The following is a 287,435-nucleotide window of genomic DNA, read 5'->3' as shown; positions in this document are numbered from 1 at the left end:
TGGGGGAAGTGTGAGCTGTGTGTGGGCTAGACATGTGCCCGGTTAACCGCGGTTACCCCTAAATCCTGCTGAAACCGAGTTGGCTGCGATAATGCAAAATATCGATTATTTTATTGATGCGTCACTTGTCTGTGAAGCACGGCTCTGGGATCAGTAGGAAATGCTGCTCGATCTAAAAGCAGTGCGAGTTTAAGTCGCTTATAACGTGCATTTAAAAAAGCAACACCCGTCAAACATGATCATTATAAATATACTTTATTATCATAAAAATACCTGAGGAGGCTTGAGGATCGGTGATAAAAACATGTCCTTAGGCATTTCCTAGAACTACTTGTGTTATGGTCTTCTTCTGCAGTGCGTATTTGGAGTTTCTGCACGAGAGCGCCCTCTGGCTTTCGGATGCAGCAGCATTTTACCGTACTGCACTCACAAATTGTGCATCAGCAACATTTTCCCAGACTCCCAAGATGGCGGCAGCGGAGGCACGGTGGCAGTGCACTGGTTACTTATGATTTGTTTTTCTTTGTTTTTGTCTGCTTTTGAGAAATGTTATGCGAGTTAATTTATCGGTAACGCTGTCAGCAACATTGGTGCATTTCGTGGCTCATGCCGGTTTCTGTTCTGCTTTGTCGCCTGATTTCGTGTTCGGTGGTCGGTGTGTCGGTGGTAGTCTTCAATCTACGGACATTGGGCGAGTGTTTCTGGTGGTGAGTCTGCCCTTTTTTGGCTTGAATGTCGCTGCTAGACTTCAGGCTACGGACGACAGTTCTCGCTGCGAGTGCTGTTGGATGAAGAGAGTGCTACCGGACTACATCTGATTCTCGCTTATATGTGAACGTCATATTTCGGATGACTCAGATAAACTTGGACTACATTTCACGGACTCGGAGCTGCTTCTGACGGTCTACGTACTTTTCTACCTGTGGTTTGGAAACTAGGATTGGTTTCTAAAATGTCACGGTTTCAGAACTGCTTCTTTCTGGCCTGTTTACTGCCCGTTAAAGGGAGATTATTCTTACATCCATGTTGTATTGTTTTTTCTTTATTTGTGCAGTTTTGTTGCCGTTTTTAACAACGGTAAGGCCCCAGCTGCTGTTCTGTTTACTCCATTTATGTTAAACAGAAGCACATGCACAACGAGTTGCTTATCATGGGACAAAAATTGTCTATTTCCTCACCAGTCCTCACCAGCTCGGTTTTTTTTTTATTCGCATAATCAGCATCATGGCCCTCCAGGACAATTTTTCTGTACCTTCTCTCCCCAGTAAGACTGCTAATAAGGATTTTACCATCAAATCATTTAAGCAAAGGTGCCTGATTATTCTTCTGCTGTTGATGTCCGGAAATATTCGACCAAATCCTGGGCCTCTTGGTTTTTCAACTTCTGATAATTCTGTAAATGACACTGTCTGTAGCCGTAGAAGTTTTGGATTAATGCATTTAAACATACGTAGTCTTCTCCCTAAAGTCGCGTAGGTTACTGCTTATGTTCATACTACAAACCCTGATATTCTTGTTATTTCTGAATCATGGTTTAAGAAATCTATCTCTAATTCTGCGGTCTCCATCCCTGGGTATAATATTTTTAGGCAAGATAGAATTTCTAAAGGTGGGGGATGGTTGTCCATTGCAAAGATAATTTACAATGTTCTGTAATTATTTCAAAATCAGTTGTTAAACAATTCGAACTAATACTTTTAAAAATTATTTTATCAAAACACTTTTTTATCACTGTAGCTGGTTGTTATAGACCGCCCTCTGCTCCTGCATGTGCTTTAACTGTTTTAAGTAAAGCAATAGCTCCTCACATTTCATCTGAGTTTATTTTATTAGGAGATTTGAATTGGGATATGTTTAGTCCTCCACCATCTTTACAATTGCAACTAGATGCCTTAAACTTAACCCAGATTGTGCAGGCTCCTACTAGATATAATACTAAGGTCATGGAATCCATTACACTAATTGATGTTATACTCACTAATAGGCCTGAGAGGTATATGTCGGGAGTTTTTTGTCAGAGTTTAAGCGATCATTGTAATATAGCCTGTGTTCGTAAGTGTACCACATTGAGAAACCCTCCGGTACTTGTTTTTAAACGCTTCTTGAAAAATTTTAATGAACAGGCCTTTTTGCATGACTTGGCTGATATGGATAGGCAAGGCCGGACTTACCATTGGCCTTGACTGGGCTCTAGCCCAGGGGCCCCGCCCTTCAGGGGGCCCGCCTGCTGTCGTTAATTTGATTTGTTTAGTTATATGCCAGTAATTTTATTTTTCATTTAAACTTTGTGCATTGGCCTACCAATGTTCAATAGCACTGCCTTATGTTAGGAACGATGTCGTTTAATTGGCTAATAGTTCCGTCAGTCATGTTGGCGTTTCCTGATTGGTCATTTGTGGATTCTATCCGTTACGTTTACCGCAGTTGAAACCTGTCTGCTCATTAAGACGCTTGTTCTAATGGCTGACAAGCGCAATCGCAGTGCCGCGCTTAAAGAAAACCAAAAACTGAGAGACAAGAACGCGAAAGAACAGCATTTAGGAAATAATGATTGTTTACACCCATGGCACCACACCTTGATCTTTAGGCAGAGAATCCAGAGCATACCTGTCTCACCATCTCCCGCCAGGCCGCCACCCTCCGGTTTTATTTCAGTTATTTCTCCTTTGAAACTCGCGGACCGACGTGAGCCGGAACGCGTTAACGGGGTGGCACTGTGGCTTGAGCCGCTGCCCATTTGCCCTCACAGGCTGGCGCCCGCCTTTGGTAGGCGAAATTGAACGGTAGTCGAAGTAGAGTAGAGAGGATTCACATCCCCGCGAAAAACTTTCTCTTATTACACCGCTATATTATTCCACTCCGCGTTTTCCATTTAACGCTCGCTCCTCACAGTCTGTGTCCGCTCACTGAAGACGACAGATCGGTTCATCCACAGGTAGATGCAGTAGAGTCTACTAGCTGTTGTTGTTGTTACACTTTCTTTGCTTTTACAAAAAACGTGTTATGAAAAGTGTTGTGTTCTGCAGACATCTCTGAATAAAAACTGGTAATATAGAGTTTATTTCTAATATTTCCCGTTCTGTGGCCATAAGCGGTTCTTCTAAATAATATGCAAACACTGTTAAATCCATCCATGTAAATAAAAAATGAAAACATTTTGCTAACTAATAAACAAAGTTAAAACAACCGAACTACGGGACGCGTGTAGGGTCAAACTGCTCGTGCTTTTTCAAACTGCGTTATTTCATTTCTGACGTTGAGATCTCTGGCAAAATGTAAATGCTAAATTAAGATGATACTTTGCAGATATACCATTCATGGCCTGTGAGCTGCATTAAACAGTCTCTTAGATTTACATTTAAGAATTTGACATGAAAATGATGTTATGTTAGTCATAAAGTAATTAAAACGATTTATAACAGAGGGGTGCCCTATTTGCCCTGCACAACCTCAGTTAACTAGACTTTACAAAACTATGGACCCATCTCATTATTATGAAACTATTTAAGCCATAATAAGACGTTTCATCTCATTATATGAATACAATTTTAATGTGCATTTCAAACTCATATATCTGTCATATGCTTTACTGATGGAATTGCAATAGAATACTAATATATTTTTAACACTTTACACCATTGCATTAGTTAACATTAGTTAAGCATTAGATTACATGTCTGCATTTGTTAATCTTTATTTTCAGTATTTACTAATATTTTTAAAAACATGCACCTGAACTAACATGAACAATTGTATTTGGCATTAACTAACAATAAACAAGATTAATAAATGCTGACAACTGTATTGCTCATTGTTGGTTTCATGTTAATGCAGGTGTTCTCAAATTTTAGATCCAAGACGTATAATCTCTCAACATCCTCCAGAAATACAGGGAGAACACACACATTTGTTCCTTTTTAGTAGTTTTCTTATTATGGATCAATAAATTTAATTTTAAAATACATAATGGTAGGGCTGTATGATTATGTCAGAAACTATATTAGTCCCCTTGATATTGTAATGTTGATTGGATTTTACATTTAAGTATGTTTGAAACTTCCTACACGCTATAAATTCACCACTTGTGGCTCCCACTGTCAAAACAAGCATTATAAACGTGTAAACCAATGAACACGTGTCATTGTTAGTCATTGGAGAAAAAAAAACATTTACTAATGCTAACAAACACATGATTTTAAATGGTACGGGGGCCCCGAAAACAACTCAAGCCCAGGGGCCCCCACCCTCCTAAGTCCAGCCCTGTGGATTGGTATAGAATTGGGCTTATACCTGGTGTTGAAGAGGCTTGGGCATATTTTAAATTTTTGTATAAATCTGTTCTGAATAAACATGCCCCTGTTAAAAAGATTAGGGTAAAAAATCGTCTTAGCCCTTGGTTTAGCCCATCTCTGTCTGAGCTTATTCGCCAAAAACATATTTTATGGCGTACAGCTAAGACATCGAATAATGTATCTGATTGGCAATTATATAGGGCGGCAAGAAATAAATGTACTCAGTCTATTAGACAGGCAAAATTTATTTATTTTAAACATCATTTAACTGTTAACGGCTCCGATCCTCGTAAATTTTGGAATATCATCAAAAAAATGGAAAATGCTAATATCTCTTCTTGCTTGCCTTCTGTAATACAATCTGATGGTGTTGTTATCACAGAAAAATCCAGTATGGTGGATCTATTCAATAGACAATTTGTTAATATAGGCTGTGTCTATGAAAATAGCTCCGGTACATCTAGTTTGCCGGTTAACCTGGCATCTCCTATTCAATCATCTGCTTTAGGCTCTCCCTCCTCCTCCTCCTTTTCTTTTCAGCCAATTCAGGAGATTGAGGTGCTCGAGGAGCTGCTTAATTTGGACACTTACAAATCTGATGGATTAGACGAATTAGATCCATTGTTCTTAAAGAAAGCAGCTCATACTATAGCATCACCTATTGCTTGCATTTTTAATCTTTCTCTCCAATCTGGTGTATTCTCGATGGATTGGAAATCTGCTGCTGTAACCCCACTTTTTAAAGGGGGTGATAACTCGGATTTAAATTGTTATAGGCCTATATCTATCTTGCCCTGTCTTTCTAAAATATTAGAGAAACTGGTTAATAAGCAGTTTACGCACTATTTGGAGATTTACAACATCGTTAATCAGGCTCAGTCTGGTTTTAGATCCGGGCATAGCTGTATTACTGCTACACTTAAGGTCCTCAATGACATTACATGTGCCATTGACAGAAAGGAGTACAGTGTAGCTGCATTCATTGATCTGGCAAAGGGTTTCGATTCTGTGGACCACGCAATACTACTTGATAGACTAAAAGGCATAGGAATTTCTGAGAGATGTATGGCTTGGTTTAGGAGTTATTGTTATGACCGTTAACAATCAGTGAGGGTGGAAGGGCTTTTGTCAGACCCTATGTTATTATTGAAAGGGGTCCCTCAAGGAAGTATTTTGGGGCCCACACTTTTTAATATTTATGTTAATGATATTACTTTTAATGTAGGTGATTGCAACGTACATTTATATGCTGTTGATACCATCATTTATACATCTAGCTCCTCCCTGACCACTGCATTATCTCTTTTACAGGCCAGTTTTAATCGCATTGAACACGCTCTCTCTAATCTTCATTTGGTCTTAAATAAAAATAAAAATAAATGTATGGTTTTTAGTAGGAATCTCTCACTTGCTAAGCATTTGCCTAAAATTTCTACATCGGATGGCTTTGAGATCGATTATGTTCAACACTATAAATATCTCAGTATCTGGCTTGATAGCAAACTGTCATTTGAAACACACATAAATGCATTACTTTCAAAGGTTAAAATCCATATTGGTTTTCTTTACGGCAATAAATCTTCTTTTACATATTCTTCTAAACAACTCTGGTTAAAACGACAGTGCTTCCTATTTTGGATTATGGGGATATAGTTTACAGGTCTGCTTCAAAAACTCTGCTTTATAAACTATATGTGATTTATCATGCTGCAATCCGCTTTGTAAATGGAGCTTCTTTTAAAACTCATCATTGTCATCTGTATCTATCATTGAATTGGCTTTCTCTTCATTCTCGCAGACAAATTCATTGGTTTTTGTTTATTTATAAAACTCTTATCGGGAATACTCCATCTTATTTACAGTTACTTCTTAATATACATAATCCAGTTCATAATTTGCGCTCCAGCGGTATTATCAGCCTTGTCATACCTAAAGCCGGTACTTCTTTTGGTCGTTATTCATTTCAGTTTGCTGCTGCTAATGACTGGAGTCATTTGCAGCAGACCTTAAACCTCAGTTCATTTGTTTCGTTTGCAGCTTTTAAAAGCCTAATTTTGTCATTTGTTCAAGATCATTGTGCTTGTTTTTAGTAAATCGATTGTTTGTTTCTTCACTGTTTGTGACTTTGTTTATAATTGTGTTATTTGTGTAATTGTTGTACTGAACCTGCTGCTTCTTATGCTGCTTCTTGGTCAGGTCGTCATTGTAAATGAGAACTGGTTCTCAATTGACTTACCTGGTTAAATAAAGGTGTAATAATAAATCACGTGATATATATTTTCAGTTAACCGGGCATATGTCTAGTGTGGGCATGCTGTGGGTACACTGGGGGAAGTGTGGGAATGCTGTGGGTTCACTGGGGGGAGTGTGGGCTGTGTGTGGGGATGCTGTGGGTACACTGGGGGAAGTGTGGGCTGGGTGTGGGGATGCTGTGGGTACACTGGGGGAAGTGTGGGCTGGGTGTGGGGATGCTGTGGGTACACTATGCTGTGGGTACACTGGGGGAAGTGTGGGAATGCTGTGGGTACACTGGGGGAAGTGTGGGAATGCTGTGGGTACACTGGGGGAAGTGTGGGAATGCTGTGGGTACACTGGGGGAAGTGTGGGCTGTGTGTGGGCATGCTGTGGGTACACTGGGGAAAGTGTGGGCTGTGTGTGGGGATGCTGTGTGTACACTGGGGGCAGTGTGGGAATGCTGTGGGTACACTGGGGGAAGTGTGGGCTGTGTGTGGGTACACTGGGGGAAGTGTGGGCTGTGTGTGGGGATGCTGTGGGTACACTGGGAAAAGTGTGGGAATGCTGTGGGTACACTGGGGGAAGTGTGGGGATGCTGTGGGTACACTGGGGGAAGTGTGGGAATGCTGTGGGTACACTGGGGGAAGTGTGGGCTGTGTGTGGGGATGCTGTGGGTACACTGGGGGAAGTGTGGGAATGCTGTGGGTACACTGGGGGAAGTGTGGGCTGTGTGTGGGGACGCTGTGGGTACACTGGGGGAAGTGTGGGAATGCTGGGTGTGGGTACACTTGTAAAGTATGGGCACCGTGGTACTGCTTGCAGTACTTGTGTAAATTTATGTTTTCTAACAAATTCTTCCCAAACTACATTTTCACAGTTATTTGAAAACAGTAATTTTTTAATGCATTTTCAACTTAGCAAAGTCCAATTGTCCACATACGTGGACATCAAGTTTAGAGGCATAGTAAATATTTACTGTTGCAAAAACGTGTCAAATTTGCATGGCATATTAATCATACAACTCTACTTTGCATAACTTAACAATAAGCAACAATGACATTTTATTAAAAGAAATGTACCTTGTAGACGTTTTGGCCTGCCATAGCTGCCTTTATTTTTCAGATGTGTTCGCCGCCATCTTGAAATTTTATGTAAAGTGTTTTTCTCTTCTGACATCACCAGATGGCAGTTTTGTAAACAACAGGACCCAGTTACACAGAATTAAGTATTATCATCCACACAACCAAAAATGTGATGTCCACATATGTGGACGCCAGGTTGTAGGAGCCAACCGGAAACTGCCGAGAGTTCTTGCCGGGAGAACGCGGAAGTATCGCGTGGATATAGCCCATTGGTTACCATTAGTATTACCGTAGTTTTACTACAGATATCATGGTTAAACTGTGCTTTCTGTAGTGAGACCATGGGCTGGTTTCCTGTACAGTGTTTAAGACAAGTCCTAGACTCAAATAAATATTAGAGCTGTTTAAACTGAAAACAGCTTGCACTATGTTGTGTCGTGGGAACAAGTCCCTCTTAAGATGTTACAGAAGAGAACACGAAGAGAGACAATATAGGCAGCAGAAAGATTATTTATTTTACACAGCCATTAGAACACTTGTGGCCAATCTCTCAATCACCGGAGCACACACTTGCTATCCTAGACTCTTTTCTCTTTTTCCGGTTGTACAGTGGGCGGAACATCCCATAGTTGCTCCAATCAGACATCTTAACATAACCTTGAACCAATAACATGTTTAAGTCTGATAACTGACAAATAATTACTTGGTTACAATATTCTTTTACACTTGGTGTACAACACCATACACTAACACATCTTAAAATACATCCGTGCCATTGTTTTGTCTCCAAATGCACACAAGTATTGTTTTCTTGTAAGGCGTGTTTGGAAAAACTACTTAAATGTCCTAATTTAACTAAGGCATTAGTCCTGGCTCCCTGTCCAGGAAACTGCCCCAATGACTTCAATGACACTCCAATGACACATTACTGAGCAGTGCACATAAGCTTTGTTTGTCTTTACACCACTTCATTACTAATGTGAATTCAAGAAGGTATCCTATTATTGTACAATAGGGCTAATGGCTGTGCACCAATGTTGTATAGGCTGTCATGTTGTCGTCACTGACTGTCTGCATAAGTTCTATGAGGTGGTGTAGGAACAGAGCAAATCAGATATTAATGATTTCATCAGAATTGCTTTGCACTTATGATCATGAACCCGGTCATGTGATGCCATCTGAACTGAGACTGACCAACTTCCTCAACAATCAAGTGATTTTAAGACCGTTAAGTATTATAGAACCGTAAAGTATGACATTTTGGACAATACTACCCTTCTAAATTCATACACTAGATGGTTGAGTGCATAGTCCATCGTTTAAGTGCATAGTGTATAGTATGTCATTTGAGACACAACTGACAACTTTCCAGCAGAGACGCATTAGGACTCATGGTATGGTGAAAGCTTTTAGCGGAGATATGCTATCACCCACGTTACTATTGTGAATGCTTTCCAGCAGAGAGAGGTTGGAGAGAAAGATCGTCTAAAAATCACCACTGAGGAGGTCGCTTTGATTCGGATCAGTGTGAGTAACATTGGTTCCCTTTCTGTCGGTCTCTCGATGTTGTGTCGAACCGACAGAATGGGGTTTGATCTTGAGAACCTATCATCTCCGATTGTACTTATTAAAAGGCTAATGAAGTTGATGAATGGTGTGGCATGCCAGTCGCCGCCCGTACATATGGGTATAAAAGGAAGATGGGGTGCTCATTCATTCACCTTTTTGTTCTTCGGAACCTGCTGAGCTCATGCAAAGCACTTCTCTCCAGCTACTGGGCTCTACGATGCAGAGCAGCGGATTCGTCCTGGTGTGTGCGCGTTTCCCCTGGGCGTTTCGGTAGCGAGCCAACAGTGTCTACAGGAGACGTTTCCTAAAAAAACAAATTTCAGAAACTGCCGCGGGCCGTCCATGCCCCATCACGAACACCTACCCAGTCAGTCGACCGTCCCATAGCGGATCTACGCAGCAGCATACAGAGGACGAGGTATCGGTTACGGCATCAGATGGTGACTTCCTGGCATCTGACGCTGAGGATTCTCTGGACCTCCCGGCTATGGCCGGTTGAGCTCTGGATGAGTCTGACGCGGATATGATGGGCATGCTTTCCCGAGCCGCTGTGAGCCTCGGGGTGCAGTGCACCTCACCGCCTTCCCCGCAACACTCACGGCTGGATTCTTGGTACCTGGATACGGGGCGCGGTGATAAGCCCATGTGCCTTTTCTCCCGGAGGTGCATGATGAGCTCACGAAGATGTGTCACGCCCCCTTCTCGGCATGTACACGTCAGAACTGTCCCAGCAGACGGCCGCCACCTGGCGGGACCGACCAAGGCTCCCTTCCCGGGCATGTAAGTTTTCATCATCATTGGTGTCGAAGGCTTAAACTGCCGCGGGGCAAGCTGCCTCTGCGCTTCATGCCATGGCCATCCTGCAGGTCCACCAGGCCAAGGCATTGAAGTAACTCGACGAGGGAATGCGCGACCCGGCGGTTATGCAGGAACTGCGCACCGCCACTGACCTTGCTCTACGGGTGACCGAGGTGACGGCGGTGGGCTGTTTGGTGACACGGTCGAGGACTTCTCCCAGCAGTTCTCCACCGTGTAGAAGCAGACGGAGGCGATCAAGCACATTCTGCCCCGCCGCGACCCGGTCCCCAGCAGGGCGTCGAGGTCCCGGATGGCGTTAGCTTCCCAGCAGCCCCGCCCCTCTGCTCCTCCCGCCCCGGCTCCAGTGCCCCCCTCCTCAGGCGGCCTTCCGTGGGCAGAGGAATTCACGCAGGAAGGTTTCAACCCCCCGTCAGCAGCCGAGCAAGAAGAAGCGGCTGACGGAGACCGCCCAGGGAGGATTAGAACATCGGGCGCAGCTCCGGCCGTACCCCCGCTGTTGAACAGCAGTGGGACAATTCCTGCCTCGTCCCAACCCAAGCCGGGCCCTTCTCAGGGCCTGGTACCCACATCCTTATTGAGAGAGCCTCTTCCCTCCCTGGGCGTTTTCAGCATGCAGCAGCCTCCACCATGCAGCAAAAGACTTATGGCAGGTAAGTCAGCAGACCCGCTTGTCTCCCTGGGGTCCTTCCCCTGACGAGACGGCCGTGCTGCCACCCACAGAACCTCCCCTCACGGGGACGATGTTGCAGATCTCCCCACTGGTTCCTCAGTCACAGTATCTGGGGGCCTGGTTACAGCTCTGCAACCTGCCGCAGTGACTAGTCTCAGCTACGTGCTCCAATTTGCCAGGCGCCTGCCTAAGTTTCGGGGCATTTTGTTCACCTCAGTACGTGGTCAAAATGCTCCCGTACTTCGGACGGAGGTCGCCACCCTTCTCATGAAGGGGGCGATCGAGCCCGTCCCTCTGGCTGAGATGTCTTCGGGGTTTTACAGCCCCTACTTCATCGTCCCCAAGCAAGGTGGGGGGCTGCGCCCCATCCTGGATCTGTGCACTCTGAACAATACCCTTCACAGGCACCCGTTCAGAATGTTGATGCAGAGGCACATCCTGGAGTCTATCCGACATCAGGACTTGTTCGTGGCAATCGACCTGAAGGACGCGTACTTCCATGTCTCGATTCTCCGACGGCACAGACCGTTTCTTGGTTTGCCTTCGAGGGTCGAGCATACCAGTACAAGGTCCTGCATAGCAGTACAAGGTCCTCCCCGTGCCTTAACCAAGGTAGTGGAGGCTGCTCAGGGAGCAGGGCATGCGTATCCTCAACTATCTCGACGACTGGCTCATCTTGGCTCACTCGCAAGATCTGTTGTGTACGTACAGGGACCTTGTGCTCCGGCACCTCGACAGATTGGGCCTACAGGTCAACTGGGACAAGAGCAGGCTCTCCCCTGCGCAGAGCTCCTCTTATCTCGGTGTGGAACTAGACTCTGTTACCATGACCCTCGTCGGGCAGCGCTCAGCAGTCCCATTGAAACTTTTTCAGAGGCTCCTGGGGCATATGGCGTCCTCGATGGCAGTCGTGCCGCTCGGGTTGATGCATATGAGACCGCTTCAGCATTGGCTTCAGAGTCGGGTTCCTTGGAGAGCGTGGCACGCCGGCACGAGACGTGTTCACATCACGTCTCACTGCCGTCGCACCCTACCCCCCGGAAAGACATGTCTCTCCTCCGGGCTGGAGTCCCAATGGGGCAGGTCTCGAGGCTCATCGTGGTTATGACAGAGGCTGAAAATCTTTGCTGCCAGGAAGTGCAACAGGTCGTATACACAATATTATGAATTAATTTATGTTTTATGAAAAATACTTTTCTATTGTTTGTTACAATAACTACAATTACTTCTGTGTAGTAATTTAATCATGTTATCCGTTAGGTTGTAAGACGCATAGATCAAATTGAAGTCCCACCAACATGCTATAAAATAGTCACACTTACAGGTTGTGATTCGGTGGAGCTAACAGGTCCAAATAAAGTTGGTATTGCCCCCTCTTTCAAGGATAGTCGTTTAACATATCCTGCAGTGAACGCACAAAGATTATTGAAGCAATCTTCGGTGAAATGACGCGCGCACAGTAAAACCCTGTGGTTATAACTCCTTTGGTGTCGTATGAAAAATGAATTGTAACCATTGTTTCCTCAGAAGTTCTTCCGGTAATCCTTTAGATTACGGCCCGTAATGTACCGCATAACTAAACAGAATTTACAGAGTAACTAATTGTAACAATAATGTACCTTTACAGTACATATCTGTAGGTAACGGGGAACAATATGCAAAGTTTGCGGAATAAAGAATATTCATCTTCATATTCAAGTATTTTAAAACTAAGGGGTAATTATTTTAATATAACGTGGTATGCATGACCTGCAGTATGCTGTACAACAATCTTAGCATGAACATAAACTAAAGCACTATTTTTGTAATCACAAAGTACCCATAAATAAGCTACTGTGGATATTAATTAAGTACGGGGTTTTTATTTTATTATCATTACAAATATGAAATAATGGGAAATGATGCGCAAGCAAAACAGATTTTATTTCATGGATTTTAAGATTGTTGGTCACAAATTAATTTTTATTATGAGTTTGTTATAATGTGAGAGTTTGTTTTAAAGTGTAAAATTTGCAAAATCAATGTTGATATTTCGAGACTATAATCAAGTATTTCAAGAGCAGTTTGATTTGGACGTTTATATGGCATGCAGTTCCCTCATAAATATTGTTTTAATATTCCTTACTCTTACCCCTTTATTACCAGAACTTTACATATTGTTCCCTTTTACCTACAGATATGTACTGAAGAGGTACATTATTGTTACAAGTAGTTACGCTGTAAATGCTGTTTAATTATGCGGTACATTGCGGGCAATAATCTGAAGCGTTACCGTTCTTCCTTTGGTATCTTAAATAAAACGGACTTAGTTTCATAACGTAGAACAGGTTCTAGACATGATGCACACGCATCACGAACGAGCGACAGTGTTTGGGGGAGGAGAATGAAGTTTTCGTGGCAGTCCCAGCAAAACGTAGGCGGGGACTATTTCTAGTGACAAAGATAGACTCGTTTGCGTGATTCGGAGTCGACTCCCTTTTTTAAAAGCCAATAATTTTGTTTTTAATTCACCTTCGGACTTACAACTTGGCAGACTGCTTACTTTCAAACACGGCAACATAACACACTGCATGAGATGTAATTTTCTTGATCTAATGTTACTTACTCTTTTAAAGTGGTTTCAGATAAACAATGACGCTCAAAAATGCTCCGTCACACAGCTTATATTACAACAACATATCTTGGTTCTAACAAACAGAAGAACCAATGTCACTCACATACTTATCTGAATCAAAGCAACCTCCTCGGGGGTGATTTTAAAGTGGCAGTCCGCAAGTTTTTTTTGTAAAAATGAGCTAAAACCAATTATTGAGCAAGTACATAGTGATATAACAGTGTTTAAAACTGTGTCATTACCCTTGCTGGATTCACCACGGAAAGCTTGTAATAATGGTTTGTAATTTGCCCTGTCGGGTCGTCTTTCCCGGAGATCCTTATATGGTGTTTTTCGTCTATGCATCATTTCGTCACATTCGTACACAGAACAAAGAGGATCCGGTGCTAGCCCGCGTGTGGATACTGCGAGTGACAGGCGATTTGTAGCGTGTGTCGTGATTCTGCCCATCTTGTCATGTCTTTTTTGATCTTGTAGCAGAATCACGGCAGGATCCCTTGTTTTATGTGAGAAAGCCATGAGATGTTTATGTTTTTTACTTCTCATGTGTTTTCTCGTGTCTCGTCAGTGGCCCCGCTCCTCTCGTTTCCTCTCGTGTCATTATCCTTCGTTTGTCTTCCCTTTAAATAGTCCTCATGTTTCATTGTCTTGTTGCTCGTGCATTGCATTCTATGTGTTGATGTACCCTGGCTACCTGTCTCTCCCAAGTTCGTGTTCCTGTTTGGATTGTCCCGTCAAGTCTTAGTAAGTGTTTGAGTTTAGTTTATGTCAAGTGTTGTTGTAGTTCAGTTTAGTGTCAGTTAGTCTTCTTGTTTATATTCCTGTCTTGTTTTTCCCCCATTGTGGGTTTTTGTTTGCTGTTTTATTTTGTTATTAAAGTCTCTTTGTTAACCCCTTCTACCCCGCCTGCCTGCAGTTGGGTTCTTCCGCGTATTTCATGACAGCGTGTACTCACAACTGCTGGGTAGGATTTTATACAACTTTTAGTATTATTTATGGCGGCGTTTATTACTTTTACTTTTAAACGGCAAACAGCGTCGACATCTGGTGATTCATCAGGTTCTTTTACAAAGAAAAAGGGAATGTGATCGGACTCATGCGAAAACAAGAAATAATACTGGCAAGGCATTTCAAAGGTGGCGTGAACTCCGTGATCTGAAAGGATTGAAAACGGAAGCAGACATGGCTTTATTTCTTCTGAACAGGTTAGACATTTCAATAGATAACACAAAAACCGTAGTGCACTTGTTGTGTTAATACAGACGGGTACAGTTTCATCGGTTGTTCTTTCTCTCTTTGTTATGTTCATTGTGATAAATGTAACTTAAGCTCTATTCGCACGGGATTAGTATTATCTGGGGACGTTGTGTGATTTAGAAATTACCTCCCCACATCTGTATTTCATGTGATGCGAATTAGCACGGCATAAGTGAAGCCTGTGATTTTACTCAAATTTACGGATTTATATCCTGGATATGATGGCAAGGCTTTGCATATAGTATATATAGTTGTATGGTGTATAATAATGATTTATGATCGTAACAACATTACCTGTCAGCATTTGAGACCCGAGATCGGGAACTTTTGTCCGGTTCACATTACGGGAGTTTCCATGAGAAATAACAAAACTGGAGACTCGCGGCAAAAACGGCATTGTTTGCAGGTATGGAAATGACCCAGCACCCAAAATAATATCAGAACACTTCAACACAGCCTCCATTCTCGCTATTTGGGTGTGTTTATGTTCTTATATGTTTGGTGTTATATCATCTGCCATGTTATCTGTGTTTATTATGTGCTACTGATGTACAGTGAAGATTCTCACCTGTGCACTGTCACAGGCCACGACACAAAACATCAGACTAATCCGCGCAGTTGAGCAGTGCCGAATCAAGACTCACGTAAAAAAAATACCTCCGCACAACACTTGCAATAGCAATTACAAACTGAGATGGCGACAAAGAGGCCAATCTTGCGGACTGTTGCATTAAAAAATAAACAACAAAAATAAAACGTTTTTAAAAAGTTAAAAAAATACCAAAGTGGTATGTTTTCTTTAAGTAGTTTAAAAACGTAAATATCACGTGTGTTTACCATGAAAACAAAACCAGACCAAACGGTAATGTTTATGACACATTTTATTTAGGTGTTGAAATAACGTAATCTCCACGTTGCAATTAGACATTCAAAAAACGTTGTGATAGTACCAACATATAACCAGGCTAAATTCCAACATTTAGTTATAATTATTTATTATGATTACTGTTATTATGATTGTTTTTGTATCCATTAAAAACTAAGCCAAAGTGGAGGATAGGCGTTTTCCATTTCTTGTCTTCATAATTAAATCTACGTCAATGAATTTTCGAGGCTGGAAATCAATTTATACTTTTCCGAAACATCCTCGTCTTCAGGGAGAGTGGGGCTCATGGTTGCTTAGCAACGATTGACAACATTTTGCTTGTTCTAAGGCCCTGGGAGAAAAGAAGAAAGCGGAGCGGCTGTTACAAAACTAAATTTGAATAAGGTCAAGGAGGAATCATCAAAAAGATCGTCTTGGTTACGGATGTAACCTCAGTTCCCTGATGTAGGGAACGAGATGTTGTGTCGAACCGATAGATGGGGTTTGATCTTGAAAACCTATCACTTCTGATTGTACTTTTAAAAGGGCAATGAAATTGGTGAATGGCGTTACATGCCTGACTCTGCCCCATACATACGGGTATAAAAGGAAGATGGCGTGCCCATTCATTCTCCTTCAGAGCTGAGGAACCTGAGAAGCATATCCCGGTCGCAGCAGCAGGTGAAGCATTGTGGCATAAGGCACACAACGTCTCGTTCCCTCCATCAGGGAACTGAGGTTATATCCGTAACCAAGACGTTCCCTTTCTGTCGGTCTATCGATGTTGTGTCAAACCGACAGATGGAGTTCCTATACGAAACACCACGGCACTACGCCGCATCACGACCTCCAGCGGAGCGACACTGACTAGCCTGGGCGAGTCACATGTGAGCGCTATCGCAAAATCGTGACCTTCCAGTGATAAGGTAAGGCAGCACTTAGAAAAAAGGGCTAAGCTCTTACCTTCTGTCGTCACGAATGGAGGTCTTCCTACTCTGGTTACGAGATGGCCATTCGACGCCGTGATGGACACTGGGAAGCATAAATCCCCCTGAGGGGAAATACGCTACGGAGGCCACATCCTGCCTGAAGGAGGTAACAATGTGGAAAATACCTACACGGTCTCACCAGTGAGGGAGAACACATGGGAAGATGGTGCAGGGCCCTATCCAGGGATGCACGACAGCGGTGGAGTCCACTGCGGGGAGATCACAGATTCACCGACAGGGGAATCAGGAGTGAGGAACAACATCAGATGGGACTACTCAAGGAGGAGGAGTCATTACGTGTGAAGCACCAGCTCAAGTAGAGGGGTTCGTCTACCTCGGTCCTACCTGCCGTGTAAGACACCGTCAGAGACAGGTTCCACACGAAGGTTGTAGAAACCGGCAAAAACCGGCAACCCGCAGCTCTACAGATGTCTGCCAAAAAGGCGTCCTGAGCCAGTACCCACGAGGAGGCTCCACCCCGGTTGGAGTGAGCTCTCAGTGCCAATGGGCATGGGAGGTCTTGAGACCGGTACGCCAAGGTGATGGCGTCCAAGCCAGTCTCTGCTTGGAGACAGCTCTCCCCTTCTTCTGTCCTCCGAAACAGACAAAGAGCCGCTCAGAACTCCTGCGTGTGTCCAAGTAGAGGCGCAGGGCGCGTACCGGACACAACACGTTAGGGGTTGAGTCTTCCTCCCTTGTTCACCACCTGGTCCCAAAAGGGAGTGGTAGGAACATTGGGCACGTAGCCAGGCCGGGGTCTCAGTACAACATGGGAGTCACCCGGCCCGAGCTCGTTGGACACAAAGAGTGCGCGTAGATCCCTTACCCTCTCGATAGAGGCGAGCGCCAGTAGGAAAGCCGTCTTCATCATAAGAGGAGGGAGAGCGGCCTCTCCAAGGGACTCAACAGGGCTCTCTCGCGCCCGTATGGAACCTAATGACCAGGCCGTGCTGTCTGAGAGACTTACCTGCAACCCTTATGTTGGACAGAGGTCTGGCCCCTGGTGCCAGATCGTGCCCTTCCCCTGAGAAAGAAGGTTCTTCACCAGGGGAATCGGTCAGGGGGAGTCTTTGTCAGAAGCGTCAGCTCTGAGAACTAAGCCTGGTTGGGCCAATAGGGTGCAACTAGCAGCACCTAATGGAAATGGAAATGACCCAGCACCCGAAATAGCCATCTTCCTTTTATACCCGTATGCATGGGGCGGAGACTGGCGTGTCATAGCCATTCGCCAATTCGCCAATTTCATTGGCTTTTTAAAAGTACAATCAGAGTTGATAGGTTCTCAAGATCAAACCCCATTCTGTCGGTTCGACACAACGTCGAGAGACCAACAGAGAGGGAACTGCTAAATTGCAAGAAATTTGTTTGTGGTGCTTTTCCAAGAAATGTGCGTAATTTCACAACTGTATCATTCCCACCCAACAAATATCAAGCCGGAGATGCTTTCTAAACGGCAGACTCATCGAGACTCTTTCATTTGCACGAATCCAGGAAAGAAACAAATGTAAATCTATATCCTCTTGAAATACTATGCGAATTATAAAAAGTTTAGATAGGAATACTCTACTGCATCTGCAATGAATCTCATTTACTGTAAATCTAGACCAACATCTTTACATTAAGTTATTGAGCTTCTGTAAAAGCCAGATCCCGCTGACCAGCCGCAAGAGCCGGCTACCAAGCAGCCAAAGCCAGCTGCCCAGCCGCCGGTGCCGGCCACTCAGTCACCTGAGCCAGCTGCCCAGCCGCCGGTGCCGGCCGCTCAGTCACCTGAGTCGGCTGCCCAGCTCTTCTTCAAGCCTTCCATTATGTTTCGAGCCGGTCCCGTACAGCCTTCGAGAGGTCTTCGAGCCGGCCTGCCCAGAATCCCATTCCGAAATCTGCTCAGAACTCCATCGCAAAGCCTGCCCAGAGCCCCAGACTAAAGACCGCCTTGAGCACCTGGACTTGCCCCAAACATCCCGAACGGCCAACACTCCCCAGGCTTCCGGTGCGGCTGGCACCCTCCAGGCCTCCCGAGCTACCGGCACCACGGAGGATTCCCGGTGTCGGCGTCTTGGAGGCTCCCTGTACTGTCCCCGGTGTCCCACCTGAGCCTCCAGGATGCCTGTGGAGTACTGTAACTAGCTCTCCTCAGCTGTCAGCCACACCCCCAGCATCTGCATCTTCCCCCCGGTTCACTCGTTCCCTTTCACCAGACTATTGACAATCACAGACTACATTCCCCATAATCCATTGCACATAATCCATTGCATCTGATCACCATGATTACACCTGCACCTGATCCTCATTCCCTGTTCTATTGATGGTCAGATATAGTAGTCAAATATAGTATGTTTTGTTCTAGTTCCGACTTATGATTACTTACCTATGGATGTTACATGTTGTCATTGATGATCGTTAAGCCGTGGATGTTACCTGTTGTGTTTGATATAATTTACCCTTGGATGTTACCTGTCGTGTCTGGATTTACCTACTTGTGGATGTTACCTGTCTTTTGGATTTACTCACCTGTCTGCTGTTTCCCGAACCCTTACAATCTAACACATCAGTATATTTCAGTTCCCCTTTGTGGCATCTTCCTTCCGTCAACTGGAGTGTTACACCTGCTTAGATTATAAAAAACGTGACACAAATTTTAACCTGTTAACATTAAAACTCCACATATTTGATTGAATATGCAGCTGCTGCCGTTTAATCAAATACAGATGCCGGCCTACGCAAAGAATTGTGGGTTATCTCTAGCAACGAAGGATACACCTCATGTGTCCTCCGAATTCTCGTGAAAGTAGGTCGCATTAGAATGGTGCATACGGAGTGTCCTACCTGCTTTTATGAAATGAGATAGCCTCAATGACATAGCAGACTTCAAAGTAGACCTATGGAGGACTCAGCCTTCCAAAACGAGACACAGTAATGTGTGCTTGAGCATCTCCAAGTCGTGTTTGACTGTAACTTCAGCAGTTTGTAAAAGCACATTATTACTCATTATCAATATTTTTCCCTTTTCATATTCTTGAAAAAATGTGACCGCTATAACTGTAGCATTTATTTTTCTTCTTTTTTCTAAGTTATTACAGTTTTAAACAAATATTTATATTTTCCCCAAAGATCTTAAAGAGTATTCAGTCTAAAATCTCAACTCTTAATATAAATGTATTTTGGGTTTCTGAAATCTGTTTTCATCTGTAGTGCCTTCCACGACAAATATTATTTATATCTATCCAAATGTTGTCTTCATAATATCTGTTCACTTTCTGTCGGTCTCTCGACGTTGTGTCGAGCCAACAGATGGGGTTCGCTCTTGAGAACCTATCAACTTCTGACTAGTTTAGAAAAGGCTAATGAAATTGGCGAATGAAATTTGCATGCCGGACTCCACCGGATATCCGGTATAAAAGGGAGACGGCGTGCTACATTCATTCACCTATTTGTTCTTCTGAGCCTTCACACTGATCGACTTCGAGACTTCAATCTCTACGCCGAATTACTGCCGGAATCTTATGACGTGGTGCAGCGGACTGTCCCTTCCTGCAGCGACTTTCCCCTGGGCGTCTCGGCAGTTCCAGAAGTGTTCAAGTTTTTTTCTCTAAAAGAGCAAATTTCTCCAGCGTGGCATGTCCCGCTGTTCTCGTGGGTGCAACACACTCATCGAGGAGGGGGACGGACACGATGTCTGCTTACAGTACACTGGGGCAGACGTTGTGGATACGTCCTGCCCGCACTGCAGGCGGTTGACGATTCAGACGTTGCGTCACGGGTGGCTGTGTTCCCACGGGACTCAGCCACTACCTCATCTTCTCCCCGTTCCGTGACGGCAGGACTACGGCCCTGCCGCCCGCTATGGCAAGCAGCGAGGGTGATATGAGGACTATTGTGAGCGTTAATCCGCCAGTCGCTGGCTCACGGACTGTTCGCACCTCGTCTCGCTCGTCTGACCGTTCCCCAGGAGACGGTCCCACCATCTTGCTCCTCAACCACGTATTCGGACACGATGCGTGATGATGAGATGTCTCTTGCAGCATCGGGAGGTGACGTACTGCCATCCGACTCCGACGATTCCTCGGGCTCCCTCCCTCGGGGGGTCGAGCCCAGGAAGAAGCGGACGTCGAAATGTCAGCCATGCTGTCCCGGGCCGCCGTGAGCGTTGGGTTGCAGTGCCCGCACTGCATCTCCCAGCACTCGTGGCTGGCTACATTGCGCCTCGGGTTTGAGCCCTCCCCCAGTGTCATTTTTTCCAGAAGTGCATGAGGACGCCCCCTTTCCGGCACGTTTCACGTCAAACAAAGTTCTGTCACCCTCTCTTCCCTCGAGGGTGAGAGAGCTAGAGGACACGTCGATGTCACGGGAGTCTAGGTCGAGCCCCCCAGGTGGCCGCCGCCTGCGGGCATGAGTGCACCGTGGCAGCATACTCCACCTGGGGGGCTCGACCTAGACTCCCGTCCTAAGCATGTGGGGTCTCAGCATCTCTGGTGTCGAGAGCTTACATTGCGGCGGGCCAAGCTGCCTCCTCTCTCCACGCTCTGGCTCCTGCCAGGCCAAGGCGTTGAGAGAGCTCCACGAGGGTGAGACCGACCCAGCGCTTATGCAGGAACTCTGCGCCGCCACCGACCTCGCTCTACGGGCGACCAAGGTGACCACGCGGGCCCTGGGTCGGGCGATGTCCACACTTGTGGTCCATGAGAGACACCTCTGGCCGAACCTTGCACAGATGAGTAACGCCGAGAAGGTCCGCTTTCTCGATGCACCCATCTCGCAAGGGGGGGCTGTTTGGTGATACTGTCGAGTCGCAGTTCTCGACAGTAAAGAAGCAGACAGAGGATATCAAGCATATCCTCCCCCGCCGCGACTCGGCCACCCTCGGCCGTCGAGTCCTGTGCGCCGTCTGCTTCCCAGTAGCCCTGGTGCTCTTCGACGCCCTCCGGCTCTGGCGCCCCCCACTCAGGTGGCCCCCCCGGAAGAGACATCGAAGAGGAGACCATCGCCCCATCAGCAGCCGCAGCAAAAGCAGAAGCGGCCCTCATGGGAAGACCCCAGGGAGATCGAGAATACCATCGGGCCCGACCCCAGCCATTCCATTGCTGGGTGATCGATCTGGGACGGTTCCTGCCCCGCCCCAACAGCCCACTCTCTTAATAGTTTCCTCTCTCTCTGGGTGTTTATCACAGCCGCTCTCACCCTCTACACGACGGTGTTCGGCAACTCGACGTTGCGTCACGGCGAGACCCAATGTCGAGGATAATCAGTAGCCCTCAGCACTCTCAATCGACAGTGTGTTGCGCTACATCATCGCAGGCAGGTAAGCAGCAGAGCCGATCTCCTCCCCGGGGGCCTCCCCACGGCAAGGGATCCGCACTGCTCGCCATCGAACCACCCCCTGGGAGGTCGATGAAGCAGATCATACCCCTAGCCCCTGTCTCGGTCCCTGGGAGCCTGACTAGAGCCCCCAAACCGTCACGGTGGCTACGGGATACAATCCGTCTCGGCTACACGATACAACTCACCAGACGCCCGCTCAAGTTCAGGACATCCTCTCAACCTCAGTCAGAGGCTAGGATGCTCCCGTGCTTCGGACCAGGGTCACCACCCCTCTGGCAAGCGATTGTGCTCATCCCTCTAGCCGGGATGTACAACGGGTTTTGCAGCCCGTACTTCATCGTCCCCAAAAAGGGGGGTTGCTAGATCTGCATACCCTGAACAGGCACCTACTCAAGCTGCCGTTCAGTATGCTCACGCAGAAGCGCATCCTGGCGTCTAACAGATGTCAAGATTGGTTCATGGCAATCGACCTGAAGGACACTTACTGTCATGTCTCGCCTTCGAGGGCGGACATATCAGTACAGAGTCCTCCCTTTCGGTCGGTCCCTGTCCCCACGAGTCTTCACGAAGATCGGGGAAGCCACCCTCACTCCCCTAGGGGAGAGAGGTGTGCGGGTACTAACTATCTTGACGACTGGCTCATCTGGGCACACTCGCGAGATCCGTTGTGTACACACAGGGACCTAGTGCTCCGGCACCTAGATCGGTTGGGACCACAGGTCAGCCGAGAAAAGAGCAAGCTCTCCCCTGTGCAGAGCATTCTCTTTCTTGGTATGGAACTCGACTCTGTCTGCAGGACAGCGTGACTGACTCAGAGCGCGCTCAGTCAGTGTTGAACTGCCTGATACACTTCACCTTGAGTAAGCGCTCTCCTGGCGTCTGGCATTGCTAAGCAACCATTGGCCACGCTAGCCATTGAGACGAGGAGATATTACCAAAGAATATGGATTATACGCACTGAAAATACACTACTAAGCTACACTTAACAGGACAAGAACACGAAACACGACAGAGTACAATGATCCGACACAAGACAGAGAACACAGGGGCATTAAATAAGGGGACAAATCAAAGGGGAACAGGTGTGGGGCATGAACTAATTAACAACCAATAACGAGGGATACAAAAGGGCGGGAACACAGACAAGGACCGGAGAGAGTATCGAAGGCCGAAAGGGTCAAAATGACTCTCTCCACACATAACAAGGGATCCTGCCGTGATTCTGCCACAAAATCAAGAAAGACATGAGAAGATGAGGCAGAATCACGACACCTTTGTATGGTTCCCATCAATGCGACACATGGTCAGTTGTGCACCTTAGCCTCATTGGGTGTTTCGGCCCTTTATCACAAGACACCCTCAGCCAAGGGAGGCCCACCGCAGGTTGATCAGACCTGGGTGTTTGTCGCATTTTTACAAGGTCATCTGGCAGAAGCAGGTGACAGCTATCACTGCAGCTCAAAGGCACCGCAGTCGTTACCCACCGGCCCTGAGAATCGAAACCAGCAAACTTGGCATAACATTACAAAATATTACAAAAAATATCAACGCAACCATATGCGCCAACCCGTTGGCTAAGGCTGTTATAGCCCCACTGGCTCTGTTAATGCAATCTCAGTGCCCCTGGTCCCATATGGCATAACATTACAAAATATTACTAAAAATATCAACGCAACCATATGCGCCAACCCGTTGGCTAAGGCTGTTATAGCCCCACTGGCTCTGTTAATGCAATCTCAGTGCCCCAGGTCCCATATGGCATAACAATACAACACATAAGAGCATTTTATTACATGGTCACTTGGCAGCCCATATTGCGTCCTTCCGTTTCAACCACAGCCCCACAGCCAGTGGCTGCTTCTCTCAGCAGCAGTGACAAGTTCTTTGACTACCGTCCGTTGGGCCTGTCCTCTGATCCCCACTTTCTTAAGCAGCCTTGTAGTGGAATTGGAAACAAAGCCCTTGCAGCCCACTTCCACAGGGAACACTTTCGCTGTCCATCTCCGATCTTCAGCCTCTGCTGCCAAATTGGCATACCGGAGATTCTTTTTTTCAAATGCTTTGTTAATGGCCTTTTCCCAAGGTACAGTATGAGGACTGTCCTACTGGAGCTGGACCACAGAACCATGTCCGGCCGCAGGTTGGTCGCTGCGATTTCCAAGGGGAAATTAAGTCTGTGGTTTAAATCAACTCGCATTTCCCAATCCCTGGCTATACTCAGCAAACCTGAATCTGGGATTAAGGGCACGGCCCACGGTTTCTGCCCCTGCCCCTCCAGAGTTAGTCTTGGCGTTTTGGGGGATGGCATTTGCTGCCACTCTCTTGGTCTCTACTGCTGCAGCCAAGCACTATAGTACTTGATTGTGGTGCCATGTGTATCTCCTCTGTGTCAAGCTCTTCTTACAACCCACAAGAATATGTTTGAGGTTTGCTGGAGCTGCACATAGGTGGCAGGCTGGATCCTGTCCACACCAAACATGCAGATTTGTTGGTGAGTGCAGAACATCATATGTAGCTCTTATGATTAAACTTAGCCTGTTTATTTCCATACTCCACAGCTCACTCCAAGTGATTCTGCGCCCTTCAATGCCTTCCCACCTCATCCAACGGCCTTGCTGGGCTTGAGAGACCGCTCTGGCGCATCTACTTGCTTCCTCTTGATGCCGAATTTCCTCCACTACCAGGTGACGCTGTTCCTTTGGTGTCGCTTTTCGCCACGTGGTTGTGGTTGATGCCAAACCAAGTCCCCCTCTGCCATGTTGCACTTGTCCCACGATGTTCTTATGTCTGAGGGCTGCCTTTGCATCTCCTACCGCTGTTGTTGGGTTCCATTTCCTTCCTGTCGCTACTGTTGGAGCAGCATCTCCTACACAGGGATCACAGGATTCTTTGAGCGTCATCTCTAACCTTGTTTTGGTGCATTTACTGTATATTCCTCCACAAGGCTTGAAATGGGAAGAGAGAGAGCTCCACACCTGTACAGCCCTATGTTGCTAAGGCATCTTGTTAGCCCATGCCATTTCCTCACTTGTGTACTCAACAATCTCTCCAGGTTATTGGCGTGAGACACTGTGAGCTCATACATCGAAATTGGCCACATCAGGCATGGCAACAAGCCAAATTGGAGGCACCAGAGTTTCAGCTTCTGAGGAAGAGCTGTAATATTGATTTTCTTGAGTCCACTGGCTGTCTCTTACCTGAGTTGTTCCACCTGTTCGGCGTCGGTCTGCGGTGTACCACCGTCCAAGGCTTTGATGGGCTTTTCCGTGACCGTTGGTATTGGCTCACCCTTTGTACAGAACCTGCCATTGGTAAGACGGCCTTTGACAATAGAAATGCTGCGGGATTTGCTTGGTTTGACGTCCATCTGTGCCCAACTAATGTTCCCTTTCTGTCGGTCTCTCAACGTTGTGTCGAGCCGACAGATGGGGTTTGTCTTGAGAACCTATCATCTTCTGATTATTTTGAAAAGGCCAATGAAAATTGGCTAATGAAATTTGCATGCTGGACTCCTCCCCGGATATCCGTGAATAAAAGGAAGACGGCATGCTGCATTCATTCACCTTTTGTTCTTCAGAGCCTGTGCATCTGATGAGCGATACAGCGTTCTTCAGTGATCTAAATTCTGCTGGAATTTACGACGTGGTGCAGCGGACGGTCTCTTCCTGCAGTGACTCTCCCCTGGGCGTCTCGGCAGTTCCGGAGGTGTTTGAGCAATTTCCTTTTCTAAAACAGCAAATTTCTCCAGCGTGGCATGGCCCGCTGTTCTCGTGGGTGCAACGTGCTCATTGAGGAAGGGGACGGACACGAGGTCTGCCTCAGGTGTTTGGGTCTCCGGCACGCTGAGGCAGCCTTTGTGGATACGTCCTGCCTGCACTGCGGGCGGATGGCGATCCAGACGTTGCGGGGAGACCCCAGGGAGATCGAGGTTACCATCTTACCACCTACTCACAAAAAGAGTTTCCTCTCTCTCTGTGTTATCACAGCCGCTCCCACCCTCTGCACGGCGGTGAACGGCAAACTCGACGTTGCGTCATGGCGAAGCGCAATGTCGAGTATAAACACCAGCCCTCAGCACTCTCAGTCAGACAGTGTGTTGAGCTGCGCAGTCGCCAGGCAGGAAAAACAGCAGAGCCGATCTCCTCCCCGGGGTACCTCCCCCGGCAAGGAATCCATACTGCTAGCCATCGAACCACCCCCCGGGGGGACGATGAAAAAGATCGTACCTTTAGTCCCCCTGTCTCATTTCTGGGAGCCTGTCCGGCTTCCCAGACTGTCAGGCTGGCTAGGGAAGATGATCCGTCTCGGCTACGCGATCCAGTCGCCTCACGCCCGCCAAGTTTCAGGGCATCCGATATACCTCAGTCAGAGGCTAGGATGTTCCCGTACTTCGGGCCGAGGTCGCCACCCTTCTGGCGAAGGGAGTGATCGAGCCCGTCTCACCAGCCGAGATGTTCAACGGGTTTTACAGCCTGTACTTCATTGTCCCCAAGAAAGGCGGGGGGTTGCGCCCTATCTTGGGTCTGTGTGTTCTGAAAAGGCACCTACACAATAGCTGCCTTTCAGGTTGATCACGCAGAAGCGCATTCTGACGTCCGTCAGGTGTCAGGACTGGTTCAAGGCAATCGACCTGAAGGACGCGTACTTCATGTCTCGATCCTCCCTCGACATCGGCTGTTCCTATGGTTCACGTTCGAGGGACGGGCATATCAGTACAGAGTCCTCCCCTTCGGTCTGTCCCTGTCTCCACAAGTCTTTATGAAGGTCGTGGAAGCCGCCGGGTGCGGGTACTAAACCATCTCGACGCTCTCGAGATCTGTTGTGTACACACAGGGACCTGGTGCTCCGGCACCTAGATCGGTGGGGCTACAGGTCAACTGAGAAGAGCAAGCTCTCCCCGGTGCAGAGCGTCCTCTTTCTCGGTATGGAATTCGACTCTGTCCTCATGAGCGGCCCCGCTCACCCCCCGCGGGGGGCGCGAGACCCGCAACGAGGAAGCCCACGCCCACGCAGCCTCCCTGAGGCAGTGCAACTGACTACAGAGCGCGCCCGATCAGTGTTGAACTGCCTGAAGCTCTCAGGCAGTCAGCGGTCCCCCTGAAACTATTTCAGAGGCTCCTGGGATACATGGCAACCTCGGCGGGGGTGGTCCCCCCCTCGGGTCGATGCACATACGACCGCTCCAACACTGGCTACAGAGTCAAGTTCCTTGGAGAGCGTGGCACACCGGCAGCAGGCGTATGGTCATCATGCTTTTCTGCCGACACACCCTAACCCCCTGGTCTCCATGACCTTCTTGCGGACAGGGGTCCCCTTAGGGATACCTCCCGGTAGGGTTGGGGTGCCGTGTGCAACGGGCAAGCAGTGTCGGGGCGGTGGACGGGCCCCCGCCTGCGTAGTCATTTCAACTGCCTAGAGTTGTTGGTTGTGCTACTTGCATTGAGGAGGCTACTACCTCTCGTGCAGGGCAAGCACTTGCTCGTCCGGTCGGACAGCACAGCTGCTGTGGCGTATATCATTGGTGGCATTCGCTCAAGGCAGCTAACATGACTCGCCTGTCGCCTCCTCCTCTGGAGTCAGCAGGTGATCAGTTCCCTGCGAGCCACACACATCCCAGGCGTCCTGAACCAGACAGCCGATGCATTCTCTCGTCAGTCGACGCCTCGCGGAGAGTGGCGACTCCATCCCTGCGCAACCGGCTCATTTGGGAGCAGGTGGTCCTGTTGCCTCCCCGGACTCCACCCATTATCCGCTTTGGTACTCCCTGTCCGAGGCAACCCTTGGCACGGATGCCCTTGGTCAAAGCTGGCCGCGGGACAAGCGGAAGTACGCCTTTCCCCCAGTGAGCCTCATTGCACAGGTCCTGTGCAAGGCCAGGGAAGAGCATCAAGTGGTACTAGTTACGCCCCTTTGGCCTAACCAGGACTTGGTTCTCGGAGCTGAGGCTTTGACAACAACTCCCCCCTGGCCGCTCCCCCTGGCGAACTGCTTCCCCAGGGGAAGGGGCTCGTTACGGCATCCCAGGCAGAACCTGGTCTCCATGTCTGGATGGGACGAGGAGATCCTGAGTGACCCACCCCCGGTCTGGTTGGGACGTCACTCAGGCTAGGGCCTCGGCCACTGGGCGGCTATACGCCCATAGGTGGCGCCTCTTCTCGTCCTGGTGCTCTTCTCGGCGAGAAGACCCGCGGAGTTGCTCGATCGGGTATGAGCTGTCCCTTCCTCAAGAGAGACTGGGGAGTAACCTCTTCCCCTCCACACTGGGAGTGTATGTAGCCGCTACGGCCGCTCATCATGACCCAAGTCCTGGGTAGCCTCTGGGACAGCACGACCTGGTCATTAGGTTCCTAAGGGGCGCGAGAGGGTGACCACCTTATCCGCGCTCCGTACCCTCTTGCGACCTAGGTGACGGGTCTCAAGAGGCCCCGCCCACTTCGAGCCTCTCGGAGTTGCCGCTCTTTCTCACTCTTGATAAAGACGGCTTTCCTGGTGGCGCTCACCTCCAAGAGGGTAGGGGATCTGCAAGCACCCTCCGTGTCCACAGATTGCCTAGAACTCTGGCCCAGGATTCTCACGTTATCTTGAGACCCCGCACCGGCTACGTGCTCAAAGTTCCCACCACTCTTCCGAGAGACCAGGTGGTGAACCTGCAGGCGCTCCCCACCGGGGAGGAAGACCCAACCTTTCCGTGTTGTGTCCAGTACGCGCACTGCGCCTCTGCTTGGACCGCACACAGAGCCCAGAAGCTCTGAGCAGCTCTTTGTCTGTTTCGGAGGTCAGCAGAAGGTAGGGCTGTCTCCAAACAGAGGCTGACGCACTGGATCGTGGATGGCCTCGTTATGGCATACCGATCTCAATTTACCCCTGCCCGTTGGGAGTGAGGCTCACTCCTCATGGGCACTGGCTCAGGGCGCCTCTCTTGCAGACATCTGCAGAGCTGCGGGTTGGGCTATGCCCAATGACTCCGTGAGGTGCAAATACCTGCGCGCGGAACCGGTGTCAGCCCGCATCCTGGCATGCCGTAGGACCTGCAGCCGGTAGGGTGTACGCCTGCGAAAGCCAATCAGTGGCTATTACGCCTCCCCTCTTTCCCCCACTGGGTAAAGAACAGGCATTTTATCCATCACTAGCGCCTTCCTCGGGGCAGGCTGGGCAGAGCAGCCCTGCCCCCTTAGGCCGGGGAACAGTTGAGTTATCTCCCACATAGCTCTAACCGGATCTAGTGCTCCAGACGTGGTAACCCCCCCCCTCCGTGGGCTGTTCCGTCTGATGTATCCTCATGAATGGTTCCCACCTCGGCAACCCATGACCTCCCTAGGTAGACTCCCACCTTGCTGTTAACTCCTGCAGTCCGCACATTTTCCCATGAGTTCTCCCCTGATGGTGAGACCATGTGGTGTCTCCACTAATTCCTCCCTACGGTAGGTAGTGGTCTCTGCAGCGTTTTTCCCCCGGGGGGAATAATGCTTACCCAGTGGCCCTTACGGTGCCGGGCGGCTTCTCGCCATTTAGAGAACTAGGCCTCCGCCCGTGACGGCCGGTGGCAGGGGCTTCCCAACTTTGTGGTAAAGCTCTGGGTCCCCCTTCCTCTCGACTGGATGGTCATAATTTCGCGTTAGCGTCGTCGTCTGACTCGCCTAGGCCAGTCAACGTCGCTCCGCTAGAGATTGTGACGCGGCTCAGTGCTGTGGCGTCTTACATAGGAACCCCATTCTGTCGGTTCGACACAACGTCGAGAGACCGACAGAAAGGGAACGTCTTGGTTACGGATGTAACCTCGGTCCCTGATGGAGGGAACGAGACGTTGTGTCCCTCATGCCACAACACTGGACACCCACCCCAGCGGTCAGGGGAGGATGCTTAAGGCTCCTCAGACCAAAGGTGAATGAATGAGCCGGCTTCCCTCTTTTACCCGGACATCCGGGGAGGAGTCCGGCATGCAAATTTCATTCGCCAATTTTCATTGGCCTTTTCTAAATACTCAGAAGATGATAGGTTCTCAAGACAAACCCATTCTGTCGGTTCGACACAACGTCTCGTTCCCTCCATCAGGGAACCGAGGTTACATCTGTATGAAGGTATTTCAGTAGCAAAACTTGAGAGCTTGTACATCTTAAATTGAAAACTTGTAAATTAAGTATTTGTACTTGTATGTTAAAATGTACACTTGCAGCCCCAATGTGAAAACCCGTAAAGTAAATATCTGAAGTTTGTTTGAAAAATTGTGATTTTCCAGCCATTATGGGGCGGTGTGGCTCAGCTACATGACGTCATCAAATGCCGTTCTTTCTCTCGCCTCTGAGCTTTCAAGTGCACAAGTTAGTTTTGCAACGGGTTTATCGCGAAAGTAGTAGCAAAAGTCAAGGCGGGAAGATTTGAAACTGCAGTGACAGATTTGAGAAGTTGTAGATGCCTATTTGTGGTTGCACTGCGAATCTGAATCTATGAGTAAGTACAAATGTGCACTACACATTTGTGCCTGTCGATTTATTTTTGCAAATGCCATTTTATACATTTGGGTCTATTTGTCTGCAGCTTTAAACTCAGAACACAGGTTTGTGATTATTGTTTACGGGTGCAAATCTCGACATTCAACTTCAGATATTTACTTTACGGGTTTTCACATGGGGGCTGCGAGTGTACATTTTATCATACAAGTACAAATACTTAATTTACAAGTTTTCAATTTAAGATGTACAAGCTCTCAAGTTTTGCTACTGAAATACCTTCATACATCCGTAACCAAGACGTTTTCATTAGTTGTCAGTTATAATCATCAAATTAAAAGAAATAAACATTTGAAATATATCAGTCTGTGTGTAATGAATGAATATAATATACAAGTTTCACTTTTTAAACAGAATTAGTGAAATAAATCAACTTTTTGATGATATTTTAATTATATGACCAGCACCTGTATATGTAGAATAATATGGATATGTGCATTAGACAGAGCTGCGTGTATGTGTGAAGGGCGTTTGCCGTGGTTGTGCTTGTTTGTGTGTAACAATAATCAATATTGCACTGCACTGAGTCCATGTAATGTGAATGTATCGTAAATGTCATCTTGCTGTTCTGCGTGTCTGAGTGAATTATGTGCACAGTTTAAAACACAGGTGATGGTCGAGGATTTATCTGCGTCTGCACTGTATGAGGATATGAACACATGAACTTCATCTCCAGAGTTGCTCTGAGAGTTTATTTTATGAGCATTTACTGTTTGAGTGAAGCTATCGGCAAACACACAAAAGCTTGAGTTTTCCCCGAAGACCCGTCAAAATAAAAGTCCTGTTAAATTGAACACTCAGACAAAAAACACTGTAGTGTTAAGTATGAAGGCAATTCAATGCCACATATATTTGCAAAAGAAAATTAAGTTTTGCAAAAGAAAAAGAAAAATTGAGCAAAAATAAATAAAACTGCAAACAAAAATAATAATTCGCAAAAGAAAAATTAGGTGTTGAGAGAAAAAAAGTAGTTTTGCAAACAAAAGAAAGGACTGAGAGATAAAATAAAGTTTTGCGAAGAAAAACTTTGTCAGCAATGATTTTGCAACACATCTTTTCCTTTGCAGTACCTGCTAATTCATTTGCGCCGCCCCTTTAATTCTGCGTTTCAGCCACCTGTGCTTTTGCGACTCGGTTTTTCCTTTGCACTTCACTATTCTTTGCGTTTGGCTTTGTGGCAGTTGTTTGACGTGGGGGCAGAGTCAACAGATTGGGGCGTGTATAACGGGTCTGGGCATGCCTTTCTTGTTACGTCATCAGTGTGAGTCACAGTAGACAACAGTGCAACGGATCGATCGTCATGGCAGAGCAGAGGAGGCAGTGTGGCTACCCGATCCGTCCCGGAAACACGATTTGTTCCGCGCATGCGCGAAAGTGACGTCACTTCCTGTTATCGGCGACGTTTTACGACTGTCTTTTCGACCTGGGACCAGCTCGGAATCTGGCAGGGGTGCATTTCTCGGCATTACACCTGTTCCGGGCGTCTTCGAATTTTATCATCAAAGGTAATTAAATTGCGTTAAGCGATTTTATAATTAAAAGGAGAACTGACAATCTGTTACAACCTGGGTCATGTGCTTAATTTACAAAGTTATGTTTAAAATATCGAGCTACATTAACTGTACTTGTTAAATTCCCGTATAGAATAAGAAAACGATAGAACCCTTCACAGAGATGCTAATGGTTTACATTAAAATACTACTATGAACCATTAGCTTTTACCATTAAAACCATTACAAATTTCTTTCTTTGTAGTGTGATTTGGGCATTATTTTATATATGAATTATAAAATCAATTTATATATAAAATTGGTTAAATTTATGTGATGTTTTTATTGACCTTTATGGAGTTTAATTTTAGTCAGATATCAGATAATATGATATTTCTTTTAACTGCAACTTTTTCATGCTTTTTTTCTTCTTCAAACAGGCGACAGACTCTTCTACACCGGCCCAATTAAACAGTACATGCGGCTAGTTGTCCTGTCCGAGGAAGACAACCTGATGGTTTTGGAGATAAGACTTACAGAACCATATTTAGGTTTAGACTTAAGATAATTTACTGGCCTTGTTCCAGGCATGTTATTTGGTTACAGTTTCCAAAAGGAGCCTCGTTCTCAGGCTTCAAGTTTGTATAGAGCCTCGTTCACAGGCTTCAAGTTCATCAAAGAGCCTAGTTCTCAGGCTGCACACCTGATAATTTAATTGCACGTTATGTAATTTTGTGTTCTCTTTGGAATCCCAGACACATTGCAAGCTTCATTGACCCAGGATCCTGGACTGAAAAAACAGGAAGAGACCTTGAGGTATGTTTTAAATGATGGAATTGTGTCAAGCAAATGTATGTATATAACTAAACATGTTTATTCGACTGTGCTCTGGAATACTTGATTCTGATTGGCCAGTTGCAACATTCCAAGGTTTGATATTCCCAGATAACAAGCACACAAAACTAATAACACATGGTAACCCAGTCTTTATCACACTGTCAGGCTTTATTCTGCGATAACAACCTGCTGCCTGTACATCATCCCTTACCTAAAAATTGCAGTTGTTTTTTAAACTAACTGTGGATGCACTTTTCCTTTTCCAGTTTTTTCCTCAACAGTCCAGTGGGGATTCTTGTGGTGTCTACATGCTGATGGTAAGAATGTTTAATTTATCAAAGCTGTTAGATAATAAAACCAAAGTCTTACAGTGTTATTTGTGTTTCACAGTATGCTCTCAGCATCTGCACATCATGTCCCTTAACATTCACAGAGGTAAGCTGGATTTTCACACAAGTATGTCATTGAACTACTGGTATGTGTGCATTTTTTTTGTGTGTTTGTGTGTTTTAGGAGGAGGTGCCATTGATTCGCCAGTGGTGGTGCATTAACCTCATGGAAAGATTTTGCCTAGAAGGGTATGATAGATTCTACAGATATAATTTCAGTATCTTGGCTGTATTAAGTTAGCTAAAGCTATTACATAGAGTTCATATACATTTACATATATTTTCAAAGGCATGGACAGAGGTTTGCATACTGGACCGAAGAAGCATCCCAACTCCTTCAGGGGATCGTTGAGCCTGTGTTTAGGGTGTCGAAATTCACCACCACCAAACTGTCACCCAGCAGAAGAGTTGTGGATGACAAGGACATTGATAAGGTTAATGATTATACAGTAGTGGTTATACATGAAGCATTTGCATGATTGCTGAATAAATAGTATAACTGTTGTGCCATTTTACTATGTAAGGAATAAATGACTATAGGCCATTTAATTAGTCAACCAATTAGAATGAAGCATAAACTTCATTTACTTCAATAGGTGCAGCAGCCAACCATTGTCCGAGACCTAAATACAGCGTGGTACTGGGTACAGAATCACAGAGACTTATTCCGTGGGGAGGTGACAGAGCCTGCCTTTTTGCAGATGAACAGGGGTGATCAACAAAATGCCATCAAGAACCTCTTGGGGGGTCAATTCTCTGAGGCGAAGGATGCCTTTTTGTTTATCTTTCATTACCAAGAAGACATGGAAACATTTTTGTCGTACTGTGTTGATGACCAAGGCCTAAAAAAGGTCAATGCTATGTTCTACAAAGAGAGATGTAGTGTGTGTGTGTGTGAGTGAGTGAGTGTGCGTGAGAGAGAGTGTGCGCGTGTGTGTTTGTGTGAGTGAGAGTGTGCAAGTGAGTGAGTGAGCGAGCGTGTGTGAGGAATGGAACAAATGTATAAATAAATTGAAAGAATATATATATAACTGTATTCTGTGTGTTTCTTAAATGCAGTTAAATATCTAGAACAGTTATGTAGAACCTATCTTTAGAAAATGAATAGAAAGAAAACACATCTGTATGAACATCTGTATTTTCCAAATTGTGTCTAGCTAATTTAAACAATTCAGTTTAATTTGACCATTTATTTAATTCAATGAAGTTAATTTGTGCCACATATTAACCAAATTTTAACCGAAATGGATCGGGTAGTTATTTTTTATGACCACCTTAAAACAAACATGCATTATAATTCAGCAACAATTTAACAAGCCAGGAAATATCTCAAAGCATTGTACGAAACAAATTAAGAAAAAAGAAACTTATACAGATATAATAAATACATTTATTAATAAATGTAATAAAATATATATATATTAAACTCCGAGTGTAAAACAACAGCAGTAACGGTATAGCCTACATACCCGAAACTGCCGTAAAGTGTTTCGATTTATTTCAGACAGGAAGTGACGTCAGTTTCGCACATGCGCGGAACAAATCGTGTTTCCGGGACGGATCGGGTAGCCACATAGCCTACATACCCGAAACTGCCGTAAAGTGTTTCGATTTATTTCAGACAGGAAGTGACGTCAGTTTCGCGCATGCGCGGAACAAATCGTGTTTCCGGGACGGATCGGGTAGCCACAGGCAGATCTCAAGTACATGATTGTATGTATTTACGAATTTAACCTGTGTTTTGTTTCTGTTTGTTAACTAAAATGTATATTAACACGTTTCCTCAAGTTAAAGAACATAGAGATCAATAAATGCGGTGTTTTTTTAAGCAGTCTGAATGGCTGCTACATTCTACAGGCAGACAACGCAAGTGGTAATCAATCTGCCGAAAACAAAATAGTTATTACACTTTCACTGTATACAATGCTCTATATATATTTATATTTACCTGTTGTATTAGCATAGTTGTAGTACATATATACCATGGTTAAACTATGGCTCCTGTAGTAAAACCATGGTAAATGGGTCGTATAACTTCACTCACTAGACTTATAAAATATACCTTGCTTTAACTTGCTGATTCTCTGTACTCAATGCACATCCTTGGCATTGTTGTGCATGTTTACATGTGTTATTTACATGTGTCTCATATGCAGATGCCTCTGTTCAGACACAAGACACTTTACATAACTTAGATATTACAGTAAGTATCTTTATGGTTAGAAAGGTTCCATGATTTGTGTAAACATTTTAACGCTCTTATAAGGAGTTAATAATTCTGTTGTTTTTCCTTTGTTTTGGCTACAGGTGTTGTGCTCTGGAAGAAATGCAATGAAACATCCAAGGCTCAACTCACACGATCATTCTGTTTGATCATTTACATACACTGGATTCTTAATATAGTGTATAATGTCACCTGATTGAGCATAAATGAATGTTTGTATCATCTGTAGTTGTGTATAAGTTTCTTCGCATCTTTATGGAGATGCAGATTTCATTTTCCAACAGGACTTGGCACCTGCACACAGTGCCAAAGCTACCAGTACCTGGTTTAAGGACCATGGTATCCCTGTTCTTAATTGGCCAGCAAACTCGCCTGACCTTAACCCCATAGAAAATCTATGGGGTATTGTGAAGAGGAAGATGCGATATGCCAGACCCAACAATGCAGAAGAGCTGAAGGCCACTATCAGAGCAACCTGGGCTCTCATAACACCTGAGCAGTGCCACAGACTGATCGACTCCATGCCACGCCGCATTGCTGCAGTAATTCAGGCAAAAGGAGCCCCAACTAAGTATTGAGTGCTGTACATGCTCATACTTTTCATGTTCATACTTTTCAGTTGGCCAAGATTTCTAAAAATCCTTTCTTTGTATTGGTCTTAAGTAATATTCTAATTTTCTGAGATACTGAATTTGGGATTTTCATTAGTTGTCAGTTATAATCATCAAATTAAAAGAAATAAACATTTGAAATATATCAGTCTGTGTGTAATGAATGAATATAATATACAAGTTTCACTTTTTGAATGGAATTAGTGAAATAAATCAACTTTTTGATGATATTCTAATTATATGACCAGCACCTGTATANCTGTACTCAATGCACATCCTTGGCATTGTTGTGCATGTTTACATGTGTTATTTACATGTGTCTCATATGCAGATGCCTCTGTTCAGACACAAGACACTTTACATAACTTAGATATTACAGTAAGTATCTTTATGGTTAGAAAGGTTCCATGATTTGTGTAAACATTTTAACGCTCTTATAAGGAGTTAATAATTCTGTTGTTTTTCCTTTGTTTTGGCTACAGGTGTTGTGCTCTGGAAGAAATGCAATGAAACATCCAAGGCTCAACTCACACGATCATTCTGTTTGATCATTTACATACACTGGATTCTTAATATAGTGTATAATGTCACCTGATTGAGCATAAATGAATGTTTGTATCATCTGTAGTTGTGTATAAGTTTCTTCGCATCTTTATGGAGATGCAGATTTCATTTTCCAACAGGACTTGGCACCTGCACACAGTGCCAAAGCTACCAGTACCTGGTTTAAGGACCATGGTATCCCTGTTCTTAATTGGCCAGCAAACTCGCCTGACCTTAACCCCATAGAAAATCTATGGGGTATTGTGAAGAGGAAGATGCGATATGCCAGACCCAACAATGCAGATGAGCTGAAGGTAACTCACTGCCGCTCACCGCACAGATCAGACACTGGGAAGGTGCACCTGAGTTGGGAAGTGAGATCATATGCTTGGGCGCGGTAGTGCAACACAAGTAACGGAGGTGAAGCTAAAGAATATCCAAACACAACGAATCCAGATGAGCTTACCATAACGCGTTTTTTTAATATATACGGGTAATGTAGTGAATTGTCTAACGAATAATCTTAAATGACAGCTTGTAAACCGAAACACTACTTACATACACCTGGCTGGGTGAGCTGCAATAGCACGTAGCATATTTCCAAACAACTTGCAATAGGCGTGGAATAAGCTTTAAAAAAAAATTTGAGCATGCACGACTGAGCAGCTGTATAGGAGCTGTAAAAGCAACTTAAATAGGACACAGTCAAGTACGTCTTGTATCACTATTGGTTGACACTGATTAGCTGCACCTGATGAGATCAGCTGAGCAAGCTTAACTAATGTGGTCTGCCAGAACTAACGCTGTAAGCTTAATATACAGGTGCTGGTCATATAATTAGAATATCATCAAAAAGTTTATTTCACTAATTCCATTCAAAAAGTGAAACTTGTATATTATATTCATTCATTACACACAGACTGATATATTTCAAATGTTTATTTCTTTTAATTTGATGATTATAATGGACAACTAATGAAAATCCCAAATTCAGTATCTCAGAAAATTAGAATATTACTTAAGACCAATACAAAGAAAGGATTTTTAGAAATCTTGGCCAACTGAAAAGTATGAACATGAAAAGTATGAGCATGTACAGCACTCAATACTTAGTTGGGGCTCCTTTTGCCTGAATTACTGCAGCAATGCGGCGTGGCATGGAGTGGATCAGTCTGTGGCACTGCTCAGGTGTTATGAGAGCCCAGGTTGCTCTGATAGTGGCCTTCAGCTCTTCTGCATTGTTGGGTCTGGCATATCGCATCTTCCTCTTCACAATACCCCATAGATTTTCTATGGGCTTAAGGTCAGGCGAGTTTGCTGGCCAATTAAGAACAGGGATACCATGGTCCTTAAACCAGGTACTGGTAGCTTTGGCACTGTGTGCAGGTGCCAAGTCCTGTTGGAAAATGAAATCTGCATCTCCATAAAGTTGGTCAGCAGCAGGAAGCATGAAGTGCTCTAAAACTTCCTGGTATACAGCTGCATTGACCTTGGACCTCAGAAAACACAGTGGACCAACACCAGCAGATGACATGGCACCCCAAACCATCACTGACTGTGGAAACTTTACACTGGACCTCAAGCAACGTGGATTCTGTGCCTCTCCTCTCTTCCTCCAGACTCTGGGACCCTGATTTCCAAAGGAAATGCAAAATTTACTTTCATCTGATAAGAGGACTTTGGTCCACTGTGTTTTCTGAAGTCCAAGGTCAACGCAGCCGTATACCAGGAAGTTTTAGAGCACTTCATGCTTCCTGCTGCTGACCAACTTCGTGGAGATGCAGATTTCATTTCCCAACAGGACTTGGCACCTGCACACAGTGCCAAAGCTACCAGTACCTGGTTTAAGGACCATGGTATCCCTGTTCTTAATTGGCCAGCAAACTCGCCTGACCTTAACCCCATAGAAAAGCTATGGGGTATTGTGAAGAGGAAGATGCGATATGCCTGACCCAACAATGCAGAAGAGCTGAAGGCCACTATCAGAGCAACCTGGCCTCTCATAACACCTGAGCAGTGCCACAGACTGATCCACTCCATGCCACGCCGCATTGCTGCAGTAATTCAGGCAAAAGGAGCCCCAACTAAGTATTGAGTGCTGTACATGCTCATACTTTTCATGTTCATACTTTTCAGTTGGCCAAGATTTCTAAAAATCCTTTCTTTGTATTGGTCTTAAGTAATATTCTAATTTTCTGAGATACTGAATTTGGGGTTTTCATTAGTTGTCAGTTATAATCATCAAAATTAAAATAAATAAACATTTGAAATATATCAGTCTGTGTGTAATGAATGAATATAATATACAAGTTTCACTTTTTGAATGGAATTAGTGAAATAAATAAACTTTTTGATGATATTCTAATTATATGACCAGCACCTGTATATATATGTGTGTAATTACATGTAGATGTATATTTAATTTTAAAATTATTTGGTAACGCTTTAGATTACGACCTGCAAATAACCGCATAAGTAAACTGAATTTATGGTGTATGTTTTGCTAACTATAGTGTCACTACGTGTATGTATAAGGGAAAAAATATTAGTTCTCGTAATAAAGGGGTAGCAACCACATGTACAATCCGCAAATAACTGCGCAAGTAAACCTAAATTTATGGTGTAAGTTTGGGTAATTATATTGTACCTATACGTGTAGGTGTAAGGGGACAATATTTTAAGTTTGCATTATAAAGGGGTAGCAACCAGATATAAGTGGGGACTGTTTTTGTTCAAGACTGAGAACAATAAAAATACACACAATCTGATATCCTTGACTCTGAAACCTTTATTTAAAAACCACATAATGTACCGCTTAATTAACTAATTGTAACAATGTACCTCTACAGAACACATTAAGTTTGGGGAATAAAGAGGTAAAACATATATTTATACTGTAAGTATTTTTATATTACCTGTTATGCATGACCTACAGTCAGAGGTGGGTAGAGTAGCCAAAATCTTTACTTAAGTAAAAGTACAAGTAACTAGAGAAATTGTTACTCAAGTAAAAGTAAAAGTCACTATTTTAAAAATTACTTGAGTAAAAGTAAAAAAGTATTCAATGAAAAAACTACTCAAGTAGCTAGTTACTTAGTTACTTTGTATCTGATTATATAGGCCTACTACATAAAATTAATATTAACGCCAATATTTTAATATTACATTTTAATCAATATTTTTAATTATCATAAGCAGATATCTTTGCAATATACATACAGAGACTAAAGAATAGACAAACACAGAAGAGACAAGCATTTCTGTAAATTTAATCTACAGTAGTCCTGATGTCAATGTAGTTTACACAACTTATTTAGAATAACAGACCATGTCAAACTAAAGCATGAACTAAACACAGAGCATTTCCTAAGATGATCTAGAACATCTGCAGTGCTCTCTTAAATGAAATACACATTTTTGAACAAAGCTCGTGTTTTCTCGTGTTGTGTCACGTGTGTGTTGTGAAACGCTCTTACTTGTAAACAAACAGTAAACAGTGAACCACACGCCCATCAACAAGTTTTCTTCCTTCTGTTCTTCAAATGTATATTTCTGCAAGCCCACGTCTCTGTGTCTGACAGGTAACGCGCATGCTGCGGTGTCTGACGAACAGGTCGCGCGGGTGCGCGCATATGGCGTTCATTTATCATTGATGGCAAACAAACACATTTGCAGTTTTGATTGTATAGATATAGATTCATATCCACTTCATCCAACGCTCTTTGTGTTCTGCGTGTTCTTAAGTTTCGCGCTACGAGGAGTGAGTAATCCTGCTTCAGATGATTCAGATCGTGCTGCGTTTAACAAATCACTTGAACTGATTCATTAGCCTATTCAAATGGTTTTGCCCATTGTTCAATTAATGCTTTCAAAAGAATCGACTCAAAAGAATCGATCACTCGGGAATGCCCGTAAAAAGAGACGACAACCTTGAAATAAACAACGCGTTTTAAAAAGCATATTTTAAAATGAAGGAACGAACGAACGTCACGCAATGTAACGAAGTAAAAGTACAGATTTTCTATTACAAATTTACTCAAGAGTAAAAGAACACACTTTTTATTTTACTTAAAAAGTACATATTTCCAAAATGTTACTCAAGTAAATGTAACGAAGTAAATGTAGCGCGTTACTACCCACCTCTGCCTACATTATGCTAGACAACAATGGGAAAAGCTAGCGTTAGCACGCATTCTGTCACGGATAGCAGAGGGAAAACAAGGAGCGGATCCACGTGCAGTAAATGGTGTTCAATATAAAATCCAAACAGAACACGTAAGGTAAATCCAGGCAAAGCGACACATGAGGGAGAACATACAAGAACGATACACACCAGACAACTGAACACAAGGGCTATATATACACAGATGAAGGGACAAACAGGTAATGAGACACAGGTGAAACCAATACACGAGACAAAGCATAATGGGAACTGGAGTCCTTACAAAACACAGACAGAACACAGAATAGCATGGCGCCTATCAGGATCCTGCAATAGGTTTTATTTTTTGCCACTAGAGGTCACTACTGGGTCCTTTCTCGAACTGCTGCTGAGACCTGTAATCAGAGTGATTACCAGCACATGTGTCCTATTTAGGTTTGCCTATTAAAGAGGCTCTGTGACTCTTGTCTTAGCTTGGTTATTGTGAATGTTCAGTTAACTCTGGCTAGCGCTCTTGGATTATTCTCTCTGCCTTGTGACCACACCAATGACCCGGGTTCGGGCCTCAGCCCTGATAGGCGCCCTCAGATGGCGAACCAAGGCGCCAGCAACAGGGCGTGACATTCCATATCGGTCTGGGCTGTCTGTCTGCAAATGTTGACTAGGATTCATTTTTATTTTATTGATTTTAGGATTTTTGGTCACTAAAAAATCATGCTAATTATGAATTATTAATTTTGATAGTTTTAATGTGTAAAATATTTTAAATCAATTTTGACCTTTTAAGTGTCCCGGAATGAAAAAGTTTAAGAACCCCAGCTGTATGGCCTGGAAGGTCATGGATTGGGTTCAATTATCTTTAAAACACATTAAAACTTAGTCAGTTCTTTGCCATGGTTTCATTATTTGGCATATGAAATTAAAGAAATGCGCAAAAACAGGTGACAGATGAAGCGCAATTCTATTCAGCAGGTGTTCTTGAAAACAGACTGAGCCAGGGACTGACTTTATACTTCATCATGTAAATATATTTGTTCTACCTCAATTTTCAACGATGTTAACAGGACAACCAGCCTACCAGCTGGTGTTTTTATGTTCTTTAACTTGTTATGGGCTGCTTTGCCGTTCTGGGTGAGGTAAAACTGCTTAGCTTCATAATTAAAACAAAAAGCTGAACATTGGGTTATGTGTAAACCTTAATTAAATTGTACCAGTTTATTGTTTTGGGTTTTTTACACATTTTAGAGACTAAAATGAAATTAAAATATTACAATTAATTTAAATAAACTCAAATTTAATAGAATTTGATGAATAAATTTTAATTTGGGAAAATTTAATGTTGCCATTTATATAATAAACTCCAACACCTTGCTTGTCATTTCTTTGTCTGCTACTGGCATGAAGAAAACGCATGCAACATTTGAGGTAAAATAAAATAATTTAATTTCTGCTCCAGATAGCTATTATTAAAACGGTTTCATTTATTTTAATGTGCTGGTTTAAAAATGTATGTCGATAACATTGACATGATCGTAATTTATCCATTATGCTAAACCTGCAAAAAACTGACCCAATGTGAAACAGCGGAACTGGCAATTGAGAGTATTCGACGAAGCACGGAGAAGTGTTGCTGGCAGACAGTTGAAAACAGGAAGTTTCTTTACTGCTGTATGCTGTGCAAGTGTAGCTATATTGATACGAGGAGAAATCGCTTTTTAAATAAAGGGGTAACACTGCATAAAGGAATCGAACTGTGAGTGAGGCGTGGAGGATCAGCAAGCTTGAGAAGGACATCGGAATCAAAACTCTTCTTTAAAAACGCTACCAGCCAACAGGTTACAATATGCACAGGTACTGATGCCATTGTAATTGTCATGTAAAATAATTTCACTGAAGTCAAATAAAGGAGTGGCTCCCTAAAATAATGTATTTTTATTTTTTTTCTGTATATTTCAAACAGCAAGAGCTATGAGATTTTATCAACTCATCAGCATAAAAAAACCTCGGCAGAAAAGAACAGTAAAAGTAAGCTGCTTGAGGCTAGTGCTGTATCCTGAATAACACGACTTAAGGGGTTGCAAGCAGTTATTTTTTGGCACCCCTAAGCCATGACTTATTCACAACAGCACAGCCTCTTCTACCTACTTGCTTAACACTAGTGAACATTTCATTTAACTAAAGTATAGTAAATGTGTTATGTTATAATGTAAATAAGTTGTTTTCACAATAAATGCTGCAGAGTGAAGGATATCGATTTGTGTATACTTATTGTACATTGTACCCTGTAACTACATAGAAAAGGGGGGTAAAAATGTGGTTTCATTTTACGGCCTGCAGATGTTATACTTAACCTATAACTACACAGAACAAGGGGATAAGAAGCACCACTCCAATTTACAGCCCGCAGGAGTTACACTTACCCTGTATCTACACAGAAGAAGGGGGTAACAAGCTCATCTGACCCTATAACTACACAGAACAAGGGGATAAGAAGCACCACTCCAATGTACAGCCCGCAGGAGTTACACTTACCCTGTATCTACACAGAAGAAGGGGGTAACAAGCTCATCTGACCCTGTAACTACACAGAACAAGGGGTAAGAAGCACCACTTACCCTGTAACAACCCAAAACGAGACTATTTGCCCATTAATTACAGAGAAAAGTACTCCTATTAAAAAAAAAAATTAATTACAAAGTATATTTCCACGGACATACAAGTGTCTCACTATTTATTTATTATTTATATATCCTGAGAACAGCTGAAAAGAGGTGATAGTGAAGTTGGGCAATGGGTTTGTGTGTCATGGGGGGTTTGGTCTATGCAATACACTTAAATAAGGTAAGTCCTTAGTAGCCTACATGGGAAATTCTAAATAAATCATTTATTTTTGCTGAATGTTCAGTTGTTCAGTACTTACCATCATCTATTCTATAATGACAGAATATGCGCCCCATGGTTAAAAAACCCTTGGACTAGTGTAATTCCGCTTTATTACTACAAAAAGGGATTTTCCACCAAAACATAAGATTGGTTAGCATGGCAGGTCAAGTATACCAAGTAATATTAGAATATGTGTTCCTACAGTAGTTTTGCAAAAGTCATAATGAAGGATTTGTAATTATCGAGGGTTTTGCCACTTATTTGCACTTTTTTTGTTGTTGTTGTTGTTGTGAGAGGAATAAAGGACGGCATTTTTCGCTTGAGATTGTCATCTTTACACAACGCCTCTTATGCATGCGTTGGTGACAGTTGGTCGGAGGCGATATGCTTTAAAAAGTTTAAAGTACTGGTGAATTTTAACGTTTTGCTTCAGACATTAATTAATCGTTGGGTTTGTATGGATTACTGACGTTATGGCCGTGTGCTGTTTGACCCTTCAACTTTTAGGAGCCATGAATTTGCATTATAGAGTATTTTTATTAAAATTATGTGGGGGGAAAAAAAGAAAAAACTCGTAGCCTATACATCTCGTATAGAAATTGCTGTTCATTTGTTTTGAAATAAGAGGAGGAAGCAGCCATTAAATAAACATTATTGAAAATGTAATTTTGAAAAACGTTGTTTTTAAAAATATTGGTTCTAGAGTCAGTGATATCAGATTGTGTGTATATTTATTGTTCCAATCCTGTAACTTCATGGAACAAAAGGGTAACAGTCCCCACTTATATCTGGTTGGTACCCCTTTATAAGCCGAACTTAAATATTGTTCCCTTACCTACATGTAGGTACACTATAATTACCAAAACCTACAAAGTTAATTTAGGTTTACTTACGCAGTTCTTTGCGGATTGTAATATGGTTGCAACCCCTTTATTACCCGAACTTAAAATATTGTTCCCTTACCTACACGTAGGTACACTATAATTACCAAAACTTGTACCGTAAATTTAGGTTTACTTACGCAGTTCTTTGCGGATTGTATATGGTTGCAAACCCTTTATTACCGAACTTAAAAAATTGTTCCCTTACATACACGTAGGTACACTTTAGTTACCAAAACTTATACCGTGAATTCAGTTTACTTACGCAATTCTTTGTGGGTCATTATCTCGTTCCATGTGTAAAGTAGAGGTCATCGCTTCAAGCCATAACTTGACCGTAGGAGGCTCCTTTTTTCCCAGAACAACAGAATTAACTTCTTGGCAATAATTAAACTATGTGTCATGGCTCTGCTTCCTTTAGTCATGTTTTTCTTGGTCCTGTAGCAGAGCCATGGCAAAGCCTTTGGTTATGTGTGGAGAGAAACATATTATTGTCCTTTTGACAATAATATACGTTCTCTCCAGTGTCTCGTCATTGGCCCCGCCCATCTCGTTTCCTTGTTATCTTTCCCTGAGTGTTTTATTACCCACACCTGCCCTGTTTCATTATCCCTCCTTTGTCTCTCCCTATATATACCCTCATGTTTCTTTGTCTTGTTGCTGGTGGATTGTCTTATGCTATGTCGTGTTTGTGTATCCAGTTCGTCCCACGTCCTCTGTCTTTGCTTCCCAGGTTGTCTCTTGTCTTGTTAGTTTGATTATTTCTTTGTTCTCGTTTTTGCCCCCTTGAGGGAAGTTTTTGTTTTCCCATTTATATATATATTCTTAGTTCAGTTTTCCCCATCGTGGGTGTTTTGCTTTGTTCCTTTTGTCTTGTAAATAAAGTGTTTTGTTAACCCCTTCATTGCCTGCCTGCATTTGGGTTCTTTCACGCCAGTCGTGACACTATGTGTAAGCAGTTTGTGTTGTACTCCTGAGAATGGATACATGTGTTCAGAGGGTCCCATAATAATAAGCATTGGATCCGGCTGTATTTGCACCTCAAATATTTGTGAGAGTGCTTCAAAAATACCATTCCATAAATTCTGTAACTTGAAACAAAAAATAAAAGTGTGGGACAGATCAGCATCTGCTGAGTTACATTTGTCACAGAGAGGTGAAACCTTTTGGAAATTTCTGTGCAGTTTCTTTTTTGCATAATGTAGTCTGTGGATGATTTTTAAACTGAATAAGGTTATGCCTAGAATTAATAGATTGTTCACTGATTTCCTCTAAACTGTTCTGCCATATTTCCTCAGAAATTTCCACTCCTAGTTCTTTCTCCCATTCTTCTTTAAGAAATCTAGTGGAGGGAGGATTAAAGGATTGTAACAGGTTATAAATTATCGGTAACGCATCTTTTCTACCTTTACACTGGGTAAGGCATATATCAATAATTGAGGGTGAAGTGTTGTCTAACGAGGATGTATGAACACGTATATAATTCCGAATCTGTAAAAATCTAAAGTATTTCTGATGAAATTTGAATTTATCTTGCAGCTGACTAAAGGATGCCAGAGCCCCATCAATGAAAAGGTCACCAATAGTACGTACACCCATTTCTTCCCATTGTGCAAAGGTCCCGTCCAATCTTGATGGTTCAAAAGATGGGTGCCTAGCAATAGGCATCAAAAAAGATAATGACTTAATCTTAAAATAATCTCTTATCTGTTTCCAGATACGAAGAATATTACGAATTACGATACTACTATCGAAGGCAGAGTGATCTAGAATAACAGGCAAAAGAATCACCGCTCCTGGATTGTAAGGATAACATTGATCACAAATTATTTGGTGCCAATTTGGAGAGTCACTGTGATAATCCAAGCACATTGAAATTATCTTAATGTGAGAAGCCCAATAATAAAGACGAAAGTCTGGGAGAGCCAGACCTCCCTCTTGTTTAGGTTTAGACAGATGTGCCTTCTTAATTCTGTGGTTCTTATATCCCCACAAGAATGAGAGAATAATTGAGTCTAATTTGTTAAAGAATGATTTAGGAAGGAAGATTGGAATATTCTGAAATAGATACATTATCTGTGGTAAAAATACCATTTTAATTGCATTTATTCTGCCGATTAAAGAGATCGGGATTGTTCTCCAAAATTGTATATTGGCTTGTAATTTGACAATTAAAGGGGAGAAATTAGTTTTTAAGAGAGAAGAATATTTGCTAGTAACCACAATTCCGAGATAAGTGAATTTTTCCAGTGAAACTTTAAATGGTGAGGATTGTATCGAACACAAATCTTTCAGTCCCATGGGCATAAGATCACTTTTATTTAAGTTCACTTTAAAGCCTGAAAGCCTCCCAAAAGCATTAATAATTTGTAGAATAGCTGGCAGACTCATATGGGGTTTGGTAATATATCATATTATATAATATAACAGTATATCATCTGCATATAAAGATATTTTGTTGACTGTATTAATAGTGTTAAAGCCGTGAACCGAGGGGTCAGAACGAATATATTGTGCAAGGGGCTCTACGGACAACGCAAATAAGAGAGGAGAGAGGGGGCATCCTTGCCTCGTCCCTCTTTGAAGATTGAAGGGGTCAGACAAAGTATTATTAGTTAGTACCTTAGCTTTAGGGCTTTTATACAAAATCCTCATCCAATCTATCAATCTGTCACCCACACCAAATTTTTCTAGTACTGCGAGAAGAAAATGCCATTCCACTCAACTCAACTCAACTTTATTTATATAGCGCTTTTACAATTTTCATTGTTACAAAGCAGCTGTACATGAGACACATTGACTACAAGCAAAACAATCAAAGTTGTACCTGCAAAAACAAGAAAAGGTTGAAAACACAGAAGACAGACACACCCACACACAAAACACTCCACACACACAACACGCACCAACACACACAGACACAGAGACACACACACACACGGATGCACACGCACACACACACACACACAACACACACACACACGTACGTACACAGACAAGTACGCACACACACACACGCTCAGTGAGAGCACACATTTAGGATAAAGGAGAGAGAAGCACAGGTCAAATATAACAGATAATAAATTCCTATATGCAATATTAATTAAGTAAAACTTTAAGATTCTAAAGCAGCCCCCCCGGTCAGGCAGATAGTGCAAAAACAGTATGCAAACGGTGGCGAGGAACCCAAAACTCTAATCGAGAAAAAAAACCTCAGGAGAACCCAGGCCCAACCAGGGGATTCCAGTTCCCCTCTGGCAAAAGCTGCTGCCTCTGCACAAGCTCCAGAGAACTTGCACAACAAGGCTAAATAAAATAAATAAACTTAATAATAAAATAAATTATAGTTTAAGATTATCATTAATAATCTAATAGCATTTGAAGTTTTGTGGTGAAGACATGTCAAGAGACCGCGTCCTTCTTTATCCAGCTCTATCATCTCAGCTCTTGTCAGGTCCCCACTTCCCATTCTCCGCTCTACCATCAGGTCAGGCCATGAACTGCATCCTGCTCGCTGTGGTAACCTTGGAACAATGAGACAAGACTGGCTGAGAGTAGAGTACTGTTCTGTACTCTTTGATGCAACAAGTACATCAGTTGTGTTTTTGGTTCCGGTTGATCTAACTAATGCAGCCTAAACCCTCTGAAGATTTATATTATGGAAGAGTAGTGTATGCAAGATTAAAAAGATGCGTCTTTAGTCTAGATTTAAACTGACAGAGTGTGTCTGCCTCCCGGACAGTGCAGGGAAGACTATTCCAAAGTTTAGGCGCTAGATAGGAAAAGGATCTACCACCTGCACTTGATTTTGAAATTCTAGGTATTACCAACTGACAGGACGCCTGAGAGCGTAATGCACGTGAAGGACTGTAATACAAAAGGAGTTCATTCAAGTACTGAGGAGCTAAACCATGTAAGGCTTTATAGGTAATAAGCAAGATTTTAAAGTTAACGCGATGCTTTATAGGTAACCAGTGCAAGGTTGACAGAACCGGGCTAATATGTTCATACTTTTTTGTACGTGTAAGAACTCGAGCTGCCGCGTTTTGGACCAATTGGAGTTTTTGTAATAAGCCTGCAGGGCAACCACCTAACAGTGCATTACAGTAATCTAGTCTTGATGTCATGAATGCATGAATTAACTTCTCTGCATCTGAGATTGACAGCATATGACGTAGTTTAGATATATTCTTAAAATGGAAAAACGCAATTTTACAGGTGTTGGCGACGTGGCTCTCAAATGACAGATTACTATCGAATAGAACGCCAAGATTCTTTGCTGACGACGAGGGTTTTATGGAACATCCGTCAATAGTTAAACAGTATTCTTGGTTGTTACTTATAGCAGTTTTCGGTCCAATAAGTAACACTTCCGTTTTGTCCGAGTTCAGTAATAAAAAGTTGTTACTCATCCAGTTTTTTATATCGACTATGCATTCCATTATTCGATGGAACTGCTGTGTTTCATGAGGCTTCGAGGAAATATAAAGTTGAGTATCATCAGCATAACAGTGAAAGCTAACTCCGTGTCGCTTTATTATATCTCCTAGAGGTAGCATGTATAATGCGAAGAGCAGAGGCCCTAAGACCGAGCCCTGTGGTACACCGTACTGGACTTGCGATTTGCGTGACACCTCATTGTTTATTGCTACAAATTGAAAACGGTCGGATAAATAAGATTTAAACCATTTCAAAGCTATTCCCTTAATGCCGACATAATTTTCGAGTCTATGTAGGAGTGTGCTGTGGTCAATGGTATCGAATGCAGCACTAAGGTCTAGCAGCACCAATAACGAGATACAACCTCGGTCAGACGCCAATAGCAGATCATTTGTAACTCTGATCAAAGCAGTCTCTGTACTGTGACATGCTCTAAATCCAGACTGGAATTCTTCATTGATGTCATTCCTTTGGAGGAAGGAGCATAATTGAGTTGAAACTACTTTTTCCAGAACTTTAGATATGAAAGGTAGATTCGATATAGGCCTGTAGTTCCTTAGTTCTCTAGGGTCGAGTTGGGGTTTTTTGACAAGGGGCCTTATAACAGCCACCTTATATGCTTTAGGCACATGTCCTAATGTCAGAGATGAGTTAATAATACCAAGAAGAGGATCTATAATTTCTGGGAGCATCTCTTTCAGTAGATTTGTAGGTATAGGGTCTAGTATGCATGTTGTTGATTTAGATGATCTAATAATTTTAGACAGCTCATCTTGATCTACGGTATAAAATAATTGCATTTTCTCCTTAAGGGCGCTGTAGTTAGTTTGTTCAGCGGGTTTCACTTCTGATTGCATTGTTATAATTTTTTCTCTAATATCTTGGATTTTATATGTGAAGTAGTTCATAAATTCATCACTGCTATGCTGATATACAGGATCAGAAGTCACTGACGATTTATTTTTTGTTAATTTAGCCACCGTGTTAAATAAAAACCTAGGGTTGTGCTGGTTTTCTTCTATTAGTGATGAAAAGTAGGCGGATCTAGAAGTTATTAGGGCTTTCCTGTATTTTCGAATACTATCCTTCCATGCTGTACGAAATACCTCTAATTTAGTTTTCTTAAAGTTGCGCTCCATTTTTCGGGCCGCTTTCTTTAGAGCCTGAGTGTGTTCATTATACCACGGTGTGGGGCTGCCATTTTTAATCTTCTTTAAATGTAGTGGAGCAACTTTGTCTAGCGTTACCGAGAAGGTGGAATTAAAATTTTCAGTGGTAATGTCAAGATCTTCAACGTTATTTCTCATGATTTGAGACAATTCGGGCAGATTATCGAGAAACGCATCTTTGGTAGTTGAATCACTCGATCAAAAGCTTTTTCAGCATCGAGAGAAAGTATTACCAGGTTGTCTTGCTTAGCTTTAGGGTGGTGCATTATGTTAAAAAGGCGTCTAGTGTTCTGCGTGACATTCCTACGAGGTGTGAATCCATTTTGATCTGGATGAATTAGACTACTAATTAATCTACCAAGTCTATTTGCGAGAATCTTTGACAATATTTTCTGATCTACATTAAGGAGAGAGATCGGTGTATCCTTCCACTTCCTCTGTATTTTTACCTTTTTTGTGAATAACAGTTATGATTGCTTCACTGAATGTTGAGGGTAGCCCCTCCACTAATGCCTCCTCAAATGTTCTGAGTAGGTAGGGGGAGAGTATTTCCTTAAATTCCTTATACAGATCAGAAGGCTGGACCTGGGGTCTTACCACTCTTTAGGGAATTTATTGTGTCTTTTAATTCGTTCAATGATATGTCTTTATTTAGGGAGTCTCGTTCATCCTGGGTAAGAGAGGGAAGACTACATTTATTTAGAAACTCATTCATAGCTTGTAAGTCAGTGCATGCGTCCGAAGAGTATAAAGTTGAATAAAATTCTTTAAAGCAATTGTTTATGTCCTTAGACGATGTACATTGTGTTCCAAGTTTTGTCTTGATCGTATGAATTGTCTTATCATTTTCTAATTTTTGTAATTGTCTAGCAAGTAATTTGTCTGGTTTATCCCCAAATTCAAAATATTTCTGTTTCATGAATAGGAATGATTTATTTAATTTATCTGAAGCTATTTTATTATATTCATATCTTAACTGCAAAAAAAATGTGTGTGTTTCTGATGTGGGGTTTTGCACATTTTCGTTATCCAATTGGTGGATTTGTTTCCCTAACTCCAAAAGTCTAGCTTTATGGAGCCCGTATCGGTCACAGAAGCACTGCGTCTAGCCAAGGCGGAATCTAAATCCTCAGTCCTGATTCTGATAGACCTATCTTCAGCGTTTGACACTGTCTAGGAATCTAGGAATCTCAGGCTCTCCTCTCTGCTGGCTCAAATCCTACCTCTCTGGCAGATCCTTCAGGGTGTCATGGAGGGGCTCGTTGTCCACTGCTCACCACACGATCACTGGGGTCCACATTGCAAAGACAATGCGGTCATGCCGATATGCCTTATTCAACATTAGAAAGGTTAGACCCTATCTCACTGAGCATGCGGCACAACTCCTTGTCCAGGCCCTGGTAATCTCAAGGTTGGACTACTGCAATGCTCTCCTTGCTGGTCTTCCTGCAAAGGCTATCAAACCACTCCAGCTGGTTCAGAATGCAAGCAGCACGCCTCGTCTTCCAACAGCCCAAAAGGGCTCATGTGACGGCCCTTTTCATCTCTCTCCACTGGCTACCGGTTGAATCTGCACCGACATAGTTTCACACCCTCCTACACTCCTACACCCCATCAAGATCCCTGCGTTCTGCAAACCAGCGGCGTCTTGTACTGCCTTCCCATAAGGGCAGTAAATCGCTTTCCCGCTCATTCTCATTCACAACTCCTTCCTGGTGTAACATTCTTCCTAACTCGGTCCGGTCAACCACATCTCTCACAACATTCAAAAAACTACTTAAAACCCATCTCTTCTGTGAATACTTGACAGACAAATAATAATAAAAAAGTAACACCTCTCTCTCAACAGGTAGTGGTCTAGCTTTTGTTGAAACCAGTAACTTTGTATTGGCACCTACCAGAGGTGTGGACTCGAGTCACATGACTTGGACTCGAGTCATGAATTTGATGACTTTTGACTCGACTTGACAAAATGTTAAGAGACTTGCAACTCGACTGACTTTAACGTCAGTAACTCGTGACTTCACTTGGACTTGAGCCTTTTGACTTGAAAAGACTTGCTACTTTCCCCAAAACCCAAAGATTAAAAAGTATGTTGACATGGACCGCTCTTTCTCTCTGTGTGTTTATGTGCATCTGTGTGTGTGTGTGTGTGTGTGTGTGCTGTTGGCACAACATCCAATCAATTTAGATCCACGTTGTTTTGATCCGACAGTATCCATACAATCAAATTGCAGGACAACCAATGAAGAAGAACTGTCAAACAACGCGCCAGTTGGCAAAAATGATACCAAAGATAGTTTCGTTCGGGTATAAAAACTACGAGGTGGTCAACAAAAAACGAACTGCAATATGCAAAACATGCGGGTCGAAGATTACAGATGGAGACGCAACAACTTCTAACTTCGTTCGACATTTGAAGTTGCACAAAGAACGGTAAGTTTTGAATGACGCTAACGTTAGCTTATCGGCTAAGTAACTTTGCTAGCTGCATAGTTAAATCAATGAGACTGTAAACTCACTGTTAACGTTACATTGCAAACACGTTAAAAGGATCCCTGGGTATAGAGAAATGTATGGCTTAATATATGAACAATGGCATTGACTTTATAATTGTGAAATAAAAAAAAAACAGTGTAACTGTCACAGTATTCATAAACTTTGAAAAAATATTTTTACTTGGAGGCCGCTATTTTTTGCGTCAGAATCCGTGATGTCAAATGGTTGCGACCTAAACCTGTTCTCTTTTGCAACAGCGAAGCACACACGTTTTCCATATATAACAGTAAAATATGACACGTAAAACATAAGATCAGATATACAAACACACAGGGACAGTAGGTGGCGGTATGTCCTCTTGACACAAGCCAGCCATAAAAGAACGCGTTCAGTATTAGACGTCTGTTCAAGGTGAGCGTGCATTAAATCATAGCTTTAAACTACCGCCTTTGAGACATTTAAGACGTCAGCATCCACCGTAATCGTATACTTTATACTGTACATTATGAGAATATACTGATAAACACAATAATAATGCTTGCGGTTTGGTTATTTATTCTGTATTAGAGCACACGTGAATATTAGCCCCCGTCAGCTAATGACCGAGGGAGAGAAGACAATAACGTTAGGCTACTGACGTTGAAAAATCAACATCAAAAAGTCAAAATCTGGATAAAATGCATTGTATAATGGCTAAAACATTGTGTATATGATAAATTCGAAATGATTTTGGTATATTATTAATATGCACGTTTGTGTTGTTTCTGACAAACAATATTAAAATGTAGGAAAATACACCAAATAGCGTCTTTCTTTTCTTTCTTTTTTTAGCATTATATAAAAGCAGGAGCGACAACAGTAAAGGACGAGAGAGAACCAGGACTGGACCTTACATTATGTTTTATTATGTGTGACCGGCAGTCGACCGTGAGGGAGCTGCCGGCATTTTACTTTCGTTTTGTTGTTTGTTTATTTTATTAAAGTTTTGTTGTTCAACGTTTGGCGGTTCCCTCCTCCTTCTTCCTTGCTGTGAACATTGTTACACATATATATATTATCCTACAGAACCTTATATTTACTGAAGAACTGATTAGTGTGTCGGTGTTTAGTTTTGCTGCCTAGCTGTGCTTGCAACCAGTATACGTCATCGAAAAAGAACATGGTGGCTTCCTTAGGTTAAAATGAGTATTACATTTAGGTTTTTTTTTAAGAACTGAAAATATTTGATGTGTTTCTAACGACAAATGCTAGTAGTGTAAGGCTATTACAACGCATTAAGCCATACATCTCTCTATACACCGGGTTCGCTTTAAAGGGACTCGGAACTCAAAATGTAGGACTTGGGACTTGACTTGAGACTTGTCTGTCTTGACTTGGGACTTGACTCGGGACTTGAGGGCAAAGACTTGAGACTTACTTGTGACTTGCAATACAATGACTTGGTCCCACCTCTGGCACCTACTGTATTAATTGCTCCTGTATGACATATCGCTTATTGCTCCCTAAACTCTTTGTAAGTCGCTTTGGATAAAAGCGTCTGCTAAATGACTAAATGTAAATGTAACATTAAAAAAAACTACTTAAAACCCATCTCTTCTGTGAACACTTGACAGACAAATGAACAAGTATTGGTCTGGCTTTTGTTGAAACTAGTAACTTTGTATTAGCACCTATTGTATTATATTATTGCTCCTGTATGACATATCGCTTTTTGCTCCCTCAACTCTCTGTAAGTTGCTTTGGATAAAAGAATTTGCTAGATGAGTTAATGTAAATGTAAAACATATTGAATTGAATCAAAAGAAAATGTAAGTGTTTGCTTTTCAGTAATGCATTTATTTTAGTACATTTATTTAAGTGGAAGAAAATGACATTAGGCAGACATTTGAATACAGAAACACAGGAAACGATGCTCATTCTTTCTGTTTTCAATAACATCAAGGAAATAAAGGCAAGAAGCCCAATTCTTAACATTATTAAATGCTCCCATACAACCCGTAGAGCAAGCTAAAATCCTTCCTTTATTGCCCCTCAAAAAGTTTCTCTGAGCGCTTTTAAAACTAGCCATCCTGATTTAGATATTTTATCATGGAAACACTCAGAATATACAGTGATCATCACCTAACCTTTGCTACAACTATAATCAATCAAGACTGAGGAGCATACTGAGCTTTACTAACAATTCTTAGCTGTCAATGTTTGGCGTCTCAGAGTTTTGGTGTATTGCGTCTTGTAGTGTATCCAGAATTGCCTGAAGCTCTTCTGTTGTCTCTTTTATTTTTGTCACAAATTTCATGGTCTCAGACTTCAGCTCTTCAGCTTGTTGAGTTTTTGAAGGCACCAGATTTGTCGTGTCACTGTACTTTGATGTCTGGTCAGTTGATCCTGATTCTCGCCGACTCTCTCTTGAAGCATAATCTTGGCGAAGGTTGTGGATTTCTCTGGAGTCGAGGAACACAAAGAAGATATCAACAGCCACAAAAAGTGCAGACAAAACTCCTGTAGCTACTTCAGCTGCACGAACGGCTTTCGCGACCTGAGCTGCCACCTTCCCAACATTTACAACTTCAATTAAACGGAAAATCTCCGGAATTCCTCCCAGTCCTCGTCCAAGTCGAACTCCAACATTTGCCCCAGGATGTGCATTGTAAAACGGGTAATTGCTTGTGGAAAACTGGTTTTCTAAAGTTTCCACAGCTATTTGGATGTTTTGGATGCAGCAAACTGTGGAGGCCATTTTTTCTTGGAACTCCTTTAAGAGCATTTTGATCTTTTGCTGGTTTGTGCTCTTGTTAACCATGTTTGTTATGTTGCTGGCACCAGCGGTTACTCCTCCAGCTACTGCTGTGCCAATTCCCACTCCTGTTACTATCAGAGACGCTCCGAGAGTGAATGGAGAGAGAATGAGACCCACTACAGATGTGATTCCTCCAGCCAATCCCACTACACCTCCTGTGAGACTGCCCACGGTTGTGTTGAAATGGACTCTTTCCAAATCATTAGCCAGGGCTCTCAGGTCCTCTAGTGTTCTATAAAGAGTCCTAATAGTTTGCATGTTCTGGGAAAAGACAAAAGTATGAAACAATATTATAAAGTGTTACCCAAAATTCTTCTTTTTCATTTTGTTTAGAACCAGTGCCAATATGCACTTTTTATTGCAAATTGTATGAAAAGTTAAATATTTTAATAAGGTAGCTCACCTTTTCGCGAAGATAATTAATGATAAAAGGTCTAGTCAAGATCTCGCTGACTGACGGACGAGATGCTGGATCGGCCTGAAGTGTGTCATTTACCAGCTGACGGAGATCCTCAGAGAAGGTCAGAGGAAGGGCTTCGTAGGAGGATGTGAGTACCTTTTGAACAGTCTCAACTGAGAGTATTGCAGGAAACTGGGAAAAAATGTTGTAAATCCTTAATTTAACAGCATGCTCAAACAAAAACCTTTATTCCCACTGAGACAAAACAATCAAGCAAAAAACATCTTCGAATCAATACAAAAAGAAAGAGAGCAGCTAGGATATTTAGCAAAATATTTTTTTTGTCCCATGAAAATGTCCACCTGTATATTCAAAACAGCAGCTTTTTGTATGCAGTTTGGTGGTTCATACACATGCACACACAGTTTCAGGTCACTGAAACTGAACATTTTTTAAAACTTTTAAAAGGATTTGTTTAGCCTACCAGAACCAGTAGTCAGCTTTTTTTAAGGCTTCTGATTGGTCAACATGGCTTTACAGTTAGAGGCACCCATTATAGAGTCATGGCGTCACCTGTTGGTTTGGCACGCTCTTGACAGTGCTTTATAGCGTGTTTTGCGTTTTCATGTGGACAAAGATTTTATTGAAAGGGAAGAAAAACGTCTTGGTTACGTATGTAACCTCAGTTCCCTGATGGAGGGAACGAGACGTTGTGTCGAACCAACAGAATGGGGTTTGATCTTGAGAACCTATCTTCTCCGATTGTACTTTTTAAAGGCCGTTGAAGTTGGCGAATGGCGTGGCATGCCAGTCTCCGTCCCGTGCATATGGGTATAAAAAGGAAGATGGCGTGCCCATTCATTCACCTTTTGGGCTGAGGAACCTGAGAGGCATTCCCGGTCGCTGCAGCGGCCGGCGAAGCGTTGTGGCAAGAAGGACACAACGTCTCATTCCCTCCATCAGGGAACGTCTTGGTTACGGATGTAACCTCAGTTCCCTTTCTGTCGGTCTCTCGACATTGTGTCGAGCCGACAGAGGGGTTCGCTCTTGAGAACCTATCGCTTCCGACTATTTTAGAAAAGGCCAATGAAATTGGCGAATGAAATTTGCATGCCGGACTCCGCCCCCGGATATCCGGGTATAGAAGGGAGACGGCGTGCTGCATTCATTAACCTTTGGTCTAAGGAGCCTGAGAGCATCCCTCGACCGCTGCGGCGGGTGGCCAGCGTTGTGGCAAGAAGGACACAATGTCTCGTTCCCTCCATCAGGGAACTGAGGTTACATCCGTAACCAAGACGTTCCCTTTCTGTCGGTCTCTCGACGTTGTGTCGAGCGAAATTGTAACCGTCCAGTGGAGAGGTAGGGGGTCCCAGAGCTTTTGAAGAAAAGGTGGGAAGCCCCTGCCACCGGCCGTCACGGGCAGAGGCCTTGATTCTCTAACAGCGAGAAGCCGCCCGGCACCGTAAGGGCCACTGGGTAAGCATTATTCCCCACTGGGGGAAAAACGCTACAGAGACCACTACCTACCATGGGGAGGAATTAGTGGCGACACCAACATGGTCTCGCCATCAGGGGAGAACTCATGGGATAATATGCGGACTGAAGGAGTTAACCGCGAGGTGGAAGTCCACCTAGGGAGGTCATGGGTTGCCGAGGTGGGAACCACTCATGAGGATACATCAGATGGAACCACCCCAGTGGGGGGGGGGGGTTACCACGTCTGGAGCACTAGGTCCGGTTAGAGCTACGTGGTAGATAACTCAACTGTTACCCGGCCTAAGGGGGCAGGGCTGCTCTGCCCAGCCCCACCCCCAGGAAGGTGCTTAGTGATGGATGGAATGCCTATTCTTCACCCAGTGGGGGGAAGAAGGGAGGCGGAATTAGCGCACTGACCCACCTAGAGGGAAGGTGCTTTTGCAGGCGTACGCCCTACTGGTCACGTCTCTTACCTGTTGCCCTGCAAGACACGGGCTGACACCGGTTCCACGCGGAGGTTGTAGAACCTTGCGAATGTGTTGGGCGTAGCTCAACCCGCAGCTCTGCAGATGTCTGCCAGAGAGGCGCCCTGAGCCAGTGCCCATGAGGAGGCTACACCCCGAGTGGAGTGTGCCCTCACTCCTAACGGGCGGGGCGATCTTGAGATTGGTATGCCATAGCGACGACATCCATGATCCAGTGCGCCAGTCTCTGTTTGGAGACAGCCCTCCCCTTCTGCTGACCTCCAAAACAGACAAAGAGCTTCTGAAGCTCTGGGTGCGGTCCAAGTAGAGGCGCAATGCGCATACTGGACACAACACGGATGGGGTTGGGTCTTCCTCCCCAGTGAGGAGCGCCTGCAAGTTCACCACCTGTTCCCAAAGGGAGTGGTGGGAACCTTGGGCACGTAGCCAGGCGTGGTCTCAGGATCATGTGAGAGTCTTCAGGCCCGAATTCTAGGCAATCCGTGGACACAGAGAGTGCTTGTTGGTCCCCTACCATCTTGATGGAGGCGAGCGCCACCAGGAGGGCCGTCTTCATTGTAAGATGAGGAAGAGCAGCCTCTCCCAGGGGCTCGAAGGGGGCCTATAGGGCGCAACTAGTAACACTTGATGCTCCTGTTCCCTGACTTTGCAAAAGACCTGTGCAATGAGGCTCACTGGGGGGAAGGCATACTTCCGCTTGTCCCGCGGCCAGCTGTGCGCTAGGGCATCCATGCTGAGGGGTCCCTCGGTCAGGGAGTACCAAAGCGGACAATGGGTGGAGTCCGGGGAGGCAAACAGGTCCGCCTGCGCCTGGCCGAACTGCTCCCATATGAGCCGGACTGCGCAGGGATGGAGTCTCCACTCTCCGTGAGGCGTCGACTGACGAGAGAGCGCTTTGGCTGTCTGGTTCAGGTCGCCTGGGATGTGTGTGGCTCGCAGGGAGCTGATCACCTGCTGACTCCAGAGGAGGAGCCGTCGACCGAGTCGTGTTAACTGCCATGAGCGAATGCCACCTTGACGATTGATACATGCCACGGCAGTTGTGCTGTCCGACCGGACCAGCACGTGCTTGCCCTGCACGAGAGGCTGCAGCCTCTTCAGTGCAAGTAGCACAGCCAACAACTCTAGGCAGTTGATATGCCAACGCAGGCGGGGGCCCGTCCACCGCCCCGACACTGCGTGCCCGTTGCACACGGCACCCCAACCCTGCAGGTAGGCATCCGTCGTCACCACAACGTGCCTTGAGACCTTCCCTAGGGGGACCCCAGTCCACCAAAAAGGTCATTGAAGACCAGGGGGTTAGGGTGAGTTGGCAGAGAGGCGTGATGACCATACGCCTGCTGCCGGTGTGCCACGCTCTCCAGGGAACCAGACTCTGTAGCCAGTGTTGGAGCGGTCACATGTGCATCAACCCGAGGGGGACCACCCCCACCGAGGATGCCATGTGCCCAGGAGCCTCTGAAATTGTTTCAGGGGTACCGCTGATCAGGCAGTTCAACACTGACTGAGCGCGTACTGTAGTCAGTCGCGCTGCCATGGAGACAGAGTTGAGTTCCATACCGAGAAAGAGGATGCTCTGCACAGGGGAGAGCTTGCTCTATTCTCGGTTGACCTGTGGTCCCAATCGATCTAGGTGCCAGAGCACTAGGTCCCTGTTTGCACACAACAGATCTCGCGAGTGTGCCAAGATGAGCCAGTCGTCGGAATAGTTTTGTACCCGCACACCTCTCTCCCCGAGGCTGTATCCAGCCGCGAGCACTGGGAGAGGTGCAGCCCAACGCTCACGGGGGCCCAGGAAAACATGGCTGACATTTCGACGTCCGCTTCTTCCTGGGCTCGACCCCCCGAGGGAGGGAGCTCCGAGGAATCATCGGAGTCAGATGCCAGTAAGTCACCCTCCGATGCTGCAAGGGACATCTCATCATCACGCACCATTTCCGAATACGTGGTTGAGGAACAAGACGGTGGGACCGTCTCCTGGGGAACAGTCAGACGAGCGAGACGAGGTGCGAACGGTTCGTGAGCCAGTGGCTGACGGATTAACGCTCACAGTAATCCTCATATCACCCTCGCTGCTTGCCGTAGCAGAACGGGGAGCAGACGAGGTGGTGGCTGAGTCCCGTGGGAACACAGCCGCCCGTGAAGGCAACGTCTGAATCGTCAACCGCCCGCAGTGCGGGCAGGACATATCCACAACATCTGCCCCAGCGTGCTGTTAGCAGACATCGTGTCCGTCCCCCTCCTCGACAAGTGTGTTGCACCCACGAGAACAGCGGGACATGCCACGCTGGAGAAATTTGCTCTTTTAGAGAAAAAAACTCGAACACTTCTGGCACTGCCGAGACGCCCAGGGGAAGTCACCGCAGGAAGGGACAGTCCGCTGCACCACGTCGTAAGATTCCAGCAGTAATTCGGCGTAGAGTTTGAAGTCTCGAAGTCGATACAATGTGAAGGCTCCGAAGAACAAAAAGGTGAATGAATGCAGCACGCCGTCTCCCTTTTATACCCGGATATCCGGGTGCGGAGTCCGGCATGCAAATTTCATTCACCAATTTCATTGGCCTTTTCTAAAATAGTCGGAAGCAATAGGTTCTCAAGAGCGAACCCCATCTGTCGGCTCGACACAATGTCGAGAGACCGACAGAAAGGGAACTGAGGTTACATACGTAACATCAATGCGTGGTTCATGACAAGAGGCTCCTACTAACAGCCATACAGGCTGTGGTCTTTGCTACTCGAGGGGCGAGATAGCCGCCGTAAGGGACACTGGGAAGTGCTACCCCCTTGCCTGAGGGGAGAACGCTACGGAGACAACATCTGCCGTAGGGAGAATAAACATGGAATACCTACATGGTCTCACCAGTGGGGAGAACTCATAGTAGTAGTAGTGCGGGGTCCCAACAGGGGCGCACAGAAGCGGTGGAGTCCACCGAGGGGAGGTCACAGGTTCACCGATATTGGAACCAAGAGTGAGGAACATCAGACGGGACTACCCAAGGAGGGGAGTCACTACGTGTGGAGCACTAGCTCAAGTATAAGGGTTCGCCTTGTGATGGAAACTCACTTATACTGGGCCTGGAATACGAGCCGCTCCGCCCGGCTCGAAGTGCTTAGTGATGGATAGAATGCCTATACTTTGTCCAGTGGAGGAAGTAGGGAGGCTCGAACAGCGCACTGACTCACCTTTTGAAGGGGAGAAGGCGCTTCGCAGGCATACGCCCAGCCGGTCGTCTGTCTTACCTGGTGTGTATCTTGGGATCAGTGCACCAAGGTGATGGCGTTCACGATCCAGTGCCAATCTTTTTGAAGACAGCCCTACCCTTCTGCTGTCCTCCAAAACAGACAAAGAGCTGCTCAGAGCTTCTGAAGCCCTGTGTGCGGTCCAAATAGAAGGCGCGTACTGGACACAACACGGAAGGGATTGGGTCTTCCTCCCCAGAGGGGAGCGCCTGCAAGTTCACCACCTGGTCCCTGAAGGGAGTGGTGGGAACTTTGGGCATGTAGCCAGGCCAGGGTCTCAGCACCACGTGGGAGTCACCCGGCCCGAACTCAAGGCACTTGTTGGACACAGAGAATGCATGCAGATCCCCTACCCTCTTGATAGAAGCGAGCGCCACTAGGAGAACCGTCTTCATCATGAGATGAGGTAGAGTGGCTTCTCCTAGGGGCTCAAATAGGGCCATACCGAGGCCCACAAGGACCACATCAAGGTCCCAAGAGGGTACGGAGCGCAGTCGGGGAGGATTCATCCTCGTGCCCCTAAGGAATCTGATGACCAGGTCGTGCTGACCGAGAGACTTACCTGCCACAAGGTCGTGATGTGCAGCAATGGCAGCGACATAGACCTTGAGGGTGGAGGGAGAGAGGTTGCTCTCTAACCTTTCTTGAAGGAAGGACAGCACGACACTGATCGCACAGCTCTGTGGGTCTTCCCTGCGGGAAGAACACCAAGACGAGAAGAGGCACCACTTGTAGGCATACAGTGGCTGGGGCTCACGACTGCGGGAGGCAGGTCACTCAGGATCTCCTCATCCCGTCCAGAAGCCAGACGTGGAGGTCCCAGAGGTCTGATCTCGGGTGCCAGACCATGCCCTACCCCTGAGAAAGAAGGTCCTTCATCAGGAGAATCAGCAAGGGTGGAGTTGTCGTCAGAAGCATCAGCTCTGAGAACCAAGCCTGGTTGGGCCGGTGGGGCGCAACCAACAGAAATTGATGCTCCTCTTCCCTGACCTTGCACAGGACCTTCCGCTTGTCCCGCAACCAGCTGTGCGCAAAGACATCTGTGCCGAGAGGGGCCTCGGTCAAGGAGTACCAAAGCGGGCAATGGGAGGTGTCCAGGGAGGCAAACAGGTCAACCTGCGCCTGCCTGAACTGCTCCCAAATGAGCTGGACGGCGCTGAGTTGGAGTCGCCATTCTCCACGGAGGTGAACAGAATGCCCCGAAACTGGGGAGGGCGCCTGGCGAACTGAAGCGCGTAGCCAAGACGGATCGTCCTCACTAGCCACTGCGACGGGTTGGGCAGCTGTAACCAGACCCCCAGATACCGTGACAGAGGAACTAGTGGGAGTCTGCAACATCGTCCCCGTGGGGGGAGGTTCTGTGGCTGGCAGCACGGCTGTGCGACCAGATGGATTCGTCACGGTGTGACCTTTCTCACCTCAGAGTGTGACCCTCCTCCATTTTTGCCAGAAAAGCACCAATTTCCTCATATCCAGCTCCCCCACCCATATTCGCAGCTGCATACGACAGATATTTGCATGCTCAAACTCCAACTTGACCGCGCTATAACTCGTCAACACAACATAAATTTGGTCATCACATTATGTTGACAATACGTAACAGTCACATATTTTGGCTAGCTGGGTTAGCATTTGCACGTCTCTCACTCGTGTGTTCTCCCTCTCTCCTGAGGACTGTTTTGTGCTCACGCAGGAACCTTAATAAAGTGCAATAAAGTAAATTAAGTGCATTCTCATGTATTTCTGAACTTGGAATCATGTTTGAAGCTGTTACATCCCAATTTGCCTACTTATACTTTGTCCTTACAGTACGTACTGTTATTGTTAAGGAAAAGTATACACATTTTTGTGCACAACAAAACATTACGCACTCACTGGGACTAACACAAAACAGAATAGTTAGCTGTTGCATAGACAACACTGTGATTGTTAACAATCACAATCCTCAAATCTTCTTTGTATTTAACTATGTATTTATTCAGTATTTCTTATGTAATGTTTACTGTACACTTACATTTATTAATTCAGTGAAGCATCTCCTATTTAATGTTATTAATGCACTAAACCCCGCCTACTGGCAGTGAGTTGTGGGTAATATCAACTATTTGAGTGTCCATGGATCTGCACTTTTAATTTTCACAGAAAACAGTAGACCATCCGGGTACTTTTACGAATGCACATGTCAGCATACTACGATTTGGGAGGTACTACTATTATACCTATATAATAGGTACTATTATTTAGGACAGATAGTATGCAAACTGGGACGCAGCATGCGTCTTGTCAAAGCGGTGTTTTAAAAAGATAAATCGTAATCAAATCGTTTTGTGAGACAATGAGACTTAAATCTATGTACGCACTTGATATTGAACATGCAGTGTTCCAACAGTGATAAAATGGGACAACATTGATGTTGAATAGTGCAAGTCATTTCTGTATTGCTTTGCTTGGAAAATAAATTGGTTGATGGTTGGTTGATTGTTTTGTCTCAGTGGGAATTTAATTCATGATTTTTTTGCATGAGCCAATTATACAGTATATTGTTTTAAATGGTGACTAATGAATCAATGTGATTTTTCCTCAATTGTTCATTGGTATTTGTACTGTATATATTAGAACATCACTGTTTTAACCTATTGATTCTGTTTCAATCTGATGAAAAGAAAATCTCACCACACACTTCAGCATGCACAGCTCATAGATAACACATCCCAACATCCATATTTCACTGTGAAAGTTATTATTGCCAAGGTTAAGTAGTCAGTCTGATAAACAGTATATGCACAGTGTGTATGTATTTCATGTATAACATAAGTATATGCAGTTTGATGATGTTTATTTACGTTTTCTCTTCATAAGGTTTGCCATTCAAAATCTCAGGTGCAACATATGAAGGTTTATTTTCTGCTGTTTTCTCTTCACTGGACCTAATAGATACCGGAAAAATAATACAGAAAACAAATCAGAAAGCGCACACAACTATGCTGTATTTCTTGTTTTACATTATGTGTTGAGGAGCTGCTGCCACGTGACGTCACGTTTTGAGTCAAAGAAGCAAACAATACCGTTGATGAATCACTTCAAACTCGCCTAGACAGATGGTTCCAAATGAAGTGAAGAATATGCCCTGTCATGAGAAAACCAAGGCTGGAAATGAGTAAAAACATTTTCTACAAATGCTCTTACAAGACAATTTATTCTTATGCATTTTTCTATTAGCAGTAAAACGTCTTGGTTACGGATGTAACCTCAGTTCCCTGATGGAGGGAACGAGACGTTGTGTCGAGCGACAGATGGGGTTCGTCCCTGAGAACCAATCGCTTCCGACATCTTAGAAAAGGCCAATGAAATTGGCAAATGAAATTTGCATGCCGGACTCCGCCCCCGGATATCTGGGTGTAAAAGGGAGACGGCGTGCCTCATTCATTCACCTTTGTTCTGAGGAGCCTGAGACCTCTCACGACTGCTGCAGTGGGCAGCACGTGTTGTGGCAAGAAGGACACAACGTCTCGTTCCCTCCATCAGGGAACTGAGGTTACATCTGTAACCAAGACGTTCCCTTTCTGTTGGTCTCTCGACATTGTGTCGAGCCGACAGATGGGGTTCCTATGGAAAACGCCACAACACTGTGCCCTGTCACAATCTCTAGCAAAGCGACGGTGACTGGCCTGGGCGTGTCAGCCGTGAGCACTACCGCGAAATTGTAACCTACCCAGTGGGTAGGTAGGGGGTCCCAGAGCTTTCTTGAAAGGTGGGAAGGCCCCTGCCTTCGGCCTCACAGGCGGCGGCCTTGTTTCTCTAACAGCGAGAAGCCGCCCGGTACCGTAAGGCCACTGGGTAAGCGCTACTTCCTCAAGTGGGGGATGCGCTACAGAGACCACTTCCTACCGCAGGGAGGAGTTTAGTGGAGATACCAACATGGTCTCACCGTTAGGGGAGAAGTCATGGGAGAAAGTGCGGACTGAAGGAGTTAACCGCAAGGTGGAGGTCCACCTAGGGAAGGTCATGGGTTACCAAGGTGGGAACCAATCATGTGGATACATCAGACGGAACCGCCCTGCTGGGGGGTTACAACATCCGGTAGCACTAGGTCCGGTTAGAACTATGTTGTGGATAACTCAGTTGGTACCCGGCCTAAGGGGCAGGGCTGCTCTGCCCAGCCCGCCCGCACGGTCCAAGCAGAGGCGCAATGCGCGTACTGGACACAACACGGATGGGGTTGGGTCTTCCTCCCCGGTGGGGAGCGCCTGTAAGCTCACCACCTGGTCTAGGGGGAGTGGTGGGAACTTTGGGCACGTAGTCGGGCCGGGGTCTCAGGATAGCGTGAGAATCACCGGGCCCGAGTTCTAGGCAATCGGTGGACACAGAGAATGCTTGTAGGTCCGCTACCCTCTTGAGCGCCATCCGGAGAGCCGTCCTAATCGTGAGGTGAGAAAGAGCGGCATCTCCGAGGGGCTCCAGGACCGCATCAAGGTCGTAAGAGGGTATGGAGAGCGGGTGAGGTGGTAGCCTTCCCACGCCCCTTGGGAACCAAATGATCAGGTTGTGCTGTCCTAGAGACTACCAGCAACTGGGTCGGCAATAGCGGCTGCATACACGTTCAGTGTGGAAGGGGAGAGATTACTCTCGAGTCTCTGGAAGGAAAGCACGTTCCCGATCGAGCAACTCCGCGGGTCTTCTCTTCGAGAAGAGCACCAGGATGAGAAGAGGCACCACTTACAGGCATATAGTCGCCTAGTGGCCAGGGCCCTAGCCTGAGTGGTGGTCTTAACCGCCGCAGGCCACTCAAGATCTCCTCGTCCCATCCAGGGGCCAGACATAGAGGTTACAGAGGTCTGGCCAGGGAAGCCATAACGTGCCCTTTCCCTGGGAAAGCAGGTCCTTTGTCAGGGGAATCGACGAGGGGGGAGCTGTCGTCAAGAGCATTAGCTCCGAGAACCAAGTCCGGTTGGGCCAGTATGGCGCAACTAATACACTTGATGCTCCTCTTCCCTGACCTTGCACAGGGTCTGTGCAATGAGGCTCACTGGGGGGAAGGCGTGCTTCCGCTTGTCCCATGGCCAGCTGTGCGCTAGAGCATCCGTGCCGAGGGGGGCCTCGGGTGGGAGTACCCTAGCGGGCAATGGGTGGTGTCCAGGGAGGTGAAGGGGTCTACCTGAGCCCGCCCGAACTGTACCCTATGAGCTGGACTGCGCGTGGGTGGAGTCGCCACTCTCCGTGAGGCGTCAACTGAGAGCGCATCGGCTGTCTGGTTCAGGTCGCCTGGGATATGTGTGGCTCGCAGGGATCTGCTCACCCACGGACCCCACAGGAGGAGGCGTCGGGCGAGTCGTGTTAGCTGCCGTGAGTGAATGCCACCCTGGCGGTTTATATACGCTACGGCAGTTGTGCTGTCCGACCGGACCACCATGTGCTTATCCTGCACGAGAGGTTGTAGCCCCTTCAGTGCGGGTAGCACATCCAACAACTCTAGTCAGTTGATATGCCTGCGCAGTCGGGGGCCCGTCCATCGCCCCGACACTGCGTGCCCATTGCACACGGAACCCCAACCCTGCAGGGAGGCGTCTGTCGTCACCACGACGCGCCTCGTGACCTGCCCGAGAGGGACCCCTTTCCGTTGAAAGGTCATTGAAGACCAAGGGGTTAGGGTGCATCGGCAGAGAGGCGTAATCACCATCCGCCTGCTGCCGGTGTGCCACTCTCTCCAAGGAACTCGACTCTGTAGCCAGTGTTGGAGCGGTCTCATGTGCATCAACCCGAGGGGTATCACTACAGTCGAGGATGCCATGTGCCCAGGAGCCTCTTGTTTCAGGGGGCCCGCTGACTGCTTGAAATATTCCAGGCAGTTCAACACTGACTGAGCACGCTCTGTAGTCAGTCGCACTGTAATGGAGACAGAGTTGAGTTCCATACCAAGAAAGAGGTTGCTCTGCACAGGGAGAGCTTGCTCTTTACTCGGTTGACCTGTGGTCCCAATCGATCTAGGTGCCGAAGCACTAGGTCCCTGTGTGTACATAACAGATCTCACGAGTGTGTCAAATGAGCCAGTCGTCGAGATAGTTTACTACCCGCACACCTCTCTCCCTGAAGGGTGTGAGGGCGGCTTCCACGTTCTTCGTGAAGACTCGTGGGGACAGGGACAGACCGAAAGGGAGGACTCTGCACTAATATGCCCGACCCTCAAAAGCGAACCGTAGGAACGGGCGATGATGAGGGAGAATCGAGACATGAAAGTAAGCGTCCTTCAGGTCGATTGCCATGAACCAATCTTGACATCTGATAGATGCCAGGATGCGCTTCTGCGTGAACATCCTGAACGGCAGCTTGAGTAGGTGCCTGTTCAGGGTACGCAGATCTAGCAACCCCCTTTTTGGGGACGATGAAGTACGGGCTGTAAACCCCGTTGAACATCTCGGCTAGAGGGACGAGCACAATCGCTTCCTCTCCAGAGGGGTGGCGACCTCGTCCCGAAGCAAGAGAGCATCCTTGCCTCTGACTGAGGTTTGAGAGGATGCCCCGAAACTTGGGCGGGCGTCTGGGGAGTTGGATCGAGTAGCCGAGACGGATCGTATCCCGTAGTCACCGTGACGGTTTGGGAAGCCTTGTCAGGCTCCCAGGGTCCGATACAGGGAGGCTAGGGGTATGTTCTGCTTCATCGACCTCCCGAGGGGTGGTTCGATGGCCTGCAGTGCGGATCCCTCGCCGTGGGGGGGCCCCCGGAGAGGAGATTTGCTCTGCTGTTTTACCTGCCTTGCGATGATGTAGCACAACGCACCATCGATTGAGAGTGCTTAGGCTGATGATTATCCTCGACATTGGGTCTCGCCTCACCGTTGAGTTGCCGAACACCGCCGTGTAGAGGGTGAGAGCGGCTGTGATAATACCTAGACGATGATGTGGCACAACGCACCATCGATTGAGAGTGCTTAGGCTGCTGATTATACTCGACATTGGGTCTCGCCGTGACGCAACGTCGAGTTGCCGAACACCGTCGTGTAGAGGGTGAGAGCGGCTGTGATAAACGCCCAGAGAGAGAGAAAAACTCTTAGAAGTGGGCTGTTGGGACGGGGCAGGAACCGTCCTGGATCAACCAACCAGCGATGGAAAGGCTGGGGTCGGGCCCGAAGGTATTCTCGATCTCCCTGGGGTCTTCCCATGAGGGCCGCTTTGGCTTCCGCCACGGCTGCTGATGGGGTGGTGGTCTCCTCTTCGATGTCTTCTTCCGGGGGGCTGCCTGTGTGGGGGGCACCGAAACCGGAAGGCGTCGAAGAGGACCAGGGCTGCTGGGAAGCAGACTGTGCACGGGATCTCGATGGCCAGAGGGCGGCCGAATCGCGGCGAGGGAGGATATGCTTGATATCCTCTGTCTGCTTCTTTACTGACGAGAACTGCGGCTCGACAGTATCACCAAACAGCCCCCCCTTGCGAGATGGGTGCGTCGAGAAAGCGGACTTTCTCGGTATTACCCAGCTGTGCAAGGTTCAGCCAGAAGTGTCTCTCCTGGACCACAAGTGTTGACATCGCCCGACCCAGGGCCCGCGCGGTCACTTTGGTCGCCCGTAGAGCGAGGTCGGTGACGGCGCAGAGTTCCTGCATAAGCGCTGGGTCGGTCTTACCCTCGTGGAGCTCTCTCAAGGCCTTGGCCTGATGGACCTGCAGGATGGCCATAGCGTGGAGAGAGGGGACAGCTTGGCCCGCAGCAGAGTAAGCTCTTGACATCTTGGATGCCGAAAAAACCTACATGCTTTGGACGGGAGTCTAGGTCGAGCCCCAGGGGGACATCGACGTATCCTCTAGCTGCCCCACCATCGAGGGAAGAAAGGGCGATGGAACTAGTTGACGTGCACGCGCCGAAGGGGGCGCTCCAGGTCGTACTAAGTTCCTCATGCACTTCCGGGGAAACACGGCACTGGGGGCGAGTACGGCTTGGAGCCGCTCTCAAACCCGAGGTACCATGTATCCAGCCGTGAGCTTTGGGAGAGGCAGTGCGGTGCACTGCAACCCAATGCCGGCGGCCCGGGAAAGCATGGCTGACATTTCGACGTCCGCTTCTTCCTGGGCTCGACCGCCCGAGGGAGGGAGCTTCAAGGAATCGTCGGAGTCTGATGCCAGTAATTCACCCTCCGATGTTGCAACGGACATCTCATCATCACGCACCGTTTCCGAATACGTGGTTGAGGAACGAGACAGTGGGACCGTCTCATGGGGAACAGTCCGCGAGCCAGTGGCTGACGGATTAGCGCACACAGTAATCCTCATATCACCCTCGCTGCTCGCCGTAGCAGACGGCAGGGCCATAGTCCGGCCGTCACGGAAGGGGAAGCAGACGAGGTGGTGGCTGAGTCCCGTGGGAACACAGCAACGTCTGAATCATCAATCGCCCGCAGTGCGGGCAGGACGTATCCACAAGGGCTGCCCCAGCGTACTGGAAGCAGACCTCGTGTCCGTCCCCCTCCTCGATGAGTGTGTTGCACCCACGAGAACAGCGGGGCATGCCACGCTGGAGAAATTTGCTCTTTTAGATAAAAAACTCGAACACTTCTGGAACCACCGAGACGCCCAGGGGAAGTCGCCACAGGAAGGGACAGTCCGCTGCAACACGTCGTAGAACCGGCAATCTTGTAGTTGCTATCTTGTAGCGAAGTCTGTTGATCATGAGCGAAGGCTCCGAAGAACAAAAAGGTGAATGAATGAGGCACGCCGCCTCCCTTTTATACCCGGATATCCGGGGGCGGAGTCCGGCATGCAAATTTCATTCGCCAGTTTCATTGGCCTTTTCTAATAAGTCGGAAGCGATTGGTTCTCAGGGACAAACCCCATCTGTCGGTTCGGCACAACGTCGAGAGACCGACAGAAAGGGAACTTGAAAGTGCAGCATTTACCTTTATACAACAATGACGTACAGTACTAAAATATATTATCTGGACAAAAGTATTAGGAAACACCCTCTACTAATGAACAGGTTGGACTATTTTATTAATTTCCATGAGTACAAATCTTAATGTTACAGCATATAATGATATTCTAGGGAATTGTGTGCTTCTGATTTAACAGCAACAGTTTGTGAAAGGGTATTTTCTATTCCATCATGACAATGTCTCTGTGCATGATGCAAGATCCAGAAAGAAATGATTGATTCAGTCAGTGTGGACTCATACAGTCAGTTCATACCAGAGGTGTTCAGCTGGGTTCAAGACTTGGCTTTATGCAGACCAGTCATTTATTTTTGAACCTTACCTTATACACAAAGACATGTTGGAACAGAAGAGAGTCCTGCCCAAACCATTGCTATGAAATTAGAACCACACAATTCTCTAGAATGTCATTACATGCTGTACCATGAAGATGCGTTTACAGTTTCCATTGGATTGTTTTATGTCGTGATGTTTCATGTCTTTTCTAATCACATAGTGTGTCAAAACAAAGCCAGACAAACTTTTTTTCTGAGCAAGTTAACTGAATTAAAGGCTCCAGCCAGGGTTCGAATTGAGGGGGGTCTGGGGCGGTCCCGGACCCCTCATAAGCCTTAAGGGACCTCTCATAAGGTCTAACATAGTGAACTTGGGGGGTCCCCTTGGTTTTTCATTAAAACTAGACAACTTAAAACACAAAATAATTTTTTGTCAAATTATCATGCTTAAACAAAACACTTTTGTCCATTATTTGTACAAATTTCATAAAACTAAAATGTAATTTTTATCTGAAAAATCCATGCATGCTCAAGCGCGCCACACAGTGTTCAATGAAGACATGTCACAGCAAGATGAGTGTGGATCCTCTCATATTGAAAGCGTTTACCTTAAAACTTTACAGTTAGCCTAGTATAATTTTGATGTGCAAGTATTTCTTTATGTACGATGTTATCTCACATTGTCAAAACAGATGCGACGCGGTACTGATCAGAGGTGGGTAGTAACGTGCTACATTTACTTCGTTACATTTACTTGAGTAACATTTTAGAAAATATGTACTTTTTAAGTCAAATTAAAAGTGTGTACTTTTACTCTTACTTGAGTAAATTTCTAATAGAAAATCTGTACTTTTACTTCGTTACATTTCGTGACCATCCTTCGTTCCTTCATTTTAAAATTTAAAACGCGTTGTTTATTTGTCGTCTCTTTTAACGGCCATTCCCCAGTGATCGATTCTTTTGAGTCGATTCTTTTGAAAGCATTAATTGAACAATGGGCAAAACCATTTGAATAGGCTAATGAATCAGTTCAAATGATTTGTTCAGTTCGCAGCACGATCTGAATCATCTGAAGCAGGATTACTCACTCCTCGTAGCGCGAAACGCAGAACACAAAGAGCGTTGGATGAAGTGGATATTAATCTATATCTATACAATCAGACAATTTAGTTCATGCTTTAGTTTGACATGGTCTATTATTTTAAATAAGTTGTGTAAACTACATTGACATCAGGACTAGATGAAATTTACAGAAATGCTTGTCTCTTCTGTGTTTGTCTATTCTTTAGTCTCTCTAGTATATTGCAAAGATATCTGCTTATGATAATACAAATATTAATTAAAATGTAATATTAAAATATTGGCGTTAATATTAATTTATGTAGTAGGCCTATATAATCAGATACAAAGTAACTAAGTAGCTAGCTACTTGAGTAGTTTTTTCATTGCATACTTTTTTACTTTTACTCAAGTAATTTTTAAAATAGTGACTTTTACTTTTACTTGAGATAACAATTTCTCTAGATACTTGTACTTTTACCTAGGCAAAGTATTATTAAAAAAATCTAGGCTACTATGCAAAATAAAAAAAATTAACAGCAAGAAACTGCAAAAAACAAAGAAATATGTATTTTAATCTCTACCTCACGTGGATCTCTTTTAATGGATTATCAACATGTTAAGGACATTTATGTGTGTAATGTGGTCAAATTACTACAATGATTCAAACTATCATGTGATTGATCCTTGAACTGGCAGCTCCGTCTGTTTTTTTCTTTTGAAGACTGGTTAGGGGACCCCCAAGAGCCTTGACAATTCGAACACTGGCTCCAGCACTCCTTGGACCCCATACAGATGATATACAGTATATTGATTTATTAAATTTAATGTGTACCTCAGGTTGCAGGTTTTTATGCAGGATCTGTTGATCATGCAGGTATTTTAGAGCCATGCAGATCTTCACAATCCAGTCCAGAATCTGTAAATCAGTCAATTGTAAATGCACGTATTTTAATTAGTTAAAAATGCAATATTTAATATTGACAGCAAGAGGTTAAAGAACCAATCAGTGAAATCTAGTGGCGAGGCTGCAAATTGCAACCAACGGCTCACTCCACCCCTCCCCCTCCCTTTCACTACGACGGCTGACAGAACATGGCGAATTCCATGTAAGGGGACCCGCAGTGTATGTAGATAAACTCAGTTCATTCTAAGGTAATAAAAACATAACGCTTCATTATTGTCAGGATTCGGGGTGAGACACGGACAGAGGACCCAAGCGCAGACCGGAGGTAAGGGGTTAAACAAGACTTTAATAATATAAATACAAAACAAAAACCCACGATGGGGAACATAACAAAACATGGAAACAGGAACAAGGACTAACTAGACTAAGATAATAACAACACTTGACATTAACCACAATAAACTAGACTGACTACAGCACAGAAACTCACCACAATGACACAAACACAATGAACCAGCACAGGACAGAATACACAAGGGCATTATAAGGGATCAAAATCAAGAGGGGACAGGTGCGGGACATGAACTAATAATTATCACTAACGAGGGAACAAGAGGGCAGGAACAATGACGAGACCGGAGAGTATGGAAGGCAATCAGCGCCAAATTGCCTCTCTCCACATGAAACAAGAGGTTCTGTCATGATTCTGCCACTAGATCAAGAAAAGCAAGATGGGGCAGAACCATGACAATTATGTAAGGTCTTTATACGCCCCTGAACACATTGTTATGTGTATTATATTGCATTTCTGTAAACGGATCCCCCAAATAAATACACACTGGACCTTTAAAATTATTTGTCTATATCAGGGGTATTCAATTAAAGTTCCAAGAGGTCCTGTCTTTATATTTTCTTCCAAACGGAGGTCCGGACATTATGTTTTTTGAAAATAAATAAATATTTAAACAACTTAGCCCAGTTGGATACACTGTATAAAAGATATGATCTTTTATCAGGCCATTTATTTTATATTTTGATATATGTATATATAAGGCTGTGTGGCTTTAGGGGAATGCCCTCTTAATAGAAGTCTAATAATTAATATTTGTAAATAAAAAAAACTACTGACAACATGCAAACAGCAAATGTAATGTAACAATTAAAATGCTATATAACAATTAAAATCATAAACAGAAAACAAAGTTACTTACTAAATTAGCCTTTCCATGTCATTTTCACCTTTTCACATTCATACCAGAACTACTTCTATCTTTAAATAATTTCCCAATTAAAACGTTCATTACAAAATCTGAACCTGCTTGTGAAAACCCAGCAAATGTCCTTCATAAAATTATCCTACAGAATATTCTGTGAAAATATAACAATATCTTCAATGCTGACTGAATATTACCAAAATCTTAGTGAAATTAATGCTTGAAATTAATTTTTGATGCTTGTTGTCTAATAATCTTTTATAATCTTTTTTTTTAATCAACCAGTCTTTAGCCTGGGTTTTCACAGGGTCACAAATGTTTACATGCTGATCAATAATGCTAATGCTAAATGTAGATAAAAACGTTATGGTTAATAAATTATCACAAATCTGGTTGAAAAGTTGGAGACATATAGGCCTAGCAAACAGTAAACAGACTGACGGATACAAATGCTTTAATATTTGCTGCATTTTGTTTACTGTTGTGTCCATTTACCTGCTCTGCGTGTCTGCACTAGTGTTGTTAAAATAAGCAGGTGTTTGCTGCTCTTCATGTGGCACATCTTTGGCAGGAGAGAAGCAGTGCGCGCGGAGCGGAAAGGGTTCAAATGAAGCGCGTTTGGTGCTAAATAAAGATATTAGAGTATAAAGCGGCAAGAGATCAATTGCATAAATGCTCCTGAGAGCGCATTTGATGTGATTCTCCGTTGTGAAGACGCACGGCTCAATTTAAACAACCAGTCAAAAGTTTTAAATGGTTTATAGGCTATGTCTCGCGGTCCGGATGGAACGAAGCTCCAACCTGCTCCAACAGACCTGTCCGGACCTGTCTGGAAACCTGAACTTGTTTTTCTGGTTCAGGGGCCTATTGCACCCTATTGACTTGTGATAAATATTTACCTGTTGCACCATCTAAACCATCATGGGCTAATTCTACCGCATTGAGAATTGAGATTACATTCACAACATTCTTTTATTTACTACATCCAAAGGCGAACACATGTAGAGGAAAAATTACTGCAGTAGGATTGGAAAAGAGAAACTACAAAAAAATGTAGGGAGAAAAGACATACAGTATTTAAGAAGATATCAGTTTATGAAGCAGTGCTATGTTTCTGTCTCTTTCATGTGTAACTGCGGTGTTAATTTGTTGATTAATTCTAATAATCCAGCGCTGCTGGAATGAAATGTTTCAATAAGTTAATGGTTTCCATATATAGCGAATATTTACAGGATTGTTGTGATGTCTCTCTGCTCTTTCACACCTGAGATCCAGCTGATTGTGTAGCCTGTATTAGACACGCCATTATCTCAAATTTTTATCGTTTTATTTTTTCTCCACAGAAACAAGTAAAGCATTTTCATTTTTGCCTACCTGTGACTAAGTGTAAGATTTAGTATCAAACGTTCTCTAAGCCTTTGTGTGCATCAGGTATAAGGTCTACACACAGTACTTAATGTAACGGTGTTGCCACGGACCACAATCGAGGAGAAATCCAACTCCGATTATTTTAAAACACTACCACAAACAAACCACAGGAGAGGTGCAGAAAACAGAACATCTGTATAACAGAGGCTGGACAAAACATTGGGGAACAGTGTGTATATATAGTGTCTGGGTAATGAGGGGATTACTGGCAGGTGCAGGGATTGCAGACGAGGGACCGGCGAGGGAGTGTGGAGGATGCTGGGAAACGTGCAATGGGAAACAGTGGCCGTTTCTCAATTCCAAGAACGCAATTTGTGATCTTGTGGAGACTGGTCTTGCAAGGCAGCCTCGGAAGAACGAACTGGGACGGATGCACCGCAGTGACTTCTGGGACTTCAAGTGGATTCTGTATGCGCGCAAGGCTGCATAAGATGCATCCTTAATATCAAGTACACATCTGGGTACTTTCATGCATTCTCTGTTCTTGTGTTCTTGAGTATTTGAACCAAACTTTGACGGATTTTGATGATGTAGAGCGAGAACACGAGGACACAAGACCTCTGAAGAACGCATATTGAGAAAAAGGCCCATGGGAGGCAGACAGGACCGTGACACTGAAGGCGCATTTTACTTCCAAACCTGTCTTACAAGCGGGTGTGACTGGTGCAACCGGCCCCTGATGTTTAAATCAGTGTTGAAGATAGACCATTCCTACCATTTGAATAAATCATGCTAATGCTGGGATGGACATTTGTGCTCCTGGAGACCCAACAGTTTTATGGCCACTAATCAAAGATCATGATTAGATTCTACGTGTGTGCTCGATTGGAAGTAAAATCTGTAAAAACCAGGAGCAGAATATCCAATGCCGGTGCTAATGGGTACAGTGTGTTTTACCATCAATCTACTGTCATACCTCATTCTCAGAAAAGAAAACTGTTCCCTCCTTTTTGTTTTTGATTTTCTGAGCGAGATCTCCGTCTTCACAGTGCTGCAGTACAAGATATGAACAGTCAGAATCTGAAAGCAGATTAATTGCAGTTTAAAAGGATTTAAGAACAAGTAATAATTCATTTAGAATTGAATCTATTTAAGTTTTCGGTTAACCTTTGATGATTTCCTTATGATGGATGATGTGTGGATGACTGAGCTGGAGAAGAACGTTCAATTCATCCTTAAAACAGACAGAAACACACACAAATCTCATTATAATCAATTATCTTTTCAAATCATTCAACTTTCAAATCTCATTATAATTAAACTGTCTGACTTACCTCATGGTTAGCGCTCAACTTTTTAATGATAAACTGGTCACCACCTTCATTTTTCACCAGGATCTTGTTCTCCTTTTCACTCACTAATGTGTAGCCATGGTCTTTTAGAGCAGACAGATTGGTGCCCATTGCTGTAAATTGTGCTGCAAAGGAAAATGTTTAAGAAGAGAATACATTAACATTGACGTAAACATTGTGACGTGTTTTTGTGGGCAGAGCTTAGGTGAAGGCAGAAATATTCCCCCTAATGATATTCAGCACATCTTGTTAGCTTGTGTTTTAACAATGACTAGGCAAAATCGGGTTTAAATTGAATATTTAAGGTCGATCACAGTCCGGGACTACAATTGTTGTTGAAAGCGTTAACTTTAACTGAAGGAACCAGATTTCTCAGTGAATGGACGAACTGACAGGATTAGCTCCAGTGACGTGGCCTGACATGTACACCTTTACCAGAGGAGTTTTGGGTCACTTCGCCCCTTCCCCCTCTCTTTGGAAGCGGTGGCTGACACAAGACTAAGATGTCGGCACATTTTCACTTCTTGTCTGAAGCAGATAACGTATTTACGAAACGAGTTTTGTAGAGCTGTTTGTCCGTTTAGAGCTACTGTAAACAACATGGTGAATTCCATGCAAGAGGACCTGCGATGTATGTCGATAGCTCATTCTAAGGTAAGAAAAACGTAATGTTTCAGTGTGTAAGGTCTTTATACACCTCTGAACACATAGTTATGTGTATTATATTGCATTTCAATTTCATTATCATTAAATCCTACAAAAAATAACACATTGCACCTTCAAGTCATATGAACTGTGCACTGCAAATACAAGCTGTCATATAACTTAACACAGTTATATACAAATAATAACTCTTTATTAGAACACAGCCTGTGTTAGGCTCACATATACACTCGGCTACCGGAACATACCCTCACATAACATCCGTATGTGACGTATCACCATGTTACACGCTAAGCAGTATGGGTAATGTAGTGAACTCCACATCCTCACACAAGCTTTTTTGATGATTGTTTCTGTCCAGTCCGCTCGTTTTATTGCATTTAACTACAGCTGTTGTCAATTTTTTTTGTCTGGCAATGGCAGCAGGTTTGTGTTAAAGTTTCAAATTAGAGTCTGTACTCTGTCAATTCAACAACACAACAACATAATATGTGTCTTGTCTGTGAAAACCAGGCTAAAGTCATTATCTAATTCTGACATCACGAGCATCAAAGTTGGATTTCAGCCATTCATTTCACTAAGATTGCATTATATTTGATATATACACTGTGGCCAATGGCCAACAACTTTCTTATGCTAAATTCTAACAAGACAGAAGTTTTAATTATGACACCAAATTTTTTTTACTTTTTAACGTTTTTTTTATGAAATCAGACTGATGTTCTTGAATCAAAAACACAATCCAGTTTGGAATAAATTCTTTCTGTATTGATTTTTCTTACCTGACAAAAACTGGGAGCGAAAACCTGTGTGCAATCTTTGGAAATTCAATAATGTTTCCTTCTTCGTTCAGGACTTCCACCGATGAAAAGATCTATATTTTGTTTCACTAATAGAACATGCACTACTCAAGTTTCACTTTGACAAATATTTGGGAGGGGCAAATAAAGTGTAGAACAATAGTTCAAGTGTTGTATGACAGCAAGCCATTCATGAATAAATGAATCAATCAATAAGTGATTTAATGAGTAAATGAATAAATCAATGAATGTTTTTATAAGTTATTAACTAAATTCATTGTTTGTTTCAAGCAGATCAAAGAGATAAATCAGTCACATAATGAAAACACTGCTTCTGTCCGTCCAGCTGAATATCTCCATATGTAAATAATAAACAATACAGTAGTTTCATTTCCAACGATTCTCCCTCAGCAAACATCCATAAAGTAAACAATGTAATGAATGATACTTACACTTCAGCTCACTCTGTGAATTGAACACATTTGCTTTAAATCCACTTTGTTTCTGTTATGGAAAGTATTTTCAGATTTCTCCTTGTAATTCGACAGAGATTTTAAGATCTTCTTTTGTATATGTCATTCTGTTTGGAAATTGAGATGGAAGATAAGTCAAGTTCACAGCCCCTTCATGTGTTGTATATATTATCTGTGTAATCGCATGTTTTACTTTCACTTTCTCTTAAGATAAAGAGTCCTGTTAGGCAGCATAGAGGCTCTGTTGAGAGAGAAAAAGAGGGGTTAAACATCCTTTAAAATTTAACATATCTGAAATGAAGAAATTCAAATTGTGGTTCATGTGCCAACTAAATATTTGTTTGTGTTTTTAACTGCATAGGAATGAGCAGTTAACTAGTAACAGGTATTGACTTTCCTCCATACACTGTAAAAAATAATACCCTATATTTACTCAATAAAATTGTGGCAACAGATTACAAGCAATGTTATTAATTAAATTCAACAACACTCACAAATTGAGTTAGAATTTATCAAATGAGCTCATTACAAATCAACCATTCAAAATGAGTAACTGCAAATATCACTCAAAATAATTAATTAAAATTTAAACAAAAATATTGGTTTCCTTGGACAAAAAAGCACAATGATAATGAATACTACTAAATGGAATTGTTTTCATTTAACACAAAATTAAGATGGTATTATTTTAAATAAGTGGATTAATTTAATTAAATCTGATTTCAGGTATGAATAAAAGACAGACATAAAATGAATTACAAACTCCTTTTATTGCCAACATGTCACAAAAATCGCATGTATTAGTGTTCTCAGTGTGAATATACCGTACTCTTTACAAACAGAACTGCATCTTTCACATTTTAAGACACATCAATTCGCACAGGATGAGTGCAAAAAGTGCAAATTTGTCTCTTTTGGTGTTCTCTTTTTAGGCACAAACTGTTCAAAATACACAATGCAGTCGCACCGTTTAAAATAAAATGGATATAAAAACAAGGTTTCCATGTTTTCTGAACACAAAAGAAACTTTACTTTTTTTTCTGCAACATCGAACCACATAACAGATTATACTAATAATCTAATTTTAAAACAGTGTAGATATTTTAACAAGTGGATTTAGTTAAACAAATAGCAATCCATTTTAAAACAGCCGTGTAGACTTGTGTGACTGCATGGACTTGAACAGATTTGAAGCATCAAGCTTATTTTTAACTACTGAACTTAGTTAAACGAATAGCAATCTCATTTTAAAACAGCAGTGTTGACTTGTGAGACGGGCTCACAACAGATTTGAAGCATCAAGCTTATTTTAAGACAGCAGTCTAGATCTGAGGGACTGGACTCTGTTTGACAGCTTCGAAGCAAGAGAAGTTTTTGAAATACCTCGAAGGTATTCTTTAGATGCCTGGGATAATGAAGATTCAGTGCATATGTCAAACCAAGGAGGACACAGCAAGCCCTGGGAACACTTTCAAGGCCTGTGAGAACTTTCACACCCTCGATTACAATTCCAGTGTCCTTTGGACTGTCACTTGAAGCTCCTGTCCTGGTCACAATTACTGCCATCACAAGCTGTTCAATTCCTGTCTGTTCTTCATTGTCCTGCAACCATAAACAGCAGTGAGACCCAAAAACTAAGAAATACTGATCAAAGGAGAAAATCTGAAACTCTGTATCTTACAACACTGATCAAACAAATTAAGTCCAGTCAACAATATGTGACCCTGGACAACAAAACCAGTCTTATGGGTCAATTTTTCGAAATTGAGATTTTTACATCATCTGAAAGCTGAATAAATAAACTTTCTATAGATATACGTGTTGTTAGAATATGACAATATCTGGCTGAGATACAACCGTTTAAAACTCTGGAATCTGAGAGCGCAAAAAAATCAAAATATTGAGAAAATTGCCTTTGAAGTTGTTAATCAGGGGCACTGTGGCAGACCATCCACTCACAAAAATAACGTTTTTATATATTTAAGGTAGGAAATTTACAAAATATCTTCATGGAACATGATCTTTACTTAATATCATAATGAATTTTGGCATAAAAGAAAAATCGATAATTTTGACCCATACAATGTATTTTTGTCTTTTACTAAAAATGTTCCCGTGCTACTTAAGACTGGTTTTGTGATCCAGGGTCACATATTATGGCCTCTTGGGGAAGCAACCGACAATAATGATTTAAATTCACACATCTGGTATACTGAAATTAAGATTGCATACGTTGAATTCTTTGATCTCCTGCATGTTCCCCAAGGAATTCTATCATAAAGCGGATAACGACCTCTCTTGTCATATCAACAGAACAATGCCCATCCTAAAAGGAATAAAACATGAATTAATGATATCCTTCTTGTAGAGGTTTCTTTAACTTGGTAGTGTAAAACAGTGGTGCAAGAAATGTGCAAGTGTGCAAGGAATCTGTTCTGCACGATCCTCTTGTTTGTTAACATTCTTAAGGGTTAGTTCACCCAAAAATAAAAATGACATTTATTTCTGACCCATGTCGTTCTACATCCGTAAGACCTTCGTTCATCTTCGGAACACAAATTAAGATATTTTTGATAAAATCTGATGGCTCAGTGAGGCCTCTATAGCCTGCAAATTAATTTACACTTTCAGTGTCCAAAAAGGTACTAAAAACATATTTAAAATTGTTCATGTGAGAACAGTGGTTCAAACATAATATTCTAAAGTGACGAGAATACTTTTTGTAAGCCAAAATCAACGAAATAATGACTTGTCAACAATATCTAGTGATGGGCGATTTCAAAACACTGCTTCGAATCTTTTGTTTCGAATAACTGTTTTCAATGTTTTTTGTACCTTTCTGGATAAGTGTAAGTTAACTTGAATGTGTAAATTAACTTGCTGGCAATACATGTTCATCAGATTTCATCAAAAATATCTTAATTTGTGTTCCAAAGACAAACGAATGGCTTACGGGTTTGGGACGACATGAGGGCGAGTACTTAATGACAGAAATTTAATTTTATTGTGAACGAAGCCTTTAATTGATTCCTCTCAGCCTTACATAGAATAACTTGTAAACAAATGGCTTGCATGCTTCATTATAAACTTTACCTTCAGTATTTCCATCTCAGTTTTCAGTCTTTGCCCAAGTGCTCCTCCTTTGGCACAAAACAGTGTCAGCAGCTTGGGAGTGTGAGGGTCCAATGAGGACATCAATTTAGGTTCTAGCTGCACTGTGGTTATTCTCTGAAATTCTGCAGTCACCTGAATATGGAATGACAGAAATTAATTTAAGAAACTACTTACAGAAGAGACTTTAGATACATTATGTTTCTAAACATGACTACCAACTCACTTGAGAAGGCTGAAACAGGGCTGGCCATCGTTCCTTTATATCTTGCACACTTGGACACCGATTAATGATTTCATGTCGTCTATGAGCAAATGTTTTGTTCATCTTTTCCTTTATCATCTTTTCATTGTTCTTTTTTTTCAATTCTGAGACCAGCTCTTCTCTCTCTGTTTCCAAAGTACTCTCATCTTCACCCACTGGGTAAGATGGGAGGTAGTTGACTTCAGCTCTTTTGAACTTTTTAACATTTTTTGCAGACTTTCTGTCATCAGGGTTTTTGTGTTTTAGAGCATTACACATGACCTCAGGAATGCCAAAACCTCTGAGTTTTGTTCGGTAGTTAGCCATTTTGTATTTAATGCTTGTCTGCCATGCATAAACGCCAGAAAAGCTCCCTCGATCTGTCAACAAAGTAAGAACTATTGAACTGTCAACTTGACAGTTGAGTGCAACTCTTCCAAGGACTCTGGTATTCCAGATGGCAATGTTATCTTCTCTATCCTGTGGTCAAACATTACCCTAAGGGCTGCTGAATTCATGATTGGTTACCTAAAAACAAGAAAAATAAGTCACTGACATATATATATATATATATATACATTATATGTAGATTTTAAAATAATGATGTTCTAATAATAACTAATCATTGCAAAGACTCACCACTTACATTATTTCAGACAAATATAGGCTACCCCAGCTGAAAAAAAACAATAAAAATATTATTATAAACCATAAACTTTTTTCATTAAAACGGTTACAAAACTCCTTTTTGTTTTTAGCATTATTCCCACCAATAGAATCCATCGCATACCAAGACATTAGACCATTATTAGTTTCCATTAAAACCAATTCCACTAAATTACCATAATCATTACATTTTAAATGCTGTTTGGGCAGGGTTAACTTATATATATTGTTTATTCAGCAGGGACGTTTGATCCCCTTATGCAGGCACAGATGCAGCATTTTAAATAATACACCTCAGCTTCTAAGAGAACATGTTTTTGGGGGGTTAAGAAAGAGTTGGCAGCAACATTATATTTCCTCCCCCTTACTGTAAAACGCTCGCTCTGTGACTCTGGATGCATTTTAAATCAACAGTAAGGATGCGCTTCCGTCACATATTACACATGTGCCTTTCAAGAAACCGACTGAAGGTAGGTTAATGTGTTTATATGCTAGCTAGGCGAAATAGACGTACGATGCAAAAAGCTCTCTGTGGCGATCGTGACAGCTAGACCTATCTGCTAGTTCAGCTTGCTTTGCTAAGCGTCATGTTCTTCTATTGCGTTGCCTCTGGAAGGGTAGTCGCGCTACAGCGCCCCACAGGTCAAACCACGTTATTGCGGGCCATTAAATAAATATGAATTCAAATGACTACTCGACAACAAAATTATTTGTCGCCAGTTTTTTTACTGTCGACGTTATTTTTAACGTCGACTAATCGTTGCAGCCCTAGTGTAAAACACAATGTCCCATACTTTATGAGCAACCAAAATGTCCGAATTAAGCCAGCACTAACGTTACATGTTACACAACAATGACGTTCACATTACATCAAGTAGACAACTTGAACAATTTGCAAGTTATTTTTTCATATGTAAATTAAAATTTCCTTACCTTTGTTAGGAATTTAACGTTGAAAAAAGAGCGCTGACGAGATTTGCCTCCAGGTTGTCAGCGGGAAACTCCAGTAACGTAACAGGCCTCGTGAGCATAAACTGTTCGACTGCAGACGTGAATAGTTTTACAGCTGCCCTTTTGACATTAAACAGTGTCTTGTATTCATATATTAAGGAACTAAGCAAATCAAAAAATATTGCGCAACCAGATATGATTTGTCTGCAGCTGGCAATCTCCAGTGCGTGCTTGCCTCGTGTACGTCGGAGAGCTGCTTGCTTAAAGCGCGCGTTTTAACAGGAAATGCTTGTAAATTGAAAACAACTCAATTAAATTACGTTGGATTCATTCAATAATCTCTCTATTTGGAATTATTCAAAAATAATAGCTAAATTTTTAACAACCAATTTAAGTAGATTTTATTCTAGTCATTTTTAAATCATTTTAATGTAAAAAACTGACAAAAAAGCAAGAAATTAATTTAGTTAAATAACGTTTACTAATTAAATTTCATGAAATCTACAAACCCACAGAATGACTTTTTACAGTGTACTTAACCATGCCTCATGTCTGATGTACTGTAAGTCAGAGTGTAGGAACTTCAAAGCTTTCAGAATGAGTCACCATGAGTTTGCCAAGTAATCCAACTAAATACTCTATGTTATTGTTCTAGGAATGTTCTGGTAATGTTTTCAGCTGCAAGTTTTACTGTTCCTAAAATATTCTCCTATGCACAAATATTCTCCTGGACTCCAATGTCGCTCAGATGTCAAATTTTGATCTAAACTGAAAATCAATAAAGATATTGTCATCATGCAGTGCACAGCAAAATCACAGGTATTAAATTAACACTGCTCAGTGTTGGAACCATCAGCAGAATGTCAAAGTAACACTGAAACAGTGTTGAAGTTAATTATGTAATTAAGTAATTATGTGTCGGTCAATAATGCTCAATCAGCACTTCTTTTAACAAACAGAGTCACTAAAGAAAAGTAAAACAACAAGAACTGACCTGCAGTCACAGCATTACATGAAATCTGTTGAAATAAAAGAAGACATTATATCTCTCAAGATCAGGCATGCGATTGGCCAAGAACAAAAAGATGGAACATAGGCCACACCCTTGACCACGCCATGTCATATTAGCCCCACCCTCCACACAAAGATACATCTTTTTAACTCATTTGTCTTAAAGTAAAATGACAAGTAAAACATGAAAAATTGTTTCTAATGTCTATGATGAAATGTTAAATTAACTTTAGTAAGGGAGGCTAAATCCAATAATCCTGTTGTCCTGAAAAAAAACATTTCATACTTTGCCACACAATATAGAAACCATTATAATTACCTGATACTGATTATCAATTAAAGTTGTATCAGTTAAATGTCTAACAGTTTAATAGACCCCTAAATGATGTTTAAACAAATAGGATGACAAATTTGTGCAAAGCAGTCTTATGCTGGTGTTAAATATGATATAAAAGGGCATTTCTTTAGTACTTTACACTACTCTTTTCAGCAATAATTCATTTCACTAACAATCCGTACCAATTAAAGGTAAAGTTCATCTACATTACATTTATCCATTTTATCCAAAGCAACTTCAACACACTAAACAGTACCATTAGTTTACAAGGCCTGTAACCAGGAGGATTAGAGCTGGAGTAAGCAAGGGACAGAATGAACAAAATGAAAGATTTTTTTTGAGACATAAAACCAACAGTTATTGGTTAGTGAAATAAATGCTGAACAGGTATGTTTTGAGCTGCTTTTTGAACGTTGTGAAAGATGCTGCCGTTCAGGTGGAGACTGGCAGTTGGGTCATTCCACCACAGGGGAACCGAATGCGTAAAGGTTTTTGAAAGCGATTTGGTGTGTCGTTGTGATGGAACAACCAGGCGTCGCTCATTTTCAGAGCGAGTATGACGGGAGGGGATGTAGACCTGCAGCAGTGAGTTACGGTAAAGGGGCAAGTTGGCTGTTGTCGTTCTGAAGGCCAGTGTCAGAGATTTGAACTTGTTGCGGGCAGCAACTGGTAGCCAAAATGACCATTCTGTCATGAATGTCTCACTCTCTAGTTGTTCCAAACCTGAATACATTTATTTGTTTGGTTGAGAAATACAGAGAAAGATATTTGGATGAATGTTTGTAACCTTTCTCTTCTCATTGACTACCATAGTAGGAAACAATGAACTGTTTGCTGTCATACATTCTTCAAAATATATGCTTTCGTGTTCAACAGAACAAAGAAATTGATAAAGACATATTTCCTAATATGGTAGTCAATGAGGGGGGTTTACCGGTTGAATGAGGATGCCGTGCACATCACTAACCTCCATGAAAAAATAGATTGTATTTGGGCAATTTACACGGGTCGGAGTCATGGTCAGAAAACACAGAAAAATCATATCCCTGCAGGATGTCAGTAGAGGATCATTAAACAACTCCATAAACAGTGTCACCAGCTTCACACAGTACTAATAATGTTGGCTTTCCTGTTTAAACAGGAACTAGCTGTTGTTGTTATTTTCAACCAATGCAAATTCACAGAACCAGGTCATTTGTATCTAGGCAGATTTAAAGTCTCGAGGTCGTATCCCAAACGTGCGTGCGTGTGTGTGTGCGTGCTGTGCGTGCATGCGTGTGTGTGTGCGTGTGTGTGTGAGAATACAACATTTTTCAAAATTCTATCTAAAATTGATAGTTAATTGTTGTTTTTTATAGGTTATAATGGGTAAAAATCTATGTTTAAGAAATAGGATAGAGACAGAAATGAAATAGAAACATTTATTAGGAAACTTTCATAAAATGGAATCAGTTACAGGTCAGGTAAAAAGGCATTTTCATCGTCATGTAGATCTGTAAAAACATTTTATTTATATAAAAAAAAAATTATAAAATATTTGTGTTGTTTCTTCTCAAAACTCCAACAATTTTACTGATTATGTAAAATTATTTGATTATAAATTCAGCACACAGTTTTGGGTAATATTTTCACAAAAATGAACTGTATTAAGACAGAAGCATAAAGAATGGGCATGTCTTTGTTCTACACTATAGAGGTGTTATGTATACATCAGTCTTCTGTGAAAAAAAAGTTTTGGGATTTTAGAAATGTATATAATGCAACCTGCCCTGCAACCCAAACAACTAGAAAAGTTGTTTGTCCCTTTCCTCAACAATATGATAATTTTGCAATAATGACGCATATTGGAGTGTGATTTTCAACTTAAACCATCAGGATTGACTGTATTTACATAACGTGTAAGGTTACCCATTTATTTATTATATGAGATAAAACAAAGCATACAAAACCAGGGGCAACATGACAAGAATGACAACGCTCATTCTCCTTCACAACTCCTTCCTGGTAGAACATTCTTCCCAACTCAGTCCGGTCAACCACATCTCTCACAACATTCAAAAAACTACTTAAAACCCATCTCTTCAGTGAATACTTGACAGACAAATAAAAAAAAGTAACCCTCTCTCTTTCTCTCAACAGGTATTGTTCTGGCTTTTGTGGAAACTAGTAACTTTGTATTAGCACCTATTATTGCTCCTGTATGACATATTGCTCTATTGCTCCCTGAACTCTCTGTAAGTCGCTTTGGATAAAAGCGTCTGCTAAATGACTAAATGTAAATGTAAAACAGTCACATATTCCAAGTGTACCAAGGTCAAACAATCAATTTTTATGATGAAAAGACACTAAAACGAGCACCATCCGCAGTGAATCTTCACATCTGGTGAAGCTTCAGGGTGAAACACATTTAAAATTACCACCAGACAAAATGATACATCAGCTGTGATTTTGATGGCATTGGCTCTCGTGTATCTCGTGACCTATTGCGACATTACGTCAGCTTTGAATGTGAAGTGTCATTAAATGATTCAAATTACCAAAAACAAGATCAATAGATCAAGATATTGTTACATAGTAGAATGTTTTTTTGTGCTTTTTTGCAGTGAATATAATTTCAGTGGCAGAGGACAATAACTTCCTATAGCCATCATGTTAATCACCATATTCACATTTATTTTAATTTTTTTTTAGTTCCTTCAGAACTTCTCCATACTCCGCAGTGTTTGTGTCCTCGTGCTGATCCTGAGACACCCACTTTTCCAGACGCTCACGCTGGTTCTGATCCAGGATTCCCATGCGGCTGTACTCTGACACCAGGTTTCTGTATCCTGCTTTGTAGTAGCCTCTGATACCATCATTAGACAAAACAGGACACTGAGACAGAATGCTATCACCTGGAATTACACGCAATAATATAATTAAATGCAGAAAGGACAGCTCACTAAGACTATCAGTTTGTTATACTTTGTGTTCATTATCTTTTGTTGTACAGTAATTATCATTTCATGTTCCATTGTTTTGTCTTATCCTCATGTTGTATTGTCATGTTTTGTCTTCCTCTAATTTTGTTCATCATGTTGAATTGACTTCTGTAATGTTGCTATTTTATTCTACTGTATAATTGTACATACAGTAGAATTACAATATCTGTTGAAGGGGAAATCATGCTTTTTTTGAGAATGAACACCTTTGAGTGTCTTACCTAGAGCCGATCTGAGCTTCTGTGAGGAAAGCGGGTGATGTAAAATCATGGAGCGTTTCAGCAGAAGCTCCGCATCTCCACTAATCATGGTGTCTGCCAGAAGTTTCCTTTAAAAAAAGAAATGCTAATGGCAAATGTAGCCTTTTCTTTTAAAAAATAAATAATCCACAGTGTAGCATTTATGATGCTGTACCTCAAAGTATATTCTCTAGATTCCTGTACTGTTCGGTATTCTGTATAATTGTTTGCAGGAGTTTGTAAGTGTGAATGTTACCTGGCCATCTGTGAACGGCTGGTTGGACCTGTAGTTAAAGCTTGTCTGTGATCTTGTCCCAGAACCTCCATTGCAATCAGGGTCTGTCCATTATTGTCAGTCTTTACGCTGCTGATCAGTTTATAAAGCTCCGTGTTTTTAGTTTTAAACTCGCTCGCTGACTTTGATTCTTCAACGAACGTCTGCGCTAGTCTAAAGGAGTCTTTTGGTGGAATATGGCTGGTGTTGAGTGTCCCAGTGATGTTTATACTCAACCTCCGAGTACTAACAACACTGTCCAGAGAGAATGATAATTAGTGACAATTTATTAGAATAAATTTACCATTAAGTCAAACTAGTACACTTGTATAGAGCTCAAGGGCACAAAATAGGCATAGAAAAATGTGTAAGCAAATTTTCCATGCACATATCAGAATTTATAAAAAATAAACATGGAGTAAATAAGTGTGCAGTGTACAGACATGTTAGACAATGCAAACACACTCCTTTACTGGTGTGAGTACTGAAGTAAACAGAATGATTTTAATGATGTTTTCGCTTCTATATACATATTTCCACTCTTATTAATGGAGTTAAGCACTCAAATTGCAAAAAGCTTTATAAATGAGGCCCCAGGTGAGCATTTAATCTTCCTCTAGCTGCGGATGCTGTACAGTTACGTATGCTCTTGCTCTTTTTAAATGTTTCATTTATATTTGTTTATTGTTATCAGTAAAAATTAGGTTTTTTGTCTTTATTGTGGAAGCATACACAGTGATGTTGTGAATAAATAACAGACAGCAATCACATTTTTTACCTTTTATATTCGCCAACAAATCCAAGATGGTACATTTTGATGAGGATACGTTCATCACTTTTGATGAATTTAACACTCTGAAAATATTCCAGCAGTGGAGTTTTCGCCTCCTTTTTACTTCTTTCAGTTAGGCTGTATTTCTTGGGGTTTATGTGAGAAAAGTCATTTTCTCTCTTGAGAATAAGTTGAGGTTTGTACAATTCAAGGTTTGTCTGGATCTAAAGAGAATTGATGAGTGTGAGAATAAATACAATCATCCCTTATCACGTGTGCAAGTGACTTAAGAAACACTGTAGACGTAATGGGATTTTCATTCAGCCAATTCTATAGCGCTTACAGTATCTTAAACATGCTTGTGAAAGTACAGTGACAAGTTGTATTACTTTTTTCTAATATTATATGAAAGATGTAAAATTAATGAATGAGGCATTTATATAGCGCTTTATTGTGTATTGCTGTACACCCAAAGCGCTTTACAATCTTATGAGGGGGGTCTCTCCTCAACTGTGTAGGACTGTGTAGCTGCTATAACATAAGTGACAACAGGAAAAGCATGTCTGAGCAGATCTACAACTAAAATCTGTCTTTTTACTCAGGTTGTGCCTTAGACATGATGAAATCCATAAATTAAACATACCTCATTTTTCACCTTCTCACGTAGCATCAACGCTTCCTTCTTTGGATCTTCTGTCTTGCTGCCAGTTGCTTGTACTACAGCATGATAAAGAGCATTCTGATCATCAGAGTTGACTTTGATTATCTTCCCGTCATCCTGTACAATATCAAAATGGCCGCTGTACAGCTGTGATCCAGCTCTGTTTTTAAAAAGGTAACTATATTCAATACACAAAGTTTATAAGCACAAACACTGAAATGTATTTCTATACATATAGGCCTGGTTTCACAGACAAGGCTTAAGGCTAGTCCCAGACTAAAATGAATGTTTGCCCTGTCTTAACTGAATATAACTTGCCCAGAAATATATAAGTGACATTGATTTGTCTCGAGATGCACACCAGTAATGTATTCTAAGGAATTTTTATAAAAGCGACATAAATATCTTAATTCAACTGAGGCATAGTCCTTGCTTAAGCTAAGCGGTGTCTGTGAAACCGGGTGATAGTGTATCTATGTCTTACTGTGGTGAATGTTGGTCTTTTGCAGACTTGGTTAATCTCAGTTTTATTTCGCCTGCTGATTTGTTGGTTCCCATTTGACGTTCTTCAGTCAGTTGTTTACCTTTTTGATCAACGATAGTAAGACAAATTCCTTTTCCATTCAGCAGGTTACTTTTTGTGAGCACGTACACATCGAGGGCTGAAGTGGGCTGATCAGCTTTGCAAATATCTTCTGTAAACTGCTTTAGTTTTGTCTTGTCCTCATCAGACAGCTGTTTCACTTCTTTGTGGCTTGCAGATTTATTGTTGTGTCTTTCTCTCTGGTCATCAAAGAAACGTTGAGTTTTATTTCTGCGCATCACTTTGTCCAATGCCTGTCCTGTAGCAATGTTAAACTGACTCTTAAAGCTGCTGGTAATTAAAGAACTTATATGTTCAGAACAGGAGCTGATGAATTGCTCAGAAACCTTCTGAACGATTTTCTGTAGAAGTTCTCCTTTAAGGCGTTTTACATCATCTAAATCATGTCGTCCATCTTGGTCATACTTTGTCATTTCTGTCTGAAGCTCATTGATGCTCTCCAGTAATTGAGGAACAAATTCCTTGTCTATTATCTTCTTTGTTGGTATGGCACTCAATATTTCACTGAGACGTGTAGAGTACTCTGCTACTTTCAGAGCCACCTTTGCTGCTGTGAGCAAACCAGACTGTTTTACTTCATTTGTCACTATGTCACACACTTTACAGAGGTTGGTGATAACATCTCGTGTTTTGGTACAGTCCAGTACAAGCTGAGGAATTATTTCTTCACAAAGCATATCAACTGATTCTTTCATTTGCTTTTCATATTTTGAGTCAATCTTGAAATTCTCTTTTTTCAAGGCAGCTTTTGGAACACCTGAGCTGATGAACTCGATGAGAGTCTGATCCAGTTTACTGTTCTGCTTCACTGACGAAGCAACAACATTCTTAAAACTGTTGTGTAAAATTAGCTTAAAGACTTCCTGACCTGCTATATCAATTCCGTAGTTTATGGCAGAGATCACAGACTGTTTCGAGATTTCCTGAACTGCATATTTGGTCGCATATTTGAAGTTCTCTCTGAGAGCTGTAGAAGTAGTCATGTTTTTCATGGCAGACTTAAACAAATCCTTACTGACGGATTGTAAACCAGACTGAACGCTTCCTTTCAATGAAGTAAATGCTGCCTTTCCTGATTTGATGAATTCAGACGCAACAGCAGAGAATGACTTTGTACCATTAAGGAGACTCTTTGTCACTGTACACACAGAAGTAACTGCTTTCTTGATAATGCTAAAGCCAGCTGTTAGCAACGAGAGCCCGATGCTGATGCTCTTAGATATCGCCCATGACACCCAATCGAATGTTCCCTTCATCATGCCCTCTATTCCACTGATCATGTCAGACACTCCTTCTGAAATCAGACCCATTCCAAACTGACTGGCTGTTCCAACCGTAAAAGCACAAATAAGAACTCCAGCGAGAACTTGAACCATGCCGATTATGAAACATATCAAAGCGTCAATGCAAAACTTGGGCTTCTTTTTCACCTCAAACACAACTCCGAGGCCGTAGTCGTACAGTGATATTAACTCATTACTGATGATGAAGTTCTTTTCTTCAGACAGCATGTAGACCGAACAGTCCTCTGTAATGGCATCGCTGTTGCTTTTCTCCAGCTCTTTAAGTTTAAGCACGGCATTATCAATGTACGTCATCCAAGATTTAAAGATGTTCATTCTGGCCTCCATTTGACTCTGAAAGTTGTTGTTCTCTGTGCTCTGATCTTTGTTACCAGTGACTGATAAGTTACATGAGACCATTGTGTTTGAGACTTCTGAGATGTAGACGTCAATGGATTTCTTTGCATCTTCCAGCAGTTTCCTGGCATCTTCTTTATAGTTACCTTTGCCGAGGTTGATGGTGATGTACGCCTGGTTATAGAGTGATACAGTTTTGTAGTGTTTGTCATAGGTCTCAACTTTTTGCCAATAGGTGTCAGCTCCATTAGAATTGCTGGATTTGTTTCGGCAGTGTAGATCAGTTCTTGCAATTGCCTGTCTGACGTGATCGTAGAAATTATCAGACTCTCCTAGCAGCAGCTTTTCACTCGTTCCTTTCATTGTCTTGATAAGGTCTGCTTCGAGTTGACTGAAGTCATCATGCCTATTGATGTGATCCTCATGTAGGGTCAACCACAAGGCCCAAGATTCTTTCAAAGCATTGATGGCAGGCTGATAATCAAACTTAGACTGATGATGTTTAAAGCAATCAGGAATTTTCTCAAGCTGCATTCGCATGGGATTCAGTTTTTCTTCTGGTGTGTAATGCCTATCAAAGTCTTTCAGCAATCTACAAAATGTGGAGAAGAGATCTTCCTTCAGTTTTATTTCAACCAGCTCATCACTTTCCATGTCCTGGATTCGTTTAATTTCATAATGCTCTCTCAGCTGACGCATGATTTCCACAGACTGACCTTGGTAAGCTGGTGCGAGGTGATCACAGTTCACAACCATCTGGACCATCCCGGGATTTCCTTTTCGAGACGTACGGCCAAATATTTGTTTCTCGACTCTTCGGTTGTGTGGAAAGTGAGTAAGAAGAACAAAAAGACCACCACACTTGTTCACACTTTCATCCACTTTTATGTCCGTTCCTCGTCCTCCGAGATTTGTTGCAATTATGATTCTGCCTCCACAGAATTTCTCTCTTTCAATATTGTGCTTCTCACTGATTGTGTACAGAGTGATCTGTTCTGCTTTAAATTTACCTCCATCTTGCATTTTCCCATGTAGTTCATCTGCTGTTTTAACATCTTCACAAATCACCAAGACAACTTGTCCTCTCTCTGCTACTTCCCATGTAGTTTCGCAAATAGTCTGGATCCATTGGTGGTTCCCACCTTTCACCTGGATGACTGGAAGCTCCACCATTCTTTTTTGGCGATGTTCAGGTACATTGCAGCTCTTTGCTTCATAATGTCTTGCCAGAAAATCATGATCTGCTTTACCTCCTAATGTACCAGAAACACCAAATATACCACTCCCACTGAGGTACCTTTGGAAAAAATGGACATTTGACATGTAGTTTGTCACGTTTGATATCTGTGAAATTGCAAGTTGGTGCTTTAACTCCAAAAACTGCTGCAGACCATTACCCCATTTCTTGTTTTTCTCCAACACACCGCTTGCTTTGAAGTCCACTGGAACTATCGCGTTATACATGTGCTTGTCATTACTGGCAACAACGTCTCTTTCAGCGGCTGGTGAGGTGTCGAGTATATATTCTCGACCCTGTGACATCTGAACAGTCTTTAGTGCATTCTCCACAAAAGCTGGCAACTGATTCTCAACATAGTTTTTCAAGAAAAAAGGGACGACAATGAAGTTGTTGGATTCTTTGTCTGTTTTGACGTTATTTGAGTACTTGATGGACGATTTTATTGTGCTTACAGTTGCATCAATGAGTGATTTCTCAGACATGATTTCGCATGCCAGTCCTCCTTCCAGCAGCAGCATTTCAACATTAATGTCGCCTTGTTTCTCCCGAGCTTCAAAACGTGTTGCTTTCTTGTTCTCTAGAGAATAGCACTTAAACACTGCACTGTACTCCAAGACCTCCTCAAATATACTCAGAAGATCAAACTGTTGTAAAACTCCAAGGTTCTTCATGATTTCAGCTAATGCTTTAGACATTGCATCCTCACCTTCATTTTCTTTCTTGCTCTTTGCTTGATTAATCATGTCAATATTCTCCTGGGTGTAGAATCCTAAAGTCACTCCAGGCAACAAGATCTCATTTGCTGAAAAGCTGTCGGTTGTCTCCTGTCCCATAACAGCTGCTGTTACAGCTTTATGAAAGTACTGTATTCTTGTCGCCCATTTTATCTCCCCTGTTTCAAACATTTCTATTGGCTGACAACTAGAAATCATGGCCCATATGTTGGAAAGCACTTGCTCCACATGCCTAAATCCACCAGATTCATGGGACAAGAATGTCACTTGAACTCCATTGTCCAAAGTCATGTAGTCTACTTCATCGACTATGACAAGCTCAAACTGCCGTGTATCACGAGTCTTCCTCTTCTCAAATTCCTGCTTAAGTATGTCTGCTGCAAAGACCCCTACTGTGCCATAAACTATTTGTTGTCTATAAGCATCTTTAAGGCATTCATCTCGTTCCTCTTGTGAGTGGGCGCTTGGGTAGCGTGGAGGTACTACAGATGAGGTAATACCAAACATTTCAAAAAATTTCTTCCACTCCTCTTGATCTCGTTGGGCGAGAACTGGAGAACTTGTCACAATGTCCACTTTTATTCCTCGAATGGCCAGAATTGTTGCAAACATGGCTAAAATACAGGACTTGCCCTCACCTGTGCCAATCTCTAGAAGACATCCTTTATTTTCTGTCAGCTGTGCCAGGAGGAGCAAAAGCAATGATGCTAGTTGTGTACGTCTTGGAAAAAAGCCTTGAATCTTAGTGTTGTCTTTTGTGATTGTTGAGCAGTCTTGCACTGCTTTTGACATTCCAATTGATACATCTTTTAAAATGTTGATATCTGGGTTTACAAGATTAAGAGATTTTATCTTGTTTTTCAAGTCGTTGATTTCTTCCTTGGTAAGGTCCACCAATTCATATTTTGGTAGTTCAGACTCTATGTATCTAAGCACATCTTTCAACACCACCAAGACTTTCTCTGGGCAGTTTGCTTCACGAAGTTCATTCACAATTGTATCAGCATCTTTTTCCTTGTCATTTTTTATTTGTTCTTGAAGAAACATTAAGGGGTTTTCATTCCTAAGAGCAGAGAGAACGAGGATGCAGTTCAGGTGGTAGGTTCGTGCTGTGTGAAGAACTGAATCGAGTTGATCGCATTTTATAGCCAGACTATTGCAAATGAAGAGCATTATTTCTGTTGGTGTCCAGATTCTGTTGAACAACATTTGACCTAAACATTTTTTACTTTGTGGTGAAAGCTCTGAAACCATGTCAAGTACATTTAATAAAATGTGTTCGGCTAAAGTTGGGTTGGTGGCATAAAGCTGCTCTACCAAGCCCAAATGAAAGTTGTACTTCTTCTCCCAGCCGAGCGGCTGATCTCCATCATCTTTAGCATCTTCAGTGCTGTTGTGCAGAATGAACTGTAGAGATGCCTCAAGAACTGTGAGCTGCTCAGTAAGAGACAGTTCATTGTATCCTATAGCACGATCAAATGTGAACTGAGACCATAATGACAGGTTGTTTTCTTTACAATATAGAACTGTAAATTCATTCTGGAGTGTCTTAATCCTATCCCAAATCTGATTCTTCTGTATGTCTTTGTCTTCTGTGATCTGATACTTTAACAAAAGCTCTTTGAATTTTTCTTCAACATCAATAACCTACATAAATACATTTGCAAAATAAAAATGGTGGTCTCAGTAAAGCAATATTTTGTAACATTCTGTATATACAGTATGGTGTTATTTAAGCCAATCTGAATTTAAATCATACCTCGTCCCTCTCGATCGCACCAGCATCATCTTCTATTTGCTGATGGAGAGCTTGTGTGCGTTCATGATGTTGCTCGTGACCTCTAAAGCTCTGTTTTTCACGGAGGCGCTCAGTTGCTCGAGAAAGCTTTTGTCTGGACGATTCACTTTCTCTCTCCAGCTCCTGTTGAATCCTATGCTCACGTTCCAAACGTTCAAGACGTCTTGCCTCCTCTTCTTGCTGTCTCCGTTTTTCATCTTCTTCAATTTTCTCTGTTTAAAGACACCATCAGACAATGCACTGACTTTCACTATAGAGAACTTAACAAACCTCGTAGAAACCTAAGCAGAAAAACTGTTTAAAACAACAAAGAGAGAAATAAGATGTATTTCTCTACTAGCAGTATGAACAGTGTAGATGAGTTTGCTGTTGTTTAGCCTAAAGAAAATGTGGTAATATTGGATGCACTAATGCTTAAAGAGAGAAACACAGGAGTTACAGACTAAAATAAATACACTTTTGATTAGTAAACTAATAAAGATGACTTTGATGTGTCAGTGTTTTCATGCCTGTGTGATATTTTAACTAGAAATAGTCTGACTGGTTATGACAGCAGTGTTAAAAAGTTAAATACAGATATAATCATTCCTGGAATAGAATAGGACTGACGATATTTAGGCAAAATCACATGTCTGTTGGCATTGTGATTCTGTATGATTAAATTAAGTTAATATTAGTATAATAGCCTTTATGACAAATGTTACATGCAGAAACCGGTAAACAGGTCTCATCACATCCAGTTTAAGTCTTTTCTATGTGCTTCATTACATAAACACCTTGTTTTACTAAAAATGTTTGGAAATGAGCTACCAAATATGATCAGAATCGAAGCCCATCACAGAATTGATATATAAAAGATGTTATTGTTCTTTACATCACAGATATTTTAATATTAAAATACAATAAAACACCAAAAAATTGAAACAGCTAGCTAGTTTATCTGATTAATTTAAAAATCCATAAATATAGCTGTTAGTTAATACTGCTGTTAACAGTTTTTCTGACAAGCGGATGTAACGATCTGTTCCCAATCAAAAGCTACTCTCGATGCTGTGTTTCAAAACGCTATGGGAACATTCTTTATTCGTCCGGTTGTGAAGCACGTGTGCCAAACACGCCCAAAATTGGCTTAAATAACCTCGGTGGGTGACGTATCAGCGACATCACCTCACACTACAATTTTTTATGGAAACACACTACAATTTTGTAATTGTTTTAATGGAAAAAGCTAATGGTTCATAATATTATTTTATTGCAAACCATTAGAATTTCTGTATGGTTTCTATTGTTGTTGTTTTTAAGCAGGGTTGTCACATTTATAATCTGATCTCTGTCATGATCCTGGTCACGTCGCGGCTTTGTGCCTGGTGTGGGTGTGTGTGTTTTGTTCTGTCGAGCACATGGTATGTTGTTTTGACAGTTTGCCATGTGCTCGGTGTCTGTCACTCGCCCCACCCCCATGTCTCCCAGTCAGGCTTTCCCCTCTCACCGGTTTCTCATTATCTCATCACTCTCACTCCTGTAGCTGCTCTCCGTATCTTAGGGCCCTTATTATCATATTTTTCTCACACCTGTAGCTGCTTCCCGTATTTTAGATTTCCTATTTAATCTCTCTCGTTCTCTTGTCTTGTGTCAGACCGTTGCATGTTATAGCCAGTTCTGACTGCCACAGTCTAGTGTTTCTAGTTACTGTTCTTCCAAGTCTTAGCATTCCTAGTCTTAGTATACCTTGTCTCAGTATTGGATTACTCTCTTGTGTGGAAATATCATTCAGTTAGAAGTATGATTTAATTATCAATATAATCAATAAGTGTTGACGTGTTTTATTGAACCATAGGATAAAGGAACAATGCTGCATAATTAAAGCATTGTGACATTGATGTCTTTACTGAAAATTACTCTGTAAGGTTTGAATTAACAAAGAAAGCTATCTCTGGGGAACACACCCTACAGTTGATGTAATCATAGGTTGCACAAGATGTTGTTCTGCATGATAAGTTGGGTTACAGGAACAAGTTGGTGAAATGGAGTCAGATGGACGTGGTACCTAATGATTGGTTGCTAGAGAGATAGTACCCAAGACAAAGGAGGAGTAAAGGATCGTGGCGTACAATGATTGGTTATCACCGGAGAAGAAGAACGACGATACATACATATAAATATTGTTGATTTGTACGCTTGTGGTGGTTGGCTTTTCGGATGGAGTGGTGATTTACTGGCAACCCAAAGCTTTGTTACTATCTTTTTACATCTGATAATAAAACCTCATATTACTTTTGAGCAAATTGTCTCTTCAAATTTTTGAACATGCAGGACTGCCTTAAAAGTCCAACACTTGCTATCGACTCCAGTGCCATAGTCTTTCTCTGTGAGCTCTCTTTTATGCCCAGCAGTGCTCGTTGGCGTCCCGGACCCCCCAGCTGTCGACATCCATCTCTCTAGATATCAATCTGTCATATACAGATATTTTCTGCTTCTTTATTCATCTATTCAAATATGGCATAAATTCCGTATTTATTGTATATAGAAAAAATATATCTAACATATTTTACACATTATCTTATTCTATCCTCAATGTATACAGTACACTCTGAAAGAATGCTGGGTAATTTCAACCCAACATTGGGTCAAAAATGGACAAACCCAACAATTGGGTTAAATTAACACAGCAAATGGTTTATATTCGACCAAATATTGGGTTAAAACAAACCAACATTTTAGGTTGAAACAACCCAGCATGTGTTAATTTAATTTATATTAACCATGGTGTGACCATGAAAAGGTTGAGATCCACTGGTCTAGAATTTATTGTGTATTTGTGTATATATCAGGGATAGGCAACATCTGTGTCGTGATCCCGATTATGTCAGGGCTTTGTGTCTGGTGTAGGTGTGTGTGTTTTGTTCTGTCGAGCACAAGGCATGTTGTTTTGACAGCTTGCCATGTGCTCGGTGTCTGCGTCACTCGCCCCCGTGTCCCGGTCCCTCATTATCTCATCACTCTCACACATGTAGCAATTCCCGTATCTTGGGTTTCCTATTTAATCCCCCTCGTTCTCTCGTCTTGTGTCAGAACGTTGCCTGTTATTGCCAGTGCTGACTGCCATAGTATAGTGATCCTTTTAGATTATTCTCTTGCTCTCGACTCCAGTGCCTTGCCTGTCTCTGTGAACTCTTTTCTGTGCCCAGTATTGCTCGTTGGCATCCCGGACCTCCCAGCTGTCGACACCCAGGCACCTCTCCCCCAGTGGGTCTTCACCTCTCTGTACGAGTCCTCGACGGGTCGAGTCCTCTCCCCGTGTATTTTTCTCCCCTTATGGGTCAAGCTCTCCCCTTGTGGGTCAAGTTCTCCCCTGGTGGGTCAAGTCCTCTCTTTGAGTCTACGACGGGTCGAGTCTTCTCCCCGCGGATTTCTGCTGCCTGTGGTGCCATTTAATGGACTGAGTTTTGTTTTGTTTTATAATTTATCCTGAAGATTACTGCCAACTCCTGGTATATATTATCATAAAGATAATATTTGTCATTCATTTTATGTTTTTGCATATGTTTATAATATTTATATGTATAATGTGTATGTACAACAGAAAACAAAGTATATTCAGCTAGAGGTATGGTAAAATGGGGGGATTTTGTGGAAATTTAAAAAAAGTAATTGCAAACTGTATTTGCAATTGCGTTTTCTATTTGTGCATGTAAAAACTGTGACAATCCAAACACAAATGCAAACCATTTGCAGATCGTTCTTCCGGGGCTACCTTATATCGGTGTGTTCTATAAATAGTGTATATCAATGTATTTATTGATTACTAAATACCACAAATCCACAAAAATCACCCATAAAGCACAAACTCCATGTCTGCACCCATTTACCCAAGCCAAGAGGAACTTGTAAAGTGATGTTATCAATTTTAATGTATGAAGTAAATATAATCACCACATTAAGTTAGGTACTCACTTTTTTGAGCGTGGAGCTTAAAAGTGATTTCAACTTTTAAATTAGTGTAACTCTGGAATGCTTTGGTCTAGAGACCTAATATTGGTCTTGTTTTAAAGAAGAGATTCTATACTTTATTGTAAAAGTGTCTGAAGTTGAAAAATGAAATACAAAAATAATAATTATAGCAGTTGAATTGTGTATTAAAAATAATAAAAAAATAAATAAACAATGTTTTGTTTTACTAAAACATCTTAAAAAAATGATCATCAAAAAAACGCCAGAACATTAAAGACATACTTCTAATCAAGTTTTGTTTCAAATTTCAAGCTGATATCACAAAAAATGAGGTTTCTGGGATAATTTGAATCGTAACACCAACAACTGCCACTAGGTGGCATATAGGCTCCAATGGTTTACTGCATACAAATGACAAATTAATAAATTTCATCATTATTTATAAGAAGGACATTCTTGGAGCTTTCCAATGAAATGGAAGTTTTTTAGATTTATTTTTTAATTTACAATAAAATATGATTATGAATATGTAATTTTTATAATGGTACCCAATGGGCCCAGTGACATTTGAGATTTTTTTTACTCAAGCTTTTACGAAGTGATTTCTATTGCAAAACAATTCTGAAATATAAAATCTACATTCTTAGATCTTTCCAATGATATATAGTTTGTCAGGATTTAAATGGAATTATATTGCATAACTTCAGTGTTCCACTGAAACGGTGACATTTAGCAGCTTTTAATAGTTTTTATGCTCACTCTTGTTATAAATGAATAAATTACTACTCCTACATAATTTATTTTTGTAAAACACTGGTCAAATATGTATTCTAGAGTCTTAGACCTTTCCAATGATATATACTGTAGTTTGTCATGATTAGATAAGATTTTAGTTGTGAAAACTGAAGTAAACCTAGGTGTTCCACTATTGGAACAGTGACAGTAAAAGGGTTAATTCCATGGAGTGCAAAGCCTTTGATTGACTGCATTAATCTAGTCATGTCATGTCAGCTTTAATCCAAAACCTACATTCCCCACTCTTATCAGGATGGGAGCAATAATGATCACTCCTAAGAGCCAAACTCCATTCTGAGAAAGGGGTCATTGAACATTATATTATACCCAATGCTAAAGATATTACAGATCCCTGATCAGGCAAAAGCCTTACCTCATGCATGCAGCAGCAACGGTAATTACAGCAGCATCAACAGCAGCGTAGAAGATCTAGTCCGCAAAAACGAAGCCTATATACTGTATATTCTATTCTTATAATTTAAATGCTAAAACGCATTCAGAGAGTTCTCATGGCTGAACTAAAACTAATAAAAGCTAAAATAAAACGTATTATTTTCAAAAACCAAAAAAGAACACATACAGTACTGTAGCCCTTGTCACTCAACATGCCTGACCTGAATAATGGCCTTGTAAAAAATGAACACCAATTCCCAGAGCCACGCTCTGGAATCTAATAGAAAAAACTTTTCCAAAAGAGTGGAGCTTTCAATAATAGCAAAGGGGATATAAGTCTGGAGCTGGATGTTTAACAACATGTAATATTATATAGGGGTAATGGGACACATACTGTATACTTTTGGCTGCATAATGTAGTGCTGAACTTTGCAGGAACTTACTGTAGTTGGGACAGTAATGAACGATACCCTCAGAGGTGCAGTCCAACTGAATCTGGGAACGGTCGTAGGTTTCCCTTAAGATAAAGGAGGTGTCACCTTTAAAGGTGTTGAACTCATAGTTAAAGCTATCCCATGTGTTATCTTCATATCTGATGTAGATGTAGCGATGGATTAATTTCACTTCCGTATAGGTTGTTGTGCAGCCAGGATCGATGCGTGTATACTGAAGAGTAGAATTATACATCAATTTCCATTGTAAAACCAGTGTATAAATAAAACACAAATAACAGTCTGACGTTGTTATGAGATAATATGTCATGCTTTCTGTTATTAAATAGCAAGCAGATGACATGTTAACCATGAAATAAAAACTATTGACAGGCTTAATAATATGGAATTGCATAATTAATCTTGTGTAGTGAATGCACCAAAAGTTCTTACCCCTCTGTCCTGGGTGGCAAAGCGCCAGTTATAAGGAGTTTGATTCACAACGGAAACCTGGGCACCCATTATTTAGGATATTCTGTAACATTAAAACATTAAAAACTGGTCAGTATTTTAACTATTTAATAGTGACACAAGGTAGATTAAAAAGCATTAAATTACAACCTGCCAATTAAAGGACTGCAAAGGCTAGATAACCCTTAGAAATACATTACAACAGTACCTATGATCCCAGCAATTAGACAATGAGTTTTAGCTGCACCTTGTGTGTATATAATCTATTATAAAATGGTCAGTTCTGGTCATTGATTGTGATTGGTTCAGCCAAGTTCTAAGTCGTTATAAAATACCCCGATTTATAACTGCTGACCACATTACATAGCCTAAGTATCACTTAAGCATTCACAGTATATTATTTGCTGTGTATTTGCTGTATTTTATGAAAACTTGCTACGCATATGGAATATATATGATGTATATAATAATTCTTTGTTTTTACTTTTAATAAGAATGTAAGCTTACTTTTTTACAACATGAATGTGCTCGCATCATTTTCTTTGGTTTTGATAAAAAAAACTACAAGAACTGTCACTGTACTGTGATATCTGTTTTACAGATGCATAATGGAAATTTTCTGCTTTAGATAGATGCTTCATTCGTGCTGTTTTACTTGACCAAAAACTGAACACATCATTTCCCCTTATTTCATGTTTGCTACAATAATAAAATAGGAACCACGTACTTAATTAATATCCACAGTAGATTGTTCATGGGTACATTGTGATTGCAAAAATGTTGTGTATGTTCACGCTAAAATTGTTTATAAAATTGCAGGTTATGCATACCACTTTATATTAACATTTTAAAATATTTACAGTATAAATATATTTTTTAATTTCTTTATTCCCCAAACTTTGCATGTTATTCCCCTTTACCTACAGATATGTACTGTAGAGGTACATTATTGTTACAATTAGTTACGCTGTAAATTCTATTTAATTATGCGGTACATTGCGGGCTGTAATCTAAAGCGTTACTGACAATTCACCTGGAAAAGCACGCCCACACGTCCAGCGAGAGCGAGGAAAAGAGCACGGCTATGCGTTAACCAGCAGCGAGAGAAAGAGCACATCCTCGCGTCAACCAGCCAGCGTGAGAAAGAGCACGCCCATCAATGCGGTTCACTGGGTGATGGAAGTTTAGTTGTGTTTGTTTGCTCACTGCATTTCGGTGATGAATGTTATATAAACGATGGATATGACGCTGGATTTGGAGATCGTTTGAAACTGATAGATGGAGCGGTCCCAGCGCTAAAAGATGCTGGACATGAACTGCACGTTGTAAGTGAACTCATATGTCGTATGTTTTGTTGGCAATCGGTGCGTATGTACATAATGGAAAAACACAAACTTATAGTGAATCAACAGTTATGCAGGGATAGTGTGATGATGTTTTGTTTGCTCGTGCTGCACGCCTTCTGGAGCTTGACTTTTTTCTAAAATAATTGTACATCTGTATCTGTCTTTTGTAAATATGATCAAACTACCCAGCAAACAATGACCTGGCGGTCCACCGGCGGTTTTTGGGCGGCATAGATTCAGCGGCTTAACGCAGTATGACCACCGTCGGCACACTGTCGATAAGCCGATCAATGTAAAAATGCTGTCGGTCTGCCAGCTTTTTTTGGGTGGCACGCCACCAGCGGCTTGCCGCTGTTGGACCTCTGTTGGTACAACAGTGGCAAAATGATAGTGTTCTTCTAAGCTTACAGGACATTTTTATAAATACAGTCAAAGGCATCGATGGAATACTGGCTAAATTATTTAACAGGCAAATTTTAGTATATGTATATACATTTTTTTTAATAAAAAGGCTATTAATTTGCAATTTAATAATAATTTATAATATTTTAAATTGTTAAGTTTATGTATTAATCCCAGCTTGACGTGTATTAATGGGTGTGCGTTGCGCGCTGAATGTGTGTCACACACTGGAGCGGAGAAAAGTTACCATGGAAACTGGGCGGGACCAGGAACTGACAAGCAGCAAGTCTAAGCCAATGACAGCTGGCCTGTATGCATATCTAATGAGCTATCTCATGGCTGAATCCGGTCAGGTTGTTGCTTCAGGTAGGCCTAAATCCTGCAAGTAATAACTTGTTTTAGTTAAAAATATGTCAAATTGATTACTTGAAATGAATATGCTTACATTTTACTTTTGTATTATAAGCCCTTGCTTGCAGTTTAAGCGATTAGTCAGGACTAGTTGGACATTCCCGCTTAAAGTTTCCTGAGGTAATGTATTCAGGAAAAATATGGCAGAATTGGTCAATTAAATGATTAAAATGTAAATTAGGCATATTTAGATGTTTAAGTGTTACTATTTATAGGATGTCTAAACAGAAAACGTATGCGGAAATTTAAAAAAAGTAATTGCAAACTGTATTTGCAATTGCGTTTTCTATTTGTGCATGTAAAAACTGTGACAATCCAAACACAAATGCAAACCATTTGCAGATCGTTCTTCCGGGGCTACCTTATATCGGTGTGTTCTATAAATAGTGTATATCAATGTATTTATTGATTACTAAATACCACAAATCCACAAAAATCACCCATAAAGCACAAACTCCATGTCTGCACCCATTTACCCAAGCCAAGAGGAACTTGTAAAGTGATGTTATCAATCTTAATGTATGAAGTAAATATAATCACCACATTAAGTTAGGTACTCACTTTTTTGAGCGTGGAGCTTAAAAGTGATTTCAACTTTTAAATTAGTGTAACTCTGGAATGCTTTGGTCTAGAGACCTAATCTTGGTCTTGTTTTAAAGAAGAGATTCTATACTTTATTGTAAAAGTGTCTGAAGTTGAAAAATGAAATACAAAAATAATAATTATAGCAGTTGAATTGTGTATTAAAAATAATAAAATAAATAAACAATGTTTTGTTTTACTAAAACATCTTAAAAAAAATGATCATCAAAAAAACGCCAGAACATTAAAGACATACTTCTAATCAAGTTTTGTTTCAAATTTCTAGCTGATATCACAAAAAGTGAGGTTTCTGGGATAATTTGAATCGTAACACCAACAACTGCCACTAGGTGGCATATAGGCTCCAATGGTTTACTGCATACAAATGACAAATTAATAAATTTCATCATTATTTATAAGAAGGACATTCTTGGAGCTTTCCAATGAAATGGAAGTTTTTTAGATTTATTTTTTAATTTACAATAAAATATGATTATGAATATGTAATTTTTATAATGGTACCCAATATTCCTCTTTTTATTACTACACTGCAATGGTAAGATATTTACCAGGCTCCCTCTCTCTCTCCACCCACTGATAACACCCGCACATGCAGCCATCACCCCAGACTCTATTGAAACTCACCTTCTACCATCGTTTGTTGTCAGGTCTAGTTGCTGTTTGTTTCCTGCATGCTAGTTCTGACTCCCTGTGATTCTTCACTGCACCACACTACATGTACAGTTCCACCTGAGGGCTCTTTCATACATTTACATGTAATAGGTTTTTTTTAACCTTTGTGCTTTGAACTAGTCTAGTCTTGTCTCTCACAGTTACTTTGTCGTGTAATGTGTTGACAGACGAACAGTAGGCCTACAAGTGTGAAGTGTCTTCTTACAGTCAGTATGGCACATACAGTAATGTGTAACTTCATACTGTAGAAAGTGAAATATGTCATCCCAAAAAATGTGCAGTCTTGCGCATTCAAATCATGAATCTACCTCAGGAAATATTATAAGTGTACTCTTCTTATATTGACAGTATGACTAAACATTTTGACTGTGTTGTTTGTGAACAATGACACAAGGACTTCATTTTGATACCACTGACATGTTGATTGACCTAAACAAGTACTAAGCACACACATGCACTGGATTCTCATATGCACTGACATGCACTGACCCCTCCATCTGACCTCGTGCAGTATGTGGATTATATGTGAATCAGACTTATTTCTGCAATCTCTCTCTCTTAGTGAAATGTTTTTTCCATATCTTTATTCCTTAAGTGATTATATTCTACAGCAATATCTTCACTTTTACTGTCAAGTTTTTACACCCCCACTCCTTCAATGGACTGTGTAATATTTGTATTACTGTGAAATAGCTTTACTTACAAACAGAAGTTGACCTCATATCAGTGCAATAATCATTTTAACAAGCTGTTATTTACTTTATAATTTACTTATTTTTGTACACAAGCAATTTTCTCCAATTAATTTTCTCTATTCCTTTGTCTTAGTATTAATATTGTAATTGTATATCTCTCTGTATCATGTATATTTCTTTTTCGTCTCTTTCTGTCTATTATGTACCATGCACCTTATGCAGAAGCTCTGCACTTTCGTTGTATCTTGTGTACAATGACAATAAAGTATTCTATTTCTGATTCTAATAAAAATGCTGTTGAGTAAACTAAATTGAATGGTGCCGCTGTGATTTAAGAACTTCAGTTTATGTCACAGTTTTTAATCCACATTGTCATCAGAATGTCATCGTTTTTACAGTTTGTGTTACTTCACTTTACTTAGACTAGAGATATTCAATATTTTGAAACCCAGTACTTACATTATAAGAGAAAAGAATACCAGCATGAATCTTGAGATTGCGTATGCTGTGAAGGATCCAACCTGATCTCACAAAATAGACATAATGCACATCAACAACAAAACAGACAGACACATTTGACTCAAAATAGAAACTTTAATAAGCGCTTGAGTTTACTGCACACAGGTCGATGGACAAACATTTGTAACCTTTGCGATGATCACCTTATAGCTCAAGTAAACTGTTCACTCTTGTGTCTGATTCACTTTGGATGGGTAATCTTGACCCATTTCAAAGAGAAAAGAATCATTGATTTCATTTTTATTTTATTTATACGTTTATCTGAATAGGGACAAGACAATAAACTAAAAAAGAAAAATTGATTGCACATAGAGATTATAGCAAGCGCTAGAAATAATTTTCTAAAAAAGAGAATCCAATATAATTGTCTTATTAAGAAGCTAATGTAACAAATCAAACCAATAAAAGCATATAAAAAGCAAAAGCAAGCCCTAATTGTATGAATACTTCCAATCCTGATGACATAAATGACTAAAGACCGCATTTAAAATTTGAATATGTGTACAGGTCTGGTTTATTTTGGACCAACGCTCGACTATCAATGTAAAAGACTTCATGTAAAAATGAAAACCATGTATCACGTATAGCTTTGAACTCGTTTGGCAACATATTCCAGAGTTGAGAACCCTTTACAGAAAATGCTCTTTGACCTTGTGAACTTCTGAGGACATCCTACAATTTCCACCCGTTGTATTCCTACCTACTAACTTACATAAGAAGAGGCCTTATTATCCAAACATTTAAACATGTATTTTACATATGACAGATTTTTAAAATGTATAAAACTAAGCATATGCCATTTCTTTAAAATATGACAGTGATGCCATCGATTTGGCTTTTTAGCCATTATTTTAGAGCCTGATTATACAGCATATCAATGTTATTAAATAAAGAATCACTAGCTTGGGTCCAAACTGTGATACAACATGAGATGCGGGAAAGAATCATTCTGTGCATAAAAAGATGAGCTGCCTCTGCTCTAATGAAATGTCTAATAAGTTTAGAACAATTGAAATTCATTTTGAAAGCTTTTTTAAATGTTTGTCGAATTTAAGTTGTGAATCTCCTGTGCAGAACTCTCTGAATGTAAAGCCGCTGTTTGCTTTCTAAATGTAGTTTTACATTACAAACATGCTGTATTTGATAACATACAGAAGAAGTGAAGAGTATAAATGACTATATACATACACAAACATGTTTTGTTGATTTTGACTAACGATACAAACCAATACATTCTCTAACATTTGAATTACTGCATGTTAAAAATCCTTTAATCCGTCAGTGAGGGGCGGTGAACGTCTTGGAGAGTCACAGTCCTGCAGAGTTCAGCTCCAACCCTGAGGAAAACTCAGCGTGTAGTTTTCTAGGAACTCTTCAGACCTTCATGAGCGTGTTCAGCTGGGATCTCTGCAGGACTGATGTTCACCACCCCTGCTATAAGTGATCTCCTATATACATTTTGATGATCCTGCGTACAGTAACTTTATAAAATGATGGTTATAACTGTTGCTAATACAGATATTAAACCCTGTAGGACAATGACATGATCAAATCATTCAATGTCATGTTGATCAGTAGTTGGGCTCGTGTCTGTCAGGAGATCAAACTTGTGTTTCAGCTGCTCATATCATTTTGTTTGTCAGGTTTGTGTCCTAAAAATCTTCCATTTTGTCTTTTGTTTTCGTAAGTTCGTCAGTGATAGTTTGCAACTGTTGAATTTGTTTACGCATTCCTACAATGAATTTCCCAGCCTTTGACTTCATCTCACTTTCATCTACTTTTTCATCTATGGATTTTTTTGCTAGTTTGTCCATCTCATCGAGAGCCCTGTTATTTTCTATAACTGAAATCACGTCAAGCAAAAGGTTAACACCACCAAAAATTGCTACTATGTTTGCAATCAAACGCATAGTATCAGACATCTGCGCTGTCAATTCTCTCAGGTCTTTTAACCGTATGGTGTGTTTCTGGCTGGGTGAATATAAACTTAAATCACCGGCGTCTTGCTGTAGTTTTTCAAGGTCTCTCATTACTTTCTCAGTACGCTCATGAAGGTCTTTGATCTTCTCAGCCATAGGGTTGATTTTATCCTGAAACGTCTTCAGTTCAGCTTCAATGTCTTGTCTTAATTTTGTCATTTGTTTGTCTCTCGTAGAGCTGCAGTTGTTACTTTGAAATGCAGCAGCTGTGACCGTCCCTACTCCTCCCGCAGCAGCAACACCAGCAACACCAGCAACCACTAAAGATAACCCGCCAGTCACTGGCGTTAAAGCCAATCCTATTATTCCTGCAAGCACAGAACTCCCTCCAGCTATTCCCACCACTCCTGCATTTCTTGAGCCTTCAGTTGAACCTCTGAAATCTTTTTCAAATTGTCTCATGATATCATGTAGTCTCTGGATGCACTGCTGGAGTTCAGGATGATCTCTCTCATAAAGCTGAATAAATTCATCTTTGAGATGAATAAGATCAGCTCTAGAGAAAAGAAAGGCAATAATGACCATTTTAGTTGATGTCTCGAGTTTATATTGATACATTATGCTACACATGTGTACACAAGTTCAAGAGATATTTTTATAAATATTGCTTCAACATAAATATTCCTATAGAGACGACATCTTGGTGCTTTTGTCAGCCACCGTAGGGCTTCTAAAGGGAGGTGAGCTGGGGAGTGAGCCGGTTGGTTGCTAATATTTCCTGACAGCACCTTTAAGCTCATAAGAGTCGTAACCATCCTCACATTAAACTATGTGGTGTGCACCGATTTGAATCACAATAAACAGACATGTCTACACCTTAATCACATTACTAGCGCTCGGACCAAAGTGTGCATGTGCTCTGACGTACATGGATACCGTGCTAAACACAACTTCATGAATAAACTCTGTGACGGTCTGATTTTTTCCTCCAATCTGAATCGCTAATCTGTCAACACAACTCACTGCACAGTCTCTCTTCCAACTTCATTCAGAGAAAATAAAGTGGTGCGGTGTAGACAAATCCATGACAGTGGCATATGTTCAACATTGTGCCAAATATTTGTCTATACGTCTATAGAATGTGTTTTGCTTTTGATGTAAAAAGATTTAAAAAGTGCCCAATAACATGCCCACTGGATCTGAGTTCATCATTTGTATAACTGTGATTAAATTCTCCACACTTCTTAGCGGATTATGCAAATTACATGAAAACTGCAAGTAAATGGGAGTGAAGAGGTTTGCTGGTGTCATGTAAACATCTTATCACAAATTGAATATAATCACATTATTGGTGCACATGTCAATGTTCTCTTACATTTCAGGAGGTATGTCCATGCTGTTGCGCCGGCCTTGATGAATAGAGGAGGCCATTGCTGCGGATATTAAAGAACAATAACAGCTCAATCCATTATTCTTTTGCATATATCAGACTGTCACATATAACAAACAGTGAAATTCTTTTCAGTTAACAATATTGGGGTGGAACATAATGTATATATACGTTTTTTATTATGTTATCATGTTTTTATTATTATCTTAAATCAAAACAAACCAACTGCAGTTTGATTAAAATTAATTGGAATGCACATTAAAAAAACAAAATATTAGCAACATTTTAAAAACGGAGTTCTCATTTTGCAACCAAACTCTTTATATATTTAACAGGGACAATGGACCGGCAATGACTTTAATCTGCAGTCCCTGGGCAATTCTTTTTTAAACAAATTACAAAACAAAGCCATCCTTCAGTAATGAAAAACTGCGTCACATGACATCAACTAGACTAGGCCAAATAACCCAACACAGGAATTACTACAAACAGTCCCATAAATACAGTATTATTAGACTTTATTGCCCAATATGAAATTCATAAGATAAAATCATCATAGAACCACAGCAGAAACAATAAATACAACACAAAAGCTCTCTTCAGAAGAGTGTCTCACCTCCAGATGTTAGATATGTGTGACTTCCTCAAGGCTAGAGACACTTCAGGGACTTCAAGATCGATCTGCCATGAAGACCGAAGACCCTTCAATCAAACACACAGGCCAAATGAACCAGTCAGACTCTCCTCAGTCTCTGTAAACCGTTCGTTCGCTGTATCAGTTAATGGCGGCTGAGACAAACACACTGACTGGAATAATTCTTTAAGAAATCAATCTTATTCGTTCATTTTCGGTTCTCGATTTGAAAGCACTCTAATAACAGATACAATTATAACATACTACATTAGTTTTCACGCTTTGGTTTAAAACAAATCTACGCCAGATGATGGTATCACGTTTTCGTCGACCTTCTCTTTTCCTCCCGTCCCTTGAGTGTTTAGTTTCGCTTTCGTTTAGTTTCAGCCAGAGCCGTTGAATATGAGAGTACCTGCTTAAATTCAGTAAACCCTGACACCGTTTGAGATAAATGTATCAAATCAACTGTAAAAGTTCAGAATATTATTATATAAAGAGAGAAATGGGAAACTGAGAAAATAGTTACATTTAGTAGATACATTGCTGCGCACAGCATATGACTCACAGTGATCAGACGAACAGTTCAGCTCTGCTGTGAAGCTTTCATACTTCTGTATTCTTAACCCACAACCAATAATAAAAAAGTCAGCTAAATTTTACTATTTTCAATGTGGTATTATACCTGCATTTGTCCATTCAATAATTTAAAAACAAGTGTTTAACCTATTCGCTATGATTTTCTTTTCATCACCGGTTTTACCCTGAAATGATAACACTTGAAGTGTAATGTTTTGTTCTTTGATATTTTATTATTATGCTTTTTTTTATGTAAATGTAACATGTTTGAAAAATATAATATAATAATTATAATTTAACAAAAACAATTAAAAATATATAAAAGTGTTTAGTACAATCTCTAAATTCATGGTATTCGTCACAGAATTATAGTAAATAATGAGCAAGAGATATCAAATTGTTTATCTTTCAAATGAATAAACAAACAGTTTCATATCTCTCGCACAGCTTTTTTACTTCAATGTCATAATAAATTCTTAAAACGGAAAAAACTCAAAATAAAGAAGTAAAAATAAAATGCGTCAAATAACAGCGATATTTTTAATGTTTTATTTTGTACATTTTTGTTTTTTGTGGGTAATGTAGTCGCTACTCCGTGCCGACTGAATGACCGTCAGCCGCCGTTGATTTGTGGGTAATGTAGTTTTATGAGCACTCCCTCCTCATAAGCATGCGTTGTATTGAGGCACAATGTGTACTTCAAATCCCACAGTAGATTTGAAATGCATGTTCGGTTTAAATACTGAGTTTCCTTTTTCAAAACATTTGTCCGTCTCAGCAGATTGTTGCTGTGTGATTCGCGCTGGTGAGTTTTTAAAGTTAAACTTCTTCTTGTAATCTTCTCGTTTAGATGGTATGATACTGAACGATCTCAGCACGCGCTCATCGCGTGAAATTGGATTATAATTGAGCAGATTTACCTGCGGACTCTACAGAGACTTTATCTCTCTTGTTTTGGACCCAGCTTTAGGTGATAAAAGGAGATTTGTGATGAATGATGTATGTTTAGCTATATGCTTATGTGGTTGTGCCTAAATGATTATTAGCATGGGTTTAAATCAAGTGAGTACACATTCATGTAATAATATGACAATCTATGCGTTCATCTCATTTATATGATACAGCAACTGCGACTGTTTGATTTCATTTGGAGGGTTTTTGTGTAACATTGTGAAATGATTTGGCATCAGCTCATATAATGACACCTGATGTCATGTGACTTTCACGTGCGTCCAGAGATGCTGACGTTAGAAGTTTCATCGCATGGTTTGTGAATGTGTGATGTGTGCAGAAGCATGAGTGTGGGGAAATAAATACTCCTTTTCTCAACAACACGTGTACAACAGCCTAAATCATAATCCGCTTACATTGACTATTAACACTTTGTGTGTTGCATATCTTGCTCTTACAGATGATGATTGTTGAGCTGTTTTGACTGTACACGTGTGGTGACGCATGTCTGTACAGTCCTCACAGGACCAGCGTGTCAGGGCACATCCTGGAGCGTGTGTGTGAAATGTCTCATGCTCTTTGTGTTTCAAGGGTCCAGATAAACACGTGTGTCTGTTTCACAGATGCACAGAAGTCCTCGTTGAAGTGAGTGTGTTTGGAGAAGACTGGATGAAGACGGTGTCTGAGAAGAACACGTGATGATGGAGGAGGACAGTAAACCTCTGCTGGGTTCTGTGCAAGCGGGCGAGTATTACACAGATTCACTCGACCCCAGACAGAGAAGGTATGATATATGAATCACTGAGATTGATGTTGGGATGTAGACGTGACGCAGACATTTATAAATGCATGAATGTAAAAAAATACATTTGAGCATCTCTGCTGTTGTAAAGGGTAAATCAAATAAAAGCCATATCCCCCTCATGTTGTTCAAAACCTCTCTGTGACTCGTTCTTCAGCAGAACACAGAAATGAGATGTTTTTGTGCTATTTTGTGTGTGTGTTCTGCAGAAGAAAGTCATACAGGTTTGGAATGACAGGAGGGTGAATAAATGATGACAGGATTTTCTGGTGTCCTTAACTCACCGTCAGTTTTGTTTTATTTCTTTCACGGAACACAAAAGAAACATTTTTTATAACAATAATCCCTCTCTCTCCTCAAAACTACCATTTTGACTCTCTTATCCTTTAATAAAATCATAGCTAAACTCTCCAATCTATATGTTTGTAGGACGTGCTCCTCAATACTTTCATTGTATAATAACTGATTTGATCTTTCCTGGTTTTCTCTGAAGGTTTGTTTCTGATGTTGAGTCACTGTTTGTCTATCATCACTGAGCATGAACCCCGTCTGCTATTTCACAAATACTCTCTAAATGTTTCAAACTCACTCCAACGCCGGTTTGAGCTGAATGTGCTGTGAATCTAGTTGAGGATGGGATCGGTTGTGTGTTTCAGGCCGTTTCACGTTGAGCCCAGGTACATCGTGGGAGATGATGTTCAGGAGAGAGTCTCCGCCGAAGCGTCCGCTCTCAACAGTAGAGTTCAATACTACGGCCGTCTGACGGCGTCTTCAGACAGACTGCTGGTGTGAAACACTACACAACACATCATGTGTCAGTGCCTTTATCTAGTCAGGGAACACAATTCAATCTGCTTTATTTCACAGATCGCTCTAAACACTCTTTACTGCTTTGGTTATAAAAGTTCTTTTAAACTTTGATTCTTTTCATTTGTTTTGCCACGTTCATAAAACATCCGACAGAATGAAATGAGATGTGTCCCTGAATACAGATTCACATGATCTTCAGTCACGAAGGCGTCTTTGCAGCGGTATCTAAAGACTTGTGTAGGGTGTGATCCAGTCTTGTGTGTATTTGCTGATGGTTGTTGTCTGGGATGTAATGCATTTGTTTATGAACGTTATCTCGCTCAGGTACCTCCAGATCATGTGATTCCCGCCGCTGAGGACATCTACATCTACAGTCCGCTGGGAACAGCGTTCAAAGTACAGGGAGGAGACGCTACCGGCAAAAACCCCAGCATTGTCACTATGTAAGAGCACCGCACTGAACCCTGGGTAATGGTGTTCACTTCACTCCGAGACACTTGTGAGAGAAAGAGGCGGCTCAGGGAGAGATGGGAGTGATGGGATAGATGTTCAGTAACACACAACATTAAGCTATTATCACTGTTTTTACTCTTATTTTCAATAGAAATGACTGCTATTGATGTATCATGACCCTAACGCCAATCAAACATGACATTTATTATTTAGTTGATCACAGAGAGTGCTTTTAAAAGATGTCATTTGTTTTGTGTGTGCAGTTTTGCCATATGGAACACCATGATGGGAACTTCTATATTAAGTATGCCGTGGGGGATAAAACAGGTGCGTTTTCATTTACTTGCTACACTGTGTATAGTGACGATGTTGTTAATCGTGCGTTCTTCGGGCCGTTGTGATGTTTATTGTGTGTGTGTTTTTCAGGCTGGCTTCACTCTGGGCATCATCATTATTGTTCTTATGGGTCTGTTGATGCTCTACTGCTGTTACAGAGTCTTAAAATCCACAAAGTCAATACGTACGTCAAGGAAACACACACAGGTTTTTAAAGTATATCTGGTTATTGATGATGGTGACTGATAAGTGCTGTATTATATCTGACCGCAGCAGTGATTGAGCTCATTAACATAACTGCCTTAAACAATATAAGACTACTGTTTAATGATGGAATAATCAAATGGTTGTGTTTGTACTACATCTAGTTTGTGATCCTTAAAAATTCTATAAATGCTAGAAATGAATTGTAACTATAGATAAAGGGAATAGGATGTTGCGCTCTAAATGGTGAATATCTGTTCATAAGGAATGTTCTGTTTAATATCCATCTCTGTGTTTGCAGCTTTTGTCGACACCTCAGACTGGGAGTTTCCTGATGTGTGTAAATATTACTTTGGGGCGTTTGGAAAATGGTCGAGTCTCATCTTCTCTTTGGTGTCTTTGGTCGGTGCGATGGTGGTCTATTGGGTTCTTATGTCCAACTTCTTGTTCAACACGGGAAAATTCATTTACAGTAAGACAGATTTCATTCATCTCATTTGATCAGATGTTGTCTAGCGTGGTCTCCATCAATGACTCAATGATTGTGTTCTGCATCTGCAGACTATGTTCACAACGTCAGCACGTCTGATACAGAGTTTGGCACCAATGGTTCAGATAAAGGTGAGTAGACATAAAGATTTCCTGCTCAAAATATTGTTGGGTTTTTCTGCATTCCTGCACAAAGTGCTTCCCACACAACATGTGACTTTATAGGACGTACCATATAAACATTGTGCAGAGTGTAAAAAAGATGACAGTCATGTTATTTGAAGGGACTGTGTGTGTTTCCCTGGCAGTGATTTGTCCGTATCCAGGTTTGGATCCCGACAGGAACCGCAGTGTGTTTTTGTTCTCTGTGAGTGATAACAGTACAGGTCATGCTGTGTTTGACCGCTGGTGGAGTAAAACCAACACTGTCCCGCTCTATCTCATCGCTCTTCTCCTGCCGCTGCTCAACTTCCGCTCGGCATCTTTCTTTGCCAGATTCACCTTTCTAGGTAAGAGCTTTTGTTCATCTCTATAGCTAGAAATCTTTGGCTTCAAACAGTATTTATGTTATTTACGTCAATACTGCAAAAAATAGTCTTTGTAATTATTACTTTGTGTTGCAAAAATAAAGGTTTATTATTTAATAAAAAGAGTGTATAATTAATGAGTTTATTAATTATTTATTAATAATACTTTATTTTGCTTTATCCATGACAAATGATTTAGTCTTTTACTTAAGATTAATTTTTTTATCAAAATTTCTTGTCACTTTTTAGTTGGTTTAGTTTAGTTGGTTATGTTGGTCAGTCGTAGTACTGCCAAACAGAAATGGAAGTGTTGTTGTGTAATGTGAAGGGGCCGGGGACTGAACCCTGTGGGACTCCTGCAGGCAGCCAGGGTGTTTGCCCGTCTGTGTATGTCTAACTGTGTATTGTTTTTACAAGTACTGTAAACTGAAGAACAGACAGTTAATTGAGTTCTGGTGTGTTTTTAGTGTGAACCTGCTATATCATAGACTCTGTTTTTTTCTTTACAGGCACTATATCAGTACTGTATCTCATATTTCTGGTCACTCTTAAAGCCATTCGACTGGGTTTTCACCTGGACTTCCACTGGTTTGATACCTCTATGTTTTTTGTTCCAGGTAAATGTTTTTGGTCATTGAATTGCCGAACGAGTTGGTAAAATAAAGTAATATCATTATAACTCTACTCTATTTTTATTCTGACCCCTTGACATCACAAGTGTTGCTGGTATTGTTCATATTTAGTGCTTGAATTGTGTGTATTTAATGAAATCATGTCTGTGTTACATTTCATGACGGGTCAATGGTCCTTTTCAAATGTTCTTCAACACATTGATGAAAGCATCAACACCATTACTGTCAAGCATTGTATTATGACTCACCGGTTTACAAAATACTTATTGGCAAATGACGTGATGTCTTATTATGTGAGTGCAAAAAATCAAAAACAAATGGGAAGAGCTACTAATCCTGTGTCTTGAGCTACGTTTTGAAATCATGCATGCATTTTCATGATGCGCGTGATGTGAGGTGCGTTGATTTGTGGCCGTTTGCAGAAGCTTCATTGTCTGATGTGCTGTTGGGTCTGTTTATCCCTGATCTGATGTAGAGTTCAGGTCACTGTTTCCTCAGCTGACCGGTGTTCTGACGTTAGCATTTTTCATTCACAACTGCATCATCACGCTCATGAAGAACAACAAACATCAAGAAAACAACGTGAGTATTCTCGTCTCTTAACAGCAGTGCATTATCACTCAACTCAACACATCTCCACTTCCACAATAAATATTCACTTGTGCAACAAAGCATTTGTTTTTAGCCACAGGGTGGAACAAACCCACAAAATGTTTTCTGTCTACAGAGTAAAAATAAGATGCAAGTGCTGCGAGTCATTCTGATGAGAAGACAAACATTTGATTAGTCTGTTTTTAGAGTCACGAGCGTCTTAGAAGTTTCACCAAACTTTCACTTTGCAAACCTACAAATCATTTGTTTTCATGCACGTTTTAATATAAAAAAATCACGGTTTGCAAACAATACAATAAACTCATTGTTTAACTATGATAAATGTCATAGAATATCTCCGACTCTTGTGTGTACTGATGTTGTGGTCACAGGTGCGAGACCTGTCACTGGCGTATCTCCTGGTGGGTTTAACATATCTCTACGTGGGGGTGCTGATCTTTGCTGCTTTCCCGTCACCTCCGCTGTCTAAAGAATGCATCGAGCCGGTAAGAGCGTGTCCTGGAACTTCAGGACATCTGAAGAAACCCTTTGCTCACGGCCTATAGCATCACCTTTGCTTTTATTGTGTTCCAGAATTTTTTGGATAATTTTCCCAGCGGTGACATCCTGGTGTTTGTAGCGAGGAGCTTTCTTCTGTTCCAGATGACCACCGTTTATCCGCTGCTGGGGTATCTGGTGCGGGTACAGCTGATGGGACAGATCTTTGGTGATCAGTACCCCGGGTGAGCCGCAGCTCATGACGATTGTAGTCAACAGTAAATTCTCTTCTTACGGATGGGTGAATCACAGAATATACAATGCAGTCAGACATTTTTCTGTTGATTTACATCCATGTAGTCATGTGTACTTTTACCCAAAGTGACTTAATTCATGGTAAACGTTTCCTTTCTCAGTGTGTGTGTTCCCTTGGATCAAACCCACAACCGATGTGTTGCTGACACAATGCTGTAACAGTTTTGTTCTGATGAATACACTTTTCTGTGGCTGCCAAGTTCTCTAAACAGGATTTCATTGGATTAGTTGTCCCATGCGTGGCAAGTACGAGCGTGTTGAGACAGTTTTACGGTTGTCTCGTTATTGTTTTAATAGGTAAAGTGGCATTAGAGTAAGTTAGCTCGACTCGTTTGAGTGATGAATCCTTGTGCTTTCCATTTGGTGTTTTTCATGTTGTTTGTGAAGCATCATAATGAAAACACTCAATACTACAGCTGTTAATTGATTGAATCAAATGTAAATCAAATGATTTGCATGATGTTTATAAAAGCAATAAGCCGTGTGAAGCAGTGGGTTACAGTGTATTTTATAACAGCCAAGGGTGTTGTGTCACGATGTGAAGTGGAGTCATTAAAACCCCCTCAGCTGTTATAAAATACACTGTAACCCACTGCTTCACACGGCTTATTGCTTTTATAAACATCATGCAATTCATTTGATTTACATTTGATTCTTTTATAAAACGGTGATTCTATATGCGTAGCAAGGTTTCATAAAATTAAGTAAATAAAGTGATGTTTAGGCTATGTAATGCGGTCAGCCGTTATAAATCGGGGTATTTTATAACGGCTTAGAACTCGGCTCAGCCAATCAGAATCAAGGACCAGAACTGATCATTTATAAAATCGCTTATATTCGATTACAAGTCATTTCTATTGAGCTTGTCACGCGTATTGACAAGTTTTGTTTGCTGATGTCTCATTGGGTGTAAATGTGTTTCTCTGTGCAGTTTTCTCCATGTGTTTGTTCTGAACATTTTTGTGGTGGGAGCTGGCGTCCTCATGGCCACATTCTTCCCGAATATTGGCTCCATCATCAGGTGAGAGATGTGTTTCCGCGTTATGTCCAGCAGGTGGAGTGTGTGCGAGTTATTCTGACTGGTTTCTCTTCAGGTTCTCAGGGGCTCTGTGTGGTTTGGCTCTTGTGTTTGTTCTTCCGGCTTTGATTCACATGACCTCACTGAAGCGGCGGGGCGAGTTACGCTGGCCGTCGGCCGTCTTCCACACCTTCCTCATTCTGCTGGGAGTGGCCAATTTACTCGGACAGTTCTTCATGTGACGTCCAGCTCAGGGTGATTCTCACAGTCGTGATGCTCGGACACTAACCAACTTGTCACATTTTACTGTCGTAAGATGTTTCGTGTATGAATGGTTTTGATCAGCTTCACACAATCTTACGCTTTCTTCAAGTTTTCAGTTTTATGTGTTCCTTTGAAATGTCTGTATTCACCCACAGCACGATCAGCGCTTTCTCTCTTTTTACACTTCATTCATTCGTCCACACAACTTGTGTGAATGATTCACATGTCAGATGAAGTTCTCAGATTTGGCACTGACACACACGTTTATGTTTATTATGTGCAATAGAAACACAAGTCAAAGGTCTTCCAAACTCAGTGTTGTGTCGACTTAAAGCTGCAGAATTATTGGATGCATAAAGGGAAACGAAAGACTCGGTCTTTGCTCGTCTGATGCAGTTTACATGGAGATGTATTATAATAAATGTATGCACATGAATAAGGGAAACAATATTGCTCCTTTTTGAGTTTGCAAAGAGTCATTTTTAATTTGTAATAATATTCTGTTTGATCAATGATTTTAATATATTAAATAAGTCAATTGTGATTATTGTATTACAGAATCGTTTTTATTGTCATTTTGACTGATGCGTGAAGAATACAGCATATTTTTATTGATTTCTACTCACCGGGTTGTTATTGTACAAATAAACAAAATGAAACTGGAAAATTTCTCATATAACAACCAAACTTCATAAAAGTGTGATGTGGTTACAGAGATGATCATTTGTTCAGTGGATCACACATCAGGAGTGTTTATAGGCATCAGGCGCTGTTTCATGAAGTGATCAAGAACTGTCACAGTACACAAATATGTTAAGAGATGAAAAATAAACGTGCACAAACATTGAATTTAGAAATGTGCTAACACCAGAGTTGTAGATGTAGCTATGCACACGAGTACATGATGTGTGTGATTTCTTCAGTGATGTCTCTGTGTGTTTACAGTATCAAAGCAGAAGATCCTTCATCTGTCCGTGTGTGTGTGATGTGTTCAGGTGAATAAATCTGTGTAGTCTACAGACCCGGCTCTCTGTCCGCAGGCGTGCAGTAAATATTCATCTCCAGACGGGGGCAGCGGCTCCACCTGTGTCAAAGAAACCAACACAAGAAGTCTTTAAGATGCCGTTTTGTAGGCCTCCTCAGAAGTTAACATCACACTAATAAGTGATTTAAATTATAACAACAAAAAATAAGCTCTGTGATCAACAAAAGTTTGTGATGCATGTTTTGTCCATCAAGATCTTCAGAAATGAACAGACTCTTTTCAACATTTATAAACGCGTTCACTGATGAGAAATCACTCCATAAATACATCTCCATCCATATCCATAGTATTTATTCAATTCACTTTGGTAACACTATACTGTATATTCAATGATTTTTTTATGGCTAACTCTAGTAAATCGCCTACTCCAGTATACTACAGTATTTATGTGGGTCACCACACGATGTGCTGATCATATTCTGGTGAAGATCATGGAAAAGGTTGTACTTGAATTCCGTAACACCGTATACTATTCACAAATAACATCAAAGTGTGAAACAGAAGCTACATAGGTCACATTATTTATTTGTTTATTTATTTTTGCTGCAAAATTAATATAACTATGTTAAAACTGTGATTAATCAGAATTTAGCAACCATTGCTCTACACTGTAGCTATTGGCTGGTCTCTCAGTCATGTATACATTAAATCATGTCGAAAAACACCTTTATTTAGAGATGCTTGGAACTTAGGCCAAAGTGTCATTACATACTTAAAAAGGCTTTCAACAAGATCCAGGAGCTGCAATGTTTCCCTACACACACTACTTCTAGTGCGACTGTGGGGTGAACTGAAGACCACCTGCCGCCCTAATCCTTAACCAACCACTGTTAGAACACTACAGACTACATCTAAACACACTAAACTATTAGCAGGTAATTGACCAGAGAGCTGCATCAGCGTTAGGAAACAAACCAAACTAATGGCGAACACCTCTCAGATTCAAACACAAATCACATTCAGCAAGGATTTGTTCGAAAAATGTTATCTGACCACAAATCCTTAGCCTTAATTTTAAATATGAGTGTTTCTGAGATTTGCAATGTTCAAATGAGCTCAAGCCGCATCAGTCTTTGTGATGTCATCGACAGATGAATGCACTGATCTGTAATAAAGAGCTGGTTTGCTCAGTTATGACGTCATAGTAAGTAAGTCTCTGGATGACCTTGTTTTGTCTTGTCCCGTTTTATTTTAGTAAATGTTTATACTGCATTTAGATCCGCGGCCTTGTTTGCCCGGGTTTCTCCTCGTTACACAAACACAGATAACTCCGTTATTAAAGCTCATTTTACTGCGCATTCCAATTAATATCAAGAAAACCGCAGTTGGGTTGTTTAGAACTTAAATAAATACAGCCAAGAAACAATAACATCATATTTTTTTATTTTTAAAAATGAAGTTATCTGTGTTTGCAAATGATCTCTTCATATTGTATTTGTGTTCCATAACACTGCATACTATTTACAAACAACATCAAAGTGTGAGCTCACGGCCCTCGTGCAAATACCACATCAGATCACCAATGTAGATAACATTTGGTAGATCATTTAGCAGATAAAAGAAAGTTAAACAATGTTTTCTTGTGAAATGGTGTGTGTGTGTGATGTTACCTGATGATATTCCACCAGCTCATCCAGTGACGTGAACTTCATCTGATCTCCCAGCAGCATGTAGCAGTTCTCTGAAGCATCAATGAGCAGATGTTTGATTCCCTCACCGGAGCGGTACGAGAGCACATACCCGAACACTCTCTCACTGAGCCGCACCAGAAAGTGACCGGGCTGACCCTCGTTCAACAGCGCCTCCGCCTCGTCCCGTGATATGATACCTGAGAGAGGCACACGTGTGTTTAAACTGTTTACTGCACACTGTTGTATCATGGGAAACTGCACGTGTGACATATACACAGTACACACATGCCTCATTAGTGAAAATATTTTTGAATTGAATTGAATGAAATATTGGCAAGGTTTGTGGTGTAGTTCTGGTCCCCACCAGCAGGGGTCGACATAATCTGATCAAATAATGAACCATTTGACAGATGTTAAAAGTGAACTAGAACTTACGCATTATAAAATGGTTTGAAAAGTTTGCACCTACTGTGAGAAGTTATTTGTGTTTAAACAGATGTTTTCTCAGGTGTCACAACGAACCGTCTGTCAGTTACAATGAACCCCACACAACGGGGTAAGTTGTGACATTTGCACTTTTGCTGTAATTGTACGGGAACGGTGGGTTCTAGAAACAAACCTGAAGTGTTCATTTGTAGCAGAGACGTGTATGTTTCTTGGGTAAAAATCGGATGAATAAAGCTGAAATATTTGTTGCGTGATTGAGCTACAACCAAAAAGCGTTCCGTTCCACCCGCTCTCCTCTAGATAAAGAGATGTGTCGAGTGTTTACTGAATGGATCTTTTTCTGGAGTGTGGAGTCTCTCTCTCACCGTGAAACCAGGGGGCGATGCGGCTGTGGTCCTGTTGAAAACCGGCCTTGAGGGGTAACTGCTCCTCCTGAAACCAGCGGATGATGTGTTCTCGACCAGACGCTGACAATGAGCGACGGATTCCTGGCTTCCTGTGGTGCACGACACAAACACAGACGTCTAGCGTTACACCAGCACGCGTGTGAAAGGTTTGCCGCTGCTTTTCATGATGTGTTGTGAGGAAATGCACAAACATTCTGCTACACAACATTCCAGCACTATTATTAGCTCTCTTCAAACAGGCCAGATGACATCTGGCACATTTCCTCTGTGAGGTCATCCAATCATGACATCAACACTCACTTCAGTATCTGATCAACATGACAAGAAATGAACACCGATCCTCATACGCTACTGTTCAGAGGTTTAGCATTCTTTAGAGATTTTGGAATGACAGTAAACTCAAATGAATGCCACAAACACAACTGTGTTAAATAAATGTTTGGTGGCGTTTAGTTAATAAGTGAAATGTTCCCGGAAGAGCTTGTGTTTGTTCAGCCACATTACACAACTTCAGTCAGAAAACACCTGAAGGTTTTTCCTTCTAATAGAGTCTCATGACGACATTTATTTTATGATTCCGATCAATGTCTCGTGTAGAGCTGCTGAAAATGAACTGAAATCAGTGGGTCTCATTCATAATAATTGCATTTAAACGCACATCTGAACTTCTCACGAAAACTTTCCGCCTAATTCACAACACGTGCTTACACGCAACAATTGTTCTTAACCCTGGTCCTAATTCAAATACTATTTAGGAGGGATAGAATGCAGATTGGGACGCAGCACAAGTGAATTTGGAGTATTCTACATGAGCGGCTGTGCAGGAGTTTAGTCATTTGCATAAAACACACCCAGTCCATCCCCATATAAGGGCTTCCGCCTAACCTTTCCTTTACCACCTGTCCTCACTTAAAGGGACACTTCACCCAAAAATGAAAATTCTGTCATCATTTCCTCACCTTCGAGTTGTTCCAAATGTGTATAAATGTCTTTGTTCTGAAGAACACAGAGACAGATATTTGGAAGAATGCTTGTGACCAGACAGATCTCAACACCCATTTGGAACAACTTGAGTGAGTAAATGATGAGAGAATTTTCATTTTTGGGTGAAGTGTCCCTTTAAGTGTCATTTAAGTGGCATCCCCATGTGAAGCCTCTAGCAAGTAATCCCATGTGCACAGTCCTCAAAGTCAGTTCATACACAACAAAACACCTTTTACACAGACACACAGTCTGCAGAGTTCTGGTCAGCCGGCTGTAAAAGCGCTGTTACTCAGAGAAACATCACACGTCTAACACACCTTTTCTTATTCTTTCACCGTATATGATGAAATCATTTTATTAAATTAATTATACATCTAAGAACAATTATACATTATTTAAAGTATATAACTATTACCTTAAGATGAAACATCTTTCTTTTTGTCTTAGAAAGAGAGAGGTGATTTTTGTTATTTTCTTATATTTAGAATAAGTTTTGTACAAAAGTTTTAGTGAATGATGATTTGTTGGTGAAAACGTTCGTATGCAGATTACAGGCACACATTTGAGCGACAGCCTGCTTAGTGACAAGATGCTCAGGGAAAGGTTGTTGTCGTGTTTGTGTGCTGGGAAAGAAGCGTGACTCACAGTTGGGCGGGGTTGTTTCTGGGTTTGGGTTTTGGTGGAGGGGTTGGGTTTGGGGTTCCTCCGCTGAAGGCTTTTGTCACGGCCGCGACTCGTCCTCTCTCCAGAGCTTTGACCGAACGTCTGCGGTGATCCTCAACCGTCTGTTTGGCCAGAGAGCGTCTGCGCATGTCTGCAGCTTTGGACTTCTTCACTGAATCACACAGACAACACGGATAACCATGAAAACACACCAGACAACATTTCATACAGCTGATAAACAGACGGAGGTCACTGAGCAAATGCAGGTGAATAATGGAGAAATCCCACACTTCAATGTGCTCTCATCGTCCTACGCTAATGATCATGAAGAGATGTAAATGAGTACGTGTCTGCTTCCAGTCGCTGTCCTCGTCTTCACGAGTCTGTTTCTTCTTCTGCACCTCCTTCAGACTCATATAAATCTGCTGTTTCCTCTCCAGCTCCAGCCGCCGGAGCTCTTCTTCAGCTCGACGTCTCTCCTCCGCCTCCCGCGTCTGACACAACACACACACATCTCAGGTCAGAGCTGATAACCGTGTGTGTGGATGAATCAAACGTGTGTCAGTACCTTGAGTTCCTCCTCGGCTCGTCTCTGTTCTTCAGCACATGCGTCTGTGATGTTCTTCTGCTCCGTCACAGTCTGGTCCGAGTCCAGATAAACCCCCGAGAAGCGTTTCTCCAGCTCCGCCTCTTTCTTAGCCCTGAACAGATCCAAACACACATGAGACGGATTGTAGTGTCGGCTCGTCTCTCATTGTCTGTACAACACGAGACACAATGTGCTCTCACTTCACAAAAATGTGTCATGAAGGCGTGTAAAAAGAAGGCAAACGTGTTTTTTCAGCTTGTCTCCGGTGTTTTTCTGTGATGTGTTCAAGCTTGGTAAAATGTATGTTTTTGATATCTTTTGTTGCGCTGTGCATTTGCTTCGTCTATTAATAAAAAAGCTGTCAAGTTGAGTGTTTTGTACCATATGTATCTGTTGATGGGAGAAATATACCCATCACACATCACTTTTGGCAGTTGCTGGACACGTTTCCTCTTGAAATAACTGAAAGTGTAGTTTTATGAAGAACTGAATACAGAATGTGTGGTGTTTCTCACTGCTGTACTGCAAGTGAACGCAAGTCTCCTGATGTTTTTGCCCTTTGGCTCAGGGCTCTTATCTACAACACACATTGCATCATGAGAAGACAGTCCACACACACACTTCTGAGTTCACGTTCATTAGAACGTTTCTCCTGATATCTTGGGTTGAAACTGGAGGGACATGCGGAGCACACACCGGTGTTCAGATTGGAGCGGACGAGGTGTTTGTACCTGATGTGTTGGGCTTCTCTCTGTGCCTGCAGCGCCGCGCTCTCCGCCAGAATCTCATCACAGATCTGATCGTACGCTTTATCAGCTGAATGTTCTCCCATCACCCAAACCCAAACGTCATCGTCCAGACCCTTCAGAAACGACACACTCTTACCTGAAACTGCATTCACACAACAACACCACGTCAGTCTAACGCACTCCATTCACTGACAACTCATTCTTTTGTTGTTCTGTTTTCACACGTTACGTAACTCAAAGTTAAAATGTCCTCTGTCCGATTTTCTCCGGAGAGTGTTGGTTAAATGTTAACATGACACATACTGTAGTGAGATTTCGTCGTGGCTCTGGGGGTTTTTACATTTACATGTAGACCTTTAGCAGACACGTTTATCCAAAGCCACTTACAAATGAGGTAAACATTGGGAGCAATTGGAACAACATCGGGACAACAAAAAGCATAAGCGCAGTAAATCCCATCACCCATGAACAACTAAAATATGTCAGTAAATGCTGAAGGGACCGCAAACAGTTCAACACTAAAGTCTTAAAAGAGAAGTGAGAGAGGATGCAAATGTGTGTTGTTGTGAGACAGGTGTTTACTGTTTACATGTGTTCATTCAGACGTGAAGAGTGAGAGAGAGAGAGAGAGAGATTCAACCTTTTTTCACTTTCACACGTGCAGCTTCCTCCTTCTCCAGTCTCGCTTCTCTTTCTCTCCATCTTCTGATCTGTTCTTCTCTCATCTTAAAGAACAGCACGTGTTTCTGCTCTTCATTCAGCTCGGAGAGCAGGTCGGGATCGATGAACATGTCAGTGAGTATCTGCTGAAGCATCTTCAGTCTCTCACAAACGCTTCCTTTACACCGAATCAGCTCAATAATCCATCACTGTCACCTGTCAATCAATGACACATCTACATACACTGACCACATTATGACACACTGTATAAAAACATGAGCCTGTTTCACTAGATCTGTGTCTCGAGCTCTTTCTGTCTCTCATCTTCATTCAACAATATTCAGTTTGTTTACAGGTAAGACCTCACGGTGTACTAATGTTCATCGCGCGCGCGCGCGCACACAGGTGTACTCACCGGTCAGCTCGCACGTGGATCTGACGGTCTGAATGTATAGCTTTATATATGTCACGTCAGCAGCGGAAGAGCTCTAGTACTGAGAGCTTCAGGAAGGTAAAGTGTGCTAATGAGTGAATGTGTGGTAATGTTGTACACGCCCTTACAGGTCTCCTCCTTCCTCAATGACGTCATTCCGCTGCACGGGCTCTTTACTTTCTATCTGATTAATCACAGCAGACGGTAAACACACGTCCTCAACACCTGTAAAACATATGTGAATTTAACATGTGAAATTTCGTGCAGGAAAGAGAAAAGAAACAATGATATATTTTATACACTCTCCCTGATCTCCCTGACGATGTTTATATTAAAATATAATATATAAAATATAATTTGTGAAACTCATTTAAGGATCGTGTTGTCTTGAATTGTCCACTAGATGGCGCACATGTCGCGGTTTACCCCTCGGGAGGAACTATTGAAATTGCTTACAAGAACATTTCTACAAAAGCAGTAAGCTAACTTTTTTCTAATACTTTGTCCTATTCATACATACATATAAGGTACATGAATCGTAAACAAATTTGTACCAATTTTATTATGTAATTTTAAGATAAAACGTATCTTAATCTTATTAAAGTAATGAATGGCATTACATCACAGGTGTTTTATAAAATGTGCTTTTTTGCCCATCATTTCTTCTAATGACGTGTCTGCACATGAGGACGTACAAAGATCCAGATGTGAGTGAAATCACTCCATCCTCCTTCATATAGCGCACTGATTGACACACGTTATATACAAATATTTACTAGTGTATAGTGAAGAACATCCAGTGCACTCTTTCAATCCCACAATCCACTGCAACAACCCATGAGCACTGGACAACTTGAGAATACCCATGATGCACTGTGAGGGACACATTCAAGAAACACATCTGAACCTTTCTATTACAATCCTTACTTTGGTGTTATGCATGATGTTTATTATTCACGGCTTTGTGTAATAGTTTGTTTGACTGTATGGATGAAGTGCTGTTGGAGTCCTGCGCTGGCAGCGTTTGTTTAGAGATTTGTGCAGGCATTTCCTTCTTCATGCCGGAGTGGAACGCTGTAATTTCTCAACGTTTATAGGATGTTGTGATGTTATCTTGTGCTCTTGGATGTGGGCTTGATCAAGAGTGTGATTATTAGTGATTGATGATGATTATGTGATGCTGATCTGTGGACGGCACATATAGGCCCGGTTTCACAGACACGGCTTAGCTTAAGCCAGGACTAAGCCTTAGTTGAATTAAGATATTTATGTGGCTTTTATAAAAATGTCTGAGAAAAATACATTACTGGTGTGCATCTTGAGACAAAGCAATGGCACTGATATATCAGAAGATATTTCTGGGCAAGTTACATTGAGTTAAGACGGGTCACACGTTCATTTCAGTCTGGGACTAGCCTTAAGCCTTGTTTGTGAAACCGGTCCTTAGACTAGTGTCAGTCTGTGTACACTTACAGATGAAAACAAGCACACTTCAAGTTCGTTTGATTTACTTAACTAATGTTCAACTAAGTATATCAATGTACTAATAGTATACTTGTCATTTGAATACCTCTTGGGACTAAATGGGCCCACTTTGTACTTTATAAAAGTGTCGTTTTAAGTATACTTTAAGTGTAAAACAGTAGTGACATTTAATCACACAACTAATTTACAACTTTGTTTTTCGTTTGTACTGCAACTCTTCTACTGTAGGTACACTGATAGTTTCCTAGGTTTATACTTGTAGCACATTTTATATTTTTGATTGCAGCTCATCGTTTATAGCGTACGTACTTTATGGTCAGATTTGTTCGTTTGTGGTATATGTGTTGTTTTTTGTGTAATGTTAATGTGGAGCACTGCTGCCGGCGTCCAGGTCACATTTTCAAGCTAATGTCTCACGTCAATGTGGCCATTCATAATATCAACACTTATAGTTAGTGTTCTCAGCTGTTTTAACGTGAGACACAGTTCAGTTTATGTAGTATTTCCAAGGCCAAACAGCTATTTCATTCTGTGCCGGAGACGACCTCTGATCCACACCCACACATCATTTCATCATTATCACTACAAATTAAACACAGTTTGTGATTTAAACGGATTCTTGTCCCTCACACAGTTTTTGTCTCTAAGCATTTTTCTGGGTGTCATTTGCCTTGTGTTCACTGGTGCATGAAGTATGATTTGACTTCTGTCAAGCTGCTTTGAAACAATATGCCTTGTATTGTAAGAGCACTTTACAAATATTATGGCACCATAACTGAATGGCACCATTCACAAAGACACAGAGAACAAAAGCAGTTTTCAGTTCCGTCTGGAAGGTTTGGTGTTCTGTGTGTTTTACAGCTTCTCTTCTTCATGCGTTCATCTCAACCCCTTGCTTCTTCTCGTGGAGTTTATGTTTGAGTGGGTGTCGTGTCATGACTTCCAGCAGCATGGACACACTCAACAATACACCACTGAATGAATGAAGTCTGTGTTTATTCGGTCCTGTCCATCCAGACCCGATGCACTGACCGACTGAGTCAAGCAAGATCCGTGCAAAATACATGCTATATATCTACTTTTTCTTTACGAAAAACACATGAACAGAAACTAAACTGAATCCATTTTAAAAAGATAAAAATAAACCATATTTTTCCTACAGTGAAACCGTGTTCTTTTGTGTTGAACAGTCTCTCTCAGAGTCAGTGTGATGTGATGTGATCTCCAGCATGATCAGAACACGTGTGAACGGCTTCAGATCACTGATTCAGAGTTTAACACACATGATTATTTCACTGGAAAAGCAATGAGAGAGAGACATGAATGTTCTGCTGGTCTCCACAGAAGCTTTGCAGACTGCATGCTTCACACTACATGAGGACAATTCTGCCATCATTTATTCTCCCTCATGTCATGTCAAACCTGCACGAGTTTGTTTATCTGCAGAACACAAAAGAAGATATTTGGGGGAATGTTGGTAACCAAACATCAGTGTTCTGTCGGACATGAAGCGTATATGTGAGATGGATAATGTTAATCTATGAAGGCAGGTAAAGTCCTGATGCTCTGAATCACTCTATGACCCATTTTTCTTTATTTGAAGACAATCTGTTTCTCAAATTAACATTGACCTCAAATCAGTAGAGAAAGTAGAATGTCCTCAATTTGTGACCTGAAAGCTTCTGATGTAACCCAGTTCACAGTGTGACATACTTATTAAAGAGAAGGTTTATACATGAAGAAGTGTTCTGAAAAATGTGTTTAAAATGATATGAGTCATATTAGTGTTTTGTTTTTCATCGGGTTGAGCTGGGTGGGACATCTTCAGGTGGAGATGATGTAACGCAGACAACATGTCAGAATTACTGTAATTACAGACTCTTTACTCTTAAAATACAGTTACAAAAGCATGTCGAGAGCTTTTTAAACCTCACACTTTACTGTCTTCATCATGTCATGTAAAAGGAATCAAATGACAGCGTTCTCAAAGACATATCTGTGTGATATCATATTTCATTTCATTTTCTTTGTTCTAAAATATTTAGCAGAAATGCGGACATCATTTCACAGTCTGAGAACGGTTCTGAGAGTCAAGAGTTCCTAACTGATGTAAACTTACATTAGATATGACAGAAATGTAGTGTATGTGCACACGCTCACACACACACACGCTCGAACACTCACACATGCAAGCTTGTACGCACATGCGCACACACACACACACACACACACCCACACATGGTTTACTATCTCCGTGGGCACATACAGACACACGCACACACACACACACACACACACACACTCATGTCATATGTTTAGCTTAGCCTTCTCTGTCAGCTGCGAGGGCTTTATATGCGATAAATGCAGGGAAATAGTTAGGCTGACAGAGAAGATCTTAGAATTAGAGTCTCGCATCCAATCTTTATCTGAGGATAGTAAGAGTTTAACGACGATAGAAAACACTTTGGATGCGAGCAACATTAGCGCACACAGCTCGGTTCCGGTTGAAAATCCCCCGCAGCTGGGAAACTTCGTGACTGTGAGACGGCGTAGTCGCAGGACAAAACATCACTCGACCGTTCCGATTACAGTCTCGAACAGGTTTGCCCCGCTCAGTGACGCACCGACTGAGAAACCTGCTGAAAGTGCCCTAGTTATCGGTGATTCTATTGTTCGGAACGTTAACATAGAGGCACCAGCCACCATAGTCCAATGTTTACCGGGAGCCAGAGCGCCTGACATCAAGTCAAATTTAAATGTGCTGGCTAAGGCTAATCGTAAATTCAGTAAGATTGTCATTCACGTCGGCACAAATGATGTTCGACTCCGTCAATCGGAGATCACAAAAGATAACATTAAAGAGGTGTGTGAGCTCGCAAGCATGATGTCAGACACTGTAATATTCTCTGGCCCCCTCAATGCTTATCGTGGTGATGAGATTTATAGCAGATTATAATCACTAAATGGCTGGTTGTCTGAGTGGTGCCTGCAGAATGATATAGTTTTTATAAATAACTGGAAGAGTTTTGAGGGCAGACCTGACCTGTTGAAACGAGATGGTCTCCATCCCTCCTGGGCTGGGACTTCCATCCTGTCTAGAAATATGGCAAAAAGTCTTAATGCTAATGCTAAAACTTGACTCGCTGGGGCCCAGGTCAGGGAGCAGACAGTATGGCTTAACCAACTGTCTGCTTGCCGTCTCACGTCGCAGAATACACAAAATGTACAACATGTAGTAATCCGTTCTCCCAAACATCACAAAATAGAGACTGTGTCTGTCCCCCGGATTAGCAAACATAAAATAATGCGTAAACCTCTTGAAAGTAATTTAATAAACGTTAAACAAACTAAACATGAACAAAATACAGATAATCAACTGTTACGACTCGGATTGCTAAATATTAGATCTCTCTCTAATAAAGCACTTTTTGTTAACGATATGATAACAGATCATAAAATAGACATGCTCTGTTTGACAGAAACATGGCTAAAACCAGATGATTATATTGCTTTAAATGAATCTGTCCCCCAAGATTATTATTATAAACACGAGCCTCGTCTAAAAGGCAGAGGGGGAGGTGTCGCAGCACTTTACAATAACTCTCTTAGCATTTCCCAGAAGTCGAACTCTAAATATAATTCTTTTGAAGTCATGGTTCTTCATGTTTCAACACCTAATACTAAAGATAAAACACTTTTTAAATTGATTCTAGCTATTGTATATAGGCCTCCAGGGCACCACACAGATTTTATTAAAGAATTTGGTGGGTTCTTATCAGAACTAGTACTGGCCGCAGATAGACTCCTTGTCGTTGGTGACTTTAACATCCACGTAGATAACGTTACAGATGCCTTAGGAATGGCTTTCAAAGACACTCTTAACTCCATGGGCATTAGTCAACATGTGTCAGGACCCACTCACCTTCGTAATCATACTTTAGATTTAATACTGTCTTACGGTATAAATGTGGACGACGTTAAAATCCTTCAGCAGAGTGAAGACATTTCGGATCATTATCTGGTATTATGTTTGCTTCACTGGCCTACGGCTGCAAATAAAACTCATTGTTACAAATATGGTAGAACAATAACTTCAACTACCAAAGATGCGTTTCTCGATAATCTGCCCGAATTGTCTCAAATCATGAGAAATAACGTTGAAGATCTTGACATTACCACTGAAAATTTTAATTCCACCTTCTCGGTAACGCTAGACAAAGTTGCTCCACTACGTTTAAAGAAGATTAAAAATGGCAGCCCCACACCGTGGTATAATGAACACACTCAGGCTCTAAAGAAAGCGGCCCGAAAAATGGAGCGCAACTTTAAGAAAACTAAATTAGAGGTATTTCGTACAGCATGGAAGGATAGTATTCGAAAATACAGGAAAGCCCTAATAACTTCTAGATCCGCCTACTTTTCATCACTAATAGAAGAAAACCAGCACAATCCTAGGTTTTTATTTAACACGGTGGCTAAATTAACAAAAAATAAATCGTCAGTGACTTCTGATCCTGTATATCAGCATAGCAGTGATGAATTTATGAACTACTTCACATATAAAATCCAAGATATTAGAGAAAAAATTATAACAATGCAATCAGAAGTGAAACCCGCTGAACAAACTAACTACAGCGCCCTTAAGGAGAAAATGCAATTATTTTATACCGTAGATCAAGATGAGCTGTCTAAAATTATTAGATCATCTAAATCAACAACATGCATACTAGACCCTATACCTACAAATCTACTGAAAGAGATGCTCCCAGAAATTATAGATCCTATTCTTGGTATTATTAACTCATCTCTGACATTAGGACATGTGCCTAAAGCATATAAGGTGGCTGTTATAAGGCCCCTTGTCAAAAAACCCCAACTCGACCCTAGAGAACTAGGGAACTACAGGCCTATATCGAATCTACCTTTCATATCTAAAGTCTGGAAAAAGTAGTTTCAACTCAATTATGCTTCTTCCTCCAAAGGAATGACATCAATGAAGAATTCCAGTCTGGATTTAGAGCATGTCACAGTACAGAGACTGCTTTGATCAGAGTTACAAATTATCTGCTATTGGCGTCTGACCGAGGTTGTATCTCGTTATTGGTGCTGCTAGACCTTAGTGCTGCATTCGACACTATTGACCACAGCACACTCCTACATAGACTCGAAAATTACGTCGGCATTAAAGGAATAGCTTTGAAATGGTTTAAATCTTATTTATCCGACCGTTTTCAATTTGTAGCAATAAACAATGAGGTGTCACGCAAATCGCAAGTCCAGTACGGTGTACCACAGGGCTCAGTCTTAGGGCCTCTTCTCTTCGCATTATACATGCTACCTCTAGGAGATATAATAAAGCGACACGGAGTTAGCGTTCACTGTTATGCTGATGATACTCAACTTTATATTTCCTCGAAGCCTCATGAAACACAGCAGTTCCAGCGAATAATAGAATGCATAGGCGATATAAAAAACTGGATGAGTAACAACTTTTTATTACTGAACTCGGACAAAACAGAACTGTTACTTATTGGACCGAAAACTGCTATAAGTAACAACCAAGAATACTGCTTAACTATTGACGGATGTTCCATAAAACCCTCATCGTCAGCAAAGAATCTTGGCGTTCTATTCGATAATAATCTGTCATTTGAGAGCCACGTCGCCAACACCTGTAAAATTGCGTTTTTCCATCTTAAGAATATATCTAAACTACGTCATATGCTGTCAATGTCAGATGTAGAGAAGTTAATTCATGCATTCATGACATCAAGACTAGATTACTGTAATGCACTGTTTAGGTGGTTGCCCTGCAGGCTTATTACAAAAACTCCAACTGGTCCAAAACGCTGCAGCTCGAGTTCTTACACGTACAAAAAAGTATGAACATATTAGCCCGGTTCTGTCAACCTTGCACTGGTTACCTATAAAGCATCACATTAACTTTAAAATCTTGCTTATTACCTATAAAGCCCTACATGGTTTAGCTCCTCAGTACCTGAGTGAACTCCTCTTGTATTACAGTCCTTCACGTGCATTACGCTCTCAGGCGTCCTGTCAGTTGGTAATACCTATAATTTCAAAATCAAGTGCAGGTGGTAGATCCTTCTCCTATCTAGCGCCCAAACTTTGGAATAGTCTTCCCTGCACTGTCCGGGAGGCAGACACACTCTGTCAGTTTAAATCTAGACTAAAGACGGATCTTTTTAATCTTGCATACACTACTCTTCCATAATATAAATCTTCTGAGGGTTTAGGCTGCATTAGTTAGATCAACCGGAACCAGGAACACAACTGATGTACTTGTTGCATCAAAGAGTTCAGAACAGTACTCTACTCTCAGCCAGTCTTGTCTCATTGTTCCAAGGTTACCACAGCGAGCAGGATGCAGTTCATGGCCTGACCTGATGGTAGAGCGGAGAATGGGAAGCGGCGACCTGACGAGAGCTGAGATGATAGAGCTGGATAAATAAGGACGCGGTCACCTGACATGTCCTCACCACAAAATTTCAAATGCTATTAGATTATTATTGATAATCTTAAACTATAATTTACCTTATTAGTAAGTTTATTTATTTTATTTAGCCTTGTGCAAGCTCTCTGGAGCTTGTGCAGAGTTAGCAGCTTTTGCCAGAGGGGAACTGGAATCCCCTGGTTGGGGCTGGGTTCTCCTGAGTTTTTTTTTTCTCGATTAGAGTTTTGGGTTCCTCGCCACTGTTTGCATACTGCCTGGCCGGGGGGGGGCTGCTTTAGAATTTTAAAGTTTTATTTAATATTGCATATAGGAACTTATAGTCTGTTATATTTGACCTGTGCTTCTCTCTCCGTTATCTTAAATGTGTGCTCTCACCGTGCGTGTGTGCGTGTGTGTGTGTGTGCGTGCGTGTCTTTGTGTGTACGCGTACTTGTCTGTGTACGTGTGTGTGTGCGTCCGTGTGTGTGTGTCTGTGTGTTAGTACGTGTGCATATTGTGTGTGTGGAGTGTTTTGTATGTGGGTATGTCTGTCTTCTTTGTTTTCACCTTTTGCTTGTTTTTGCAGGTACAACTTTAATTGTTTTGCTTATAGACAATATGTCTCATGTACAGCTGCTTTGTAACAATGAAAATTGTAAAAAGCGCTATATAAATAAAGTTGAGTTGAGACACACGCACATGCACACACACACTCACACACACACGCGCACACACACACACACACGCACGCACGCACACACACACGCACACACACACAGCTCAGAGAGATTAACCTTCTCTTTCAGGAAACAGAAGATCATCATCATCGTGTTAAGACTTCCTTCCTCTTCATCCGGTCACCCTCCAGGGTCCATGAGTGCCAGCCCTCTGAAAGACTCCCAGCATCATCAGCCCTTCATCAGTCTTCAGATGATTTCAATGAGTGAGAACATCAGCCGGATTAGAATGAAGAAACCACTGGAGATCTGAGCTGAGAATCAGAATCAGGACAAGCTTGACATCAGATGAATTCCCTCATCGGTGTCTGCGTCAGAAGAACCCTGAAGTCATGAGTGAAGTGAGTGAAAAACCCAAACTCACTTCAGCGTCCAGAGGAAGCTTCCTCCACCCCGGACCACGACCGGACCACCACGCTTCAGCCATCAAACCCAAACTGAGACCCAAGCCTCTCGTCCTTCCACCAGTTCCTGCGCTTCCGCTCATAGGTCCCAGCAAAGCCCGACAGCCGCACACCAGCTGGGTTCACAGCGCCAAACAGAAAGAAGAGGCCGGTGTTAAACGCTGCCGGACCCCCGACGGGACCTCCTTTCTGTCTGCCGTCATTGAGCAGACCTCGAAGCTGTATGGAGACAGATCCTCCTGGACACCTGACACTCATTCTGTGACATCACATCCACACACAAATACACAGTCAACACAGAGCATCATGATGTCATCGGCCAAGGTCAGAGCTTCACAACTCTTCTTTATACAGTAGACTTGCTTTAGAAAGTAAATCTCAGTTTTTGAAATGTTCGTTTGCTCCGAGATGTTCTGGGTTGAATGTAAAGCGAGGGAGAACATACTGGATGTTTGTCTCTCCACCCCGATGAGCAGATTACAGCTGATATCTCTGAGTCTCATCTCGGTCATATCTCACACTAAATGGACCGCAACCCATTTTCATCTTCCTCTTCTTACATGTTGGAGGAATGTGGACATGTATACATCACACGTCAAACTGTATTAGACACCAAAATGAGTTTGTTAAAGGTTTATTACTAAAAACTATGTCAGCTGGGGGAGAGCGCCATCATTTTTATTTTGGGTATATAACACAATGATCTGAGAAGAGATGAGTAATGTAAATATGTACAATATCGAGTACTGCAGTTTTACATTTTTTACATAGAGATTCCAGTGCTGAGATTTATGTGTGACCACAAACACCTGGCTTCAGTCAGGACACAGGCTGATTTGCAATTTGTCATAAGGTTTTAATTAAGGTTTTAGCTGGTGAAGCGAGCTGGGTTTAGAGGGGTTTTGGTCACTTTTTAACTGGTCAGTCTGTTTTTTGTTGGTCAGGCTGGAACGGTCAGTGTCTCACTGTCTGTGTGATTGAACTCAAGCTTTGTTCTGTCAAGAAAAGTTAAAATGATGACAGAAAAAGCTATTTACACAATAAAAACGGTATGCAGATATCGTATTCTATACGTGATATAACCGTAGGTGTTTTTTCAATGATTCTATGCACAGTGTTCATCTAGACTAACGTCACAACATTATAGGATCCATAATATAGTGCCATCTTGTGGCTGTCCATAAAAAACAGATATTGACTTATATAATGGATCTCTTTACCATTAATAACAAAAAAGCTACATATTTACATTTTCTTATGAAAACCTTTTATTCATGTCTGTTACCCTGACGTTTTAAAATCTTGACTTAAAGAATGATGACGAATGACTTACAGAGCAGATTCATGCACACGCTAACCTAACAGCTGTAATAAAATACATTAAACAATAAAAAAAAGACATTAAACAAGAGATGTTTGTTTCGTCACGTCCGCCCCAGTAATTGCATACGAGCTCAAAGGTATGTACTCTGCCATCACAAAAAGGTACATACTTCAATTGCATGGAGAGGACTGTACCAACTAGCACGAGACCGAGGGGACAGACACGCACGCACGCACGCACACCCGCGTTCATTCCGAAGTGATCATGCCTATGCCCTACTCCCTTCGAGGAGTAGAGCTCCTGATATGTAAACTCTAGTGGAAAAAAACGCAATTGTATCTCGTACTATGTTTTGTATGGTGTTCCCTTCCTGAAGGGCCCTTCGTAGGGAAACAAGTTGCTCGAGGACTGTACCATCTGACAGGAGACTGAGGGGGGAACATGACAACAGTCAGTCAGACAGCGCTGCTGTTTTCTGTGATGTGAGGTAAATCACAGCGCTGCAGTGTCAACATTCATCTTTACATGATCTCTGCTGAATTAAAATCATTCTGTCGGTGAGTTTTAGTCTTTGTTTCTTTGTTTTATTTAGCGGGATTTTCCCATAACTCTCTTCACGCGCTTTCACTTCTGCTGCTGTTTATGTGTCACACATTGAGTTTCAATCAAAGCGAGTTTGAAATGATTTATATCTGCGCGTCAGACAGAAAAACACATTTTAAACACGTATTTAAATCATGTGTGAGTGTGTGTCAGGATCGCTTGATCTCATCTGTACCAGTGAAGCTAACATACTGTAGCACAGACGGATATAATACTGTACAGTATGAATGACTGTAAACATGAGAAACAAACACTGATGATCATAAAGATGGAGAGAGAGAGAGAGAGAGGTCAGGGTGAAAGACACGAACTCTTAATGTGGATGTTTAGTGATGTGTTAGCCCTGGTGTTTGCTGCCCGGCGACATGAATGATGATTTCATATCGCTATAAGAATCTGATCATATATGTTTAATGCTGTGAATGTGTGTTATAACAGTGTTATAGCGCTTTTATAAGCTCATCGGAGGTTAAGAAACATGTCTGGAAAAGTTAATATAGATCTCAATGTAAACATCACTGTTCAGTCTTTGTGTTCATTGTCTGATCATGATCATCAGATCAGCCAATCAGATGTGAGAGTCAGTCACATTCACTTTATCATCGGTCTATCCGACGCTACTTACTATATAAGGTTAGTATCACAGTGTAAGATACTACACATCTTCATTTTGAGGGTCATGTTTTAACAAATGAATGAAGTCTTCTGAGGTTTGAACCCTCAGCCTTTCATTGACCAGTGAGCTACATCACACCACTGACCTATGACCTGAGCTTGAGATATAGATATATGTTACCCTAACTGCATTTCATTCTTTGCCCATAGTGTATTGGTTTGTTAGTAGGTTCCTTAAATGTATAAAACAATCAAATCAAATTTAATATAAATATGGGATGAAAAATGAGTAATTTTAACCTTAAAATCAAAAGAGAACGAAATTATATTTTGCATCATATAATTACTTTACGTCCATTACATTTTCAGGTATTTCTGTGATAGTCATATGAAAATCATTATATCACATCTGATAACATCTTTCACCACAGTATGTTTCCATTTTTATTAGGGATGCACGATAAATTATCTGCCATATCGGTATCGGCTGATAAATGGTCATTTTTATGTTATCGTATCGGCCATTGTCATTTCCTCTGGCTAAACTTCTTCAGCTGCAAGCTGCACACAGTTCAAATACAGTACAGTACTGTCTTTCTGTCGAGATCATTCACTTACTACTATTAGCAAAGCATTGTTGATGTAGGTACAGTGTGTTGATACAGTATTTAGGAATGTGTAAACTATAGGAACAAAAGCATATTGTTTAAATCAGACTGCTGTCTGAATGCTTTCTGTCTGGAGACCTTTTAAGACATGTGGCTATTAAGAATTTTTTTCTGGGTTGCTCTGGAAGAACATCTATAATTTGTTGATTAAATAAAGATACACAGTATCAGAAAAGTTTGAAGGTTAAAGAATCTTTAACTAGTGTAAAGTAGGCTTGGTACATGAAAAATAAAACTAATGGTAACTTTGTTTTCAGCAATGAATGTTTTCACATAAAAGCAGTTGTCCACTTTTTGCCTTTTGTTTCAGTCTTAGGGAATTTTATATTAATATTTAGATACTGTATATCGGCCAATATATCGGTTATCGGCTTCCAATGTTAAAGAAGTATCGGTTATCGGCCAAAATTTACACATCGGTGCATCCCTAATTTTTATCCATCCAATATGTTGGGGAAGCTTTGGTTTGTCCAGTAAAGTGAGGTCGTGTATTATTGGATCAATTTCTAGTGTCCAGTTACATTGACATTATAGGTTATTTGTCTAGCTTATCCTCTGACCCGTGACTGATAAGAGTATAGAGCACACTATCAGTATACACCCTATGAAGTAACCAGCAATGGTAGATCAATAACTCTTCAGTTTATGAATGCTTTCACGGTTTGAACCCATGACCTCTGTGTTACTGACCTTATAGAGACAGCATCACTGTGTGTTTGTGAGAATGCTTGTACAGATCATTTCATAAAGGGGTTTAGACCTCAGACTTGGCTCTGTGTGTGACCGCTGTTTGTATAGAAATGTATAAACTGTTGAAATGTTTCAATTCAATTCAATTTTATTTATATAGCGCTTTTCACAATGTGCATTGTTCCAAAGCAGCTTTACAGGAGCAAATAAGAAAAACACAGAAAGGTAAAACACAGCTCAGTGCATGGTGTTTATAGACCAAGCAAAATCATTATAATAAATAATATCTAATAAATAAATGAATAAATAAATAAATGCAGTCTCCCGGTGAGCAAGCCAACACTGCCCTGCTGTGGCGAGGAACCCAAACTCCAATGATGAATAAATGGAGAAAAAAAAAACTCGGGAGAAACCAGGCTCAGCCGGGAGGGCCAGATCTCCTCTGACGTGTCATAGCTGCACTCAGTGACCCCGACCAAAAGCCACCGAGCAAACGTCCACGAAGAACAGGGAGAGCCCACGAGCCGCGACCCAGGAAGCCCCACCCGCCAAAACCGTGCAGGTCCAACCCGGTCCCATTCCGCGATCAACAACAGACAACAGAGGAACAACCAGGGAAAAATTGTAATGGCATACTTAACCTTATTCCTCTGTTGTCCGACATCGACCACTAGGGATGTAACGATTCACGATGCGATGCGAGTCATGATTCTGATCTCACGATGCGATTTATTCACGATTTACTCACGATTTATTTTGAAAAAATGAGTTGAAACAAATTAGAAATGAACAACTTCCCTTGCATTATTTCTTAAATGCTTCACGTTTCTTTGTATGATAAAATAATGTTTTATTTCAAATAACAAAACTAAACTGCAATTTTATAACAAATTAATAATAGAAAAAGTCTCTTTAATATAAACAAACTAATACTGTCTGTGCTTTTCTTGGATTTTTTTGCATTTAAGAAATATCAGCATCCACGTTTAGGTTTGCAGTGAAAATAGCGGCCCCTGCTGTTCAAAAAATGTATTGCGATTCAGTTCAAGCCTCAACCAATTTGAATCGTCTCTCATTATAACCGGTTTTCAACCGGCTCACGGTGAATCGTTACATCCCTATCGACCACAAAACAAGACCAACCAGACCAGACCCACACAGTCCCAACAAATGAAACGCCCCAAACCACAACCAACAAGCCCCCCCACTCCCTACAAACACCCACCCAGCAACCTCCAATCAAAGTCACTGAGTGCAGCTATAACTTCAAACTGCTGTCATGTGATGTAAGTTTAGCATTAAATACCAAGTATTGTAAATTTAGCATTAATGTGACAAGTAGTCCGTCTTTGCTCTCGGTTGGGGATGGAATTGTCAGAGCTGGGCCAGTCAGATGGTCGCTGTTCTCTTGAGTGGTGATGGAATTGCCTTGGATGGAGCTGGGATGGTCAGTCAGTTCGCAGGCTCTCGCAGGAGGATGGCACGGGATTTTCCGATGTAGCTGGCGTAATCTCTAGTTGTGGATGGGCATATGACGTTCATCTGGGCCTGGCGGAATCTCTGGCGAGGGCAGAAAGACAATAATTAGCGTAGCTGCTGTTCATTAGCTATGTATTAGTGAATGCTTGGCTGAAAAGATGTGTCTTTAATCTAGATTTAAATTGGGAGAGTGTATACCCTCGAATAGTATCGGGAAGGCTATTCCAGAGTTTAGGTGCTACGTATGAGAAAGCTCTACCCCCTTTGGTGGATTTAGTTATTCTAGGTGTTATCAAAAGTCTGGAGTTTTGAGATCTTAGAGAGCGTGATGGGTTGTAGTGTGGTAGAAGCTCTGTTATGTAGGCTTTATACCGTTTAAGGCTTTATAAGTAATTAAAAGAACTTTAAAGTCAATACGATACTTAATGGGTAACCAGTGAAGGGTTGATAACATTGGGGTTATGTGATCGTATTTTCTGGACCTGGTTAGAACTCTGGCAGCTGCATTCTGAACTAACTAGTTTGTTTATTGATGATGCAGGACAACCACTAAGTAGTGCATTACAGTAGTCAAGTCTTGAGGTCACAAATGCATGAATAAGCTTCTCTGCATCAGCAACACATAAAATATTTCGCAATTTGGCAACATTTCTAAGGTGGAAGAAGGCTGTTTTTGTGACATTGGAGATGTGATTTTTAAATGACAGGTTGCTGTCTAATATAACGCCGAGGTCTTTAACTGTATTTGTTGGAGTAACAGTGCAGCCTTCAACTTGCAGGTTGTAATCAGAAATATTCTGCTCACGTGTCTTTGGTCCGATAAGTAATATTTCTGTTTTATTAGAATTTAAAAGAAGGAAATTACGAGTCATCCAATGTTTTATATCTTCGATGCACTCTGCCAATTTGGATAGTTGGAAGGAATCATCTGGTCTTGATGAGATATATAGCTGAGTATCATCTGCATAACAGTGGAAGCTAATTCCATGTTTTCTAATAATGTTTCCAAGGGGCAGCATGTATATGGAGAATAGCAAGGGTCCTAAAACCGATCCCTGAGGTAATCCATAATTTACTTGTGTTAGATTTGATGATTCCCCATTTAAATGGACAAATTGATGTCTGTCTGATAAGTAAGATCTGAACCATTGTAGTGCCTGTCCCTGAATACCGGTATGTTTCCACCATAAGCAAATGTTTTGATATTGTACGGTGAGCTCATGGCAGAGGTGGGACCAAGTCATTGTATTGCAAGTCACAAGTAAGTCTCAAGTCTTTGCCCTCAAGTCCCGAGTCAAGTCCCAAGTCAAGACAGACAAGTCCCGAGTCAAGTCCCAAGTCAAGACCGACAAGTCTCAAGTCAAGTCCCAAGTCCTACAGTTTGAGTTTCGAGTCCTTTCGAGTCCCTTTAAAGCGAACCCGGTGTATAGAGAGATGTATGGCTTAATGCGTTGTAATAGCCTTACACTACTAGCATTTGTCGTTAGAAACCCATCAAATATTTTCAGTTCTTAAAAAAAAACCTAAATGTAATACTCATTTTAACCTAAGGAGGCCGCCATGTTCTTTTTCGATGACGTAAACTGGTTGCAAGCACAGCTAGGCAGCCAAACTAAACACCGACACACTAATCAGTTCTTCAGTAAATATAAGGTTCTGTAGGATAATATACTGTATATATATATGTGTAACAATGTTCACAGCAAGGAAGAAGGAGGAGGGAACCGGCGAACGTTGAACAACAAAACTTTAATAAAATAAACAAACAACAAAACGAAAGTAAAATGCCAGCAGCTCCCTCACGGTCGACTGCCGGTCACACATAATAAAACATAACGTAAAGTCCAGGCCTGGTTCTCTCTCGTCCTTTACTGTTGTCGCTCCTCCTTTTATATAATGCTAAAAGAAGAAAGAAAATAAAGACGCTATTTGGTGTATTTTCCTACATTTTAATATTGTTTGTCAGAAACAACACAAACATGCATATTAATAACCAAAATCATTTCGAATTTATCATATACACGATGTTTTAGCCATTATACAATGCATTTTATCCAGATTTTGACTTTTTGATGTTGATTTATCCACATCAGTAGCCTAACGTTATTGTCTTCTCTCCCTCGGTCATTAGCTGACGGGGGCTAATATTCACGTGTGCTCTAATACAGAATAAATAACCAAAACGCAAGCATTATTATTGTGTTTATCAGTATATTCTCATAATGTATAAAGTATACGATTACGGTGGATGCTGATGTCTTAAATAGTCTTAAATGTCTCAAAGGCGGTAGTTTAAAGCTATGATTTAATGCACGCTCACTTTGAACAGACGTCTAATACTGAACGCGTTCTTTTATGGCTGGCAGGCTGGCTTGTGTCAAGAGGACATACCGCCACCTACTGTCCCTGTGTGTTTGTATATCTGATCTTATGTTTTACGTGTCATATTTTACTGTTATATATGGAAAACGTGTGTGCTTCGCTGTTGCGAAAGAGAACAGGTTTAGGTCGCAACCATTTGACATCACGGATTCTGACGCAAAAAATAGCGGCCTCCTAGTAAAAATATTTTTTCAAAGTTTATGAATACTGTGACAGTTACACTGTTTTTTTTATTTCACAATTATAAAGTCAATGCCATTGTTCATATATTAAGCCATACATTGCTCTATACCCAGGGATCCTTTTAACGTGTTTGCAATGTAACGTTAACAGTGAGTTTACAGTCTCATTGATTTAACTATGCAGCTAGCAAAGTTACTTAGCCGATAAGCTAACGTTAGCGTCATTCAAAACTTACCGTTCTTTGTGCAACTTCAAATGTCGAACGAAGTTAGAAGTTGTTGCGTCTCCATCTGTAATCTTCGACCCGCATGTTTTGCATATTGCAGTTCGTTTTTTGTTGACCACCTCGTAGTTTTTATACCCGAACGAAACTATCTTTGGTATCATTTTTGCCAACTGGCGCGTTGTTTGACAGTTCTTCTTCATTGGTTGTCCTGCAATTTGATTGGATGGATACTGTCGGATCAAAACAACGTGGATCTAAATTGATTGGATGTTGTGCCGACAGCACACACACACACACAGATGCACATAAACACAGAGAGAGATAGAGCGGTCCACGTCAACATACTTTTTAATCTTTGGGTTTTGGGGAAAGTAGCAAGTCTTTTCAAGTCAAAAGGCTCAAGTCCAAGTGAAGTCACGAGTTACTGATGTTAAAGTCCAAGTCGAGTTGCAAGTCTCTTTACATTTTGTCAAGTCGAGTCAAAAGTCATCAAATTCATGACTCGAGTCCAAGTCATGTGACTCGAGTCCACACCTCTGGCTCATGGCACATTTATTCAAGAGTTGCTAATGTTCATTGACTGATTTCTGTTCTGATGGAGTATAATGGGCATAATTAAAGCCTGTATTGAAGTTTCTCATGTTCACAGGCACAGAAACTTTCATGAGCTTCTTGAATAGAATGTGCTGTGCAGTTTGTAGAAAAGTGTAAATAACTTCTATTCTGAAGATGTGAGCTCATGCATCCGCTGTTAAAGGTTTATTTTGAAACATGACATGTGTTTTGCCATCAAAAATGACTGTAAATTCAGGGTAATAATGATTGTGTTCGAGAAGTGATGATCACAGGTTGACATGCTGTCTGCGTGTCTTTACTCCCATATTTACCCTCAGAGCAAAACCTCAAACTGCTCACTGCACCATTTCTTCATCTCTGTGGCTTCTCCCAATCTGTTGGCCTCTATTTTTCAGAATCCATGTCTTAAAGGAACAGCTCACCCAGAAATCTTAATGTCAGTCAGTCCTAAACTATTTAAAGGCATGCGAATACTTCAATAATTCTGTCATCATTAACTCACCCTCAAGTTCTATTACTTGCTTTGTTCTAAACACAAAGAAAGATACTTGGAAGAATGCTTTAATTTATATTTGCTGGCAGTGTGAAACGAGCTTAAAGGAATGTTCACATTATAACGTTAACTAACTATATTTGCGATCATCAATAGCCAAATATAAAAAAGCTGGAAAAAAATCTTTCTAAAAGTGATTCAACCATATCGTTCTCTGTATCTTAATCATTATAGTTGTGATGTGAACCCCGATATTCTCCTAAATTAAAACGTTATTTTTATCATTATCCTTTTAATGTGAACGCCCCTTAAGGCAGTGGTTCTCAAACTGAGGACCCCAAGATGGTTCCAAGGGGTCCACAGGTTTTGTGGCATTTTATAAAATGTAGACATTTTTTATACATTTTATGAATTGATGTTTCAGCATTGTATAACTGAATATGTTTTTGTTTTATTTAAAATTCTAAGATTATAAGTCTTTATTTGGGGGCCGTGAAAGCAATATACTCTACACAAAGGGGTAGGGATGCACCGAAATGAAAATTCTTGGCCAAAGCCGAACATGATGTGAAACTCTTGGCCGAAGGCCGAATAATACCGAACACCGAACATGGTTTTTTGCATTTCTTCTATTTATTAAGCTATTTTTTTCACTATTGCACAAACTGAATAGTCAAAATGTGCTTTTTATAATTTGTCTTTCTTTTCAATAAAATACAATACAACTTAATATAAAATTGAGCAAAACAAAGTAAATTCAAACAAAAAATTGAGCCCTCTCCCTTCATGAATAGCCTATATTAATTAGGCCTATAACTGACTGCTAAAAGAATGTAATGTAAGTTACTCTGTACCCCTACAACAAAACACTTCATTAAAAAGTGTCATTCCACATTAGGCCTGTAAGCTAAAAATACGAATAAGATAAAACTGTTGGATTATTATAGGCTACATTGCAAAATGATTTGAGAAAAAAAAACATCCAATGCAAGCAGAGGCGCAACTGCACATTTTCTGAGGGGTATGCGAGATCAGTATTGGCGCCCCATCAGCCACCCCAATATAGAAAACACACAACAAATAAAAAATCCGCAGACAAGTTGTATATTACCTTTGGAGTCATTCTATTTTACATCATGTGAAGGTGACAATCAGATTTGCATCTATAACAGAAGCATATAGGTTTCCTTTTACAGAAACACTTTTCCAACTGCTTCACACTGTGTAACAGATACACAATTCTGAAAAGATAAATAACAATCTGAAAAATAATGAAACAAAGGAGCAAAAAGTATAAAAGTACATAAAGTTTATGTTCAGACATACACAATAAATTAGGGCAGAAACTAACGATTATTTTAATAACCGTATAATTGGACGATTTCTTTTTGATTAATCGGATAACAGGCTAAACAGTTTTTAAATTGATCTTTTGCTTATAATAACTAAATAAGACTTCAAATAAGGCTATTTATTGTATTCTTTGAAAAGTGAGTTTCACTTATGTAGTCTAGAATTTTGACATTTAAAACCTTTAGCAAAAAAACTTGTCAAGTTTTAAACAATAAAACTTCTTTAAATATCCCAAATATAAGTAACAATCGAGTTGTAGCCCATTAGAGATGTGCTGATGAGGAAATAAACTTATTTTGATCTTTAAAGTTATACATTTAGATTATTCCCTTTCCTTCAACAAAAAGTATTATTAACATTATTTATTATTATCAGAATAAGACGTATCACATGATATACTCGCGTTGTATTTTTTTGTTGTTTTCCCACTTAGGCATACTTTAAAACGAATGCTTAGTTTGTGGTTCATTAATATTTAATAAAAACACAATAATAAAATTAGCCTATGTTAAACATACCTTTACTGTGCATTTATAATTAAAATATTATTGAAAAAATTAAATAAGATGGATAACAGATATTATAACGCAAATAAATAAAAAATCTTTGGATTTTCCCCTTGTTTTAAGCATTTTTAGTTTGTGGTTCACATTTTATGAAAACATCATTAAAGTAAAACAAAGACAAACTCACTTGCATTGAACGCTCAAATTATTTTTTATTAACAAACGTTCTTTTGCGTTCTTCTCTCTGTCATCCTGTCAATCATTGCGCTGTTTCAGTGTCCACACGCAATATCTCCGGTGCTCTGTGTCATGCGCGCTGTTTGCAGAAGACGCAACTGCTCGCGTTATGTGAAGGACACGGACCGGACGTTCAAACTGCACAGCTCGCGTTGTCATATGGGGAAAACACGTCCGACGAATGAAGAACCCGATAATGCATGATGGTGGGAGACTTAACAGCTTTAACAACCATCTCAGACTCTCCCGAATGTAATTATAAAGCTCCTTCACAAACATAGATCTATTTTATAAGCGCCAAAGATGTAGGCCTAGAGGTGACCTTATTGTGGTTGGGCCTGGGTTCTCCTGAGTTTTTTTTTCTCGATTAGAGTTTTGGGTTCCTCGCCACCGTTTGCATACTGTTCTTTTGCACTATTTGCCTGGCCGGGGGGGCTGCTTTAGAATTTTAAAGTTTTACTTAATTAATATTGCATATAGGAATTTATAGTCTGTTATATTTGACCTGTGCTTCTCTCTCCTTTATCTTAAATGTGTGCTCTCACTGTGTTTGCGTACTTGTTTGTGTACATGTGTGTGCGTCCGTGTGTGTGTGTGTGTTTATGTCTATGTGTGTTAGTACCTGTGCATATTGTGTGTGTGGAGTGTTTTGTATGTGGGTATGTCTGTCTTCTGTGTTTTCACCTTTTTCTTGTTTTTACAGGTACAACTTTAATTGTTTTGCTTATAGTCAATATGTCTCATGTACAGCTGCTTTGTAACAATGAAAATTGTAAAAAGCGCTATATAAATAAAGTTGAGTTGTATTATAATATGAACTACTTCTCAGGCAACGTTAAATAACTTGTTTTTTACTTGTCAATTTACTTTTCATTTTCATGTTCTGTTCTGCGCTTTGGGAAGTTTCTTTGCTCGATCCATTTGGTCATTTGACTGTGAAAGAGTGATTGGTTGACATAATAACTTGATTAAATAAATTATATATTTATTGAACTCGTTTAAAATGTTAGACAAAAGTGAAACTAAAACGTTTTAGATAATTACTTTTTCATTTTATTTTAAAAAATGTTAAATAATATTTTGGCACAATGGCGCCCCCACTTGTGCGGCGCCCCTATGCACCGCATATACTGCATTTTTGCGCCCCTGAATGCAAGCAATTCTGACTGATGCTGACTGACAACCATTTCAGTTCACCTCTCTCCTCCTAACTCTGCCCACAAAAGCTGACTGTTCTCTCAGAAGGTGCACTCGTGGCCGAGATGCACCGAACATACTTTAACCAGTTGTTTAGTACAGGGAACTGTGTGCACGCGACGACTGTATGATGTCAAAGGATGTCGCGAGCGGCGGGGCTACTGTCACCGCTTCCGTTTGAAGTAAAGTTACCGACCGGTAAAGACGCTTTCATTCTGAAATTTACTTCCGTGCGGCAAGTCCCGTGCTGTGTCTTTCTCTGACGCTTTAAAATGCTGCACACGCACACACACACACACACACACACACACACTGCAAGAATGTTTGCGGCGGGAATAAAGCGCACGCGTGTCTCTGTCTCTCTCTCTGCGCTGGTTGCTGCTTGATCGGCTCACGAGTCATGTTCGGTAAAATTTATTTGGCCATTTCACACATTCGGCCGAACACCGAACTTGCGTTTTTTGCAATTTTCGGCCGAACATTTTCAGTGGCCGAACATTCGGTGCATCCCTACAAAGGGGGACTTAAAACAAAAAGTCTGGGAAACACTAGGCATGTTACATATCCCTGCTGTCTTTCTGAAACCTTGTATCTCCATATTTCGTAATTTTTTTCTTGTTTTTTTGTCATAAATCTCTATTAGTCTCCCTTTATGTTTGTCAATGGGTTATGCAAATACAGTATCTAACCAAAAAAAACATTGAAAAGTGCTTGTCAACTTTACAGCACAGTAGGGATGTAACGATTCACTCAGCTCACGATGCGATGCGAGTCACGATTCTGATCTCACGATGCGATTTAGTCACGATTTACTCACGATTTATTTTGAAAAAATGAGTTGAAACAAATTAGAAATGAACAACTTCCCTTGCATTATTTCTTAAATGCTTCACGTTTCTTTGTATGATAAAATAATGTTTTATTTCAAATAACAAAATTAAACTGCAATTTTATAACAAATTAATAATAGAAAAAGTCTCTTTAATATAAACAAACTAATACTGTCTGTGCTTTTCTTGGATTTTTTTGCATTTAAGAAATATCAGCATCCACGTTTAGATTTGCAGTGAAAATAGCGGCCCCTGCTGTTCAAAAAATGTATCGCGATTCAGTTCAAGCCTCAACCGATTTGAATAGTTGCTCATTACAACCGATTTTCAACCGGCTCACGGTGAATCGTTACATCCCTACAGCACAGTATTCATTCAATTATTTAAAGTTGGCATGAAATTAAAAATGTAAATTCAAATTGACTTACACAGCTTGCAGTATTCGTGATACATTATTTATCCGTGCACATTATTATTTTAAAAAATTGATTTGCACTTGTAATCTTTAATCACAACATTAACCTCCTCCCCCCCTCGAAACGATGACTGACAGATTGCAAACTGAATTAAAAATCTGACTCCATTTTGGAGTCAACTTTTACGATCCAATCAGTACTCGATGAACGAAATTAAGTCCTGCATTACATTTTTTTCTCATTTCAGAATTTGTTTCACTCAGATATACGTCACGATACGGAAGAAAAAACAATAGCTAATTCTGTTTCATGTCGACTTAAAAAGTACAGTGTTTTTTCCATTTACTGAAAAACTGTGAATTTGGACATTCAATGTTTTGGAAGTACAGGGACAATATGGAATGTTAAGTTAAAGGTGCAGTTTGTAACAATTTTGCAGTAAAATATCCAAAAACCACTAGGCTAGTGTTATATATTTTGTTTAGCTGAGTACTTACAATATCTCAAATGTTTCCAACTACTTGTAAATCGTGAGAAAATGGCCATTCTAAACAGTGACACGGGGCTGTGCAGTCGCCAGTCAATGGCGTCATATCCGCGTTCCCCATTGTTAGCGCCTTTACTGACGTAGAAACTGGATGACAACAGTGTCATGGACAAATGCGGAAGTCGTGTCTAGCGTCTAGCAAGCCACTAACTTTTTTGGAGCAGTCACTTATTTATGGACCACAATTATAGGCAACATTTATAAAACTTTACCTCATCTGCTAACATGATTTCTCGTTCCCGTCTGATTGATGGCCATCAGCGGTGGAGTTGAAGACAACAGATCCCTTCATTTCACGCTCCTTCACAGCGTCATCAAGCTACGGCATTGTTGTTGTTTTGGTCGTGCACCCTCTAGCGGCGGTTTTTACAAACGGCAGCTTTAATATAATTGTTTGTATGCAAAACCCTGAAGCGAGCACCTCCAGTTCCATCAACCCAAAGTCAATGGGTTTTTAATGGTTAAATTGGTTAAATGTCTAAAATAGTGGTTAACAAAAGTTAATAAAGTTAGTTAATTAAGTTAGAATAAAATATTTTCACATTTATACTACGTTATACAACACCAGTGATAACCCGCTTGTGATTTTTTAAAGCTTTAATGTGTCTTATTGTTTATTGTTACACGGCTTGTTGGAATGCTTGATTCTGATTGGCCAGTCGCGACATTTTCAGGTTCGTTATTCCCAGATAACAACCTCTCAAAACTAAAAACACACGGTAACCCAGATGCAGAAAATCATTTTGACAGGTTTTTTGACAAATTAAATATAAAAACATATATGACATTATATTTACAAATGATTAAACCAAATTGCCTGTTCGTAACATTTGAACGTCGTTTCTTACCGTAAAACCCAAAGTAAACGGCTTTTCCTCGCGGAAGGTCTGCATTCTGTAAAAATGAGCTAATAAAATATTTCAAATTCACATTTTATGTCCAGTTTTTATCTCATGTGGCAAGTAGCCGTGTAATAACCGGGATAATGTACAAGCAGCCGGCTGTTATCGCCAAATAAGCCCCTCCAGTGTGATACAATTGATATCAGGTGTGATACCTGATCACACTGTCGGGGCTTATTTCTGCCATAACAACTGGCTGCACGTATTATCCCTTACATGGCGGCTGCTAGCAAAACGCAACTACAGACATTGTTACAACGACATCACACATAAAAATCTCAGAAATAATTCAACATGGGCACAAACAAACCTCAATAAACATTGATAAAGATGAACTCATGGAGTAAGTACTTATCATGGACATGTTTTTAATTTTAAGATTTGTTGGAAGCTTGTTGGTAGTGATTTTGATGTCGAGCGACTGTTGTCTGTTTATAGCCCCATGTTAACTTTGTACTTCTGCTGATTGTATTTAGGCTTCAAATTAAGCCATTTTGTTATTTGTAAAGATGATCTTGATAGACAAAACGTCTAAGTATTATAAACCTTTGTTAATCACAGAACTTATTTTTTGCAGTGTTAAAACCCCATAAGCTTTTGGTCAAGAGAACCAGTGTGCCGCTAACTTCAGGGTTGGCCTATAAAGATCAGTCATCCCTGCGGCACGCTATAAAGGCATGTTTAACTCATGTGCACTGGGAACCTAAGCGTTTTTAGACTTTTTAGTGTGGTAACCAGGAAAATGCTAGAAGCAGTTTATAATGGTTTTCAGGATTCAGACATTTACGGATGTTATATTCAGAAGGAATATAATGGCCCTCTTTATTTTCAACAGAAGAGAAGGCTCTATGTCAAGTCATTTAAATTGGTGTTTCACATTCATTTCTAAACCCCTTTTTTCTGGACATAATTTGATTGGACACTAACATAAGCATACTGTTCTCCTTGAACGGATAAAGATTGGAGATCTTTGACTAGTCAATAGTGGGATTTCTCAAGTGTCAGTGATGGCTCCTGACAGTCACACGCTGAGCTCGGAGACTGCCGCTGGACTTTCAGTTTCTTTGATCTGGCTTTGATGTTAACAACTTCTTCTCTTGTGAAACTGAAAGCTGACACTGGCTTCCTTCAGTTCCAGTAATAGTGAAAGATGTGTGTAACCCGTGTGTGGTCAATTACTTTTAATAAGACTTAATGGGAAAAAGATCCTGTTTCTGGAAACAGAAGTATTCTCGAGTCATTGTTTAGTTGAAAGATCACTGTGATGGCCAGAAACTCCGTGTCTAAATAACATTTTTTGTCAAGGAAAGTGATTCAGAGTGCAATCCACAAATCTCAACGAACAACGGAAAACTGCAGCTTAGTATTAAACATGTTTTTTATGTGTAAAGGTTAAAGGGATAGTTCACCCAAAAATGAAACTTCTGTCATGAATGAATCACTCTCTGAGTGAGCCCCAGAACTGTTTGCTGTCCTACATTCTTCAAAATATCTTTTTTTTAATTATCAAATCATTTTTCCTACTATGGTAGTCACTGGGGTCCAAGGACTGTTTGGTTACAAGCATTTTTCCAAATATCTTCCTCTGTGTTCATCAGAGCAAAGACATTGATACAGATTTGGAACAACTGGAAGGGGAGTAAATGATGATAGAGCTTTTATTTTTGGGTGAACTGTCCCTTTAAGATATATGGACATTTCTGCATCACACTCATTGTGCATACACACTTTCTGTAACTTCCTCTTTCTGAGGATTTGGCGCCTCAAACCACCAGTCTATATCTGAACCAGCTGTGTCATCCTAGTGGGCAGTAACTAGTGTCATGAAAAATGTGCTATTCTGTCCACAGGGGGAAAGTTTATGAGCCGTTTCTCGTCTTGACTGATGTGTCTCTGATGTTCTCAGATGTTTCTGTATAAATCTTAATGTATATGAATCAGGACGCTGTTGCGTTTGTTGTTTCAGGGTGAGGTGTTCGAGCGGCTCAGCAGCTCATCTAAACACGCTCAGACTGTTGCCAAAGCCAAATACCAGTTTCTGTTTGGAAATCCAGAAGACACAAGCACATCAGACAACGGTAACATGCTTCAGTACTCTACTGTATCTGTATTCAGACGCGGGAGGAGATTGGAGGCCATTATTCTTTGGCTAAATACATCTGTAGGTGTTGAAGTATACAGAAGGTTTTTTTCTGATAGTTTACGTGTAATAAATGTACAGGCCTCTCCGTCTGTTCTGGACATTGATGACTCACACTTCACTCATGCATATTGTCAAATGAGGAATAATGCGTTTCCTGTAGCGCTGTCATTCCTGAAGTCAGCTGTGTTTACTGTTTATTTCCCTTAACCCAACACTGCCACCTGCTGTACAAATACAATTCATAAACTCTTAGACACATCACCCAAAAATATGAATTCTGTCATCATTTATTCCTCCTCCTGACTTCAACGTGCATGTGAGTCTTTCTTTGTTGGAACACAAAAGAAGATATTTTGAGAAATGTCCCAGTGGTTTTGTGTTCATACAATGGAAGTCAATGGAGTGTTGTTTGATTATTAACATTCTTTGAATGATCTTCTTTTGTGTTCGGTTGTCAGACCTGAATCATAATATTTATAAATGACTCAATATTTATTAATTAAAGATAATTGTAAATGTTTACTTTTATATGCTTCCATGACTACTTTAAACGACATGTTTATTTTATTCATGCGCAGAATGCACATGATTATGACTTTATAGAGATCAACAATAATCACGTGAAAGTCCTTTTGTCCATCGTAATAATCAAATCTACATTATGACATGTTTTTTCAGGATGTGTTAACCGGTGTCACAGTGAGCACATCACACACTCAGACTTGTTGTGTTTTTTGTCCAGTGGTCGTCTCTTGGTCTCCAGCACTGGAGGAAAGCAGCACGGGCCTTGATTCTGCTGTAGAAGATGAGGAGGACATCGACGAGACCTCACTCTTCCAGGAGATTGACAGGGAGCTGTCTAACCTGTTGAGCGGCCTGACCGCTCGCTGTCAGCATGCTGTGGCCCAACAGAGCGAGACGTCAGGAGACGCCACCACTTCGCCCATGATCCCCTGCCACGAAGACAACGGGACGCCATCTCAGCCGGATATGGCCAATCAGGGCGTAGACCTCCAGAACGGTCAGCCCGAGTCTCTCCTGACGTCTAGCCTGCTGTTTGACTCGTGGTGCGAGGCGCTCATAAAGGACCCCAGCTCCGTAGTGCCCACCGCAGGAGAGCTGACCTGTTTCAGCGCTGGAGACCCCGGGAGCCAAAATAAACCCGACGTCAGCCCGGCGCAAGGAGAGCACGCCGGAAACGTGCCCGGCCTCGCTGGAGACCCCTCGACGGGACTCTTAGACGAGTCTCTAGAGGAATCCAGTAAAATCCTGGCTGAAGTCCCGGGCATCTTCAGCGCCTTTCTGGACGGAGGCAAGCAGCGGGAGAAGCCGGGGAAGAAGCTGCGCTTTGAGGCGAGTCTGGTGAACGGAGAAGCGCAGGACGGAGCAGAAGTGCGCTGTAATGTGAAAGAGGAAGTGACGCAGGACACACATCGAACAGAAACCACAGGAACATCAGAGGAACCTGAACACAAACCAACACAACACAGCTCAGACAGGTACAGTAACTGCTCATGTCAATCCTTCACTTACATCCTGATGCACTCACGCATGTTTGTACTGGAATTCATATATTTTTCTGATATTGGCTCGATCAATAAATGCCATCTGCTTGGTATTTAAAGAACGGCACCCGGCATAACATCACTGTAAGCTCGCAGGTAAATTACATTTACACCCACCTTTTAATGAAACGTGTTAGGAAAATATCAGCTAAAACATTTGTAATTGTTTTTCTTGTACTATAAGGAATATTTTGTCATCGTCATAGCATTATTGTCTACAGTACAGTGTATGCTCTTCAATGTTTATGAAATTCACATCTACTACACACATCACAGAACACAGAGCAAAAATATGAATGCATATTAAAAATGCTTTCTAACATGGCTAGTAACACTATAGTTTCAAAATACATTCGTGTGCGTAGTTCTCTTCCGTGTGTGGTTATTTCTTGTTATTACTTCCTTTATAAACTCTCACTGTTCTTGTGGTGGTCTGAAATGATTATTCCTAATAGAGGAAATGTTATTCACAGGTGGAAGTTTACATTGGAATGACACGTTTTAACTTCCGTCTGTAGTTTTGACACTAAACAAATATCATATGTGATAGAGTATTTAATATAAAGTAATGATATATTGTTCTGTTGTTCAACGAGTAATTGTGATTAATCGCATCCAGAATAAATGTATACATAATGTCTGTGAACTGTGCATATTAATTTTGTATTTATAAACACATACACATACATATTATAAAATATAGAAACAAATAAATGTTTATATATAATTTAAGTTATACAGTTATATGTAAATATTTCCTAAATACATGCATGGGAAAATGAATATGCACAGTGCACAGACATGTATTATATAATCACAAACTTTAATTCTGGGTGCGATTAATAACAATTAATCATTTGACAGTCCTATCATACCGTATATAAAACAAATCGAAGAAATGTCATAAGACCACTATTCAGTCTAATAAGATGCCGTATTTAAGTAATAATGAGACAGTATTTAAACATTGGGGCAGTGTTTGTTGAACTGTATTGTGTATTTTAATTCATACTGTTTTATATGATACTGTATATTTTTGTGCAGCTCTGTGATCATAAATAATACAAACATTCAAACAGAATAATTTGACAAAAAAGTTCAAAAAAGTAAAATGTCTGGATGCATTATAAAAAAGACTGGCTATAGTAGTTGTGTAGGGATGTAACAGTATCAAAATCTCACGGTACGATAATACTTTGGTGTAACACCTGCGGTGACAAATGAAGACTTGACTTGGAAAAAACGTGTACATGAGATCGGCAGTCTTTAATCCATCTGTTGAATTCAGTGCTGTACTTACTGGCCAGTGTTTCTTTTTGTCATGTACGCCCGCCGTGATGAGTTGTGTTGGTGTTTCTGTGTGTTTCAGGTGTTCAGAAGGTCAATCCAGTGAGATCGACACCACTGATGTCTTCAGCTGTCACTTCGAGACCATCCTGGAGTCAGAGCGACTGTGTGGGACTCTCTACAGCAGCATGGACTCTCTGGACACCCTGTCCAACCCCGTGCCTAAACCCGGCTGTCAGAATCCCCTTGAACCCTCCTTCGCTTTCGATATCCCCCTGACGCCCATGATCCAGCAGCGACTGAAGGACAGAAGTCTGTTCCTGGACCCCGGCTCAGACCCTGAGGTGTTGAGCGTCACCGCCACACAGACGAGCGGCCGGCCGGCTCTGGAGGTGACCTCATCGTCTCTCTCGGCCGGCTGCGAGGATGCCAGCGCGTCGGGTCACGGCGGGTCAGCGCTGGTGAACGGCCTGATGAATGAGAAAGACCCCAGAGATTGGCTGCAGGGCTGTCTAAGGTAAGATCACAGTTAACTTCTTGTGTTGTATTTTCAGCACAGCAGTGAGACTTGAGACTAAATACATCTAATGCATCTATATGTCCAGACATTCAGAAAAAGTTTTAGAACATTTACAGCTACAAAGAGTGACAGTAAATGACAGTATGGTCGTGTTGAATTATTTGGTGATTGCAATAGATTTATTATAGGTATCTAAACGTTAATGTAGAATGACTTATTTGAAAGTTGCTAAAAAACAGGTTGTCAACTTGTCATGACATTTACAGTAAGTCAAAAATATTGTTGTATTGATGTGATCTATTGATTCCAGTGATGATCAAAAGAGTCACCTGTAACATTAGTGTTTAAAGGAATAGAATTACTCATTCTCACGTCGTTTCAGAACATAAAATAACATAACATAAAAAAAACAAAAGCACACGTTCACATTTGACTTGTTTTTTTGAAGCTGCTAGTGTCTGTTTTACATTATAATCCTACGGAGTTAACCGTGTTTTCAAAAAAGTCCTGAGCGGCATCTTTTCTGCAGTTCAGAGTGTCTTTTTTGACTTGAGATTTTTAAGTTATATTTTGAGGCCTTTTTTATTAATTAGAGGATAGTGGAGAGAGACAGGATGTGATTGGGAGGAGAGAGGGGAGTAGGAATCGGGAAAGGATGCCGAGCTGGGACTCCCAGGGCACAGTTGCGCAATATGTCTGGAGCGCTCTCCACACAGCCACAGGCTCCAACCAGAGTGTCTTTTGAAGTTGTAAAAGGTTCCACTTTTCTGATAAAAACACCCTATGTCAGGGCTATTCAATTAGTTTGTCATGGGGGCCAGTTCATGAAAAGCATCCCAAATGAGGGGCCGGAGAGATATGGCTTGCAATATGAGGGATGACACAACAACAATAAGAAATCCGTTTTTCTGTTTGAATTTTTCTGCATTCTGCATTTTCCGTCCTTCACTGTACAATTGTAATATATTTGCCCACATGAAAAAAATACTTCAGTATACTACAGTATTCACTTATAAACTATATTAAAAACCTGCAGTAGATACAGTACGTTGAACCATACAGGGAAAAATAGAAATAATAGAATCTTACATAATACATTTGCAAGATTCTGTGCCATTCTGCGTTATACAGAAACATCTGTTTAATGCCTGAAATGCGTGATTCAATCTTAGGGCCGTGTATGTTGTATTTTTGCCCCATAAGACACCCAAAGTTTTTTCCTACATTTAAACATGCTGATGTTGAATGTTAAACTGCACAACAACAACATCGGTGCACTGTAAGATGCCCAAACAGGCTTTTCTACATTCAAACATGTTCATGTGTTGTATTTTAAAACTGCATAACAAAAAAGGAAACTTCAGTGAGTGAAACAACATTAACCTACACAGGCGCTATTCCCCGACGCGCTGTTCTCCGCCCTTGCCTCTGTACTTTTGAAATGGTGGTCCTATTCGTGCTAGCAAAATGTCAGAAATGAAACTAATAAAAGTTCTCATCCGTCATCGTCCTGTTCACCACGTCTCACAGGAGAGTCGTGCTACTCGCCTAACATCACGTGACTCCTGCTTGGTGTTGCTGCAGCTCGTGCTGAATGGAACAGGCGCGCGTCACTTCAGTACTGTAGGGTCCGATCCCGATTGAACTAAATTTATTCTAGAGATTCTTTTTCACACTGTGCTACTTGAAGGGCCGGAACAAATAGTCAAGCACCTTTTTCACAGCTAATCAATGACAAGCGAGACCTGTCATTTCCATATCAACATTCGAGGAAGGTGATTGGAAAAACAGGATCAAGCTCGAAAAATAAAATGCCGGCTGAAACGTTTTAGTTTTTAATAAATGCAAGTTTAATTTTCCCTCTTAATTACTTTTGATTGCATTTCTAGCGAGAAATTAGTATTGTAGTTTAGAAATATGTGATTGGTTAATGCAAAGACGCTCTTTGTTTATAATTCAAATAGACTTCTGTTATGCTGCCTATTAGGGATGTAACGATTCACTCAGCGCACAATGCGATGCGATTCTGATCTCACGATGCGATTTATTCACGATTTACTCATGATTTATTTTTACAAAATGAGTTGAAACAAATTAGAAATGAACAACTTCCCTTGCATTATTTCTTAAATGCTTCACGTTTCTTTGTATAATAAAATAATGTTTTATTTCAAATAACAAAACTAAACTGCAATTTTATAACAAATTAATAATAGAAAAAGTCTCTTTAATATAAACAAACTAATACTGTCTGTGCTTTTCTTGGATTTTTTTGCTTTTAAGAAATATCAGCATGTCCACGTTTAGGTTTGCAGTGAACATGGCGGCCCCTGCTGTTCAAAAAATGTATCGCGATTCAGTTCAAACCTCAACCGATTTGAATCGTCACACGTTATAATCAATTTTCAACTGGCTCACGGTGAATCGTTACATCCATACTGCCTATGAAGCCTGTCTGAATCTGTTTCTCTGAGCTGCCTTCTTGCACAAATGTTGCCTCCGAAGTCATTGCCGGCTGCTATTTGTAATCAAAACAAATAACGTTTTCTTGTCAAAAAAAGTAAAATATGAACACAGCCTTACTGGAACGTCAAGCTGCAAAAACTGTAAATCAAATATTTTCAAGGTTATCTGAAGGTAGTCTATAGCTTTTGTGTGAGGAAGCCACATTATTACAATTCACAGTAAATACTTTGCAGCTCAGTGTCATTTGTGCTCCTGAATATTCAGATTCATGTCATCATGGGACGCTGTAGGAACAGCTCTTCTGTTTCTATAAAGCATTTTCATAGATGTCCACAACACATGTATCAACATCAACACACCGACACTGCATTAGAGTGATAAATTATTATGAATAATATCAGAATAAACATGCAGTATCACCCGTGTGTGTATGTGTGTTTGGAAGATGACTGTGGTCAGATCACGCTACATTTGCTCATCATCCGAGCGCATCAGTCCCGCTGTTATTTATAGCTCCAGCGTAGCCTGCAGTCTCCTGCCCCAGAGCATGCTGGATGTAAATAAAGCTCATCACTTCAGCGCTCCGTTCACACGTGTGCACTCGGACAAGCCCCCAGTCCTCTGGCCGGTGTGCGGATGGAGCGAGAGGCTGGAGTTGATGGTAGCGATGAGACTCATGAATGAGAGAGCCGTGTCCTAGCAGCACGCCAGCGTCTCCATGTAGGTCAGCGCTACACAGATCAGCAGTTCAGCGGCACTCTCATGGGCTCCGTCGTGTCAGGCTGTTTCTCCCAGCCGGGCCTGTCCGATGCCGAGTCCGATGCATCCCTTCAGTAAGTCTTGACCTTCCGCATGCATGACACGCTTCTTAATCGCCATGGTGATTCGCGCGAGCTGCGCCGGCTGTGTGTGTGTGTGTGTGTGTGTGTGTGTGCGTGCGTGTGGACTGCAGTGACGTCATCAGATCTGGAGGTCTGTGTGCTGTAAACGTCCTCTGCAACTGAAAGGTTGAAGCGGTGTTGTCTTTATCTTATTCTCTCCTCACGCTTGACTCCAGCGTGCTGCTCCTCACACACTTTACAAGTGTCAATGTAGCTGATAGAAGAATAAAGAGAGAGTGTATCATCAGGGTATTGTGAGATCATTACTCTAAACCATGCACTGCACTTCAAGGGCAAAAATGTTTTATACTTATGACCTTATGTTTATGATATCATATCTGACACTGTGTCTTATCTGCCTTTCCTGCTCCAGTCGGGTTCCTCTCAACATTTTTATCTGCACTACTGCTCACCTTTTAACACTACCTGGAACAGCTAAATTATGGTCTGTGTTTGTTTATCGGTCAGGCTAGTGGCTAGCAATATAACTATTGAATTGATATTAATATGAATTTATATCAATATGTTATTGTATATTAATTGTATTCAATTGAAACTTTTCAACAGTGATTGATGCCTCTTTGTGGAGGTCTGCCGGAAGTTGAGTTTGGGCCACATAACGTTTGTTAATGTTGTTGCTGCTGAAACTGTCTGTAGACGTCTATTTTAAACACAAATATTTGGTTACATGGTTACAAACTCTCTCTCTCTGTCTCTCTGCCTCACTATTTTCCTATTTTGAGTGTGATTCGTTCACCAAATAAAGAGTAAACATGAGATAAACAAAAATACTGATGAATTTAACTAATGACATGATCACAACTATATCATTTTATAGATGTAATATTGTGATTGTGAATTCTTTTGGTGATGGTGAAGTGATAAGCTGATATTGTGACATGCCTAGTATAACTAGAACCGTATAGACACTTAGTTTTGTTACAGTTTCTAATTTAAAACCCAAGTAAAAATATCCTTCAATGTTGATAGAGATGTTTTGAGGCGATTGCACAGATCGGCGTCAGTTCAGATGGAGAATCGTCTTTAGTTAGTACTGAAGTGGAAGGGAAAAGTGTGTCTTGGTAAAAGTGCTTAATAACGCACTCACTTCAGCTTACATTCAGTCTTTCCTGTTTACCAGTTTCCTAGTTTTCGATTGACATCATTATTGGCAGAAACACATCACCAGTCATCCCTCCATCATCTGCAGTTATTTGTAGTAAAACTTTATCGACTAAATGTGCGGTCGGTGTCAGTGAGTGTTGAGGAATGGTGATTTTAGGGAAGAGATTGATATTACGTTGCTGGTTTGTTCCGTATCACGCAGGCGTTTACTTCCACATGATGAAACACTCAGAAGTACACAGTGTGTGTGGCAGGTGCTGAGGTCACAGGATGGGGCGTGACTCTCAGCTGGTCGACAGGAAGTTTAGATGCCAGTACTGAAGGCGTGAGTCAGCGTTGAGGGCCGGCGCCAGCCGTCTGTCTGCCCGCTCTCTTATACTGCAGTTAGAAGCTCTTACATTTACTTTATGTTATCATTTATATGAAATATAGAAATCATCAGGCTGTGTTGGACACAACGTTTGTTTCAAAATATAAATGGTGATGGGTTAACAATGTGAATTTGGTCTTGTACACAAACCTCTAAGCAACTGAACTGAGTTTTTAATGATTTTGAGCTTGTTGAGAATGTGAAATATTCTTTCTTAACAATCAGATATATGATTTTCACCTGGCAGACAACAAGAGTGATAAAATACTGGTCTCAAGAGCAGAATATTATACAGGCTTCACATGACCCCTCATGTCCAGGGGCCAGTGCTGGGTGTAACTAGTTACTAAGTAATTAGTTACTGTAATTTAATTACCTTTCCCTTGAAAAAGTAAAGTAAGGGATTACTCTTACTTTTTCTGTAATTTAATTACAGTTACTTCTGAAGTAATTAAACTAAATACTTGTATACTGTAATATATGTGTGTGCAATAGTGGAATTGCCATCAAAATTTTAAGTCTAACTTTAAAATCTGTGCTTTAATGTATAATTCACACATTTGTAATACTTTGGTCAGTTAATAATACTACTTTATGTAGTTTATATTATTTATTTGAATGAATTAAAAGAGCCGTTTTATGTCTATCCTTGAATCACTTAACTAATCAAGGTTGATACAGGATATAGAAAGTAATTAGTAATAAGTAAAAAATACTTTTTTGAGAGAGTCATTTGTACAGTAATCTAATTACACTATTGAATATGTAATTAGTAACTAGTAATGGATTACTTTTACAGAGTAATTTACCCAACACTGCCAGGGGCAATATCTTCCAAAAAGTCCTAGACTCTCTAAATCTCAAGGAGAGCAAGAACACTATGGCTGTGTATCCACCAAAATGATTTTAGCTTCTGAAAACAGTCAGCTGAGGCACTTGAGTATCTGAATGACTTTTCATATTAATATTGTGCTTGTCTGTGGTCCTGGTACTGAGACCAGCAATATTAAAGGTGCAGTAAACAAATGAGTGCGTTTACATGTACAAAATAAATGGATATCTATCAAAAATCATCTTATAAAATATACCTGTTTTCACATGTTTACATGCATATCAATAAACCGGCTACACAGAAAACAGCGTTTACATGGAAGTTTGAGACTTGCCAGGTTTCTCGCGTGCAGTGACGTCACCATCTATAGTTCGTCTAGTGATTAAAAATGCCGCAGTAGATCGGTCAGAAGCTGTGTTTTTATATCCGCAGTACCTGCATATGCAACAATAGTTTTTCATTTCGCAGTTTCTACACCAACTGCATGAATTGAGAGACTTTTATGCATTATTTTACTGTTACTTCCGTTTGGGACTTTTACTATTACAACGTCAGACATGCGCACATAAACAAAACTGAGAGAAAACCGCTGCAGGCGTTTACATGCCCGAAATCGGAGTAATGGGCAAAAAACTACCTCTGCCGAGCGAGATTTGCTTAGCCGTTTATTAGCTTTCCCCGATGAAAGAAAACTGTTTTACGCGATTATATGACCTTACTTGTTATCATTTTATGAAGCATAATCGGAGGAAGACTGTGCATGTAAACGCACTCAATTTTAGAGAAATGCTTCTGAAAATGAAAATCAACACCTGTAACAGTTCATGGAGAATAGACGATGCCACAGATGGTTGAGTGAAGGTGAATCAATTAAATAACAAAAACTGGAATCAGGAACAAAAAGGGTAATCCACAAAAATATAATCCAGAGGGAAAAGGTGCAAAAATCAAGAACATCCAAAAGGTATACAATCCACAGAACTAACTACAACACGATTTAAACATCCATGAGAACAAGGAAACACGGGTCAAAAACATCTACGGGAAACAGGTTTGGAAATAGCGATACGAAACTTACAACTAGACCAGACAAAGACTACAGAATACGGGGGAACATAGTGTCCGGTTGATGAGGTTCAGGTGAAAGTCATTAGAATTCGGGTGAGCAGGAACGTGTGTAGTGAGGTGAAAGCGCTGATGCAGGGGGCGTGGTCGACGGAGTAGACGTGACCGTCACAACACCCAAACAAACTTTTTTGAATTTTGTTATTTGCTGGATGTCTGTTCTGTGTGTGTGTTGAAATTTTTTTGTGTGTTTTTCACATTCTCCTGGCTGTGTCAATAAAAGAAAAACAAAAGTATGTGTTAAAGGGATGTCGTGGACGTGGATCGCAGAGGCAGCACAAGCCATATGTTTAAAAAGTATAGAATTGTTTAGTTTTCCTGGAAAATGACCAATCCTTTGGCTAGACCTAGCCCTTATTCATCAGCTGGTGTCGTGTAGAGCCCTTTGAAGCTGCGATGAAACTGAAATTTGGACCTTAACCAACAGCCCCCGTTCAAGTGCATTATACGTATGTAGAAGAACCCTGGAAAGCTTTCCTCAAAAGCATAAAAAAAATAGTTTTCAACAGAAGAAATAAACACACGGACGACATGACATGTGGGTGAGTGAATTATCATGAAATTCTCATTTTAAAGTAAACTACTCCTACTCCTACAGTAGGATGTGACATTAGCTGATCAGTGTAATATTTGTCCCGCCCTTCCTTCACTGCGATTGGACGGCTGGGGAAAGTGGCGAGTGATGCCAAGTTTAAAAGTTTTCAATTCTCTGTAAGCAGAAAAACAAGGCAAGCATGCAGCACTCGGCGTGAAAAAGATGATCACGCTGCTGGATTTTAAAGTGTATAAAAACACAGTCATCTCGTCTCTCTCTCTGCTGAAAATGACCTACCAAGTATATTTGAATAATAATAATGCAGTTGATGTGACGTGCTGAGGTTGAACTGATCAGTCCTGAGGCAGGTGTCATGTGATTGGAGCAGAGCGAGAGAGAGAGTGTGCTTGTGTGGCGAGTCTGAGGTATTGCTCATCGGCCTCAGATTTCACAGTCCTGCCCTTCTGCTCAAGGATTTACATCCCACCATTAAACACAGAAAAACAACAAACCAGCTGTGAATACATGTACAGATGCACACTGAGCATGTGCTTTAAACACACACACACACACACATGGTTGTTGTAGTGAGTGTATGTGAGGTGTTATTCCAGCAGTGTTGTGTGAGGGCAGTCTGAAATGTGGGAGCAGAAATAGAGAAGTCGGAGAATGTTTGGAGAGGGTGTGAGCGTCACGCTTTCACTGCAGAAGAATGAAGAAGAAAAAATCAACTTTCCTCTGTGATGTGAAGACAGAAGAAGATCTTTACTGGCGCTCCTGTGATTCTGTTTAAAATAACACACAGTGATCAGTTCTCCTTCATGTTTCTTCATTCATCAGGTTAGTGCTTCTGCTTTACTGTTGTGTGGCGGGGTTTGAGAGGATCATGTTGTTGTTGTGAAGGTCTGTTACTGCACTCCTTGTCTTCTAACACCTCAGAATGAAGAGTTGACTTCATAAACTCGGGGATTTTTGTTTATGTGTTTGTCATTGTGGAAGAATGACGTCCTGATTTATTATTATCATGAGAGTCAATCATTTTAAGTCATTTTGTTTAGGTCTGTGCTGGAAATGGTCTTCTCATGTCATAATAAATATTCATTCTATATAACTCTCTCTTCTGTTTAAAGGCCTTTTTTCATGTACGCTGGGATGGTGTGTGTGGTTTAATATACCTGCCATCTATTAGATTCATTCACTGACCTCATCATGTCATGTAGTCTGGCTTGTGTTGTGTTCTTCTCTGTATGTATTCTATACATTTAATCATTAACTTTTTTTTTCATGTAAAGCTTTGCAACATTGTAAAAAAAGCGCTATGTAAATTAACTTGAATTTTACTTTTATGAATTCCATAGTCTATTTAGTGGATTCTGATTGATCAGAATAAGCTGTATATATACGCTGACTGTGTTTTTTTAGCTGTTCATATAGTTCCAGATATGTTAAACGTATGTCCAAATGAGATGTTTTTCTAGACACGTTTAAACTATTAGGAGAATCCTGTTTGTAGGATATGCTTAATCTGTGGTTAGTTCGATCCCTAAATGATGGCTTGACAGTTACGTCATCAGGACCAAAGCAAAATACTGCATTTTTATTGCCTGTTGTCTTTTTGTTAAAGACAAATTTTTGAAGAAATGTTCTACACATTGTTTATATATTGTGGTAGAATACATTTAAAGTGATAGTTCACCCAAGAATAAAAATTCTGTCATCGTTTATTCACCATTTTGTCATTTCTAACCTGTATGAGTTTCTTTCTTCTGCACTTCAGAACACGAAAGAAGATATTTTGAAGAACGTTGGTTACTGGCCCCCATTGACTTGAAATTGGTTTTGCGTCCACACAATAGAAGTGAATGGGGTCCAGTGCCGTTTGGTTACCAACTTCAAAAACCAACTCAAAATATCTTCTTTTCTGTTCTGCAGAAGAAAGTCATACAGATTAGAAATGGCAAAATGGTGAGTACGTGATGACAGAATTGTTGGGTGAGCTATCACTTTAAGTTTAAACAGAGATGTGCTAGAGTTGTCAGTGCACATACAGTATAGACTGGAGCCTACATTTGCGTTTGCATCTATTTAAATAATGGCTGATGCTTACAGTAGTTTTTGCATGGTCTCAACATATTTAGACTGGTTTAAAATGTTTAACTCAACAGCAAGCTTGTGTAAGTTCACGATGTAAAGCCTGAAAACTGCAAACATCAGTGATGTGTCCCTTCTGGCTGTACAGTACCACACAAACACATGACCACTGTGGGTTACTTCTGCTGTTCCTTCTGTTCCATCAAACCAACAAAGTGCTGGAGTTGAAAATAAAAGCCGCTTTCGTGAGGTTCTTCATTTAGACAGAGCGCTGCGGTCACTTTATATTGTCGTGAATGAAATGTTCTAGTTGTGGTTCTCACATAACACAATAAAGTCATTTCTTTCATCCCACACATCCAGTAAGACAGCCAGAGAGAGAGAGAGAGAGAGAGAGAGACTGTTTTAAATGAAAGCAAATGGCATTCTTTCACTGTGTATCACGTTCTTAAAAGAAATTTTTTTATTTAATTATCAGCGAAAATACGATGTAAAGCACTTGTAGATGTCAGTTATAATGTCTAGAAACTATCCAAATGGAAAATAAACTATAACAATCAAAGTTTTGCGTCATGTTTAGAATCACGTGCATACTGCATTCTTAGTAGGTGTAGTATGCTTGATAGCATTGAGACACGCCCTCAGTTCTTTGGTAGTTTTCAGTCAGTAGTTTAGAGCTTTTGTCCCGCAGACGCTCCCGCGCGCTCAACTTTAAATCTAGTCATGTTAACCGGTGTTTGAGTTTTAAATCTCCTCATGTTAACTGCCGTCTCTGTCTGAACTTTAACGGCGCGTCTGTGGCGGAATCATCGCTGTCGGGATGCGATTAAACGTGCCGTGTGAGGGTTTTGCGTTCTGGACGTGAAATCTGCAGGTAAACAAAGACACTATTAAAGATCACTTCACGACGCTCGCGATGTAAACGCTGCACGCGCGCGAACACTTCTTTCGGTCAAAAAACTTTTGTGGGTGTGCACCACGCGTCGCGTTACTCGCGCGAGTCACAGATGTGCTCGTGCACCCTGTTGTTTCTTTGGTTATTTTCATAAAGTTCGTGATAGTTTGGTAACTGTTGATCCCGAATAAAGTCATTGAGTTTAGATGCGTGCCGTTATAAAAGAATATAGTGCTGAAATGTATTATCCTAATAATGTTTGTATGGAAGTTATGGCATTCACGTAGTTCTGTGTCCAAAACGCAAAAATGCTCATTGCTTATGCATTCTTAACTTTTAATCTCATATGTTTATAAATTACATTTAAACGTTTTTTTATCATGTGTTTAAAAAAACTAAATATGACATTTATAGCCAGATATCAACCTGTACATGAGGATTTACTGTTAACCCATCATGCATTTGTGCTCTTAGGCCAGAAACACACTGATGTTTGTGTTCAACATGTGATCATAAACAAATGGCAATACTTTATACAACATGCGTCACATTCTGCTGTTTTTTATTTGATGTTAAACTAATAAGATATGAAAGTGGTCTGGATATGAGACATTAGGAGTGTGTTCACATATTGACTATTCCATTCAAACACATAATTGTGTTTTTGTGATGGCATTTTCTCATTGAAGCAGTTGTCACAGTGATGTATTTATGTCTGTATGTGTTCTGAAACACTTTCTTGTATGTAAGTGTATTTAGCTTGAATAATGTATTTGGCCTTGTTCTTTATTAGCATCATATTGAACATTTCCTCTAGTCTGATGCACCTCATTGTCTGGAACTTACCGAGTATAACAGTGCTGTCTGTGGGTGCCATGTATGTATCGCTGCACTTATGAACACACATTTGACACATTAGCCTTTTAAGCACCTTTTACTAAACGTAGTGTGTCAAAGAACAATAAGCTTAAGTAACAGATTTAATGGTGGTAAATAAATGTTCTTTTTGTGATCATAGTGAGTGATTTTAAAGACAAAAGTTTAAGAAGATAGACTTTGATGTATGACTGAAATAGCTCTCCGTAGGCGTAAGAAATATGTGTGAAAACTTTTAGATGATATACAGTCTGTGTGATATGATATCTATACACAATCATAGAAGTTTTCAGAAATGTGCTGTTAGCAGTCAGTGATGATGATATAGATTGAGTCGTGTCTGACTGGAATCTTGTTTTAATCCTCATTTTTAAACAATAGAGTGCACCTTTATTGACCAAACATTTGACACTCTAGTTTGTTTAGACTGTCAGCAGATGGCGCTGTTGTTTAATCTGCTGTGTGTGTTTGAAAATCATCAAAGTGATCTGGGTTTTGCTTATGTGTGATTGTAAATGAGCGCTCCGATCGCGAATCTTAACTTCAGATCTGGACTGCTGTCGTTCAGATCATTTAACCCAAGTAATGACCAGTGTTGGGTATAACTAGTTACTAAGTAATTACTAATTAGTTACTATAATTTAATTACTTTTCCCTTGAAAAATTAAAGTAAGGGATTACTGTTATTTTTTCTGTATTTTAATTACCGTTACTTCTGATGTAATTCAACTAAATACTGTGTAATATATTCAATAGTGGAAACGACATCAAAATGATAAGTCTAATTTTAAAGGGTGTGCTTTAATGTATCCTCACATTTGTGTACTTTGGTCAGTTAATAAGAATAATTTATGTAGTTATTTATTTGAATGAATTAAAAGAGCCCTTTCATGTCTATCCTTGAATCACTTAACTAATCAAGGCTAATGTAGGATATAGAAAGTAATTAGTAATAAGTAATTAAATACTTTTTGGAGAGAGTAATTTGTACGGTAATTTAATTACACTATTGAATATGCAATTAGTAACTAGTAACTCATTACTTTTTTCAGAGTAATTTACCTAACACCGCTAATGACAAAGATACCTGGAGTGTTCAAGATATAAGATACACACTTCTTTTGGCCAGTTTGCACATACTTATTTCATTTATTCATCTAAAGTGAGTATGCTGAGTAAACGTGCACATGTGTACAAACCTTGGACTAGTTGTGTGTACAACGCAAGAATTTCATGGTAATACTATTAGGTAGGGCTGTGCCGATAAACGATATCATATCGAATCGCAATAGAATGTATTTCAAAAACGATGATAAGCTATTGGCATTTTGACTCGATATGGATTAATCTTACAGTCTAACAGAACGCAGAAATAAACGCAACAACAGTCAGTCAGCGTGCAGCTTTTATCATGCGCGTCAAACTACAAAGTCCATTTCATACTGCACTTGGCAAAGAAAAGTCAACATGAGGAGGAAAACATTACTGGAAGCGGAAACAAAGGTGAAACTAACCTCGAGCTGTCATCACGCGGTTTATCAAGTGTCTTATTTTTTTTTGCAATCGCCGGTTAAACAGAACAAACTTGAGGCGCAAATGCAAGCGAGTTACTTCGAAACTCAAGCACAAACGTTTTTATATCCATCGTTAACATATCTGCTAACATGAGATGGTGCATATTAAACAAACCAGCGCTGCCCTGTACAGATCAGAGATGTAATGAAGTGAGTTTGTGTGCACATTAAAATATTGAACCTTGTATGTAAGATGCTTGCATGATTAAAGAAATGTACTACAGTTTATGTGAAATGTCTTTTTGAAAGACTAAGGTTCACTGAATGCATTGAATGAATCCCACTACTCGAGCAAGACATTATTGCAGCGTTATGTATGTGCGCAGGTGCTGAGCCAATAGCGTTCGAATGTACACAGTAACGGAGCCCTTTCATTGGTTGAATGTACTGAATGAACACTCCCTTTACTTAACGAGTCAATTGAGTCAAAATGAGACTGAATGAACTGGTACATGTTGTTTATGGCCTAATATCCTCTGTGTTGCAACAGTGCATTAATTTAATTGAATTTTAACTGGTTAAAGGTTAACTTTTGTTAATAAACTGTATTTAAAATAGATTCCTTTAAATGCAGTTTTTTAATGAAATATATATCGAAATAAATACCGTTATCGATCAATATAGAAAAAAACTATCGAGTTTACTTTTTTGCCATATCGCCCAGCCCTAGAATTAGGTAGTACCATGGTATTTGTTGCTGCTTTGGTGTTTATTTTTATAATGGCAAACACAGCTGCTGTATGACTGTAGTTTTCATTTCTAATCAAATCAGTATTGATCCATTCCTGATATCTCTGGAGACTGATCGAGATCTCTCTTGTGTCATACAGCAGCGATGCAGGGCTGAAGGACACGCTGACGGACTGGGACTCGGTCATGGATGGAGACGAATGTGTTAAAGACACAGATGTTCTCCACAACGGAAGTCGCAGCGACCAAGAAGCCGCCCAGCGCCTGGCCAGACGTCTCTACCACCTGGAGGGCTTTCGTCGCTCGGATGTCGCCAAACATCTGGGCAAGAAGTGAGTACATCATAACTGTCGTACACACCAACCAGACGAGACGTGATATCAGCACAAAGCAGGTTTACATCAGTCTGTAGATGTAGACTCGCTCGTGCAATCCTGACCTGACTGAGCAATAGCTGAAGCGTGGCCAATGACACGTTTCATTACATGACGTCACACCCTTAAAGGAACAAAACAAAACTGTTTTACATGAATAGTTCAATTATATCTTTTAGAATCATTCTAATAGGGTTTGTTTTGGTGAAGAGACGCAGCCAGCTTTAGTGGTCTTGAACTGTCATGTCCCAAATGAGAGGAGGAAATCTCCACAAAATATTCACTGGCACGGCTCTATATGAAGCTAAAACATGACTTTTGTTCACATCTTTTGAGAAATTATCTAAATATTTATGTGTTAAAACAGATGGAAACATGGCATTTTCACAACTGTCCTTAAGAAAATGGAGTCAGATCAAACGTAGTCAAAAGAATGGAATTAACCGTAGACAATAGAATAGCGTATAAAAGATTAAGGTGCAATGAAATTAAATACAATATTTATAAAATCTAGGAGAATGTGGGAGAAACAGTGGGATTTGCAGAACTGATTTAATGTTGCTTATATGTGACCCTGGATCACAAAACCAGTCTTAAGTAGCACGGGAACATTTTTAGTAAAAGACAAAAATACATTGTGTGGGTCAAAATTATCGATTTTTTTATACCAAAAATCATTAGGATATTAAGTAAAGATCATGTTCCATGAAGATATTTTGTAAATTTCTTACCTTAAATATATAAAAACTTTTTTTGTGAGTGGATGGTCTGCCACAGTGCAATTTTCTCAATATTTAGATTTTTTGCGCTCTCAGATTCCTGAGTTTTAAACGGTTGTATCTCAGCCAGATATTGTCCTATTTTAACAACTCGTATATCTATAGAAAGTTTATTTATTCAGCTTTCAGGTTATGTAAAAATCTCAATTTCGTTGTCCAGGGTCACATATAGTATTAGGGCTGGGCGATGTGACGATGTTATCGTATATCGCCGATGTCTCGCAAATATCCCGATGTTGATTACAACAGACAGATACCAGACGATAATCGATAATAATGGAAAATACGCGTTATAACATTATCATGCGATGTAGGCTTTAGCGTGAACGTTCATGTTCATATGCCCAGGCAGTCAGTAACAGTGACAGAATTTTGGAAGCGCTGTTTTGTTGGGTCAGTTGAATGTGCTGCTGTTTTCTGCCGGTCGCTGCACAGACAGACCAAGAGAAAGACAAGCTTTTTCTGCATCAGCAAAGCAAAACCTCATGCTCGCGGGGCTGTACCGGCAATATTTTTCTACTGCATAAAAGCTATGGTTTATCTACGCGCTTTACCTGATTAAAGAAGTCACTGCAACACTGGTTTGTGTGTGTGCCTGTGTGCGTGTTTGTTTGGGACTTGGCGGGTCCGGAACGAATTCCCTGCCGGTCTGTGTCTGCAGATTGATCGGTGTATGACATCAGTGTATGACATCAGTAAGCCGATCGTCTGCGCAACATTGCATGATGTCAAACACACCTGATATTATTGGAGATAACGATGATTTTTAAGTCGATTATCGATCTTTTTTTTTTAAGCACATCGCCCAGCCCTATATGGTATTGCATTATTATTTTCTTTATCACAGAGAAATGCTTAAAGATGAAAACTCAGCATATTTCTGGTTTCATGCGGAGGTTTCTTTGGCTATGTCAGAAGGGATCTGAACTGTTTCTGACCTGAGGTCAGCTGCTTAACCCTCTGAAGAACTCACACACTCAGGCTTTAAACATGTCATGGAGATATTTTTCCTGTGCTGGAGGATCCTGGGATTTGAAGGTTCACTGTTGAAAGTGCAGATAGAGAGGAATGAGAAACACTCATGGCCGATTTTTTTCTGTTGGGCTTGAGAAATATGCACACACAATAAAGTTTATTTGCACAGTAAACAGAAATGTGTCCTTAGACAGAGACTGAAGTAATCATAAGTGCGTTTTTAGTCGGCCATGAATAAACACAAAACAAAAAGTTAAAGGTCCAGAGAGAGGCAGTGCTCTTTTTTACTGACTTTTAAGAGTTTTACTGACATATGTGAATGTTTTCATAGGACATGTGATGTTTTCCGGCTTGGTTTGTGGTTGACGAAATATAACTATATATGAAAAAGCCTTTGCAGTCTGACATTTTTCCTCTAAAATTATTATTTTTACAAAGCTCCGATGTTTAAGTTGTTTCACTTTAATGGCAAAGAGGATGTATTCATTGCCATTAAAGTGAAATCACTGAAACTAAACATTAGGAGCCTGATAAAACGCTAATTTTAGAAGAACGGCACTCAAACGGCATTTAGAGGCTTTTGCATCTGAACTCTTCATATATAGCTGCAAGCAGCAATCATACGGGTTCAAGTGCTTTAGGACCTATAAGACATATTTATTGTTGCGGCCTCAGCTGACCCAAATGCAGGACTAACTCCATAACAAATCCACAATGGAGGATATGCTAGATGCACAGATGTAGAAATGACAGGGTTACAGAACAATACTTCAAACGCAGAAAACATGTGTACACACACATTTTGTTATGAATACAAATAATTATATTCATGATGTTTCATAACTGTGAAAACTGATAACTCAAATGAATTTGTAATCTTTGAATGTTATAAGAATAAGTTATAATGTCTAAAAATGTATCCAAAGCAAAATCTTCAAAGAACTTCAATGAGTTTCCCTCTGCTGCCATCAATTGATTATATTGGTCTTTTCAAACCAAAATTTAAATTATAAGTCTTGGTTTTCTATCAGACATCTTCCACTAAAGACAGACACATTAACTCCATTAAGCATGCTAACTCATATACACACGAACAAACAAACACACAAAGGTTTGTTTTTTCGTGTCTTAGTTGAGACTTGATATAAACTTCAGTTGTTTTTTAACTGACCTGATGGTATTTTCTACCCAATATATATTGATGTTAAGTAAAGAAACATAGGACATAGGATAATTCGTTTTTTAAAGGGGTGATATGACACGGCTAAAAGGAATATTATGGTTTGTATACAGTGTATACAGGATTTAAGGTTGAAAAACGTTGTATTTTCCACATACCGTGCATGTTTGTATCTCCTCTTTGCTCCGCCTCTCTGAAACACGCTGATTTTTTACAAAGCTCATGGCTCTGAAAAGCGAGGTGTGCTATGATTGGCCAGTTCACCAGTGCATAGTGATTGGTGGAATACTGCAAGCGTGTGAGGGAAATGTAACGCCTCTTACCATATTTGGAACATCAGGTTCCTCTTCAGTTGTACTGACAGGTACGCCCACCTTACTTGCGTATACATTTGGGCGGTCTTAGTCAAATCATACCACGAACTGACGTAGATTTGTGGGGGTGTGGTTACATGAGGCATTTCAGGCATTCACTTTTAGATAGAATGCATCTTTTGTTCCGACACTTTCATTTTTGCAATTTTACGTATCTAATACATGCATGGGCAACTTATAACACACCAAAGACACAGAAAACACATATTCGCGCCATATGACCCCTTTAAATAATCTTGAATATTTAAAGAATGGTTTGATTTACAGCAGTGTTTCTATAGGCAAAGTTGTTCAGAATGAAGAGTTCAAACATATAATATCTTGACCTTTTACACATGTGTACCAAGCTCTTATATATCTCATTCTGTTCAAGAGTAACAGCCCGAAACATAAATGTCGCCCCGTCCACTTAAAACGCTCTGCCGCCTCGTCATCAACTTTTTCTGATTTGAAAATGTACACATGCAGAAGTGACTCGGGCCCATATTTACAAAACATTCTTGCCACTAGGAGTTCTTCTAAATATCAGTAAAAGTTTTTAGTTAAGAGTGTCCTCTTAAAACCTGTTGAAATAGTGGCTGAAAGTAGGGCTGTCACGATTATGAAATTTGGCTGACGATTAATTGTCTAGTAAATCATTGCGATTATGACGATTAATTGTCTGTTTTAGGGCTTTGACATTTAATTCTCATACATTTTTGATTCAGCTTTGAAACGACCATATTGTTCTGAATATAAAAAATATGTTTTTTTCTTGGAAATACATTGGAAAATATTGGTTTATCATATATTTAAGGTTTAGGCTTTTACCTGTCAATAATACAAGCGCCGAATACTTGTTAATTAAGTAAATTGATCAGGAGCGAAGCCACCATTAAAATGCTATCAATCATAGAAAAGCTTCTAGTCTGTTTTTTTTCTCACTTACAAGAGTACAATAAGATTTTACTTCTATGTTAATGAAATTTTGGTAGACTGGTTTTCACACTGAGATTTGCTTAAATAATATTAAATTGTACTGCAGGTTATTTTTATGGTATATGCTTTAGTTTTTATTGTGTTGTGTTGGTACATTTTACAAGTATTACAATGCTTTAGTTACAATAAATACACTAAAATATGTAATATGCAACTGCACTACAGCTCCCCCTAGTGTCTTCTATTGTCTTCTATAGAGATGTGCAATAATTGCGATGATCTGAAACCATCGCGATGAGGCCAAACAATCGCGATGAGACGATTATTTAATAATCTTGACAGCCCTAGCTGAAAGCGGATTTTACTAAGAAATAGAAAGAAATCTTAAGTGAAGAATGGGTGGGCTTGTCGCTGTGGATGATTGTCAGCAAGCTTACTAACTAGGCCCACAGTGATTGGCTAATAGGGGATGGGTCTAGGGCTGGGTATCGATTCAGATGTTCCGATTTGATTTCGATTCTCAAGCTCTCGATTCGATTAGATTCTTGATTCAGTTCAATGCATGCATACTGTCACGACAGGTAAGGGGAAGAACCCAATTGCAGGACAGCGATGAAGGGGTTAACAAAATGTATTTATTTATAAATACCAAAAGACAAAACAAAAACCCACGATGGGGAAAACCAACAAAACTAGATACAAAAACTGATAGGAGAAATATAACTGAGACAGGGTAAAAGAACAACACTAAAGAAACGCTAACTCACAGACATACACAGGCTCGACTTGACATTGACTTTGATTAGGGATTTAGACAGGAACACAATACAAGGTACGAAACGCACACGCAATCCACGAACACAAGACAAAGAAACAAGAGGGTATTTAAAGGAAAGACAAACGAAGGATAACGACACAAGGCAGGTGTGGGTAATAAAACACTCAGGGGAAGATAACAAGGAAATAAGAGGGGCGGGGCTAATGACGAGACACTGGAGAGAACGTATATTATTGTCAAAAGGACAATAATATGTTTCTCTCCACACATAACCAAAGGCTTTGTCATGGCTCTGCTACAGGACCAAGAAAAACATGACTAAATGAAGCAGAGCCATGACACATACAGATAAAAATCATATACGTAGATATTTCTTAAAAAAGAACTGTTAACATCAGATTACAATGGTGAATTAATAAAAAGAAATGAAAAGCCACAAACTTGCAGTGTTCCTGCTAGGAATTTGTGGAACTGTGGCGTTTGGTGATGTCACAAACTAATGAACATATTCATGACGTCATCGTCAATCATAGTTTTTGAGTTACAATTTCGGACTCGTTTCGCTTCTACTTTCTGAACATTCTGTATTTTAATACAGCTTGTTGCCCAAAACATTTTCCCTCTGAATGAAAGTTAAGGTTTATGCAAAAAGGTGCATGATATGTCATTATGCGCTTCGTCTGAACAAAACACGACATACTCGTATCCGCCATGTTAATTAAGCAATGAATGAACAATAGGCTCCGTGTTGTAACATCCCCGTTGTAAAAACAAAAGTGACATCTAGTGGAGAAGACTCGTAGTAAAATATGCAAACAAGCATTATTGTAATGAAGAGACTAGAATCATCATCAGAATTATAGTAGGAGTCCTCTTGAGTACCTTTTTGTGAGGAATTCACAAGGATTGATATGGCCATTATTGCTCCTAAATCAGCAAGTTAGGAGCTACTTTTAGTTTTAAGCGGTTTCATTTCGTTTCCTTTGCAGAGCCACAAGCAATGCGACACAATCACAGCCAATCAGAACATATATGATGTTTACTACACACGTATCCTGTCTCACTTTTTTTTCTGTGGCACACTGATACCTCACATGTATAAAGTGAAATACCCACAGATGGTTATCAGGATCTGAAAAGCTGAAAACTGTTTGATACTTGTATGATAGTATGGTAAGTGTTTGTCATGTAATAATAAATCCTCTGATTGTGTTCACAGCAATGACTTCAGTAAGATGGTGGCAGAAGAGTACCTCACATTCTTCCAGTTTACAGGCATGACATTGGACCAATCTCTCAGGTATAAGTTCTGTCTCATTTGTGTATTTCAATGATCTCTTCATCTATGCTCTGTTATATGTCTGATTTTTAACAAACATACTCAATCTTGTGTTAGGAATATTAGTTTATATTTTTACATAATGTAATTACAGTTTTCTGTTGATTTGTTTGATGTGTTGTTTCTACAGACTGATAATGAGCCACAAACAAGCCAAGCTCTTGATAAGCGTTTGTCACATGATGCTTGTGTTATATTGATGTTTTCATTTCTCTGGTGCAGATGTTTTCTGAGAGCGTTCTCACTGATTGGTGAAACTCAGGAGAGAGAGCGGGTGTTAATTCATTTCTCTGAGCGCTACTATCAGTGTAACCCCACCATCATCACCACACAAGGTACCGTCACACTTCAGCACAACATTTCTATTTCTACATCACTAAATCAATAGTCTTCTCTTTTTCATCAGGATCAGGGTCATGAACTAATTCAAGTGAAATCTTTTAAGAAGTTTTGTTGGCATATGTTCTATCAGAATGTCATATTTTCTTCATAGCAACCATCTTAGTAACAGCTGACCAGTAAATGGGTAAAAAGCGAAAAAGTCTCTCTGTTGCCATGGCAGTGATATTAGACTTTGGCCTGATGCAGAGATGAATGCGTATGTGATATCAAAAGTATTCGTACGTGTGACCGACTGACCGTTCGTTTGTTTTTCAGATGGAGCTCATTGCCTTACGTGTGCGCTAATGCTGCTCAACACTGACCTTCATGGCCCTGTAAGTGACCTCTGTCCACCCACTAGACATGTAACATGAATGTGTCTTACACCCTTGCCCTGAACACAGGAACACAACCACCGTTTAGCCTTATCACAGCCCACTATCAACTGATTTAAACAAACAGCTCATGTTTAACCCTGACAGTGAAAGAAGGAAATATATTTTGCAAAGAGAAAATTAACCTTGTTTTTTGGGCGCAGCTGATTCCCACTATCGCCTCCCTGCCTCACGGCTCTCGTCACGCCTCCCTCGTCACAGTTACATTAACATTTATATTCTTGTAAACACGTTTATTCTGTATACTGTAGTGAAAAAACAATACCACTCCTGCTCACTGACCCAAATCATCTGTCAGCACAAATCATAAAGACATAGTGATTCAATGTAGAGCCCTGCACAGGCCTTAAAGCCCCGGGCCCGGTTGCATAAAGCACCTTAAGTGTAATTTTCCATTAAGTGTGTCCTTAAGTATACCTTAAGTTTTACTTAAGTTATTCTCCTATTGTCTTTGCTAAAGGAAAATCACCCCTTAAGTGTCATACTTAAGGGAAAAACTTAAGGTGCTTTATGCAACTGGGGTGCAATCATGGTGAATGGCTGGTGCAAAGGATCATGGGAAGTGTAGTCCGTGACTATTAAAATAGTTTTGTTTTGTTTTTTAATGGCAAAGTAGTTATATATATATATTTTTTTTTTCCTTTATTAAGTTAATTTAGAAAACATTTTGAAGCATTTTTTTGTTTGGTAAATTAAACTTTTTTTTTTTTTTAAGAGACGACCAAGCGGCTAGCAGCCGATGGTGAGTTGACTACGTTTGATCAATTTAGTCTATCAAATCAACACTTGGCTTGCCTGCAATAAAATCCAAAGATTTTTGTTTTAAATAAAGACCACAACATTATCACCACAACAGTAAAAGGGCACTTTTTTATAAACTGAGGTGCTTGGGCCGCGACATCCTCCGCGCTCAAAATGTGTTTGTAAATGAGATGATCCAGTCTTCTTACTGTCATGACTTAGCACAGCTTTGCAAGTTGTACATTGTGTATAACCAGTTGGCTCGTCATTTAAGGTTGTCACTACTTGAAAAACAGCCCAGAAGTTTGCCTTTCCTCTTGTGTTTTTCTGTGTTTTAAGTTCACCATTTGCGATTTTTTTCTCTTTCTTTGTTCTCCATTGCACGTGAGGTGAATAGTGGACGAGGAAACCTGTGTGAACGCACGGGCGCAACTGCGCGCAAGCAGAATGTGTAATGTGTGTCAGCGTGATATGTAAACGTGTTCGATGTTTTAAATTTACCATCATCAACTTCTTATCGCTTCTTTATTTAATGAATTTCTAATTTATATTGGAAATATTAATGAATGTCTAATATATAAAAAGGAGGACAAGCCTAGAACAAGCCCGAAGCCTGTCCCGCTTGTGAGCTATGACGTAAAAATTGGCCCGAGGGGCGTAAATAAGTCGGGCTGAAATGCAAGGCTTTAATTCAATGTCTGTTCAGAACATGTAAGAAAATCTCATTTCTGTGTTAATTATGATGTGACTGTGGGATGATTGTTGGTACTTTGAGTATGTGACAAACTGCTGATCCTCTGGGAGTTTTCTAGAGAAGTATAGACAATGATGTGAGTAGCATCCACTGAGAGGCAGTTCTGTCTTGTTCATGTCAGAGGTTTAAGAGAATGGCCACCCTGGTCCAAGCCGACAGAAAGACCACAGTCACCCAGATCACCTCACATTACAACACGCTGTGTTTCACCACTGCAAACTAATGTTACAGCCGGCATTAAATCACCAAAGCCACAGGCTACAGGATCATAACACATCTCTGATCTGATCTATATAGCAATAATAAAGCACATTAAAATAGCTAATAATTAGCATGAAAAGTAAAAATATAAACTTATTGGCTGTATTTTTGGTCACATGTTGACGATGATGTGGGTGGATGAGAGGACAGATTTTGTGTTCGCTTAGGATTCTGAACCGGTGTCAAACCTAAGTGGAGCATAATTGTTATGGTTGCGGAATAGTTTGATGAGCCTCGTTTCCTGTGAAGATGAATGTTCAAGGTTTAGCCTTTAAGTGTACTTAAATGTGTCTATATATAAGCTACATGACCACAGGAGAGAAAGCCAAGTCTGAATATGTGCTTCAGATCCGTGCCGTCAGTAGGAATCAAACCGCCCTCTTTAAGTGAAAAGTGAGGTGCATTCTGGGATGTCTAAGAATAGCTCAACTCGCCAGTCTCCATGGAGTTTGATCATGTATCTTGGACTTACGTTCATTGGAGCACATGTGCCGTGGAGATGTGGATGTTTTCTGCCCACGCTGCAGCACTTCTCTAGACGCTTTCTTTTCCAACATTGTTTAGTTGCTTATGATGTGGGTGAAGACAGCTGAAAGCTGCACAGCCGCCGATCTTTTCACAAATATATGCCAGACACCCACACACACACACACAAATCACTGGCTGCTCTCAGAGAGACCAGCATTATGCATATCACACGGGTTAGAGAGACTCACAGAATCACTTCTGCCTCCTGTTTAGCTCCACATCACAGGAAAAGACATTACATTTTGCAATGAGGGCGTTTTTGCTCTGTGAATATTTAAAGAAAATATGTGAGGGTGCTTAAAGGAGTAGTTCACTGAAAAAATAATATTCCTGTCATCGTTTACTAGGGCTGTGATGATAACCGCATCACCGCAGTAATGAGATGCCGACCGCGGTGTTGAGGTCATCACCGCACATTTTTTGTATTGTAGCGCACAGAAATGGATACCTAACGTTGATTTGGTGCATTGAGTGTTTTTTTCCATGCGCCGCTAGAAGTAACGTTAGCGAGCTTACGGTAGTTTGGATCTCCGGAAAAAAAGGATGAGCAGTTTTAGTTCAGACGGGCGTGGATGTGTTTTACATTGCTCTTAGTTCCGAGTAACCTAAAAGTGAGTCAAAAAAGACTTTTGTCCGTCGTTCTTCAGACGCTTGAGTATTTTATTGATTTGCTGGTTAAAGTTACAGGAGTGCATATGGTGTGGGATATGAACTATAAACGCAATAATTAATTGTTAATCATAAATTACTGTCTTTCGTCCTTGTATGTTCAAGGGCTTCTGGGGAAAAAACTGCTTCCCGCGCAAGTAAGAGGGACAGTCCATTAAACATATGGGGGATTTATTTTGTGTGTGTGTCTGATTATTTTTAATGAAATGCTAGGTTTCAGTACTTGTGATGTCTACAGATAATGTTCAATAAAATACACACAAACACGGGCATAAAAGACAAAAGCATAAACAGTTAGTTGCAAGTGCTTATAGCGATGCTTCTCTTTTGTGGTATAGACTAGTATTTACAGTTGACAACATTATTCAAAAAATGGCCACGAATCTAGTGTCTAAGCCAAATGTTGTGTCACCTATTTGGGCACATTTTGGTTTTGATTTAATTTTCATGTGTCCAGTTATTGATGTGACAATCCTGAAGATGGCACTTACCTGATTATGAAAAATCATGCACTAAAAATGAAACAAATGCTTTATAAAAACCTGAAGAGAGACCTGACATGGGTATTTGAACCAGAACATGTTAGTATCTGTGCTGTTAGTGTAGTAAAAACCGTTGATCAAATCTGGATTTTTCCATGCTAAGATTGACATTTTCACGGAATTGCCCTTATATAGACTCAGACATTCTTTAAAATCCTAATGAACATAAAAAAAGTCTTCATTCTCTTTGTGCTGAAATCTAAAACATCTAAAGACTGCAGTAACACATCACACATTTGTTTTTTATTCATTGGCAACTCTTGGGAAAATTACTCATGGTTTGATTTATTTTCCCTGCAAATGAAGGTTTTATAACGTAGGCTTTGTGACCCGTGTCAAATGAGACCAAAAGAGTAAGAGAATCACTTCATCTTGTACTGAAGTGATGGATGAGACGGGGTTCAGATGAAATGCAGTGGACGGTGTTGTGTAGACGTGTGTGTGTGTGTTTGTGAAGCAGTCTGTGTCTCTCTTCAGTATCTCGTGCCAGTCTGAACATTTGTCAGTGCCGTCCACCTACAAACTCGGCTGGTGCTGGCAGAAAGAGTGAAGTCTGTGGAACAAACAACGGCTGCTCTTTATTTTAGACGGCTTCATGTTCAGCTGACGTTATGTGATCAGTCAGTTCTGTATGTGTGCTCACTGGAGATAGTCCTGCTTCAGTCAATTATATTTCACATCTCGTTGTGTTTTCCATCTATATCAACAGATCGCACAGTTCTTTATGAAATGCATTGATATAAATACAGAGCAGGTTATTGACATGCTGTAATATTAAACAATCTGATTCACCGTGTGACACACATGTGATGGGCTGTGATTCACATGTCTGAGCGTGAAATGAAAACATTGTATAAGAACAGCAGGCAAAAGTGCAAAATCAAATACATCATTGTAGTTTCTTTATGTTTTTAGATGATGATGATGGTGGTGATATTCAGAAAAGATCCTGTCTTTGGATAATACTGAGTACTTGTCGGTTTACTTGTGGCTTGTGCTCACAAAACCACTGAAGCATCTTGGCACTATAGATTTTGGTTATAAAACATGTCATTCGGTAACAAAAAATGATCATAATAAATATAAATTGTATTCTGTACCTTGGACAAAACATAAATTTAACATAGGAATGAATTATTTATATATTTTATTGCTTTTGCTAACTGTAACGCGTCCTGATTTGTCTGAGTGCAGTATATGTTGTCATTTAAACAGAGTAAAATTAAAATATTGTTCTGCTAGATTTCCTCAAATGACTAAATGACCAAAAGAACATTCATGTATAATAAAAATGAAGAAATAGTGAATGAAAGAAGTGTCCAGGACTGATATTCTCATCCTCTGTAACGGTTTTTAAAGGTTCGGGAGGAGCAGGTGCAGATAATTAACTCAGCTGGCTTTCCATTAGCAATCACAGCAATCATCCTATCAGTCCTATTCACCTTATTCATTGACGTAAATGTGGGCGTCGCCATCTTTGTGCTGTTTGTATTTAGACTTCCTGTGAGTCACTATAGCTAATGGCAGTCGTGTCGCGAGTGAGACGAATGTGCTGTTTTGACTGGCCAGTTAATATTTATTATGGAACCCAAAGGGACATGCTTAATGTGTGCAGTTAGAGGTTGCCATAATAGCCGGTACAAACACAAAAAATGTCTACAAAACATTTGTTTTGACCGTAATCCTCGCCCCAGAGCAGAGTCTGGATGTCGCGCACCTTATGATCTGCATCCATTATTCATTATTTTAGCCTACTGGATGCCCTTTCTCCTGGACAAGTCAGCTTCTTGCCTCACGAGAGCCGTGAGGGAACGGTGCGAGGCCAGTGACGCGAGTGATAACTGCGCGTTGCACCGGTCTCGCATCTCTCACGGAGGAGCTACGGAAGCATAAAAGGACGAGCGACAGGAGTGTACGACGAGAGAGGACCAGGCCGGTGCAACGCACAGCTGACACTCATTATCACTCGCGTCACCGGCCTCGCACCGTTCCCTCACGGCTCTTGTCCCGCCTTCCTCGTTACAACGACTTTTCCCCTTCTCATTACTGATACAGGTAGTTTTCCACATTTAAAGAAATTAACTCAAATGTTCTATTAAAATATAATTCATTAATGTCTTTTTGTGTATGATTAATAAAACTTGCTTATGCATCATGGCTTCTATTTTTTAAACATGCTATGGGATTGTCCGTTTTAAATGCTTACGGTAATGAGAATTTGTAAAAAAGAAAGTTCAAAATTTTGTTAAACTGTCTGTAAAAGTTTCTAAACATTTCATACCTTGTGTTTAATTAATAAAAAGCAAATTTCTTGACATGAGTGTTTTAAAGAAAATTTTGTTAGACATCTTGAAACCAAGATCTTGAGAGGATCACCCTTGTAGAGGATTTGATGCTGATTTTCTCTTTAGTCTTAGACATCCTTCAGTTTGTTAGAAGCATAATAAATGTCCTCCTTCAGTATTCCCAGAAGCGCAGGATAAAGACTACAGGCCTTTTCTTTGGAATATGTTAAGTAGGGTTTAAACGGGGATATACTGTAGTCAGATATAGAGCAGCTGTAGCAGTGCATGCTGGGATGTGATTAGAGATGGCCTCCTCTGCTGCTGTCAGGTCACTGTGAGCTCACATGGTTAAATTAAAGTGATGCATTGCCGTTCTGTCCCATTAACCAGCCAATAAATGTTTCTCATGCCCCGCAGAATATTGGAAAGAAGATGACGTGCCAGGAGTTCATCAATAACCTGGACGGGCTCAACGGAGGACAAGATTTCCCCCGAGAACTGCTGAAGGTAAGACCTAAATCTCCCAGCATTCCTGTCCTGTGTCTTATATATTTAACACAGAAGAGAGAACACAGATGATCATTTGATCTGAACGGATCATTCAACATCAAGCTGATGTTTGTACATCTGATACAAGTTCAGCACAAAAGCGCTCTTGCCCTGCATTCATAAGTAATACATGCTGTCACTGGAGACAGATGCTCGGCTCCCAAACTTTTGGCCTACATTAGTCTTCACTAATACCCCCCAAAAATCATTTACTCACCTTCATATCATCACACGTGACTTTATTACTTCAGTTGAGCACAAATTAATCATTTAAAAAGTCATGTTCATCTTATATAAATGGGTCAATGCGGCAAAAGCTCCAAAGTGCACAAACATTCAAATGACTTAAGTGTTTTAATCTCTTCTCAAGCCAAAATTATTCAGATATTCATCTTATTTAGCAGTCGATGCATCACATATCCATGACAACATACAGATCAGTCAAATCAATTGTGGCAGCATACTGATAATGTCAAGTCTCATTGGTTCTCACACGACTCCGGTTATATTCATGTTTTGGTCATGAGTAGATTTGTGTCAGTATTCAATAAGATGGGTTAGTGTGAAGTAAATGTGCTCGATATGAAATATAAATCTGTTTACATTTCTCTGAAATCACAGAAGCTTACTTTCCATCGATAAGTCAAGATTCAGTATGCTGTTGAACACACCCGTTCTGTTCCTGAGGGCGTTTTCAGATTGGCTCCTTTGCTGCGGTCCCAACTTGAGTGCGATTGTTCCCGGCGCCCCCCGCAGCGTTGGTTTGGTTTCAGACTCAACTTGATTCTGGCAATCTTTGCGTTCGTCTTACGTCATCAAAAATGTGCACTGCGCATGACAGAAAACAGAACACGGATCAATATAATGTGTTTTTATTCATTTGGTGCTATTATGTGCAGCAGAGTAAATGACATTTGGCTTTACTGTATGCGCGTTGCATGCAGACGGCTTTCTGCTGCTTGCAAACAGACTATTTTGAGGAAACAGTGGATGACCATTGACCTGCCGCTCTGATTCCACTCACAACGCTGAAATATGATGCAGCCTCTCACTCGAATCCAAGGTAAATCATCAACATGATCATCTCTTACATGTTTTATTAAAGGAAATACATCGTAATCGGCTTAAACGCATGCGCAGGTCACTTTACTTCCTCATCAAGTGCGCACCCGGGTCCGTGTTGCTTTCATATTCATGTGAACCGCGCCACAGTTCCAGAGCAACCGAACTCACACCACCTCCTTCAGGTAGTCTCGGGTTCGGTAGCCAGGTGCGCACCCGGGTTTGCTTGACAGCTCTCACATTAGCCATTTTTCATGCGAACCGCACCCCGTTCCGAACTAAACTTCAAGTGTGAAAGCCACCTAAATGTTCATTCAATTTAATAAATAGGTTTTGTGCCACTATGCATTAACAGCGTAATTTTTTTTCCACTTGTTCGATGATTTTGACTTCACAACATTCAGTGCTTGTTTCATGCCATTCGGTGATATCCGTGGTCCACCTGCTGCGCTGTCCCATGATATCTCTGAGACGTCACGTCCGGCTTTGGCACAGTCACCGCAGCCGGGCTTATAAAGCCACAGGTGGAAACCGGCCCGTATGGACACTATGAGTTAGATCTGTGAATAATGAAATCCCCCCCGGAGGGGATGGCTTTAATAAAAGCACTACACCTGACACTGACAGGACGTGGAGTGCATGCGTGAGATGGTGAGTTAGCACTTTATATGGCCACTCGCAGTAAAACCGAGTGCCCTTGCTGAGCGTCTGTCGTGACCGTCCTCTGCCAAACTCCATCAGCGGAGACTTCCACCTGCGCTTCACCACCAAAATGATTCGCTTTCACTCATTTCTACTTCACTCTTCACATACGGCCTCATTTCACCTTGACAATCATTTCACACACACACACATATCCATTCAGGATTTAGTCTGTTTAACTGACTTATTATGTCAGTTAAAGCTAAAGTGCAAGCTGAAGTGGATAAAGGAATAGAAATGATTTGATACACAGCAGATACAACTCAAAAGCAGAATTGACACCCAGAAATGACCAGGTGAGAAGACTGTAGTGAAGTTCACGTGCCGTGTGACCCTGTCATCATTTCTCATCCAGTATTAAACGCTCATATATCATATGCTCTGTGTGATCTGGTTACATACTGTAACTCGATGGCTCTACATCTCGCATCATTGACCTTCTTAGGTTTTCTTTTATTCATGTTGCTGTGTTTCACCATTATTGCATTGTGACATGCATGTGACAGGTCTATTGTGCAGAGGAAAACTCGTACATTTTCATGTTTCGTCATGTTGTTTATGTGGCATTGTTATTACGCTGAATGTTTTGCTCCAGTGCTGTCAACACCATTAGCTGGTAAGGGATGTTTGGGAAGTTAACGGGATAGTTCACACAGAAGTGAAAATTCTGTCACCATTTATTCACCCTCACGTCATGTCAAACCTGTGCGTGTCTTTTTTTTCTGCAGATCACAAATGAGAGTCACGTACAGATTTACAAACATACTGTATGAGAGTAAGAAATGGATTACCTTTTTTGGGACGAAGTGTCCTCTTAAAAGCTCCTGTCTGATATCAGACCTCAGAGTTACGCCAGGTTCAGACTACACAATATTTTTGTGCTATGATATCATTGTCACATGATGCGATTTTGATTTTGACTTCTAAATGCAAGTAAGGACTAGAAACATGTCATCAGACCACACGTTACTTCATTTGCTGCCATTAGGTGTGTGCCGGTAGCACATTTTTATGTGGTGGTAATTGATGAAGCTTTTATTATGGTAGATGGCAGTATAACGTGATGAAATGCATTACAAAAACAGGCCAAAAACATAAGCCAAAATCAGTGTTATAGTGTCAAAAAAAGGTTTAATAACTTTTTCAAATAACAACCAATAGTAAGAAATAAATAGAAAGTACAGCTTATTGATCATTTGTCAGGTGTTTATTTAAAGGTGTCATATGCCACGGCTAAACGGAATATTATGGTTTGTTTTAGATGTAATGTAATGTGTATACAGGATTTAAGGTTGAAAAACACTGTATTTTCCACACACCGTGCATGTTTGTATCTCCTCTTTGCTCCGCCTCTCTGAAACGCGCAGATTTTTTACAAAGCTCATGGCTCTGAAGAGCGAGGTGTGCTATGATTGGCCAGTTCACCAGTGCGTAGTGATTGGTGGAATACAAGCGTGTGAGGGAAATGTAACGCCTCTTAAAACACTCGGAACATCAGGTTCCAAAGCAATTGTACTGACAGGTGATCAAATGTCATCATACTTCCTTATGTCAATTCGAGCCCGAATCTGATCGGGAAAATGAAGATGATCAAGCCGATACATCAACTTTGCCAGCGCGACTTGAGCAGGATGTAAAGGATTGGTAAGGTTTTATTAAAAAAATATGATGTTAAATAGTTAAAAACTATAGCTAACTGTTTTACCTTTTATATACGAGGTTATAAAGTTTTGCCGTTAGTGATCAACCAGTGTTACGCCATGTCTCGTCACGACTCAACAAAGACAATAAACCCCATTATAAACACCACATTTGTTGCCTCTAGTTGGAACATAATTACTGATTAATAGGATTTATGTTGTCTTTTTTCACGTTGCGCGCGTGTCTGCATTTGCAGATCACACAAAGAAACAACATGCGCTACAAACACACGACAAACTCAACTCGTGTTAGTCCGTAAAAAAGTCTTTTTTCCCCAAGTGTGCTGACAAAGTCCCCATGTCAGCACACTTGGCCACCCCACTGGCCCCCTTAAATGTAGAATCGTTTCTGGAATTTTTTACCACAACCGAGCAATTTCGGGTGCAATGCACATTTTGTCCTGCGAGTGACAGTAATGATGCTTGTGTGCCAAAAGGAAGATTACTCAAGCAAGACGCAAACAATAGCTGCGTTTACATGTTAACATCGGATTGAATTGAATCAGATTGTGCAATCTAAATGTAGTTGTAGCGAGGAAGGCGGGACGAGAGTCGTGGGGCAGGAAGGCGGGGCCGGTGGCGTGAGTGATAATGAGTATCAGCTGTACGCGCACCGGTCCCGCATGCCTCACGGGGGAGCTCGGGAGCATAAGAGGACGAGCGACAGGACTGCCGACGAGAGAGGACCGGGCCCGGAAATGCTAAGTTTTGTTTATGTGTTTATGTTCGTGTGGCCGGCAGTCGTCCGTGAGGGGCTGCCGGCCTGTTTTGCTGCTGTTTATTTCTTTTTGATTAAATGTTTTTAATGTTCGCCGGTTCCCGCCTCCTTCCTTCCGTTTTATTGAGCTTTATTACAGTAGTGTTTACATGAAAGGTAAATTAAGTGATCTGATTGATGTGCGTGTTTACATGACAAATTTATAATCCGATATAATCTGCTGACATGCGCACACTGCACAAGTGTTCACCTAAATACCCACTAAAACAGTGTTTTAAAGCACATGTTGTATACATTTTATTTTACAAACGGCACGAAAAAAATTTGCAGTTTATAAAGGCAGAGTAATGTCTCGTGCCAATGAAGCATGAGCACGTCCGATGCGGTTTATCATGGTAAACCATGACAAAAGTACCAAGACCCACCAGAGCGCCTGCAGGCAAACAATAATTAGAATAAATGTTTAGCAACAGCAAATACCAAACTTTAGAAGTGATGATATGTGGATTCATATATCAGCATTAACGGTAAACAGAGACGGGCGCGGTGAACGCGGGTATCATTATAATATTCACACAAACGGCTACTCAAACAATGTTGTACGCGCAAATGTATTTATTTTATGTCACAGACATAAACCTTCAGCGAGATTACGTCTACATCATACAGAAATATTTTGTAAAAATATAATGAAAATGCATATCATTACACGTCATATTAAAATACTGACCTACATTTTCCGGTGTTGCGCATGTTAAATCTACATATAAAGCAGTCGTGACTCGTGCCTATACAAAGAATCAGCTGCTGCCAGAGAACGTGTAACACACTAAAGAAATTTGATTTGTTAATGAAATGAGATCAAATGCAACTTACATTTATTGGGATGAATGTTTGATAAAATGCACTTTTGCCTTATAATTAAAATAAATGGTCTGTCATTCCCAAGGAATTAGCAGAGTTCAAGTAACGTTAATCAATACAGTTTATTCTATACTGTCCTGTATATTACTTGTGTTGTATTTGAGAGTCCTCTTTTCATTTACACATTTTCATAAAAATCCTAAGGACATAATGCCCTTTTTTAATAAGAAAACTAAAGATAATAGTCAGTCAAGGCTGGAGAAAGAAGATGCTTCTGAAAAAGAGTCAGAAATGCACAAAAGCTTAGAGAATGAAGAAAGTCCAGAAGACCAGAGGACCCATCAGCAAGGTGATTTAGTTGTGCAGAGAGACAACTTTTGTAACCCTGAAATTCCATGTGACAAACATGAGTTTTTAAATGAGTATTTAGTTAACATGGCATTCACATGAAAGTGTGCCGAAACCACATATATCACATGGGAAAAATTGAAATTCATGTTTTTTTCTTTGTGTAAAGGAAATATCTGATAATGTGACTCATGTTTAGATGACTGCTTAAGTTGATTTTTGGATATCTTGTTTGTGGGTAGTTTTTCATTCATGTATGTACATTTAAGATGCAGAAAAGTGCCTAAATGTTATTATTGTTGTCATTGTTATTTTGACTATATACAATGTGTTGTGAAATAAATGACCATGGAACATTAATTTGAGCTTAACTTGTTTTATTAGCTTATTAGTTTACTTCTAGAGAAAACAGTAATACATGACAGTGAAAACACACATGTTAGTGTGCCCCCTAAAAGCATAAGTTCCCCCTGCCTGGCCCCCAGTTACAGTAGTCTAGAACCGCCACTGATATGACCCCTTTAAATATGATAAAACATATTTTACTCCATACTAGATTTTAGTAAGTGAACACATGTAATGGTAATGATTACGCTTAAGATGCCCTTGCTGCACAATAGTGTAGTTAACATACTGTACATACATAGTCAAATACATGGCTTGATATTTAAATGGTCATTTTTACTGACACATCAGTTCATTATAAATATTTACCTGTCAGTGTCAGTACAACAATAATTCAATAAACAATGTTTTTTTTCCGGATAGCAAGCAGTAGGATAGCTTATATAGCTTAATAGACATTTAAAAGCAGCACTCTGTGGTAAGATACGATTGTGTTGCGTTTCATCTTCAACTTCAATTACCACTACGATTAGCGGATTACTGTATTTTAGTCGTTAAATTACGAGACGCAAACTTTAGCGTAGCTAGCGGACCAAGCTAACTGGTCAACTGTCAGGAATGCAAATGGCAATATAATCCATGCGATTTTGGCCGTTTAGTTTGGCTATTTGTTTCTATGTGGTATTCAGAAACACGTAAATATGAGAAGTGGCGTGACATAACTCATATTTCACCTTAGGCAGCGCTCCCCCATTCTTCTCCACGTGAGGCGGTTTACGTCAGAGCACGTGCGTATGACGCTTACACAGCATAAACGGAGTGTTATTTTACCCAGTCAAAGGAAAAGATAAGGCAGATTTTTCGACGTGCCCGTAATAACACTACCGGACAGCTGAAACACAATTAAACATCGGTTGTCATCCACTATGATGTAGATCAAATGTTTTCCATTAGAGACCACCGCACCAGCCTATGTTAAACCTATTGTGCCAAAAGCAGGCAGATATTGTTTAGCATTACCGTTTGTTGTGTTCTTTGAGGCAGGAGACCTTCATAGGATCAGTCTGATGTTTACATTTGGTGCTTTCAGTCTGGACGCTTTAATGATTGTGTGCGTTAATATGAACAGTAAACACCTGACCAGCTGATGGCATATCACAGTTGACCGTTAGAATGTGACATGAGATGTTCAACCTCTCTGTTGAACTGTTGAATCTGTTGAAGGTTTTGGCCTTGACAACAGAACAGTGAGGGACTGAAGATGTCATTGCCGTCAGACGCCAGTAATGACACATCTTTTCCCATCACACCTATTTATACACACACAATGCTTTTTAAATCTGCCAAGATCTTGACTGTAGACTCTGTGAGCTGTGATGAACGTTCAGCTCATGTTATGTTTCTGTGAGGTTATAATACAGCATCTGTAACTGATTGACAGATTCTCAAACATGTGTTGAGATTGGTGCGGCAGCTCTCTTCAGGTTTAGAAATGCTCTGAACATACTCTGAGGATTAATAACAGTGTTGGCAAATGACGGTGGCTATCTTTAGAAAAGTGCTGCTGTACACATGCAGAGAGGAATTATTGCAGCTTATATCTTCTCCTGTATTCAAGTGTTCAGGGGAGTTTAGGTTTTAGGCTTTTGTAATTGTTGACTCCAAACAAGTCACCTGTTAAAGTGATAGTTACCCATAACAGTCAACATTTATTTACCCGTGTGGCCTTTCAAACTGTCTGACTTTCTTTCTTCTGCAGAACATAACAGAATATATTTTGAAGCATGTTGGTATTCAAACAACACTGAACCCCACTTCTATTGTATAGACACAAAACCAATGCAAGTAAATGGCTACCGTCGGATGACAGAATTGAGATTTTTGGGTGAACTATTGCATTCAGTACACGTGATTCAGTACGGTTTGCTAGTGTTAAAGCCCTCACCTCTACACATACATGTGGTGTGATGTTTGTGTTTTACTGCAGTGCGGTCCTCTCTGAGATGTTATATGATTCTCACGTCTGCTGGAGTCACTATAAAATACACACAGTCACAGAGCATCCAGACACTTTGCTTTTAATCACAGCCTCTTGTGCACAAGGTCATGATGTCAATTCAGTTTTATTTGGCAGCCATCTTTAAGTGTAGCAGCAGCACTGAGACAGCGTTTCATCCTACTAGGGATGTTAATGATTAATCGACGATCGATTAATCGCGATAACAGTTTACTCGAAATAACTTGATGATGATCGAGTTAATCAAAGTCATGCACGTGCGTGCGGCTTATGCGCATAACACACACAGCAGACTCATGCAAAAACACAATGGCTGTCCACTTATTACATTACTTGGCTACCCGCACACCTTAGTTTTGCATTTTTCTTTTATAGAAATAAAAAGAAAGTTCATTTGAACAATGGACGCAAGAGTTTGCGAGGCGCACATCTGTCAGCGCGAGCTGCAGTCGTGAGGCGCGATGATTGACAGGTCGAGGCGGAGGAGAGCTTTTATTAATAAAAGTCTATGTAGCGTTGTCCTTGTTTTATTGTTGCATTTTCATTTAAAATAATAATAAAGCACAAACTGTGTTGAAGTAAGGGGAAAATCTGAAGATCTTTGAATTTATTGACATTACAAAACAGGTACAATGTTATCAGTCTTATTCGTTTTGTTAATAAACATTCTGTTTCATATAAGCAAGTTTGTCAGTGGACTATTTTTTGTTGTTAAATTAAAAGTAAATAATGAAGGAATAACTATTGGTGTCAAAAGAAAATGTACCATCCGCCTTTGTTAGTAAAAGTTGACCATAAGTGCGTTTGTAATGATACTAGGCTATTTTGTGATTGTTGAGTTTTTCATTAAGAATAATAATGAAGAAACATTTCAAGCATTTGGTTTAGTCAAAGAAAAAAGATCTAAAGCTGCGGATCAAAATAAGCGCTATAGATGCAAATGCAAATATATGTTCTTTTATAATGTGTGCTATCGGTAACGTATGTTGTCACAAGTTGATGAAATCCTCACCAGCATTCCTGAAGTGTACGGTACCATCAGGGTTTTTAGGTTTGCATTGATCGCATGTGGACAGCCGATCAGTTATTTTATTCCAAATGGTTTAGCACATCATGTAACTGTTATTTTAGCTTCTGCTCATGTAATACAAATAATGATGTTATTTATGTGAGACCAGTGGCGTAACTTTGGTTTCAAAAGTGGTGGGGACAAAGTCAAATCAATGGAAAACAATACTTTAATAAGGAAAATATTTATATAATAACTAAAATAATGACACTTCTTTATGCTTGACAATGGATGCGCAAGCGGCGCGTTCACCGCGTGTTTGTTCCACAAGCTTAGTTTTATTCAAATAAGTGCTCGGGACACAATTGACTTGGCAAAATGTGGTGGCGACATGTCCCGCCTGCAAATTATGATGCCTCAGTGTGAGACACAAGTCTCAAGTTCAGGACCGCTAAAGGTTGTAACACGTTATGGACATTTGTGAGTTCTCTGTAATACTGTGGATAGTGTCCATGCGCTGTGTCCTATGCACATTTAGAAAGAAAATAACAGGCTTATAATAACAAATCAAGCTATTCTCTCACGCAGACGCGCGCAATGATACGAGTCTGCTTATATGCGATTACCAGAGTGCACATCTGAGGTGGCGACACGTTGTATATTGGTCCACATGTTCATTATCAAATACATCTGTTTATTATATTAGCAATCACACAGATTCATTTGAACAATGCTACTAGGCTTTTTTTAAACTTAGAAACCTTTTTATTCAGGTGAGGAAGATGGAGTTTTGCGTGGCTTTTGTGTGCTGTCATGCCTATATACTGCAGAGGCATATTTCAGTATTAATGTTAACCAGTAATCGATTAATTGATCCTTAATGTGAATGAAAATCGATTATGAGAATTTGTCTAAATTGACATCCCTACATCCTACACATGCATTTTGTGTTTTATTTTGATGCGATGCACGAGCATGTGTGAGGTGTCCTCTTTCTTTTCATTGAGCATTGTCTTTTACATTGAGGTGTTGTTGGTGAAATGAATTTAGAATTTTGTCCTTTTTCCAGATTCTTTCAGTGTGTGAAATCAAGGACACGGACAAAGTTTCAGGCCCATTAACCTGTAGGTTACATTGAGCTGGACTGTTTTAAGGAGGGTATAAAACAGGATGACTTTCATGGTGAGCGGGCAGATGAGCAGACACTATAAAGATTTCCTTCGTTTAGAGTAAAGCAGGAAAAATGCTTTCATTCACTTCATCACAAACTGCATGGGAAAAATGAGCCACGATCACTGTGTGTCAGAACCAGAAGCCATTGGTCTGTTCTTACTTAAAAATACTTGAATATAGCACAGTTCAGAGCCAATCACAACATTTGATGTATTTTAATATACAGCCACACTGATTTCACTGCAGTTTAATAAACCAGTATTGTTAATAAACCTGATACTAATTATTGATATTTTGCTAATACTACACGTGATCACGCAGTTTAACACACTTAAACATAGCAGGTGGTGGTTTTACACCAATTTTGCCAAACAAGCAAAAAATCTGCCAATGGGGTAAGAAAAATAATCTTGAATTGAGTGACTAAGAAAAAGGTGAACCTTAATTCAAGATTACTTTTCTTACCCCATTGGCAGATTTTTTGCTTGTTTTAAGCACAAATTCACTGAAGTTTCATGTTTTTTGACTAAAAACAAGACTTATTTTCATTTTGCTCATCAAAAAAATGCATCTGGATTCAAGAATTTGTAGATATTTTTACTGGAAAACAAGAAAAAGTAAGAAAGGCATTTTTTTGCAGTGTTCCGGTTTCCGTTTTTATTTATTATCGTTCTTTTTTTATCATACATATATAATTAAATCTTAAAGATATTTGTTAAATTGGTTAAAAAGCTTCTGTTCTGATGTTTGTGTAATGAAACATTACATTGTTGCAATGCAACTTTACAGAAAACACATATAAAACAAAGCTAAGAGACAGAAACAGTATAAGATAAATCAGAATAAAAGTGTCGAGTGTCAAATTTACACAGATGTGTGTCAGACTTTCAGCTCATTGTCTGTCTGTGAATGCGCCTGTGATGTGTGCACATGAATGACCTGATCCAAAGTCACATCAGAGTCACAGGTGCTAGGGTATGGAGGAAAGTGTTTCACACATCTCTGATGAAGCACAGACTGGGGCAGGTGGATGGAATGTGTGGCTTCAGCTCGTCCCATAGAGGCTCAGTCGGGAGAGATCTGGGGAATTTGAAGCACAAGTCAACATTTTGAACTCTGTCAAGTTTCCGTCATTTAGTGCAAGTGTGACATAACTGCTGTGGGCTGTGAAGCAGTGCATGCTGGGAGCTGTGCCTCTCCGGTAGGGAACAGATGGACGTGATGATGCATGAGTCCATTGGCTCAGTGTCACAGTAAGGCATATTGTGTAGCGTGTGACATTCTGTCTAAAGCAACCTGATAACACCTGCCGACAATCATTTTCATGAAACCTTTTTCAAGTCTTTCTATTATGAAATACTGTACTGTATATATGCAAGCGTTTCATACATGATTGTTTAAACAGTAATAATGTTTTTAATAGGGCATTTAACTCCTGGTGCAGTTAGAGAATTGAGATGTCCTTAAAGATGGCCGAGCTCCATGGGTTTCCGGGTCATAGGATGGAGGACGGAGGAGCGAGGAAACGAGGAGGCATATTGAAATGCACCCACAGTGTTTGGGGGAGAAGAGTGAAGTTTTCACGGGCAGTCCTAGCAAAACGTAGGCGGGGACTATATGTAGTGGCGTAAATCCGCGGCGGTTCGCGAATCGGACTAGGGCACGACTCGTTTGTGTGATTCAGAGTCGACTCCCTTTTTTCCAAGACAAGAACTTTATTCATTAACCTTCGGCTTTACAACTTAACAACATTGCACACTGCATGAAATGTAATTGACATGATCTTGTAATATGAACTCTTTAAAACCGCGTTAAATAATGAAACGTCTCTATGTGTGTTGCTCGGAGACGAACAGTTTTGCTTTCTCTTTATAATTTTGTTGGCTGAGCAAAAACAATAGAAAATAGTCTAAAATAACACAATGTTAACTTCTTATTTCTCGAGCTGTTGTATTTGGGACTAGGGTTGTCACGGTACCATAAACATGTCTTACGATACTATACCAGCTGAAGTATCTCGATACCAAGTAGCATCACGATGCTGTGCCATATACTGTACTTCAAATCTATACAAAAACACAGATTTAGATTAAACATTTTGTATTTACTATAGTAAACTGTATTATACTTTGCACTAGAATATGTTGTTGTATTAACTGTAGTAATTGGATAAATTGTAGCAAATACATTTACATTTAGTAAATACTATAAATACTGTAGTATACTTAAATATTTACTATGATAAGACTCAAAAACACTAGTATCTATGAGTTTTTGTAGTTTACTGTAGTAAATACTAGATCATTTTTCACGTAGGAACTAATTCAAATGTTGGACAAATTTAATTGATACAGCAGTCTTTATAAAGGGAAATATTAGGCTTACTTTAAATGCAGAAATTAAACGGCCAGTAGGTGGCGTCAATTTTCTACTGAGTTAGTGAATCATTTAACAAACTCGTTCAAATCGCCAATTTGAATCATTAACTCGTCCGAGACATTCAAAACACACATTCATTTTGGAGATAAACACCGCAAAAAGGCAGATGTATGTGTTCAAATAATATTAATGCGCATATGCAACATTAACTACGGTACTACGATACTACCTTTTCAAAAATAGAGAGGCATCTCGGGTATTTTGAAGCTTTAGCATCGCGATGCTACCGTAGCACCGGTACACTGTGCAACCCTATTTGGGACATCAACAGCACTCGTGATATTAACTATAAGAGCCTGAAAGGAGGTGTTTTTGGCCTCATCTATTTAATTTTAGAGACATTCTGACTGCATTCTATCGGCTTCATCATGACTGCATCATATTCCTCTTCAATCGACTGTTTGAAATAAAGGCCAGCCAATCAGAATGCAGCTTGTGATTTTGAGAAAGCATCCGTCTTGAATCTGTAGTTTGTCTCATGGCAGGCTCAGTATTGAAGTATTGAAGAAGAAGAATGCTGATGGTTTGCTGCAATTTTGAACACTTTGAATGATTGATTCCGGCTGAAATCTGATGGATTTCTCACCACACATCTGTGAATTACTACCTAGAGCCAGATACGTTTGGATCTCTTATTATTCCTGAGCTGATATTATCATAAAGCACCTCAGGACTGTGAGAGTTTTCTATGAATTTCACAAATGAGCTGTATCACACAGCCAAAGGGCAGTTTGCTTCTCCATCATCTACAACAGAGGGTCAGCTCTGTCTGAAACCCACCCGACTCCAGACTCAAGTCAACAGCAGCTGTGTGAAATATAAATGAATTCATTTCAACATTAGCTCAGCAGCAGCAGCGTCTCTCTCTCTCTCTCTCTCTCTCTCTCTCTGTGTAACTCCACCAGTCATTGACGTGTTGCTTCCAGGGAAACTATCGCTCTATATCCAAACACTCCAGCGAGCAATGCGGGAGAGGGCAGCTCCACTCGACTCGTGAAGCCGTTCAGCCGTTCTCTTGTCTTTCTCCTGGCTCGACGCCTCCTCTCCTCTAGCTCCTCCAGCCAAGCCAACGCATCGCTGGATCGTTCTCCGTCTCCTCTGCGTCGTGCGTGTGACAGGGCTTTCATTGGAGAAGATGATCGGTGTAAACAGCGTTCAGGGGACCAGTAAGGTCCGCATGCGGGCCGGCGGCTCGGTCAAGTACGGCAGGGAGGAGTCGATGAGGCGTCAGCCCCAGCCCGGATACCGATCCAAGTCCCTGAAAGTGTCCAATTCGGCCGAATTCAACAGCGGACCGCCCAAGAAGGACAAGGTAAGTGTGCCTGCCGTTCTGTGTGCCCGGCGTCGTGGTGCTGTTTTAACTCCGTCATTACTGAATCTACTGGACTGATGATAACGTTGTGCTTGTCTGTGACAATAAAACTTGTCATGAAGCGCAGCTCCGGTGTTGTGTGTACTTCTTTATAATGCTACGCAATACTTGAGTGCAACAGAATGCTGCATTTGAATGAGAGACGGTGTGTGTCCACAGACGGTGGTTTGCTTTTAAACCGACAGATGCTTTGATGTGGCGTTTGTGCCGCTTGATGTTATCGTGACGGCATTAGCGTGTCACCTTGACCCGTGTTAGCGGCGTCTCAAAGCTTTACTATGATTGATTTATGATTGACTGTTTCACTGGCTGCCTCAGAGGTTCACAGCCGTGTGTTTGTCAGTGCAACACGTCCTGCGGGCGGGATCCCGCTGTCTCTGACACACGTCTCATATGTGATGAACACATGAACCTTTTCTCCTGCTAAACTGATTTAATGCTTTTAATGCAATATTACTGAATGGACGCTTACAGCAAACAGGGCTGGGTGTGTTTTTGCATCGGCGAAAGTTTATGGGTGTATGTTAACATGTTGTGTATGATGATGTATGATTTTTTTTTTAATTGAAGTACATTTAAATATTTTTACATGGCATCACAGCAGCACTTAAGCGTTCAACCGTTGTGTTTAACAAGAGTGTTTAACCAGACTCAATGTTTGCTTCACAAGTGCTGACCAGACACACACACCAAAAAGCGTGCTCTTGGTTGTCAGCCAAGTCTTCAAGCACTGCTCCCGCCCTACCCGCTTTTGTTTTTATTGCCCAGACAAACAGCTGCTCTCATCCCAACTTTACACCATTGATTGACTGACATGTTTTTCCTTTTTACACTTTTCAAAAAGTTAAAGAGTCAACCCCTAACTTTTGTCTCTACATCGCCACCTCTGTTCAAAACAAAACATTGCAGCGTACTTTAAAGTCAAATGATGGCAATTTTTTAAAATTAAAAAATGATTATTATAACATTGATCTTTTTATGTATTTGCTTAATAAAAATAATTTTAAAAAATGTAACCAAAAAATTACAGATTGCAGCTTTAACTTGCCAATGGTTTTCTTATAGTTGACTCAGTATATTAAAATGAGATGGGAAGAATAATTTAATCATCCCAACCATTTTTGCTGAAATTATGTGTATCCTTACTGTAAAACTAGAACGGGGTATCGTTCAAAAACTGTCGTAATCGATACCGATACCTTGACTTCGATGCCTATTTTATCAAATGTAATGAAAGATTAAAAACCGAGAAACTGCAGCCAACCTTAAGGATAAACACACTTGAACAAGATGAATTATCTAGTTTGATCAGTTAACCTTAAATCATTTTTTGCATTGATTCATCTATTGTAGCCATACATGCAAACAGTATGTAAAATATTGTATACGGGTTTGATCTTGCAGCTTTCGAGTTCTCTTTATTCATTTCACTGTCAAATGTTTCATCAGGTTTGTCGTGTTGCCGGTCTTGGCCGCAATAATCTTGTTACAAATATTGCATCGTGCAATATCATGCACTGTTGCCATTGAGCCTGGTGAAATGTAGTCACACTTTTGATCTTTTCCACATCTTTTCCATCTAGACGCTTTCACACTACAGCCTCACGTCAGGTTTTTACTTGATGCCGCACCACAGCACGCTTATTGGCTCACTGACGTTAACTCCATTCATCCCTTAGGTATCGAAATTTGGTACCGAACGATGAAACATTTTTTTATCACGGATGAAAATATCGGAGGCAGTGTGTAAACGTGATTGACACAACGTGAGGTCGTATTTATTTTTTAACGTGCGCAAATTTCGGACTCGATGTGCAATGGCCTTTACACTGAGCTTATATCATATGAAATGCATATCACGTGACACATGAGAGTATTGTTTGATGTGTTTTTTCACAGCGCAGTAACATTGATCATCTGCTTGTGTGCATGTGTTTTTAATGTGTGAATGTATGTTTAAAGTGACCTTTACACAAACGATTTCTTACGGACATGTCTGGACAGAAATGATTCACAGAATTATGTGACATTTTCACAATGACTGTGAGCGATTACTCTGAATGAGAAAGATCCATTAGTGTCTGAGAGAGAAGACGTGCTTTATAATAAAACTGCAGCATGCAAGAATATCTCACGAGCAGGAGTGCCGTTACATACAGAACAGAAGAAGAAACACAACAGCCGGATTCTGAATGGGATGTATATCCTATAGTTGATCATATTGAGGAATTGAGGTTTTGAATCTGAATCATTTGAACTCACGGTGAATATGAATTTATACTAAATGAAATGTAATGTTGACTGATTCAGATGTTTTTCTGTGTTTTGCAGTCGTTGTATAACTCCATCAAGAATGAGAAGCTGGAATGGGCCGTGTAAGTAGACCACTAGCATTAATGTTGGTTTTATTATCGGGTAAAGAAATAAAGGAGAGTCTGGAAATGACACAAACCTGCACAAGCCACCATCCCACAGCTGAATATGAAACAGGAAATGCTTCGTCTTTAACAGCGAGACACAGACTAGAGGAGCATGGTGGATGACCGAAAATCTCTCTCACTATGATGTATTTTTATTTCCACGGTAACAATGTAAAGACACAAACTTATAAAAAGCCCAAAGCACATCAGCACCACAGAGGTCACAGCTCCTCTCAATGTCAAATATAGAAGGAGTAGTTTGATGGTAATGATTTATCAGGATACACACACAGCATTCAGATGAGGCCAAATGATGAGATCGGTGGCATTGGAGACATGAGCTGTAATTATGATGTTGAAAACATGAGATTATTCTGACACGCTGATAACAGTCACAGTGAGACATACCATTGTGCCAGATTACAGTCACACACGGCCAGCTCTCTCTCTCTCTCTGATCTGAACCAAAGCCATGGACATAATGCACATTTCTCAGAAGGTTGTGTATAGAGAGAGAGAGAGAGAGAGAGTGATGGTGTGTTCCAAAACGCAGACTTCTCATTCTGAGAGAGATTGTGTTGAGTCATTGCCTTGTTCTTCATTTCTTCATTATTTCTTCATGTGAGTGGTCTCCTGTTGAAATAAACCTCTGTTCTGAGTTCCTCATCACTAATGTCACAAAGAGAAGAGTCGTGCTGAGCTTAAAGCACATGACTGTGAGGTCTGTGGATTTAAAGTTTCCTAGCAACATCCATCCGTCTGCATGACTGACAGACGCTCCGGCCTTAAGCACGCAGTCACAGGAGCGTCTGCGCAGCCGTGCAGCTGACACGAGCGGAAGTATTCCTCACTCATGCCTCTCTTACTGTAATTACAGTAATGGACTTTCATTCATCATTTAATGCACACATTATTACATTACAAAGAATGAATTGGCTTGTTTCTGTTTACTTTCTACTTCAAATGTAATTATTCCCAATCTTTGTGTTATCTGTCCGCTGTTAATGTAACAGATATTCTGGATGTATTTCGCTGCATCAGCATTTTATTTGGCTTTTATGACTATGCGTAGTTGACAAATATACCGTACATGTGTCCTATGGTGTGACATTGCAAAAATGTGGATAATAAACTCTTTGGTGTCACACCATAGGACACATTCACGGTTTATTTGTCAATATATACAATTTATATATATATATATATATGTATATATATATATATATACTGTATATACTGACCAAAATTATAAACGCAACACTTTTGCCCCCATTTTTCATGAGCTGAACTCAAAGATCTAAGACTTTTTCTATGTACACAAAAGGCCTATTTCTCTCAAGTATTGTTCACAAATCTGTCTAAATCTGTGTTAGTGAGCACTTATCCTTTGCCGAGATAATCCATCCACCTCACAGGTGTGGCATATCAAGATGCTGATTAGACAGCATGATTATTGCACAGGTGTACCTTAGGCTGGCCACAATAAAAGGCCACTCTAAAATGTGCAGTTTTATCACACAGCACAATGCCACAGATGTCGCAAGTTTTGAGGGAGCGTGCAATTGGCATGCTGACTGCAGGAATGTCCACAAGAGCTGTTGCCCGTGAATTGAACGTACATTTCTCTACCATAAGCCATCTCCAAAGGGGTTTCAGAGAATTTGGCAGTACATCCACCTGGCCTCACAACCGCAGAGCACGTGTAACCGCACCAGCCCAGGACCACCACATCCAGCATCTTCACCTCCAAGATCATCTGGGACCAGCCACCCGGACAGCTGCTGCAACAATCGGTTTGCATAACCAAAGAATTTTTGCACAAACTGTCAGAAACCGTCTCAGGGAAACTAATCTGCATGCTCGTCGTCCTCAACGGGGTCTCGACCTGACTGCAGTTTGTCATCGTAACCGACTTGAGTGGGCAAATGCTCACATTCGATGGCGTCTGGCACTTTGGAGAGGTGTTCTCTTCACGGATGAATCCCGGTTTTCACTGTACAGGGCAGATGGCAGACAGCGTGTATGGCGTCGTGTGGGTGAGCGGTTTGCTGATGTCAAGGTTGTGGATCGACTGGCCCATGGTGGCGGTGGGGTTATGGTATGGGCAGGCGTATGTTATGGACAACGAACACGGGTGCATTTTATTGATGGCATTTTGAATGCACAGAGATACCGTGATGAGATCCTGAGGCCCATTGTTGTGCCATTCATCCACGACCATCACCTCATGTTGCAGCATGATAATGCACGGCCCCATGTTGCAAGGATCTGTACACAATTCCTGGAAGCTGAAAGCATCCCAGTTCTTGCATGGCCAGCATACTCACCGGACATGTCACTTGTTTGGGATGAGCATGTTTGGGATGCTCTGGATCGGCGTATACGAAAGCGTGTTCCAGTTCCTGCCAATATCCAGCAACTTCACACAGCAATTGAAGACGAGTGGACCAACGTTCCACAGGCCACAATCAACAACCTGATCAACTCTATGCGAAGGAGATGTGTTGCACTGCGTGAGGCAAATGGTCACCAGATACAGGTTTTCGGACCCCCCAATACAGTAAAACTGCACATTGTAAAGTGGCCTTTTATTGTGGCCAGCCTAAGGCACACCTGTGCAATAATCATGCTGTCTAATCAGCATCTTGATATGCCACACCTGTGAGGTGGATGGATTATCTCGGCAAAGGATAAGTGCTCACTAACACAGATTTGTGAACAATATTTGAGAGAAACAGACCTTTTGAGTACATAGAACAAGTCTTAGATCTTTGAGTTCAGCTCATGAAAAATGGGGCAAAAACTAAAGTGTTGCATTTATAATTTTGGTCAGTGTATGAAGAGTTTGGTTCCAACATGAAATAACTTATTATTGTGCATTCCAATTACTATCAAACTGCAGTTGGTTTGTTTTGTTTTAAGCCATAATAACTCAAAAAATACAGCTAACTAACACAATAAAAACATGATAACATAATCAAAAAGTTGTAGACCAGCGGTGTGAGGACAAGGAGAGTAAAATGAGGACATTTTGGCCGGTCATCACTTCCAGAGACCCCTTTAAAGGGCTGTTTGAGGGTGAAGACTTGGTTTTAGGGTTTAGGTTATAATTAGGTTTAGGGTCAGGGTTAGGGTCAGGCATGTAGTTCTGATGGTTAGGGTGACGGGCTAGAGATTGCATTGCGTCAATGTATGTCCTCATAAAGATAGCTGCGCAAACGTGTGTGTGTGTATGTGTCTGCACACTCTCTCTTACACACGTTTGTGTGTGTGTGTGTTGTAGTGATGGAGATGAGCTGAAGAAGTCTCTGTCTGAGCTGGTGGATAAGAGCGATCACACTCGCACTAAGAGCATCAGTCGCATCAGCAGCGGCAGTAACCCGTTTCTGAACATCGCTCATGACCCCAACGCTGCCGTCTACAAAACCGGTTTCCTGGCCCGCAAAATCCACGCTGACATGGACGGCAAGAAAAGTAAGATTATAAAACAAAATCAATCCATCAGGCATGATTCACTATGATTGGAGATAATGGACACTGATCTGAATGACTCTTTGAGGATTTAGATTAAACTACATTCAAAACGTTACCGCTAACCAAACCTAAACAAAATGAGGATATTTAAAGGCATATATCCTCACGCTCTTGTTTAATTACTCACGCTTTTGGTGTTCCAAATCTGTGTACATTCACTTTGTTCTGATGAACACAAAGATATTTAGAAGAATGTTAGCAACTGACATATCTGGGACATCCTTGACTACCATAGTAGAAAAAATATAAATGGTTGTCAAAGGTTTACTTTCATAAATTCTTCAAAATAGTTTATAGTTATTCTGTGTTCAACAAAAAAACAATAAAAAAAAATTGTACAATGGTGTCCCAGAAATGCCAGTTGCTAAATTTTTTCCAAATATCTTTCTCTGGCTTCATCGTCTCAGGTTGAGTAATTTATGACAGAACTTTTATTTTTGGGTGAACTGTCCCTTTAAGAGGATGCGTTTAATAGATAACCATTGCAACAATTCAATCAAAATCTAAAGGTTCTGGTAAATATCTAGTAACTAGTTATTTATGAAATATTTCTTTTGCAACAGAAACTGACAAAGAGAGAGACTGTTAACCAGTTTTTACATTTAAATACTGAAACACTTTCACCAGATATGTCTTCATGACCCAGATGACAGCTGAAGTATGTTTAATAAGTGTTACATGGAAAGTTCTGGTTATTAATGGGTAGATGACAGTGTAATCAAATTATTTATTTAAAAAGGAGTTCAGTGGGCACAGAAGAGATTATTTTTTCTTGAGCATTTTTCAATGACTTATTTTCATTTAAATGATTTCTTTTGTTTTTTTTATTTATCATTTCCCAAAGGATAAGTGTCAGGCTTGTTCAGGGAATGATGGGAGAGGTCATTAAATAAAGGCTGTGTAATGTTGAAGCAGGTGTGATTCAGTGCTTTGGCAAACGCACTTGGAGAACAGACAGCTTGGCCGTAGTCTGGTGTATTTCATGTCCACTTATTTTTCAGCTCTAATGAGATTCTGGAGTCACTCGAGAGAAATGTGCTGAGCTGTTTTTGTATAGCTGTTCTCCTATAGCTTCACAATAAAGAACAAACGTCTCATCAGTATAATATTTGTAAGGCACTGTTGTGTTGTATGAGAGGAGGAGAGGCCTGCACTCTTTCATGACTTACAGCTCTCATTTAATGCCACTGTGGTCTAATGACGGTGTCCATGGGCATATTAGAGGAGGTCAAACCAGCAGGGCTTTAGTGATCTGAGCCATCACGTGCTGTCAGCGTCCCAGAGGTGCCATCAGTACGAGCCCCATGCGCTGTGTGCTGTAAATAAAGACACCCATCATGTCTTCAGAGGTGACCCTGTCCTGCAGTGTCTGTATTTCTTGTCTTTACTGCACTGGAGTTTTCTGAAGGAACTCTACTTGCCCTGCTGCGTGTTAGAAATCACATGAAGCTGAATTAGATTTTCACTCTCTGTAAAAAGGCCAAAGTGTTAGTTCAGTCGAATATGGCACTCATAAATAATGAATTCAGTTTCGGTCACAAAACTGGGTCTTCTCAATTTTGGTCAGAATTTTTTCATCTTTATTCAGTGTTCTTTCGTGAGTAACTTTTCCTTTTGTTTTAAAGAGGTTTTCTTTGGATTGTTTGATTATTCAAAAGAGAATATGGAAAAATACTATATAATTCATTTATGTTTCCTGTTAGCTAAATTTCATAAACATAAGCAAAAATGTACTGGATCTAAACCTCCCTTTTCTTTATTGAAAGATTATTTAGAAAAATATATGGAGTCTATTCAAAGCTCTGTTAATCCTAAAGCAATGAAAACTATAACCTTATATTCATCCTTTTTGCCTTCTTAAGATGTTTTTTTGTTCTTACTACTTATTGCAACTTATTTGTATTTTTTGTTTGTTCTTTCTTTCTTTCTTTCTTTCTTTCTTTCTTTCTTTCTTTCTTTCTTTCTTTCTTTTGCTTTAATGTTGTACTGTTTATAACAATAAAATAAACTGGGTCTTATGGATCATTTATGAGATGTTAATTGTGTGTGCTGCTAAACATCTCGTCATATCTGTTTGAAACAACATGGGGTGACGTATTATTGTCCTGATTGATTTTCTATGTTCTTTAGCACCGAGAGGCAAGAGAGGCTGGAAGACCTTTTATGCAGTTCTCAAAGGCATGATCCTGTATCTGCAGAAGGTATGTGCTCACAGATTCATCCGAAAGGCATCGATTGATCATGTTTTCTCCTGCAGGAGATTCTGACGTGAGATCGAATCAAGTTCACACATGGATGTCAGATCTGATAGACCCCAGCACCCCCTCCCTCGTGTTCCATTACAGTAGAGTCATAGAGTAATTGCAGAGAAGCAGGTCATGCACTCGAGTGAAGGGCATTATCAGACAATCATGTTTGGTTTGCCTTAAGCAACAATCACACCTAAAATGACTCTCATCGTCATAGAAACAGATTAAGTGCTGAATAAATTGGAATTTTCATCTGGATCTGACCCTTAGACAGAGGGGTGACTCGTTTAACTCTGGGAGATGATCACTAGTTGTTGAGTTATTTGCCACTCACTTAATGAAGAAAGTAAATATAGGGAAGGTTTCCTCAAGCTTTTGCAAATCACTCAAAGAAATGTCTGGATTATATTTCACCTCAAAATCATAAAAACTAGAAAATGACATTGTGAATACTGAAACTACTATTAAGATGCTTTACGTTATGGCAGTCATTTTTTACCGTGTGAATATACAGCGCTTTTTGTTTATTGTCATGAAAATGTCACAATGCAGAAAGATCTGAGTATGAAAGAAGACCCATGTGAGCACATTGTGAGTACTATACCGATGTGACTGATGCAAGTGGGTCATTATCACTATAAAGGGTCTGTGAGACTTCACAATTACCAAAATAAAAATCTAGGATATTCCACTTAACTTTATATTTGTTGTATTAAGGAGACCTTAAGCTGTTACATGTTGGTCAAGCTCCAGCACTTTTGATTATTTAACTGCAAGCAATGTACGCGCAATCCACAAAAGATGTCCACCCTGTCATGGACAAATTCAAAGTAGAATAAATACGTTAAATGCCTTAATACATACTAGCCGCTTTTCATCGAAATTCGCCGTTTTGAATCCAAATATGCCATTCTTGTGAATCGTATAGATCCGACGAGGTTTTACCCAAATTGGGGGGTTCCATGGCGATTTATAAAATGTAAGTACTCAGTTGCCATACTTTGAACATTCAGTACACAGATACAGGCAACATCATAGCGTCAGGCGCGGTCGCGGCAGGAAAAGCGCATTCTAAACGTCATGTTTGCGCCGTGAACGCTAAGTGTCATCTCGGATGAAGAGAAAATGGCGTTGATATTTATTACTCAGGTCGCCCGTGTGAAGAAAACGGCTATGTTATGAGAGACAGTTGCCAATCTCCCTTTCCAATTTCCACTTCTAGCTCTGGGCCCAGTTGCAAGAAACTTAAGTTAAGAAAACCCTTAGCGACAATACTGTTACAAATAGAATGAAGGGTTTTCTTAACTTAAGGGGTTTCTTGCAACTGGACCCAGTCCTTCTAAGTGAGTAAAGCACTTGGGTGCGATTGATATTCATCCGAAGTTTCAGTCGCAGAAGCCGTAATTAACAGATGCTATCTAGTAATTACTTCAGAGACCGATCAATCCGCTTCATAATACATTAATACAGTCAATACATTGCTTGTATCTACTTTTTGAACTTTTTTTATGAAAGCTGTTAATAACTTTTTTTTCTTCTTTTTGAGCCCTCATAACTCACATCAATCAGGTCCTGCTCTTTATCTCTCTTAATAACTCTTTTAACATCAGTCCCGCTCTTTATTTGATCAATTCGCATGTTTTAAAACCAAAACGTCAGAAGCGCAAGCGCTTTGCTTCCGATGGACACGCATCCTTTGTATTAGGAAAGACTTAGGAAGGTGCACCTCTCAGAAAATATAGACAAATAAAGATAATTTTAGATGTTTAATTACGATTTTGAGCATTGGAATCGCTAGGCCAGGGCAATGTACTTATTTTTTATGAAAATCTCAAAATCGACCAAAATCCATATTTGTCCATTTTTTCCTGTAGCTCAAAATTAGACTGTGCGTATTCCGACTAATAATGCCAGCAGCACGGGTCTCATTTGTGTATAAGCTTCCCCTAAGCCAGGGGTCAGCAACTGGCCCACCAGCAATAACATCTGGCCCGCGCCAGCAGAGCATGTGAGCGAAGCGGAGCGTTAATATTTCTCGAGGAGCGGAGAGTGCCTTTGTGAAAATTCCGCTCCGCTCGCTCAATCTCAGAGTCTCTCGCTCAGCTCTCTTGGTGATTTACTTTTTTGCTCCTGGATTATTGTCCCATGTACACCACATGAGCCTGAAGCCTGAATAATAGCACAACGGCATGCGCATCAACTACAAACGCCTCGTCCATTTGCGGAGGTGCGCGGGCGACAAGAGGTTCGATACAGGCTCATTTCAGTTAAAAAAACATTATAACATTTATATTTATTTCTCTTAAGAAGACATTGTGTCACTTACCCAATGTAACAGTTGCTTTTCTGAAATAAAACCTGAATAATGAACCTCGATGTCAAATGTGATCTCCGGAGGACGCATGCAGCCTTCGTAGACGCAGCTACTTTGTCCAAGTTTCTACAAGTACATTCTAAAATGCTGTAATGATTAAGCTTTGACATTTTAAGAACGCATTTCCCCTTGTTTTGGTCTATTTTTCTTTAAAGCCTGTTTCTTTACTAACCCCAGTAATAATAAAGATCTTCATAGTGCATTTCATCTTTTGTGCGTTTATTTTGAATGTTGCACTACGTCAAGCAGCTATATGTTCACAGAAATAAAGTAACGGAAATCAAATATACTAGATAAAATACAAATATACTAGATAAAATACAAATATCAGTTATTATACAGTTACTCTTTAGGCACTAAAAATATTGGCTGTAATGTCACAGAATGTCGGACTGAAAAATAACTGCTCTTTTTCAGCCTACTATTAATATTTCGTTCGCTCAGTCGCTCACGGACCAAGCAAACGCTCCGCTCACATTACGCTTACTGGTAAACCAAATCCCGCTCAGATCCCGCTCTGACATAAAATGTGTCTAGTAAGCCTAATTGTTTTCAGTTTATAATAAACTTCTTGAATAAATGTCTCAGTTTAAGTCAGGATAGTGCCATTTTCTCTCACCATCTAGCTAGCTTAAATGTTAACATCACACGACACGACGTAATAGCGCTGGGGGGTATGTTGTCAAATACGTTACGTTACGTTAAATAGGCTACGTTAAATAATTATATGACTATTATGTAATTATATATAATATGTACTTATATACTAACTATATATTTAAAAGTAGGCTATTCTAGTTGCATTTTTCAGCAATGAATTTCTTAAATTATCCTGACTATGATCTGGGCCGCCATCTAGCGGTGAATTTGTTTTTTCGGCCCGATGCCAAACTTACTTGCCGACCCCTGCCCTAGGCCATTCGTAATGTGATTAGCTGCTGCTCCAGAGGTGTCATGTGGTGCACTTGAAAAACTTGTGCAGGCCAAAATCGAAACAAATATAGTATTTTTTCTTGTCATAGAGTGTCAGAATGCATAATTTACATGTTAAAATTAAAAAGTTTTTCTTATGGGGAGGATTCCCCCAGACCCCTCACACCACACCAAATCCCCCCGCCGTCGTATGCCTGTCACCTTTTTCACATCTTCCGAGTTTGCAGGTCTGTTAATGGGGAAAATAAGCTCATTCTTCCTTCCAGTATCTGTCTTTTTCATTTGTCCCTCTCTTTCTCAGTGTACTTTTTCTTCTCTCTGGGTCAGAATCGCAATGTTTCCTGTATCACCTTGCTGTGTCAGCTCCACTTCTTGAGAAAAAAATATATTTCAAACCAATTTAAAACATTCTCTTACCTTTTAATTGGTGGTCCAGCTAAACAAGGCTAGCCTAGCCTTATTTATATTTACATCATTATGGCTGCTTTTGTTCAAACAGGCAATAAAATTGATTACAATATATTACAATATACCTACTGATATCAATATTGTTCAAAAACGTAATATTGTCCACTCATGCGTAGCATCTCCTGTTGTAACTGTTGTAATATGTAATAAAATGATCAAAATGTAACAAAAACTATGTGCATGTCCTCTGTCGTGTACAGTACCATGTACCACGAGTTGAATGACAGGGTGGACATTTTTAGCTAAAGTTAGCATTTAATGAACACATGCTGTAATAAAGTGATTCACTGTTGAAGCTGACTGTGTATATATATATATATATATATACTGTATATATACAGTATATATTGAATTTCTGAAAAGCGTTTATTCATTATTATTTCACTACGACAGGGTGGACATGTTAAGCTTGACAACATCACATGTAAATTATTATGAAAATAGAATATTAATTATGAAAATTACTTTTTTATCCAATTACTTGTTGAGGATAGTAAGAAAATTCAAAAAGTATTTTAATTGTATGTATTTCATCCACTTATTACACTCACTGAAGTTAGCTGAGCAGTCTTGAGGGACATGCCAAAATCACATAACATTGAATCAAAGAATTGTACTTCTGTGTGTGTAAATGTTTGGCTATTCATAATAAAACCTCAAAATGTCATTGTTTTGCATTATGTTCATGATGACTGTGATTCTGATGAGGACACCAAAGGCACATTATAGTGATAATGACCCGAATACTCGGCTGTGACTGATGTGAGTACCATGATCTAGCTAATGCGAGTACCTGACTAATGACCAATGTGAGCACTTTAATGGTTAAACAAAAGACTATTTGAGCTGTTTTATTATGGACATTTACATTACATTTAGCAGACCCTTTTGTCCAAAGAGGCGAGGAAACAACGAAGTGTTAAATCGTAGAGGTAACAATGGAAGAAGAAGTGGTCACGCAAAGCAAGACAAAACCTGTTGGGAGAGAAAAAGGGGTTTGATTTTTTTAAGCAAAAGTAAGATTTTAGTGTTCAGTTGTGTCCTGAAGGATGTGAGGGAAGTAGCTGCTTGTTATTATCTGCTTGTTTCAGAAAACCTCAAATTGAAGTATGTTTTTTCTTACATTAGTTTGACCTCCTTGTGGAATATTGATAGAAGAATACTGTAAATGGAAGTGGTTTTGTGTTGTGCTGCAGGACGAGTATAAGGCGGAGAAGGCCCTGTCAGAGGAGGATCTGAAGAACGCCATCAGCGTGCATCACGCTCTGACCATCAAGCCCGTGGACTATGAGAAGAAGCCCAACGTTCTGAAGCTGAAGACCGCTGACTGGAGAGTTTTCCTCTTTCAGGCTCAGTAAGAGCACCGGCACATCTCATTTCACGCTTGAGTTCAAGCTCAATTAAAACTCTCTTATCTCCGCCTCTCAGCCTTTATTTCTTCTGAGAAAGCTTCTTAGACTTCACAGCCATTTCCTGAAGCCCCAGCTTGGTCTTCCATACATGACAGTCGATCATTTCTGTGTTTTGTAGGAGCCCTGAGGAAATGGAGTCCTGGATTAGAATAATCAACTCTGTGGCGGCCATGTTTTCAGCCCCGTCATTCCCCGCTGCCATTGGCTCACAGAAAAAGTTCAGCCGCCCGCTGCTGCCGGCGACCACCACCCGAATGTCTCAGGTGGGTTGAGAAACAAATGAACGTCTGTGCTTCAGTGCAACACGAATGAAGATGGTTATTTTCTCATGTCAACCTTCCAGATAGCTTTTTTGGGTACATTCAGATGCATGTGTGCACATTTCTCTGTTTGTACTGATGTATTCTGCTCAACATCGACTTCAAGTCTGACAGGTTTAATATCTATTTGAGTGAATGATTTCTTGCTGTTGTCCATGTGAACGTGGTCACAGGAAGAGCAGCTGAAGTCCCACGAGGCCAAGCTGAAGCACGTGTCCACAGAGATAGCCGAGCACAGATCCTATCCTCCAGATAAGAAGGTCAAAGCCAAAGAGATCGACGAGTACCGCTTGAAAGAGCACTACCTGGAATTCGAGGTAGGAGCTGTTTGACGTTCACCACGTGAGCTCTGTTCTCTCTGTCCCACATTTATGTTCTCTGACACTTTCTCATCTCCACTGTCAGGCTTCAGCTCACCTACAATTGATGGGAACAAACCCCATTTCATTTGATTGATAGCTGAGAGTAAAACACATCTTTCTCAGCTTATAGCACAATCGAACATTTGTAAGAATAATGTACAAGAATTCCTGGTGATTATTATCATGTTGTGCTCATCCTCAGTGAATTCAGTCCATCTGTGTTCCACAAATGGTGAAGACTAGATTCAGATTCAGATACAGAAACATAAAACATTTGAGTGAAATCTGAAAAAAAGACCCTCAGTCGGATCAATAGAGATCATCATCTGAAATCCCTCTCATAACATGTGTGATTAATGACGGTGATTTTGAGATTTGAGCTCAGATGTTTTGGCCGTGTTTCAAATGCAAATGTGATTACGGCATCGTATAAGACAAGTGCATCATATGCTTTCAAGATTTCAATCAATTGCTTGTTATTATAGTGCTGTATGATGAGATGAGCAGTTGTGTACGGAATGCTAATGTTAATGGACGTGGTGTATCTCTCTGTGAAGGAGAGCCGTTACAAGATGTACGTGAAGCTTCTGAAAGAGGGCGTGAAGGAGCTCCTGACGGCCAGAGACGGTGACGCCGCGCTGAAGAAATCACAGTCCAGTCCTTCTCTCAACCAGGAGTCCCAGCCGGCCGCCGCCAAGGTCAAGCGCAACACGTCCGAACGCAAGGACTACAGGCCCGACGCACCCAAAGTCACATAGACTGAAACCGGCCGTCACGCCATCACCCGTGACTCTATTCCCGTGTCGTTTCTGTTTATCTGCCCGCCGCTGAAACATTACACCGTGTCAACTGTAGAAAGCCATGCGTGGATTGGAGGGTGTAAAGCAGCCGGTGCTCGTGGAGAATGTCGTGCAGAACGTCTTTGGCTTTTATGTGTTCGTTGTGTAAAGATTTGATTTGAGAATACCATATGTGTGCTTTATCTCGGAGAGCTTCAGTGTAGTGCAAACATTAGATGCAGTCCCACTCTTAGCATAGAAGTGTTCACCACACGAGGGCGTTTGGATTGCAGTGCATGAGTAGCAGTTTCATTGTGATGAACAGTAGATTACTAACCCACTACTAACCATCTGAATCTATAGCTCTATACATACTGACACACGCCTCACGTATGATACCAGCATGTCACAGCAGTGGACAGAAACTACACACAGATTTGATCATAATGAGGATGAGGAGGATTTCCAGGTACGTCAGACTGCCAAAGCCATCACACGCTCGGCGGTCTGTGCCATTTCTTTTTCTATCTGTTGGGTATTCCTCGGCTTTTTCAGTAGTGGAAATGCCCAAATGCTCTTCTTTTCCTGTATTTTGTAATCTTCTTTGAACATTATTATTGTTGTAAAGATGACGGTAGTATTTCTAGTGCACTTTATGACTTTCTTCTTTGGAGTATTTTAGAGAAATAGCTTTCTAAAGGCTAGTGTTACGTTACGTCATTGTATATGGCAGGGTTTTTGAAGCATAACCAAATGATGTGGATGTTATTGAAGGTACAGAGCTGACGACGGCTCGACGTGTCGTGTTAGTTTGTCTCGTGTTTTTACTCTCATGTTTAGGATTTTAAAGTCGGTTTGGTACTTTTGCCTCTTGATGCTGAATATCGCGTGACATTTTTACACAGGTGTGTGTGTGTTTTTGTTTGTTTGCACACCGCCATTACGTCCAGTTTCTGAACATGTATTATAAACGAACAGCTGTTTAGACACAATGGTTTATTGAATCCCTTTTGTTTACTTGAAATATTTCGATGGACACTTTATTTTTGTTAGCTTTGTTATTTTGAGTTTTTCAGCTGTTCGACAGTGTGTTTCCTTCTTTTAAGCTCTTATAACTTTATTTCTCTTCTGTCTAGTCCTGAAGCCAAAAGCACTCGTGGCATCTTTGATGTATTTTTGGCTTTTTTGAGCGGTATGTTCACACACACACGCACGCACACATTAATACTATGATATCAGTACGTAAGGTGATGTTGAACGTGTTTTACGTTGTTTTCTGAGCACTAACCCTTTAACGGTGCACGTGGAACAGAGAAACACACGTTTCATTGATTCTCTTCAGCAGGACACATGTTGTACCGTACGGATGATGACATGTAAATACACCAGATATCATTCATGAGAGGAACCAAGGTGAAGTTCATGTTTGAACTGAGCTTGATGGTGAACTCCTTGACTCATTGTCATGTGTGTGTGTTTAGTTTTTGCTGATGTCCTCTGTAATGCTGTTCTGTCATGAAGGAGAGCAGATGGGTTGTGATGCGCCTCAGCCATGGCTTTGGGTCCAAACTCAGACCTAGTGAAATCTCTTTTCTAGCTGTGATCCTGTAATATTCCCTTCAATCTGTAAATGCTGTTCAATATACCCGTGGCTGTGTTTTCAGAGGATTGAATCTGTTCAATGATCTGCTGGCACGAGTGTGTCTTACGTCTGCCTACAGAGATCAGGAACACAGTGTTGGCTTCCGTGAATAAAATGCTGTATTTAATCGTCCATGACATCTGCATTCATTTATAATCCACACACTCATCTCAGGATTATTTCAATCTTCTGCACCGCAGAGGGAAACGGCTGGAGGGAAACGATGGTCTGAAGATTATGAAATGTGAAATGGCAGACAGAATAACTTTATAAAGACCTCAATACAAATCATGTGAGAATAGGACTTGATTTTACTGTAGAAAAACGTTTCTCCAGAGGTGATCTGAAAAGACGTCTCGTCCACCGAAACGTTCAACTTTAAAAGACATCAAAGATCTGACACCGAATCAAAACAAAAGTGTGAAATGAAACGCATGATGATCTAGGCCTACATGTAGAATCACATCACCTGTTGCCATCCGAGCATCTTGGCTCTTCATTCAAATGAGTGGCCTGTGATGTTTGGAAACGGTTGCTTGGAAACCAGATTGAGATGCCCTTCAGATGATGGAGACAGAATCAAGGAGCTAATGTGGTGTCAAGAGGTCCACGTGTGGGTTTGTCTCACTTCACAAGCACTTTCACATCCGTGTATTTCAAAGTTCATGTCTTGCATAGATTTACCTCAAAGTAAAAAGAGTGAATAAAAAAATTCACTTTGCTACATCAACTACAGAATGTTTTTAATATCTAACATTTATGTTGTGTGTTTTATATACCAACATGAGGAATAGACGATGATGGATGAATGACACTAATGTTGATGGTATATCATTCGTGAAATGGGTGATGAGTGTGTGTGTGTGAAGAGCAGACACTCTTGTGTAAGTCAAGTGCTCCGCTGGTCTTCAGAGAAGAGCTCAATTGTGTTGCTGATAATTACACTCTTGTGTCTTTTCTTCAGTGTATACATTTGTGGCCACCTACACATGTTGCTATTAGCAACCGAATCCAAACCAACCATTCACTGCAGTTATAATTAGCATCAGTCATAAACTTCCTCTTCAGAGAATAACAAACACCAGATATCTGTTATAGATTTACATGCATCATATGTACATTTTATCTTTGTGATGTATTTATATCTGTAAATGAATGCAGCTTGATGACATGATGTTTCATATTTTATATTGTTCGTCTTGTTTCTACTCTTCATTCCAGGATTATTGTGTGGACGTTATCTTTTCATGTCTGAACCCGTGCGTCCACATCAGTGGGTTGACTGAAAGCTGTCCTGACATGAGCTATTATTATTATTATTATTATTTGTTGGGTAAGTAGGTGTTTAAACCCCAAACACAAAATTCACTCATTCAAAGAAACAACGAAAGCAAGACAGCTACAGCTTTGTTCATTCAAGCCTTGTTGAGTATAATGTTTAAAAGACCCATATTTCTAGTTTAAAGACACAGTAACACTAAAAAAGAGGCTCATTAAAATAAAAAAGCCTTTCTGTTATTGTTCATCGTTCAGCGGGTGTGTAGTTTAGTGTAAACTGCTGCATTTCACAATAAAAGTGAAGGATTTTATTTGACCTTTGAAATATGAAATGACCTCTTCAAAGTGTTTTATTGTTGCCATGACAGCAAACAGACGTGACTCACTGAAGTTCAGATGTTTATCACGCACGCACACACACAACTTTACCTGTGATTGAACTCCTCATTCATCATCAGGACATATACTGATAGATTGAGAGGATCTTTCTGCTTTTTCTCAACATCTGAGTTTTGTCCTTTTAACGGTCAGATCATCAGCTTTAGGCCCACAGTATATATTTATACTTATGTTTCTCTACGTCAGTATACAGAAACTGCATTATGATTCATTTACTGAAGAACTCTTATCTGATTGTTTTTAAGCGAGTGCATTGCAAAATGAAAGATCATATATACAACAGCAGATTATCCATTACACTGCAGAGAATCACACAGATTTATCACTGCACATACAATCACTCATTTCTTTTTATGTAACTTGAATATGCACCAGATTTAACCATTTTTATTTATTGTTATGTAAAATTATACCAGAGTATAATGTAAACTAAATCTTTAGTCATAACTAGTGGTGGCTTTGACTTTCACATAAACTGGATTAAACATCACTTATAAATACTTCTGTTTCATTCCTCATTATATATTTTCACAAGTTGTTGCTGGTTAATGTCTATTATTGTGTTATTTAATATCAGTACTGTCTTGATGGTTAATTTACCACTATTACATTATAAGGAATAATAAAACCGGTTCAAAGTATTTCATATTTGAATTTGTACCAATCTGTATGTTTAAATGTTAAAAGGAAAGAAAGATTTCACTACCAAAGACGGCGATCCGCCAAAGAAAAAACAGGAAGACGAAGAAGATTTCACAACCGGAAGCGCGTGTAGTTGAATGCATTGGGCGGGGTTAAGGGACCGTTCAACGGAAGTGACGACACTCAACAACAAGCTAGTTAGAAAATCTCAGTTTGACCGATAAAGAATAAAGGAATCCGTGACCCAGATATTATAAAGTACTTGACGGATCATTTAAAGAAATTAACGTGTTACGTGTGATTTTAGTTTTGACACGATGCGAATCTCCGTCAGAAAACTTTGCGCTGTGTGTCTGTGCGCGTGCGCCTGTCTGTTTTTTTACATCACCATGTTTCAGGTAAAACGGTTTCTTTTCTGTCTATATAAACACTTTCATTGTGCGTAAAAACGCTTTAAATGTTTAATGTTGTTTAAAGCCCCGATGAGACTGCGTTGACCGTGTCCCTAACTAGACAGCATCTTCGGTCCTCGCGAGGAGTTTTTGTGCATGTCAGATGATTGATGAGGAGCTGGTGTAAGATGCACCTGAAGTGATCCAGTCGTGTGGTGTTTCTGACGAGATTCAAACGGGAGAAGACCAGACCTGTGTTGGAGTGTTGTAACGTGTGTGTTTAAAGCACAAGCTGATGTTCCCACACACTACAGTTGTTGCAAAGCTGCGACTTTACAGCCTACACATCATTACAGACGTATCAGTCCCGCACTGCTGTTGTGTGTTGTGTTTTCAGATGCTGTCACGCTAGGATGTGCTCGCTCTCTCTCTCACTAACATCTGGACGTTCCCTCTCTCACCCTCGGTATTTCCCTGGACTAAAATCTCACTTCTACCACTCCTGTATGTGTCTTAAACACTACACCTGTCTTGTGTTTCTGCTGTTAAAATATCTAATGCTTTTCCTTTCATTCTGATCGTTACTGAAAAACCTACGATTTCCAACAGATATTCTTGATATGTTTCGTGCGGTTCATCTGTACGTTGCTTGATGTGTTTGTAGTTTGGTGAGGTCGAGCAGACCGCAGACACACAACTCATCGGGAGGAGAGCGCCGAGACCCTCAGACGTCCAGGACCCCGTCATTGTGTGGTGGTCTCCAGTGACCGGAGAGCAGGGGCGGCTCGCAGACTGTGGACGTAACAGGTGTGTCTTTACCGTAAACAGATCTCATCATTCTCATCCACAGACACAAGCCTTCCTCTTTTACGGTGAGTCAACAGAAATAACACACAGCTCCATTGGGTTTAGTGTTGATCTAGTTGAAATGTTTGTGCCTGTCTTCTGGAGTCAGGTACAGATTTCAGCGCTGAAAGTCTTCCTCTGCCGAGAAGCGATGAGCATCACTGGGCTCTGTTCCACGAGGAGTCGCCCAAAAATAACTACAAGCTCTTTCACCAGGCGCTCATCACGCTGTTCAACCACACGGCCACCTTCAGCCGTCACTCTCATCTGCCGCTCACCACACAACACCTGGAGAGCATCAGCGCTCTCACATCACAAACGCACCTGCTCCCTCTGTCCGTCAAAAACCAGCGGAGGGACACCCTGGCGCCCGTGGCCTACGTCCAGTCCGACTGCGACCCGCCGTCCGATCGAGACGTGTACGTCCGGGAGCTGATGCGACACATCCAGGTGGACTCTTACGGAGCGTGTCTTCACAATAAAGACCTGCCGTCCCATCTGAGAGACTCGGCGGCGATGGAGCATGAGGATTTCTATCACCTCCTCTCTCAGTATAAATTCCTCCTGGCCTTCGAGAACGCCGTCTGTGAGGATTACATCACGGAGAAACTCTGGAGACCTCTGAAGATGGGGGTCGTGCCCGTCTATTACGGAGCTCCCAACGTTGGCATGTGGCTGCCGGACGACAGAAGTGCGGTGGTGGTGAATCCAGACCAGCCGCCTGAGAAACTGGCTCGGTATTTAAAGAGACTGGACGCGCATGACGAGGAATATTCCCAGTATCTGCAGTGGAAACACAAGCGGCAGATCTCCAATGTCAATCTGGTGAAACGTCTGAGTGAACGTCAGTGGAGCGTTCACGACGTCACTCGAGAAAACGTCATGGATGCGTTCGAGTGTCTGGTGTGTGACAGAGTCTGGCAGAACATCCACAGACACGAACAGGTGAACAGGTCACAGGTCATTTCACGGGAATCTCTCTAGTGTTTGCTGACACGTTTCTCATCCACAGAAGCTGGCGGCTAAAGTGTGGCGAGCTGAAGAGACTCATCTGAAGTGTCCTCCTCCCAAACTCTTCCACTTCCCTGCGAGTCCCTCCAACGGCTCGTATCTCAGGAGCATCTGGAGAGCCAGTTATGATCAGTCGAAGAAAGAAGCCGGCGCTCTGAGACGACTCATTCAGAGAAACACAAACTTTACTGACGCACGCTTCTGGAGTGAAGTCTTCATCACGTGACAGAAACAACAGCACTGCACTCATCTCAGTCTCACGTCACATCAGAGCTAGAAAACCTCAACAGGTTCTTTATACGTGTGAACGCCACCATTTCATACACCATCTTTAACACACACACACACGATATTCCTGAAAAACAATCAGTGTAATGCTTATTCGTGAATAATCTGTAGAGATTCAGTCTTGCCCTATAACTGTCTTTAAGATGCACATTCTGCTCTTTTTGTGCTGGCAAAATATAAAATATGAAAACGTATTTGTAAGAGTTTTTTACTCTCTCTTGCTTAGTGACGGATTTGTTTCTGAATATGTGATTTCCTAAACTTGTACTGAACTATAAATGAAAAGTGAAAACCTCGTGTTTATTTGTTTACTGTGTCTTCAGTTTCTTTTAAAGTGTTCTTGACTCAATGCACCTCACTCTTATCCCGTGACAAACACTTCTACAGGATGTGATCAAGTCTCATGTCATCTGTGAGAGTTTCACCACTAGATGGAGACACTGGGACTCATGATGTCTGCAGAGAAACGGCTGTTTGTCTCTTCTGTGTAAACACACACGCGTGTTAGTAAATGATGTGTTGTTAAATCATCACAGCTGTGACACATTACATCAAATATGAAACGAGTCAAACTGCTCTTTAAATAAATAAAGACTGCTCGTCTTGATCACATTAAATGGATGGATATTTAACAGAGGAGGTCTCTTTAATGAAAGTATTACTGTATGTGTTGATATGAAAGTGTTGTATTATTATTATGGGACTGTATTATATGTATACGGGCGTTTCTGCAACTAAGTCCCAGCAGTGAAATTTTAGATTTATGTCAAAAATTGTCACATGACGCTTTATAAATATAGTCACAGTGTCATTACACTCCTTGACAAAAAATAGGATTTAATATAAAATGACGAAGCATTTAAAGGTCCAAACACCATTTTTGTTCATGTCCCACAACTCTGGTCACAATGTTAAAATACTTCAAGCAATTTATTTCAAAAGGAATTGTTTAATTTACAGCATCTTACATTTTTTTGTATTATTTCCTGATCATTGTTATGATTTTTTCAAGTAAATGTGCCTGTGCCACACTTTTGAGTCCTTACCGCAACAATGACATTTTATGAGAGACGAACAAGTCTAGTTTCTATTGAAGCAGAAATGACCACATGAGCACATGCTGACAGATTAGGCAGCCTCACCACCTCACTCACAAGATCCCCAAAATATAAGGTAAATATTATCTTATCTGTGTCAGTATTTATTGTGTGTCCTAGCAATTCTGTACTTTAAAATACATTTTTTAAATAAATGTATATTACTGTTTAATTCATGTATATTAAGATGCTAAGAGTCAAAACTAATGTAGTAGACCTTGCTAGCTACCAGTTAGCTGCGATATTAGCAAGAATGTCATTTCCGCAACATGTCTTTAGCAAATTTTCAAGGTTTCCTGTATATTAAATGACTAATAATTCAAATAAAAATAAACATGTTCCAGATTAAAATCTTAATGACTCCATGGAATTTTGTTGACCGTTTTATATGTATTTCAGACTCTGATGGTTGATTTTTAAAAATTTGCCCGTAGTTGCAGAAACACCCACAAATGAATTCTGAGGAATATTGAAACATTTACATACAAGAGTATAAACCTGCAACACTTACAGTAGAACACATAACACAACAAAGAGCTGACTTGAACATTAACAGCCCATTACAGAAAAGAATGTGTTATAGACACTGAAACCAAATAAAAATAAAGTTGTATCACCGCTACACAACACAACATTGTTCTGAGTTTCAGGAGCAAAAATGTTTGAAATTCCAGAACATTAAATAAACAGTTTAAAGCAAACGGGTACATCAACACACGGCCAATTCTATGAAAATGTCAACCCAACCATGAAAAAGCTTTTTACCACAAGGTTTCACCTTTCTAAATGCACAGATGCAATATTTGGCAAAAGTTTTGTGTTTTTAAAACATTATTTTCTTATTTTTAAAGCATGATTTTTCATAGTCAGGTAAGTCAGATTTGTCACATCCACAACGGTACATATTTCTATAAATATCAACATGAAATGAAAATATAATAATTATTTTATGTTCTATGACGATGAAGAGCAATCCCTGCACCATTTGTTGGGGATTATTGCGTTTGGTTTGTTCACTTTAATTCATTTTAATGTCCTTTTTGGTCACATCCATAAAACATGCTTATTTCCTTTTTTTTTTTTTTTAAGAAAACTCACGTATGTACTGATATTCTTCTCTGGCCTCATTCATAAAATATTGCATAGAAACCGTCCTAAATTAAACAATGAATACATGTGATTCGTAGAACAAACGTACGCATGCACAGAAAACGTGTGTACGCCTCTCATTCAGATGTGAAATCTATCAATGATCTTGAAATAGGGTGCGTTCGATCAGCTCCCTTGTTCAGTAGTCAGGGCACTGATCAGGGAGTCGGCCATTTTAAGGGCGTCTCAGTTCCAGTTTATACAACTGTTCTTTCTGGTTCTCAAATCTGTTTGGCTGAGAGCCATGCGATATTCCACAGGTATTTCTCACTAATAACTTCACTGAAGCAGCACACCGCACATTTAAAACAAGTGACGGTTTGGAATTAGTAGCAGAGGTTTGTTTCACTGTGCTGGAATTTGGGGCGGAAGGAAGTAGTTCCCCAGTAGTTCCTCCCAGCAGAGGGTGGATTTCAGGAACCAAAACGTGACATAAAACTTTAAAATCTAAAAAAAACAACATTTGTATCATGTAATCTACACACAGACATAATTTTATTTTGCTTTAATTTTTTTGGCGATTACCTGATCCTAGATAGCAAAAGATGGGATTTCCAAATCCTGCTCATTCTGATCCAGATGACACTTTTTGAACAGCTGGCCCCAGATGTTTAGTCAAATATAAACAAATGATTCAATATATTGATAACAGATGCATTCTCTGAGAGTTTCTATATGTCAGAGCTCAGCTTCATTCTTCTGAGGAAGAGTATTTTAAGGGCAGACGTGTCTCGTGATAGTGGGAAACATCAGATCAACAGATGGCTGTGACCAACAGAGAATGACTGTCATTGACATACAGTAAGTGTAGGTCAGACAGACAAGATCCTTCCTGCACATCTCCTGTTATTACTGTTATCACAGAAGCACACGCAGCTGTGTTTTATACTGTATCGACACCATCTTCTAAATCATGCTTCTATTTAACTCCAGCGCTGCTTTACAGTTTCATTCAACATCTGTCTCACACACAACACACAACACTGAAATGAATCCTGTCCAACCCTATAGACCGTGCAAACATTTCAATATAGTCAGTCAGTCAGTCAGTCAGTCATATTTATTTATAAAGCACATTTAAAAACAACAGCTGTTGGCCAAAGTGCTGTACAAAAATTAAAACATATACCAAAATACAAAGGTAAACAAAACATAACAACATATAATACACTACAGTTATGCCACTGTGCTTACTTGCGACCGTATGCAATATTGAATAAATACGTTTTAAGAAGGGACTTAAAATCAGTGTATGTTGGAGCAAATCTTATGTAAGTTGGCAAATTGTTCCAAAGCTGTGGGGCAGCGACTGAAAAGGCACGGTCGCCTTTCGATTTCAGACGTGACCTTGGAACAGTCAACTGAAGACTACTAGTGGATCGTAGTTCCCTGGAAGCATTACAGTGAAACAGGAGATCAGAGATATATGACGGAGCCAGTCCATGCAAACCCTTATAAACAAACAACAATGTTTTAAAATGGATACAATGTTTAACTGGGAGCCAGTGAAGAGAGATCAGCACTGGTGAGATATGTTCCCTCTTCCTTGTTCCGGTCAACAATCTGGCAGCAGCATTTTGAACAAGTTGAAGACGTGACAATAGGGACTGTGAAACACCCAAGTACAATCCATTACAATAATCTAATCGGGATGAGATAAAAGCATGTATTACAGACTCCATGTCTCTTAATGTTAAGAATGACTTCATCTTTGCAATATTCTTTAACTGATAAAAACAACTCCTAACCACAGCATTGATCTGTTTATCAAAAGTCAGAGTAGAGTCAAAAATAACCCCTAAGTTTCTAACATGTGAATGAAGATTACCAGATAGAGGTCCTAGTTTACTGGCCACAACCTCTGAAGAAGCAGGGGAGCCAAAAAGTAAGACCTCAGTCTTAGACTCATTTAACTGGAGGAAGTTGGCAGACATCCACTGTTTAACATCTCTTATACAATCAAACAAACGCTGCAGGCTGGAGCCATCCTTAGGGTGCAGAGGAACATAACACTGAGTATCATCTGCGTAACAGTGGTAAGAGACATTGTGCTTTTTAAATATGGCATATAAAGGAAGCATGTACAAAGAAAATAAAACAGGACCTAAAATTGAGCCCTGTGGAACCCCATATAAGACTGGTGCACAAGTTGAAGAATATTTGCCAGTCTCTACTGAAAAAGTTCGGCCCTTTAAATAGGATATAAACCAATTTAACACACAACCTTGAATCCCAATTTGCTGTAGGCGATTTAAAAGAATGCCATGATCAAGAGTGCCAAATGCCGCACTGAGATCCAGCAGGATTAAAACAGCACAACTTCCAGAATCAACAATCAGCAGCAGGTCATTTACTACTTTTAGCAATGCAGATTCTGTACTGTGTTGAGGTCTGAAACCAGACTGAAATTTATCAAAACTACCATTTTCCTGTAGGAAAGAGGAGAGCTGATTGAACACAACCTTCTCCAAAACTTTTGATAAAAACGGTAATTTAGAGATGGGACGATAATTATTAAAAACTGCTGGATCCAGATTTGTTTTTTTTTGTAGGGGCTGTACAGTGGCGTGTTTAAAATAGGATGGAACTATACCACTGGTTAAACTGTTATTAATTATTGACAATAGACTGGGACTAATAGCGTCGAGTGTCTCTAATAGGAAACGAGGAGGGATGACATCCAAAGAACAAAAGGTGGGCTTCATTTTATGAATAATTTGCACCTAATATAGGTAAAGCTTTAATGTTAAAGAAAAATAGAATTGAAAAGCAAGGAAGAAATGCAGGGGGTGGATGGAAGAAAGTAAACTACAGTAATGAAGTAAAGCGCAGCGGCTCTCTCTCTCTCTCTCTCTCTCTCTTCAAGGCTTTGTGCAGTTGTGTAGCACACGGACATATGCTTGTGTTTGAGATTGTCATTCCAGCTGTAAATCACCGGTATGAGGCTCCGTGTGAAGAGAAAACAGGACGTAAAGTTTGCTTCGGGTCAATCATAACATTCTGACACACGTGACGCGTTTACTGGGTGTTGTTTACTGAAGTTCAAGACACACACAACACCTGCAGCGGCTTCTGCTGAATGACATCATCACAGAGTTGAGTTTACTGGGGTTCTTCATGCTGATGTGTGGATGATATTTGACCGGTTTAAAGATTGAGAAAATCAGATTGGTATAATATCAAACACACATCGGTCCTGAATGAATGAGGGATGTCGAGGGCCGTTGACGCACTCATGGATCAAAAAGTCTTTTCTGGTTGTAGGTTTGAAGTGATATTGATGGTCAGTGCTGTGAGGTTATTTAGCTTCACTTTCAGCAACTCCGTGTAAAGGTCACGATCGTCTGTTGGAGTGTCCTGCAGATCCACCAGAGGGCACCATTGACATCTCATCAAAGACTACATCTCCCACAATTCATCAGAATCCCGTATTTCACCTCTCTGTGTCAGTAAACTGTGTATCAGTTTTGGTTTTGTAGCAGAAGGTACCGTATATATTACACACTTTGATTTGTTCTGTATCACAGAAACATGTTAACTGTAAATCTAATGTGTTTGACAGAGATGTCAGGGTGTCAGTAGAACACATGTCAGATGATCAGTTGGGAAGTTTCTTTCGCAGTTATATGAATGGAATCCAGACAGAGCAGCTGTGATGTGTAGGAAAGGCATCTGAAACATTTAACTCAACTCAACTTTATTTATATAGCGCTTTTACAATTTTCATTGTTACAAAGCAGCTGTACATGAGACATATTGACTATAAGCAAACCAATTAAAGTTGTACCTGTAAAAACAAGAAAAAGGTGAAAACACAGAAGACAGACATACCCACATACAAAACACTCCACACACACAATATGCACACGTACTAACACACATAGACAGACACACATGGACGCACGTGCACGCACGCACGCACATGCACACACACACACACGCACAGACACGCACAGACACACACACACACAAGCACGCACACACAAGCACGCACACGCACACACAGACACGTATGCACACACACACACACGCACAGACACGCACGCACAGTGAGAGCACACATTTAAGATAAAGGAGAGAGAAGCACAGGTCAGATATAACAGACTATAAATTCTTATATGCAATATTAATTAAGTAAAACTTTAAAATTCTAAAGCAGCCCCCCCGGCCAGGCAAATAGTGCAAAAGAACAGTATGCAAACGGTGGCGAGGAACCCAAAACTCTAATCGAGAAAAAAAACCTCAGGAGAACCCAGGCCCAACCAGGGGATTCCAGTTCCCCTCTGGCAAAAGCTGCTGCCTCTGCACAAGCTCGACAGTGCTTGCACAACAAGGCTAAATAAAATAAATAAACTTACTAATAAAATAAATTATAGTTTAAGATTATCATTAATAATCTAATAGCAGTTGAAATTTTGTGGTGAGGACGTGTCAGGTGACCGCGTCCTTCTTTATCCAGCTCTATCATCTCAGCTCTTGTCAGGTCGCCGCTCTACCATCAGGTCAGGCCATGAACTGCATCCTGCTCGCTGTGGTAACCTTGGAACAATGAGACAAGACTGGCTGAGAGTAGAGTACTGTTCTGCACTCTTTGATGCAACAAGTACATCAGTTGTGTTCCTGGTTCCAGTTGATCTAACTAATGCAGCCTAAACCCTCAGAGGATTTATATTATGGAAGTTTAGTGTATGCAAGATTAAAAAGATGCGTCTTTAGTCTAGATTTAAACTGACAGAGTGTGTCTGCCTCCCAGACAGTGCAGGGAAGACTATTCCAAAGCTTAGGCGCTAGATAGGAAAAGGATCTACCACCTGCACTTGATTTTGAAATTCTAGGTATTACCAACTGACAGGACGCCTGAGAGCGTAATGCACGTGAAGGACTGTAATACAAGAGGAGTTCACTCAGGTATGAGGAGCTAAACCATGTAGGGCTTTATAGGTAATAAGCAAGATTTTAAAGTTAATGTGATGCTTTATAGGTAACCAGTGCAAGGTTGACAGAACCGGGCTAATATGTTCATACTTTTTTGTACGTGTAAGAACTCGAGCTGCCGCGTTTTGGACCAGTTGGAGTTTTTGTAATAAGCCTGCAGGGGAACCACCTAACAGTGCATTACAGTAATCTAGTCTTGATGTCATGAATGCATGAATTAACTTCTCTGCATCTGAGATTGACAGCATATGACGTAGTTTAGATATATTTTTACTTACACAATTTTACAGGTGTTGGCGACGTGGCTCTCAAATGACAGATTACTATCGAATGGAACGCCAAGATTCTTAGCTGACGACGAGGGTTTTATGGAACATCCGTCAATAGTTAAGCAGTATTCTTGGTTGTTACTTATAGCAGTTTTCGGTCCAATAAGTAACACTTCTGTTTTGTCCGAGTTCAGTAATAAAAAGTTGTTACTCATCCAGTTTTTTATATCGACTATGCATTCCATTATTCGATGGAACTGCTGTGTTTCATGAGGCTTCGAGGAAATATAAAGTTGAGTATCATCAGCATAACAGTGAAAGCTAACTCGGTGTCGCTTTATTATATCTCCTAGATCAGGGGTCACTAACTAGCGGACTCCGGTCTGGATGCGGACCGCGAGATGCATCCGTCCGGACCTCAAAGCCTTTTGACATAATAAATAAATGAACGCCTAACATTATTTTATAATGCAATCAAATTTATACCAGGCACATCAAGGTCCGCTCAGTAGCAGTTTGGGTCCTACGGTGCCACGGACAGTTAACATATGCGCACTGTTGCCACGTTCAGACGTCGACGTCTCGACTAGAGAAGAGAGCCGGGACAGACTCGCTGCACAGCGCGCAGACAGATGTAACTGTCAGTGACTGAAAAACAATGTCCTTTTCAAAAGTTAGAAAAGTTGACGCTGAAAACCATGTTTTCCGAGATGAATGGGTCGAGAGATTTGCATTTATTCTTCCTGCATCGAGATACACGAGACCGGTTTGTCTCATTTGCTCGGAGTCTGTCGCGGTTGTCAAAAGTGGAAACCTTAAACGGCATTATGAAATTAGACAGAGACACTTTGAAGAAACTTAAAAGCAGCAGTCCGAGGTAAGGACACAGAAAATATATTAGCTCAAAGCCCAGTAGTAGCGATCTACACGGGTCCTCCCTCACTCACTTACCGCCCAACAACGAGCGAATGTTCGGCTAAGAATACAGTGGATCTTAGGAAAACATAACAAGCCCTTTACTGATGGTAAACTAGTAAAAGAGTGAATGGAGCCTGCGTGTGAAACACTTTTAGAAGGAAAATAAAGACAGGAACTAAAAGAAAATATTAAACTAACCCCCCTTTCAGCTGCAACAGCCACAAGAAGAGCTGAAATGTTATCAGATGATGATCAGTCGCAACTTGATGTTGCTATTTGTTCATCTCAGTTCAGCAGAAAACAACACTTTAGTTTTCTTTTAAAGTTGATAATGTTGAAATGAATGTATGTTCAATGCAGGTTTAGAGATTATGGCATTTTGCACATTTTCCTTCATTATATTGTTGTCAGACATTGTTATGCCGTTGTATAGATATGAAAAGACATGTTTATTTCTTTGGTCTGCCAAAAACCATCAATTCATGATTTTAGGCATTTAATTGTCCGGACCTCAACTGGCTAGGAGGGTTTGTTTACTGGACCTCAAGCAATTTTAGTTGAAGACTCCTGTCCTAGAGGTAGCATGTATAATGCGAAGAGCAGAGGCTGGTACACCGTACTGGACTTGCGATTTGCGTGACACCTCATTATTTATTGCTATAAATTGAAAACGGTCGGATAAATAAGATTTAAACCATTTCAAAGCTATTCCTTTAATGCCGACGTAATTTTCGAGTCTATGTAGGAGTGTGCTGAATGCAGCACTAAGGTCTAGCAGCACCAATAACGAGATACAACCTCGGTCAGACGCCAACAGCAGATCATTTGTAACTCTGATCAAAGCAGTCTCTGTACTGTGGCATGCTCTAAATCCAGACTGGAATTCTTCATTGATGTCATTCCTTTGGAGGAAGGAGCATAATTGAGTTGAAGCTACTTTTTCCAGAATTTTAGATATGAAAGGTAGATTCGATCTAGGCCTGTAGTTCCTTAGTTCTCTAGGGTCGAGTTGGGGTTTTTTAACAAGGGGCCTTATAACAGCCACCTTATATGCTTTAGGCCAGTGGTTCTCAAACTGGGGGCCCCAAGATGGATCCAGGGGGCCACAGATTTTTTGGCCTTTTATGAAATATAGAAATTTATCATACATTTTATGCAATCAAACATCAGAAAAATAAGACCACCAACCAAAAGAATTGATGTTCCAGCATTGTAAAACTGAATATGTTTTTGCTTCAAGTATAAGATTATAAGTACTTATTTGGGGGGCCACAACGTGATGCACCCTACACAAAGGGGGACTTACAATGAAAAAGTTTGAGAACCACTGCTTTAGGCACATGTCCTAATGTCAGAGATGAGTTAATAATACTTAGAAGAGGATCTATAATTTCTGGGAGCATCTCTTTCAGTAGATTTGTTGGTAAAGGGTCTAGCATGCATGTTGTTGATTTAGATGATCCAATGATTTTAGACAGCTCATCGTGATCTACGGCAGTGTTTCCCAACCTTTTTTCTGCCGCGGCACAGTTTTAATTTGCAAAAAATTTCACGGCACACCAGCATCACATTAACCACTAAAATATAACAAAATGGCACAAAACTGCATTGCTTTAAATGGCTTGTTAAGACAGCATATTATAATAAACGTAGTACTCACATATGATGTCAATGTGAAACTTGAGCTTGTTTTGATGAACACAAAGATGATATCCTCGACACGACAACTACACACGGAGCTCTTGGTCAACTGCTCTCAATCTTTCTCTATTTTTGTTCTTTATATGAGTCAAACTGGAAAAGCTGAGCTCACATAAGTAGGTTGTGGAAAAAGATAACAACACTGAGATTGCACTGTCTGCAATGACTGGGTACTCTTTGGCAGCAGTCAACCAGAAACTGTCCAAAGGTAGGTCACTGAATGTCATTTTCAAACCACGGTCCTGTCTCATTTCAGTGAGCTGCTCTTGTTGCTGCAGCGACAGTCCATTTGCGTTATCCATTGCAGATGAGCTAAATGCGTCTCGAACCCAGTCAAAGGCTTCAGGTGATGTTAAGGGGAAATAAAAAGAGAATTTTTCTTCGAGAGTTGATAGATGCTTACAAATTACCTCACACAATGCCGCAAAGTTGTCTGAATGTCCAGTTTGGGCAAGGGGAAACATCTCAAGAGAGCCTTTTTCCACATGTTGTCGCCAGAGGGCAAGCTTTGATCTGAGTCCATGCAGTTTGTCTGTGCTAGTTAGTACATTTTCAGTTCTCCCTTGCATTCGCGTGTTCAGTTCATTCAGGTGTGCAAAAATGCCCGCCATGTATGCCAACCATGCACACCATTCCTCATCTGCCAACAGCAATGCTATGGCGTTATTATAATGACAAATGTCGCGAGCGCATTATTACAAGGCGAGAGCGCATTCTTGTCATACGAGCGCGCGAATCTCTCCGCTCGCACGCCGATTTCCTTTGCTCATGCACAAAACTGGACGCGCGCTTTCAACTATACGCTGCTCTCTTATGAATTGTCTCTCCTCTCGCTCAGTGAGCGTGTGCGCACTCAAAATGCGTTCCGTGCGTCCACGAATCCTTTGGTACTCTTGCTCTCGAGAGGTCCTCCTGNGCTTTAGGCACATGTCCTAATGTCAGAGATGAGTTAATAATACCAAGAAGAGGATCTATAATTTCTGGGAGCATCTCTTTCAGTAGATTTGTAGGTATAGGGTCTAGTATGCATGTTGTTGATTTAGATGATCTAATAATTTTAGACAGCTCATCTTGATCTACGGTATAAAATAATTGCATTTTCTCCTTAAGGGCGCTGTAGTTAGTTTGTTCAGCGGGTTTCACTTCTGATTGCATTGTTATAATTTTTTCTCTAATATCTTGGATTTTATATGTGAAGTAGTTCATAAATTCATCACTGCTATGCTGATATACAGGATCAGAAGTCACTGACGATTTATTTTTTGTTAATTTAGCCACTGTGTTAAATAAAAATCTAGGGTTGTGCTGGTTTTCTTCTATTAGTGATGAAAAGTAGGCGGATCTAGAAGTTTTTTGGGCTTTCCTGTATTTTCGAATACTATCCTTCCATGCTGTACGAAATACAGTACCTCTAATTTAGTTTTCTTAAAGCTGCGCTCCATTTTTCGGGCCGCTAAGACACCATTAAAGGGTTAAATGTGAGTTTCTATCAGATGAATTGTTTCTAGTGTTCAAATCTCATTCTTTTATGTAGTGTTTGAGCGCTCAGTCACTTTAACTTGATTCATACACACAATGACAGAAAGAGTTTATGTCCGTCATTCCTCAGCGAATATGGCAGCGTTTTACTGCCAAAAATGCCATTGTTGTAAAAAGGAGGTCATTTCTTTATAAGCCTTGAACATCATAAAATCTCAAGAATGAAGAAGAAATACGTTGAGAATGCAGAGACGTTTTGGAAGCATGCCTGGGTATCACAGTTTTACTATGGTACATGATTTTCAATAATGTATGTCAACGCACCATAATAATCCCATCACCGTACCACAACAAGTGTTTTCATGAATCCTCTCGTCTAACGTCAAAGGTTCCCATCACTGAAAGCATTTATCTTGAACACTTGTAGAAGAATTTATATGACTGGACCCCCTGAGACAATCATGATCCCAGAGATTTACTGAATGAATGAACCCCCACACAAGTCCATGTAAACTCTTTATCTTCATCTCTGTTTACTTGTGCGGGAAAGAATTTTGGGTTGTTTCTTTATCTAGAAAGAAACATGACAATTGTTCTGTGAAATGCTTCACATTCCAGACATGCCATTGCGTGCATGTGTGTGTGTCCTTAAAATCTTCATCTTGAAGTTTATAAGCTCTTCATTGGTTTTTTAAGGCATTCATGGGTTGTCTTTCTGAAAGAATGTAAACACTGAGTCTCTGTGGCAGTGTCTGAGCTGTGAGGAATGCTGTGAGTTTGTTTGTCTGATCATGACAGACGGAGGAGTGTTCAGGAAACATGTTTGAAAGCAAATCACAAGAAATTACACTCTTTAAGATTGTAGATGCAGTGAATGAGAAACTGAATGAGATTGATATTCACACTCGAGTACTTGTGTTGTACACATGTCCCTTTGTCATCTCATGTCTCGGACGCTCTATTTCAGGATTTATTGCGCTTTCTTTTTTTGGTCATTTTAAACTTGATGGTTGATGAGCTCTGAGCAGACGTATCATTACTGTACACTAACAAAATGTTGGATTATTTCAACCTATTGTTGGGTCAAATATGGACAAACCCATAATGCAGAATGTGTACATATGGTGTATAATGTGTATTGATAACTGTAAGTATGTCTAATAGTACACTGTGTGTAATGAGTATATGTATGTGTATATTGCACACTGTCACCTGTATAAGTCTGTAAGAATGTAAATAGTACTGTCTATATGTAAATTGTTTCTGCACTTTCTGGAGCACGCTCTCAAGAATTTCACTCACCAAGGCACTTGTGCTGTGGTGATGTGACAATGAAAGTGATTTGAGTTGACAATGGGCTAAAACAACACAGCATTTTGGGTTGAAACAACACATCATGGGTTAGTTTATAACCCAACTGTTGGGTTTGTCCATTTTTGACCCAATGATGGGTTGGAATAACAACAACATTTCACGCAAACAGTTCTGGGACACTTTTGACTGCCATTGTCATTTTTCCTACAATGGCAGTCAATGGGGTTCAAGAACTGTTCGGTTACAAGCATTCGTCCAAATGTCTCTGTGTTCATCAGAACAAAGACATTGATACAGATTTGGAACAACTCGAGGGTGAGTAAATGATGACAGACATCCATTTTTGGGTGAACTGTTCTTTTAAAGATATAGTTGTTTTAAAGCATCCTCTAGTAGTCATTAAATGCTGTTTGACCGTCGCTAATCAAAATGCGATTGTTTAACTTCTTACATGGTGCCATTTTCCCGATATTGAACTAGGAAAATTTGCTTTTCCATTTGGCAGATGTTTTTGATAAGTGACCAACAGTCCAATTACATTTGTGCTGAAGGACAGATTTGAGTTACTCCGGCAAACAAAGACCACAGATGCAATTTAACAGCAAATAATAGAAGTTCAACACGCCAAGTGCAAATAAAGACAAGAAACACAACGTAAAGCTATCACACATATCGTCCAGACTTTTTATAGTTGTTGTTGTTTTGTTTCACACAAGAGCAGCATTATTCTTCTTCTTTTTGTCTGTTAGGTCGTGGGCCTGATGATGAACAAGCATGCCTGTGTTTGTCCTCATGCTTCTTCATGTTATGACAGTATCTGTTCATCTGTGGGGGTCAAACAATAAGCCCAAACCCGCTAGACTTCAACATCGATGCATTTACAGAACGCACGTCTAACACCTCCATCTGCAAAGACTTATCAAAACAGAGAAACAAAAGTATGACGGTCATCGGTTATCATTCAAAATCAAACATGAACACAACATATTTACATGAAACACATCAGCTCGCTTTATATGTACAGTCAGGTGCTTTGATAGTCTTCACCGTTAACATGTATTGTTTTAAATGACAGAATAACAGAGCCTAAAACAACACAGAAATAATATGAAGTGGTGAAAAAAATGTAAAATATCATGGACTGTCATTGTTATTAAAAGAGAGATTAAAAAAATGCAAGATTATACTACAAGGCCAAGATCAGATAATAAATAAATAAATAACAAATAAATAAAGAAAATAAATACAATCTTTTTTTCTTTTAATTGCTTCAGGTTATGTGTTGTTGTTGTTATTTGTGTACAGCTGAAATCGTGTCAAATACCGGTCGCAAACACTTTGAATATAATGTAACAGTCTACATGAAAAGCAAATGTTCAAAAAAGATTCTGACAATAACTAAACGAAAAGTTTCCATCTTGTGTTCAAATGTTCAAATGTGATGGAGACAGCGAGCTGTTATATTCAGTCTAAACTAACGTTCATAGAAAACTGAAGAAAGGTTGTAGCTGATCGTACATGTTTTGGATGTCGTGAATAGTTTCTTTCATCTACTGCAGCATCATGTTTTTACTTTTGCAGTCAGTCAGTCAGAAAAACTCGCACATTTTCAGCCAGAATGTAGGAATAAATGTAGGAGCGTTAAAAATCAAAACAAAGGTTTTCCTTTTTTCCCAAAGTGACCATGTTGTTCTTTTGAATCCGAGTGCTGGTGGACTTATTTTGTGATGAATATACGGCCCAGTGGCATAATGCAGTCTTTTGTCCCAACGTAAATGAAAAGGCACCGTCGATTATATTTTTCTGCTAATGAAATACTGTGACCTCAGCTACACGTGAATGGCACTTTTAATAATAATAATAATAATAATAATAATATCCACATCATAACATAAAGACATTTGTTTATACATTGAGTTTATAAAAGTCTTTGTTTCGCTAAAATAAAATTATTTCTCCTAATTATAGAAAATAAAGGTTTGGTGGTGATCTGTCGAGTTTCTTTCACACGGCTATAGGATCTTGGTTGACTATGATGTTGGGGAGTCTGTTCTGCAGGTGTTCCTGTGCCGACAGGTGTAATGCGGGCTTAGTTCTGCTGCCCTCCACAGACCCGGCACAGACGCCACCCAGCGGGTCCTCTGAGCCCAGAAACGGCGTGTCCTCGTCCTCGCTCTCCGAGCCGCTGCTCTCCGAGTTACTGGCGCTCGCCGGCGACGCTTCGGCCGTCTGCTGAGTTCTTTGAGCGTGGTCAGAGGGGCTGTGCGGGGGGGAGGGCTGACGTGAACTCACGTTCTCTCCGCCGTCCTCACCCACGTGCAGAGGGCTGGCCGGAGGGCTCAGGAGCTCCAGGCCGTGATTGTAGTGGGCGGAGTTACGGAGATTGTGGCCTGACCGCTGGGCCGGGTTGGAACCGGATTTGTCGCGCAGGATCGGAGGCGTCCGGAAAAGCAGGGGGCGCTCTTCCTCTCCGGACGGACTGGTCGCCATGGAAGGGATGGAGAGCGCCAGGCTGGAGAGAGGAGCCGACATCTCTGAGGGTGGAGAGGAGGGCGTCACCGGAGACAGAAGCCCCCCGGGTGACAGATGGGTGGGTGTCGTCACGGCTGAGACGTACCTGACACGCACAGAATACACAGTTTTATTTTCCATTGACAGATCTATTTGATTTCTATTCATTTGCATACAAACCTTCGATTAACACAATGTTATTGAAAATGTATTTTTACTAAACCAGTGTCATGTATTGCGGACGCTGCTGATATACAACATCCAGATTAAAGATCAAGAGAAGCAGTAATTACTGTCCATGAAACAAAAGGTGATATGAGTGACCAGAGTTAGTATTATAGTTTTGAATTTAGTTTCGTTAATATTTGAATATGGTATATGCATTTGTCTTTTAATAATTTATTTGTTTATTTATTATGTTGCTATATACAGTATAAGATTAATTCATTTTTATTTTTTGTTTATTAAGATACTTTTAGTGCTTTAAACTTATTTCAGGTTATTTTTGAGGCAAACAAGTTTTGCCAATCATTTTTAGGTCAATGTTTGATTTGATTTCAATGAACAGAATCGTTTTCCAAGTTTTATTTGTAGTAAACTAAAACCATCTTGTGAGTGACAGACAGACAGTGTAACACACCGGCCGCTGTCTCTGCTGGAGGTGTTCAGGGTCATCTGATGTGATGATCCTCCTGTAGCGTTCAGACGGACTCTTTGAACCGGCGTTACGTGATGACAACACTTCTCCACCGATGACTTCACCGCCACCGCATGACTGTCACAATCCACACTGTCTGTTTGTCCATGACTCCAACTGTAAAACACACAGCCAACATCACATCCCATAATAATTCATTACTACTGTGTTTAAAACATTCGCTGCATGAATAACGGTTATAAAAATCACACAGACATCAGTGTGTCGCTCAATGTAAATCATTGTAAGGTAGAGATGTGTGTGTGTTTCATCACGGTCACGCTTGTGCGTCTGTCACACGTTGTTGTTATTGTGTTGTTGTTGTGTGCACTGTACCACGGGCTGGAGAGGTTGATGACGGCGGTGGACGCGTGCGTTGTGAAGTCACTTGTGGAGAGAGAGGTTTCTGCTTCTTTCTCGGTCACATGTCCATGCCGTGTGTTTGACACGCAATGCTGTAAATAAACACACATGAGCAGCAGCAGATAACACTGGCACGCTTTACACAAGTGCGCTTTCAATACTAGTACACTTTCAGTACACAACTACTGTACAACTTTTACAATCCTGTACCTGGACTATAACCCTGCAGGCATTCTGATGGTTCACCAGGTCAATATGTGATGCTCCAACTTTTCTTTCCATGAACCTAACAGCGTACTTCTAGTGGACTATTTATAGATTCTGTATCATACTGTCTGTTACCATCTAAACATGAATATGTACGTTCCTATAACTGTGTGTCAACCAATGTGAAGACAGTATTCAATATTATCCACATCAGGTACACTTTTCTGTCGGTGTCATTAATACATTTTTGAAAGCGTTCTTATTTGATCTTTTCTTATTGAAGTACTACTTCTAGCAGGCCACTGAACTCACATGACTTCCTAGATTTTAAGAAAACAACATTGATGATGATGATGATGGTACTGACATTGACCAGCTGGAGGTTTTCGGGTGGAGGATGAGGAGGACTTTTAGCCACAGCGTTGTGTTCTCGTAAACTCTGCCGTAAGCGATCCTGCAGCTTTTTCCTCTGTTTCCTACACACACACACGCAGAGATCTTACACGCATGCAGCTAAAACTCCACATCAGTTCCAGTCCACCTCAACACATTAGTATGAAGTGAAACAAACGTTTCTAAATGGGAATTACTTTGTTTTGCAGTAAGCCACCACACACATGATGCCAACAACTAGGAGCGCGATGCAGATGCCTGTTATTGTCAAAACACGTTTCTGATAGAGCTCCTCAGCTTCTGGAAGAGAGCACACACTGCTTTTACACATGACAACACACACATGATCTCAGCACGTCAGGCGAGTTCACTCATCAGATGAATCTGTCATCCGTGCATCATTATGAGCTTAACATCACAACATCTCGTGAAGCCTTCAGCGGCTGACTCGCTTCTTTTGCTCTGATCTACAGACACATAGAGAGCCTATAAAAACGGCTTTTCACATTTCATTCAGATATTTCATAAGTATATCCTTTAAACGCTTTAGTGTGTCAGCAGGAATATCAAATCAATATGGATATGTTTGGAATCTCTCAGTCTTCACTGGTAGTTTGTTACGAGCGTCCAGATGCTGAAGGCTTCAGTAAACAGATGATATCAGGGCTTTACTCACAGGCTGATAAAAAACAAAATCAACTCAATAAAAAAACACATGAATAATGTGCACAATAAATACGCCACTACACGTCTTGACAAGAACAGATTTCTTTCTGTGTTGACATATTTTCTTCAGAAGTTGGCACAACATACTTTTTGTAGTCATTTTAATACCATACTCTGTTATTTAAATTGTATTATATATTTTTACTTCTATATTTCTAATATGGGACAGTACTACTATATATACTGTATATGTGTGTGTGTGTGTTTGTGTGTATACAAAGAGTTCATTTGCAGAAACTTCCAGCTGTAGTTTGATTGATATTACTTGGAATGCACAATAAAAACATTCTTGATGTTTGAAGGTTTCAGATAACAGACTTATCCGTTTTTGCAAATGAACTCTTTATATGTATAAAGCAACAATGCAAAATAGTGAATATAAACATATAGGTTATAATATGTAAAAAGAATGATTTTTATATCCATTATTTAAGCATTACAGTATTGGAATACATTTGAAATAATAGAGAAATGCCATCATTTCATACTTGTTATTGTTGTGAGAAGTGTCTACTGAAGGACTAACACGTATATGACATCAGAAATGGACTAAAAGCTACAAAACGTGATTCGATGGCTTCTTTAGGGCATGCCATATTGTCCTGTGTTTTAAACAACAAACTTCATTCAAACCTGTGAGCAAACTCTGTTACCATTATTTATATTATGATCTTTTTGAAAGATATTGTTGATGCACACATAAACACAACATGACTGCATGTAAGTGACAACATCAATAAACACTGAGAAGAAGAGAAATGAAACACAAAGAACAAAGTGAGAATGTCATGCGGAAGATGAGAAATGAGACATGACTGAATGAGAAAAGCAAAGCTGAAGGGATCCAAACACAGCATAACTACTGCAGTGGAAGTGTGTGTGTGTGTGCAGTATATATCTGTATTGAATAGAAGATATCAGAGGACCTCATGAATAATTAACAACATCCTTCCTACCATAAACGCTGATGGCCTCCACTCGCACACATACGCGCATGTACGCACGCACGCACACACACATACACACACACACACACACACACACACACACACACACACACACACACACACACACACACACACACACACACACACNCACACACACACACACACACACACACACACACACAACTGTCTGCTCTTTTACATTTTCACAAAAGTTCATTCTGTATGATTTATAAGCTTGTTTCCTCATGGGGACCAAAAAATGTCCCCACAAGGACAAGGGTTTTGGATATTGCCATCTTTGTGGGGACATTTTGTCCCCATACCGTAGGGTTTACCCTTCCCACACACACACACAACAGCTTCAGAGCAGATATCTGCTTTCTGGCCTTAAATGTGAGAGCGCTGCAGAAGGTTCAGTGATGATGTGATGATAATGTTATGACTGTTTGATTCCTTCATGAGCAAAAGACACAGACTGGAGCTTCTACACCCTACACATCTGCACACGAGGAGAAGAGGACGATTCATACCCATAAATTCAATCCCAAGATGTTCTGCCGAGGCAGACAAGATGATGAGAAGAAGGAAAAGAAAGAAAAAACACTTGGTTGAGGATTTGAGCGGTGAGCACAGACACACACACATCATGCTCTTTCATGTCACCACAACAAACACATCAAATCATTGATACACTCACTGGATATCTTCATATACACACACTTCTTATAGTGTGTTCAGACCAAATGCGACTTGCGTGAATGAATCGCGCTATTCGCGCGTAGTTGGACGCTTGAACATTTTGAGTTTACTCGCTTCATTCGAGCGTGAAATTCACAACAGACGCAAGCTCGAACAAATAAAATGGTGGCCGAAACGCCCGTTGGAGCATAGTTTTGTATAAATGTAAGTTTCATTTTCACTTTCAACAACTTCTGGTTGCATTTCTAGCGAGAAATTAGTATTGTTGTTTTTAAATATGTGATTAGTTATTGCAAAGACGCTCTCTGTTTATAATTCAAATAGACTTCAGTTGCGCTGCTTATCTGTTTCTCTGGGCTGCCTTCGTGCACAGACGCTGCACGTCACTACTAGAGCAAGCTCCTGATTGGTTAACGTGGCGCGAATTTTCGCCAAAGTTCAGAGGTCTATCGCGTCTTTGCATTGCCTTAACATGTAAATCACTCGCGCTTAACGCTTCATTCGCGTTTGGTCTGAACACACTATTAGACGTGAACATGCACACGTCTGACATTCATGTGATAACAGATCCACACACATGCATCTCAACTAACACAAACTCAACTAGTGCTCACGTGGACAGTAAACTGTGATCAAAACCTCACAGATGGACAGGAATGAATTCAAGCACAAAACATCAGGTGTACTTCATAACTGGAGGTTAATGAATGTTAAATGACAGAACAGGAGAAGCTTTTCATCACTGTGGGTTTAGGAATGATGTAGAAATATAATGGCTGGCGCTCATGTATCAGCAATAAAGCACTTTAGCAGTGACCTGAAAGAACAGCAGAGCTATTTCTACATCACTTCTGACTCACAACATCTCCTTCACTATAGACACGATGATGACGTTCTAAACACATCTAAAGCCGTCTCTGAAGAGAGTCAATTCTATATCATTTAGGATGGATGAATTTTAGGAAACGGATCTCATGATTTACCACTGAGACAGTTTACATGATATCAAACACCATCACTTCATATTCATTACATTTCACTGTTTGCTGCACAATCGATTGGAAACTATTCAAGTGTTTGTGAAAAATCCTACCTAAATGGATCTTTCATTGAGACTATTTACTTGTTTGACTATTTATTTCTTTATTATTTTGTTCAGACAAGTTGTGCAATTTTGCTGCTGACAAATATTGTTTTCTGACATCATTCACGATCTCTTGATATGTACTTTATTGTGTTCATAGGCCTCTTTGGTGACGTAAACAACGCTGGTTTTGCCACTACACAAACGTTTGAAGAAAACACAACCGACAGAGTATTTGAAAATGTTCAAAAATCATGCTTTTGTTTTATTCTGCATTCCAAGTAATGTCAATTAACCTGCAGTTGAGTTTTCATTAAGTAATAAAAGCAAAACTGTTGACTAACACAATAAAAACACACGAAATAAATGATGTTTAGAAAATGGAGTGATCTGTTTTTTCAAAAAATGTTAAATACATCTCTTTAAGGTTGAATTATATATGAAAGATTTAAAAATACTACTAATAATAAAAAACTGAAAGGACCGGTGTTTACATCTTGCAAAGTGGTCTACAGACAGTATATTATATTATATTACAGTTAGTGGTGATGTCGTGGTTTGGGATCTTTGAATCAAAAGTTCATCAGTAAACTTTTCAATGAAGTGATTTAAGAAAGCCCAATGATCCTGTGCGCTGAATGAGCCGGAGATGAGATCCCTGAATAAACATCATCACTCATGTTCACAAACATCATTCATCTAATAACACATCCCCTAAACCAGTGGTTCTCAAACTGGGGGCCGTGGCCACCTGGGGGGGCCCAAGATGGATCCAGGGGGCCACAGATTTTGTGGCATTTTATGAAATATAGAAATTTATCATAGATTTTATGCAATCAAACATCAGAAAAATGACACCACCAACCAAAAGAATTGATGATTTAGCATTGTTTAACTGAATACGTTTTTGGTTTAATTAAAATTCGAAGATTAAGATTATACGTCTTTATATGGGGGGCCGCAAAGCAATGCACTCTACACAAAGGGGGCCTTACAACGAGAAAGTTTGAGAACCACTGCCCTAAACAACCGTCATCAGCTAACCGTCCGACGAACAGACACATGCACGGAGAAATCAAAGAGAGAGAGAGAGAGCGGTCTGATCTGATCTGATCTAACTACCAAAACCAAAGCAAGAGGAGACAGCGACTCTCATCCCAGCAGAAACAGAAGAAAACAGACGTACTGTAGAAACTGGCCATTACGTAGTTTTGGCAGCGATCACCAGTAAACTCATTGGGGCACCTGAGAGGGAAAGACAGAAGTCACAGAGAGAAGAGAGGAGAAGAAGACAGAAAGTGAGTTTGACACGCAGAAACCCCCCCGCGCACACACACGCACAAGCACACACACACACACGCTCCCGTCATGATGCGTTCTGTTTGTTGTTGAGACGGTCAGCGTGTAGACAGCAGTGATGTCGTGTGTGTGTGTGTGTGTGCGGGGGTTTTTGAGGGCCGTTCACAGACTGCACATACGTTTGTTGTCTATGACTCGCACAGGGTCTCTGGTTTGACAGCGGTCCCCTGTGTATCCTGGAAGGCACCTGTGTTAGAAAGAGGATGAACAGCACAACACATCACAACACAACGGTACACAACTGTACAAACACACACACACACACGGCAGACAGACAGCGGTGACGCATGCACACTCTGACATCACCACCTGGACTGCAGGTCTGTGTGACACAAACACACACAAAACAAACAACAATAATAACACATTTTCTCTGGTGGGACCGCTGACTGCTCCTCTCAACACACACTCTTCAAAAGAGGTTCTCACAGCCATGCCATAGAAGACCCTTGGTTCCACAAAAAAGCAATCAGTCAAAGGGTCGTTAAAGATCCATCTCTTTCTTTCCTCTTTATAATCGCAAGAACCTTTTTTCACCACAAAGAGCCTTTTGTACAGAACATTTATTTACATTTTGTAAAACAGAAAGGTATTTCAGATGTTAATGGTTATTTATGGAATCATTTAGACAAAAACGGTTCTTCTATGGCACTATAAGGCACATTTATTATTAAAGTCCCCGTGAACCAGAAGTTACAATTGTTTTTACTTCCGTATTCTGACGCATTTCCGAGTGAAACGGAATTCCAAATGAGAAAAAATAGTGGGCGTGGCTTGTGTGTTTTTCACTGTGAATTGATTGGATGAATAAAAACAGCTGTTGCTGTTTGAAATAGAACTGACAGCTGAAGGGGAGGAGTTAACGTATGCTCCGCCCCAACCATCTAATTGACGTCATTTAAGATGGATAGTCATTTCAGGAAGAAAGTGCATTTTCAGATTTTAACTGAAGATTATGAAGACACTTGAATTTTAAAAAGGGAATGACCTACATTGATCAACTGTTTACAATAAACGCTGCAATATTTCATGAAAAAAGGATTTATTTGTATTTTCACTGGGACTTTAAGAGTGTAGCTGACATCAGGGCCCAGTTGCATAAACTTAGCCGCTAAGATAAGACTGCGTCTTAACAACTAGTCTCACTGACTAGCAATTGTTTACAACTAATCAGTCTTAATTTTCACATTTCAGTTTGACCAATCTACCTTTATATCTGAGTGATTTAAAGAAGTTATGAACAGTCTTGAAGAAAAACATTAAAGGGGTGATATGACACAGCTAAAAGGATTATTATGGTTTGTTTTAGATGTAACGCAATGTGTATACACCATTTAAAGTAAAAAAAAAACACTGTATTTTCCACACACCGTGCATGTTTGTATCTCCTCTTTGCTCCGCCTCTCTGAAACACGCTGATTTTTTACAAAGCTCATGGCTCTGAAGAGCGAGGTGTGCTATGATTGGCCAGTTCACCAGTGCGTTGTGATTGGTGGAATACAAGCGTGTGATGGAAATGTAACGCCTCTTACCGTAAGTCCACCTTACTTGCGTCTACATTTGGGCGGTCTTAGTCGAATCAGACCACCGACTGATGTAGATTTGTGGGGGTGTGGCTACACGAGGCGTTTCAGGCAGGTCTGGGTGAGCATTCGCTTTTACATAGAATGACTCTTTTGTTCCCACACTTTCATTTCTGCCATTTTACGCGTCTAATACATGCATGAGCAACTTATAACACACCAAAGACACAGAAAAACACGTATTCACGCCATATGACCCCTTTAAAAGACTAACTTCTAAAACTAGTGTAAGCAGTTTATGCCACCGGCCCCAGATTTCACTATCCTTCTGAAGACCACACACGCACACACACGCACACGCACGCACGCACGCACGCACGCACGCACACACACACACACACACCAATAAATGCAACATCTTATATCTTATTTCATTCACAAACTTTCCATTATTCAATTACAGTCTTTTATAACTTGTGGTTGAGCAAATGAATGATTTTGATAAAGATTTCTGTTTGACTGAATAAAGCACATACTGTACACACACAATAAAATCCACAAACTCTCAGGAGGAGGTTCACTAACACACAGCTTTGAGTGCTACACATGATTTATAGACTTATACGAATGATGTGTGTCTGTTGAATTTAAACATGTTTCTTTTGTGAGTGATTTGATGTGCAGCACTGCAGCTGTAATGCGCTCCTGTCTTCAGCACTCACACACACACACACACACACACACACACACACAGTTCTACCTGCACAAGCGGTGTATTTTTCCCGGCGTGACCTCCAGCGTGAAGCATTTTCCTCCGTTCACGCAGTAGTTTCTCTCGCTCTCGCTGCAGGGCGTCACGTGACTGGAGGTCTTGGCTGACGGTGTGGTGCTGGTGGCGGCTGCACACAAACACAATCATCATTAACTGCACACACACACACACACACACACACACACACACACACACACACACACACTTTCACATCCAAATCAACTCTGAATGTCGCAGAAACAGACCTTCATACAGCACATTTCTGAAGTGACTGTAAAAAGCTATAGAAATGCCCAGCTAACAGAATACTGCACAGTCCAGCAAACAATCCCTTTCACAACAACACACGCGCGTGTGAAGAAATCATAACTATAAAGCAGCCATGATCAAGTTTACAACAACACAAAATAAAGAGAAACGCTAGAGGTGAGGTATAAAGGAGACCTGCTGTGATGTTGGAATAAGAGCTGTGATGAGGAAGAGATCTCATGTCTTCTGTCTTTCGTCTGGAAGCGCCGTGTTTCTCTCGGAGCGCTCGGACTGGATGTGATTCCTCTCTACTCATCAACGTATTCATCCACCCCAGCGCTCACGTCACGTCTGACACCGCCTCTCTGAACCATCATCCACTCACATTTACATTCATGCATTTGACAGATGCTTCTATCCAAAGCCATTAACAGTGCATGACACTATACTACATTAGTTTTTCAGTACGTGCAATCCCTAGGATCAAACCCATGACCTTGGCGTTGCCAGCGTCATGCTGGAACCACTGAGCTACGGGAAAGCTTTTCCCAAGCATTCCACAACTTTAGATGGAGACACACAGACACTGAACACCACACCTGAGATTCTAAACATGACCAGCGGTACACGCACACGTCGATCTACCGCCTCCAACACCAAACTCGCAACACAAGCTGAAGGGTGACCTGAGGTGACGCTCATCTCCATTTCTCTGCTAACGGACCATGGTTTTGTTGCCATGTCACCGGTCACTGATCAGCTGAATGTGATGTCGTGATGAATCGCTGACAGCGGAACGGATCGCTTCAGTCCCTCAAGCTCATTGTTGGTTTTCACTGGTACAACAACAACATCTTCCCTCAGTGTTTCTGGGAGAATCACCACCTGAAAGACACCGACTGGAGCTCAGACGTGTTCAACAGACGCCATTCATGAGATGCTGACATTCTGGCACGGCGCTGGACCACTGACAGACACTCGCTCAGAGAAACAGCAGGACATCTTTTCAAGGTGAGACAGAAGAGCCTTCATTCCGCTCGTGAGTCTCAACGACGACGGGATTCCCTTTTCAATCTTCACGAGCATGTGATTCATCTGTGGCTCTGTGTTTGAGGATTGAGCTGGTGCCAGTCCACAGGCTGATTTTACCAGTGTTCCCAGAGTCCGTCAAACACATGCTCACAAATCATACGAGAATGAAGCAAACCTTGTTTTAACGTTGGGTATTTCAGTTTATTAGGTTTTTGTTCATGTCCAAATATTTGTATTCATTAGTGTGCTAGTACATTCAGTCTACTTTTATGTACTTCTCAAAACATAGTTACTTAAAAGTCCACTTCTATAAACTAAAACGTGTCTTTCATTTCCATGAATTGTTGCAAAGCAGCTTTCCACACATCATAATTAATAGGACATAATAATAATAGATTAATTAAACAAAGTCATTATATATGAATAAAAGTCAAATAAAATACATTAAGACACATGGCATTATTGCAAGTTATTCTCTATGAAATATACATTCATGAAACTAAATTGAAATAAGTACTATATTAGATTTGAAGAAACTATTATGAATTTAAGCATATTCTTTATACTATTATAATATGAGTAATATTTATGAGACTATTTACATTTAGTCCTAGGTTTACTGAAATAGCACATTTACACGTTATTAGTAGCACACTGATATTAGTATACTTATATAGCACTTAAAGTATACTTAAAATATTCTTCAACTTTGCTTATCTATATTTACTAAAACTTACGTGTACTTATTTTTTGTGGAAGACACCATGACACAACACATCATCTTCACAAAAAACGGAATCATTGACTATTTTCATGCATCAGACGGTTTGAAACGTGTGTGTGCGCGCGTCGCAGACGTCTGTACTGCATTGCAGCCGCATTCGGCAGCGTCTGCACCTTGAGGACACTGCCCGATCGATCGGCTTCCATTTCATTTTTTTTTTGCTGTTGGGAAGAAACGGAAGCCGTGGTGCAGTGCAGTCGTGCCACCTCCTGTAATGCATCTGCTGGCCCAGCGTTTTCCAGCGCTGCATCTGACCAGCAATGCAGATCCACAGGGACACACACTGAAATCTACTGCAAGAGCACTGCCTGTTCTCTCTCACACACACAGTGTTCTCTTGAATCTCACACACACACTCAGAGTGTTCCTGATGCTGCTGAATCATCCTGCAGATCTGACCGCTCTCTGTCTTCAAGAACTTTCATATATAACTTCTTTAACATCAATCAACCTCAGCATCAGTGAAAGAATCATCCGTCTGAACGTATAAACTACATCACGGGTCACAGCGCACGTTATGACAGGATATACATCAAAATTCACAAGACACAGATTCATCAAAGGTCACGAGAACATGAGAATCAACACATGAGCGTTCACATTCACACATTGATAACTATCTGAAAATGAAAAGAACACTACTAACATACTGTATACTGTAAGTGTGAAATCAGCTTATTACACGGCTGGTTGGAATGCTTGATCCTGATTGGCCAGTCGCGACATTTGCAGGTTCATTATTCCCAGATAACAACCTCTCAAAACTAATAACACACGGTAAGCAAATCATTCTGACAGTTTGCTTTAACAAATGAATTATAAATATGTCTTTTAATAACATATATGACATTAAATTTACAAATGATTCAACCAAATTGCCTGTTCGTGACGTTTGAACGTCGACGTAAAATATTTCACATTCACATTTCATGTCCAGTTTTTTCTCATGTGGCAAGTAGCCGTGTAATAAGCGGGATAATGTACAAGCAGCCGGCTGTTATCACCAAATAAACCCTTCAGTGAGATACAAGACCCTCGGCTTCTTATTAACCGGCTGTCTGTACATTATCCGTTACAGAACACACACAGGCTGTGGCTGCTTATAATGTTTTAAATGCTGTTTTGTTTCCTGCACACTGATTGGCTTCATTCAGCAGGACACATGGGGATTACTGTTGTGTAGTGAATCTACAGCAGATGTTCATTCTCTAGCGATCTAACACTTGAAGTTGAAATCATACAAATGCGTGAGATGCTTCAACTGATTGAGAGAGGCTGAATGAATGTTTGTTAATCCATAAACACAACACTACACATCTATAAAGTGTTCAAAGCCGTTGTCTGATGGTAACGTGTGTGAGACAAGAGCTTGAACTGAATTCACAAATGCTGGGTAAAGTCACCAGACCAGTTGATCCATCATGAACACTGAAGGTTTATTTAACACTGCTCTTGTGTAATGTGTGTGTGTAAGGATCACACCCGGAAATTCCTGCTCTTATGCCCAAATAAGGTCATGATGTCCTGCTCCGACACGCCGAGAGTCAGTAAAGTTGAAACACTTCAGTCTGTTTCAGTATAGCCTGTACACAGACTGCATTACACTGGAAAGGCAAGCTCTCCTTACTGCGTATTATTACAGTGAACTTCCCGTGTGAAACCAAACGTGTTTTTGATACAGTTCCATGATTCATTCCTGGTTACCATGGTAAAACTAGGTTTTGGTTTTGTTTGTAGTAAGTCATGGTTCATTTCTGTGCGAGTCTAGCTGCTGTCATGCTACATGTGTTGCTAAGACGTTGTTATATGACCGACGCTAACCGACACGTGAAAAACACACAACTGGAAAACTTTCACGAGCATGTTAATATGTAAGTATAATAATATATTAATTCTTCTCTCTGTGTAATGAATAAATGTAAATGTGACGTAAAGCTACATAAAGATCATTGTGTTACACTGGTCAGTAGAGTAAATCTCACCCCACCCCTACATGACACGTGAAAACACAACAAACAGCGATTCATCAGTTTAGTCAGACGGCTCTTTCTGTGGGCATTTCTTGGTCAGGTTAAGCCATAAAGGCACCAGACCAGTGAAACTATTGAACAGTGCCGATCCTAGACGTCAGGGGGCCCTAAGCAAACTTGTGAGGGGCCCTTGTACAAATAATTACAATTAGATATAGGCCTAAACATAACTGTCAACTATAAGAAATAAAAATAATAACTCAATTAACACACTCAAACAAATGAACTAGGGGTTCATTTTATACCGAAACAATTAAGTATAAAATGAAATTAAAATTTTGATTGACCTAACGTGTGGCTAAAAACTTTTACTAGCAAATGAGTGATTTACTAACACAAATAAAGCATGATAAATAGAGTTTCTCAAAAAAGCTAAGCATACGAAAACACATCAACAATTCTCTAAATGTGATGGCACAAACAACATATTATCATGGGCAAATTAAATAGAGTGGAATTTGTAAATCCGTACTGGAGAATTGTTTTGTAAGTAATTCATTGCACAATTTGGCAAAACTAAATAAGACTTTAAAATAGTACAATAACTCATGCCTTCTTGTTATTTTGCTTCGTGTTGTTGCCAATTTTCTCTCCGCCAAGACGGATAGCTCCATTTGTCATATGTAAAGACGCAGATCAGCACATCATGCGCATGTCATTACCTGCCGCCCACTGCATGGTATCTGAGTATGTAACAGTAATTAAATAAAGTACATTTCAAAATGATTCCTCTAAAGTTGAATCCGCAAGTTGTAAAAATAGTGTCTTGTTGACAATAGTGTTTTTGATTCGGTACTCAAGGGGGCCCCTGGTGGTGCAGGGGCCCTACGCAACCTGCATAGTCTGCGTATAGGAAGAATTGGCTCTGCTGTTGAACAAACATCTCTATTCATGTTGAGTTTGATCAGCACATGCTCAAATAAGAGCCGAGCGTGATGTTTCTGAAGTCTGTGATCAGATAATAAATCTCCTGTGACCGATGGTGTGAGGAAAACCTGTTTACACACATCTGAGAGACACACACTGGTAATAATCTACCCTCAAAATAACCTGAAAATAATGCGGGACTTTATTATTCAATCTGAAATGTATAACATCACCCTGAAGAGAGCACATCTCATCTAACTGAACTGAACTGAATAATAAAAACTAAAGTCCACAGGTCAATAGAAAGTGATGATGGAGTGTTAATGAAGTGTTTCCTCACACCATCACTTTACTGTCTGACACAACACAACACTGAGGTGACAGAAGATTATTTCAGTAAAACACATCATACTGTATGATGGTTTAAGCGACAGTTTGTGTTTCAGGTTGACACAGGTAACACCAGTCGCTCAACCTTAACCACACTGATGTGTCATCATTACATTCAAACGTTCTTCAAACTCACTGTTTCTTTGATGTGCTGAAATATATGACAGTCACGTCACTCCAGAACCATTGACACAATTCATCGGGTGATTTTTTAGTTCTTTCATACATAAAACTCACAATTGACTTCTGCTCCCCGTGGATTCTGGCGAAAACCCAGATCAGTGTTTTCTGACTGCTGTACAATTCCAGTATGATTGATCTGAAGACAATATTACATGAACGATAATAAATATGATGTACTGGACATATATCATCACAAGTACAGCTTTGTAGTAGTTTTCCAACACAGTTCTAGTTTTACTCAAGACAGGCAATTAAAATCATCAAGTCAAGCATGAGAATGGACAAACAGAAACACAGCAACTGAAACCACAGAGACATGCGTCCTTCCATCATCCATCCACGCAGTTATCTGTTCGATTATACTGCACATCTCCGCTGTACTGTACTAACATTATTATTACTGTCACATTTTGTTTTATTTGCAGATGTTGTGCAGAAGCACAGAATGAACCGTAACCTCTCATCTGAACATCAGCTTAGACCTTCACTTCTGGAAGAAGTCCTATTGATTTGGTCATCTTGACTAGAGCAGCAGCTGTTGTAGTGCGCAGGACTCAACACTTCAGTACTTCAACAGACATCTACAGTTTCACACATGAGAACGCATCGTTACAGTCTCGCTCCATCTTTGTAAAGTGATAATCAAGTATTTGATTATGAGGAGAACATCATTCAAATAAGTGTTTCAGCTGAGAGAAGAAAGCATGGGGACAGACACACGGCTGGGAAATCACGAGCTGCTCCGAGAGGAAACTCCACACATACAGCACACGCTTCAGATGCTGTTAATGAGACTCCACAGATTCTCACTTTCAGCTCCTGGAGACACACACACACACACACACACACGGTTCCCAACGTCAAAGAAACTTGACAAATATATACACACGGACACAGAGATGAAATGATGAAAGAGAGAGAGATGATGTGCAGCACAGCTGTTTGAGCTGCCCAGAACAAAAGGTAACTAAACAGACCGCAGAGAGCCGCTATTGACCAATCACAATCAAGCATGACATTCACCTCATAAAACACACAGACAGCGTTTGATGGATGTCTGCACATTGTTGTTAGGTATGAGGATTATTGCTCATTCGCTCAAACATAAACTATTGTAAACAATTACAACGTGATGGTTCATGTAATCAGAGAAAATGATTTCAGAACTGCAGTTCTGACAATTACTCAATATATTTAACCGTTAGAGAACAATATGCGTTTATTCTTATTACTGTTTTACTAAAAAACTCTAACAATCCATCTCTAATGATGATCATCTGAGTCTCATTATAGCAAACATGGTTACAACATCTTTATCTTTATTAAAACCTTTATTTTAAAAAACATCCTGTACTCTCTTTAAAAAAAAGGTGCTTCAAATGGTTCATTGATGCCGTAGAAGAACCTTTTGGTTCCATAAAGAACATTTAACATCTGGGCAATTCCAGCGTTATGGACGTGACATAAAAATGCTCAGAGAATGTATTTGTTACGAATATACTGAACCATCTTGTTTATATTTGACTAAACCCTTGTTGATAAACATCAGAAAAATGTCAGTCCTTGAACAAATCTTCTATTTTAAAAGGCAAATAAACATGCGTTATGGATGTGACAAAAAAAGGACACGGTTTTTGGAGACGACACATTTTGTAGGATTTCTGTTAGGGATGCACCGATACCATTTTTTAAAGACCGATATTTTTTTCTGGTACTCGCCGATACCAATACCTATAACTGATGCCTGTATAATATACAATTATGTTAATAAACCAGTATCTTACTGGTACTTTTGTTTTTTTCTTTTGTTTTTAGGTCTACTTAAATTTAAGTACTATTTTTTAATCAAGTTCTATTTTTTATGATAAGTAGCACAATTTTACTAGCACATTTACTTCAGTTTAGTAAATGTAAAGTAAAGAATATACTCTGTGGTCAAATTGTAAAAAATTCAAGGGGGTGGTGTGGTAAAATGTGAGTGTATTATAATTTGTTCAAGTCAACCGGACTTTTATTTTGACGGGACGCCGCAAAGAGCGTTTGTTTAAGTTAACCAGACTTTTATTTTAAACAGTATCTGAATATTCGTTAACTGTTACGTTAGCTGTTCAGCGCTAATTTCTTGTTAGGAAATGCCTGGATTCCTCGATTCCGTCTGCGTTTTCAGCATTGCGGAAATCATAGGGCTCTATGTATGTCACGTGAGGTATCGGTCTTTGGTATCGGTGTGTCATTACGAGTACGAGTACATGAGCTTGGTATCGGGCCCATACCGATACTGGTATCGGTGCATCCCTAATTTCGGGGGAATTAAAATGTACAAACCTGAAGCAATAATACCCAACAAATAGAGAAGGGATGCCTCTTCATACAGAACATCAAATACTTACTTTATTTTGTTTTATTTTCACGTGTCCATTTATGAGGAATATGCACCATTATGAATGTGACAATCCTGAAGATGGCACTTACCTGATTATGAAAAATCATGCACTAAAAATGAAACCAATGCTTTATAAAAACCCGAAGAGAGACCTGACATGGGTATTTGAACCAGCACATGTTAGTATCTGTGCTGTTAGTGTAGTAAAAACCGTTGGTAGAAACTAAATTTTTTCATGGTAAGGTTGAAAGTTTCACAAAAGGTTCTTTGTGGTGAAAAAAGGTTCATCAGATTATAAAAAAGGTAAGAAAGAGATGGATCTTTAACGACCCTTTGACTGATTGCTTTTTTGTGGAACCAAAAATGCTTCTTCCATGGCATCGCTGTGAACAGCCTTTGAACCTTTGTAAGAGTGTAACATTGTGGGAATGTTATTTTATGGTTGTGTATGGTTTGAAGTCATTTGAGGTCATTAAAAATGACTTCCCTGCAGCAATATTATATGGTTGCAAAAATACTACCCAAAAAGAATGTTTATAGGATGTTATTATTTGGTATCAATCAGTAACGTTAGAGGAACGTTGTGCGTTTTGTAGGTAAGATGCTGCTGTTGAAGTATTTTCGCTCTGCTGACCTTGCTGTCCATCTGTACTGTAATATAAGACATCTGAAGCAGCAGAGGCTCATGGGAGATCTGTCCTCTAGAGTGGATCATATAATACCCACAATCCCATTCAAACCCTTCACCTGCTGCCACTCAAGGTCATAACGTAAGGTCAAAAACACTTACGACACAAACATCTTCTAAAGGATCCGTGAGACGTTAGAAATGAACTTTATCATGAAACATGACCATCACTCCCGGCACAGGAAAGACATTTCCATGAAAAACCCCAGAACAACTGTACTTATGTTAAGAAGCAACATTGCGTCTAAACATGTGAAACACACATCAGACCGCCGGTGGTGTGTGAATTCAATAAAAAAGATGCTAACGATCCTAGCGGAGATGTCTGAGGACAGCATATCTATGATGAGACCAGTGTTATCTATGTGCCGAGTCAAGGATTGTGTGTTAAACTTCCTGCTCGTCAGAAACGAAGCCTCGCGTGTTGATTTCAGGATAATGAAATGACACGTGTGCTCAGCTGGTCTCTGTCCATTACTGGAATGAATTCATCAGCTCTTAAACACTAATGGAAGAGGTTGAAATCACACAGACGAGACGCGTCTCTGCCAGCAACTCCGAGCACTGAATTTAACCTGAACTCAACTTTATTTCACGGAAGAGACAATGCACTTTGTTTTTCAGACGATGTCGCCGCCGTAGCTCTCACAATGAGACTTTATGAGCTTCATTAAACATTTGAAAGCATGTACGGACAGCTCTCATGGGACAGGAACACCGCTGAGAGAGAGAGCTAATAAAAGCTGATTTATGCTTACAGCACATTAGCAGTATTCTCATTGTAAAAAACACACGCAGGTAACAATACATTCATTATGTGATTACTTGAGACATTGAGATGTTATTATTGCACTATGTGTCCATGAGAAACAGTATAAATCATAACTATTGGCTGAATATTGCGTCACATGGACAGTGAGAAAGATGGAAGAGCGACAAAAGGCTAAAAGAGAAGGTGAAGCTTCTGTCGTCTGGCTGAGAAAAACATGCCGAGAGCCATTCATTAATGTAAAAGTCATTCAGTGAAAGCAGGGCATGAACTCTCTCTGAACCTCATTACACTGAACCACACAACACAACACAGACATGACGACATCAACGGCTTTCCTTCATTAAAACTGAGAACCTGTGCAGTATAAGGGCAAAGAAAGGTGTCTGCGTGACATCACAAAGAAGATGTTTGAAAAGGTTGATGAGACGCTCTGTGCTAATCGATAAAGCCATCAGTCATGTATACATTATTTAATGACTTCACGGCGCTGTGCATTAATGGGTTAGAAACCTATGTGCTGCATGTGTTTACGGCCATGTTCTTAAGTGCTACGCTCTATCGTGTATTGATGTGCTCTAGGTCACAGAAGCACACAGCTTAAGGGCTTGTTTCCAAAGAGTTTGGTTCCAAAATTAGATAAAATATTTCAAAAATCATGTTTTTCTATTGTGCATCCCAATTACTATCAATCAAACTGCAGTTGGTTTGTATTGATTCAAGCCATAATAATAAAAATACAGCTAACTAATACAATAAAACACAATAAAAACACGATTAAACCTCTATATCAATGAAGTTAAAACACAGGAATCTGATTTAACGTATAATGATCTCTGAAAGTAATACCACAGTTTGATAAATACATGTTGTCTTTGGTTTTGTAAGGATAAAACACGTTGTCTATATTGAACTAATAGTTTAAACAATCATGAAGATGAATATAAATAACATGAGAATAATGCTGTAGGTACTGATAGTACTGTAGATTTGTTTAACCATCGGTTTTAGTTTGGAAATGTGTTTATTTATTTAAATGTATTTATTTAATAGTTACTAACATTTATTATGTCATTATCATTTAATTGGCAATAAACTTCAACACTATTTTACAATGAGTCATTAAATATTATTAAATACTGAGAAGTATAGATGAAAATAATTTGATATAATTTCACGATTGTTATGCAATATTTGTCGGTAGAATGTTTAGTTGTGCTTATTTAAATGTCATGGCATTAGCTTAGCAACATGCTAACATAAAACCAAAGTCCGTTTACGGATGTCGTGCAACTCGGCGGCCATGTTTGCGACACCTCTGAGCAGCTATTTACGTCATAGCAAGTCCACAGTCCTATCTACTTAAGTTGGGGAAGGCAGATATTTCTAAAATCACAATTAAACAGCATATTTCCAATCAATAATTAAACCTGACATGAACTGTATCGTAACTTTGGTTTGCTAAGCTTAAATTGCATTAAAAATCTCCTTTTTCGATGTCGCCTCATCTACTGCGCCTATGGACAGGCTGGCAAGCGCCTCATGAGAGCCCCGCCCTAAAGAGTCATCAGTCTTTATTGATTGATGATTGGATTGTTTTACTGGAAGGCGGGACTTCCTTCGCTAGAGCGGCCATATCGAGCGTTGCATACCTCCCCATACATTACATTAATATTAACATCTTTGATGAAACTCATGAAATTCGGAATTTACAGTGGATTCCCACCTGCACTAATCTATGTGATATACAGAGTCACTGTCTATGAATGAAGACAGCTGCATATGTCAGCAGTAGACAGCAGGAAAGAGTGCTACTGTCTCATAAAGAAGACATTTTGTTTTGTGGACGAAAACAAGTCAGATCCTTGGCCTATGTCCAACCTTTCCATTTATTTTCATTATTATGTTTGCCATCAGAATTCAACCAGCTTTGAAAACGAAGTCAAACAAACGGTTAAACTGTCTAAAAGACAGAACTGGACATCTCGGACACCACTGCAATGTACTGGTGCTTACACTGTAATACTTCAGAAATCAAACCACTGAACAAAAGAACCTTCAGTGGAAACAACAACTATAGAGCAGTGGTTGCCATACTTTTACGTTGTACGCCTCCCTTTGTGTAGAGTGCATTGCTTTGCGGCCCCCCTAATGAAAACTTATAATCTTAAAACCAAAAAACAAATTCTGTTATAAAATGCTGGAACATCAATACTTTTGGTTGATGGTCTTATTATTATTTTTTTATGTTTGATTACATAACATTTATGATAAAGTCTATATTTCATATAATGCCACAAAATCTGTGACCCCCTGGATCCATCTTGGGCCCCCCACTATTGCTATAGAGACACCATATTCTAGAGCAGTGTTTCTCAACTCCAGTCCCCCCACCCTTATATATCTATAACATTCAACTCATCAGCCCCCTTTCAAAATGTTAGTTAGTGTGTCTAAGTCTCCCTAAATAGATGTTTTATATAGAGATATATCTGGCAGGGGGACATGAAGCTCATACCTGAGGTCTGGAGCTGAGAAACACTTTTCTAGAGAACTAATACTATCTAATACTACCTACTAATACTTATACTATTAATATCTCAATCTAAAATCATGTAAAGACACAGCCTCTTATGGCCTCCTTTGCCTCAATAGCTAGTGTACCTTAAAAATGATTTTGACATAATTCTTTAAGAATTCTTTAAAGAACACAACATAATGTGTTTATATTTGGTATCACATTTTTAAAGTGCTTGCTTTGTCCTTCAACAGTGAGCAATTCATCAAAGTGCTAACATGAGGATAACAGTTGTATATATAGCACACACAAGCTTGTCATATACCGTCCACACGTGCACATTCATGTGTTAATGCATGCTGATGTCAGAATATTTCTGTCTTAATCTCACACATTTAGCCACATATCTGCAGCACTGGACTAAAGCTTCCTTGTAAATCAGCTGATCTGCTGTCTGTTATTGATTTAGACTGAAATTACCAACACGACCGATCGCTTTTCCATTTCAGGCCCGGACCATTGATCACAGCACTGGTAGAGGGAGGGGCTTTCAGCTTCCCAGCATCACAAGCATGTATATGCAGCCAAATGAGATGAAGCTAGCAGACTGAGCGCCGAGGTGAACTCAGGTGATGAAGATCAAGACACATACGTCTGAAATACTTTGAATAACAGATACATAAAAAATTTCTGAGCAGACAGTCTCCAGCGAAAGCTAAGCACTAGCCTGTTGGTGCCAGGGCTTTATTTAAGATCAGCCAGCAGATTCTCATGTCACAATAGCGCTTCGTTTACATGCGCAGTGGTCTGAGACCATATCTCTACAATCCCGTTGTCCCAGAGAACCGAACCCATCAGCTCTCTGTCTGCATGATAATGAGCATCATGAGGAAACTCTGCAGGATGACTGTGCAACCTCAGTCTCACACTGCTAAAAGTGGCAGAGCTGCAGAAAAAAAGAATTGGGACAAAAAAGGGAGGGAGATCCACAATCTGAGAGTGGAGGTCTGGCAGTCCTCCAGCCGCTATAATTCTTCCAGCTTTCAAAGTCACGGTGCGGGGCAGATAGTATTACTGCCGATCATCTTTCTCTGGAGGCGTATCGGCTCGTCTTTGTGGAGACTCTGACCTTGAAATGGAGCCGAGCCAACAGGAAGTGTCTTCCTCTCACTGCGGCTCTGCTGCATTAGCACACACGCCCGTGCACCGCGGCCTCGTGTCACTCGTGTGGGCAGGTAACCGCTGATAATGTTTAGACTTTACACAATCATTGTCAAGCAGCTTCAAAGGGCCATCTGCGTCACTATCGACGCCCAGGTCGAGTCAGTTATTCTTACAGGGCTGAGTCACTAATGTTTGTCCCACAACTGACAAGATATAACATGTTTAACACCGGGAATGACATCCTGTTCTTACATCATCGTCCAGTCGCTTTGAACGTAAATATGAAAAGCGGAACAGACTGAAAGTACAACCCTTTTGACAACTCTTCAAAACATTTCAGATTCACATTCATACCAGTAAATGTCATGCGGTACTTACAGGTTCTGGGAAGGATATTGTTAGACTCCAGAGTTTGGGATGGATATTGGTTTGAGGTGTCATTCCGAGGCGGTCTGAAGGTGCTCTTGGGGCTGGGTGGAGATGCAGAGTCTGTGTGAAAAGTGGCTGCTGCAGTGGATGTGAAGACAGGCACCTTAGTGGAGGGGGGCTCGAACGGTCCGCCCGTGGACTCCCCCTCCACAAAGACTTTTGGCTGTCCTGGGACGTTTGCAGTCGTCGGGGTAGAGTTGAAGGTTGGGGCCGAGACTGACGCGGTGGGGTCCAAATTTAAATTAGGGTCCTGTCCTATGCGCTTGAGATCGAGGTGGCTCGGAGGCTCATATTCAAAGATCTTATCCACGAAGACCCACTTGAGTCCGGCTGTGCAGAGGGCCAGACTCAGCAAGCAGGCCAGGATGGGTAGGATGCAGATTTTTTCCGAGCGAACGCAGTTACGCACCTGCTCGAGCTCTAGGCACACACAGCATGCGGCCGCAGGCAAAAGCAAGCATCCCAGAGGACCACGCTCAGAGCTGTCGCCGTCCCCCGCCACATCCTCCTCCTCACCTTGGGTGGGCTCTTTTGCGGAGACCTCCGACAGGACCTCTGAAAGAGCCTCTTGAGATGGAAGTCCAGCCGAGATGTCCTCTGTAGCCTCCGACTTCATCCCTCTCTCGTTCCGGCTCTCAAATGCGGCAGTCCAGATGTCTTTCTAGCGCAGCGGCATCAAGCATGCTGCCTCATAAAGTGTTCTTTCTATTATCAGATGGCCAGCGAGGGGGAAGGGGCTGCGACGGACACGACGCTCAGCTGAGTAACCTTGTTACTAAAGAGGAAGTGCTTCCGTGGCTAATTTCTGTCCTCCAGGTTTGTTCTCACTCTCTCCGGCAGAGCAGCAGAACAACACCCTAGGAAAGTCTATAAATAAAGCATGTGCTCCAGAGGCAGACGCGTGCAGTAGCCCGAGGGTGGATCCCACCTCACAGCGAGGCAGAGAGGTCCGGAGAGAGTGCAGCACTCACCTGAGGGCAGGGCAGGAGGAGTGGAGCGCATTCACGCTGTTGTGTAGCCGCCAGCCACCGCTGAAAATGGCTGAATCATCCGGAAGTGGCAGGTGCGGGTCCGATCAAAGCGCTGGCACCTCTGAACAGAGTGAAAGCCGGTGGCTTAAGACTCTCATGCGGGACCAATAGAGATGTGAGTGAAGATTACACACACACACCCTTCCTCTCTCTCTCTCGCTCTCTCTTTCTCTCATCTGTCTGGTATCGCTCTCCTCTCACACGCTCAACACAATGCGCAGAGCCGGACAAGTCTGCACTTGATCCAATTAGGAGGAACAGCAGCGAATGAGAGAGCTGAATGCAGACAGTCTCTCTCTCTCTCTCTCTCCCATTCACTCATCCACCTCTCATTGATTCTGCCGAGGATCACACACTGACGGGAGGATTCTCAGGGGAATGCAATACTGGTGTTTCTATTAGTGGTTGAATGATATGGGCTTTTCAATGGCCCATACTCTGATATCTAAAGAGCAGGAGGGGCAACGCTGAAACTTACTGCAAAAGACATTTGATTGAATCCAAAATAATCTCAAAATGATCAAATCACTTGAGGAACAAAAGAAGAACAAACTATGTGTGTACATCTTCCAATCACACCAACCGAATCTTCTTCTTTCTTTATTTCATGTTAATTGGATTTGTTTGGAGTAATGTTGGAATATTTCCAGTCTGCCCTTTACTTTTCTCTGTAATCACGTTTGCTTGTCCATTCCGAAGGACCGCTGACTCAGGGGTCGGGAGATGGATGAGACCCCCGCCGTGACCCATAAACACTGAATGAGGCTCAGACTCCAGAGAAAAATACTGTCCCGCTGAAACACTGTGATTTTATGTTCATATTCTTCACACTTCATTTCTGCTAACATGTAAAAATAAAGGCTAATCATTCTAATCAATCTGTCATTTGTTACTACTGTGGTACTTCAGTGATATTTTTATTTCAAACGGTGAAGCGTTAAATCTACTGTGGTGATTCTATAACAAATGTCTGAATGATTTAACAAGTTAAAATGATATGTTTAAACAGGTTTAAGTAAGCATTGGCTTTATCGTGAATAAATCACAGCTGAAGGGCGTTGTTAGGGTTGCCTGCAACCCCTTCAGCCGTGTTTTATTCATGATAAAGCGCTTGCCTCAAGTACCTTATTACTTTTATAAAACGGTTACCACACAACACAAATATTAAAGCCAAAAAATTTGTATCAATGCAACTTAAATGAAGTAAAATCACTTAAAGCCTCTAGTCCCTAATTGACAGTGAACAGCAACGGAATGATTAGTTAACGTTGCTAAGGGTGTGCAGTGATAGACGGAATTGTTAAGTGAAGTGGTCATAGCTGTTGTATCGTGAATAAAGCACAGCTGTTGACCAATCAGAATGAGGGACTGAAACTATCCGTTTTATAAATCTGTAACATTTGCCTCTCTATCGCCATCTTTGTTTATAGCATGAAATTGCAGGTTACTTCACATATGTGACCCCGCCTGTGATTTCCTGGCTAAAATCGCAGAATGTGATTATGAGGTCTAAGGCGTTGTTATAGCCATAAAACGGACAAAAATATGTAGTTTGTGTTTATTGCTGTAAATGACAAATCATAAACCAACCTTCATGTTATATCATTTAAATTGTTGTTTATAATATGATAAATGCGAGAAATTAATTATTTCATTGACACTACATTTCATATTTCAACCAAAAATGCCAGAGCTGGGCTTCTTAAAGATTGGTTTTGATCATCTCTGTGCTTGCTTTATGCACAGAAACACCTGATGATTAATTTTAAAAACCACTTTTTACCATTAGAAAGTTAAAACAGACCATAATATTAAATCGCATGATCAAAAAGCAGGTCAGTGCGGTGTGAGGCAAGGAACTTGCGACTTTAGCTGGGTTTTTTCTGTGTGAATGCTTCTGTGTATAGCTTTCCTGTGGCTCAGTGGTTAGAGCATGGCGCTAGCAACACCAAGGTCATGGGTTCGATCCCAGGGGATTGCACATAGTCAGAAACAAATAGTATAATGCAATGTGAGTCGCTTTGGTTAAAAGCGTCTGCCAAATATGTAAATGTGTCATCAGCCAAATTTCAGAAACTGCTTACTTGTTTCATAGCTCAAGATCTTACTTTGAATACATTTTAAAACTGCTTCGTGCCGAAATAATTCGGTTCTTGAATGCTGGTGTGATGAATTCTGAATCTGAAAGTGAAATGGCCAAAGAGGATAGATATAGGGAGGCTCAGAGATGATGTATTTTTGTATGCAAACCCCAGAAGCGAGTTAGCAGTTTAGCACTTCCGGTTCCATCGCTGTGTTTTTAAATGGGTTTTTGGTAAATCGCCCGAAATAAGGTCTGTGTTAAACAAAACCTCTAAATATTTTCACGTTTTATTCTATGACAAAAAACACCAATTAAAACCCGCTTGTGATTTTTAAAGCCTTATTGTGTCTTAAAAACGACGGTTGCTAACAAGTTGTTAAAAGCGACTACTTCCTTTGGCGGGGACGTTAGATGTCATCGCGCATTAAAGCTCACAAATAATGCAACATGGGCACAAATCTCTTCAAACGTATATGCGGATTCATTCACGGAGTAATTACTTAGCAGGGAACATATTTTTAATAAAGTTTGAAAGAGTTGTCGGAGGCTTGGTGGTGGTGACGTTGATATCCAGCGACCTTAAGGGCAGTCTGTTTATAGCATCATGTCAGCTTTTTACTTCTGACTAGGGATGTCAATTTAGACAAATTCCCATAATCGATTTTCATTCACATTAAGGATCAATTAATCGATTACTGGTTAACATTAATACTGAAATATGCCTCTGCAGTATATAGGCATGACAGCACGCAAAAGCCACGCAAAACTCCATCTTCCTCACCTGAATAAAAAGAGTGAGCGAGTATAACACAGGCTGTGTGTGCGGTCTTCTGAATTGGATGGTTCTTTAGTATTTATTTGCCTAATATGATCGATCTGACTCTGCAGATGCCATAATAACACACTCTGTCTCTCTCCCGCTTTCTGTTTTTTTTATTTTTATTAGGCATAACGGAGGTGCGCTCACTCTGTTGGTTAGCAAGAATGCCACTCAAAGCGGGCTTGGAACAGACGCGTTTCCTATATTTCACATCGTTTCCACATCGCAGCCTCTTGCGATTAGCAAATCGCAACGTCTCACATCGCGATTGCGATTCGATTTCGATTAATCGTTCAGCCCTACCGAGCGCTGACGAAAGCGACAGATGGGGGTAGGGGTGTGTTTGTTTTTGGTGATTTGAACATCAACAACGGCTAAGAGAAATCAGACACCCTGCCTTTAAGTTATTTAGAGTAAACTGTTATTGACAATTAATGGATCGTCGATTAATCATTAACATCCCTACTTCTGACGATTGTATTTCGGCAAATGTTGTGTACATTTGTAAAGATTATCTTGATTGACAAAACATGTAAACATCATAAACCGTTGTTAATCACAGAGCTTATTTTTTGCGATCTTCCAAAAGTCTATGGGAAAAATGAATAGGCTTTCAGTCGAGGGAAGCAGCGCGGTGCTTACTTCCGGGTTAGCCTACAAAAATACGTCATCTCTGAGCCTCTCCATTAAAAAGATGCGTCACTGCCATTAAAATGAATGGGGAGTGAATGCAACGAGTGAATTATTATTAATATTATTTCATTATTATTTATATTATTAATAAAACAATACAAATCATTCTAGTGAATTGAACTGGTTACTGTTGCTACAATCAATCTATTGTGGTCCCCTCCTTTGTTTCAATGTTTTTATGCTTTTTGTACTTGCGCATCATAATAAATAGACCTATTTTACAACACCAACATTAAGAATTTCCCCATGCATGTGTCAGATAACACTGGAAACGGGAGAATCTCAGCTTTAATGAACATAGACAGGATAATTATGGTTCAAGTGTGTTTCATCTCTAAATATAAGCTTGTCTTTACATTGTAATTTCTCAAAAATTCTGCGACCAAACTTGAACAAATAGTTGACATGGTACGGCCAGTTTAATACTCAGCCAGTAAAGATATCAAGATGAATGTTCTTTACTCTGTGTAGGACAATTTTTTGTAGAAAACAGCAAATCACAAAAATGACTTTGGCTTGATATTTAATCTTATTTAATAATATGAAGTTGTTAAAGCCACAATATGGAATATTTGGACCGCTAGATGGCACACTTTCGAAACAACAACAAAAGGTGAAGTTAAATGACGTTATGTAGGAGAGTGGAATTATGGGACATGTCGTTTTCACCATCCAGAGGCGTATGGAGATCGCCCATCATGTTCACAGACGAGGTAATGAATGAATTTTATTTTATGTCATCGTAATGAATTAGCTTGCAAGAAACGTGGAATGTAATGCTACGTTAGCCCGCGACTGATATTGGACTTTGTCAATTGATTTGGTAGCGTAATGATACACAGTTTTACCTGTTTAAAACAGTCATACAGTCGTCGTTTAAAAAGTAAATTGGAAGGAACCCACAGCATTTACAAGTAACGTTACTGGCTACATATTTTTGTGCGACATATACTGTATTTCATAGGGTAACTGCATTCATAACTATTCAAATAATCTGTGCACGAGTATTTCGTGTACAATAAAAAATGTGCTTACCTGTCTATTAAAACACATGCGAGAGCGGAGTCTCTGTCGAGTCCAAGTTGGTCACGAAGCTCTCTCCATTTAGAAAACGCCACGCCGATATTAATCCTTGTTCTATTTCTTTGTTTGTCCATAAGCCTGCTTGCCTCGTTTGGCCTATGTTTACGCTTTTTTGGGTTTCCTTTACTCGCCAAAGAGTAATCGTGATCCATAATAACAGAACAACAGATGCTGTATAACCACTTCCACATGTGCGTGTTGCCGTAGTTTCTACAAGTGGAAACTGAGGGTAGTGCGGAGCAGCGGATATTAAGTCACTGATATTCAACAAATACAAGGGAGACAAGGGACGGGCCATTATTTTAAATAGGAATTTCTCTGGATTTGCACATTCTTGGGAACATTTGGGATAATGTAAGTACACAACTGCATGAAATATATCACACTGTGCAAGTGATTTTTGGATATTTCATAACAAAATTCTTCCATATTGTGGCTTTAATAACGCTATTAAGATTACATTATTACCTAATTTTGAATACTTTATTAATTGTATAAAATTAATATCATAAAGTATCACATTGTTTTCTTTTGTCAGATTATGAGAATACACAGAGGACAGACACACCGACACATTATGGGATGCGCAGGGATCAGAGGGGTGAATGGGCACGTTTCATTAGAGTAAGAGTCACGTCTCCATGAGGGCGTGTGTGGGTGTGTGTGCAGGATCCTGAGGTCAGGTCAGGTCAACAGACATGACCTTTAACCTCTGCTGAGGAAATGACATACACTTACACTGTGTAGGGACAGATGCTTCACATCCTGCTGGAGTTTCTCACAGAATCACCTTCAACATGACAGTGCTCCAGCTACTGCTGTATGAACATCACTGTTCTTTTCATCCTTCTTTACGTGTCAGGGACGACATCTTTTAAAAGACGTCTGGCAGGTGACGGGTTACTGCTGCATTAGCAGATGAGGTGCTTTTCATGCCAAACACGTCGAGGCAAAAGTTTCATTAAACACGCAACAAGGTCTCAGGCACCAATTCAATAACATTCTGTGCTGACACACAAACAATATGAGCTTTTCAAGCCATAGATTCTCTCTTTCTCCTGCCCATGACACACACACACACACTCTCTCTCTCTGAAGCAGACAGACACATGAAGTCAGAGAGAGACGGTCACGTCTGATGCGTGTTAGTGCCCTCACCTCCAGCTGCCCGCCCGACTGGTGCCAGCGCTGCAGGATCATCCAACACACACACACACATCAAATCACATTTCAAATAAATCTCTTTTAACTCCTGCTTTTATTGTGCAACATGTATTGTGTGCCGACAGTTCACCCAAGAACTTTTTTCATCATTTCTTCTTGTTTTTGGATGAACTGTGACTTGAATATGCTTTCATCAAATTGTAATAATCTGTCATGTTAATCCTCTATTCACCCTCCAGTCAACTCTCATAAAAAATGTCATATGAGTTTCAAAGTTATTAATAAAAAATAAAAAACTTTTCAATTAAAAAAAGAAATCATTTCATTTGCCTTATATAAGTAAGTTTCTTTTGTCAAAAGCCAACAACGAGTCTAAAACAGTCGACTCTAGCTGTCAGTCATATCATGTGTTGTCAGTGAATGTGTGATTATAAAGCTGATCCAGGAGCAGTCTGAGCACTCAGGATTGTGTAATTATTCATGTGCTGGAGGTTCAGCGTGTTCTCCGCCTCAAAGCTTTTCCCAAAGGGACGCGTGTGGCGTGACTGAGGACAAAATAAACTTAAGATCTGGACTACGCTGGGCACGCTAGAGGAATACACAACAGCACATGAAGAACCGTCAGGTTTCATCATCATCATCATGTGATTTCACAATCGCTTCTTATCGCTTCATGTTTTGTCTATCACTAATGGTCAGGTCTCTGCAGACCGCCGCTCACGTCTAGACGCTGTAATTGACAACTGACCTGTTCAGATCATCAGTATATCCAGAGACTGATATTGAATGATATCGCTTCAAATAGCACATGAATGACATCTTGTCTTGTTCTGTTACAGCCGTGACACGAGACCACATGAGCTCATACACCAAACCTACATCAGATACTTGAAGCATTACTGCCTGAACAAAACACAATGAGCTCATCTACAATAATTCTACAAATAAAAGTGTCAACCAGATTACTGGAGCTGAATGATTGACAATATTATCATGTGCAGTAATAACATCATCGTACTCACAATCATATTAACATCACTACATTACAGTATATTGAAACAGCACCTATGGTGGAGATAAGATAAAGGCTCTTTTCTATATCAACTCTATGTTTTTCTCTACTTTTTATTTTGCTGTCACAACTGTTTTGTGATTTCATAATTCTGCTGACTATTATCTTTGTCAGTTCCCAGTCTGTTCGCCCCCTGGACTACACTACCCATGATCCTCCACACACCCTCATCGTCATTACCCTCACTTGCCAGCGATCTCCTCATCACCAGGACTCTACAGGGGGTATGCATTGACGTCACAGGACACGCCCCCTTGAGTGGTAAAACGTGCAGCAAAATGGCTGCTTTCAATAGGAGAAACAAAGAAACCGGGACTGAAACACGCAATTATTTACCTAAATTACAAGCAGTTGGACTCGACGGTGATCCCTATGACTTAGAAAGGAACCAGGTGTCCTCGGACAGTGATGTGTTGCGCGGAATTTCATTTCCTGATATTGTAAGCACCCATTTTGCCACTCAAGGGAGCGTGTTTTGGCGTGTTCACGTGGAAAAGTGACGCACGTGCATTCCCTCGATATTAACTCACTCAGTTTGTCCCGTCTCGTCACTGTGTATGCTTTGTGGTGTTTCATGTTGTAACGCTCTGTTTGCTAATACATTTCCTGTTACTGGATTTCTCAGTGTCCTGGTCTGTAGCTTTCGTGACAATCTTAAGAATGTGAAAAAATGGAAACTATACTACACTAGTTTATTCTTAAAAAAGGTTTGTTAGTTAAATTCAGAGAGCGAGAGAGATGTGCTGTAGATCTGTAATGATGACCAGCGCTCTCACGCTACTACTCATCTATAACACAACCAATCAATAACCTGTAAATCCATCCAATCAAAGATTCTAATTCAGAGACGAGATGTCGAACATCGAGAGGTCTGATTGGCTCAGGAATATAAGGGTGTGGTGTGCTGGATAGAGAAGCACTTGAGGTTGAGAGAAGAATTTCCCTCCTTCAGAAATCCTATATTGATATTCACTATCACATTCCTTGATCTCTTCCTCCACACACAATACTCTCTGTTCCAGACACATGAAATGATTCATAATAATATTCTATAGTATAATATACCGATCGGCCGACTGAAGGAAGATCAACAAGTCATGTTTAAGACACAGAATAAGTCTGATGTGTGTTATATATGAAATGCTGCTTACCTTTCATGACGGTTATGTTGGCAGATGTGTTTGCTTTTCCTAAACTGTTGACAGCCTCACACGTGTATAAACCCACGTCTGCCTCCGTGAACTTCCTGATGGATAGTTCTAAGATTTTCCTCCTGTGGAAGTGTCCCGTAACATTAGTGTTGTTGTTGAGAAAGTGTTAGATCATCTCACTGATTCAGTTCACCAGCTCAAATACATCATCACATATCAAAGCTCATATCACGTGTGCATTAACACTTCAGTCTCAACTCAATTCACATCAATCACATTTTCATCACAGGTGTAGTTCGGCTGAAGGCACTTACGGTTTCTGTTTATTTCTCTTAATCTTTATACTTTTGCCTTTATTTTTGCCTGCGAGTTCTTTTCCGTTTTTGTACCACTTGATGTTGGGCTCTGGGTTTCCAGACACGAGCTCACACTTCAGGATCATCTTCTTTCCGTCCTCTATAGAGCTGCTCCGCAGGTCCTTCAGCTTGGGTTCAGCTGAAAGACAAACACACACACACATGAACATCACATCAAAATCACAAGAAAAAAGGACATTCTGCATTAAAACTATGAAGGTGATTCTTTTTGTATTATTATTAAACATTTCTCCTCCAACTGTCTCCAATATCTAATAGCATATTTTACAGCTGTTACACCAGATTAATCACAATAATACTCTGCACTCCAGACGATAATTCTGTTATTCTCTTAATAAAATCAAAGCTGAACTCATGCGGCGAGTACACATTATAAAGATGAAGATATTAAAGGTTTCTCAGAGGGAACATCAACACAAACTCACTGGACGTCAGTGTACATGTCATGACTGCGTTTGATGTGTGATCCCATCCACTGAAACATCATGAGACACATCTGAATCTCTCATCATAAAGAACAGTTACAGACACACACACACACACACACACACACACACACACACGTGTATTCATCTACAGTGAACCGAAGGTTTGCTTTGCTTTGTGAATATTATTCTGCACTTCTGATCTGAAGCACAAGTATCTGTACTTTCCTCAGACCCGTGGCACAGTTTGCTCTATTGTGAATCACTAGTGAAAGTGAACACAACCTCACTCATTTCAAAGTGTGATATCACAGATTCATAAAACCAGTCTTTCATGTTTTATCACAGAGCGATGCTGTGGGACCTCACAAACTTTTCATTCAACACACTCACGCGGATCTGTTGTGTGCTGAAGAACTGTCGTGTGTGTGTGTGTGTGTTTCCGGTGGTCTTCAGCTGTTTCTTTATGTCACAGACCCACTCCCTTTGGGGAAACGCCTACACTGTGTGTTAGACTGCAAAACTGAGTCAGATCAGAGTCCACATTCACCAGAATCATCTCAATGCTTGTCATACTGTACTGCAGACACAATCACTTTCAGAGCTCACATCAAGAGCAAAACAAATGTGTCTGTCATCAGAGTTTGAGAAGAGATGTCAACTATGTGTCAAACTGAGCTCAGATTTCTCAAGTCTGCAATCAAAATATTATTGACGATCTCAATATTTACATTTACATTTATTCATTTGGCAGATGCTTTTATCCAAAGCCACTTACAAGTAGGAGAGCATATAACATTTTGTCAACACACTAAACATAACCGTTCGTTTACAAGGCCATGCTACTTGGAGGATAAAGCTGGAGTAAGCAAAGTAGAGAACAAACAACAAGAATTTCTCATCAAATCCAGATGATTTGACCTCTACGATCTACATTCATTTACACCTCCAGACTCTTCATGTGTTCACACAATTACACTCTCATTTATTTCTCTTGAGCACTTTTAAGAGGACCATCTGAGACCAAGTACAGCTGAGAACTCCATCAAATCTCTTGAGCTACAAAAGAGCACCATCTGAGCAAGAACACTCCCCCGTGGGACTGAATTACATATCATTCTTATAACCGCATTAACACTGTGTAGAATAATAATGATGTCACATGAGATGTAGAAATATCATCAGTTTCTTTCAGAACTCATTTCACTTGTCTGACTCATTTCTGCAGTGATTTTAAGCAACTGGTCCCAAAGTGATTTTCAATGGAAGAATGAAGTCATTTCCAAACAAGTTCACACACACTTGTATATGCGGTTTACGAAGACTCTCCGTAGACGTAATGACAAACGGTATATTCTATTTCCTACCCCTAAACCTAACATCGCAGAAAAGCTTTTTTCTTTTTTTTAATTGATCATTTAGTATGTTTTTTAAGCGATGTAGTTTACGAGGACACAGGAAGTGTCCCCGTAAACCATGTTTACGTTGTTATACACGTCAGTACACAGATTTGTGTCCTCAGACACACACACAGACACGAATCCCATTAACCGCTTGACAAGCATGACGTGTGCAGAAATTACAAGAACAGGCATCAAATACATCACTGTATGTTAAACATTACAGGAATTCTGCTTTGATCCTGTGTGTCCTTATACTCCAATAACCCACCATTTTCATCTCAGGGAGAAAAACAGCTTATAAATCAAACTAAATCGTGCTTTTTTCTTGAATGTAAAAATGCAGAAAGTTTTGTGTGAGAGTTTGATTTATGGGATATAATATACAGCTTGTAGGGATGTAACAATATTATGGATATCGTGTTATTGCAATAGCAAAATTGTCTCAATATTATGGTGGTCACATGACTGTTTTAAATGATAGGTCTTCCAGGGCTTTAACATAGAGAATGTAAGAAAAAATCATAGATGTTACCTCTGTCAAGGTCCATCTGGTGCAATTATTTTATTTTAGAAAAGGGATTTTTAGGTCCATCTCATACTATAACTCATACCTCTAAACAACAGTTATGATTAGAGGATCAAGAAAAGAGGATTCTTATGGCACGTTTACAAGTCATCATTTGTCATCTTAAACATTGCAATAAATATTGTACCGTGGATTTTATGCCGAGGTATTATCGTACAGTGAGATTTTGATATTGTTACATCCCTAACAGCTTGTACAGTATAAAAGTCATTATGTCAATGGAGAGTTCCCATTGAACTCAACTGTGTGTGTGTGTGAACTGAGAAATGTCAAAGCGCTAGTTTCACTAACACTCCCACAATCTCTTCTTCATCTGGCAGCTTCATACAGAGCGAGCGGCTCTTGAGTTTCATCTGAAGCTTGCGTGAACATGTTCGAGTTTGCAAATGAATCAGTCCATGAAATCCACACTGATCTCTTTCTGTGAGAATATGTGACATGCGAGTTAGCCATGTGGCACATCTGTCATAAAATATATTAAAAATTAACCACCAGCGTTGAGGGCTTTAGGTGAATTCTTACACAAACACTTAAGAACGACTCGACAAACGTGTTAATGTGTAAACTACACAAAACATTAAATAACTACACAAATCAACAAAATATGACTACGAATAACATCAAATATGTGGCTTGAGACACACACATGTATTGCTGGTCGCTCTCGTGGCTCAGAGGCCAAAAGCAGAAAAAATCATCAAAATAATCAAGCTGAAGTGACATTCAATGACCAACCGATATAAACCCCTTCAGATCTGTAACGCCTCATGGCTTCAGTCCCCAGCTCACGTGCTCAAACGTCCCAGTCGACTCCTGAGCTCAGGATCTATTCAACCTGTCGATCCATTCACAAAACTGGCAGAAGAGAGAGACGGTTACCTGGCGGAGAGCTGTCGGACGGGTTTGCTTTCTCAGAGTCTTTCTGCTTTTTCTTATCTCCTCTTTTTCCATCTTTATTGGCTTTCTTCTCAGACATTCTGCAGTCTGGATGTGGGATTTCTGGGCTCCGTTCAGCTGTCAGTCTCTGGATGGAAAGTTCTCCGCGCACTCGCTCCGGTGGCCAACTGTGCAGTAGTCTCTGTGAGGTGAGCATGTGTGTTTTACTGCACCAGAGGCGGGACCAACGCTTCATGTGTCACATTACTTCTCTCTGTCTGTGTGTGTGTGTGTGTGTGCGCGCTCACCGCCGTCTTTCATTCTTGTGAATTTAAGTTATTTAGTTTTATATAAACAGAAATGTTGAGCTTCTGGCTTTTGAACATACTGCTTCTTCTAGAATTATAGTTGCATTTGCGGTTTAAAAATGAGAGAAAGTTTTCTTTTTCCCCAAAGCATAAGTATGTCCAACACTTTTATTTTTTATCTCAGGGTTACTTGTTTGGGGTATTTTTTACCTGGGTAACACAGTTGACTTTTTTTTATTTTGGCCTTGGCCTATCCTCAACATGTATGTCTAGAACTGCTGAGCACATGGTTTAGAAAAACATTTTTACGTGTTTTAGTCAAAATGACTTGTTAAAAATGTACAACCATAATATTTGTGTAAAAGTGTTGACAGATCAATCCACTCAACTGTTAACAGGTGTTTTAGCCAAAATTCGAGAAAAGAGAGAGCAAATATCTTTTTTATTAGCTTTTTAGTTTTATGAGCTTCTAGAGGAAATATGCAAATTTTGAGAGAATGGGACAAACCATTTGTTAGGGTTCTTCCTACTTACTCATACAATAATATACAGCCACAGAAAACATCAAGAGACCATTACAACATTATCTTCTGTTTTTCTGAATTGACCATTTATACTGTAGGTATGTGTTGAGGTAAAATGGTCGTTTTTGTTTCATTCTGTGAACTACTAACAATATTTCTGTCAAATTCCAAGAAAAAATATTGTTGCTGTTTGCATTTATTTGCAGATGACCTTGTAACAATGCGACACACCCAGGTCCGATCACCCTGCGGTGGGCTGAGGGTGTCTTGTGATAAAGGGCCGAAACACCCAATGAGGCTGAGGTGCACAACTGACCATGGCATCGATGGGAACCATACAAAGGGCATTATCAGCAGCACCTCACCAAAAGGCCTCTTTCACTCAGGATAATGTGATGACATTGGGACACACAACTCATGAGATGTCTCTCTGACAATGGCAAGGAAAGGTAAGTATGCTATGTGATGTGTTTCTATAATCATGTATCCCCCAAACACAGAGGACGCCTACCTGACGAACCAGTGAAACCTCAGACCTCCTTTCCTCTATTCATATTCTTGACTGCTCCCCCCCGTCATGCGTAAGGCGTGCAGAGAAATGTCCTATTGGGCAATCCAACTGTGCTGAAATAGTGGGATTATAACACCTAGTCCTAGTAAGCCAATCAGAAAATTAAAACTGGAGAAACTCAATGCTCTGTTCAGATTCACTTCACTTCAGACACAACACTCATATTTCTACATGTACTTAGGAAAAGTCCAACAATCATGTTTAGATTTTTCTGACAGTTTTCTTGTGTCTTGTCATGCTGTCAGTCTGTTGGATGACTTTAGGTCACTCCTGAGCTTTGGTTTTGTTGAAATTTAACAGACACTGGACTGAAATGACCACAATACATCTAGAAATGATGATTACATGAACATTTGGAATGGTCTCTTCATGTTTTCCACGACTGTATATCACAATAAACACTTGTTATTATTTTAACATCTTTAAGTATAACTGCTAACACTTTACAGTACGGTTGTATTTGCTAACCTTAGTTAATGCATTAGTTAACATAAACTAACAAAACAATATTTTTGCAGTAATTATTCATATTAGTTCATGTTAATTTCAGCATTTATTAATACATTTTAAAATCAAAAATTGTGAACATTAGTTAATGCCCAATCAACTAACACGATCAATTGAACTAATATTGAGAAAGATTAGGACATGCTCAAAACTGTAATGCTCACTTTTAATTCATGTTAACAAATACTGAACAACCTCATTGTAAATTGTAATTGTGTAAATTATACTGGTGTCATTTGTCTTTTTCCCTTGACGTGACGACACATCGATGACGAAAACACGGTAAGCTTGACAGGACCAGACATGCTTAAAGCTCACGCTGTTCTCTGATGAAGATCTGTGATCTACATCATGGCGTGCGACTCCCGCCGTATATGATCCTGTCACAGATTTACGGCAGATCTTGTTGAATGAAAGTGTCTGTTAGCTGCGAGCAGGTTCAGGTGAATGCTTTCAGTTTCAGTCAGTGGGTGTTGAGTGAAACTCTGGTGTCTTCAGGTAGACGGCGGTTTCTGACAGGTGGGTGTAGGGTGGGCCAGGAAATCCAAGACTGCTTCCTCCTTTACAAATGCTAATGCGTCACAGATGGATGAAGTTAAAGGAATTCTTCAAACACGCTCTCTCTCTTACATGAGGATTACTGTACTGTATGTACACATTCATTTCCTCCAGCACTTTTCACCACACGTCTGTGTGTGTGTGTGTGTGTGTGTGTGTGTGTGTGTGTTTAGATGCAGCTTCACAGCATTACTGTACTCTGTGTGTGATGACATCTACTTGAAATACCTGACTGCTCAAACACATGTCAAACTATCTGCTTTAGTTTTCATTTTTGCTCTTTAGGCTCTAAACAACTGTAAAAGAGTCTGAAGGAAAATGAAATAACAATGATGAACACACATAAGAATGTGTGCCTGATGTTTGAATGATGAAAATGGAAGTAATACTAAAAAAGAGGCGAAACGTCACAGAAATAAAGCATGGGTGATAAATCTGTGCCCGTGACAAAACATGTCCTGAGAGAATGAATATGTAGATACAGAGAAGTGCTTCATCACATTCTGAGGGTTCAGAGGTCGTGTCTCTTAACCAAATATCACATGACAAATAGACGGGACACACAAGAAGCAAAGAGATCGGAAGTTATCATGTTGAATTTGTCACTCAGATCTCTTTACATTTCAAATTCACAAACATTTTTTATTTGAATTTAATCTGGTGTCCTGTATGAGAACATCAGGGGACAATCTTGTGTTCAGCTGAGGAAGTCATATACTTGAGGCGTGAGGGCATACCTGTCAACCCAAATCTGGCAGATCCGCGATTGCTTTCCGGGGGTCACCTTCAATCTTTCTGCAATGTTACCCATCTGCAACACTACAACATATACATATACTGTATATATGATTCATGTCCCAACATTGTGTAGTACCGTGCACAAATTACTCTATGCCTTCATCTCCTTTAAACATGAAGTGACAGAGATACGCAACTGGTGACTTCTCCTCACCTACGCCAAAACTCTTCGAACAAACAATTTATAGTAGTGAGGTCAAGGCACTTAGGGACCAAATTTCCAAAGGACTTTTCTGAGAAATATCACAGACTTTCCATGAGCGCAATCTGTATAAACATGACGCCTACATGTGAAGATGCGTACGACCCGACAACCCCCTGTTTCCACAAAACATCATCCATATCTGCTCTTCTGCTTTACATTCACATGACAGATACAAAATAAAGTGAAGAATTCTAATAATCCCACAATCATTTGTAGTATTATTGCTAAAGTGGCCTGAACTCACATGTTACTTCCAGAATGAGACCACAGGATTACACCCTTCATCCTTACATGTGTGACGATCAGACAGAATCAACACAACTTTAGATGTTCTGGAATGAGCAGTAACTGACATACACACACACGCACACACAAAAGAGTGAGTTTCTAGGAGGGGCGAGAAGTGTAAGCGTAAAGCCTGTTTGAACATGAATCCATCATAACATTATCTATAATATTCCTCTCCTCTTACTTATTTGGGTTTTGTTGTCTTGGATACATTTACAGCTTAGTGTCAAACATCTCCGGCTGTTATTTCCATAATCAAAGTTACAACCTAGAGTAGTATACAAACCTACCTATACCTATAGTATACAAACACCTAGAGTATAGAACATTAAGACTAGAATCAGGAACACGTGTCTGTTTATCACTCTTGCCGTGTGGCAACATAGAAAAGACGAAAATCATTTTAGTTTATATTAGTTTTATATTAGTAAACTCATCAAAACTCTACAGAAAGACAGCTGTGAGAATTATATTGTGACTAAAAGCATCGAAATAAATCTAAACTTATATTTTACAAGAATTTTCAGAATCGTTCTCTTGTCATTTGATCATTCAGCTTCATTGAGGTGTCACCCTGAAAATCGAATCCCCAATCTATTCAGAGCTCTTATTATTATTCATTATTCATTAGAATATATATATTTTTTTTATGTATTCATGGTCTGTTCCTAATCCACAACATGTCCATCTGTGGATGACTCACTTCATTTTGTTATCTTGCGTTAAAGCGTCTTCGCTGGAGTAAATATTCTGTGAACTTCGTGAACTGTGTGTGTGTGGGAGTAGAAAGCTACGGACACATTTTGCAGGTGTATGTTTTTCATTGCCATAAATGGTCATCAAAAAAATAAAAAATAAAGGACAAAAACTATAATTATAGGACCAGTGTAAATATTATGCTTTCTGTGAGAGCCAGTAAAGAACACAAGCCTCTTGCTTTAGCATCCTGAAGATGAAAAGCGCTCTCTCTCTCTCTCATCCAGATGTCCACAGTGTCCCATAATGCAATGTTTCCATTCAACCTTTCTGAAAGTGAAGTTGTTTTAGCTTGTTTAATAAACACAGTTTCAACACAAGGAAAAGTGCACTCAACAAAAAACAACCTGAACACAATGAGCGCACACACACGGGGGGTTGAGCTGGGGTCCACACATAATGTTTTACATTTCAAATTTGGGGAGTGCCAGCATAATAAATACAAGACAACATAAATTAGGAGCCTCGATGACAGATTTCATGTAACAGATAAATATTCAGTATCTCAATTATTAGACATCAATGAGATGAAATGATGAGCAAATGGAAACTTTTGCTCAAGTCTCATGGAGAGGAGAAGAAGAGTCAGAAATGTGTCCGTCATCAGAGTTTGAGAAGAGATGTCAACTCAATGTGTCAAACTGAGCTCAGATCTGTCAAGTCTGCAATCAAAATATTATTGACGATCTCAATATAACCTCAAACATTTCTCATCAAAGCAATCTGAGAAGACATCTGAGAAAACATTTTCCTCTAAGAGGTGTCCACCATGAAGACTCTTTGGCCACTGTACTTTGATCTCAAACATGAAGCAATTATTGATCAAGACACATTTCAGTTAGTCTGGGACGAGTCTTAAGCCCTGTCCGGAAAGCCACGCCTCTAACATGCAAATAAAACACTTCACATTCACTTCCTTCTGTTTTCCAGAACTGTATAATAAATAAACTTTCTAAACACCCAGTCACAGATTGACTCTATATGAGAGATGAAGAGATAAATCCTGTAGATATGAGAGTCTGGAGAACATGTTACACTACATCATTAACTCTATGACATATGCAGGTATGAGCTCATAATGAAACACCACGAGTTAAACCTGACAACATCTTCATGCCTTTAAAAGAACCATTTCTGTTTGAAGACAGACAACTTTACGCAGCAAAATCAGACGATTCCTGGCAAAAAAATGAATCTGATTTTCAAAAGTCAATTCCTTTGCGACGGCTGAACGTGTTTTTCACAGGGAAAACATGACAGTCTCAGAGTAACATTTAATGAAACTTCTACAGATATCGCTCCACATGAGTGAACTGAACTCTTAAAACTAAAACCACTGACATAACCCACTCATCATGAACATCAATCACTTTCTCACTTCTCTGCTGTTGTTTTATTTTCCAAAAAAGGATGTTTACATCATCACTTCATCAGGTTGTGATATCAGCTTTGTTTAAACTGAATCATCTCAACGGAGACATCTGCTCATTCACATACATGACATTACATGACGTTTAGTTCGATCAGAGCTACAAATCCATCAAACGTCTTGGTTAAGTATGTAACCTCAGTTCCCTGATGGAGGGAACGAGACGTTGTGTCGAACCGACAGATTGGGGTTTGTCTTGAGAACCTATCATCTTCTGAGTATTTTGAAAAGGCCAATGAAAATTGGCAAATGAAATTTGCATGCCGGACTCCTCCCCGGATGTTTGGGTATAAAGGGAAGCCGGCATGCTCATTCATTCACCGTTTGGTCTGAGGAGCCTGAGAGCATCCCCCGACCGCTGCGGCGGGCAGCCAGCGCTGCGGCGAGTCGTGTTAGCTGCCGTGAGCGAATGCCACCCTGACGATTAATAACGCCATGGCAGCTGTACTGTCCTGCCGGACCAGCATGTGCTTGCCCTGCACGAGAGGTTGCCACCTCTTCAGTGCAAGTAGCACAGCCAACAACTCTAGGCAGTTGAAATGCCAACGCAGGCGGGGGCCCGTCCACCGCCCCGACACTACGTGCAGTTGCCCACGGCACCCCAACCCTGCAGGGAGGCAACCGTCATCACTACGACGCGCCTTGCCCCTGCCCTAAGGGGGACCGTGTCCGCAAGAAGGTCATTAAAGACCAGGGGGTCAGGGTGCATCGGCAGAAAGGCGTGATGACCATACGCCTGCTGCCGGTGTGCTACGCTCTCCAGGGAACCCGTCTCTGTAGCCAGTGTTGGAGCGGTCGCATGTGCATCGACCCGAGGGGGACCACCCCCACCAAGGATGCCATGTACCCTTGTACTGAAGTGTTTCAGGCAGTTCAACACTGACTGAGCGTGCTCTGTGTCAGTCCCGCTGTCATGGAGACAGAGTCGAGTTCCATACCGAGAAAGAGGATGCTCTGTACAGGGGAGTGCTTGCTCTTTTCTCGGTTGACCTGAGGTCCAAACCGATCTAGGTGCCGGAGCACCAGGTTCCTGTGTGTACACAACAGATCTCGCGAGTGTGCCCAGATGAGCCAGTCGTCGAGATACTTAGTACCCACACACCTCTCTCCCCGAGGGGAGTGAGGGCGGCTTCCACGGTCTTCGTGAATACTCGTGGGGACAGGGACAGACCGAAAAGGAGGACTCTGTACTGATATGCCCGCCCGAAAGCAAGACATCACAGTAAGCGTCCTTCAGGTCGATTGCCATAAACCAATCTTGACGTCTGGTAGACGCCAGGATGCGCTTCTGCGTGAGCATCCTGAACGGCAGCTTGAGTAGGTGCCTGTTCAGGGTACGCAGATCTAGCAACCCCCTTCTTTGGGGACGATGAAGTACGAGCTGCAGAACCCGTTGAACATCTCGGCCAGAGGGACGAGCACGATTGCTTGCCAGAGGGCTGGTGACCCTGGCCCGAAGCATGGGAGCATCCTTGCCTCTGACTGAGGTAAGAGGATGTCCCGAACTCGAGCGGGCGTCTGGTAAGTTGTATTGCGTAGCCGAGACGGACCGTATCCCGTAGCCACCGTGACGGTTTGGGGGCTCTAGTCAGGCTCCCAGGGACCGAGACAGGGGTCTCCTTGCCGTGGGGAAGCCCCCGGGGAGGAGATCGGCTCTGCTGACTTACCTGCCTGGTGATGATGTAGCACAACGCACTGTCGATTGAGAGTGCTGAGGGCTACTGATTATCCTCGACATTGGGTCGTGACGCAACATCGAGTTGCCGAACACCGTCGTGTAGAGGGTGAGAGCGGCTGTGATACACACCCAGAGAGAGAGAACTCTTAAGCGAGTGGGCCGTTGGGGACGGGGCAGGCGTCCCGGACTGACCACCCAGCGTGGAATGGCCGGGGTCGGGCCCGATGGTATTCTTGATCTCCCCGGTGTCTTCCCATGAGGGCTGCTGCTTTTGCCGCGGCTGCTGATGGGGCGACGGTCCCCTCCTCGATGTCTCTTCCGGGGGGCCGCCTGAGTGGGGGAGCCAGAACCGGAGGGCGTCGAAGAGGACCAGGGTTGCTGGGAAGCAGACGGTTCACAGGACTCGACAGCCAAGGCGGCCGAGTCGTGGCGCGGGAGGATATGCTTGATATCCTCGGTCTGCTTCTTTACTGTCGAGGACTGCGGGTCGACAGAATCACTAACCAGCCCCCCCCCCCCTTGCGAGATGGGTGCGTCGAGAAAGCGGACCTTCTCGGCGTTATTCATCTGCGCAAGGTTCGGCCAGAGGAGTTTCTCATGGACCACAAGTGTGGACATCGTCCGACCCAGGGCCCGCGCGGTCACCTTGGTCACCCATAGAGCGAGGTCGGTGGCGGCACTGAGTTCCTGCATAAGCACTGGGTCCGTCTTACCCTCGTGGAGCTCTCTCAACACCTTGGCCTGGTAGGAGCCATAGCGTGGAGAGAGGAGGCAGCTTGGCCCGCAGCAATGTAAGCTCTCGACACCGGAGATGCCGAGACCCTCCATGCTTTGGACGGGAGTCTATGTCGAGCCCCCCAGGTGGCCGCAGGCTGCGGGCACGAGTGCACCGCGGCGGCATACTCCACCTGGGGGACATCGACGTATCCTCTAGCTGCCTCACTCTCGAGGGAAGAGAGGGTGACAGAACTTGTTTGACGTGAACGTGCCGGAAACGGGGCGTTCCAGGTCATACTAAGTTCCTCATGCACTTCCAGTAAACACGGCACTGGGGGTGGGCGCGGCTTGGAGCCGCGCTCAAGCCCGAGGCACCATGTATCCAGTCGCGGGCGCCGGGAGAGGCAGTGCGGGCACTGCAACCCAACGCTCACGGCGGCCCGGGAAAGCATGGCTGACATTTCGACGTCCGCTTCTTCCTGGGCTTGACCCCCCGAGGGAGGGAGCTCCGAGGAATCGCCGGAGTCGGATGGCAGTACGTCACCCCCCGATGCTGCAAGGGACATCTCATCATTGTCACGCACCGTTTCCGAATACATGGTTGAGGAACAAGACAGTGGGACCGTCTCCTGGGGAACGGTCAGACTAGCGAGACGAGGTGCGAACGGTCCGTGAGCCAGTGGCTGGCGGATTAACGCTCACAGTAATCCTCATATCACCCTCGTTGCTTGCCGTAGCGGGTGGCAGGGCCGTAGTCCTGCCGTCACAGAACGGGGAGCAGACGAGGTGGTGGCTGAGTCCCGTGGGAACACAGCCACCCGTGACGCAATGTCTGAATCGTCAACCGACCGCAGTGCGGGCAGGACGTATCCACAACGTCTGCTCCAGCGTACTGGAAGCAGACATTGTGTCCGTCCCCCTCCTCGATGAGTGTGTTGCACCCATGAGAACAGCGGGACAAGCCACGCTGGAGAAATTTGCTCTTTTAGAAAAGGAAATTTGCTCAAACACCTCCGGAACTGCCGAGACGCCCAGGGGAGAGTCACTGCAGGAAGGGACCATCCGCTGCACCACGTCGTAGATTCCAGCAGAACATTGATCACTGAAGATCACTGTGTCGCTCATCAGATGCACAGACTCTGAAGAACAAACGGTGAATGAATTAGCACACCGGCTTCCCTTTATACCCGGACATCCGGGGAGGAGCCCGGCATGCAAATTTCATTTGCCAATTTTCATTGGCCTTTTCAAAATACTCAGAAGATGATAGGTTCTCAAGACGAACCCCAATCTGTCGGTTCGACACAATGTCGAGAGACCGACAGAAAGGGAACCTGAGTTTCATTTCTCTCCTTAATGATGTTGCCACCGAGATTTCCTGAAAGCATTCAACTAAATAACTATTAATACATTATTATTGTATTAGTTTTTACTGTAAGTACTCTAAGAGCACACAATCATGTACATCTCCACTGAAAATGAAAACTGAATGAACATTCCGTCACATTCTGTATGTCATTGAGAGTGAACTACAGAACAGTCAGATAATGATTTTTCTAGAAATGTTATGAATTGTGAATCATAATCGCTCGCTTCACTGTTCTCAGATCTGTCACTGCTGTATATTCAGATTATTTGTTGAAAGATGAAGGCATCTGTTGTCTCGCTCAGTGTTCAGATTGTTCAGTATGAGTGAGTGAGTGAGTGGTAAATATGATGTAAATGATGTTTGGTTTTTCAATATGTGTATTCAGACCGATCAAACAGTCATGTTGTGGAAAGATGGTCTGAACATTTCAGTTTGTGTATGTTTACTGTATGTTTGTGGGTTACTCATATAGTGACACATTAGTCCTAAAAAGACCTCGGCACCCTTTAGATGAGCTCTTCAGTTGTATAGAAATCCTCCTGAAAGCTCAGCACCTGCACATTCTCATCCTGACATTTGCATGAGGAACTGACAAGAGGAGGCGGACGGGTGACTTACAACAGGAAAGATGTTTCAAACAAACCCGTTCAGCCGTTCACCCACTCACCGCTGTGGAAATGTCCAGTCACCTTCACATTAACTCATGACCACTACACTGACGTCCGGCAAAACAAACACTCATCCCTGCGGCGCGTGCATTTCTGCAAATAGACATTCGAAATCATGGTGACGGATTCATTTCAGGTCTGTTTGTTTTGTGCTCTTGAAAATCATCATTCCATATCTCTGTATAGCTTTAATATATTTTCTTCTCTGAGAAAGTTTGGCTCAAGTCATCCAGAAGATGTTTACAGATGTATTTGCTCTCAGTCAATCAGAGCGAGTGCTGTAGTGAGAGAAGACAGCGCCACCTGCTGGAGACTTTAAGCAACATTCTGATGATCTGTGTGCTGTTACGCAGGTGCAGTAAGTTCATACAACACAATAAGTCCAGTATTGATTATACAGATGGCCAGCACTCATTTAATAACACTTGTGTGTGCAAACACCACTGCTGAGATTTATGAACTGTCCACAGATCACACATGAAGAAACACTGGAGGATTCTTGTGCTCATGACTGACTCAATCAAATACCGTTTCACTAAAATCATCTACTAAATGAAGACATGTAAATATAATTCTCTTATAGTATACAGCATCATATTAAGAAAATACATGTATGCGTATCTTTGTGTGAAAACTGAATGTGTTGTTTTTACATTTGAATCACATTTTCACACAGAGTCTAAACTTCTTACCCGTGTATCCATTGCATACGTTGATCATTTAAGATAGATGAAATGGTTTGTTAATACTGATGTTGGGGATAAACTGAAGTAATGCCACGTAACTTTAAAAATGAAACCTAATAGTTTCCAGTAAAACGCTTTTTTCTGAGCAGCAGAGTCTGACACAAAGATTCATGACTGTTTTGTTTTACCCTATTACGCGTACACAGCTTAAAGTGAAGTAAACATAGGAAACAATAAACCACTCGAGTCTCTCGTTCAGATACTTCATTTCAATGACTCACTTATTCTTTAATGACTTCAATGAAATAAATATTTGGTCAAATACGTTTATTAAATACTGTTTTCGATACACATTTGTTAACAGTTGTGTAAACGATTTTGTTCCTGAATCCTTTATCATTTTATATAATCTGATAAATATCTGACACATAGTGTTACACTAGATAGTGTCAGTTAACTAGTACTGTAACTAACTCTTGTAAAGAGGGAGCTTCACTTGAACTCATTGAATTTTATGTGGTGGTATAAAAGTAGCTTTATCAAAGGTCTTTATCATTTTATAATACGTAAGTAAATGACACTGACTAAGCCCACTTTTGTACCGCATAAATAATGCGGCAATGTCATAAAACATCTGAAATTGCTACAAGGTAATACTGAGAATTCATTCAAAGTGCTGCATGGGGTGGAAAATGGCTTCATAAAAACGTTCTTTATCTTACCGACACGTCCTGATGGAAACGACAGTGAGATCAGTGTTTATTCTGAGAGGCTGAGGGCTCTTCCACATTTCCTGTTGATATATTTCTTACTTGTGACTATAAAGTTCCTCCTAAAAGCGTCTTTGACATTACTGAACAAAGCCACCAAGTGTGACAGAGAAATCTATTTAAAACAATAGTGCTTTAACATTCATATTTGATTTAAAAAGTCCAATTTTTTTAGAAATGTATTTAAATATATAATGGCTCTAAGAGATTGTCATCACAATACATTTGCTCATTTGAGACCAACAATAGTCAATCACATATGAACCCAACATTGTATCGCCAACAACTTTACGATGCGATACGTATCCCGACATGGGTCAATTTTTTATTACATTTATCATACGACAGATTTACAGCAAAATATACTTGCAGAAAACTGCCATTCATAACTACTTATCAGTTAATCTGACAAATCAATGCATAAAGTAGTTTTGAGAATGAGTATAAAGTTGCAAAAGATCAAGTCCTTATACAGAGACCCTTGTTTCTAAAAAAGGGTTTCTAGGCTACATCATAAGTGTGCATGTGTTTTACAAATAGACTATATGTCTAACGAATAAATATGAACATATTCAGCATTTTATAGAAGAGAAAGGAAATCCAAGATGGCGGCACGTCTTATCTATTGTGTTTGTTGAAGCATAAGGTTGTCCAATTTTTGTATCATTTTTCGTTTGTTTTTATAAATCTCAAGACTCTGTTTTAAAAACATATAAACTTTAAGTGTTTTAAAAATCAATGCCGAGAGATCGCTTGGTCTTTCGATGAGAAACGCACCTTACCGGAAAAGTGTAAACAAAGACGGGCTTTGGGTCTTCTGGAGCGGATTCCCCAATTTTGGAGTAATGCCAGAGATCTTTGGCCTTGTTGAATAAACGCACTCTGCCGGAGAAAGGAACAACAAAGACGGGCTTTGGATCTTCTGAAGTGCACTTTCCGAAATCGGCTGTGTTGAGATCGTTTGGCCCTGATGAGTACCACACTTTACCGGATAAAGTCTTCGTTTTTAATATTACTCAACTTGGAATTTTCATGAGACTGATATTATCGCCTCTGAAACAGCCTTGGGAGAGTCTTCTGGTATTACTGGACAATTTCTACAAATAATCTGCATATTGTTAAACTCAGGACAAGTTAAATATGGCATTATACTTTTTGGTATTATTTATATTTTTCTTTATGACGAGCAGTGTGGAAGCAGGTAGTAGAAGTTTTCACGGTGTTAAACAATTCCGTGAAAGATCAACAGAAAATTATTCAAAAAAGGGTACGCTCGAAAACACAAGGAGTGTTACTTCATTATTTTCTTTTTTATTTAGGAGCTTGGACTCTGGTCACTTGATAAGGCTTGCGAGAATCATGGTTTTGCAACATTATTTAGATTATTTTTGTATTATTATACAAATGAAGAAAATGTACCGAAGAAATCTAAATTGCAGAGGGCGCTTGTATTGTTACTTTTGATTTCTGGAAATGTAAAACCGAATCCAGGTCCTGATGTTGTCACAAGTTTTAACACATCTGCTGATTTTAAATCAAGGACTGGACTCGGGATTGTTCATTTAAATGTTCGTAGTTTACTTACAAAGTTGGATATGTTACGTATTTGGGCGGATTGCACTGATGCAGATATTATGGTCCTATCAGAGACATGGCTAAAAAAATCTATTTCAAATAGGGATATAAGCATTGTTGGTTATAATATTTATAGGACTGATCGATCTAATAGAGGAGGTGGAGTTGCAGTTTACATTAAAAATAAATATATTACGAATGTACTTTTTTCTAAATCAGTAAATAATCAATTTGATTTTTTAGCTCTAAACATTGAGGTTTCTAAAACCTGCAATATTACACTAGTTGGGTGCTACAGGCCACCCTCAGCAGTAAATGAAACCTTATCTACTTTGGCACAGATAATATCAGATCTAGATCCTAAAGAACTAGTTTTGATTGGTGACTTAAATTGGAACTGGTTGCAACCAGTATCAGATGATTTAAAAGCATACTGTAATTCGACTAATCTTTTTCAGATAGTAAATAGCCCAACAAGACCAAATATAAAACGTCCTGAAAATTTGTCCTTAATTGATCTAATCATAACTAATGTCCCTCATAAATACTCCATGGCTTCTGTATTCGTGAACGATATAAGTGACCACTGTGTTGTTGCTACGGTTAGAAATACAAAAATTCCCAAATCTAAACCATGTATTGTTATTAAACGTGATATGAAACACTTCGAGGAGCAGGCCTATTTACATGAATTATATCACCCTGCGACTGGGGAAAAATAACTCTTATTCCAGAGGTTGAAAATGCATGGAATTATTTTCATGAAAATTTTACCTATGTAATAAATAAGCATGCTCCTCTAAAAAAGTTTAGAGTTAAAGGTAGAAATAATGTATGGTTTACCCCCGAATTGTCAAATTTGCTTCGAGAACGTAACTTGGCATGGTCTAAAGCCAGAAGTACTAATTTAAAGGAAGATTGGTTAATTCTCAGACAATTGTGGAATAAGTCCACTGCTGCAATTAGAAAGGCTAAGGTTGACTACTTCCTTTCAGGAATTACTAATAATCTAAACAATTCTAAATCTTTTTGGAAAAACATTAAAAGTCTCATTTGGGAATCACTCAAAATCTGATTTTCCATCATGCATTATTAAGAATTCATATAAAATTGTAGACAAGGTCAAGATATTAGACTGTTTTAACGAACACTTTGTGGCCATTGGGACGACTTGAGCCCCAAATCTTGACCCATGACAATCCATCAACTGTTAACTCTAGTGTAAATCAATCTAAATTAAAACAATTATTTGATTTTAACTTAGTAACAGTTTTGGAGGTTAATAAGGCACTCAAATCTTTAGATAGTAGGAAACAGGCTGGTCCAGATATGTTGGATCCACATTTTCTAAAGCTGTCAGCTGATATTATTGTGCCACTACCACTAACTTATCTTTTTAACCTTTCCTTGTCTGCAAATGAAATTCCTTCTATCTGGAAAACGGCTTACAGTATGTGCGGCCTCTATTTAAAGGAGGTGACCAAACTTTATTGAATAATTATAGGCATTCGAAATTGTCCATACTATCAAAGGTACTGGAATCGCTTGTAAATGATCAATTAAAAGAGTTTCTATCTTCTAAAAATGTTTTATCAGAGTTCCAATCTGGTTTTAGGAAAAAAAACACAGTACATCCACAGCAATTACAAAAGTAATAAATGATTTAATGGTCTCATTGGACTAGTGTTGTCAAAAGTCCCGGTACTTCGGGTCCAAGTCGGTACCTAAAAATAAAAAAGTTGTCGGTACCTAATTTTCATAAGACCCGGTAGCACCGACGTACCGGGTCAACCGGGTACTGATGCTCTGTCTGACAGGTTGTCAGTCGGAAACTTTTTACAGATGAAATAAGACGTGATGAGCGGATAAGCGCGGCTCCGATCCACAAGAGATGCGCACAGAAATACTTCAGATTCAAGTCATTTCACGAAGAAAACGAACAAAGTTTTGTGGTGAAAGGAGGAAACATCCGGATTTAATTAACAATTCAAGCGGTAAGTTTCAAATTCTGTATGCATATGTTAAGTTAAAGGTTATGTTAAAACAAACATCCCTGATTGCGTGTTAATTTGTTAGCGCCAATGCTAATCCAGTCAAGTGTCCTTATTAATCATTTAATGCTTTTATAACTGTAATGGGGTAAAATAAATGGGAGGACAGGATGGGGTTTACAGTACCTATTTTATATAGGCCTATCTGAAATCTATGTGCTAGAAAACTAGCATACTAACTGTATGACTAGCAATGTATATGTCTTGGATAGATAACTCTATTAGGTTTAAAAAGTCACAATTAAACTAAATAAAAATATATCTGTTGCATTTATTATTTTAATATACAGTTACCTTAATGTAAGTAATCTTGTGTAAATGCAGTATAAAAACTGAGGTTTGTTCTAATATTGCATATGCATGTTTGTTCAGTTAGTTGACTTACTGAAGTTTATTCTATTTGTCTTATACAGCAGCAGACTGAGGAGGATGTTCATCAGCATGAAAGACCCCAGTGAGCACCGTTTCAGCAACAATTAACTTATACTTCATGTATACAAAATGGCATTGCTTTCTATACATTTATATTAACAATGAGCTTTATTAATAAAATTGTGTTTCAATTAGCATGTACTGGTGTTTTGCTTTGGTTCCGAAATTGGTACCGAGAACCGTGGAATTTTACTGGTATTGGTACCGACTACTGAAATGTTGGTACCGTGACAACACTACACTGGACAATAAAAATCATAGTGCTGCTCTTTTTATTGATCTATCTAAGGCTTTTGACCTTGTAGATCATGAAATTTTGAAGCAGAGGCTATTTAGTGTAGGTTTATCAGCAAACACCGTTGGGTGGTTTGGAAATTATTTATCAGATAGATCTCAATGTATTAAAATAGAGGGAATTACTTCGAGTACTCGGAATGTAAAGATTGGTGTTCCACAGGGATCGGTCCTCGGGCCATTATTCTTTATTTTATATATCAATAATATTGGGGAGAATCTAGTACATTCAAATTTTCATCTGTACGCTGATGACATGGTGATTTACTCTTCTGCACCAACACTGGATCAGGCAGTGAGTCATCTTCAAATGGATTTTAACATAGTTCAGCAAACATTGAGCGATTTAAGACTTGTTCTAAATGCGGAGAAATCCAAAATTATGATGTTTACCAAAAATAAGTCTGTACATTCAAGTTCATGCTCAATTACTACTCTTCAAGGTCTTGTGATTGAAAACGTATCTAAGTGTAACTATTTGGGATTTTTAATTGACGATTCTCTTTCTTATGGGCCTCATATTCAAAACCTTGTGAAACAATTAAGGTCAAAAATTGTCTTTCTCTTGCAGCAAGGAAGAGATTGGTAGCAGCAACATTTTTGTCAGTACTGGATTACTGCGATATCATATATATGCAGGCACCTAAGCATTGTTTACAGACGTTGGATTCAGTTTATCATGGTGCATTGAGGTTTATCTCCAACTCAAAAGCCCTTACTCATCATTGCTTTTTGTACTCTCGGGTTGGATGACCGGCATTGTCATCCCGTAGACTTAAGCATTGGTATTTATTTATATATAAAGTTATTTTAGGGTTATTTCCTTTATACCTACAGCAAAATATCTCTCAGAAGGGTGTAAACAATTATGGGCTCCGTTCACAGGACTACTATCTCTTAAACATCCCTAAAATTCAGACAAATGTGGGTAAACGGGCATTTAGTTATGCCGCTCTATTTGATTGGAACCACTTACAAGACAAATTAGGTTTAAGAGTTGGTATCATTAAATAATTTTAAATGTATTTTAAAGGATTTGGTTGTAGAGTCACCTGATTGCAATTGTTTTGAGTGAATTTTGTATGTTTTTGTGTATGAAATTTAAATGTAACTATGTTGTCATGTAACTAAATTGTGCAGCCTATCTTGGCCAGGACCAGGGCCGGACTTAGGAGGGTGGGGGCCCCTGGACTTGAGTTGTTTTCGGGGCCCCCGTACTATTTAAAATCATGTGTTTGTTAGCATTAGTAAATGTTTTTTCTCTCCATTGACTAACAATAACACGTGTTCATTGGTTTACACGTTTATAATGCTTGTTTTGACAGTGGGAGCCACAAGTGGTGCGTTTATAGCGTGTAGGAAGTTTCAAACATACTTAAATGTAAAATCCAATCAACATTAATAATCAACATTATTAGTCCCCTTGATATTGTATAGTTTTTGACATAATCATACAGCCCTACCATTATGTATTTTAAAATTAAATTTATTGATCCATAATAAGAAAACTACTAAAAAGGAACAAATGTGTGTGTTCTCCCTGTATTTCTCGAGGATGTTGAGAGATTATACGTCTTGGATCTAAAATTTGAGAACACCTGCATTAACATGAAACCAACAATGAGCAATACAGTTGTCAGCATTTATTAATCTTGTTTATTGTTAGTTAATGCCAAATACAATTGTTCATGTTAGTTCAGGTGCATGTTTTTAAAAATATTAGTAAATACTGAAAATAAAGATTAACAAATGCAGACATGTAATCTAATGCTTAACTAATGTTAACAAATGCAACGGTGTAAAGTGTTAAAAATATATTAGTATTCTATTGCAATTCCATCAGTAAAGCATATGACAGATCTATGAGTTTGAAATGCACATTAAAATTGTATTCATATAATGAGATGAAACGTCTTATTATGGCTTAAATAGTTTCATAATAATGAGATGGGTCCATAGTTTTGTAAAGTCTAGTTAACTGAGGTTGTGCAGGGCAAATAGGGCACCCCTCTGTTATAAATCGTTTTAATTACTTTATGACTAACATAACATCATTTTAATGTCAAATTCTTAAATGTAAATCTAAGAGACAGTTTAATGCAGCTCACAGGCCATGAATCCATGAATGGTATATCTGCAAGGTATCATCTTAATTTAGCATTTACATTTTGCCAGAGATCTCAACGTCAGAAATGAAATAACTATCTAAACGCAGTTTGTCCCTTCACGCGTCCCGTAGTTCGGTTGTTTTAACTTTGTTTATTAGTTAGCAGAATGTTTTCATTTTTTATTTACATGGATGGATTTAACAGTGTTTGCGTATTATTTACAAGAACCGCTTATGGCCACAGAACGGGAAATATTAGAAATAAACTCTATATTACCTGTTTTTATTCAGAGATGTCTGCAGAACACAACACTTTTCATAACACGTTTTTTGTAAAAGCAAAGAAAGTGTAACAACAACAACAGCTAGTAGACTCTACTGCATCTACCTGTCGATGAAACAATCTGTCGTCTTCAGTGAGCGGACACAGACTGTGAGGAGCGAGCGTCAAATGGAAAACGCGGAGTGGAATCATATAGCGGTGTAATAAGAGAAAGTTTTTGCGGGGATGTGAATCCTCTCTACTCTCTTCGGCACGGTTCAACTTCGCCTACAAAGACTGGAGTCACGCCATCTGCGGTTCGGATAAGTGCGGTCACGCTATCTACGCTTCAAAAATAATTGCGGGTCTACACGGGGTTGTACGGTAACGATCCTCTTGTAAAGTCGAATTGTGAAAGAACCGCTGTCTGACTTCTAGAATTTCGTTTGGTGATAAGGCTCAAATCGTGCTTTTACAGCAAACAATTAGTGTATATTCGCATTTTTTTTATTTTTTGCCTATGCAATCAGAGCATTTGGATCCGGAAA

At 40.6% G+C, this 287,435-nt stretch overlaps 7 protein-coding genes and 2 long non-coding RNA genes across 20 annotated transcripts; 4 read left to right on the top strand and 5 right to left on the bottom strand.

The window, feature by feature from the left end:
* The first annotated feature begins 34,591 nt into the window (after nt 1-34,591).
* LOC130546515 (uncharacterized) lies at nt 34,592-35,944 on the top strand. The gene is made up of 3 exons (XR_008961781.1): nt 34,592-34,647; nt 35,091-35,137; nt 35,242-35,944. It is a non-coding gene; the product is annotated as an uncharacterized LOC130546515 (long non-coding RNA).
* Nucleotides 35,945-54,167: 18,223 nt separating this feature from the next.
* LOC130545692 (calcium/calmodulin-dependent protein kinase type 1D-like) lies at nt 54,168-78,026 on the bottom strand. 4 transcript variants are annotated; one of them, XM_057320366.1, is made up of 12 exons: nt 77,964-78,026; nt 77,750-77,877; nt 77,280-77,386; nt 75,817-75,959; nt 75,650-75,716; nt 75,459-75,562; nt 71,829-71,912; nt 63,810-63,871; nt 63,588-63,671; nt 63,418-63,472; nt 55,547-55,735; nt 54,168-55,404 (listed from the first exon to the last, which is right to left on the bottom strand). In XM_057320366.1, exons 4-12 carry the CDS (start codon nt 75,943-75,945, stop codon nt 54,532-54,534), a joined length of 1,647 nt encoding a protein of 548 aa, XP_057176349.1. In that variant the 5' UTR covers nt 75,946-75,959; nt 77,280-77,386; nt 77,750-77,877; nt 77,964-78,026; the 3' UTR covers nt 54,168-54,531. The 4 variants fall into 4 exon arrangements, with proteins under 4 accessions (XP_057176349.1, XP_057176350.1, XP_057176352.1 ...); XM_057320367.1 differs by lacking the exon at nt 77,280-77,386; XM_057320369.1 differs by lacking the exon at nt 77,964-78,026 and having other exon boundaries at nt 77,750-77,955.
* An 8,190-nt stretch (nt 78,027-86,216) lies between these two features.
* On the bottom strand, nt 86,217-110,039 carry LOC130545691 (uncharacterized). 2 transcript variants are annotated; one of them, XM_057320365.1, is made up of 11 exons: nt 109,648-110,039; nt 109,017-109,074; nt 101,057-101,138; nt 100,616-100,838; nt 94,995-95,245; nt 89,502-94,882; nt 89,000-89,177; nt 88,363-88,580; nt 87,567-87,839; nt 87,293-87,399; nt 86,217-86,984 (listed from the first exon to the last, which is right to left on the bottom strand). In XM_057320365.1, the coding sequence occupies exons 3-11, from the start codon at nt 101,123-101,125 to the stop codon at nt 86,767-86,769; spliced, it is 6,918 nt and encodes a 2,305-aa protein (XP_057176348.1). In that variant the 5' UTR covers nt 101,126-101,138; nt 109,017-109,074; nt 109,648-110,039; the 3' UTR covers nt 86,217-86,766. The 2 variants fall into 2 exon arrangements, with proteins under 2 accessions (XP_057176348.1, XP_057176347.1); XM_057320364.1 differs by lacking the exons at nt 109,017-109,074; nt 109,648-110,039 and adding an exon at nt 105,663-105,740.
* Nucleotides 110,040-110,959: 920 nt separating this feature from the next.
* slc38a9 (solute carrier family 38 member 9) lies at nt 110,960-118,460 on the top strand. The gene is made up of 15 exons (XM_057321243.1): nt 110,960-111,046; nt 111,816-111,976; nt 112,651-112,780; nt 113,129-113,247; nt 113,521-113,584; nt 113,684-113,777; nt 114,099-114,269; nt 114,359-114,418; nt 114,595-114,795; nt 115,323-115,430; nt 115,921-116,027; nt 116,429-116,542; nt 116,631-116,779; nt 117,781-117,870; nt 117,944-118,460. Exons 2-15 carry the CDS (start codon nt 111,891-111,893, stop codon nt 118,107-118,109), a joined length of 1,659 nt encoding a protein of 552 aa, XP_057177226.1. The 5' UTR covers nt 110,960-111,046; nt 111,816-111,890; the 3' UTR covers nt 118,110-118,460.
* A 128-nt stretch (nt 118,461-118,588) lies between these two features.
* On the bottom strand, nt 118,589-134,581 carry sh2d4a (SH2 domain containing 4A). Its single transcript, XM_057321245.1, has 10 exons — nt 134,473-134,581; nt 125,722-125,964; nt 125,287-125,522; nt 124,629-124,788; nt 123,877-124,009; nt 123,655-123,802; nt 123,291-123,480; nt 121,620-121,750; nt 120,787-121,004; nt 118,589-119,215 (listed from the first exon to the last, which is right to left on the bottom strand). The coding sequence occupies exons 3-10, from the start codon at nt 125,459-125,461 to the stop codon at nt 119,123-119,125; spliced, it is 1,248 nt and encodes a 415-aa protein (XP_057177228.1). The 5' UTR covers nt 125,462-125,522; nt 125,722-125,964; nt 134,473-134,581; the 3' UTR covers nt 118,589-119,122.
* Nucleotides 134,582-134,619: 38 nt separating this feature from the next.
* psd3l (pleckstrin and Sec7 domain containing 3, like) lies at nt 134,620-213,217 on the top strand. The gene is made up of 16 exons (XM_057321242.1): nt 134,620-135,143; nt 152,013-152,124; nt 152,932-153,688; nt 155,124-155,558; nt 169,162-169,353; nt 175,619-175,699; nt 175,961-176,073; nt 176,396-176,454; nt 182,712-182,801; nt 198,924-198,967; nt 202,296-202,486; nt 204,677-204,747; nt 209,767-209,924; nt 210,101-210,245; nt 210,476-210,619; nt 211,222-213,217. The coding sequence occupies exons 1-16, from the start codon at nt 134,748-134,750 to the stop codon at nt 211,420-211,422; spliced, it is 3,189 nt and encodes a 1,062-aa protein (XP_057177225.1). The 5' UTR covers nt 134,620-134,747; the 3' UTR covers nt 211,423-213,217.
* A 126-nt stretch (nt 213,218-213,343) lies between these two features.
* fut10 (fucosyltransferase 10) lies at nt 213,344-219,354 on the top strand. The gene is made up of 4 exons (XM_057321244.1): nt 213,344-215,802; nt 216,461-216,668; nt 216,752-217,587; nt 217,655-219,354. The coding sequence occupies exons 1-4, from the start codon at nt 215,722-215,724 to the stop codon at nt 217,877-217,879; spliced, it is 1,350 nt and encodes a 449-aa protein (XP_057177227.1). The 5' UTR covers nt 213,344-215,721; the 3' UTR covers nt 217,880-219,354.
* A 13,164-nt stretch (nt 219,355-232,518) lies between these two features.
* nrg1 (neuregulin 1) lies at nt 232,519-268,554 on the bottom strand. 8 transcript variants are annotated; one of them, XM_057320360.1, is made up of 11 exons: nt 268,338-268,554; nt 264,982-265,162; nt 264,668-264,789; nt 242,073-242,211; nt 239,617-239,675; nt 237,178-237,201; nt 235,172-235,274; nt 234,949-235,057; nt 234,348-234,466; nt 233,955-234,128; nt 232,519-233,420 (listed from the first exon to the last, which is right to left on the bottom strand). In XM_057320360.1, exons 1-11 carry the CDS (start codon nt 268,549-268,551, stop codon nt 232,808-232,810), a joined length of 1,857 nt encoding a protein of 618 aa, XP_057176343.1. In that variant the 5' UTR covers nt 268,552-268,554; the 3' UTR covers nt 232,519-232,807. The 8 variants fall into 8 exon arrangements, with proteins under 8 accessions (XP_057176343.1, XP_057176344.1, XP_057176345.1 ...); XM_057320361.1 differs by lacking the exons at nt 237,178-237,201; nt 239,617-239,675 and adding an exon at nt 239,909-239,976; XM_057320362.1 differs by lacking the exon at nt 237,178-237,201.
* A 1,564-nt stretch (nt 268,555-270,118) lies between these two features.
* On the bottom strand, nt 270,119-272,159 carry LOC130545713 (uncharacterized). Its single transcript, XR_008961695.1, has 3 exons — nt 272,050-272,159; nt 271,540-271,621; nt 270,119-270,815 (listed from the first exon to the last, which is right to left on the bottom strand). It is a non-coding gene; the product is annotated as an uncharacterized LOC130545713 (long non-coding RNA).
* Between the last annotated feature and the right edge of the window lie 15,276 nt (nt 272,160-287,435).

Source organism: Triplophysa rosa, linkage group LG22 (genome assembly GCF_024868665.1).
Source record: "Triplophysa rosa linkage group LG22, Trosa_1v2, whole genome shotgun sequence".
Classification (NCBI taxonomy): Eukaryota; Metazoa; Chordata; class Actinopteri; order Cypriniformes; family Nemacheilidae; genus Triplophysa; species Triplophysa rosa.
Note: the sequence above shows the minus strand (reverse complement) of the source record. Positions and strands in the feature narration are given on the sequence as shown.

Coding starts and splice junctions, on each gene's coding strand:
- nrg1 (XM_057320355.1), bottom strand. CDS start 256,186: ATGAAGTCGGAGGCTACAGAGGACATCTCGGCTGGACTTCCATCTCAA. Junction 234,467..234,948: donor AAAACCTCCAGCTGGTCAAT/GTCAGTACCATC, acceptor GTTTATTTACAG/CATTGCGTGTCAAACACACG. Junction 234,129..234,347: donor ATCAACCTCTCCAGCCCGTG/GTACAGTGCACA, acceptor TGTGTTTTACAG/TTGGAGTCATGGACAAACAG.
- LOC130545692 (XM_057320366.1), bottom strand. CDS start 75,945: ATGGGCACCAATCTGTCTGCTCTAAAAGACCATGGCTACACATTAGTG. Junction 71,913..75,458: donor TTTTCTTTTCTGAGAATGAG/GTATGACAGTAG, acceptor ACTGATTTACAG/ATTCTGGACTGGATTGTGAA. Junction 63,473..63,587: donor AAACCTTATGAAGAGAAAAC/GTAAATAAACAT, acceptor TAACTTTCACAG/TGAAATATGGATGTTGGGAT.
- slc38a9 (XM_057321243.1), top strand. CDS start 111,891: ATGATGGAGGAGGACAGTAAACCTCTGCTGGGTTCTGTGCAAGCGGGC. Junction 112,781..113,128: donor CGTCTTCAGACAGACTGCTG/GTGTGAAACACT, acceptor TATCTCGCTCAG/GTACCTCCAGATCATGTGAT. Junction 113,778..114,098: donor AAAATCCACAAAGTCAATAC/GTACGTCAAGGA, acceptor CTGTGTTTGCAG/CTTTTGTCGACACCTCAGAC.
- fut10 (XM_057321244.1), top strand. CDS start 215,722: ATGCGAATCTCCGTCAGAAAACTTTGCGCTGTGTGTCTGTGCGCGTGC. Junction 215,803..216,460: donor TTTACATCACCATGTTTCAG/GTAAAACGGTTT, acceptor ATGTGTTTGTAG/TTTGGTGAGGTCGAGCAGAC. Junction 217,588..217,654: donor ACATCCACAGACACGAACAG/GTGAACAGGTCA, acceptor TCTCATCCACAG/AAGCTGGCGGCTAAAGTGTG.
- psd3l (XM_057321242.1), top strand. CDS start 134,748: ATGAGTGAAGTGAGTGAAAAACCCAAACTCACTTCAGCGTCCAGAGGA. Junction 135,144..152,012: donor TCATGATGTCATCGGCCAAG/GTCAGAGCTTCA, acceptor TTGTTGTTTCAG/GGTGAGGTGTTCGAGCGGCT. Junction 204,748..209,766: donor TGATCCTGTATCTGCAGAAG/GTATGTGCTCAC, acceptor GTTGTGCTGCAG/GACGAGTATAAGGCGGAGAA.
- LOC130545691 (XM_057320365.1), bottom strand. CDS start 101,125: ATGGGTGCCCAGGTTTCCGTTGTGAATCAAACTCCTTATAACTGGCGC. Junction 100,839..101,056: donor TTGCCACCCAGGACAGAGGG/GTAAGAACTTTT, acceptor TCTACTCTTCAG/TATACACGCATCGATCCTGG. Junction 88,581..88,999: donor GTGAGAAGGTGAAAAATGAG/GTATGTTTAATT, acceptor AATTCTCTTTAG/ATCCAGACAAACCTTGAATT.
- sh2d4a (XM_057321245.1), bottom strand. CDS start 125,461: ATGCTTCAGCAGATACTCACTGACATGTTCATCGATCCCGACCTGCTC. Junction 124,789..125,286: donor ACGTGTGAAAGTGAAAAAAG/GTTGAATCTCTC, acceptor GTGTGAATGCAG/TTTCAGGTAAGAGTGTGTCG. Junction 123,803..123,876: donor GAGCCGAGGAGGAACTCAAG/GTACTGACACAC, acceptor GTGTTGTGTCAG/ACGCGGGAGGCGGAGGAGAG.